The sequence below is a fragment of the Trachurus trachurus genome (assembly GCF_905171665.1).
Source record: "Trachurus trachurus genome assembly, chromosome: 22".
In the NCBI taxonomy this organism is placed as follows: Eukaryota; Metazoa; Chordata; class Actinopteri; order Carangiformes; family Carangidae; genus Trachurus; species Trachurus trachurus.
In genome coordinates this window covers 12,807,849-13,096,206 of record NC_139907.1, presented here as the reverse complement: position 1 = coordinate 13,096,206, position 288,358 = coordinate 12,807,849, and the positions used below count along the sequence as shown (strand labels likewise).

The 288,358-nt window shown below is 43.3% G+C and overlaps 2 protein-coding genes across 5 annotated transcripts; one reads left to right on the top strand and one right to left on the bottom strand.

Annotated features, from left to right (window-relative positions):
* Nucleotides 1-61,630: 61,630 nt before the first annotated feature.
* On the top strand, nt 61,631-140,956 carry meis2a (Meis homeobox 2a). 3 transcript variants are annotated; one of them, XM_083997825.1, is made up of 13 exons: nt 61,631-61,752; nt 61,996-62,222; nt 63,837-63,978; nt 64,280-64,330; nt 64,790-64,840; nt 65,391-65,540; nt 74,054-74,168; nt 94,893-95,035; nt 116,285-116,361; nt 134,288-134,346; nt 136,113-136,202; nt 136,732-136,830; nt 140,140-140,311. In XM_083997825.1, the coding sequence occupies exons 1-12, from the start codon at nt 61,744-61,746 to the stop codon at nt 136,788-136,790; spliced, it is 1,173 nt and encodes a 390-aa protein (XP_083853951.1). In that variant the 5' UTR covers nt 61,631-61,743; the 3' UTR covers nt 136,791-136,830; nt 140,140-140,311. The 3 variants fall into 3 exon arrangements, with proteins under 3 accessions (XP_083853951.1, XP_083853950.1, XP_083853952.1); XM_083997824.1 differs by having other exon boundaries at nt 94,890-95,035; XM_083997826.1 differs by lacking the exon at nt 136,732-136,830 and having other exon boundaries at nt 94,890-95,035; nt 140,140-140,956.
* Nucleotides 140,957-154,464: 13,508 nt separating this feature from the next.
* On the bottom strand, nt 154,465-208,871 carry cdin1 (CDAN1 interacting nuclease 1). 2 transcript variants are annotated; one of them, XM_083997565.1, is made up of 12 exons: nt 208,824-208,865; nt 208,453-208,571; nt 198,820-198,865; nt 197,774-197,838; nt 196,873-196,933; nt 193,681-193,753; nt 186,281-186,360; nt 185,860-185,909; nt 183,999-184,066; nt 182,466-182,531; nt 182,119-182,224; nt 154,465-155,842 (listed from the first exon to the last, which is right to left on the bottom strand). In XM_083997565.1, exons 2-12 carry the CDS (start codon nt 208,551-208,553, stop codon nt 155,674-155,676), a joined length of 885 nt encoding a protein of 294 aa, XP_083853691.1. In that variant the 5' UTR covers nt 208,554-208,571; nt 208,824-208,865; the 3' UTR covers nt 154,465-155,673. The 2 variants fall into 2 exon arrangements, with proteins under 2 accessions (XP_083853691.1, XP_083853692.1); XM_083997566.1 differs by lacking the exon at nt 198,820-198,865 and having other exon boundaries at nt 208,824-208,871.
* Between the last annotated feature and the right edge of the window lie 79,487 nt (nt 208,872-288,358).

Below are 288,358 nucleotides of genomic sequence, written 5' to 3'. Positions count from 1 at the left end.
TGACTGACAAAAACAAAGAACCTATGGGCGGAGCGTCTTAAAACGCATCTGACCTGCATCTGCATAGCAAACCCTGTCATGTCATAATGAAAGTTTTGACAGTATTCAAAGAGGACATGATGGAAAGCAGTAAACCATGAATGCTGTTTGAAGATGTGTAATGCTCTCCTGGGAAAAGGCTGTCTTAGTGGTGGACTATTTCTTTCTCTTTTTTTTTGCTAACATTATTCAGAGGGACTTAAATTGGCCTGAATGTTTTTGGAATCATCAGCTTTTCAAATGTATGCGAACGCGGTGCATAATGAGCTCCAATTAAAGTGTTCTTTCTTCACTTAACATAGGAAGCTGTTTCTCCCTTTTAACATCCAAGAAAAATGAATGACGTCTTCTGGAGGAGGGTTTCTTACTATTTATATCGGCATATTTATAAATGTGTCAATGCTGAAGTATTTAGAAGTGAAATTCCATCAGGGAGATGTACCCGAATTTAAAAGTGAACATTTAGGCGCAAGACAAAGGCATGTTTGATCAAGGCTTTAAACAAAAACAGAAAAGGCTGACAATGAACATTGTGGCTTGTTGACACCATTTGACTGTTGCCACATAAACCGTCCATTGTCAAGGCCAACAGGCGGCCATCGGCTGCACTGATCACCATGTGAAACAAGCTTAGAGCGAAGGTCCAGCCAAGCCATTCTTATGAATGGGACTCCTCCGGTCCTGCTCCGCCGCAGGACTCAGGGGTCTCAGGGGTCACAGCTACGGGCACCGTGGTCCAAAGCTAAGGTCAGCAGGGCTGGCGTAGGTTTATACCCCAACAAAAGGGTGTGAGCGCAGAGAGTGAGTCTTGGGGGTCAGATGGATTACTAAAAAGAGCTCCCTGCGTTTGTTGTTTGCTGTCTAATCCTCTGGGAACAGAAAATAGTCAGCGGTGCCCTCTATACAGAAAAGAAGCAAGTTAAGTATGTCATGCAGCTGAGGTAGAGGTGATTTATATGGGAATCGAACCTGTGAAATCATCTGTAGGAGTCCAGATGCCTGAATGAGTTTTACAATCAGCACGTGGGGTTTAATGGCAGATGGAGCTAAATGTTAGCAACACTAAACCAATGTTGATTAGTCTTTATCATCCTTTAATCAAGTTGCCCGCAGTGACTGTGTTTACATTTGCTCCTTTACGATGTGTCACAGACTGACGATGATTTAGTTCCATCTGGGTCACTTCTATTTGTCCCGTCTCATTACTAAAAAGGAAACTACGACTGAGCCTCTGTTCAGCTTCAGCTTTATAACCCCATCCCCATCAGCAGTCTCTTTTGGCATCAGATATTTGCACCAGAAAACACAACAGTCACAGTTCTTTGCCTGGTGTCTCTGTAGCTGCTGTAGCTTTGACAGTTATCTTTTCGAGGGGCTGCTCATCTGCTAGACCAAGGCCTGTGGTGCAACAATGGTGGAACCAAGTCTACACATTTTGCCATAGAAGTTGGTCATGAGCATGGTAAAGATGAAAACTTGTCTGAAGCTTAATGTAGCTCCAGGGGGAGCTGTGTGCAATCTGATAAATGTCCTCAAGTGATGTCACTTGAGTCGGCATCTGTTGCAGCTGAAGTCTACAAGTTGAAGAAAGAAACAAATTTGGGGCTCCTCATCTCAGTTTGAGATTACGATGATGTGGTTGTTCCTATCGTAGGAGTGAAAAATATAAAGAATTCTCTTATATAGTAACAACACTAAGTGCTAAATGCTTGCCCAAAAGCTTTTGAATGAACAGATTTTCCTGGCTTGTGCATTTTTTTTTTGTAGCTCTAAGGTAAAGATCTCAATCTGCAGCGGATGAGCAAGAACAAGAAGACAATGGATACAGGGCAGGGGACAGGGATCTCATATTTAGCTCGTGATTGCACTCAGGCTAGACAATAAGTAAGATTCATTAGGTCATTTTTTACTTGCGTCTGCCAAGATCTGGAATGAAATGTTAAATGTTTCATGGGCTAAGAAAAGGGCAGAATTTGTCTTTGTGTTTGCCGTCGGAGAGAGGGCGAGTGAAAAGAGGGAAAAGTGAAGAGAGGGAACATGATAGACAGAAAGATATAAAACAATGAAAATAAGAAACGATTGGATGAGACAGAACGTGAGGAGAGTACCACGAGGGCAAGAGGAGAGTAAGGAAAACGGAGGTGGGGGTGCAAAAGAAGAAAAAAAAAAAACAAGGGAAGGAATGAAGAGGGAAAGTAAGTAGGTAAGGGAGTCAGGGGGAGCGAGGAAAGGAGGGAGCATGGCTGGGTGTTTTGTGCTGTCTGATGGATGAGGGTGTAGTGGGGTTGGTGGGGGCGGTGTCTCCTGAATGATGATGGCCTAATATCATCATCCCCCTGTCAGGCCTAATAGGCTTTCCTTGGTAGAAATCACTCACACAGAGCCGCCATAATGCCCAGGCCCCTGACAGCATCATCCATCCACTCAAGCCAAGCGAACGTCTCCAAACTAATAAGGAAATATATGGTTCAAGGAGATCTGAAAAATTAAACAGGTAGCTTATGAACAATTTGTTTCACTGGGATGTTTATTATATTTATCGAATATTGTTGCGGTTGAGGCGTCTCTTCTCGCTGCCGGCTTCGTGTTTGAGACATGGGCTCGTGGCGTGATTTGCTGACGAGGCATTTGCTGTAAAGTACGAAATAAACACCCTCTTCCCCCCCCCCCCAGCTCCTCTTCCTCGGGGCTGGCCTTGTCCTCCGGTGTTGCTTGGCCTTAGTTTTGTCGTTCCAAAGCAAGAAGAACAGCTCCTTTATCTTGGTAACGCTATATTTTCCACTGCTATTGAATAAGCAATATGCACAACCAAGGAGGGTCATTATCAGTTTGAATAAAAATACTTTTGCTTTTTTATTTTTTTATTAAATCCTTAGTCCCCAGATCTAACGGTCCACCGTTCACATCTTCAGAAATATTCTAATTTTAGCGGCAGAGCTTTGGAGGAGTCACCCATTCCTGTTTTCCTCTCAGCACGCCTATCTGCAGTACACCTGTCATTGCTTTCCCTCATGCAATGGCTGATCACAGCACACTTTAAACATGGTTACTCTCCTCTTATCTCTTCCCATACCCTACCGATCCTGCTATCTCCAATCGCCGCTTTAATCATGTGACACCTTCTCAGCCCCCAACCCCCTCCCTTTTTTTTCCGGATTCACAAGAGAAAACTGCCGCCATCAATAAGGACGAGAACTTTTTTAAAGTCTGCTCTTGAAAGCCCCCCGTCCCATCAAAACGGTCAGATTTCATTATCGACGGCACGTTATGAAGCGGTCACCGCTCGCACACGAGGCGATCATTGTTTTGGCTCTGCTTTGAGATGCTATACATACATCCCCATCGTGGCAACAATACATTTACATCACAAGTCCTCCGCTGTCTTTCTTATGCATATAAACTAATTACTTGAATACTCTTCACTCTTTCTGACAGTCAATATTTGAAGTTGAGGGGGGGATGGAGTGGCCGTTATACACATTCACAAACACACCTATTCCTTGTGTAATACTTTGCATATAAGGACAGGTCTTACTTCAAGAGCAGACATTCATAAGATATTTTGTTGGTAGTCTATTGCTCTTGTTACTTGCAGTAAAAGTGGTATCTTTAGAAATATGTTTGTCTTTCTTCTCCCATTTTTGGGAATCTGGTTATTATGTTTTTTGTAATTTTGCTAAGGATGCTACAGAGGCAATTTCTGTGCCACAAGACACAATTATCCCTGGACAAAGTGTTATTATTATTTTTTTATTGGAGTCCAACATGGCAACTGATGCTGCTGCAAAGCTGTATCAGACAAGCTCCTTACTTTTTGATTAACATCTTATTTTAAACAAACCCCCCGTGTATTCAGCTGCATGTCAGTTGTGGTCAGGTTTTTATACTGACATACACCCATCTGCAGTCATGTTATCATTGTGCACTTGGCATACAGTCCACCCTCCATACGCCCCTCTCAGGTTGAACCTGCAGCACGAGGGGTGTGTGTTAGGAGGAGAGGGCTTGGTGAGGTGCGTTGTGAGGCCATTGTGGTCTCCACGCTCGCTGGTTTTCTTTGTGCCATGAAAGCCTGGCGATACAGTAATAGCCAGAGGCAGAAAGGAGCTGTCTGTCGTCGAGGCGGCTGGTAACACTTGTTTCACCCACCCTTCCAGGGGGCCGTGGAGAATAGAGGAGAGGCAGCTGGTAGGCTTAACAGGAAATGCAATGGTAACAGTGTCAACAGCTGCCCCCATGGCCACGCAAGCCAAACGGCCGGCAACAACAGGCTATATGAAAAGCTAGGTGTTTGGATAGCTGGGGGGATTTTTTGGTTCATACTGTATCTCTTGTGTTATGCCGCGATACCAAACGAGCGCCTTTGTGTGTTTTCTCATTAGAGCTTTATACTCCGAGCTGAGTCATTTCACAGGTGATGACAGCGCGGACACCAGTGAATGTTGAGTAAACAAGACAAAAACAACAGCTGAAGGGGAACAGACCCCGGCTGAAGAGAGGAGCGACTGCTGCTTTGTAACCTTTCAAACACAGTATCCAATTTTCATCTTTTCATTCATACAGAGAACCTGACAAAATAAAGAAAGAAAGAAAGTGTAAATTGGCTGAAGTCTGAAGTTCAGGTCATGAGTTGTCCTGATACATATTTGCATAAAGCATGCTGCGCAGTTTGTGTAAAGGGAACATAAGGGCATGGAAATTCCCATTACCCGTGGCTGTTACAGTGACCTCAAACCCAGGTCAAGATAACCCCCTGAGGAGTCAATAAATCACAATGTCACCTCTGCTGCCCAATCCCCTCTTGCTATCACTAACTTTGAGTGTCCTTAGCATTCTTTCACTTCCCCTGCTCCTTGCTTGACCCCCCCATCCAAACAAACCGCCTGTCAGCACCCCAGCGACAGGTACGACAGCTCCAGCTCAACGTGAGGAGTGATCCCCCACCCCCCCGCCCCCCACCCCGAAAAGTAACACTCACTTCTCTGCCCTCGACTCTCTGTCTCCAGCGCTCCCTCTCCCTCTCCCTCTCCCTCCTTTATCTCTGTGGAACAATTCGAGCCTCACTTTTTCATGTCTCCTCCTCTGTCTAAATCGCAGTTGAGCTGTGAAAATATGTAATTACCGCATGTACACTAAGCTATTTGAAGATGAAATTTGTTTTTAGTCTGTGTCCAAATTCCACGTGAGAATTTTCAAACAAGGAGCACGGGGACAGCGGTATAAATTTCAAGTCTACAACATCAGAGTCTTTATTTAAGTCTTAGTTACATCCAATTTGCCAGGAGCTTTAATTCACCCTTACAGGATCATTGTTGGACATACATCTTTGAATCTCTTGGTATTATCTACCATTTGCTAACTTTAATACCTTGCTGGGATTTCTCTGCATTAGAGCTTTATTCTATGTCTGACTTGAAGATTTGGAGCTGCTTTTATGTACAATTCATTACTTTAATATGAACGACTCATTGGGGTCATCTTGGAATGAATGTAGCCATCAGTTTACATTCTTAGTCATCATTAGATGAATAAATATCAGTGGGATTACCTCATAAGCCTTGGGAAGTTCCCCGCGCGACCCCACCGCTACCAAGCCTCCTCAGACATGGAGGAAGTATTAAAGGGCTATTTCAGTTAGCATGTAAAATCCTAGCCGTGAAATAGCCCCCGTTTTTGAGCCTGGGTGAATTATCCAAGATCTTTTTCATGTTGCAAGAGAGACCAAGGCGCTTTCTTGTTGGAAACAGCTCTGATATTAGTAAAGAGGAAGGCCAACAGACAGTGGAAGCTGCTTTCAGTGACCTTAAATACCTTATCTGCACCTTTGAAGCCAGGACGAGGTGATTGGCAGGTCAATTTGTGATAGTATCGGTCGATGTACTTGGCACTCCTAATGCTCTTTGCTGCAGATAAGTCTGCTTAATATGAAAACTGTCATAATTCATCCGCCTTTTCAGCAATATACATTTTCTTGTGGAATCATCAATCCGGTCACCTGTCAGAAAAGACGTGTCAGGATTCCCATTCCCCCATCCGCCCTTCTGTGATTTCACTTTATGGAGATTATCCCACACTATGAAGCAGTTAGGATTATTCCCTTTGCTATGTTGAATCAAAGTTAGTTTTTCCCCTCCCTGAACACTGCGTGTAACGAGAGATAGGGAGTGCGAGCGAGGCGCCGGGTCCTCGCCGCGCGGATGTTTTCACCGTGTCCGCTCTTTGTCCAGTCTGCTGTCAGACCCATCACAGTCCCATCCCCTCTCAGCCGGTAGCGGTCGGTGGTTTCCTGTGTAAATTAACAGACTCAGTGGTGAACTAGATTCCAATTTTGAAGCAAAGTAGAGTGTGCAAATTAGCCATGTTTTTTAATTAAGCCCAGTGCACAGTGCGAAGGCAGAGGGCTATTGTTCCGGATGGGGCAGGTGCAAATTTATTCTCTGGGGAAGCGCCGCGTTGTCCGTCCTCCAGCCGAGTCCCATCCTCGGCCTAATCAGTCCCCAGCTTGATAAATTTCCACTTTTTGGCACCCTCTTGCTGGGAGACACCGCTGAGTGTGGTCAGAAATTATTCATTATTTGAGGGCCTCATTTGTAACATTTCCATTAAAAGTTGCCACCATGCAGGCAAGGCCAGCATTTGATTTTTGATAATTATAGTTGCCGGACAAATGTATTGTCCATTCATTGGCCTTTCTGTGTGCCCCTGTTTCTCTCTTCGAGTGTGGCATCGTTTAAGGTGTTGTCTGTCCTGCTAGCTTCTGTCACTTCTGTCAGGTACGATGTCCTAGGATGCTGTCAAGTGTCTCCAAGTGGAGCACGGCGTGCTGGGAATGTTAAACACCATCACTGTTTTTGTGTTGTGTTTTGAGGGCTTATGAAGACGTCAAGATATTAACAGTTGAGTTGAGATGAAACGGTTTGATTGGCAGTTATTTTGACAACCAACTGGGTTGTTTCAGATGTTTTCTAAGCACAAATAGTGAAATCTTCCAAACATTTGTCAGATCATCTTCTCAAATCTGAGGATTTGTTGCTTTGGGAACTTGGAAATGCTTTTACAAGTTCTGCAGAGATTTCTTTTTCTTTTTTTTTTTTAGCAAAAACTGATGAGTAGGTGAGCAGGACAGTAATTGGCAGGTGTTTTAATCATACTTACCAATACATTCTTTATGGTCTTTTTCAAATGAGAAAATGGTAAATATGTTCTGGCTCCTGTTTATCCAGTGAGACTTTTCTTTTCTGTGTCTTTGTAAACTGACAGTTGCAGACATCGCCTTGGACTTGGGATATTGTGACGATATTATAGCACAATTTAGCTTTTTACTTTTGGAGATTAAACAATCAATTAAAAGAATAGATGAATAAATGAGAATTACACTCTCACAGGGGAGTTCATATCAGGGGATATTTTAGATAAAGATAAGCAGTGAAATCAAACATCCAATTCTGGTGTGGATGGAGCCTGAAATATGGAAAAGGCTGATTCTCTCTTGGGGAACGAGGACAATTGCGTCTTCTCTTTGGGTTGCACATGCTCCTCTGTGGGGGCTTGAATCAGACGGAGACTAGCCGCAGATAATGAGCTGTCTTTAATCATAGACAGTGCTTTGAGATGCTTTGCATCGCATTTGCAAGGCAGAGAAAGAGGGGGATCTAATTACTGTACTACAGAAAAATCACACAGCTTCCTGTCCATCGGAAATGATGCTGAGTCCTAACCAACCTTGACAGGAAGTGACACCAAAGACTGTCTCTGTTCTGAACACAGCAAAACAAAAGAAAAGTAAAAGACAACAAAACTGAGGACGTGCATGATTGGACCATGTGGATTAATGGATTAATGAATCCTCTTCTATTTGCGAGTGTAGGCAGAGTGATTTTTAACTATGTACGCTGATAAGATACAATACACTGCTTACAGTTGACAGCAAATAGCATATACTTTATTGATGTTTTAAAAATGCATTTCTTGACAGCTTTGCATGAACATTTCCAATGCATATCAATGCTACGCCCCTTCTTGCTGACAGAGTAAAGATGAAACAGTGTACATCAAAATAGAAAATGCATCAGAATGTGCAGCTCGAGTCGACTCTGACTCAAAACCAGGTTCTGAATGAAATTGACAGGACGGGAATCTTGTCAAAAACCACTCAAACACAGTAAAGAAGCATAAATACATTTCTGGATTGGTGACAAAACAAAGCGCTCGTCCTGTGCTGCCTCAACTGTCTCAAACACTAATTATAAATGACACCTTGGGATGTTTTAAAAAGTCAGACATGACTCATATCATTCCTGCAGAGGTTTTTAAACTCAGTCAGTTAATTAAATCCAAATGTTCATCAGGACACACTCATATGCACATTTGTGAAATATAATAATCTTGATGTAGATCCCAACCTTTTCTTCTTCCATGTACATTCCATTAAACTAAAATAGCTGCCAGAGATAAGTCCTCCAATCCAATCCCTCCACTATTTCATCCTTGTCCATATCCATAAGCGGCAAAAAAAGATTTGTCCCATAACCCTCTGTGATCATTTGCATCTAAAACGATATTCGACATTTGTTATTCCATCAATCAATACCATCTCTCCTATTCTCTGTGTGCATAATCTCGGAGCCTGCATGCAAAACGCTTAACAATAACATGTATGTTATACAAGAAGCCATATATCATCCCTGGACGCATTTACATCCTGTTAACAATTTCTCAGGGCAGATTAGAGGGCGCTGAGACAGCAGCCCAGATCCCATGAGAGGTGGGCTTTGGGAGCTGATAAGGCCAGCCATAGGAAGGCAGGATTAATACATATGACCAGGACACATGGAGGCCCTCTGATTATTCTGGCAGAAAAACGGCCCTATCCCATCGCCCCCCCGTGTGATTAAATACAGCCAGAGTGCGGACAGGGAGGCAAAGGGATGGGGAGATAACCGATTTTATTTATGCAAGCCGGTTAGCCTGGCAGATCACGTCTGAGGATTGTTCACGCTACAGGGGTGAGGGATGGCACCAGGGGAGCTCACCCCTGATCACACACAGGGCTGCTTTAGCTGTCACTACTCCGCCTTGCCTCTTCCCCCTGTAGAATATAGATCAAGCATTCCCAAAATATTTCATGTCAAGGATTTCCTAATAGAAATGTGTATTTCCACAGATCCCCATTTGATTGAGTTTTCTTTCTCTGCTAAGGAAATAAATTGAAGTTTTTCTGCAAAGAATCACTCAAACGACAAACTTTGTCTATGAGGAGAATTAACAGTGGAGAATTTATCGGCAACCTTGCATATTTCATCTTGATATTAAGTGGGTCAGAATTTGACGGATTAATTAATGAAAAGTTAAATCAGTTATTTTATTAATGAAACAACTTAGCTGATGACAGTCAGTAGCAAGTGCAGTCAACTAATCAAATATTGTTGCAGCTCTATTATTTAGGAAACAAAAACATTATTTTACAGTTTAATCAAACCTACTGAGGGACGCTTGGAGGATGCATCCCACTTTTTGAACTTGTTCCCTTTATCTGTCTCTCTTTAGCACCCACACTTTTTTTTATCACCTTTCCCTACTGTGAACCACTGTACATGTACGTACAATATGCACATTCATTTCCCAGTTTAAGAAGTCCAACTATTCAGGCTTCATCCTTGTCAGGAACTTCAGCAAGTTTAACATTTGTGGTTCACATTAGATTCTGTACACATGGCTTTGTGGGAGCGGGGATTACCTAATTAACTTCCTCAAAAACATGTACTCATTATAGATTGAATTCCTTTTGGTAGTTAGAGGGTGCTTAATTAATTAATTGTCTTAATGACCCATTAATGGTGGTGCGCGAGGAATTCTAATGAGCCACCTTAATTAAATATTATCTCACTGTTTAATCAATGCATTTAATTATTCACATGATATTTTCGGTGGAATCAATTTGGTCCTGGGTCGCAGGAGCAAAATGCTGATTGTGTGCTCCCTCACTGATTCATCACTGAATTGGTCGTTTAGGTCAAAATCCTCTTTTAATCATGAGGAAAATAAGCCATTTGGCTCAGATCCATACATTTTTCTGTGAGAGAGTAATTCTGATCATTTTGATATCAATTTTAATTCACCCCAGGTCACACTTTACATCTGTTTGAAAGACATGTTTTAATTAGAGATATGAGATGTTGCAATTATATTGTATGGTCACAGTGTGTTCCAAGCCATTAGGGAAGATGAATGGTAGAATTCCATATATTTTCATATATTAATGGACAATTTACCTGTAATTTTCTCACTGTACAGCATGCGCTGTTATGTTAGTGACATTTTTTTTCTTCTTTTTTTTACCTCTCTCAGACCTTAACACAGCGTGGCTCCATGTTGTAAAATTCCTCTGCTCCTTCACTGACAAGCAGAGGACAAATTGCACATCTGCATGTATATTCAGAACATTATGTAGCTTTTAGGTGGAGACACATCTGTGAAAGAGAATACATTTTGTCTAAACTGGGATTCGTCGCCATGTCATCACTAAGTTTCTCTCCATCTCGAGTCCGTGAACCTCTGCTCTTCCTCTGCCCCCCCCCCCCCCCCCCCTTCTCCTCCAGAGCAAACTGGAAGACCTCTGTCATCATCCTCGTTTTAGCTCAAATTTGGTGGGATCAAAGGTGGCCAGCTGGGCGGGGGCGGGGAGCAGATGGCGGCATGCTCAGGGGGACCAGGCAAAGGCCCTTCAGGTTTTAACACCTCCTCTCCCCTGGGTGCCCGGGTGGGGGGGATCCGGCTCGGGGAACCTACCTGAGCTCAGTGGCACGACCAGCAGGCTTCCACTGCACCACCCCCTGCTTCGTTCACATATGGCGCCAGCCATGGGGGCCTTGAGCTGGGGTTCTGACCTGAGGAAAACAAACTGTTGAAGGGCAGGGGAAGGTAAGCCTCATTCATTAGGACGAGTGCACACGGAAGGAATCTATTTATTAACAAAACCACAAGTGAACTTTGAGCTCAGGGAGTGGGTCATTGTTGTAGTACATACAGTATAATGTTACGATGGTCACAAAGATGACGATTATGTAGGCTATATTATATATATGTGTATTATAAAAAGAAAGACATTCAGTGAAACGGTTTCAAAGGGATTAAGTGACATTTTCCTAGATTTCAGTAGTTGCACCTCTTTACCTCTGCTAACCTGCTGTTGTTGGATCTCTATGGGCCAGGCAATGGCTGGGTACAGAGACTGCAGGTGCTGGGGCAGATTAATCCCTTGCCAAATCAGCTCCGCCTCAGCAATCTCAAAGTTCCAGGAAAGGAGCCTGCTGGGAACGTGAAGTGGTACTTGTGGTCTGGGATTATGACTTTCAGACTTGTTGGCCTTGAGAACACAAATGTAGCCTCTTGAATTGAATTTGCAGAGGGAATAAGTTCTGTGGAGCAGGGGGGGTGGGGGTTTGGATTCATCCACCGACCAGTGTTTTTTTGGGGATAACTATTTTTCCATAAATCCATCTTAAGTAGTCACATTCTCCCTGTGGCTAATAGGATCATGATGGGAATAATCTTTACAAATCTGACAGAAAAAAAAGAATGTCCTGGCCTTCAACTTCTTCCTCTCGGTAAATGAACAATTTCAAGAGTCTTTCCTGTGGGACAAGGGGGGAAAAGACTTACTTTGGCAACGAGACAAAAAAGTGAGAGAAAAACAACATAATTTTCTCAGGAGAAGGTTTGGCTGCCATTACTGAGGCTATATAGGTTACACATTATGTCCGTATTTTAGCTTCAGATGTGAGCCATTAGTCTGCAAGTGAAGAGCAGTGTAGGGAATTAATTGAAAATGAATTTAGAAATAAAAGGGGGATATATGCTCCAGCAGTAAACCCTCATTTTAAAGTTTTCTGGCTGACTGTAAAAACAATTAATATAGATAAGTTTTAGCGTTTTTATAGATTTACAGCAAATACAAGTGACCTATAGCTGGCCAGTGAAGACTCTGGAAAATAGAAATGGCATCCTGTTCATAGTGGATTGAATATGAAATGGTGCCCGATCAGACATTTGCTCCCTATTCTCACCTTGTCAGTCACACCCACGTCTACATAGCCCCACAAAAGCCTCGAACACACACAATATGACCAAGCAAACCTCTTATTGTCATATCAAACTCTGACAGCACTGCGATCCAGGCCTGCTCTATATTTACCCACCTGCTCCAACATACAAACACTATTATTTTTTAGCCATCACAATTTCAGACAACAAAAATGACATCAGAGAGAAATCTATCATTTATTGCAAAATATATATATATATATATATTGTAGACTACTGGCCACACACAGTCACATTTAATGGTGGTAATCATATTTTTTCTTATTTTTCCATCATGTAACAGTTGCAGATATTAGGTTCACGAACTAAAAGTTTCTTCGAGCTCAAAGAAATAGTTAATTAGTCAATTGATGAGTCAATAAATAGAACATAAAGCTTTTAAACGTGATGATTTACAGCTTCTTCCTGTTATACAGTATATCATCTTAATTAGGGCTCCGGGGCTTCGGTTCTGATGATTACAAATCTGAAGATTATTTTCTTGATGAATAGTTTAATCCATGAAATGCAGAAAATGGTCAACATATAGAATACAGAAAATAAAACATTCACAATATTCTCTTCAAATGTCTTATATGGGCCACCCAAACACAAACAGTCCAGAGGAAAACAGAAAATATTGATGTTTGATTATTTTTTTGTTGGTTGATTAATTATTCATTCTGGCATCCTGGTTGTAAACCGAATATCTTTTGGGCTCGAACTAATTTTCAGACAAAGCAAACATTTTCAAGATGTCACCACGTTATCTAGGAAATTGTAACATTAACATGAGCGTTGTAAACTAACACCAACAGACCCGTTAATGATTAATGATCAATTAAAGACGAGAAAGCGCTCAACGCTCATCTGGCTGGTGTTCACAACATTTAATCACTAGTGTCCGACTCAGGAGACAGTGATGGTATCGGTTGTGTTGTAACCTAGATCCCTAACTTAACAAAGAGTCTCATGCTGCTGGGCCCTATTGCATTCTGGGACAAAGGTGCCACCCTGGACCCATCTATCTCACAGGATCACAATGAAAGCTCGGAGTTGATTTAGCTGGCATGTGTGTTTTCCCTCTGTGCCTTTTGTTTGTGTCTATGTGTGTGTGCGCGCGTGTGCGTGTCTGTGTATATCTGTGAGTGTCCCATTGTGGCCAGACACCTGCCCACAGGCTTCTTGTCTGACTGATGAATCAGTGTCTTCAAGATGTCTTTGAAGAAGTCTATTGTATGCCTTTGTTCTACAGTCTTAAGCATCCTGTCCTGTGTCTCCCAGTGCACACTAAAGAGAAAATAAATCCACTGCTGACACTACCACAATGGATGGCTCCGGCCACCGTCCCATCAACCAACTCTACCTCCTCAGAACAGAAGGAGAAAAAGATAATGGATGTTGGATCAGAGAAAAGAGAAATAAAAAGAGGAGTGTATACAGAGTCTGACACCACTATCTCTTCGATCTCCCCATCATTTCTACGAAATAATAAATTAAACAAAAAACAAAAAAACTCCCCCCAAAAACTTTTCTCATTTTTAGTCTGTTTTCTCTTTCTTCACTTCATTTGATTTCTCTCTTATTTGTGATGTCACACCTGCTATCATTCATATGCTGCATGGTCTGTCAGGGCAGATTAGAAGCAGGGGGCTTGTGCCTCGACAGCCATCGTACAGTATCAATATTGTGACGGCTGAGGAGCCGCCTGTCCTCACATCTCCTCCGAGTGCAAAGACAATTGAAAAGAGGAAGCGTCACAAACCTGACACCCGAGTCACTTCAAGGAATCCCTTTCAAGAAGAAATAAAACCTCACCTGACAAAGCAAAGCTAGCCCAGGACAAGAGTAAATAGCATCAAACACCAAGGGTATTTCCACTTTTAACAAAAGGAAATGCACCCGCTGGAATCAATTAAGATTCGGGAGGAGAAATTGATTATATTCTTATAAAGTTTTATTTAGCGGAAGGAATCTTGATTAAGTTGCATGTTTTTTTGTTTTTGTTTTTTCATAAATTAGAAAAGACAAAAGGAATCGTGGTAGGCTCCAAAGAGATGTAGAAAACAGCTGCTATCGTTGAAAAGTTGAGGTGATTTCAATGGCAAACTGTGTCATTAGTGAAATAAGAAGCAGTTACTAAAGGGGCTAATGCACAGTGGTGCATTTTTCAAATCCAGTAACATTAGGCAGAGTCGGCGTGGATTTTTCTGTATGATGTCTGCCACTAAGATTTTTCATAGTTTGACCAAATGTAATAATTTCCTCCCATACAGTACCACTCATTAACCCCAATTACTCTTCCAGGAGGCTATCAAAATTATTCTTTTTTCCCCCCAGTGTTCTAATAACTCCAGCTGCTCTCCTCATCAACCAGTTTAATCTGGGTGAGTTAGACTGGGATGTAAGCCAAATGAAAAAATGTAACATGAGGTTAATCACCCTGCATACATTCCCCAAGTATTGTAATTTGTCCATTTTCTGTCTTTTCTCTTACTTAGTGCACACTCCCACCCTCTTGAGCGTGTCATTAAAAGTTGGCCATTGCTTTCTTGTAGGAGATTAGTGCGGTTTGTGACCCATTGACTTCTGGGAGTTACAGCATAAAACTAAATAGCTCCTATAGCTTTTTTTCTTCTTCTTTTATCCTCACTCTGTGTAACCAGGCAGATTTTAGCCAAATTCCCTGCTCTTCACCACAAGACATTTAATTGACATTTATTGTAGGTCCAGTGTTTACTGTTTTCCCCTGGTAACTCTGACACAGTCTGCAGAGGCTGGTGAGGAAGACACTGTTTGCACTGACCAGTTAAGATCTCTGTAAGAGCAATAAAGGTCCGAGAGAAAATACAAGATGAAACAAATGAAGACGAGACAGAGAAAAAAGAAAAAATACCAAGCAAAATTCAAAAAAAAAAAAAAAAAAATCCCAGGGTGATTACTAGATCAGCATGCCATGGTACAATTACCATCACTTTGAATTTGAAATGGCCATTTAAAGGGCAGTAGAGCATCCTGAAAAATTAAACTGGAGCCTAATTAGCACACTCCAACCTGACAACGGAGCAGCTTTCAGCCTGGCTGAGCAAAGCAGTCAAGCAAGAGGAAGTGAGTGACTGAAGGACTGAAGGACCAAGGAGGCCCTGCTGCTCCTGCTCTGAACCCATCACACACCCGACTGTGAGACACACTTATTCGCAGACACGCATGTGCAAACACACATGCACACGCTCTGCACCGGCATACGCACAAGTTTTTCTTTCTTCCAGACACACCCATCTTCACGGAAACTCTCCTCGTCTACTGCACAACTTGCATCCTCCTCGCATGTATTATTATCTGCGGGTGAATGCGTCACATGAGCAAATGGGTGCTTTATTTTTCTAACAGAATGGCGGCGCTCGAGCTCGTCTCGGATGCCTCTCAGCCTGCTAGCAGAGCAGTGGTTGGGTCAGGCCCGTGACCCCAGGACCCCTCACCGTTAAATTAACTCTGCCCCCAGTTGGGTGTTGTGCCAAATGTCAGGAGCGGCCTCTAATCCTGTCTCGCTGTCTGGTTGGCCACTCAGCACCAGACTACCTTTCCTGTCCAGACCAATCTACCTACATACCAACCTCAGCTCAAACTCTGCTGCTGGCTCTCTCCACGCCAGGGACCACCACCTACTTTCTCCACCGAAAATACATGGTGGAGCAAGTTTTTTTTCTTTTTTTTTCTTTTCTCATAGCACCAACAAAACGATGCAGCAGCAGAGTTTTAGTTTTGAACTGAAACTTTTGACCGTCCAAGTGGGTGAAAAGTGGAATTGCAAAATCCTGCCGGAGGGTTGGAAAAGTGCTGAGGGGAGGTGAAACTAGACACTGTCAAGACAGCTCTGTCTGTCTATGTGTGTGTGCGCGTACGTGTGTGTGTGTGCGTGTGTTTCACCTCTGTCTTTCCTGAGCCCTGGGGTCTTTGCTGAGGTCTGGTCAAAGAGAAGGAGAGCCCCATGGCTAAATCTGTCAAGTAGCACAACAGGTCGACTTTAACTCCCCCTGAAAACTTTCCAAAGTGCAACTGAGTTTGATAGTTAGTTCTTCAACTTGTAACTTTGGAAACACAGTGTGAACTGTTTTAAAATAAGAAAAGAATATGATTAATGAGAAGAATGCCATTCATAGACAGACCAGCATGTGTTGTTGCTGTTACTGTGGTTTACCTTCAGCTGTAATGATTGTGGCTTGAGGACGTGGAGATGATTATTTCCTCAGGGCAGATCAATCCAAACCTGTTCCAGAGACCTGCACGACCTCTCCATACCACCGTCATGCAGCGCCGGCATTGTCTGAAGGCACAGCTAATTTGATTTGAGACAAATGTGGGGCTCAATCACTGCCTATTAGCTTAGATTTAATTAACCCAAATCATGTTATTGTGTTTGATGACAAAGAGGTTTCTCTGCTGGAACCTCATTGTCAGATCATTGTTCTGCTGTCTCATTCAGCTCAGTCAAAGGTTGACAAAGACCGGCTGCCAATGTGGACTATAGAAGGAAACAAAGGTCCTACATTATTGTTAATGGAGGGCGGGTAGTGTATACCTGGACAGAGAGGCTAGTACAAAACCAAGACCAAAGCTGTTTTGTTTTTTTAAGTTCTTGTTCAATGGGAAATTCATTTACATGCAGAATCCTGAATTTAGAGGAAGTGGAAATCTGTGTCAAAATAATAGAATAACAAAAGAAAAGTACTCTTATTTGAAACTGCCTGTATTTACTTCACTTTTCACATTCAGCTTTTCCAGATCCTCGACTTCACGCTCACTAACGGTGCTAAGGAGTAAGACAACACAGATAACATTCAGCCAGTATAACAGGTCCTGTTGGGTTGTCACAAAAGCATCCGATGATTGAAATCAAGTTTCTGTTGCACGTCAAATTAATAGGACGAAAGCCCAACACGTAAAGAATGAAAAGTGCAAATCAATCACCTTCAAACAAAGTGACATAAATACCATTCAATTCCATAAGATCTTATTTTACCTCACTCCTCTCTTAATGCCTTTCTCTCATCTGGAGTGACATGAGATTTTTTCCCTGTGACACGCGCTATAATTGACAAAGCCTGGTTGCACTTTGCCAAAGTGTATTGAGCTGCTGTCTGGTTGAAGAATACAAATTCATTCTGAATCGGAGGTGCTCAACAAAACTGCTGCCAATTATCTGAAGCCCTGTAAATGATAACTCTGTGGCCACTCAAGCATAAAACAAGGAGATGAAGATGAATCTTACTCTTCCCCATCATTTCATCCCATTTAATTGACAAGCTCGCACTCGCTGTTAAATTTAGAAGATTACAAATATGAGCTGAATCTCGAGCACCCAATCCACCCGCTCTAATCACATGCTGAACCAGTCGCAAATTAATCTACATATTTTAATAAGGTGCCAGTAGCAGGGAAGGTGTGTGCAGACATTTAACGGATTATCATCCACCGTCCCCCGAGTTCAGAAATTGAATAAATATCTTTCACAGAAGTACATGGGAACCTCTGCTGATAGCGAGGAGCTTTTCTCTTTCCAACTTGCTCGTATTCTCGTCTCTTTTTTTTCTCTTTTTTTCCCTCTTCACAGGCGAATGTGTGGATAGGCTTTTGGAGGCTTTTGCTTCACTTGTGGTCCATAGTCTTCTCATAGTTATTCTCAGGCCGATTAACAGTCCAAGCACTTATTGGACAGAGAAATTGTAATTTCCCCAGGCCTGTTAATACCAGCAGCTCCTGGGTTTCTTACTTCCAATGTAATCTTAGAAGCCCAGGAATGAATTATGATGGCTTTATCAAGAATTATACCTGCTTTGGAGATGAGGGAACCTTTGAGTATAAAAATGGCTATGTGCAGAACACTACTTTAACTTGTAGTTTTAAAAGTTAATGGGCAAACTAAAAGCTTAGGTTGACTCATGCTCGTGTCGAGCATTTTACAGAAACTAAGCAGAAGCAACAGTCTGATGAAGCTGAATCCACTGATGTGAATCCCTTTTATTTCTCCAGATTTCATTTTTTGGACAAACCCAGGGAGCGGTTTAGACAAACTTTTATTTTTCACAGATTAGCTGTGAGTATAACTTTCAAGTACAAATATGTTGACAAATGCATATTATTATAAGCCTGGAAATATTCTTGCTATTTGTCAACGGATTCCATAAAAAGACCAACTTTCCCCTTGATGTTTTATTATCCTAATTATCTCAGTCTTTTACTATAATACTTTTTGCTCATTAAAAAGGCAAAATGATTTTCCAAGCAGCTTTAGCGGCATTAGTTTTTAGCAGATGATTCTTGAACAGGACTCATAAGGTGTATTTTTACCTGTGGATTAGAACATACTTTGTACATTTCATATTTATTTATGTAAGATCTACAAAAAAAATGGCCATGTTTCTTTGTAAAGAAGTGTTTTAGGGATGAATGATGTCCTGAAAAATCCTATTATTCATTATGGTTTTCAGTTTGAATGGTTATTTCTTCCACTTAAAGAAATATAAAATTGTGACTGGGACTTGTACCAAACAATCATGTCTCCTTACATAATAGAGAATATGATTTTATTGGCGAGTGGCATCTCTCTGGCACCAGGACCAGGGTTCATTTTATATGTAAAAATGCGTCTCTTGCAATTTGAATATTGCACTTGGCCATTTTGCAATAATATTTCAATTAATGGTTCAGCCCTCAATTTGAATGTGGCTGTGTTATCATTACATGTTTTCACTCTGACACACAAACACACAAACATATACTCAAGAGCCATAAAAACAGCAGCCTTGAACCTACAACTTAACCTGCTATTCCCCTCCTTAAAGATACCTATTTTCCTTGAGAAACACTGAAAATTACAAGCTTCCTCATTCGCTTCAAATAAACTGGTGATGGGAGTCCTTAAGTGGCAGTACAAAGAGTTATAAATTGTTTTTTTTTCACCTTTCCACAATGCCAGGAGGAATATAGGCCCATTACACTCTTGAGGGTCACTTTTAGTGTCGGTAGGTAGTGCTTACACAGACTTTACAACGTGTATCATTATAGCTCGCCATATAAGGAAGCAGCTGGGTTGAGAAAGGGAAAGAAAGGGGAGGTCACCAAAGCTGTCAGTTTTAGATGGAAGGGGAGAAGCAAAGATCAGCGCTCAATTATCACCACTTAACTGAGGTGAATCTTCCTTCTTATTCGTGTCACCTGTTTGTGAAATCAGCTTTTTCAACCTGTTGTACAACATACAATAGCCTAATAGCTTTTCTGTCTTTGCTGTCAGCTGGCACTTCTTTTAAAGTTCTCCTTTTGTGAGGAAAATTTCGAACCCCAACTATCGCACAAATATCACTCCTAATCAAACAACGTCTTTATCCTCATTCCTCAATGCTCAATCAGCGATAGACGTGTCTCAGTACCAAGACAAAACGGTGATAAACCACCACCACGACAGTGATTTGTCATTTAGAAGTGATTCGTCTGGTGCTGTCCCATCTCCTGGCTGAGTAAGACATCACATGTCAGCATTGATTGACAGTCCCCAGTTCTGTCAGTTAGCTGCGGGGGAGCTGCAGGGAAGGATAAGGACATCTATCTGTGTACCCCCCTAATGGCAGACTGGGGTCACGTGAAGGTCCCCTCCAACCATGATGATATCTGTATCTAGTAGGCCTGGATTTACTCCTACTATAACACCTGTCTTCTGCTGACCTTTGAACCCTACCTGACCTCTACCACCAGTTTTGATCAGTCTGCACGATCAGTTATGAAATATTGCATGGGGGAAATGGTAAACACGTCTATGAGTGAAACTTCAGAGCATAGGTGAAGGTGTGTTGAGCAAACTCTTCAGAGTCGTTTATGTGGAAATAACTTTACTCTTGTTCCACATTTTAATCACATGTACATTTTTCTGGCATCATCTAATTCTTGCTTAATATTTCAGAGTTTCTCTTTTCTTCTTTTTTGTTATCTTTACTTTCTGCCTGCTGCTGTCATGACAGTGTGTTCACCTGCATGACACCTTGTCCAGTTCACTGTGTATTTGTTGTCAGGTTATTGTAGGAATAATGCTCCTATCAACATTATGAAGCTGCATTAAGATGGACTTCTGGTCTAATGAGATTTATTTTAATAACTTCACAGTTTAAGAAATTTAATAACACCTAGTTACCATCATGAAGGTTGTAATAGTCGTTTCTTTTTCGTGACAGTTTTAGAGTGGTGTTGATTCAATTGTGTGGTCATCCACAGGAGGCTGCAGTTCGTCCTACTGTTGAATGGTTCTCCAATTGTGTCCACACATTTCTATCAGTGATGGTGAATTAACCAACAACTGAGTGTATATAAATCCTCTCATCCACTTCTTTGACATACTGCACACTCACCACCACACCGGATGAATACATACGGTACATTTATTTCAATGGCAGCTATTTTGTTTTCACTGAGGTCATGAGAATAAAGTAATTAACCCTTGGGTTTCTTGTCATCAGTGGACACATATAGCTCAGGATGTGCTCAGTCAGTGTACCTTTTTTAAAATGTACAATGAGACTCAAAAATAACACGCATTCATTTTTTTTTGGGCCATTTGACAAGGAAACATAGAAATAAAATCTCCTTATTCATCTCTTAAATTAGCTGTATGAGGCTATACGAGATGAAGCCAGGACTCCACCAGACTGCACAATGCCATAAGTGTGTTAGCAGATTTAAGTGCCCTTTACTTTTATCTCCAAATCTCCTTATTAAGGTTTTTTTTTTTTCTTTTAAAAAAGCAATTGGAGAATCAGGCATTGCAGGGGGTAGTCGGGGGAGGGGCAACCCCCAGCAGAACTTAACCTTAAAGTACCTTGTTTTTTTTTAATCCCTCAACATATGTAGTCTGGACCTGAGATCTGTGTCACAGTTTATGTGTTTAACTGAATAGCTCCTTTTGTAATGTTATTAGCTCGGCATTACTGTGTTGACTGTTACAGTAGAGAGAGGTGCCCTGCTGGTGCTTGGGTGGGACACTATATGCTGTGCAGACCTACACAAAGCCTGATCTGAGGTTAAGTGACTTTACTAAAGCATTAGAAGATGGAGGGGCTTAGAGACAAACAGGGCAAATGCTTTAACGGTAACACATTTTAATTACAGTATAGGTTTCACTGCACGTCTGTCCCTACAATGTCAGGAAAACCCTCTCTGATGAACTAATGGAGGCGCTGTGTGCATGTGTGTTTTTTGCGGGCATGTGTTGGCATGTTCGGCTGTTGTTTGTTTCTTAAAGGAAGGCCCTCCAAGGTCAACCGGGTTATTTGCTAAACCGACTTCCTCTGTTTCTGTGCCTAGTATCACCGGTAAACAGTCACTACTGAACAACACAGCCTCGTCATGGGATTGTAGGAAATAGTGCTGTTTTAAAGATTATTGGTTTATGAAATAGAGTTTAGAGATTAAAGCATGGCAAAAAAGTGTAAAAGTGTTATTAAAAAATCCATAAATGACCTTGTCTGTGAAAGAAGAGAGAGAGAAAAAATGCAAATAGCAATGGGAAATGACAGAGTGGAACAACGGGACATTTAAAGGAGAAACGAGACAGAGTCGGGGCAGAGGAGGAGGAGGGGGGGTGTTAAGGGTAAGAGAGGCCTCGCTTATTATCTCAATCATTGAGCGGAATAATAGGACAACAAAAAAAGCCTGAGTGTGCCCAAACCTACCAGTCTGCCAGTCGGGTCTGATGTGGTTAAAAAGAGTTTTGGCTAATCGACTAAGCTCTCGCCGTCCCCACCCCAGTGACCCAGAACAGCCATCTTCCTCTCCCTGCGAGACCCCTACAGAGCAAACACTGCAGGGACATTAAACACTCATACACATTTTTAACCATTATCCTAAATGGCAAGGACTGTTCTTTTCTCCTTCCATAAGGTTTGAGCCATTGAATAAACTCAAATGATAATCCATCAATTTATTTCTACTTAGGTTGGTGAATAATGGCGCAATATCAGTCCTGGAAGGAGCATTGGGGAGTACAGATAAGTTCATGAAAAATTGACATCATTTGTTTCAGTAGGGATCTGGATTTTCCTTTTAGATCCTAAATACTGTACGGTCTGCCAGCTACTTCTGCACCTTGCTTGTCCATTATTTTCCTGCTGCCTCATTTCACCCTCCTACTAAACACTCACACATGGCTATGTGGCAGTAACACGGGCAGCGTGCCAGACCCATTGTTGCTGTAAATACTCAAGGGCTATTGTCTCCCCAGAGGAATATCATTTGAATTGTAGCTTTATCTTAACCACCTGTAACATGTGAACTAAGTTTGATCCCTCGAACATTTCCTGTCCCAGAAGAGAACATAAGCCTCTGTGGTGAAAGGAGGGTAAAATCCCCGTGTGTGGATTTCCTTTAATTACAATAACATTTGCAGTTAATTATGTACAAAGTATTTTAACAGCACAGGTTGCCTGACCCACTACGTCATAAATTATTTAAGGACAAGCAACACGGTAGAATAGTAAAACGGGGACTAACGGAACTGGATAAAGTACAATATCATAAAAACGTATTATTTGAGGGTTACTACGCTGACTTATTCAAGTAAAACAACACTTAATTAATTTTTAATTATATTTTTTTAGTACTTTACTTGAGTGTTTCAGTTTTATGCTACATTATACTTGCAGTCCACAACATTTCATTGAGAAATACAGTACAGTTTTTACTTCAGTACATGTCTTTTTCAGCTAAAGTATCTGATTACTTTAGTTTACATATTCTTAGATGATTAACTTTGTTGTAGGGCTGACGGATTCATCTTAGTTTCATCGTCATCGCAATGTAAATCTGCACGATAAACACATCGCAAAAGGTTGCCTGAAATGCGACGAGTAAGTTTTATTTACAGGCGCCATGCCTTCACACCATAGACTGTAAAAAGAATGGACGTAGCGTCCGTGACGTCACCCATTGGTTTGGGGGAGTCTGTTTTGTGCCGCTACTACGGGGGTTTGAACCGCGCCATGTTGGATTCTACTTGCCATATTTGGCGCGGTGCGGCCGTTGGCCGGCCGAGAGCCCGCCCACTGGCCTCGTAACAGCGGTCGCCGGACCTGTCACTCAACGGTTCTGCTCCCTAATTGGCCAGAACTTTAAACCTAATAATAGTAAAACTGTAGGGTTTAAAAAAAATTCACCCCCCTCAGAGTGTGTGCGGGGGTAGAAACTATCGGTTGAGACCAAAAAAATGAAATGTACCAGGCTGTAAATATGTTTTTTTAAGCTGTAAAATCGGCTATTTTAACATGGGGCTCAATTGGAGTTGCTCCCTTCTGGAGCCAGCCCCCAGCGACAGCCGGGGGGATTGCAGCTTTTTGAATGCGGAAGTGAGCTTCACTTCTCAGACCGACAACTGCCCCCTTGCTTCACACTCATACACCTCATACCTGTAACCTAGCTACACCGCTGGACGTGATGTAACAACAACAACGGCGGGCTTCCATCGGCTCCCTCAGATACCGCGCCTGAAACGTGTCCACGCGGCATAGATCATCACATTTGTACTGGCACGACTACTCATGTTTAGCCGACTTATAATGTTTGGACTTTGTTTACAGCTGATATCGCGGCCTAATTTGTTGTAGTCAGCAGTATCTAAAATGACTTTTGCGATTTTAAACGGGATTTAGCTTGTGGCGCTTCTGCTTTTACTGAACCACTATTTTGAATTCAGGACTTCTATTGATTCCGTCATTGAGTATTTTTTACTTGCACTCCTGTGAACATTTTGGCCACTTGTGTCACTATGTAGCAACGTTTTTATGTTTATATTGTGCACAGAGAATATAAAGTTTCATGCGGTTCCACTCTTTGACAATAGGTGTCATTAACACCTGTCGCAATACGCAAACAAAAGGCGAGCAGAGGAAGAAGACGACTGTGTTAAAGGATAATTTCCGTTTTTTACAACCTGGACCTTATTTCTAGCATAAAATAAGATCATTTTACTCACCCAGAAACTTTGGTGTCATTTGGAGTTGTTTTGACGAAATTAGCCCCAGTGGAGCGGCGCGTATATCCGTATAATGCGAGAACACGGGGCACCCAATGCAGCCTCTAAACACATTATCCGCTGCAAAACTCGTTCATTTCGCCAATATTTTGTTATGATACACTAGTGATATTCCCCTCCGAGCCCGTGGTGGCATGTTATCAACATGCTGCGCCTGTAGGTTGACCTACTAACCTCCGACCTGGATGATGTCATCTCCGACCGCTGCCCGGCGCGGCTAACTTGCTACGGCTAATGCTATGGTTCGTTTCTGCGTGTTTCCGACTTGTCAGAACAAAATGAGCAGCTGGATGAAGTTCAGCTTCCACAGGCTTCCTCTCCTCAACCTGGACTCACTAAAGCTCCGGCTAGTTGAGCTAAAAATGGACCCGAATGCCGAAGCAGAATGATTATTATCAGAATGAGCCGGGCAGCGGTCGGAGATGACATCATCCAGGTCGGAGGTTAGTAGTCAACCTACAGGCGCAGCATGTTGATAACATGCCACCACGGGCTCGGAGGGGAATATCACTAGTGTATCATAACAAAATATTGGCGAAATGAACGATTTTTGCGGCGGATAATGTGATATTTAGAGGCTGCATTGGGTGCCCCGTGTTCTCGCATTATACGGATATACGCGCCGCTCCACTGGGGCTAATTTCGTCAAAACAACTCCAAATGACACCAAAGTTTCTGGGTGAGTAAAATGATTGTATTTTATGCTAGAAATAAGGTCCAGGTTGTAAAAAACGGAAATTATCCTTTAACTTGTCTTCTTGCATGTTGTGGAGAAACACTGTAAACCTAACTTTCTTTATGTACTGTAATGAATGTGATACTCCGCATGGCGCCTATAAGTAAAGGATCTGAATATTTCATCCACCACTGGGCTGGTTAAACTGTTAGCTCTTCTTCAAGTGGCTTTAACTTAAAAGGTCTGCTGGGCAGTTTAGAAAACAATAGCCCACTTTTGTCAGATACTCTTCCAATTCCCCACTGGCTTTCTGGAGGAGGGAGCAAGTTGGCGTGCTGACTTCCTGTGTGTGTGAGAGCATGTGTGTGTCTGTGTGTATACGTACGTGTGTGATAGCTGGCGTGGCGATTGTTAATTTACATCCGTTCATTGCCATCCCCTGGTTTTAATTCCGCCATCAGAGCATTAAAGGCGCTGCTGGCAGAGGCCCCATTACTCTGTTACTGGGGGATGTTGGAATGAAACAGTGTTATTATATAAATACCATTGCACTTTTGACTCCAGGAAGCTACTTCCTGAGGTGTAACCCTTAGTCATTCAGGGACCTGATTTACAGTAACTGGCCAGGGGTGGACGTGCTTCTCTAACACTTTATTTCACCCCTCTGCGCTCCTTCCCTCCTCTCTCTCTCCGTCTCCTTCCCACCCTTCACAGACACCCAGGTTTCTCATCTAATTTTAGGACTGGAAATCTCACTCTTTGACATGTCCTGGGGTTGATTTTCACCTCGACCACCGGCACAGCTGTCCATCCATGTGACGTCCAGAGGCGAGATGTTCTGCTTTATTAAAAAGTGTGAATATATATTAAAAAAAATAGGAAAAAAAGGAAGAGGGGGAAAGAGAGTGAGACACGCACACGCAAGGAAGAGAGGTACAATGCCAGGGACTGTTAACATACATCAGTCCAATTTGTACACGCAGAGATGCAGCCTTGTGCAAGCTGGGGCCGAGGTGTGTTTGTTTGAATTATAACTGGCCAGCATGCATGTTCTGTAGCATACAAACCCATAGAAGAAAGGCTGCTGTTGTGGATCCATTCATCTGACAAACTTCTCAGGCAATTTGAGGTAAAAGACAATAACAATTTACATGACAGAGAGAGAGCGAGAGGGGGAGAGAGAGAGAGCGAGAGAGAGAAGGGAGGGAAGAAAAAGATGCAAACTCCACGCCAATCAAACTTGCTTTTGTGTACACCACAGCAGATAAAAAAGAACCTGACTTTGGAATCAAAAGATTAAAACAAAAGCTCCCTTGTCGAGTGTCTGTAATAGCACCAACTCTCTGGCTACTGATTATATAGAAAACAACTGCAATTACATTTCTGGGGCTCACAAGAGAGAGGCGAAGAGGCAAAAGCAGGCCCAGGAGAGATGATTAATATTCTTCTTTTTATTCAGATGCAGCCAGTGTACTGACAGCCACACCGTCTCATTGGTTCCTCTCATCAGCCAAATGCAAAACACAGCCACAAGGAGAGGATAAAAAGGGGAAAAAGCAGAAGAAATAATAAAGTAGCTTTGTTTTTCTGGCATAGAATCTCAAAAAACACATAGGTGTCCCAACTCCTTTTCACGTTCAACGAGCGCGCAACAGCAGCGTTTTAATTTAAATGTGAAAATCCCAGTTCTCTGAATGAGAATGATGCTATTTCCCCCCTAGTGAGTCTTTGGAGAAATCCTCAGCTCCCCTGCGCCTTCGTAACTCCTAATTTATTTCAAGAGTGCGTGTGATTAGAAAAACCCTCCTAAATTACTGTATCGCACAAAACGGTATAATTAAATTAATATTGGATGTAATAATTACTTTGTGGATTCTCATTTTTCATACACACAGCTGCTTTGTTGCCTGAACCATTAGCATTTGTCTGCTGCAATTAACAAAGACTCTAATGAGATTTCTGCGAATGCATGTGTGTGTACGTGAGCGTGACTTTATGGGGCCTTGTTTGACTGTGTGTGTGTGTGTATGTGTGTGAGTGCTTATGCACGCAGATTTGACTGCATAGTGTGGGTCGGCAGGCACACACCTCACACGCACAAATATATAACAGCTCTGCATTTCCTGACACGTTAAAAGGGTTTTGTCACCGCAGGTTTTTTACGAGTATCTTAGGACAGAGTAATTTAGCTTCAATGAGAACATGAACTTTAAGGAAAAGGTGGAAAAGTTCCCACTTTTTAATGACTAAAGGTTGAAGAATCTCTGTGGTGCCAAGAAAGGTACATTACTCTCAATCTCAACTGTAATGTATTCCCCTACTTGTGAAAAATAGCTACATTTGTCTAATGCATGTCATGGAACTGACTTAATTCTGAATGATGATCCTGTCCGCCGATTTCATTCACATTCTCACGCTTACCAAGGACATGAGTCATTTTCTTTTTCAACTTTAATACAATTTCATATTCATGGTTACTTGTACAACGTGTTTAACACTGATGTTTAGGCTTTAATAGCGAAATCCAACTCGAAAGTTTCACATCCTCAACAAATAAATTCCATTACATTAATACCACGGCTAAATATGTCGGTTAGTCAATAAGTGTCACATGCTGTTTGGCAGGTTTGGGACCTGCTCAGCCTCCTTCAGTGGTCCTTGAGATAACCCTGTCTGTTTGAAATGACTACAGTGTGCTTCAGTTGTCTCTGTGTATTCTGACTGGCAGGTGAACCTCTCTTTTCTTCAAACAGGACAACAGTCTCCTTCTCTCTCCCTCTCTCTGTCAGTCTCCCTCTCTTCTTCTGTCTACAACAGACACACTTCTGTGCCAGTACTGTCACTGCGGATGAAAATGTCCCCTAGTTATCTGCCTGTGTAATTGCTGTCTTGTTTGGTTAGGAGATTAGAGGGCTGAAACTCTTTGTGTGGTCTTGCAGATTGAACAAACAGGCACCAGTAGGAACCCCTGTCCAAAAACCACAAGACAGACTCTCGTCTGTGTGACGATAGCGAGCCAGATGGACTGGCGCAGGTGATAACTGTGGAGGTTGGCGCGTTGATGGGCCATGTTAGGATTTGACGATGTAGCCTCATTTGAAAGCCATTCCGCTGCGTGCTATTACATTTCCAGATATGAGAGCTAAATCTTTCCTGCAGAGCGAGGACGAGTATTTAGATAACTGTGCTCATGAATACATGCCCATTACAACTAATGACTTTGATTTCCTTTTTTCCTTTTTTTCCCCCTCCGGTACCAGAACAAATCGTGGCTATAGTTAAATTTGTCAAAACTCTTTTGAGTTTTCTCCTGGCCACAGTTTCTTTAGTGTACTGTATACAATTGCTGCACCTCTCCCAAGTGGTGAAGTCTGGTTTGGTCTTTTGTGTGCTGTCGCTAGTCAGAAGTGACAGGCTATATTTCAGCAGCCTGCACTTTTCCTCCCTGTCTCTGAGGGTGGTATCCCATCAACAGTGCAGCTTCAGCCTCAGCCCCGTACAATGCTACACTCAGGTCCTCACTATTAAGGCAAATTTCCATCCCCAAGCCCGCCAATCTCCTTTGGCCTCCGTGCTTTTATTTCCCCCTTTCTTGCTCCTTTTCGCTTTTTCTTCTCGCTGTCCTCCCAGTCCCTTTTCGTGAAAAGCGAAGGGAATGCCGGGCTCCTCTTGTCACGGTGGTTCCAATCAGCGGGGCAAAGCTCAGGGATCATGTTTGATACTGTCAGATGGCCTGGAAAATTAAAAACCCAATTAAAGTGGCAGTCCAGAGGTCAGCTCTTCTGCATATCAAAAGCTCTCCTCTGGCTATTCTGCACAAATTATATCCATTAACAGCTCACTTTGCTTAGGCTGCAACAGCACAGCACTTAGGGAGTAATAAGTGCTTTCCCCTCTCTCTGTTCCATTTCAAATGTAAACCTCTCAGCCAGAGGAAATAGAGAGGAACAAATCATGACCAAATAATTTTTTAGTTGTTTCTTTCTTTGAGCAAGACACAAAGGTCTGTCTCGGGTTGGCTGTATTATTAATGTGGCGGTCGAAAGAAAAATACAACCAGGAGTTTATTTTTAGATATGTTGCCACCTAACTCCCTTTCTCCTCGTTCTCCTTTGTCCACACATGACATGCTACATTTCTGCTCGTATTTATCTTTCGCTTTTGAGAAATAGCCACCAAGCGGGCCTCCCATTTCTCTTTCACTTTTCTCTATCTCTAGCTTCTTCTTTTGTGTTCCCTGTTTTACCCACGATTCATTAATTCCTGTACAGTGGTAGGGAAAGGACAGAGAGAAATGGCCAACCAAGCTTAATGGCATGCGTCTCGGGCCAGGCCATTAATATTCAGCTTAATGTTTCTGATAACAGGGCTGGGGGCCATGAGGAGCCGCTGGCCCAGACAGCCTTATTAAGCAGCTGGAGTGGAATGATGCTCGCTCACGTTGGGGATCAAATGCAAGAGTAAACACATATGCACGCGCACACACACAAACACACACACACACACATACACGCACACCCACTCACAGTCAAGACAGTCGTCTTCGGGACTTCAGACAGCATCAGGATCTTCCCACTAAATCGCTCCCTCCATCCGCCCTCTCTTTATCTGTGTGTCAGTGGCAGCCTCAAAGGTTCGCTTAGCTGCTGTAGCCGTATGTAAATGTATCAAACAGTGTGTTGATGCGCTGGTTCATTGTCATAGGTTGGTCATCTTATTAAATGTTTAATGTTCCCACAAATGAACATAGCCTTGACATTTGTCTTTTTTTTTTAATCCCAGGTTTTCTTTCTCCCCTTCCCCTTCCTCTCTCTTCAACGAGCCACAAGTTCTCTGCATTGGGTCTTTTAGCTCCATCTCATTTACATTTAATGACATGATAATACACATTAGTAGACTATTTCAAATAATTACAGCCTTTCAATCGCTTTTTACCCTCACCTCTCTCCCCCAAATGTTCCTCTACATCCTACAAGCTCTGTTCTTTTTTTCCCCCTTCTACTTCTAAACTTTCATATTTCTAATGGCAATAATAGAAAATGCTTTTCCTCAGAAACAATGTATAATAATATGTCACGGGGACGGGAAAAAGAAAAAAAGAGTGAGCAATTTCCGAAGCAGTGCAGGGCGGGGGGTGAATAGGACATTAGGCTCTTTTCTCTGGTAGTGGTGGTGGGTATTATTTCTTTCCTGTCATGCTGACGAGGTGTAACGTTGAAGCTAACAGTAGGTGAGCATGCAGGAAGGTGACAGCTCTGCTGTTAGGCCAGCCACGGCCCAATGCTGAATAAGAAGTGCTGCAATTCTCCCTTAAGCTGAAAGAATCCATTGAGTAAACAGGCCGATAATTGACTTTATTATGTTCTCTCATACTTACCTCACTTCACTACTTCACCGCCGCACTTAATTCTGTTGCAAAGTACGAGGGAAGTCCAACGCACTGGGAACAATTGGGGAGAAAGAGATAAAGGAGCTGACAGATGCATGGGAGCGCATGTTGACTGACAGGTGCAAAATCATCATTATTCAACTGATTTTTATGACCAATCAAAAGAAGAGCACATAGAAGAATGGTGGATGATAAAATCTACTCAAAACCGAGAGAATAACAGTGGTTTATTATAGCTTTGGTTTTATTTTTACAGTTTTGACCATCAATTTCCATCCTATTATAATACCATTAAGTTCTTCACCGTAATTACTGGGGTCTGGTTACATAGCAACTTCACCTAAACAAAGTATGATGGTCCAAGAAGCTAGTGGTCAGATGGTCAGACAAGCTATAAACACACTAACCGTTTAGCCAGATTGTCTAAACCACTTTATTTGGAGGGAAAACTATTTTTTGCTAAAGGATGATGATTGTGTTTTTTTATTTTAGCATAAAGCCAGAAATATCACAGTTCTTCACTCCAGCACTCCAACAGTCCATTTGATGTATTTTTTTCCCCTTCCCGTTTTCCCGGATCCACTTTTGGGCCTTATCCGTTTAAAAAAATATAATTGTGAAACAGTGTTGGCACCCAGGGGACCCTCTTTAGTCCTTTTAAATGGCCTCAACTTCTCTCACAGATGTGGAACCCAGCAGAGTGATCATTGGTCCTAATGTCTGTGAAAAGCTGTTGGACCTTCCTGTTCCAATCCTACACCTTGTTTAACTGCTGACAACAGACATTATGGGCTGAGCCAGAACCCATTTGAATGTAGGCAAAGGTGTGAACAATGACTCATACTGAAGCTGTATTACTTCCTCTACTGCTCCAGAGTTGGTGCTTCGTACCGGTGTCCTCATCATACTTAGTATCTACAGTACAGGTGGTTTCAGGTGACTTTATTTTTGTTTTGCATATTTTGTCCTCATTTCTGAGGCGGCTGCCTGGTTCGCCTGGTAAAGCCTTTGCCACACAAACTTAATCCCCGATGAAGCGGCCATCGGTTTGTGTCCAACTCACGGCCCTTTGCTGCATGTCATCCCCCCTCCAACTTTCCTGTCTCTTTCTCACTGTGTGATGTATTTTGGGACATTTTTGCCTTTATTTAGATAGCACAATGTCACTTCTGTCTGAGCTGAAACAAGTGAATAATTCAACAACGCTATGTGGTAACAATGGCAGAAAGTTCACAACCCAGCTCAGCTGCAGAGTCTGAGCAATTTAAAACACCCTTTTGGAAGCACTTCAGTTTTTTTGTCAGGAGATGGCAACATTAAGGAACCTGGAGATAAAGTTGTGTGTAAGCTCTATAAGCTGGAGCATGCCTAGCCTGCCGTCCTAGCAACCTCAGGGCACATCTGGAAAAAATCTGGCACCTGCACAAATAGTTGTGCCTCTCGCTGTAGTGGTTTGCTCTCTTACCGACTTAACGCTTGAAAATAGATATTCAAATTCTTTGAACCTGTGTGTTCTTGTAGAGGGAATCAAACTATAACAGTGCTATATTCAACAAGTAAAGGACTTTTAAAATATGAAAGCCAAATAAAGGAGAATGAAAGCCTGACATATTCTCTTTTATCTAGCTCAATGTGAACATTGTATTATTAGCATATGACAAACAGACAGCGTTATCTTTCCGTTAGCACATTCTTGTTTATGAATATATCTCCATGTGTGGGTCTCGTTGTGCATATGTGTGTGCGTGCGCATCGTTGTGCTAATGTGTACTTGGGCAGGGATGAAGGGACTTGTAAATGAAATCAAGGTTTCTATAGTCTCTCTATTTTTTCTCCATAATATTGTATGAAAGAATTAGCCATGTGGAAGAGTAAGCAGAGCTCCCTTGTGGTGCCTGTATGAATCTATTCCTCGCAGTTGCACTGTACTGGTCAAACAAATTAAATTACTACACCAGTATGTAAGTAATTTTATGTAAATTATGGTGTTAATGTTCTGCGTCGTGCTGTTGATGATGGGCTGGTGTGTTCCTCCTCTGGTGGCTCTCGTCTGTGGGCCTAGCAATCACCGGCTGGAAATGAACATGTACATTTGCCAAGAACAGTCGACAGTCTGCCCTAATTTTCTTTTTTTTTTTTTCTTTTTTTTTCTCCGTCTCTACTGTCTGTACATTCAAAGGGATTTAACATATCTTAGTGTGCTTCAGGCTAGAACAGTAGTAGGACTTTGTAGGAACAGTGGAGAGGGTGGTTAAGATGCACGGGCCTATTGCTGTCACTGTAGATATATCTACATTTGGGAATTGTTTTGGCCAAGAGGAACATTTGTGTGGACACTCATAGAAATATATCATCCATTTTACTGTGGATTTTAATGGACAATGAATATTATGTATGATGCATTATAATGTAAAGCAATACATCTTAATTTCACATGTTTCTGAGGCGTTGTTTCAAACCAGGAATGTGGCAATTACAAAACACCTTGATGGAGTTAGAGACTCAGGTGTACCTGTGCACACATCAACCTCCATACCCGTTCTCCTTCACCAAAAGTCTCTGCTTGCCTCCCCCCTCCCTCCCTCCCTCCCTCCTTCCTTCACATCGCCTCCTCGGGCTGCTACAATTTATTCAGCGAGGGAGGAGTGCAGGATTTACACTGGATTTTTGTTTCAGCCATCTATGGAATTAAGAAGTGTATCCTTGCATTTCATTAAATCCTGCCTAATGAGATGACTGTCTCTCCCCAAAGAGCAGATGATAAAGTACCCTATGCCATGGTGCATAAATTAGTATGGTGAGGTTAAATGCTGGAACTGACTCATGTTTCACAAGAGGACCCTATCCAGCAGTTAAATCAACTCATGTAACTGCTGCCAACTGCCGACTGGATTCGCCTGCCTTCTTAGAGCTTGCATCCAAACTAATGGATCATTTGTTGGATCCTAATGAAATCAAAATGCAGAAAAAGGATGACGATAGTCAAAAGTTTCGTCTTTGTCTGTGGGCTTATTGCAAATACATGGCTGCAATAGCTCCATTTCATATGTAATAAGTGATAATAAACAAGCATGAATGGCGATCCAAGGAAGAAGTAGCCTATGCGTGAAGTCCATTTACTTGAGTATTGCACTTGTATATTTAAAAAAAAAAACAGGTAAAACAAGTTCCACTTATAGAATAGTAAATGCATCAGTGTTTCAATACAATATATGTATTATTACTACTAATAATCTTCTACACAGGGCTTAAAGTCATGTTTGATATTTATGTTTTACTTGAGTAAAGGATCTCGCCCACCCTCCACTGTAGATTATTACAGTATATATAATGAATTATTGGGTTATTATTTCCCATGCATAAACTGTAAGCAGCATCATGTTGTAGCTGGTGAAGGTGGTGCCACTGTAGTAACAACTTTATATTACGTTGGATAATGATCAGCTTTGGGTTTTGCCTTGCTGTGTTTTTGTGAGTCTGAAAATGGGAAAAAAATCAAAGCTGCGACGCTTCTTGTTATGTTGAACTTTTTTTTTCTCCACCCAAACACCACTTTTGCTTTTCTTCAGCTGCTTTACATTATTTCCAGAATTAGTTGCAGTTCTATTGCTCGCATTTGTCATTGTTGCGTCCCCTCTGCTGTTTCTGTGACTGTGGGTTTGAAGATGCACAATGAGTGGTGTTAATCAGTTTGATACATATTTCAGACAAAATCATATTACTGTAATGAGGCGCCCCACATGGCTCATGCACTTTGAGGGAGGCATTTCCGATGTATTAGTATAATTACCAGGGATGAGAAAACTAACCAAATTTCCTTTCATGAGTTCATCTGAGCTGCCGTTCCACCACACACACACACACATGCACACACAGAGAGAGAAGAGGGAGAAATTGAGTGAGAAAGAGAAACCATCGAGAACTCAAGAGTGGGGTTTCTGTCCGATTTGATCATCACTTCTAATTGGAAGGTAATTTTCATAAAGCCTTTCAAACAGCTGACAGCTTCTGTCCTACATATCTGTCTGTCTCTACGTCTCTCCCACCATATTCTTCCTTGTTTTAAAAGACGCCCTCGGCAGAAGGGGAGCGAGTGGTGGGGATGCTGTGAGTTTGCTTATATTTCAGGTATTTTAAGCTTTTGGGTCCACATGGGTGTAATGGACTTATTCTCAAGCAGTTCTTGTCTCTCTAATTAGTGGTCCCCCCTCGAGCCGTAACAAGGGCACTGACGAGAGAGGCTTTTTCCCAATGATAATGTGAATGGATACCTGCAGGGGGAGATTTCTGCACTGTTCCTCATCCTGTCAGCCACTCTGGGTAACACTGGGGCTTAATGAACCTGAAAACAAGACACTGTGTGTGGTGAGGGGACTGTGTGTGTGTGTATGTGTGTTCACGTTAATCCAGATGGGTACTGTACAGTAGCTCAGAGCTGGCTGTGGTATATTTAAAAAAAGAAAAAAATACAGTGCATCTCTGGTGGAAGAACAGGCAGCATGTGTTATCATGAAGTCAATTATTTGTCTCTGTGTTTTGGATTTCATAGCGTTCGTCACCTGTAAAGGTGAAACAGGCGTCGGCGCCTCGCCACATTCACAGAGACACAGTTTACCTTGTGTGAAAGCACAAGAATCTGAGTGGAACTGCACGTGTGTCCCCCCCCCCCCCCCCCCCCCCCACCCCTCTCGCCCCCCGCCGCTGGAGCACAAGAGCTGCTGAACATGTAATGTGATATGTATGTGCCGCCCGCGAGATGGTTTGACTGATAAGTTGACACCGCGGAGATGCATATCTGGGATGCATGCAATGTCACAAATGTCATGTGTGATCGATCGAACGGCGCGCTGTCTGAGTGAGAGGTCATTGCTCTCCATATACAGCCGGGAGGGGGGAAACGGGACAGAACGCCTGGTCAGCACATGGTCACATTTTGGACGCACCATGCCTCCACTCCCCTCCCCTCCTGAGTGGGTAATGAGCTGTTGTTGGTGGAGCACACGTCACTCCATGTGACATTAGACTCAGTCCGTGCTGCCAGAGCCTCACCCCCCCCTGTGCTTTATCTCGGACACTGGGCCCTTCCAATGAGGAGCTGCAACTACCTTTTCAAGCTTGCTGACATTGAATGATGTGTTTGTTTATTATGGCGGATAGGTGTCATGTCAGACATGCATTAAGTCCTTGCAAAGTGAGCTGTGCAATTTTTTTTTTCTCTCTCTCTCTTGTAATAGTGCTGTGGACCAAAGCAGGAAAGCACTTGCTTGAGGAGAGAGCGATGGGAGGAAAGTCTATGACAGACTAAACAAAGTGAGAAAACGGGATGGAATAAAGGATGAGCAGGAGAGAAACATGGACAGGTTGTGTGTGAGGAAGGGAGAAAGACAAAGAGACAGAGAGAGGGAAAGACTGAGAGACAGAGATGGAGGAAGGGAGCCACAGATGTGGCGGGGCCTCGGGCGATACAAGTCATTATGGTGTAAACTGCTCCAGTGGTGATGTTGTAGGGAGAGCAGAGAGGTCACCGGCTCGTGGTGTGTCAAGCAATACATGCACACATACACATAAGCAGGCGCAACACACACGCACAGAGGAAATTGAGAGAACATCTGGATATGTGCCACCTGCCTGGAGGAAGTCATCTAGTTTACACGCAGTACAGGAGGGGGGTTTGTCCCTTCCTGGATGTGCAACCTTCATGCTAGCCTGCACCACTGGGAGAGGATGGAGGATGAAGTGGAGAGTGAAGAGCGTGCAAACCAAATGACACACTTTACACGGATTAAGTGTTAAAGTAAACACGGATATCGTGAGTTAGGACAGGAAACGGGGAGAAATGCACACCGCCGTCTCCTCTGCGAACCCCTATCATGTCACCACAGTTGCGTACTCCGCTCAGCAGCGAGGCGCTGGTCCAAGGTGAGGCATGGATGCTTACTGACAGGGGCTATAACCATTGCAAACCAATTCAGAGGCATTAAATTGAGGAAATAAAAAAAGATTTTCAAATTTAACAGAAGAGATTTAAGTTGGAATATGAGGGACTTTTGACGTCTCTATATACTTGAGCCTGAAAGAAAGAAAGAAAGTCAGCGAGAAAGAGGGGAAGAAAGACATGAGCCACAAAATTCAGCGCTAAGTATTGACCATCTGGCTCTAGCCCAAGCTAGCGTGCCACAAAACAATTGCATTCATTAGGTTAATTTATCATGGTGGTAAGCTCAATTTACTTTTGCTTGTGCGAGCGTGGCTCATTAAGATTCAGTCTGCCGTTTCCTCAGGCCGTCTTGTGATCATTCACACAGGGTTCACGCGTTTTGGACCAGATAGGAAGCACTCCAGGGTTATCTGCCAGACCTAAACTGTTTAAATAAAGGCAGCAAAAGAAGAGGTGGAGAGAGGGATTACGGTGGCAAATGAGAGAATGAGAAAGGGATGGAGGGGGCGGAGGTGGTGGTGGTGGTGGGGGGTGTCAGCGGAGGAGTGATCTGAAGAAGAATGCCGTTGAAGAGAAGTGGGGGAGAAAGAAAAGGGCTCGGCTCTCTCAGTTGACAGAATGGATGTCGCGGGGCCGCGGTGGAAGAGGAATGGAGAAAGAGCAAGGGAAGGGAGGCACGTGACTAAATGTATTCTGATAACTGAACAGCAGATGTCTCGCATGGAGCTCCTTTGTTGCCTGAACAGCAGGACCCTGCACTTCAGTGGGCTCACTTCACACCGCATTCATTTGCCTGCCAGCTGCCAATTTAGGGTAGAGAGAGTGAAAAAGAAGGAGAAAGAGAGGGAGAGAGAGAGAGCGAGGGAGAGAGAGAGAGAGGCTCACACCAGTCCGTCCCTCCCCTCCCTCCCTCGGCATGTCTTGCAGAGAGGCTGCCATTCCCGTTCCCTCTTCCCCCGGTGGCCTGTACAATTAGTGATCTGCATAACCACCCACACCTCCACGCACGGCTCTCACAGAGCAGAGGGGGAGCTGCTGCCTTTGTCTTTTGGCTGCTGTACAATGAGTCGCTTTGGACTTGGCTGGAAGCCAGGAGCCGTGGCACAAAACCGCATGTTCTTGATGGATGACGAATACTCCCGGAGTCTTGTTTCCTCGCGCAGGCTGATTTTGGCGGGTCAGAGATGAGATGAACTGCCGCAGCGGCCGTCAACAGCCCCCACCACCACACCTCCTCTTTTTTTTTGTTAAAAACACCTCTCAAACTGTGGAAAGGGAGAAGTTTTCTTAATTGTGAACTCTTATTATTCTCCAAGGTACCTTTTGATCAATAGAAGCACGCTCTCATTAAGCCCACAAAGCCCACAGTTCATTAACGCCTGGGTGAAAACAAATTCACACCCCTCTGCTAAGTGATGCGGGCCGAGGAGACGGCAATCGAAGCTGCCTGTGTGAGGCAAGACTCAGGTGACTGGTACCACAGCTTCACAGCTCACCTGATGCTTGTGACCTCGCCGAGAACCAAATCACATCTCACTTTGTGCCGCACTTCCTAGAGAGGGGAAAGAAGAGTGCGAAGTTCACATTAAGTTAATACAATTGGCTTGGATCTTATTTCTTATGTAATATAAGAGGTGAGCTGGAGGGAAAACGGTTTTATTTTCTACAAACTCCCCCCGTCGCCTTCTCCCCCAACACACAGCAGCGACGTCATAAACTTCTGCTCTGTTTGACTTTCACCATGTTATTATCTTAATTGTAAAGTCCATCCAGTGATGTGGGTGCGATGGGAGCTTTGTAGGGATTGCTAACCCCATTATTAAGGCTTGCGTGGTGCGTCGTGTGCCAGATAATACATGTATTGATCGACGACCACCAGCTCATCTAAATTGTGCTCACTTGTTACAGTACAAAAGGCAGCAAGAGCAGATCCCTCTCACCGCCCTCCCCAATGTCAATTCACAGGACGAGCTACGGAGCAAGCATTATCCCCACTTCCTGAGTTGGAGGGGGCGGCGGTGCGGGCGGGTTGGTGGTGGGGTGATAAAAACTTTTTGATTAAGGAGAGGGAATGTTCTATTTCATTCTGATTTGGGAAGCAGGAGAAAGAGCGGAGGATTAATCTTAAGGCCGTCGTTTTACTGCCTATCCCCACTCCTGTCTCAGAGCTGAAGAAGCGCGAGTGAATAATGGGGTGTCCATCAGCCGTGGGCTCAAGCCCAGATTGGGATTTTCTCTGGGGATAATACAAAGCAGGGCGACAATTGATGATTCATAATGTACAGTTTTAGCCCGGCGATAGCGCCAGCTATTGTGCCGGGGTTGGCATTAGTATTACAGTATCTCCCAATGAGGTGTTCCAGCCTGACAGCAATCTTTGGAAATATTCTTCTGCTGAGGATGGGAGAACCAAGAGTTTATAAATATGGATATAGGGAATCATATATTCTGTAATTCAGATATGTGACAAATCGCACTTTTAAGTCGTCTGAAGAAAACCTCCTCATTCAGTCGTACATGCACAGTGTAATATTTAAGAATCCCTTGAAAGGAAGGGAGGATCCAGCTATGGCAGGAACCAGCGAGGAATAATGGCGCCTTGTTATGTTCACTTACTCGACTCCCCCATTTTGTACACAGCAGCTTTACACTGTGAACCGAGAACAATCCTGCTAACAAAGTTGTCTGGCTCTCCAGTCATGTGAGCAGCACCTGTCGTGTCAGGGAGCGGAGGCTGAGACGGCGCTGGGGATCCATGGAGGGGACGCTATCCATCAGTGGTTCAATTTGATATTTAATTTAGACTTTTATGAGCCTTAAAGGATGGGCCATGTCATTTTTCTCTCCCAGGCTCTCTCTATAGGGATGGAGGATAAATTCCTTCCATCCATGCAGCAGCCTAACCAGGGCTGCCTCAGATTTATAACTGTATATGGTATTGGCAACGTTGGTGGCGGACGATCACTGGCCCACATACAAGGCGTAGCACACCGATGTCTGACCGGGGTCATACCTGCTCTAACTTGGACAAAAGTCTGCAAAAGAATGCATTTGGTTCATTGCAGATTTTCGAAGCCGCCATAAAAGTTGACCATGGACATTATTCCTTTGGCATTATATTAGGAAGAGAGATCTGTTAGGATGATGTCATATCTGGCGTCTTTAAAAGAACCGATTTCTCATTTAAAAGCAGCAGAACAAAATCAATTAATTTAGCATTAATCAGCAGAGTTGGTGATATTATGCATACATGTTTTTTATTTCCATGAGTTATGGGTTGGGTAAAATAGGCGATATTCTGAGAGGGTAATTTTAAGGAGCAGCAACGAGTTTTATAAACTAATCCTCTCCTAATGGTCTGTTTTAACGTAATTTATAGCTTCATTCATTACCTCTTTTGTATTGGTAATTATTTCTAAAATACCAAAGAGCCATCTTTTCTTTCCTGGTTCTTCTCAGGCTCTGATTTATCACCCCAGCTCTGGCCTGATGCTGTCTTCCCAAGGTGTGACATTTCAAAATATTTATAGCTCTGGCACATTAAAGGCCTTCCTTTGAAGGTGACCGACCGCTCTTCCACACCAGTGTAATTAATGGAATCTCGGCTTGTTCTCCTTGTGTTATTTATCCACCGCATTCTGTAGAAACACTATGGAAAACAGCAAGGTGTTGGCTCAGCTACCTCAGCTCATAAACAGACATTTTATACCCATGGATCCCACGATGCATTGCAGTGGGCACGACTGGGAGACCATTCCACGTCAAAGACCCAAAAGTTTAATATTTTATTGATTAGATCTAAACCTTCTGTCCAAAGTGGCAATTAAAATTCAATTAAACTGACTGAAAGCATCATATTAAATTTCATCTCTTTATGAGCTCCGAGATAATGCTGGAGGACAAGACTTGACTATAATCACACCCTTTTTAGATTATATTATCCTGTTCATTCACTATAAAAGTGACACTTTTAGGTATACTTTCAATATTTCTTAACTATAACCTTCTAATGAACACATTTTATAGCCATTAAATCAACTATTATTGGGCATTGTAATAAAGAGAGATGGCTGCTTTTTGTTCAGCTACACATTAGAGAAGAATGAGTTGCGCCCAATTTTTTTTTTTACACAGGTAAATGAATGTTAACCAGCCAGTGAAACAAAACAAATGGATTTTAGCACATTTAAAAAAAACTTCCATAATGCTCATTAGCATTACTTACCATAGTGATAAAATATTTTAGTATTTCAATATTGTGCAGCTAGTAAGGTGGGTGCACACAACACACATCATTACTACAAACACTGTGCTTTGTTTTAAGCCTAAGTTTAGTTATGTTTACCATCTTATTGCAGTGTGTTATTATGCTAACATTTGCTAATTTGCACACATAACAAGGGGTAGCTGAGGTTGACGAGAATAACATTGCTGAAGCATGAGCCAGAACATCAGAAAAAATTAAATTCAGACCTCATGGTGATGCTGGACAGGTAGCCAGAGGAACACCGTCCTAATGTCCGTCCATTTGTTGTAAAGAAATCTCACTCTGTAAACTGTGTGCTGTGTCATATCTGTACAAAAATCCCTCTGGGAGTAAGAGCATTGATGTTGGTTACATGTGTGGCTGGGAATTCATAGTAGTTCAAATATTGCTCCGAAAAGAGGTGAACCTGGTTGTGGCGCTAAAGGACACACAGTATGGTTTATCCTTCAGGGAACATTCACGTTCACATCTCTAACCTTAACAACAACATTTTCAGTTAGCTTCCCTTTTTTCTATTTCTTTCCCCTGTGGGCTCATCAAAGGTTAAAGGTCAGGGCTAAGTCACAGCAAGGCCATTGATCCCGCAGCATCCACTGCAGTAAGCTGGCTATTTAGATGTACACACAGAGAGCAGTGTGGGAGACTTGAGAGAGGTAGTTGTTATTACTGAGTGCCTTTTCTGTTTCCCCAAGACTGTTTGCTCTGTGTGATTATTCTCTCCAGCTCCCCGAGCATCCTGGCTCCTGCCTCTGTGATAAAGATATTCATTTACCTGATATGAAAATCTTGTTCATGCCGATCCCAAATGACTCCAGATAGAGGAGGGAAAGAAAAAAGCGGGGAGGTGAAGGGGCATATAGGAGGTGTATGGATGAGAGTACATGAGGGGAAGGGGAGAAAGAGAGAGTGGCTGGAAAGAATGACATGAAATATTAATACGGTCTGAGCCGATGTGACATCCTAAAGTTTGCATGATAACAGAACACGGCTTTGTATCAAATGCGAATCCCGGATTTTTTATTGATTTCTGGAGCAACCAAGGACTTACAAGTCAGTTAAAGTGCAAAGAACACATTTCCCATAGGTTTGAATGTGTTTGTTTGTGATTTTGGTAAATGAATGAATGAATGGAGGCTGTGCATATGGTGCGCACAAGCTCATATTATAGGTGTGAAAGTGTGTTGCTCTTTTTGTTGTTGTTTTTTTTTGTCTACTTGACTCTGGCGAGGAGTATCCCACAGTACACACATCCTCCCTCAACTGCTAATGATGAGATTCATATCATTTTAACTGCTTCTGAATGAGGAGGCTTCGCACACAGCGCTGGCATTCGTCCACTAACTCTTCTACAGGGATGAAGCAGAGAGAGACAGATATTATGGGAGAGAATGAAAAAAAGAAAAAAAAAACTCAATGTGTCCTCTCGAATGCATCCTCGTGGTTAAAAGGGTAAAATGAGATGCAGGGGTACGATAGTCACTCCCCCTCATCATGTAGCCAGCCCATCTTCTCTTCCTTTATTTTGTTTGAGTATATATGGCTCACTCATCTCAGGTTTTATTGTCTCTATCTCGGGAAGCGCTGCCTTCCCTCCTATAACACGGTCACCATGCGCGGCACATCAGGCAAGTTCTTGATTCTGTACTCAGTAATTTAAAGCCTTTATGGAATTGCAATTTCAGGGCTCAGTGCTTGTTTTTCTAAAATGTACTCAAGGAATTAGCTACTCCAGCCACAAATCAGTTGAATTTATGCACAGTTGTAATACACTTTATGGGCTCATGGTACATTGCTTCAAAAACAGCAGATGTGAAATTATGATAAATATAATGAGGGTTTTTTTCTCCTTTCTGCTCCTTCACTCTCTCTCTCTCTCCCGCTCTCGTCTGTGTGAGAGAAGGATGTGAAGCGTGTTTACTTACCCCATACAATACATTTAATGTCTTAGTAAGGGCCGCCAACAAAACCTGATTAATGTCCTCATCTCTTTTATTAAAGATAAGAGTGGCACTGCAGTCAGGAGATAGAGAACGTGCCATAAATCACAGGCAAAATGAGCAGTCAAATAATCACTCATCAGAAATGAAATCTACATACATTAACACTTGCAGACATTCTGCTGTGAATATAAACACAGGGCTACGGGCGATGAAGCCGGCACCATTTATCCACATACGCGTGCTTAGGGGGAGGTAAAGGTGTCTGGAGAGAGGGTGAGCTCTCAGCTGGTGATGATGTTTAAGGGGGTCCTATCCTGCTAAGCTGCAGTCCACCAGACTAACCATGTGTCCAGGGAAGCAGACACACAATCATTAAGGGCAATGGATGAGTTGGATGGCGGAGGCAATTAAGCATCACCCTGAATAGGACATAATGTTGATCCATCCCTGTGATTAATCAAGGCATGCATTAGACAGTGATGGGCGACCCTGCGCCTTTGTGACAAAATGATTCTTCATCCCGTGTTTGGGGATTGGGATCCTGAGGTCCCTAATGCGCCTTAGAGGCGCCCCAATGAAACCCTGTCATTTATTCTGCTTCTGTCCCTGACAGCTATCAACCTGTCTTCTGCCAGCCCAGGAACATTATCTGAACTCCCAAGGCGGTTAGCGACAGGGACTAAGCTTATGAGTGGTGGTAGCAGACAGGCAGATATGTAAAGCAACCATAATGCTACCTTCCTTTTGTACTCTCTGCAGCCCATGCAGGTACGTGTGCACGTGTTCCTGTGCATGTGGCAGATGTAGATGTATACAAGCCTTTATTCACACATACAGTGTACATGTGCAAGCAGTTGTCTAAGCACCCATGCATAAAGCCATACATAAACATAGTGTAATGCATTCACCACAAATAGAGCCACATGTGCTTTTTTTTTTTTTTTTTTACATCCCACACACACATCAGAGGCCCTCCTGTGACAGATGTCATATGTTGTGATTAAAAACTTGTGGAAAATTAAAAACAAACGCACAAAGCACTATGACTGTTCTTTGTTTTGGTGTCAATCATATCGTAATAATCAAAATAAGCTTCTTTTTTTTCTTTTTTTTCCTCTTTCACTCAATCGCCTCCACTGTGGCATCTGGCAGGGACAGGCTGACGAGGTGTCTTTACGGCGGAAATTATAAGAAATGGATTTTTTTCATGCTTGATAACAGTCACACACAATTAGTAGGAGTGTCGAGCCACTCCATATAGACTTGCGCAAAGTACTGCTGCTCCACTCAAAATATTGACAGGGATGTGTAGCAGTGTCAGTGGTCTCACTGTGATAATGACTTGTTTGCAAGCAGATACTGTAAATGTGCCTCATAGACACAATGCTAAAGCACGTTTATGGTTGTTAAGCTTTTTGTGTCTATCACTCATGATCTAAACGTTAGACCTGTCCACTTGTCCACATTTTCAGAATTGACTCGGATTAGGTACCTAAAACCAAAGCATCAAGTACAGTTGCATGTTTGTTTTTATAATCACATCATTATTACTCCGTGATGTCTTTTTTTCATTATAGCTGTCCCACACGGTAATAACTCATCGTTTTTTAGCTCCCGTTTTTGTGTCTTGACTCATTAGACGGTTGTGTCTTGCACACTCAGCTGCTATTTTGTTTCCATCCCTTGTCTTTACTTCCATCACATTTAGTTTTGTGGTTTGGTTGTTTCAAGATGAGACTCAGTTTGTAAAGTTTACAGCCTGTCACACTGTTGCTCTGTGTACTGTGAGACAGCTAAAAGAAATGAGTGCAGCGAGTTGAGATTGTGTTTTTTTTTTATAATTTCATAGTTATTATTTTACTATACATTCACCTTGTGACGCTGTTAAAAAGTTAACACATGTAGCAGATATGATATATTGTATCATTTACTGTGCCTTTGGGTTTCTATTACCTCCATTATTTCTAATAGGAATGTAATTTGACAGATTATCTAAATGGATACGATGCCCAGTTGTTCTGCTTGGTAGTTTTCTTCCCCTCTGCAGTCGCCCTCTGTCCGTGTGGCTCCACATTCACCTGTATTGCTGTATCATGAGGATGTCATTACCTCCACCATTGAGCCCAGGCATCCGAGAGCCTGTTAACCTGGAGCAGACCTGGCTGTGCAGCCCCGAGCCGATGGTACAATATGCTCCTTGTTATTCTAGGATCATTGACGCTAAAGCCTTGGCAATCAAGTCAGTTTTGTTGAAGCTCATTGGCTCAGTGGGGTCTCGTCTCATCTGCGAGCTTGGAATGAGAAAAGGAGTGTTCGGGTTAGTTGGGTCGTTAGGTAGAAATTCTTTGATAATGGTGCATGTTACATTAGAGCCTTACAAACCAAGGATAAGTGTTTCAGAGTCTGTGTAATGTAATTCACAGAATGGTTATGGTAGATAAGAAATTCTCTTGAGGTGTGAAGCATGGAGATGAATAGTTCTTTATGAATCCAGACTCATCACATGCTATACAGCCAAGACACACTAGTTACAATACGAGTTGATTCATATTTCTAAGGCTCTTTTATTGCAAGATGATGCACGGCAAAAGTTTTTTCGCAAACTGTCGACCCGATGCAGTCAGCAGCCAGTTATAGTGTGACTGTTGCTGCTGTCATCTTACTTGTTTAGACATTGTTTGGAGCGTTGTTATAATTTCATGTAGCATTAATAAGAGCTTCGTAAATGTCCATTAGTTGTAAGAAATCTGTCAGCATTAACAGGAGCCCGATGAAATGTAAACCCATGATGAAATGGAAACAGCTGAACAGCTGAGGCATGAGTATGAAACAATGTGTGTACTGGGAGGTGGAGCGGTGGGGGCATTTTGTCTTTGGTCCCACATTGCACGAAACCCTTTCATGCAATGTGTTCCAACTAAAGTTGCTCTCCATGTGTGCAATCCTGCAACATGTGCAATTTGTTTGATCAATAATTATTAATTTTCCAAATGTATTACGGCTCAAATTGAGAAATTGTCAATATAAGTATTAGTCGTTCAGTAAAAAAGCTGGGGCAGGGATATTTGCGCTAATCCAGCAAATAAATACTTCATATTGATGCAAAAAAAACAACAACATTACAAAACGGTTTTGTTCAATGATAAGCTCAGTTTACCAACACTCAGACATGTTACGGTAAAAACCATTGAAATGAAATAGCAAAACTCTACACAGATACATTTGTATCACGTGTCAGTATATTGCTCACCCTCCTTCTTAGATAACCAGAAATGTTGCAGACTTGAATACTCACTTACCATACTCACTAGTACTGTTGTTACTTTGAGCAGAATAAAAGCAATCTATATTTCCCTGAACAGCTTGTTATCAGCATCTGCTAACTTCAGTAAAAGCAACGTGTATAACTTCTGCCCCCAGGGGTCCGTCATTCAGAACAAGGGTTAGGGTTAGTTAAGATAAGATCACACTGTTACGATTCAGTATCAGTCTTTCAGGAAATCTGACTTAGACAATCGTTAAAAATACTGAATAAAGTTTCACATTCAAAGTCAGCGTTTTGCTGTACGCTGTATGGAGGCGATAAGGTGTCATGGAAAATCTGGAGGTGAAATTTCTAATTTTTGTTTTTAATATTTCTCCGATAACTTGAACAGACAACAGACTTTCAGCAGGTTTTTTTTTACCAGCAGTCAAACTGTACTCAGGTGTCCTGCTCTCCAAAACAAACAGACCAGCAGATAAAAAAAAAACAGTCGAAACCATAAAGCAGTTTAATTATCAGTGATTTACTGAAGGTCTTCAGCACAGGACAGGATCTCTTCAGTAGCTGGGAGCTGAGCTGTCGAATATTTGCAGTACAACTGTTAGTATTTGCTTTCACTTGTTAACGAACCACATTTAAATCACACATCACAGCAAAAGTTGCCTAAATAACCTGTTTAAACAATCTCAGTACAATCCTGGAACAAGAGCAACCATATGTCTGAACTCTTCCAGCTCTTCCAGGCTTTTTTTTTTGCTGACGTCATGTGAATTCAGCATCCACAGTACATCAACTTTAATGTGGGACATACTGGCATATCATAACTTTTAAGTAAAGTAAAGCAAGGATGATATTTCATCATTATGATCAGTGTTCAGCGCCGGGCTGTCCCAAACCCTCGAGCCTCCCTCCCTCCCTCCCTCCTCCTCCTCCACGTACTCTGCAGCCGATCCTCAGAAGCATCTCTAGTTTATCCCTCTCCCCCCGTGGGATGTCAGCCTCTCAGAGGAAGAGGGGGCCATCTTTGAGGAGGTGGCGTCACACAGCTGCCATAGCCCGGCAAAGCTCCTCGAGGAAAGACATGTTGTCAGTGCACATTAATCATCGGGCCCACCATCGGAAACAGATTCCCCTCATAAGCAATTTCACTCATTAGAGTTGTGGTGCTGATTTGCTGATTGGAGTTGCGCTGAGGCCACTAAACTGTGAGGGAAGGAGAGAGAAAGAGAGAGAGAGAGATGAGGGGAGGGAGGGAGGGAGGAGAGGGAGACGGAGAGAGAGAGAGAGGGTCTGACACATTTACAGTGATGTGAAAGCTGAGATGTTGATTAATGTGCATTGTTCCTGTCACATAAACTGAATAAATAAATATGAAACAAAAGCAGAGGGAGAGACTCATTTACAAACCAGGAAATGAAAGTTCCATTTAGTTAGAGAGTAAGACAGACCGGGATGACAGTCTGTAGACACGACTGTAAACAAGACATCACCGCAGTGGAAGTCAAGGCCGCGCGCACGCAGCCCACATGCACGCACACACACACGCACACACACACACAAAGCACCTGGCGTGGCTGTTTGGTGCATTCCTCAAAGTGACGCAGTTCAATTCTGGTGGCATAGACAAAACATGGCGTGGAGAGCCCCACTGCCCTGCCAGCTCCTGTGAAGTCCAACCACTGCGATAAGTGGCCTTCCTGGTTCGCACCGACACCGACACGCCGCAATCAGCCCTTGAAAGCCCTCAGGCTGCGACTGGTTTCAAAACAACCTCGCAGCTCAAGCAGGGAATAAAATAAATACTTTTTTTTTATTTTTCTTTCTAATACAGAATTTAAAAACCCATCTTAACACACTCCTGCAAATGATGCATGGTGATCACACAGTTATTTCACTGCGGCACATCCTCGCTTAGGTCATATTTAGGACAGGCTGTTTATATTGATCTTCATATCCCGTTCACAAACACCCTTGTTTACATAAATAAACAATATTCTGTTTGCTGCCATGGAAACAGAGTTTACACGGGCCACGAAATCACCATTTAATGGAGTAAGATGTTTACATGACTGAGGATGCTCGCTAATAATGGCATATCTCAGCTGTCACACTCAGGTTTCTCATAACTGGGGATATGTGTTTATTGGGAGAGGAGGATGCTGTTTACAAGCGGCAACTCTTGAACGCAACACTTGTGTGTAAGCCGAGTCATTTCCGAATATTAATGTGAGCGGTGCTACTGTGATCAACGTCTGGCAGTAACAGATCCAGCACAGGTTTTTTTTAAAAAGTTGTTTATCATTATTTTATAGTAGCGTATATTTCAATTAATTTCTACATTGAAGTGCAGCAGTTTTGTTTCTGCACTTAAGTAGCAGACAGTAATGAATGCAAACCTTGAAAGATTAAACTCTGCACAACACACTGACTCCATTGTTTTAACAGTGCCAACTTTTGCACCATGTTTTGGTTTGAGCCCATCCATTACATCCTCTCATGCAGCCGGGTCCCTGTGTGACCCCCCTCTTACCACTCATTAGATCATTACTCCGTTTTAGGGAGCAGCAAACATCCGAGACAGTCTGAACTTTTCCTGTGGAGTTGAGCCAACAGCCTCATGACTTAATAAATGGTGACAAACATAAGCCACCGCTCGCATTACACGGCAACAGAGAAACAGAGAGCACCCAGTTGAACCACATAAACGGTCACTACAGGTCCCCATGTACGCGTATGTGTGTGTGTGTGTGTGTGTGTGTGTGTGTGTGTGTGTGTGTGTTTATACACAATCCTCATCCATCATCTCTTCTTTGCTTTCATCATTCTTCAAATGATCTTTGCCACGTGATCCGTGTTCTCGCTATGTAGAGATACACGGCGTGCACTAATTAGCCGTTATTTTGTCAGGTGAACGATGGCTGCCGATACACCCCTCTGTCATTTTCTTCAAGAGAAAAAACGCTTGCGTGCAGGAATTCCTCTGCCTGCTTCCCTCAGCTCCTTTTTTTTTTCTCCCTGGTTCCGCAGATTCCTCCGTCCGCCCCGGCAGCCCGGGAGAAGTCGTTTTACAGTTCAATCAGGAATTCTAATAAACTGACCTGTGCTTTAATGACTAATTCATTGTCTCCTTTACTACCTTCATGGGTATAAAGCGGATTAATGACTTGAGCAAGGTTAAAAACAGTACCACTGTGCTTTTCCTTCATCTATTATCAATCATCCTTTAGATTCTTGAGAGAGCAACGGAAATTGAAGGAAAATTAGTAATCCCTTTGATGGATGATAGCATAGGTAGTGGTGTAGGCGTAAGATATAAGTGTGGCTATAGCATTAAACGGAAATGGCGAGATAAGTAGCATCACACGAGGAGCTTGCTTTTTAAGACATGTGCATGGAACAGACCATAATGCCGTGTGACAGCAGAATTATTATTCTGTAAGGAGAAAGAAAGTCAAGTCGAGAAGTACCGTTTCTGATCATCGGCTCAACGGTGGACTCATAAATACCTGTTATCGAAAAGGCCCAGAGACATAATCTCATATATTGTGTGTGAACAGTGCTTTACAGTGTGTTTACAACAGAAAAGCTTTTAAGAAAAACTCCAAGGAAAAAGAGAAAAGCTCCACAGCATTTTAGAGAAAAGAGATTCAGAATTTCACGTGAGTTGTTAAAACTTCTTTGACAGTTTCTTTACTTTTCCTCACACTGTACTACTTTCTTGTTGTTTCGGAAATCCCATGGAAGAGGAGTGAAATAAAATAAATAAATAAAATGAAAAACAAAGGGGAGGCAAAGGGGAATGGCGAGGAAAAGGGAAGAGCAAGGATGAGGCTGCGTCTCTTTGTTTACCATTCCATATTCCCATCACACGTACACACGCCTCGGCTGCATCTCTGGGCTCTTCCCAGTCTTGGCCCAGTCATTTCTGACAATGTTAATGATTTAGTGGAGAGCCCTCCACAACGGATGATTTGTGACATGTAGGAAGGCTGGAAATGGGGGAGGACTAGGCAGGTTTCTGTGGGGAGTGTTTGGGATCCAGGGATGCCTTGAAGATAGTGATTCATTATATTTAAGACAAGTGTGACATCCTACTTCAAGGAGGCAACACACATATGTATGGAGGGGGAGATTTTTCGGGTGGCCAAAGTGGGGAGGGGTGGGTAAGTACAAAGGAATGCCTCAGTGTTTTTGGAGATGACATAGGAATAGGAGGCAGGCATATGGAGACGGCAGACTGGAAAATAATGGGTAATGGAGGAATTTGGCCTCAGGCTATATGCCTGCTTTGCCTACTTCTGTATAACTAGTATATTTATAATTCAAATACATACCTTTAATAATTAACAACCAGTGAATATTAAAGGGGAATGCTGGATATCTTTCCTACAGATGGAGTCAGGTGAAAAATAGTATTAAATTTCAAATTTGACAACAGCACAGAACAAAGGACCGAGGAGCGAAAACAAAAAGTTGGCTGCCATATTGGGCCTTTTTTTTCTCTCTCTCTCTCCCTTCATTTCGGCCTAGCACAGTAAACAAAAAGCAGACATATCCAGTTTTACCTCACCGTAATGTGATTAAAGGGGTTTAAAATGTTGTTTTGTTTCGTTATACCTACATTTAAGTGAAAAGACGTTGGATCGCTGGCCGTGCCTACAGTAGGCTTATTGTTTCGTGGTTTCCGTTAGTGAATCATGCTTTAAGCCGGTGGAGGGCGACTCCCTGGAAACTCAGGTGTTCAGTTACACAAGCAAACGTCTCGCTGATTTTTTTTTCATTTTTTTCCCCTGCAGTGTCACTTTTGAGTATTTGATTGTTGTCTGTGAACTCTTGCTCTCCGTCTGGAGATTACACCCTTTTTTTATTTGGCCAAAATGTTACATCACTTAAAAACACAACTGTGATATTCATGGGATGTGAGTGTGTGAGTGATAATGACCGACTCACATTAGACACACACACCCTACCGTAGATAAAATGATGTCATTTCAGACACATTTGAGCGCCCGGCAATTTGGAAGAACTGTGCTACTAAATTGAAATTGAAATTCGGTGTATTTATGCAGAGCTCCTAGTGTGCCTTTTTAAAATAAAATATCCCAAAGGACAGTGTGTTTTGTAGTCTGTACACAAGTGGCACAGAAAAGCACTCATAGACTGTGTCAACCGATGTTATGCAAACACCAGAGTTCAACAAGAACCGGAGCATTTGCATATTCTGGATCGGAGATGCGTTCCGCTTTTGTGCAGGCCTCATTTCTATCTCTGCTCTTTGATGTAGCTCATACATATTGACGATCCCGCTGAAGAAACCAACCACGTTAACTAAAGCATGAGCTCAATTTGTGCATCCCCTTTAAAAAAAAAAAAAACAGGGAGCATTAGTTTGTCCCATTTATATATTTTTTCCAGGCTTAATTAGCAAGTAAGAGATTGGACAATTAGTTCATCCATGCTAATTGATTATAATATTACAACTTGGTGATGATAGGATGAACATAGACTCCTCGTTCCATATTCCTCTAAGGGATTTGATAATATATACAATGCTTCTGTGTAATGAGGGTTTTAAAAGACCAAATCAGCTAGGGAAATTGTTAATTCAATTCCACTCAGATGATACTGAGTTGTTCTGGGCATAAATGAACAGAGTTGATTTGCAGGGATGAAGGAATCTTCCACAATGTCAGTGTCCTTCTTCTTCTTTTTTTTGATTTGGGCTCATGTCAACACAACTGATGTAGATCACTGGCTCATTTCTGTCAATGGCACAATAGGATGTGAACTCTCAAAGACCTGATCGTATCTAGGTCATTTTTTTCTCTACTTCTTCGTCTTTTTCTGCTTGTCACTGAAAAGCCCTTCTCTGTTTCATATCTGCAGCTTTCAGAAACCCATGCTGCTTCGGAGCGAGAGCCACAGCGACTCTGGAAGAACTCAAATAAAGCTTTATGCATCCAAATATGTTTTTTTTTCTTCCCTCCGCCTTCAGAAGCAAACATAGTGCCTTTAAACATGACACCACTGCAAGCACAAGTCTGTCAGTGTCCATATTAAGTGTAGAATTACGATTTATGTCGTTTCTCCACAGTTCTCCCCCCCCCTCCACCTTATCTAACATTACAGCCTATATAGGACCACCTCTGTCCTCGGTCGTCAAGCGTCTGGCGTGCGAAAGCTCAGGTATGAACCTCTAACCGCCGCTCACCGGTGGCCCCACTCGAGCTTCATAGCGGTGTGACAGTCTGTCATGAGCTGCAGGCCGCAGAGCCGTGCGGAGGGAGCGAGCTGCAGGAATGTGAGTCGACACAGTTCACCTGGAAAGTTACACAGCAAGTGCTCGAGCTCCACAAAGGAAAAGTAACATTTCCTTTTTTTTTTCTTCTTTTTTTTTTTTAATTTAACACCGGTCACGCCTCTGCACGTGATATAAGGAAAAGATTCGTGCCCTCCAAGCCCATCCGTCGTACTTCCTTATTCATGTATGTTCCCCCCACATTGGAGATATATTCCTCTTTATTTCTTGAAAGTCATCATTATTGAGCACATCTCCCAATTTCCAGCCTTTCAACCACTTTTTGAAAAATGCCTTTTCCGACTCTGAATGTTCATCCTCAGGTGAAGCAAATAAAAAAATAAGATTCATGTGTTAAATGCTGAAGTATTACACTTCTTTACTGTGCTTAATAATTAATAGCCCATCCCATCACCCTATGAATATTTACATGCAAAGTGTCCCTGGGAGCCTTCCATATGCCAGAGGGAGGGAAGTCTGTGTGTTTATAGCATTAAACACTCAGACATCGTCACCAACCCTATTTCGCCTCCAACCATGAAAAACACTCACTAAAGCAATGCGAGCATTTTATTTGTTGTTGCACAATGTAACCTATTCAACTTCCATTTAGACGTGGCAAGTCAAATTACAGGTACTCTTTCTGTGCCGAACTGAAATCCCAGGACGCCGCTTGTCTAGTTTGAACGTGAGGGGAGCAGGAATGAGGTTTCTTAGGTGCTGTTACCAGAGCAATGACATTGCTCATTGAGATCACCTTCCACTTATTGTGTCAAAGGTCTTTGTTGTCAGCGCCGCTCCAACCAACAGCGTCATTACACGGCAGAAGAAATTACTCCGCAGACTATATTAGATTATGTCGTAAAAAAGCAGAATAGTGCAGTGCTGTGCTGTGCGGTGGGAGAGAACTGGGTGTGTGTGTGTGTCCGTTTTGAAAAGTTTGTACAACTTTTGAGCAAGAGGGGGGACATAAAACAAACTGCAAATTATAAAAAGATTCTCGCGGTTATCTGAGTTGATTAGGCTGAAGACTTTGGACTTTCGCCGTGCCAGACATTAATGTGCTATTCAGCTTTAATCATGGCGACTGGCTTCTCTTCATCCCCTCCTTCACGCTCATGTTGGGATCCATAAATACAGAATAAATGGCACAGCATAAGAAGAAGAAGAAGAAGAAGAAGAAGAAGAAGGGGGGGAAGATGAACATCGTATGACCACGGCAACTGCAGCGGCTCCGGGGCACATACAGTCGTGATCGTGAATTTCCAACCTTTGACCTTTGAGAGAGACTCAGCAGGACGCACACGAGGGAAGCTCCTGGAATATTGCAAAATCCCCCCCTTGTTAAAGCTGCGCCGCGGATACCACGAGCTAATAACGGACAAGGAGGATATGTAATACAAATAAATACGCTGTTACTAGTGAACCTGGGCATGTTTGGCTCTGTTGCTCCTATTGGTGATATTTATCTAGGAAGGGAAGGCTGAATGTTGTTGTTGCCTCTCCGCAGGTCCCCGGGCTCTCAGATCTCCTCTCTGTCTCCTGTGTGGATAAGTAGTGGCTGCAAAGGCAACGCTGGTCTTTGATACTTCACTCCTCATTTGAATCAGTGGTCGCTTTATTTGACAATGCCAGGTAATTACCTGGGTACCTTGCTTGATCATGTGAACTCCTGCAGAACCAGACTGGAGGGAGGGAGGGAGAAGGAGAGGGAGGAGGAGGGGGTGGGAGACGTGGGTTGGGTGGGGGTGGGGGGTAGGAGAGCCAGGCTGTGGGTATGGGAGAGGAGATGGAAATGGGAACACATAAACAGGAAAAAAAAAAAAGAGCAGGGGGACAAAAACAAAACACCCAAACACAAACAAACCATCTGCATTTGTTTACCTGCATTGTTTTCTGCAAGTATTTCAAACAAGCACAGTCATGAGTGAGACACACACTGTGTTGTTGTGTTTAGCAAGTGGTGTGTGTTCTTCTTAAACGTGTATTTCTTTCTTTTCTTTTTTTTTTGCAGTGGGACCCGTACCATGCTGTGATGGGAGTAAGCACGAGGTCAGACAGTGAAGGTTACTGCAGTAAAAACATCACTAAAAAGTGCAAGATTAGTATAACTCAAATGAATAGTTTTTGTCTCTGGGGTTCAGTCATTCGATTAGAGCCTGTAGTGTGTGTGTGTGTGTGTGTGTGTGTGTGTGTGTGTGTGTGTGTGTGTGTGTGTGTGTGTGTGTGTGTGTGTGTGTGTGTGTGTGTGTGTGTGTGTGTGTGTGTGTGTGTGTGTGTGTGTGTGAGTGTGAGGGAGAAATAACTCAATGAAACCTTTTACTAATGTGCTTGTGTACAAGTGCTGAAGCAGAAACACATTTTAAATAAGACACAAACAAACCAGAGGATAGTTTTAAAAATATTTAATTCCACCATGTTGAAAGTTGAAAAATTACAGTCAATTTATAACATTAAAAAAACAACAAATTTATGACAGTAAACACATTAAGATGTCCACAACTTTATGATTAAATAATAGCACTCAAAAAGAAACCCTCCTATGATTTTCTTTTATTTATGAATTAAAAAAAAAAAAGTGCTGATAGTGTCTGGGGTTAAGCCGAGTGTTTCAAATGGCTGGATATGGAACCTTGTCAATGATGTTTATTGAATAGGAGAGCAGTGTTTACTCTGTTGTGTGACTAGAATATCAAAATCCGTCACTCCATGTGAATGCAGCTGCGTTCAGGCTGACTGACTGAGCTCCCCTTGGAGGAATCAAGCAGACAACTTAGGCATGGCCCCTGAAGTTTCACTGAAAGACTGTGCCAGCATTTCTTTCTATGTGTATATATATACACAAAATACAATCTCACACTGCTGCAGCCAAATATTCAAGATTGTTTAGCTCTTTATTCCTCAGCACACACACACACAAAATGAACTTTTAGGCTGAATTTTCACAGAGTGGAGAGCAGCTGCTTTCATGCTCCCCCTCTAAAGGACATGTAATTCATTAAGGCTATAAATAAAGGAGAGTGACGGAAGTCGCATTATAACAGGCTAAATATACCCTAACTTCTCCCAAGGAAGTTTCCCCCCTTTTTTTCTCACCTTTAATTAATTGTATGAATAAAGCACTCTCCATTTGTGCTGGTAGTTTCGTCTGATATATTCAGTGTAAGTTGGGATACTTTCCTTAAAAAAAAAGGGAAAAAAATCATGTTGAATCTCTGTCTTTTGAATTCGGATCTTCACAAGTTCACCAGCTCACACGCACTCTGGGGCAGCAATGTTAAAAAATAAAAATAAAAATCTTCGCAATTGTATCCACTATTTAATCATATTGGGAGCATGAAAAAAAAACTCCACACTTAACAACCCCCCCCTCCCTCTCCGCTTCCGCACTGGACAAACAACAAGAGTGGAATTTATATTCATTTCAAAGTGGAGAGGGGAATTAAGACAATTTAATAAAGGCTTAAAGCGCTGGGCTTGTCTGTGCAGCGCCTAAAGCCATATTTCCTCTGATCAGCGGAGGAGGGCGACTTTATTGGACATGTTTCTATTTCCAAATCCGCATAACAGGCAACGATGCATGTATTTCCTATAATGTAGATAAGGGAGAGAGGGTTTGATATGTAATAAAAAGGTGGGTCTGTGCTGCCTGTTTAAGCCCCTTAAGCCTGATAAATGATGAGCGACAGAGGCACAGCAAGAGGGTCACCGCTATTAACTCCTCGGTTTCCCGGCCTCCACTTAAACTTCTCTCAATTACATGTGGTAATGTGGCTGGATACGGGGCCTTACAGGCTCCGACCTGTTCAATCTGAGCGGCATAAAAAAGAAGAAGGAGAAGAAGGAGAAATCATACTCAGATCTTGCTCAGCGCCCTTCCTGAACGCAGGTATAGGCTGCTCCTAAAGCCACGTGTTTGAGGGGGGAAACACGGGGATTATAGTCTGCGGCGTTACTAACACATGCACACCAGGTATTCTGGGACAAACACCCAATGCAAGCTCATTAAATCAGCATTTGGTGTATCCGAGCGAGGCGTTAACGACGGGCTCTAATCTCGGCGGTGACCTGTTCAAACTGTGTCACAGCCGAGCAGAGCTGAGGCTCTGCAGAGAGGCTGCAGACAGCAGCAGGAGGAGGGGGCAGCAGCTAATATTACCAGTGCACGAGTCCGGTCAGAAAAACATTTATTTTTATATGACATAAAAACGCACTCAGTGGGCCTGCAGAAATTCGTTTGTTGAAAAACAAACATTTTTTTAAAATCAAGTTTTACCCCTAAAAGAAAGTGTTTTTTCCCCGACCATTTTAAAGGACGTATTTTTTTTACGTAAATACTTTAATTGAAATAACGTCAATTATTTCGATGCGTGGTCGTTCTATGGTCACAGTAAATAAATAAATAAATTTGATATATATTTTGAATGATATTAAAAAAAAACTTTAAACTTTTAATTCTTACATTTTGTCTTTTTCATTTAATTTGACATGCAATAACGTCAAATAAAATCGTATTGATAAAAAAAATTAAAGGAGGAAAACATGGGCTTTTTTCGGTGTTTTTATTTGTTGTTTGTTTGTTTTATTAAATGGATCCCGATTCTTTTTAAAGATTTTTTTTTTTTTAAGAAATACAATAAATTATGAAACTTGTTCGCGTAAATGAAAGACAGGTCTAATAAAGGCCACGTTTTTCTAGTTTGGGTGACAAATTTGTGACAGCACCAACTGTGAAGGGTGTAAACACTCACACCGGATTTATGAGTCAAAGCTTTGCCTTTAGAGGAATATTAAAAAAAAAAACCGTGTAATATGATAATAATTAAAACTCGATTGTGTTATTATTTGTTTATAATTTATAGTGTAAATATGCTTCGGTGTTAGTCTCTGGGCCTTTTCCCATTTTGTCCAACAGCTCGGGCTCAAGCTGCGGCCGCCAGGTGTCGCTAGAGGGCCGCATAATCTCCACTGAGTCTATGAAGGGAGAAAGCCACAGTTACATTTTGTGTTGGCTTCCCCTCCTTCTCTCTCTCTCTCTCTCTGCTTCTCACTGTGTGAGTGTCTCTCTCTCTCTCCCTCCTCCCTTTACTAACCCTCTGACACCAGACTCTGAGAATCGGTGGAGGGGAAAATGAGGCTTTGGAGCTGAAGAATTTACAGTTAGTCGCGAAACTTTTACAAGTATTTGAGTTGCTCACTCCACTTTCTGAAACCCTATAGTCACATTTCACTGCGGGGTCACAAAGAGTTCAGAAGCGGCGGACTTGAGTTAACGCTTTCTGCGAGGAGGGGAGGGGGGGGCACTGAGCATCCAAATGATTAGACTCCAATCATCAATAAAATCATCTGAAGATATGTGGACACATGAGGAGAGCCCAACGCAGCGCATGGAGATGATTAATAGGATTTAATTAGTTGTCTTCTTTTCCACTTGGAAACCAGGGGACAGGGAACAACAGCGTGACTTTTATTAAGCGCAAAAGTTAAAACCCTTATACATTAAAATAAGCACCAGCAGCTGCATTTCTAGTCATTTGAAAGCTGGGGTTTAAAAAAAAAAAGAAAACAGGGGGGGTTTGAACAAGACTGCATTTTTTTTTTTTTTAACTTTCCAAGCCTCACCAGCGGCCAGTCTATGATCCAGTCTTATCTCAGCGCCTCTATACATTAGCTGTGCTCATTTACATAATCTCAAACACTGAAGAGGGCCAAAGAAGAACAAAGTTACAAACAAGATTAGGGCGATTTTATTTGTTCCTGCGGTTGAGCGCCGATTGTTTCTCCAGGAGTGTTTAAGGTCACTAAGAGGATTTGAAGCTCGTTTCATATCAGTGATCTTTTTGAGGGAATTAAATCAACAATGCATTTCTCTCCATATTTAGCAACAGGCTTGTGTGTGTGTGTGTGTGTGTGTGTGTGTGTGTGTGTGTGTGTGTGTGTGTGTGTGTGTGTGTGTGTGTGTGTGTGTGTGTGTGTGTGTGTGTGTGTGTGTGTGTGTGTGTGTGTGTGTGTGTGTGTGTGTGTGTGGGGACAACAGAGAAGGAGGGGAGTGGGGTTGTAAGTCCTGCAAAGAGTAAACAGAGGGGAGTGGGAAGTTCAGTGCCGGTGCTGGGGCGCATGCAGGCGGTCCATGGTGTGCACCTTTAGGATGTGACATGCAGTGGATCTTTGAGTCCTGCTGATTGTCCCAGTAGTGTTTTCCTTGAAATGGATCCTCTACACCCCCCCACCACCACCCCCTCCACCCCACACACACACACACACACACACCACCCCAAAATGAATCCAAACGCAGCTGGCCATGTCCCCACACGGACACCGAGAGCTTTAACCCTAAACTGACCTCAATTTGACACCACCAGATGAAATGTTACCGCCTGTTAATGCCATCCACTGATTTCTTTCATACGCGTAAAGGTTGTGAGTGAGTGTGTGTATGTGTGAGTGTGTGTGCGCACCTGAACGCAACGTGAAAGCCACTTGTAAGACACATAAAAACTAGTTAAAACCGCTCTCTGCTAAGGTGTCCTCCATGGAGTCATCTGGCTTGTAAACGCGCTCAGGTTATGAGGAGGAGGTGGGGGGGAGTTTAAGTTGGCACAGGTCTTGTTTATGGGGAAAAATTAATTTTAATTAACTATTGAGTGAATGGTGATTAAAGTGAAATGAGAAACTTAAACACACCACTTTGTGTGACGCCGCATCAAAAGCTGCTCAGGAGCGGAATTAACCTATTCCAACAACCTAAATATGGCTAATTATGACGTCCTCGTGTTTATGGGTCTCTATTAATTACTCAAATAAATAGTTCGCAAAAGGCAAAGCGTTGGAGATTTCACGTCGTTGCTGGAAGTTTTATAGAGAAGGGATGTGTTTTCTGCGCGGAGCCGTGCATTGGACACGCATAATTAGCCCCTGTTATTTTCACACGCTCTTCGGGTGTTTACATCACTCTCCTCGGGGGCAAATCACATATTTCCACAATAAATGCGCAAAAATGAGGAAGAGGGGGAAAGACTGCAAACTGAAGAATAAAATTCTCTCCGGCGCGTCTGATATTTGTTAAGCTATATATGCTATAACGGCAGATCAAACATGCAGATTATATCTTTTTTTTTTTTTTTTTTACTCCAAAACTTTCCCTTTGCTGCGCCGTGGAAGGACGCGCGTTCCCAACAAAGCGGTAGATACAGTATAAGGTTTATGCTACTTACCACGGCTGTCCAGAGGAGGAGGAGGAGGTGGATAAAAAAAAAAAAAAAAAGTCAAAGCGTTAGTGCACAAATCAATGTGAGCGATAGTATTTAGCTTATAAAAATATGAGTCTTCAGTAGCAGAGTCTGCCGGGCTTGGTTGTGTTTACAGAGTGTAAGTAAGAGAGACTTGGAGACGGTGAATGTCTTGGCTCTCTGCGCACCGCTCTGCAGCTCCTTCCCGGGGTATTGCACGTTGAAATGTCCACACAGCCGTTTGTCAAACCCTGCAGTGCTACACTTCCCACCCCCCCTTTATGCCAACAAACATAACTGTTGTCACGGTTTCATTTATTAACTCTTTTTTTTCCTTTTGTTAAAAAAACACACAAACCCCCCCCACAAAAACCAAAAATTAAAAAAGAAAAAGACCCAGCTATTTCTGTAATCGACCCTGAACAACTCTGCTTGTTTGTTGGGGGAGTTTATTGACCCTCCAACAGTAGCCACAGCCCATCTCCCTGAGCGTGTGTCTGCTTTAATCCTAACCTGTGAATAATTAATTTCCACCATCAAAAATGTCACGGAGCCATAAATGGAGCCTTTATGTGAGAACCTATCAATACAGCCATGATGCCACATTAGCACTGATGGAGCTAAATATTAAAGGGGATAGATGGCCTGCTTCTGTTTTGTGCGTGAAAGTGCTCAGGCTCCAAAAAGAGCTCCACTGCAATCGATGGCCGGAGCGTTGCTCCTCCTCTAAACTTCAATCTCCTCACATGATTGATGATCTAGGGGAGCTTTGATAATTGACTACTCTGAGGTAAGGCACGGATTTCTATCAAGAGAGGGGATTGGACGAAAGAAACATACAAAATTACTTTCTCCACTTTTTTTCCCCCCCTCTCCCCCCTCTTGGAAAAGTTCATTCAGGACTTAGAGGGGTGCTGCGTGTCGTTTAATTTGCTAAAACGACCAGAGCAATAATTAGCTGTAAGATTAGGAGGTATTACTGAGATATTAGCCCACATAGGCACACCGGCTTATAACCACAGAACAGATAACAAGTGAGCGTCATGCGCATATATTAAACTCAGCATTCATAGCCTGTCTGGTAAATGTTAACTGAAGATGCCTTATAATCTTTTGTTTTACTTCTATCACTTACTGTAAGGATGTAAAAGAGCTCAAATAGTCGTTAATGTTTATTTATTTTTTTGTTAATGTTTCCAATTTACCGTGCGTAAAAGTTTGGATGAGCCATGCGTAAATATGCGTTAAAATAACTTTTTCTTATTCTGCAAATTGAAAATCATACTTCATGCAGTTTAGTTCACTCAGTGTTATGTTAATTTCACTCAGAGCAGTCGCAGCCTAAAGTGTCCGCGATGGTGAAAAAAAAAAAATCCTTCCTCACTCAGCCTTCTCTTTGCTTTTCTTTAGGACTCTCCTCGGCGAAAAGGAATTGGGTGGGAGTTGGAGCTGTGTTGGTTTGGCTTTTACCCCCAGTGTGGAGTTGAAGCCGTCCCTGTGCCTCGCATATACTCTGCATATCACAAGATTTGGTCTCTCCTCTCTCTTTTCTGGAGCTGCTGTAGGACTGGCTATGGCCACCACTACTTCCGGGATCCGTCATTTCATTCGCCCACCGCTCGGCGCTGCGAACTGACTCTGTTTCTATAAGCAAGCTAGCAGCCAACCTGCCAACACTCGCTGACACTCACTCATCTCAGTCTCGCCAGATAGACGAAATACCTACGGGGGAAAAGAAAGGAAAGATCCGAGTCGCAATCTCTTAATTTCGCCTGCTTCTTTTTTCCCTTTTTTTCCTCTTTTTCTTTTACAGTGATAATAAAACAAGATAGCGATCTGGAGGCATTAAAGGAGACGCGGACTTGCGGGATGAAAACGGACTAAAAAGATTCGTCCTTCTCTTGAACATCATCACCAACCGTCATTCATTCATTACCTTGACAACCTCTGGCTTTGATTGACAGCTGGAGTGGCAAAAAGCCATGAGACACGACAGTTTAGTTACATGCAGGTTGTTGATGGGCCGATTGTAACCTTCACTTTGGCGCATTTTTTCTTTATTTTCCGAGGAAAGAGGGAAAACAAGAAAAATTGCAAAACTCCCTGATGCTACGATTTCAACTGAACCACACTGGCGAATAGGAGAATTCGCAAAGTTGGTTGAAAAAGGGATCCTGCCACTAAATCACTTTCTAACCGGGACTGGGATATTAAATATACGACAGATTCAGGAGTTTATTGGAGCGCAGCCTGATGGCGCAAAGGGTAGGTTTTAAATCTCCTACACTTACCTGTTCAAATCCACTATAGGGAGGCCCCCTCGTATCGCTATAACCTCTTGTCGGCTGGTGGCAAATTTGCAAAGTATTCATATCAAAGCCGCGATATTTGACATTTTTGCAGCGCCCTTACTCTTCAAGCAAAGTGACAGGCTCTGCCTTCACCGACAGCCTGCCTGCACGACAGTCGTGGAGCAGTTTCACAAGAGACTCCAAACTAATTCGCTCTCTCCACGCACCAAACTCTCTTTCCGCGGAGCATCTAAGTTATAATGTTTTTGGTAATGACAAACCCTTTATCTCAGATAATATGTGACACTTTTCCTCCCTGGCTTGCAACAGCGTTTTCTCAGCAACAGCTTCTTAGTTTCTCATTTGCCTCTGTTTAAAATGAGACGGCATGCTTTTTTCTACTTTTCACGTTTGTTTAAAAAAAAGAGAAAAAGAGCAAAGAGAAAGAAAAGTAAACCGAGCAGCCGGCGCTGACTTTTTTTTTTTTTTTGCTCTGATTTTATCCCCTTTAGTACGATGAGCTGGCCCATTACGGTGGGATGGACGGAGTCCCGGCGTCGATGTACGGGGACCCGCATGCTCCCCGGCCGCTTCCCCAGGTCCACCACCTGAACCACGGACCGCCGCTGCACGCCAGCCAGCACTACGGAGCCCACGCTCCTCATCCAAACGTTATGCCCACCAGCATGGGCTCCGCTGTCAACGACGTTTTAAAGAGGGATAAAGATCAAATTTATGGGTAAGGTTTGCATGATCCAAAAAACACCGTCCTGCATTCTGTAGCCTTTCAATACATTTCCCCCCTCAAGTTTTCAGCTTTTCTGCAACTTTAGTTCTGTTGGACTTTCTCTCCCACCACTAAAAATTTAAACAGTGTTTTTGTGCAAGATTGACCGCAATTTCGGAGCCCTATTGTTGGCCAGGGGAGTTTTGTTGATGTGTAATTTTATACGCATTGTAGAAGGCAGCGTCGAGCCTGCAGTAAGTAAGAGTATAAGCCTCGAGCTTGAAATACAAGCTATAAAATAATGGGGAAGCTCCGTGCACAGTCTGAGCCTGGGAGTCACAGGCTGCAGGGAAGTGTAACAAAAACTATTTACACCAGCTTAACAAATGTTCCACTTTATAAAGTTTGCTTTAATATTCCAGAGCAGGATTATTTGTCTAACCTTAACCAGTCTCAACTCATTTAAACGTTCTCCTTGATACAGAAACTTCATTTTTCCTCCCTCTGCACACACACACTCACACACTCACACACACTCAGAAACATACACACACATTGAACGCGCATCCCAACACACCGAGAGTCTTTCTATTCCTACTGTTATGAGATTATTCCACAATAATGAAGGAATATACGTTAGAAGCGACGACTGTGAACACTTTGGAAATGTTTTCACATATCGCTCACAAACACACCCACACAGAAAGTGCTCTAATCCTCAGTGTATCACTGTAATCTGGGGTGTAGCACAGCAAATCCACTGCAACGCTTTTGCTCACATTGTCATAAGTGGAACAGAGTTTACTTTCATTTTTGAACTGGCACAAATCTAAAGCACTCAGATGAAGAAACTTATGTCAGAGTCAACTTCTCGTAGACATGGGTTTCATTTTTTTTCTTAAAGATTGAAATGATCTTTAGAAAATTATTTACTGGGCTGTTTGTCTCATGTTGATAGAAGAGTGGACGCTAGAGTTTACTATTTTTTTATTCACCTCTGCTCCACTGTTATAGTTACAGGCCTATAGGGAAGAGACATTGGAGTCCTCGGTGGCTCAGTGCGTCTGCAGTGTAACTCTGCAAAATCATTTCTTTTTCTCATTTCAAGTTTTTTTGGCACACCGTATAATTTCTCTAAAATCCCCGTGACCTCTGTTGTGTGTGTCACCCTGTTTTTTGTGGAGTTTTTGTTGACTTCTGTGCCGTTTTTAGTTTTGCACTGCAAGAAATGTCAGTGGCTTCATGTCACACTCAGTCTGAAAATCCTTCATTTTCCTCCCAAACCGAGGACTTGAAATATTCCAGATGCGCATTAAAACTCGTCCTCAGCTCAGACTGGCCTCCAAAACAATTCCTCCCCATTCCACATATATTGCTTTAGCCGTTGTCTGTCTCGTGTTAAGATGCGTTCACTTGCAGTAAGAAAAGTGTGTTAGAAAAACTACACAGCGGGAAAGAAGTCAAACAATCTCACCCAACATGTCTGGTGTTTTTAGATTTGCCGTAATATTTAGTTTAAAGTATCATAAAGGCGACAGATCTGCAGGTTGACATGGACACTTTTTGCAGTGGGCTTTGTGGAGCCGGTGTGCTGCTTGTGCTCAGCCTGTGTTTCCCTTCTTGCAGTCACCCTTTATTCCCACTGCTCGCACTGGTTTTTGAGAAGTGCGAGTTGGCGACGTGTACTCCGAGGGAGCCCGGCGTAGCAGGCGGCGATGTTTGCTCCTCAGACTCCTTCAATGAGGACATTGCTGTCTTTGCCAAACAGGTCAATTTTGCAATATTAAAAAAATATATACCAATAACAATGATATATTTTGTGGCTGCGTCATGGCATATGTAGTTTTCTGCCTGCTTCATGATTTTTTGCAACAACAACTTTTTTTTCCTTATGATATGATAAAATAATTGTAGTGTGTGTTCTCTGCGAAATTAGTGAAAATGTTGAAGTTGCATTACCAGGTTACATTCATGTGTGAAAACACACACACTTACACACACATACACACACATATACATCCTTCACATTTCATGCCAAACTAACTTTGACATTTGGTGTATTATTTTAGGTCCGAGCAGAAAAACCTTTATTTTCATCAAATCCAGAGTTGGACAATTTGGTAAGCGCACACTTTGACCCTCTCTGTCTCCCATGCAGTGTAGTCGCCGCCTCGGTAGCGGCTGTAGGTGTATATGGGGCTGTGTAGCGTTGGCTTCTCTGTGGAGGAGGTGGTGGGGTGGATGGACTGTGGAGTGTCCGCAGCATCAGCACAGCGAAATAAAGTGAACATATGATTTAAACTTCCGCACAGATGTCAGATCAGTTTTGAAGTGAAGCTGTGTGACCACATTTGTCGCTGTCATTGTTCAGTCTTCCTATCTAAACTGGCCCAGCTGTGACCAGTGTGTGTGTGTGTAGTCACTGATTGGGGCTTTTACAGTTTCAAAAATATTCCTGGCTGTGGTGCACTCACTCCATAGGGCCATATGACAGACGGATTATCACATATCTGTTTTAAAAAAAAATTTAATCTAAAAAAAATTCTGATATCAATTTGTTTTATTTTCTTCACTTCCAGATGATACAAGCCATACAAGTATTACGGTTTCACCTCTTGGAATTAGAAAAGGTAAATATTGCACATCTTTATGTTCTTATGGCGAAGCATGACGCCGCCTGCACAAACAGCCTGTATTTTAATGTAACTGATATTATTAGTATCCAGTGCATGGCTGGGTTTAGTAACAGATGGGCTATTATTATTATTATTTTAAATGTGGATAAAGTTTCTTTTTTTTCATTTTCATAAAATATTCTATTTTATTACTCACAACTCTTTGTGCAGCTGCAGTGAATATTGATAAAATATGCTGGAGCTTCCTTTGCTCACGTTGCTCGTTGTTATTGATCCGCAGATTTAGTTTCAGCTGCTCATTATTTCTCCAGCTTACGGCATGCTCTTTATTATTATTATTATTATTCCATATTTTCTCTGTGTGTGTGTGTGTGTCGTTCAACTTGTTGCTCCAGTCTCTTGAGAATAATAAGCACTGCAACAATTTCACTATTGTTTCCTCGCTGCCGATAATGCCCCTTAATTGGAGTTATTCTTGGACATGGCTGAAGCGTTTCCCCATCCTGAAAAAAGGTGTTTTCTTCCTTTTTTTTCCCGCCTCTAGGTGCACGAGCTCTGCGACAATTTTTGCCACCGGTACATCAGTTGTTTGAAAGGAAAAATGCCAATAGATCTAGTAATCGACGAACGGGATGGCAGCTCGAAATCAGATCACGAGGAACTCTCGGGATCATCGACCAACCTTGCAGATCACGTAAGTAACACAGGCTGTGTTATATTCCTCATAAGTGATGTGCTGGGTTTCTTTTTATTTTTATTCTAGTCCGTGAAGTGAATGCATGCGTTTCTGTTGGTGGTAGAGCAAACCTGAGTCGACAGGAATTTAAAAAGACAATGCACGTGAATAATCGAGTGTGGTAAAAAATTATAATCACATTTGTTTTAATGCCAACTTTTGGGCTACTTATCCTCTGCTGAGTGTGTGTGTGTATGTGTGTGTGTATATGTGTGTGTGACCCTGCTGTGCCATCAGTAAATAGAGCATGCTCTGTTCTGCAAGGAAAATCTGTCGATCGATGTTCTGGGGTCAGAAGCTAGATGTGATACAATAGACTGAGTTATTGTTTTAGTCTTTTGATTAGGGGCAGTCATGTGTGCATAATGCGTCCCCTACTTGTGCTTGTGTGCTCGAGGTTGGAGCGAGTGTGTATTGGGGAGGGTGCGCGTGCGCGTGTGCAAATCGCTGTCGTGCATAATGGGGAGAGTTGCACGCTGAAAAGAGGAGGTAAAAAAAAAAAGAAGAACGTGAGGCAATTATCTGTTACGCAGGTTTAACGTTAAAGCAGGGTATCAGCGGTAAGCTGTAGCTTTAGGCCAATATTTAAAAAGAAAGGGGCTTTATTATTTGGGGCTGTGGGAGCTGGATATGGCCTGTGCGTATAAAGCTGTGGATTTTTGCTGCAGAGGTGGAGAAAGTGGTAGCCTATTGAAATAGATCTCAGAGCTAAAGGCTTACCATCAATGTCAAGTTCACAAGGCATATGATGGCTCGTCTGGAGGGCCCTCCATTGCTGTTGATGTTAATGTGTTTAATTGTTTCGTATTGATTTGCCGTGTGGTTTGCTCTGCAGTGGCTTTCTCCTCTGCTCCCCGTTTTATGGCTGGAGGCTCCATAATGCTGAATTCAATTATATGCACCTGAAGTACAGAAGCTTTAAATTTGAGGATCGATGCCTTGGTTTAAATCGTGCATTTTCGGCGTAATAAACACAGACTCTCCTCGCTATATGGATTGAGCTGACAGTGTGTTATTGAGTTGATATCTGTGAATTATTGCGTCTTGCATGCATGTGATAAAGCTAATGTTTGGATGGGTGGAGGAGGAGGAGGAGGAGAAGAGGAAAAAAGAGAAGCGACTAGTGCAACAGAGTGACTAGTTAATATCTGTGCAGCACAAGGGCCAAGCCTATTAGGAATTAAAGCAGATTTAAGTGTTATGCAGAGTCACTGCGCTGCATCTGTTGGGTCTGGCTATAGGCCTAATAGCGGTGGATTCCCTTTGAAAGCCCCGTCCCGTTCACGCCACGCCACGCAGCGCGCTTGCACAAGGTGAATTAAAACCCAATTAGACCTTAGATGCCGACGTTGGTTTGAGAAACGGTCCGAACGGCAATATTGTGGTCCTCCAACACAAGTGTAGAAATGAGGCATGCTGCTGTTTATATTGTAGAGATTAGATAAACTAGCCTGTTTAGTTTCATGGCAGATGGTTGATACTCAAGCCAATTTCCAACGGTGCCTCCGGTGCTCAGACACCAGCGTTGTCATCAGTCCCACTTGTGAGAAATATTTTGATAATTAGAAAATTAGATATGCCAATAAAGCAAATCAGGGGCAGCAATAAACAAAGAAGGCTGCGTGACAAGCCATTTATCTTGGAGTCCTGTGGACTGACCACCTCATTAGGTGTTTAAGTTTTGAGGGATTTATTTCACTTTTGTGGCACCAATGAACTTTTTATTATAGCCGACCTAACTGCTGGCCTGGATTTGACAAAAGCAGGCAAAAGTTTTTTTTTCTTTCTTTCCCTTGTTTACTTATTGAGCTGAGAAATGAGCTTGGTAGTGGAGGGCTACAGCACAATTATGGAAACATACACACTCCAACTTACAGTTATTATTTTTAATAAATAACACAATGTATGATTCTCGTGCTGTGTGTGTGTGTTTGATAGAAATAATATTTGCAGAAGGCAAATCTATGGAGGTTAAAATGTGTACATACAGCACTCATGATGTGAAATCCTTGTAGTAAATAGTTAACTTCTTCAGCTGTAATTCCCTGTCTAATTAAAAAAAGAAGAAAAAAGAAGCCAGCTACATATGCCTACAATGTGTTTTGAATATTGGACACAACGCACAAAAAAAAATGCATTTGGCTGCAAAACTGTACGGCTGCTTGGAAAGCAATTTCTGTCCTACTTGTCTTGATTTATTTATTGTATTTATTCATTTGTATTTGGCTGTGTTTTATTATTCATTTCTGTCCTTGCCTCTCAATGCAGAGAGGAAGGCGGTTTAATAGTTAGATATGCTAATTTATTTAGTTAGAATCTCTCACGTCCATTTTTCTTTGCTTTGATATGCATTTTTAATATATAGCCCTGGGCTACATCTCATTTGGTGAAAGTTGGTTTTTCTGGAGATGATGAGGCTCTTCACTGTGAAGGAGGCGGCCCATTGAGCTTGTTTTTATGTGTGTATGTGTTTGTGTGTGTGTGTCCTCTCTACCTCTCTCTGTCCCCCCTCCTCCCCCCCTCCTCATACCTGACAGTGGAGCATAATAAGCACAGTTTTATTTACACTTGAATGCAGCATTGTTTTAGAGATGATTGGATTATGGTATAGTGAGAGCGAGATGAGGTCTTGCTGACACTGTTGATTTCCCGTCTTCGCTCTCGGTGACTATCTCAAACATGTAGCCCACCCAGGGCTTCCTAACTCATCGCCCCTCCGCAGATCAACCCCATCCCATTTAAAGACAGAAAAAAAGATGTTGTATTACACATGAAGGGTGATGGGGAGAGGAAAGAAAAAAAACCCAGTGCGGTGTAGATTTGTAAATGGTTGGTACAGTGTGTGTGTGCCTGTCAATGGTTTGCTCTCTTGTCTTTTAATTAATGAATAAAATTTCTGTCTTTTCTGTGCTACATCCAATTAGGGAGGCAAATAGAATTAACAGAGTCTGAATATTATCTGTTCTAATGAATTAGCCTTTGTGTCTTCTCGTGCTATTGTGCCGCTTCTTCACTCGAGCTTACATATTAACTGAAGGCTTTTCATTTCCTCTATGCATATGCATTATATGCCTTGGAAACTGTCTTTGAATTTCTTCATAGCTCTGGATTTGTTAAACAGAATTTCTGGAACATTTGCAGGACTAGTTGCTTTGTTTTGGAGAGCTTTCCTCAGGGAGTGATAGTAGTTCCCATAGAGGTTATGGTGTCGCTTATCTTGACTCTGCATGGCTGGAAAGGGGAAAAGAGAGAGAGGGGGGGGGGTGGACCTTTCTGTTTACATTTGATCCTCTGGTACAGGCTCAAGGCGTAGAAGAGCATTGGTCAGATGTGGTGATGTCACAGGTTCAGTCAAGTAATGCAATAGTTCGTCTTGTGCCGCATGCAGTGATTTACTTTGTGTATCGGCGGAGACGGGTTGCTCAGTAATGTCCTGTTCCTGTACGTCGCTGTTTGCATGGTGCAACAACGTGCAGCTCTCTGCCTCCGCTCTCCTGCCTGTGGACAGCGAGCCCTCGGGCCGAGCCGGCCTGCTGAACCGTGGAATTTCTCTGTTCTGGAGGTGTTCTAATTCAACTAGCTTTGTTCTCCTCCTCGGGGACCTATACTCTGTTTGGATCTCTCCCACCCACCCCTCCTCTTCTCTCTCTCTCTCTCTCGTGAAAACAGTGCATCGTTGACTTGGACCGCTCCGTCTGATCCACACAATTGTTTTGTGATGGTGGGATGTCTGGCCTTACATTTCCTATTTGATTAGTGTTCAGAGGCAGGGCCCCGTTGGCAGGCATATCTAATCATCGCTGCCGTGGCTGGAGAGAGGCGAGGCTCACTTGTTGCGTCCCTCACACTCCCCTTCCTTTAACGGCATGCATGCTGTAAATGACTGCAATGAAAAATAGTCTCTCAGCCTTCATTTTAAGACCATGACATACGTGCATGTTGACTTGCATTGAAATACAACATGTACAGTTGATTATAGTACAGACCTAGATTTACATACTAATTTGAAAGCCCATATTTTATCGTTATGTTTTTTTATAGGGAATAAATGAAAGTAGAATTATCTGTAATGACTTGTCTGTTTTATATTTATGCCATTTCATATTTTGGATGTGTCATTTTGACGTGTGCCAAGCCAATGAATCACAATAGTCGTCAGATTTTCTTTCAATATAATCTCTCCTTTCTGGAGACACATTTTCACATGTAATGTGCCATTCACAACTGTAAAAAAAAAAAGGTCGTTTGTTTTTTGCCTCAGAGAAAGTTTTCAAGCATCCACACAATCACTAAATCCCTCACGTCTGTTAAAACACGTTCAAGTGAATTATTAGCTGCTGAATTAAGGACTCTTTATATTCAGGATAATTGAGGGTGTTGTAAATACTCAGCTGCTCAATGGAGGTGCACCTACACTTTTTCAAAGTGGCTGTATATAATTAGACTCTCAACCCAACAAAAACGCGTGAGGAGTTTTTTTCTCTCTCTCTGTTTATGCCATGTGGCAAGATGCGTCTTGAAATGTCAGCTGGCTTTATGATTTACGGCCTTGTGTGTTTTCTGTTGTGTCAGCGGTTCTGTTCATGTTCAGCACAGGATCCCTGTAGCCGCTCTTTTTTTTTTTTTTTTTTGCAGTACAACATACAGTACACGCACACACACACGCACACACACAGACACAAGGCTAGTCACTCCCAGCCTACCTTACACTGCTACTACATCTTCCCTTCCCTCCAGGTTTCAGGGGAATTTGAGGGAAATTCAATGATGCCGCTAAATCAATTTTATTTGAAATTCCTAGGGATGTAGGCAGAGTGCAGGGAGGGAAGTGAGATTGTGCCAGGCAGGTGTTTGTAAATGAGAAACAGGGGACAGGAGCAGAGGAGACAGCAGCATTCTCCTGCTCTCCTGTGGCCTGGCTGCACTACAAGCCTTCCTCCCTATATTGTCTCCTGCTTTTATATTAATTACAACTTGTATTATCAGCCGCCAGTTGCTAACCCCAGCAAACAGAAAAGGCTGCCCCTAGAGACCATGCTTCTTTTGTATCTTATTCTCTATCTAGTCCTATTGTGTTTGTGTGTGTGTTTGTGTGTGTGCGCGCGTTCCCGGCTGCACTTGTGTGTGTGTTTGCTTGCTCGCTAGCGTCCTCCTCCTCCTCCTCCTCCTCCTGGTAACACTGCTCTTTAACACAATTAGTGAAGAGCATGGAGTGAACCATGTTTGACTCCTAATTATGCCCAGCTTTAGGGAATAGTCACATGGGCTAGAGGCTTTTTTTTTTTTTTTTTTTCCTCTTTTGCTTCTTCCTCTGTGTTTTTTTTTTTTTTTTCCGAGGACTTCTTGTGTAGGTTGAAGAAGACTGTTTGGGTGACATGATTTTTTTTTACAACTTGTTTGAACTTTATCAGACCCACGGGGGTTGTGACAAAATGGTTGTGTGTGTTTGTGTTGTGCGAGCGCGGTGTCTGATGATGCACACTCCGTACCTCAGAGAGGCCCACTAAATAATTCATAGGGAGGAAAGGCTGTTGCTTTTGTCGCCTCGTTGCGCGTGGAAAGTTAACGCTGTTGTTTTGATATTTGTTGTCTTGTTTTTGCAGACGGGGTTATGAATGAGAGGTGACTTACAGGTATTACAAGTGAAATGTGCACTTCATTAAAAATACTCACTAGTCCCTGCTATCTACTGCATTATTATTGTTCGGTCATTGAAAGTGCTGCGGTCTGCTTTTTGCCCTACAAGAACCGACCTAACAAAGCTTTATCTATATCCCTGCATACAGGCCCATTAAACCCACAGGGTAGCAAATCACAGCAAAATATCATTCCCTTTAACACCATTAGCTGAGGTGTCTTTGAATTTAATTTAGTGCCAGCGCCATTAAAAATGACACATTACCCTGCAATGATAGCTAAATTAAGTCCTATCGATTCAGCTGTTGCATTAAAACCATGCTGTGGCCATAGCTGGCAAGTGTTGGAGAGAGAGAGAGAGCGAGAGGGAGAACAAGAGAGCGAGAGTGTGTGAGAGCAGCGAGCATAGTTTTTCAGGTCTGTCTCGCGTCTTGCCGGCAGTGGGTGTCTCATTGTGAGGAAGTAGAAGCCAGTCATTTTCTTCTCTTGGAACAACAACAGCCCGTTCAGAGTGCACTGAGCTCAGCGCTGCTTAAATACATTATGCTCTCAGGGAGTTTGGGATTTTTACCTCACTTTCTTCCTTCCCTCCATGTTCCATATGACAAAGACAAAATTAGAGTGTGTGAGAGGTTTGATGGGCTTTTTCCCACATTATTGATTTTGCTCAGACTGGGTTGTGCTGAGAATAACAGAAAACGACTATAACACCAGACCCTGTTCACGTGAAGTATGCCATGTGTTGATCACACACACACACACATCACAATCGCCTATCCCTCTCAGAACAGGGACACTTTTACCTCCGCTCACTCTGGAGGGCTAAAACCCACGCATGGGCTATTGTTCGCCCTGTCTTCTTGCCCCTCTTCTGAGTAATTCTCCAAGCTCTTTATCTGATTGCCATTCGGCGAACAGCTGACGCTGAGAGGACCTTGAGTGGAGCGGAGGGTCTGAAGGGCCTTGTGTGTTTCTGTCTGCTGTTTTCAGCTCCGAGCTGTTTAAGAAAACAGCCCTCCTTCCCCAAAAAACTTAGCAGATAAAAGGGCCTCGCTCACAGGCATAGCAGCAGTCTCGCCTCCACAGCAGAACAAGCAGCAGCACATCAGGACTGTGCACCCAGGGGAGCCTCAGCAGCCGCTTGTCTTATAGCCTCTGTATCCCTGCAAACCTCCACTAGTCTCCAGGCCCTATCCTGTCTGTCCTCCTCCAGTACAACTCACTCTGACTGGAGCAACAAAGCAGGCAAGGCAGGCAGGCTCCTCTCTGGCTGCAGCTGAGGGAAAAGAAGTTCATCAGGAACACTACTGAAGTTAGACAAAATGGTAAAAACGGTCTCTTTCTTGGAATATTCTGTGGCGTGTACATTTTCCCTCTGCTTTCGTATGTATATGTGTGTGTTTGTGTGTGTTTGAGGAAAAGGAAAAAAAAAAACCCTAGCGGGAACTGAGAAGTGGGTTGAGGTTTGTGGGAAGCCTTGGTGCAGGCCTGTGTTTGTTTGGCTTGGGCCCTGCACAAGGGGCTGCCTCTCTCTCGGGCCCCGGACAACGTTGGGCTCACGTTTGCCAACATTTTGTCATCATGCTCAGGTGACATGTTAAATTGGGAAAGACTAGCTGGGGGTTGTGTGCGATATGGAGCCGTATCAACTCTGTGTGAGAGGCTGTTTGGAGTGTTGATTCGACTCAGCCCCCGTGCATTCGCCGGGGCCGCCAGTGTAGTAAATGACGTGATCAGTCTGTCCCTCTATTGCCTGAATGGCAGAGGAAATTCCACCTCCAGCCTGCCTTCATGTGGCACTGATAAAGCCTTTCCTGTACAGTAGAAAATCCTGTTTCCCTGTGTGCACCGACAGGGCAGTGGGAATGACCAGGAAAGAAGGGGAGGATGAGAGAAAATATAATGTTAGAAGGAGGGAAGGAGAAAAGAAGGTTGCCTTAAAAGCTATGAATTTGTTTATGGACATCTCTTTGAAGTTAGCCAACTGAGATTTAACACTCTTTTCAGCATGTGTTTGTATATAGAAAAGTGAGTGTGTGTGCATATGTGTTTATACTTCTTGCTCTATTATGTCATTAGCATGTGTGCGTAAGTGTATGTCTGCAAGGCTCTGTGGGCGTGTGTGTGTGTGTGTGACAGTGTGGGCGTGGACACATTTTTGGCAGATTAGCAGGAGAATCACTGTCATATCTTATTTTCATTTCTGACAGTGGTAATGATTAATGGTGGCTGTGGTGTGTTTGGACTTTTTACCTCTATATTTCTCACTTGACACGGAAGTCTCAATTGGTATCGTATAAACGAACTCCACTGGGCTCTGCCATATGTGTTTAGAAAATCACTCACAAGTGCTCTCCTCGCAACGTTCAAAATCAAACGCCACATTAACAGTGCTGCGTTTTGCTCTCATGCATTAATGAAACACTTTGATTACAGTGTTTTGACTTATTGCCAGCTGCTTTAGTGCATTCGCTCCTTTCTGTTCATCTATTATTATAGTGGCATCACTGATTGTCTGCTAGCTGGGAAAATAGGCAGTGGGGCTCTTTGACTTGCCAGGAGAATGTAAGCAGGCCAAGGACCCTCACAGTGCCTGTAGACTCTTACAGATGTCACTCTCACGTTTCCAGCACACTCATATGTTCTCTCTCTCTTTCTCTCTCTCTCTCTCTGTCTTTCTGCGTCTCTCCCTCGCCGCACACCCCCCCCACTCCTCTCCTCTCCCTCCTTCCTGCTCTCTCTGCTCCTGGTTTGCGGTTTGGACGGGGAATGTGGATGGATGCACGGATGGATGGATGGATCCCACGCTCGCTTTCTCTCTCTTCAAACCTCAGAACCCAGCTTCCTGGAGAGACCACGATGACGCCACCTCCACACACTCGGCCGGCACACCGGGGCCCTCCAGCGGGGGACACGCTTCACAGAGCGGTGACAACAGCAGCGAACAAGGTGAGCCAGCGCAGACATGGACTGCGCAACCAGACACACAAACGTATATACATATATGCACTCAAGCACTAACACATAAACACACGTGGAGACAGGCACAGATCCATGCAGGACATATTAATCTTCATGCATGAGAGGGGTTGCCAACACCTCACTTTAACCCTGTCTAATGTGAGATCTACAGTGAATAGATGGCACATCTCTACACACAAACACACCAGTCCTTCCTCTTCCACATTGGATTATCCCGTTTTTTGACTGGCGTCCATGTAAACACATAGTCACACCTAAAAATGTACACGCTTATCCACTGTTACACTCTCGTGCAAATATAAGCAGCAGCCACTGTAATGCAGCAGCCTAGTATAGGGCTTTCCAAAACATTGCTATTTAGAGAGCTGAACAAAAGCTGGTGATTAATAGTATATTTCTGCCAGTTCTTGCTTGCATTTAGACCATATTAACTTTGCTCTTGCACAACAGCCCCTAATTATGTCTCAGAGAGCCTTGTGTTATCTAGTACGCGACCTGCCAAGCTGCAATAATGCATTTCAAAACAAATGTATTTGAATTTGTTACAGATAGTGTGTGTAAGTCACAGCTATCTGCCTTGTATTTTTGTCATGGTCTGTTTGAATTTTGACATGTAAGTGTTCAAAAAGCAGACGCTTTTAGCGGAATTTAGAGCTGAGGCCAAAACATCAACACGTCGTGAGGTTCAAATTGTTTATTAAATGCAACTGCTGCCTGAACTAAGAGAACAGATGATGAGCTCTTGGCCTTTCCTGTCTTGTTTTGAATGCACCAAGATCTCCTTTCACTGGCGGCAGAGTGTGTGTATGTGTGTGTGGTTGTTTTTTGTGGGTCTTTCTGTATCTGTGCGTGCCCTCTGGCAGTGTCCAGGGTTTTGCATGAAATTTCATCACACCCTCTCCACACACACACACACACACAAACACACACACAAACACACTCAAATACCCTCGTACACGCTTACACCGGCTCTCTCACAGAGTGCAGCCGCTTTGCCGTTGCCCGATCCGAGGCTATCGTTTTGCCAATAAGCGATCAAATGAATCGATGGGATGCGCCGTCTGTGGTGGGGCCGTTTTAAATCATCTTCTCCTCTTTAGACAGAAAGCGGCAGTCGCAGCTTCTGAGGCATTATACTGACCACAGAGCGAGGGCCGCAGCAGACCTCTGCGGTTGGCTGTGTCAGGTTGGATCACAGGCTGATGTCAGGAAGACATTGATAGTTAGGCCTTGGCCGAGCAACAGGATGTGTCTGTTGAAGCAGAATGAAGGAATGCCTCATAAAAAATGGGAAACTTAATTGATCCTGGTAGGAAAACAGAAGTAGAGTGCAGTGACGGACACAGAACAGACTCCTCTGCAAGGCAAGGACACTGGGATTACTCTTACACTCTGTATACAAGACAATATAAACCTTTAAGAAAAAAGAAAAATATGATTGCAGTAAATGAGATGATGGATTTCCTGATATGATATGAAGTAATGACATTAGATAAAAACACTGACACTCTATTTCACTCCTCTTTGCAATTGTAAGCAGCATGGGAGATGAAGACTGCAGGAACAACAGAGAGAAAGAGGGAGGGGAGGCGAGGTGGGGGGAGAGGATGAGAGAAAGAAATGCACTGCCTATTGATTATCTTACACACATAAGTACAAGTGACCTGTAATCCACAGAGCACTTATCGACTCCTCTCCCCACCGTATCCAGTAACAGCCGATCAATATGGGCCAAAGACAGTTACGGTACAGCACCGCGCACCGGGCCAATACGGACTCAGGACTAGATCAGGGCCAGAACCTGACCTAACGCTGAAGAGTGCTAAACGCCAGACCAGCCCCCTCATAGTAACGGCAAAGCAAGCATGCATGGGATGGAATCAGAGATTAAAAAGAAGAGCTACTGAAGTACAGAGGTTCAAGAGTGGAGAAGGTGAAAGAGTAGGCAGAGCGAGAAAAAGGAGAAAGAAAGAGAGAGGGCAGCTGATTTAATGGTCTAATGAGGCCGTCCTCCAGCCAGTTGTTTTGTGTGAGGCATGCTCTGACCTTTCGCTCCGCTCGGGAGCCCTGCCGCCTCATTTTTCACATTCTTGCAATTACGTTAACGCTTGAAGCGCTCGCTGACTCCCCGACTCTGGCCCTTCCATTCTGACAGAGCCTTCCCTCCCCAACCTCTCCACCTTTTCCCTCCTCTCCTCCACTCCGCTCCACTCCACGCATGAACTCGCCTCCTATCTCAATACATTTCCACATAAAATTTGTAGTCCACACTCTCAAGTCCACAGAGAAAATGTGAAATGTGTGCTTCACTTCAGTAATGGGGTCTTTAACAGCTTGGCCCCTGTTAAAAGGGGTGACGATGTGGATCAGTTGAGGACGGCAGAATAGATGGGAGAGATTGAGAGCGAGGAAGAAAAGAGAGAGAAGAGTGCGTGAGACCAACTTCAGACTTCAGCTGCCAAGAAAAACATCAACTTTCTTCCCCCATTTTTCCATCTTGAAAGGTGTGTTGTGTGTGTGCCTGTGGCTTGAAAAACATTTACCTCGAAAATTGATCCAGGAGCATCTATGTGTTGAGTATGTGACTCCAGTCCATTTCTTCCAGAAATGGTGAAGCATTTCTGACAGTGGCCAAGTCAAACTGTCTTGAGGAGTAAAAAGTTTTAACTTGTTTCTTCCTTTCTCTTTGCCTTTGGCTGATGTTAGGGGGTGTACCATAGAATAAAGTTCAATAGCATGCACTTTATTTATATATAAATACTTGTATGTCCAGTGATGCATCACTCTCTGTGGACAGAATACACTTCCACAGTCTTCAGCTTGTATCTCAGCACCGAGCATTGTTCTGAACCGGTGCCAAAAAACAATTTAACAAGTGCGCAAATATGTATTGCCCCTCTTGTGGAATAATTTATTGTCAAGCAGTAAACCAAGGTGAAGCATGCTCATAGCTGTCAGTAAAGATTGCCAGTTAAGGTTCAGACACATATGAAAGAGGTTTCAGTACAATAGTCAGATCTGTAACCTCTCCCCTCCTGCCGTACTTCACAGACATTTTTTTTCTTTCCCTTTTTCTCAGAATTTCCCTAAAATATGAATTATCACCCTTAGGGCAAATTCTGCACTCTCACCTACTGACTCTTAGAGAGTGACTCCCTATGTTCTGGCTAGATAAACAAATATCAGCGGTTAAGGGGAGACAGTTCAGAAGGTAACACACAATAACTTCATTGGCTCTGCATTGCACATCATTTTGATTAACAGTCCTTTGGAGCTCCTCCAAGCTTATCTACAAACATCAAGAAACATCAGTTGCAGGGAGTTAAACTTGATAAATGTGCGTGCCTTCAGATAGCACTCGCTTCCAAGCAGGTGTCCATAATATGTTAAACACCCAAAAGTGCGATGGAGCAGCGCGGAGAAATCCTCCGCACGTTTGCCCACACCAAACACAGTAGAGTCTAATGCATGCAGTCATGAAAGGTAAATCCCCAACACTGATTCAGCATGGTAGGTAATGCTCTACCCCTCCGTACTGTGCATGCATATATGTGCGTGTCTGAGTGAGTGTGTGTGTAGGCTTCAGCTCCAGTCCACACTTGTAATTATTAGCTATGCATGAAGCCCAAATCCACATTGACATCTTGAGTGGGTGAGCAAAGGGGCTTTCTGTACAATTCCCTGATTCTACTGTAGATGGAAAGGGCTCAACAGAAGAGAGGAGAAAGCATTTTGTACATTTTCTCAGCAATTGAACAATCCCCACGCTCTGCGGATAGACGGACTCCCCAGAGAGAGCGAGAGAGGCAGAGATGGAGAGAAAGGGAGGAAGAGAGGGATAGCTTGAGTGTTCGGCTCCAAGGGAGCATGCTGAGCTTGATGGAGTTGTGGTACATTTGTGTGTGTGTTTGTGTGTATGCGTGAGGAGTGTGGGGAGCTCCCCTTGGCCCTGGCTGGGGGCCCCACTCAGCGAGGTCTTTGTGGTTGAGCTCACCAGAGTGGGGTCATTCCTGGTGGGGACACAACACTCTGCCCCCCCCCCCCCCCCCCCCCTCCCTCCCCAGCATGAACTCAGCCTGTTGAATCTGGCAGTTTCCACACCTTTGCTTTTGTTTTTTTAACAGCCACAATTAGGGCTCAGAAAGACCCAAACATAAACAACGAGAGGAAAAAAAAAAACATGAAACCACAACAGAAAACAACTCCACAATTTCTGTTAAACGCAAGATGGAAGTCTTGTTGCATTTTAGTAGCTTATACCCCGGCTCTGGAGTGATCAGCGAGGTGTGTCAGTGTATATAAAATACGGTGTGTTTGTGTGCGTGTGTGTTTGTGTGTTGTGTGTGAGCATGCATGTGCACGTGTTAGCTGGTTCCCTCTAAGTGCCTGTTAGAGTTTAATTTAGTGTAGTAATTAAAGCTGAACACTGGCCTATAAACAACAGATAAACAATAAAGCAGACCCAAGCCCTGCTGTTTCATGGCTCTCACTCCCAGCTGTTGGAGCACTGATAATTTTTACACAGTGCCCCCACCTCGCCGCAACACAATGCTGAAGCAACAAGGGTGTGTATGTGTTGTAAATGTGGGCATGGGGTATATTTTAGTGTGTGATGGCAGAGGGCGAAACAAAAAAGGCCAAAGAAACACATAAACACACAGGATATGTCCACTTCCCCTCTCAAAAGAAAACACTGAGAACCACAGTGAAGCAATCAGAAAGTGCAAAGAGGAGTGTGGTCCGCCTCGGACAAAACCAGCTCGGCAGCAACAGCGCTCGCATAAACATTAAACCAACTGTGGCCGTAGCGCGTAGTCAACCTGTACCTTGTAATATCTCACCATCAGTGACAACAAGTGGAAGCAAGCTGCACTTCCAATGGAAAACAAGCCGCGGATAGAAGTGTTTATTGAGGATAACAATGCCACAGTGTTTCTCAACAGGCTACCGTGTGCAATTTTTTTCGCCTTGTCACTACATGTCAGCTCCATGTTAGTCAGGTAGCCCGTTGTGAAAACAGCACAGTGTGTCTGTCTGATGGTTTGTTGGGAAGGGGTTGGGCTATTGTTGAAAGCTGAGAAGAGTTGCAGTGGAGGAGGAGAAAACACGGTACGGAGGGGATACTTTCATGATCCCATTAGCATAAGAGAGGCTAAATTATTCATGTGGAGTGCTTAATCTATAGGGAAAAGTATAGTTAATGCACATAGTTTTAAAATGGATTTCTCCTTGCCTCTGCTCTAACACCAGATTCTTGCTGGATTCAGCATTCGCAGGCATTTACGGGAATGGCTGTCACTCTACCCCCTGCATACACACACACACACACACACACACACACACACACACACACACACACACACACACACACACACACACACACACACACACATAGACCTGGTATGTGTGGACATATGTGCACCCTTGCTTAAGCGCTGCTGCACTTCAGGCTGTTTCGAGGGGCTCCGCTCTCAGGCTCATCCCCACTCTCCATAAGTCCCTTTCTCATCCTCCCATTCTCTTTCTCTCTCTTTCTTTTTCATTCCATTTATTCCTCCATCTCTCTTTCTCCCAGCACCCCCCCCCCCTCCCCCTTTCCTCTCGCGCTGTCTCCCTCACACTCCTCTCCTCACTCACCCCTCTCTGTCTCGCTCTCAGCACCGCAGACTACCTGGCCCTCATCCAAAATGTGATTAAAGAGAATGATCAGCTCCCTCAGCTCCCTCCTTCCTTCCTCCCTTCCGCTCTTCCGCTCTCTCTCTCTTCCTTTTTTCTGTCTCTGTCTTTCTTCTGACCCTGTGTTACGTTCTTACGAGTCTATAGATCATGAGAGAGAGAGAGAGAGAGAGAGAGAGAGAGAGAGAGAAAACACAAGAAAAAAGCAAAAGAAAAGGAACTGTAAAAGGATGAGGGCTCCCATTAGAGTCAACTCCTATTCCAGTAACAGTCCTATACCCACAACATCACCACCACTCTGCCCCTCCATCCACACTTTCCCGCTCTTCCTCTCATCGTCTCCTCTCCCCCTCCTCTCTTTCTCCCTCTACCCTCTACCCTCTGCCTCGGCTCTGACTGGGGCCCGGTCCCTCTGGTCCATAATCATGAACAGGCCCCTGGCGCGACCTGGCCCAACCCAGCCTGGCCCAGCTTGGCCAGGAACTGGGTCCTACACAGCAGGAAAGGCACATTAACTGGGTCAGCCTAATGTGCAAACTAATGTTTGGAGAACATAGGGAAAAAATTACCCAGATTATTCTGACAGCAGCTGAGGAGAATGTCTGTTTTGCGCCATTAAGGGAAAGCTTGAGGGAAATGTTTTTTCTTTCTTTCTTTCTTTCTTCCCTTTTTTTCCCTCCTTCTGTCTTTCTCTGAGAAGTAGATGAAGACCAGCTTATCTGGATGTGAGCTGAGCATAATTAAAAAGCAGAAAGGAAACTGTTGCAGGGAAGTAATCATGATTGAACTACAGTAAAAGGAGGGGAGTGACTTTCTCTCTCTTCTACCCAAAGGCATGGGCCAAAAACAAAGACAGAGTGCAGTGCTGTTGTATCAGTTCATTATACTGTGGCTTTACACACCCATGTTCTGCTGCTGATTACTCTAGTGTATGTAGTGATGATGAGGAGTGCACAGGGGTCTGATGTAATATGGCTAAAAGGGATTTGAGCATGTGCCCCAAAGGGCATTTCCACGTCCATTAATGCTGCCGCCGCTGTATTTTCACAAGGACGACAGCGGCTCGGTTCTTTAAAGAGAGAGTGTTTTCCCAGGAAATTTTCCGTCTAGTTTCAGCAAACTAGCCTGAAGGGGGTCAGCCTAGAAGTCACCCTTAAGAGGTGATAATCCAATTGCTCTAGTCCTCACCAGATTTGTTTTCCCCTTGTCTGGCGGTGTGTTTGTTCGTGTGTGTGTTTACAGAGAGTGTAAGCATGCGTGTGCGAATGTAATAGACATAGAATGGGGAGGCAGAGGCAGCAAGATGCCACCGGTTTCTTCTGTGCCCAACCCCGGGCCCCACTCCAGATCAGAGAGGGGTTATGGAGGCCAAGTCTGTCAAAGGCACACCTGCAGGGAAACTCCAAAAACCCTGACTGCCAGCTTACACAGCCCCGTTTAAGGTGTGCTTATTTGGAGTTTAACCCCGACTTCAAATGTCCTTTCCCTCTCTGGCCCTTTGTGTTTGACCAATGGGCCTTGTGCTCTTTTACTTTCTTTCCTTTCTTCTGCCTCCCTTGGCTCTTTAATCTCTTCCACCACCCCCACCCTCCCAATTCTCCTCCCCCTAATGTCCGAACCCCACATCACAGCGACGGTCCCTCCCAAAAGACAGCACGCGGTTGGGTAGAGTGGCTTAGCAAGGCCAGCCATGGCGTGTTCACTTGCTGTGTGGTTTTTCATTTGTGTAAACCAGGGCTTACACACTGAAGCATATTTGGAACTGAGCGGAGCAGCTATACCCTACAGGTAGTGCTTTAACCATGCTGCCACCGTCCAAGAGAGTGGGCGGATGATAAAGGAAGTGTGTTACAATCCGAGTTCTTCCTCTCTGCTGCTGATTTTCACGCGCACATCTTTCACGTTTATGCAAAGCTTTTGAGGGCATTATGCAAGATAAGCTCATTTTCTAGTCTGATTCCCACTCTAGTACATGCTTTAATGACTCTTAAAGCTAAGGGCTGCTTTTTTAGGCATAATAGCAGTCCCGCGGTCTCTCAGTTTCCACATAGCCAGAGTGCTTTTTCCACACCTGATCACTTTTGTTCACCCATTTTATGGCTATTGGGGAACAGGCGGGAGGTGAGCGATTTGACAGTGGTTAGTGCCACGAGCCCTAATGTTTATTGGGAAAGAGCATCTAATAATTTTTGATTACCCCAGAGGAGGTATTAGCCATGTTAGTCAGCAAGGATAATTTCTTATTTACATGCCCCAAGCAGTGAACACTCTGAAGGAACACTGGGGCTAAATGCGCAACAAAACGAATCAAACATGCCAAACGAGATGCTCCATCCTGGCTGGCTGCAGGGCTGAAGCTGAGAAAACCTTCATTATGCATTTACCATAATTCATTTAGAGGGTTATCAATTTGCAGAATACAGAGGAGATGTTTGGAGGGGGAAGCGAGAGCACCATATCAAACGAAGGAAGAGAAAAAGGAACAAGGGAAAGCGAGATGAAAAGGGGGTGAGATATTCAAGCATAGCTCAGTGCCTGGATTTTGAAAATGTTGTTCCAATTACACACTTTTCCATGTTCTGAGGCAGAACTTGCATGTTAAATGCTGCAATCTCTTCTCTTTTACCAGTGTTACCCTCCGCCCCCTAAAAAAGCAGAAGCTGATTTCCCTTTAATGAAAGCCGTTTGGCTCAGGAATTCTCCCCTCTACAATTTTTGTTGAGATTGAGGCTACACAGAGATGTTCTAGTTCAAATATTGTCTTTCTGTTCATTTAGGGTTGCTCTTTGTTTGGCTTCTGCCCTGCTTACTCAAGGGCTTCTTGTATCTGTCTCTCAGTGTGTATTTCAGGACAGTTAGCCTACTACATGTTTTCATTTTTCTCTCCTGGCAACACAAACTGAGCGAAGAAAAAGCCCTTTAAAAGCATCTTTCCCTCCGCCATCAGGCAGGGATGACTAAGGCCCCATTAGAACAATTGGAGGAAACTTAGGGAGACGGGGAGTGTTTAAAAGAATGAAAGCAGCCAGCGAGCAGTACTATCTTGTGATAACCAGTGCTTTCTTTCATTATGTAAACACAAAAACCTCCACCTTGGAAAAATTGCACTCACACTATAGCTTCTTTGAAAAACAAAACAATGAAAACAGAGAGGTAGAAAAAAAATGAGACAAAAAAGAAAAAAACATTTAACATTTTCCAAAGTGAGGGGGGAAAAGCTTCATTGTTTAGTACAAATGCTTACTCCCAGGGATGCAGTCCTTAGACAACTGAGTGTCTGCAGGAGACATCTGTGAAGCCTGACCTTGTGACCCCGGAAAGAATGCTCTTAAGGTGGGGGGAAAACTGCCTTTACCACTGCATCATGGCCTACAGGACAGCCCAGCAGCAGCAGCAGCACAACAAACACAACCTCTCACTGAAAAAACAACAACACAACACACAAACAGTCGATGGAAGAAAAAAAAATGAGAATGAGGTGGGAGAAAAAAAAAACATGGAGAGAATTGGAAGGATAGAAAAGAGTGATAAGGAAAAGCAAGAGAGACAGACAGAGAAAAGGAGAGAGAGAGAAGGAAGTAGGAGGCAGATAATAACTACAGAAAACACAGATGGACTTGGTGTGAATCGTGCCTCACAGGCCTGGCTGTCTCTTACTCCTTTGGCCCCCCCATGAGATCATTTTCATCCTTTATGAGTCAAAAGGAAGCCCGGTTGAAAATGAGAGGTTACACAAGCCAGAGCCCAAGCCCTTCGGAGTGAGAGAGGAGAAGATCCCTGCTGCAAGGGCCCTGCTGCTATTCAAAGCACCTGCCATTGTGTGGGCGCCCATCCAGGCCCATTGTTGTGCAGAAATTAGTCGTGCTCCCTTTGGCTCCCTTCGGCTTCCTTCGGCTCCAGAGGCATGCGGCAGACCCCCTTGTTGTTTTGGGTTCAGATACATGGTTGGATAGATGCGTGGCCCCGGCTACCATCACCACTGGCTGTGGCCCTTTGGCCTCTCTCCCACAGCACAGTATCATTTGGTTTTTGTTTCTCATCCACTCTCTGTTGTTCACTTCTCAAGAACACTTTCAGACCAGCATTCCTATAGTTTCCTCTCTTTCTTTTGTACTCCTACTCTCTTCTCTGCTTTGGTGTATATGCTTATTGTTCTTTGGAGCACCCTCATTATACCCATGGTTATATTTTAAGGGCCTTTCTCTTTGATTTTGGTCTCGCAGGGAGAGAGTGGTGGGCTGGTGGGAGCTGTAGGGCTGGCCCAGCTTTCAGGGCTCCCCAGCCAGCGTCTCGGAGAGTGGGCTTGGGGGTATTGTTGGGCTGGGCACTGCCGCAGAAGCACTGGTGCTACTGCTGGTGCAAGGGGGTGGATGTGAGGGGAAAATTGAAAAGTCAATAACGAAGGCCGCACAAAAAAAAAAGAAAAGAAGAAGAGAGGGAGAAACAAAAGGAGATGGAGGGCTTCAAAAAGCTGAGAGCTATAGAGCACTGCTAATTAATAGCATCAGAGGAAGAGCTTTTTTTCTTCCTTCTGGAACTTTAATGCTGCATATTAACTTGCAAGGCGAGGCGATTAAGAGCTCACATTGAGAGTCAGGTCCATCACGCTGCTAGACCAACCAACAGCAACTAACATGATGAGGGACGATTGAAAACATCTTTAGGAAAACAACAAAAAAAACAAAACAGACAACACTTAAAACTGTAATGCAACCACACATTTGTAAAATCATGGAATCGACAATCACCATGTTAGAAAGGTGTCGATTCGAGTCTTTTTTAGGCAGTAATTTGCATTATATTGTATCCATGTGTCATTGACATGGACAAAATATTAGGAACACCCTTGAAATCAATGCAGTTCAATACAACATCAGTATCATTTATACCCTCAATACGCCATGTTTGTAGCTAATCGAACTTTATAATCGTGGTGGTTATTGCAGGGCTGTATTTTTTTTATCACCAAATATAATTGTCAATAGGCATGTTTGTGCATTTGTTCCTCTGTATTTTGTCAAATTGCACCCTCATTCCAAAATAGATTGCTGTGTGCTCTTACTCCCCCTTTCCCATGCAGCTAATCAAAAGGTACGGTCCAGGGTGTGATGAAATACGAGTTTTGGTGGGTCAGGAAGGCAGAGTGGCAGTAATTTGAGCCAAGGCTTTGCAATTTGTATTTTTCACAGCAGTAATAGGCTCCTCTCTCACTGTTCTTGCCATAGCAATTTCCACTGCCAACAGCTGTCAAGCCCCTAAAATCAAAATTAGTGCCATGGAATTGGGCCTTAATGAAATGACCTGCTGGATTTACCTTAAGGAGCAGGGCGGACAGTCAATACTAGCCTCGTCAAAGCCCCCTCCCTGCATGCTGCAGTCCCATTAACGAAAGGAAATAGTCTCGAGTAAATGTATTAAGCACTACTTCCACCTTCTAATTATATTTTTCCCTTCTTCCTTCATAATTCATTCACTCTTTCATTAGTTTTTAATATTGAAAAAGGCTTTTAACTGGCTCTTCTGTCTTCATGGCGTCACCAATTATTTGTCACTATGCATTACAGGGATGTCAGAGGACTTCATGTTGTGTGCTGGGCATAAATGTGGTGATTTAGTGTCCCATCACAGCGAGGAGTGTGGAAACGTATGCCAGGAGTATTTTCATAGTAGAAATGCAACATTATTTCCATGATATCATACAGAATAATGTAGCATTACACCATGGAACCCAGCACTGTGGGCTCTCCCCCGCCTCTCCTTCCTATAGAAAGAGGTGAATGTGTGCCAAGGCCCAGTGGAGGACACTGGGCCCTGGTTATTGACTTGTAAAGGAGCCGGTAGGTGAGGGGTCTTGACAAGACATGAGCGGCTGACTCTCTTGTAAAGCTGTATCTGATTTCTCTGCTAGTTGGCTCCCCGGAGAGACCTGCTCTACCCTCTGTTGATCAGACTTTTCACTCACAGCTGTATGGAAAAAAAAATGCAGCGATAAAAAGAATGAAAGAGTAGTTTTGTGAAAGGAGATGCTCCCGTTCTGTATGCTATGATTCCCTGTTAGGGTGAGAATGAGAGCGGGGGAGGAGGGAGAAGGAAGCGGAGGGATCAGCAGCTAGGTGAAAGAGCCGTATCCATGAGCACATTCATCATCTCAGTATGCCAAATTAATGTTTTGGTAACTTGTGAAACATGGACTCTTCAATAAGGGCATCTGCATTTGTGTAGGTGTGGTGGTATAAAAATAACAGGGACGTGTATCAGCAGGAGGGCAGACAAAGCAAGTATCAACCGAGCAAGATCCACACTCCTCACAGATCTGACTAATTTATGAGGGTAAACTGCGCTGACAGAGGGAGAGAGAGATGCAGGTGGAGGGAGGAAGTTTTCATTGACTCTCCAGAGCAGGCCAAGGCAAAGCCCTGGAGGGATCTCTCTCAGTTTGAACTTTATCAGGGGCTACGCTTAATCAATACACTATCGGAAAAAGAATTAATTACTAAAGCAGAATAAAACAGCTGCATTTTAAACCAAGGATTCATCAATTCTGTAATCTCTTGGTTACAGCTCAGGTGTCAGGAGGCTCATTTCAACTCTATGTAATGAGGAACTGTGGGAGTTTACCCCAGCCCTCTTCTGTCCTCCTCCTCTGCCGTTTCTGATCCCCCCCCCCACCCCCACCCTCCCTCCCAACCAACACCCAGCTCCTATACTACACCTCCTCATCAAGACATTTTCCCTCCCTCCCTTCTCTCCTTTCCATCTCCTACCTTCTCAGGTTGTCATCTACCTACAACATTCTCTCCTTTTTCCTCATGCCCTCTTTCGTTGCCCCTCACTCCGTCTTTAACAGGCCAACTGTACTCCACCCCTCTGACTGCCCCTCTCCTCTGCCCCCCCCCCCCCCCCCCATGCTGCTACATTCCCTTCCCACCAAATTCCTGTCTTTGCGGGGATGGGACGAAGGGGTATTAAACTTGAAATCTCTGGTGCGAAAGCTGACTGGAACGGGACATTCCCGCTGCTGCAGCCATCAGGCCGGACATTCCTCCGCTCAGTCTGGGACACCGCTGGTGTTGCAAAAGAGGGGAGGGGCAAAAGTGAAGGGGGAGGTCGTGTTAGGCGTTAAAAAAACAAAAAACCCAACACAAAAGTAGAAACAAATATTTTTTAGCCTATAAAACCAATGGAGCATTGCAATCAAAGGGGAAGATTGTTTTGAAGGAAATCAATGGCGTATGGTGAACATATTTAGATACTGGGGGACAGTTGAGCCACAAAGGAAGTATCCCTTGTGTCAAAATAACCTTGGCCGCACTGTTGCCTCGGCCCCTGCCATCCACCCTTCGCAGCCCTTGACCCTAGCCCAAAGCCTGTAAACGGACTGTCCTTGACTCCCCATAATGGGGGATTTCAAGGCAGGTTGAGAAGGGGTTATGGGTGATGAATTGGGTTTTTAGTGAGCTCATTAGGAAGCCAAACAGAGTTTAGACTGGCGGAGCGGGGCAACAGTGCAGTAATCAGTTCTGCTCGCTTTGTTCCCTGCCTCCAGGACATTTGTGTGAAAAAAGAGAGCAAGGAGGGAAAAGAAAAAAAAAAAACTTCATGGCATTTGTCTGATGAGAGGGCTGCTGAGCAGAGGCTACAATCTGATGGTTGACTTGTTGATTTATAAACCTTTTAATCCATTTACTCTACCAAACCCCCCCACACCCACCTCCTCCTAAGCTCCATGTAGAAACCACCGTTTCTGTTAAACTCGACTTTGATGCCACTGTCCATCAGGTGCGGCAAAGATGTCTGTAATAAATCCAAGGCTTCCTCCACTGTTAGTATAAAAACAGTGAGTTTGTTTGTTTGGTTTTAAATTGTAATTGAGGGTAGAGAATCACTGCTGATGCTGTTATAATACATCGCCTCAAACAGTGTAAGCTGTTCTGAATCACGAAACCGCACTCTGTTATACCTGGCAACTCGCATGCAGCTGCTCTTTCTGGTGGTTTAGGTAGAAGACTTTGATATACAATAGCTCCTAACAGGGATTATGAAGCTATTTCTTCACTAGCAGATGGATCTATATGATGTGTCTGTGCACTCTCCAACTCTCTGCTTTCTTTCGCTCTGTTTCGTCTCTTTGTTTCTGGTTTTTCGCTACATTATCATTTCATAGAGCAACAAAGAAAAATTTCAGGAAGCAAAATAGTGTGGAAGCAGCTTGTTTTACTAATGATCCTGCTTGTTTTAATTCAGCATAGCCCCACATGCTTTTGGGAACTACCTATTCTTTAATATTTAATGCAGCATCAAACCTTAGGATTTAGGTGTGCTTCTCTGTGGGCACCCAGCCCTGTGCTCTATTGTAACAATGATAAATTATAGAGAGAGTACTATCAGTATCTAGTTTTAACCACCATGAAAAGCTTCATGTTATCTTGTTTTGGTAAGTGAGGAAAGAAGGACAGTGTCTGAGTGGACAGGAGAAAGGTTTGGGCTGTTAACTTTGGCTTGGTTTGTAAATTTGTTTATTAAGAAACAAGAGATGAAGTGAGATTACCTGTGAGACCAATTAGCCCCATTCGATTTGGAGAGGCAAAAGCAGCGGCAGTTTTCCTCGGCAGTGCGGGGCGGAGTTATCAGGGAGGCAGAGAGTGTGAAATGTCTGGTGGAGACCCAAAGCCCTTCATTAGCCACCGATCTCTGTCTGCTGAGTGAGGGGCAGTCATGGGCATCACAACTCCCTTTTTAGTTCCCCCAAAAAAGAGCGGGGTGTGGGGGTGGAGGGTAGCTCCCCCATCCCCTGCAATTTAGCCCTTTGCCATTCATGCAAATTGGGTCCTGACATCTGCAAGAGCCTGCCTCCTTTCTTTTATACATCTTTATTCCATCTCTTTTCTTTGGATCTTTTTACCTCCTCAAATAAAGCCCCCTTTAGACAGCCGAGTCCTGTCTCAGCTGACATACGTCCTTTTATGCATACATCTATGTAAAAGTAACACTTTTCTGTGTCCATGTGCGTGGCAATGTGCAAAACTACAGGAAAGTATTAGAAAAACCAAGATCCCTGGAGGCATAAACAATCACTGCGTTATCATCAAAGTCCCAGTTTATGATACAATAAGATATAATTGCTGTCACAGACTGCAGGTAAATTGCACCAGTAATTAGCTCAGTCCAAAGCCTTTGATAATGTGCATAGTTTGTTCAGCCGGTGCTAAATTTTTAGGTTCTTGGCAGATGATAATCTCGTGAAAAGACCAACAGAGTTCTAGGCAGTGACTCTGGAGAAAAGGCAGTAACCAGGCAGCCTGGCCCCCCTCCCTCCCTCTGCTTTCTGGATGAACTACTCTTCTTTGGCTCCAGGGGAGAGGCTGAAAGGGGAGGGTGGCTTTGCTCCAGCCCATATTTTAGGTTAAAAGGTAAAATAGCCTAACTGGCTGTTAAAAACAAGTTTTACCTCCAACCCCTACACCCTCACCCCTCCCCTCTCTTTGTCTCTGCCCCCCTCCACTTCAACCTCGCCCTCTACGGTAGGGATGTGCACAGTGGGGTCAGCACTGTGCCTGTGAGAGGAGAGAGGCCTTGTATCAGTGGAGAGGCGATAGTTATCTCCAGCATTCCAGGGATGACAGAGAGATATCTGCCTGATGGCAGGGTTAGGGGGCTTAGAGAAGGGGCGGAGAAGGGAGAGAGGAGAAGAGGTATAGGAGTTGTTGAGCAACGACTCCCCCCCTCACCTCCCTCCTTCCTTCCCTCCCTGCCTTTCTTACTGCCTGACTGCCTCGCTTCCCCACACGTAGAAAAAAAACCCATCTAATTAGAAGCTCTTATTCCACTTCATTTAAGGGAACACTTAATGATGTGTTTTTGGGGGGAGACAACTACACATTACTTCTCATGCAAAAGGAACCACTCAGTCGTAGCACCCAGGATGCAGATACAGCTGTGTTTGAGATGGAGGTTTGTCCTTGTTTCTCTGAGGGTGTCATGGCTTTTGGATGCAGAAGGGGGAAAAGTGGTTGTCTTTTCTCCTTCACCTTTAAACGGTGTCCCGGTGGTAAGAGGGGGGCGGTAAAGGGGAAGGCGGGTAGTGACATCTGAGTTTGGCAGGGAGACTTGCTGAAGGAGAGAGTTTGTTGTAATTGCTCTGACAGGTTTTAGGGCTGTTAATGACTCCGGCCTGAGCGCTACCAATTTGTCAGCATGCTTGCTGTTTACTAAGCTGTTGTTTTATGGTCGAGTGCAAGGGGCTGCTGCTTGTTTAAGCACAGATCAGGAAATAATCAGCGTAAAACACTGGCTGCAGTGGTGCACACTAAAACAGTTCCGTTTAGGGCCCTCATCTACTGTATGGATCTGAATGAGCGCAGTAAACCATATGGTGTGCGGCCACACAAAGACACACAAACACACTGATGGCTTACTTACTGTTAGAAACTGGATGCTAGAGTGTGTGTTTTATCATTAAAGGGATTATGTTCTGCTCGTTAACACTCATCTGTGTTGTATGTTATGTGAGTACGAGGCATATTGCTAGCATGTGGTTGTAGCCAGAAGACCTGTAATCCCCAGTCAGCACGGAGCAACAGAGAGGGCCGGCCATTCCACTAGTGTGAATAGAGCCTCGATGGGTTTGTGTATGTGTGTATGTGAGAGAGATTGTGTGTGCGTCAAGAGCATGTGCTCCCAGAGCCAGCAAAGACCCCTTCGTAAATCCAGAGTAAATAAAAGGGGTAACCAGACGGACAAAAGAGGAGCCCCCACTGCTTCTCTCATTCGCTGCCATTTGGGGGACTGAATGTGCTAAACGCCGCTTATGTTGGCTGAAAAGTTGAGGAGAAAAAGAGGGAAAAGGGAGGCTCTAAATCCCCCTCTTCTTTTCTCTTCATTCTCTGCGGCCAAGCCTGCGGGGCTAGAGGTGGTGTAATAGGAGGGTGTTTGGAGGGAGGGTTGGAGGGCCCGGTCACTATGGTGTGCTAAAGGTAAAGGAGGCCAGAGGAGCTCCAGCCGTAGCAAACTTCTTCTCCCCAGCTTCTGTTCTCCGTCGAGTTGTCGCTCATGAGTTTTTCCTCTCTCCTCCTTGTTTAGGGTTAGAGCTTGGGTGAACAATCTGACTAGTTTGGGTTGACAGGGGGGGTGTGGGGGGTCTGTTGTAATTAGTCACTTTAACCACAGCTTCCATAAGCCACTGCCTCTACACTCCTGCTTCATTACCCTGAAACAAACGCCGGGGCCTCCCAGTGCAAAATCACTGCACAGCCTTTAGAATAATACACACACACAACATCTAAGGCCTGGTCTTGAGGCTCTTCAGTAGGTGTATTAATAGTATAGGGACCAATAAGTCTGGAGTGTTATTTGATAACTAACCAAGACTGGGTTTGAATGTGTATTCCAGCTATTGACAAGTCATTATTCATTCATGCATGGGGGTATATCGGAATGATAGAGCAGCGGAGGGAGCGCATTCTTGGTGTACTGATAGAGCTGCAGTGTGTGTTACTCACGGTTATATCCATAATGCTTCCAGGGCTGACTAGACCTTAGTGGCTCCCTCAGGGGCAGGGTGCCTCCTAGACATGAAGCATGATCTCCCGAGTCATTAGGACTCCCCCTGAAGTCCCCCCTCACTCTCAGCAGAGACTGTATAGGACACTTTGTGCTAAACCCATTTTTTTTGTGTGTGGAACAAAACCTGAAGCGACCCTGAATGTGCCAACATTAGATAAGCAGAGTTGCAGTGTGTTTACAGTCTTTTCCCAACCCGTTAATGAGCTCAGCCCTGAGACCAATTTACTCACAGGGAGATATATCTGAATGCATTTTTAATAACCACCCACTGGTGATGAGAGAGGGAGAATGTATGTGAGCGTAATGTGCTCTTGGACTTGTGCTTGTTTGTTTGCAAGCGCGCTCATTCGCTCCCTCACCCTCATTGCGTCCGGTCATTGTCTTCCATCTTGCCTGATTACACCTTCTCATTTTCTGCGCATATGAAAATGTGCACAAACTTTCATTGCGAGCACTTTAAGTCAAGATATTGATGGAGTGAGTAAGGGGGGGAGGAGGAGGAAGAGAGAGGAAGAAAGTGAGGGAAGACAGAAAGAGAGTGGGGAGAGTGGGGAGAGAGGGCGGCTGTCTTTTTTCTGTCTCCAAGGGCGCTGCTTTTCCAAAAGTGCCTGGGGCTACACTCCAGCACCTCGGCTCCCTTAGGCCTTTCGGCTGCCTCCTAATAGCCAACCCCCATCTGTGTCACATGGCCAGATGATGGGACGCTTCCCCCTGCTCTGCCCTGCACTTTTTTTTTTCTTTCCCCATTTTTTTTCAGAGTGCACATCCACACAGGTTAGAATGGCAGAGTTGCCAGGGAACAGTCAGAAGCCATTAGCGTTTGGGACAATTTGCCCTGCAGCGTTCCTTCTCTCGCTCATAAGAAAGGAGTGGGGGTGGATGCAAAGCACCAGCTCTCCTTTAGATGTAATGAGCTTGTGCAAGTTGGGTCTTCTTTATTCTTTTTCTACTCCTTCCTTTCTCCCTCCTTCTTCTTTTTTGTTCCTCTTCTTTCTTCCTTTGTTTCTGCCTTTCTTTTCACCTTCTGTCCACACTTGATTTTCATTCATCGTCTGTTTGGATAACACATAACTGCATGTATATAGTAAAAAAAAAAAAACTATTTATACTGTATACTTGGGTGCTGCATGTCCGATCAGTGCACACATGACAGTATCCATGTATATGTGAGAGAAAGACAGAGGGAGAGAGGAGCTGAAAGCCTTGGAGTCTGGTTTCACCCTCGCGGGCTAGGGCAGGAGGCAGCGAGCATGCTGGGTAATGAAGTGACAGGTCAGTCTGTAAATACGCACGGGTCGCTCTGGCCCTGGCCAGGGGGGAGGCTATCGCATTGCAGTGAAAATGGAAACGTCAATAAAATTAATCTGCCAGCCTTTTGGCCACTGTGTGGTTCCATTGGATGAGCCTGACTGCTCACAGCAGGAGAGGGATTTGGAGAGTAGCTCGAAAATCAACACAAAACCTAGCGGCACACAAACAAACAACCAAACTGTGTATCAACATTATTCAGTCAAGCTCAAAAGCAGCGAAACAAGGGGAGGGTGGTTAAGATTCACAGCTCACTAGTCGTGTTGTTCCTGAAGTTTGGAAGCAAACTGGGGGAGTTCGACTTGACTTCCGTCTGGGTCGCATTTCTCAGGAAGCCCCTCACAGTCAGGGTAGGCCACGGCCAGACCAAAGTTTATTGTTTTAGGCTTTCCTGAACAAGGATTCGTACTTAGCCTGGGATTTACGGCATTTGCCACTAATGAATGCCCATTCTACAATTACAACACCCCTAGTTTGTGTCCCCGTTCCCATATGTCCTTCAGAAGGGCTGTTGCTTCTTTTGCTTCACGCAGGGAGCGCAAAGTCGGCACTTCTCTGTTTTCCTCTTTCGTGTGGCTCCGCACTAATGATGTGGAAGGAAAACACTGTGCACAGACAGAAAAGAAAGACAGAGGGAGAGGAAAAAAGAGAGGGACAAACAAGGGGGAGGAAAAAGAAAAAGAAAGTGGGTAAAGTAGTTGGAAGCGAGGGCCCCTGCTGTCCTTGTATTCTTCATTTATTTTGCATTTGATTACGCCACCAGTCGGATCCTTTTTCTTTCCCCCTTTTTAATGTTATTAGTTCAAATATTTATGCAAGATTAAGGCTTGTATAGGTGGTTGTGATTGATGCCTCCCCAAAAACAGGAGGACATGCGAGTCTGAATTTTGAGAACGTCAGGGTCCTTCTCTGCCTTAGTGGAGGAGTTTTTCAGATACATAATTTAGATGCCCTCAAGGAAGGCTTTCAAGGCATTTGTGCCCGGGGGCAAGAAAAAATAACTATGACTGTTAAAAGTAAATCATTTTTGCTAATGCACAATTAATGCCAGGGAAAAAGAAAAAGGCAAGGGACAAAGATGGAAACTTCAATTTAAAGGAGGAATCGTGCCGGGGTATATGCATGTTTTCCTCTTGAAATCAAACACTGACGGACATTAATGCAGACGAAGCCGCCGCTGGCCTGTCATGCTAATCTTGTGGCGGAATGGGGAGGGGTTGCTGCAAGGGAAGGGAGTCGGCGAGGAGGACTGAGAGAGTCAGGGTTTGGGTTGGGGAGGGAGGGAGGGAGGATGGGGAGGGGGCGGTTGGGGATGAGGGGGGGGGGGGGACGGGGACGCAGACGAGTCCATTATGTGCATTGAAGTGCAACAATGAACCACCCCAAATCACATCCCTACTTTAATACTCATGCGTCTCAACTGTATGCCGTGAATTATCGGCTCCTTTGAGTTTTGTTTGTATGCGAGTGTGCGTCTGTGCACGCAATGTGAATTCATGACTGTGTACTACTGTACATGTCTGCAAGACTCCTTCCTGTCCCCTTCGGCTCTCTTCAAAAGATGAAAAAAAAAAGAGCTCTACATTATGTCAAGCATGCAAATTTAATTGAATTAATGACATGAGTCCAGGCCTCTACTGTACTTGAAGCCTCCTTGTCCTTCTTTTTTTTCTTTTTCCTTTCTCCTCCTCCTACTGTAGAAGTGGAATGAGGAACTTAGTGTTTCAGTGTCCAACCATAACATTAGAGTCATTAACCCCTATTCCCCTCTCCTGTGCTCTGGGGTATAGAACAACTCTACTAGGCCTCTGAGTAAACCCCTCACGCTCTGTACAGGCCTTCGTCTAAGGCCATTTAAATCCCCCTACCTCCATATCTCCACCACATAACACTGGCTTTGCTGCGGCAATTCTCTTGGCCTCAGTGCAGTACTTTTCAATTTCTTCATCGGTATCTGTGGTATTTGTCCATTTATCCATCTTTCATAAGCCCTAAACTCAGCTTTGACTGTCTGTACTTGTGTTTCAGCTTTGAGATTTTTTTAGATCTGGATTTTTTTTCTCCCCTTTTCTTTTGTTTTGTATTCTGAGTCAGTGATGTGGTCTGGGATGTTATTTAACCCTGGGTTTGGTTTCCGTCCAGGAGATGGCTTAGACAACAGCGTTGCATCGCCTGGCACAGGGGATGACGATGATCCAGACAAGGATAAGAAGAGGCAGAAAAAGCGTGGCATATTCCCCAAGGTGGCCACTAACATCATGAGGGCGTGGCTGTTCCAGCATCTCACGGTAAGCACAGCCGTTACTTTAGTCGGAGACACGCGTGTATAGAAATAACCCAGGCAGAAACAAACACAGAGACACAAACAAAACATGCACAGACACACACACACACACAGCTGTCACATAGTCGTTAGTGAGGGAGTGAGTGACGGCAGCGTTGTGATGCTCACCTGTCAGCCACCTGTCAGAGGGACACAGTGACCAGGTCAATCTAATCAGTTTGGACTGTTTACTCTGCTCAGCACAGTAAGAGGGAGCCAGGCCTAACAATCTATGACATTTACTCCAATGTGAGATGTGCTGTTTGCTTGGCACGAAGAGTTTCTGGGGCAGATTAAGACAGATTAAGAGTAGTAGTCACTGGAGAATGACTGTGTGTGTAGAGGTGTGTGAAGGCTTTAGATTGAGCACACTGATTTCTTAAACTTCTATACCTGATCACATGGTTTTAACTCTTAAGTAGGCGGGCCTGTCTTTGTTGAGATGGTGAGTGCTCGTGTATTTCTCCTCCAAGAGGAAAATTGTATTATCAGTCAGACCAGTGATGCTGCATGGCTCTGATCAAATACTCATTCATTCAGTCAAACATACCTGTTAAAATAATGAAATGCTCTGTGCTCAGCTGTTTTCCGTGTCTGTCTGTTTGTGTCAAGTATTAGGGGATGGACTGCATGTCCCTCCACCTTCCCCTAATGTCAGGACATTATCAGAACATCAGGCTGTATTGATTTTGCAATGCAGGTCAGATTTCAGGAGGAGGTGGCCATGCCAGGACACATAAGCTGCTCTCTGAGCACGTGGCTCCCTGTCCCAGAGATGGAGGGACAATGGGGGTGGGGGTGGAGGTGGAGGGGGGGTTGGGTTGGGAGTAAAAGAAGAGAGACAGACAGAGAGAAAGTAGAGGTGACTTAGTTCAGTCTTATGGATCATCCGTGCATTTAAGAGGGTCAGGTGCACCCTGTGGCCCTGCACCCCACACCCAACCGACAGTGCCCACTCCCTGCCCAAAGCCCCCTGTACCCTGATTATCTAACCAAAAGCCCAAGTAATGAGTGGCCAGCAAATACGGCCTAATTGAAAGGGCTGTAAATCCATTACATATTGGTCAGGGATAATCAGGAGTGCTTTAATCACTTTTATCTATTCAGGAGCAGTGAAGCTGCAACAGCAAAGCCCCGAGCCTCGCAGGCCTTAGCGGCTCCACCACGCCAGTCTGCATGCTTATTATTCTCATCATTATCAAAATGACTTCACAGCTGTTCACAGCTCCATCGCTCCCTGACTGGAGACCTCTCACCGAAACATACACACACACCAAGCTTCATTCAGAGGCTGAGGGCGGGAGGCAGGCAAAACTTTTTTTTATTATTATTATTTTAATTATTTGAGAGTTTTTTTTCTGCTTTAGGGGTTTTTTTTCTCCCTGGAGCTTTGAGTAAAATACTTTGTGTATGAAGGGGACAAACAAAAAAGGCAGAATGTTTTATATAAGTGGAATTTACTGTATGTTCATATTCGCACGCACATAAACACACCTTATTTGAGTTTAGACTATAAAATTTCCACATGATTTGGCATCTTTCCTAGCGAAAGCCACACACACACAACTTCAGCCCCCCCCCCCCCCCCCCCCCTCTGCAAAAAGCTGTAGAGAGAAAGGGCAGAATGACGTGTGCAGAGGGTTTGGAAGAGTCGCCAACAATTTTCTTTAGAATTGTTTTAAAATTGAATTGAAAGAGTGGAAGAGAAAGGAGGAGGGGAAGCCCACTGATGGGCACAGGCACATTTTTCAGGGAGCTGGTTAATTCAGAGAGAGGGGAGCTTTCAAGGCCCTCTTTTTTCTTCGACCCGCTCCTTTATCACATCCCCTGCTTGTAGATGTTCTCTCCAATCTTTATTTGTTTCTTTTGTGTATAGCCCAGGCCAGTCTTGTACAAATAATAATCCCTCCCTTTTAACCTGCCTTCATTTCTCTACTGAGGAAGAGGACTAATTGAATTATCCCCCTTCTCTTCTCACCATCCAATTCTCCCACCCATAAACTCTCTCACTCAGTCTCCCTCTCTCTCTCTCTCTCACACACACACACACACACACACACACACACACATACACACACACACACACACGCCCATTAGCCATTCTCCTTTCTTTTAATTTGTTAAGCAAATGTATTTGCCATTGCTGGATGCGTTTGTGCAAGGGTGAATTCTTGGGGACTTTGGCCCCTGAATGGCCTATAGCGGCATTCTGCCATTCACGCATTCATTAACTGAGAGGTGAGGAGTGAAAGGAGCGGCCTTGTATTTTCTCAAACTGCGGGGCCAGCATGGAGCTCCTCTTCCATGAACCGCAGGGGTCTCTCTACATATGTTCTCAACATCCAGCCTTTGTCACATCCTCTGAAAAGCTCAAAAGGATAGGACCCCCCTTCAGACACAGAAAAACAACACAGGCCAATAGTAACAACTGTTGGCTTTTGGATTCAGTATAACAAAATTGCCCTCACCCTCTCCTCTCCCACCCTCCCTCGCCTTACCCTGACCTCACACTCCCTCGAGAGAAATCACAGGATGGTTTTCTTCAGGACAGTCACATATAGAGAGTCATTTCACTTCATGTTTACCGCAAACTCCTCAATGCCAACTTTCCACCTGAGGGCAAGTTATGGTTTTGATGCCGTAAACATCTCACAAAATGTGCAGAGATTCCACAATGACGTTGTGGAGGAGCTGTGATAATTGTGGCCTCGTTTATGTCGTGGCCATATGCACATGCTCTAGAGAGCATGTGATCTGGCAGCTTTAAACGCCCCATATGTAATTGGCAAACGGCGGGGCAGATCAGCTGGTGTTAGCTGGCAGAAGAGGGTCAAACCGTCTCTCCACTCCGTCCTTCCTGTCCTCCCACCCACTCCTTCTCTTTCTCTAATACCCTCCCCTCCCTCTCCACGAGTTTCTGGATGTCTTCCAGCCACATTAGTGGAAGGGAAATCCCAGAGTGTTGGTATAAGCTTTTCAATACTACAGGGAGATTATGTTATCAGAAAGGTAAACTTCACTGTTAGGGGTAAAATGTTCTTCTGCACTTCAAAAGCATGGACTCCAGAATTCAGGAGAGGGAGTGAGAGTTGGAGAGGTAGATAGGGGCGATTAAAGATGGAAAAGAAATGATGAGAGGGAGTGGAGACGGAGCGGGGGTGGTTTGGGAGAAATCGAGAGGCAGCGATTGAGCTTTTTCTTATTGTTGCAAAAGGTGATGCCCTTTTGTTTGGCAAAAGCAAACTCTAAAATCTACAATTAGCCCCTTGGCGCCCCTGGCCTTCCTTCCCTCTCACCCCCTGCTAGCCCCCTGCTAGCCCTTACTCACCCCTGTAAAGACAAGGGTCGGCCTCGCAATGAAAACAGGAAGCACTCAGATACAAAGATACCACTCTGGGCTCTGGCCTTGTCTTTTGACTAGTGTAAACCCTCAAACACCTATGAAAATAAATAGGGGACCTCAGGAGCAAAGCGGGCCAGTTGAGAGTTTGCACACGTGTGTATGTGTGAGCCAAAAGGAGGGAGGGAGGGAGGGAGGGAGAGAGTGGTCAGTCAGATGAGTAAGTAGGTAGCCCTCTCAAGCATCAAGCGTCTCAGGTTTTGTGCTGGGCCACCCCTCGGCTTGGGTGTTTGGGGAAATACTGTTAAGCTGCTAAGCCAGGTGTATTGGTCCCCTGGGCTCCTTGAAAGGGAAGTGATATATCCCTTGGTCATTTGGAAAGTCCTTGGACTGTGAGCAGTTGAACTGTGTGTTCAGATGAGAACTATTTATGTATAATTGATGGTATTCAAATATAGTCACTCTAGTCCAACACATGCTTCTAAGTGTTCCACCAAGGTATAGACTCACAACAACATCAACTGTTGTCTTTTCTGAACTGGGTAAATGAATAGTATTGTAATCTTTTTTTTTTTCTTTTTTCTTTTTTACACTTGTAGCAGATGCCATCATGGCTGCACAAACCCTGTTAATACAGGCGTTAACCAGTGAGGGCACATCACACATTGTGAAGAGATGAGTGCATCATCCACCGCCCCCCCCCCCCCCCCCCCACACACACACCCCATCCCCAATCACCACCTCCACTCCCAATCCAAGCCTAACATAGCATTAGTCTCCATGACAACAGGGTGTCATCGTCAGGTCGAGCCCTCCTATGGGAGCTGCTCTCTCGACCGCCCTTTATAGACGCACATAAAAGAGCCAGCTAGGGTCATTCACAAGACATGGGCGCATGCAAGGCCGAACCCTGACAACGGATGTTTGTCCCGTACGATAAACAAGTGTCCAAGTCCATCCCTCCAAAAGAGAGGGCATGTTGTTTGTGTAGACTAAACAGTCAGCCCTGTAGTATCCCCAGTTTTGTTTAAGCTCCTCTAGTCCTTCTAATCCTTGTGTGTTGTTCCAGTACAAGCAGCATTTAACTGGTGGAGACACACATCTGCAAACAGTTTGAAATACCGAGCCCTTCCTCCTTTTACATTGAACTGCTGAGAGCTGTTTATTCCATATTCCAGTTTATATTGCAGAATAGTTAAAAAAAAAAAAAAAAGTATTCATGCTCAGTTCACTCACTTGTCACTCATTGTAATGACATTGTTGACTCTTTTGGATTGTACATGCATTCGTATGTGTACATAGCGCCGCATTGCATAAAAAAATAAAGTTTTTAAAAGTCAGAAATGTTACAAAGAAGTTACTTTAGTTTATGTTTCAGTCGCGCACATTCAAAATCTGTTTGCTTTTCAGCTCCTTAGGTTGCTGTGTGAGTGTGGATGGAGAGACGGTAGAGACAAAGGAGAAGCTGGGGGGGGGGGTTTAGGGGGCAAGAGCAAGGGTGAGGAGGGGGTAAAGAGGGGGCTCCTAAGGGTCACAGAGGTGGAAGCCTGGAGGAGGCCCACACACTAATCTGTCATGTGCTCGTTTGCCTCGGAGCCCAAAAGTCAGCTCTCCAGTCACCCGTAGCAACCCAGGCGACAGTTTGGTTCACTGCCGCTGCCCAAATGTGTGACGATCAGTGGGAGACGCAGGAAAAAGAGTCATCACATTACTTTTGTGACAATACCCACCGCTTTGTGTGCGCGTGTTTGCAAAACAGACGTTAGGGACAATATGACAGGGTAGTTTGGTGATGTTAAGCACAGGAGTCATTGAAAGTCACTGATAATGACTGTGGAGGAGATCTTTAGTTGGGGGGTGGAGGGTGAAGGAGTCGGGGAGGAGGGGGGGGTGGGGAGGGGGGGTTGAGGTTTGGAGCCTAGCTATTGTCTAGTCACTGTCTTCTTATGCTGGCTGCTCAGCCTCCCTGGTAAACAGACACAAGCCACCTCAGTCTGCCATCTGTTCCTCCACAGAGGGGCAACCGCAGCATGGACAGACCTCACAGGGAAACACCCTCAAAAAGCAAAAACACAGATATTACAGTCATATGATAGTCAAGAAAGTCTTTCTCTTCCTCAAAGTTTGCTCTCTCCTCGATCTGTACTCGTGGACAAATTGCCCCTACATGTCAACAAGATGCTTTTTTGTTTTTTGTTTTTATAGGAGGAGAGTGCAGAAAACAGAGTGAAAGTTTAGAAGGGGGATCCGGTGACTTGCCATTTTCACAGGCCGTATAATTATATGACGGGCTGCATCAACTTTGCCATCTCACTGCAGAGTAGTGTTGCGGTAATTTCCAAGTGTTAGTGTGTCACAGGCAGCTCTGTGACTGACACAAGCCCTTGTTTACATTGTGCTTTGGCATAGTTGGTAGCTGTTGTAGAGCTTTAGTGCAGCATTAGATTGTAATAAGCTCTAATTCGTTTCATGCTCCGACATCAGACCTTTACACTTTGCCCCCTAATCCAGATCTGTCATAGTTCCACTTCAAAGCCAACGTCTAAGCCAGCATATCAATCATGGCACATTAACCTCGCGTACGCTACGCAGTGCGCCTGTGCAAATTCAGGTATACCTGTATCGCCCCCCCACCGCTTCTCCTCCCTCTACCTCACGCTTCTTTTCCTTTTCCCTCCCTCACTGTTAATTTTCCTCCCTGCTGTTTGCATCTTAATGCAGGTTGTTTAATGAAGTAGCAGAAATGAGTGCTTTCAAGGGACTGTTTACGACGTGTTCCCACTGCATGGAGGTGATTAAGCTGTGTGAAACTCCACAGTGTTTGCCAAAGAAAAAGAAAGAGCAGCCCACGACATATCTTCCAGCAAGACAACAACAAAGGCCAAAAAAACAAAACACAAAGGAGGAGAGCATTCCCTGAAACGTGATGCAATGTGCATTTCTTTAAATGAGGTTTTACTACGGGGGTGTCCTCATGGAAGACCTGGAGCGCAGCGTGAGTTTCACTGGCCCCTGCAGAGGTGACTGCACATACCCTGACCGCAGCGGCAGAATACAAACAGTGCTGGGTCTGTTGAAGGCAGTGGGATTTATAAACTCACAGCTCCGAACAGCGAGAGACTCTTCCAAGAACACACATGCACAAAGCTGAGGAGACCTCTCTGCTCCGCTGAGAATAGGCCCCAGCCCGGGAAACGTTTCCCCGCCTTCAGCACGGCAGCGCAATCTGCTGCTGCTGTAGTCATAACAGCGATCTGATGACTAGAACCTGGCTGAGCCGGCTCTATGGGAAATAGGGCTGAATGACGTCATGTGTAATAATAAGGAACCCGGCAAGGTAGTGTGTGATAGCGCACAAGCCCCTGGTGGGAAAACCAGGGTTATTAAGATGGTGGTAGCTGATTCTGCGCCGCTTTCCCTTTTCCTACACTTTTGGGGTTATCTTACTCATAACAAAATGTATAAGAGGATTTTGGTTTCACATCTCAGAGCTAGTTTCCTTAAATTACCCCTTACTCTTCCAGGGGTACCGCCCTGCAGGCTAGCCTCACCCCCACTCCCCCCCCCCCCCCCCAACAGTTGATTGCGGGGTTGTGGCAAGAGCTGCTAGAACGGTGGCTGCTGTATGCTGGGGACCATGGAGGCCAATGAGATTCTGCTGCAGGCCTCCAAGCTGCCCCAACATCGCTTTGATATTCATATCACACCAAGAGAAGAAAATGCAAAAGGGGGGAAAAGGAGCAGCACAGGCGCGGAAACGGCAAAAACCAAGCAAAAGAAGGGGAGGGGAGGCGAGGAAAGAGAGAAAAAGGTTGAGGGATGGAGGCATTGAGTAGAAATCAAAAACAGACCTTGTGTTTCACTGTTTGGTTTGTCATGGGACCCTAGCTGCACCAAATCCCACTCCTGCCATTTTGTGTGATTTTTCTCCCCTCCCTTCCTACTCTTCTCAAATGCATGCTTTTGTTTTGCCCGGCGCTTAGTCCAGGGGCAGGCAGTGGGATTCCTGCACAGTGGGGTCCTTATAACTGGGAGACATGTCTCTTGTTCTCACCTCTTACCCCCCTTCTCCCCCCCACCTTTTCATTTTTTCCCCCCATTGATACCCTCTCTTTCCTTCTCTGAACATATGGACTGGTTTTTAAGAGAGAGCCCAGTCCACATCAAAGACTGAGGCTGAGCGGGTCAATTTGTTACTGCTTTCCCCGACTCCCCCCCACCCCCCTCCACCAGCCTCGGTGGACCCTCCCTGCACCGCAGCCATTTACCCAGAATGCTCCATTGCTCAAGCACTTCTGCCTAGCATATATATTGAGCCATGTGTTGTTGGGGGCTGTTCTCCACATAGAGCAGACCTAGTTCACTTCAGACTTCAGAATTTCTCTTCAGGCACATCCTCCCCAAAGATCAAGGCTATACATATGAGCATGTGTGATAGATAGCAACCAGTGTATCAAAAAAAATAGCTGTACCACACACTGATAAGAAAAATCAGATGGATAGAGGAAGGAGAGAACCAAAGAAAAAAAATTAAATAAAAATAAATATATAAATCCAAATCTAAGCAGAGCAGGTCTTGGCTCCAGATGTGAATCTCTCTGAATATTGATCGTGGGGAAAGCCAGTCCCCCATATCCCCAGGGCTGCAGCGGCTGACACACAAAGCACCTCTCTAAAGCCCATAAACCAGCTTGTACAATTATTGAGATAAAGAGGGCGACAACAGCAGTGTATGCCTCCCAACCCAGAACCTCCTCCTTGGCTCTCGTCCTCCTCCTACTGCTCCTGCTCCTCCTTTTCCTCTTTTTTTCATCCAGCTTGAAGCTGAAGAAATGAAAAAGGGGGGCAAATGTGTAATTAGCCACACGTTTCTGAATACTCCTTAATGTTCATTACTGAAACCAGGGGCAATTACTAGTTCAAAGGGGTTTAGGGCACCCGCAGCCCGCATAATCAGTCGCAAATTAAGCACCGCTCATTTGTCACAGCACAGCACGCATACTTGTATGCGCACACAGAAACACACATGCATGCATGCTGTCAGAGTTGAGTCATAGACGGGCTGACAGGCATCAATTTCCATACAGGCACAAATCTCAGCAACCCTAAGGCACCGGGTTAGGTCGTCCAATCCTCTTATGCTCTGATGCTTTGTTTTCACTAAACAGCAAACACCTTCACCTTGCTTGCTCGACATTATACTGTATCCTACTTGCAGTCATCCTCTTATAGGTGTCCTGTTTGCACTTACAATCCCCACCACCACCTGTCTCATCCTGTCTCCATTTTACAGCTTTTTGTTTTTCTGTCTGTCTGTTTTTTTTTTTTTTCCTTTTTAACCCCCGTTTCCTCTGTGCTTGTCTCTCCCCACCTGGCTGTGTCTCTGCAACATGTGACAGTGTGTGTTTCATGTCTGCCCCCGGAGGTGTATCTCGGTTACCTCTGGGGCCAGGTCACAATGGCTAATCCTGTCTTCAGGTGGCTGTTTAGCACACTGAGAGGAGAGCTCGCAGAACCGGAGGTGAGCTCCTGTTACAGGACTCCCTGACCAGGGGTCACCTCCGACACTGTCAGAATACACACACACACACGCACAAACACACGCACGTGCGTTAAGCATGCGCACATGCACTAGCAGTTAGACAGGACTGCCTGTACATGTATGCACACACACTTACAATCTGGTGGTATACACACATTTTCACACACAAACACTGTCACTCAGACACATTGAGCCTGCTTATCTACCCCAGGTGGCTCAGCCTCCATCTCTCTCCTCCCTTGTTCTTCTTTATCTGTCTACTGTACTACTCGTCTTCTAGTCTTTCTCCGCCTTCTCTCATTCCCGGATCACTCAGACTCTTGTTCACATTAGGATTCCCTGATATGATCTCCATGAAGACTTGCTCTAGTGGCCATGCGTTGCCTGTCCTGCTCGGCACCCTCATTGTTTAAGTTGCTCTCACACAGGTCCCCAGTGAATTAAGTGGAGCCCTATCATGTGTGGCTCTGCCTCAGCGTAGTGGGAGAGAGGACTCATTTTTCACCGGGGGAACGACATCCATCTCAGCAGCCAAATGCTGGCTGTTTCATTAAGTAGCCCATCCAGGCAGACAGATGTGTTCACCACACAGCCATGTTTGCCTATGCAAGAGCGTGTATTAACCCACAATCCTTTGGGGGAGATTAATAGGCTACCAGCCCCTTTCCATTGATTATCTCCATGCCATTTTCTCCTCCTTTCCTTGGCTAGATATTAAAAACTAATGAAGCCTATTGAAAACGGGAACCGCGAGGCTCTTCACGGATCATTTTAGGTTATTTGGACTCAAACAGAGAGGGATCTCTTTAAGGCACAGTTTGAGTCGAATTAAGAAAATAAATGTTGAGAGCAGTGTTAAAGAAACAGGAGGGGGGAAAAAAGGAGGAGAGAGTGTGACTGTAAAAAAGATGTGTGTTTAAGAAAAGACAACTCTACTCTGACACATGGAGCGGAGACGCGGCAGATGTTAGCAATTCCGCAGCATAGCAAAGCATTCCTAGTGTTGGAACCACGTCCTAATTGCCATAATGGAGGTGGTAAGCGCTGACAGTAATGGAGTCGTGGGGATCCATCCCCAGCAACCTGAATTAGGGGCCACTTGGCAGATCCACTTCAAGATGGCCTGTGCTTTTTTCTCCCTTTTTTTGGTGAAGATACCGTTCTGCAAACTTTTTAATTTTCGCTTTTTTTCTGACAGAATTGCTTTGTTTTGTCATCAACTTTCTGTTGAAGTAGGGTGCTCTGCAACATGGAATGAGAGGGTGGTGCGCGGGGGACGAGGGTGTGTGAAGTAGATGGGCCGGAGAGACCTGGGCAGTGGGTGAGCAAAGAGTTAAAAGCGTCCGTGTGATGGGCTCACCTCTGCACCAGGCTTGGTGAAAGGCGGCGGGGTGCTGTCAGGGAAAATGACTTCCTGAGACATTACCATCAATCACCAGACAGGTCAGGCCCCCCAATCCCGCCATCAGGATGGAGGAGAGGAGAGGGGGATGGGGATGGAGGATTAGACTTGAGGGGACGAAAACACAGGGAGAGACTGGGTTAAGGCTTGTTGGAGAAGAGACGCTTAACAATCTCTTTCTCTCGCTGTGACTGTTTTATTTCTTTCTCTTCCCCTGCCTATCTGTCTCCCAGTGTCTTTCTCTCTTTCTATTTCCTGTCCACAATAAAACGGCTACCCAGGCATTCAGGAACGGCCCCTGCTGGTCAGAGTCCTCTCCTTGGCTCAATTGCATCATTAATTATTCCGAAGGCAGTGGGCTAGGAGCAAATATAAAAAAAAAAAAAGAGAGAGAGGAAGAGAAATGGAGAGGGAGCAAGAGTTAGACGGGGGAGATGGGGGGGGGACAGCTGCCGAACACCCCCAGTTGGTCTTGCTTCTCGCTCTCTTTCTCTTTCTGTCTCTTTCTCTTTCTGTAAATGAAGGATGGGAGAGGGGAGGGGCTTGGGTTACCTCAGTGAGCGGTTGTGTTACATTCCTGAGAAGGGAAGGGGTAGGGGGGGTGGTTCAACGAGTTGTTGAAAAGAACACAGATGCTTGTCAACAGCCTCCGAGCCGGGGAGCCATCATGCCTCGCTTTAGGCCCGAAGGTCAGTGACCTTGCGTTGCACCCAGATAGAGAGAGGTAGAGGGAAACGGCGAAAAACAGACAGAAGAAGGGAGAGTAAGAGAGATAGATGGAGAGAGAGAGAGAGAGAACCACCAAAAGCTACAACAAATCCACCATACGGTACGTGTCACTGCATGTCGGTGGCAGAGGTCACTCAAAAGCCTCAAAAATCTCCAAATCCTTCTTTTTATCTCCTCACCCATAAAACCGTTGTACGTGAGCGGTGGCTGGCTGAGTGTGTATTAGCTTTTTCTCCAAAGCGCTGGTGGAAGAGTGGAAGGAAGAGGAGAGGCTGACGGAGAGACACAGAGAAAACGGCAAGAGCTGGCAGTCACGGCAAAATGGCCCATTAGATTTAAGGAGTAAAAGTTCATCAGCTTTATTAATGGGAAGGTATATAAATGAAGTATGAATTACCTGACTTTTATGGAGTGGCGAGAGTGAAACTGGAGTGTCTTATGATATAATGTTTTAGTGAGCTGTTCTGAGCGCTCTGATGAGCAGGCTGCAGAGAGGAGGAGGAGGAGGAGAAAAAGTGGAGAGAGAGAGAGAGAAAGAGAGAGAGAGAGAGTGAAGTGTGCTGGGGTCCCCTGAGTCCAGCGGCTGGAAGGTTGCCTGATTGTTGCTAACATGCGTAGCTGATCGGGTTAGCTTGGAGACAGGGACGTTCGTAGCTTCCAGGCTTATTCTTTTGCGTGTCATTAACTAGCATAGTAAAAAATTGTCGGCATAAAAAAAAAAAAGGAAAAAAAAAAAAAAAAAGTCAGCCACATTTCTGATTTTGTCGTTCTTCCACACACAGCCAAACACGCCCGCAGTTGCACATGCACGAGTGTGTGCGCAAACACATGCAGACATACAGTATATGCAAGCACAAGGACACAAACACACGCCAGCGCACAGACAGACACACTCACACACTCACTCACACACACACACACACACAAACACACATGCTCTCCACCATCCTGTAATAAGCGGTAAGCTGAGCTAGCTGATGGTCATCCTCCCATGGGGCTGCTGGGTGGCTGCCAACTTCCTGCCTGCTTTGTCAGTGGATAAAGCCCCTAACAAACGAGAGGGCTGTAGCTAGGCAGGCCAGCCAGGTCAAAGGTCACCTCGGCCCCCGGGCAGGATTGAGCCTAAGAGCACTACAAGGAGAGAGAGGGAGAGGATGGAAGAATGCACTTAAAGATTGGCTGCTATTAACCAGGTTTGAAAGCTATATACCTTCTCTTCTCTTCTCTTCTCTTCTCTTCTCTTCTCTTCTCTTCTCTTCTCTTCTCTTCTCTTCTCTTCTCTTCTCTTCTCTTCTCTTCTCTTCTCTTCTCTTCTCTTCTCTTCTCTTCTCTTCTCTTCTCTTCTCTCCTCTTCTGTTTTTGGCGGCACCTCCTAAAGGCATTTTAACTCCCATCACATGTCGTCTCTCCTTTGAGGAACATTAAGAAAGTGAAAGATCCTGAGGGCATTTGTCAGTCCACACAGTCGCATGCAGCCAGCCGCCCCTGGGTGTTGAGCAATGACAGGAGACATCTCCTTGACTCATACACCCCTAGATGAAAGGAGAGCTCAGAAGATGTGCATATCTGAGAGGCAAAAACGGTATTTCGCTAAGAGAGAACAGACACAACAGGTAGGGACGGGGTGGTGACTGATCAGGGCTTGGTTGGCTTTGTTCCATGGAAGTGCTTGTGATCTCAGATGAATGCACCTATGGTAACCATCAGCTATGCTACTCTGTCTCACTGACAGGGACATGATCTGAAGTGTCTGTCTGTCATGGGCCTAAGAGCGTCTCTGGCTGGCAGAGGGGAGAGAAAAGGGGAGACGGTGCAGGAGAGGAGAGAAAATCTTTCCTTCCACCCCAGCTGTCCATTCAGAGGGAGAGAAAATTTGACATGGTTGACTTAAACACATTTAGCATCATTAGCAAACAGGAAGTGTCCCCTGCAGCTGTTTTTTGCTGGAGGAGGAGGGGAGGGGGGTCTTCCTGCCTGCACTGTAATGGACAAATGTTACCAACCATGTTTGCCTTTGATTTTTGACCTGAAAACAAAAATTGACATTACAAATGTCCTATGATATCTTCCAAATTGCCTTGACATTCCATCGCTGGCCCCAGGGGTTTCTTGTTTGTCCTCTGTAAGTGGTTGTGCTCTTGTTGTTGTGTCCTCAGGCTCGCTATTACAACGCACTGGCCTTTCTCTGGAGAATGTGGAGTCTTAAAGAGACAGAGGGAGAGACTAAAGAGAGAGAGAGAGAGAGGGAGAGTGTTAAAAGAGGTCTTGGTTGTGTATTTGAATACTTATGCTCATTAAGTTAATGCACAATGAAAGGGAGAACCGTCAAGTGGAGACTCTCAGAAGCTTCTATTTGAAGAGGGAACAAACCCCCTTTTTCTCTCGCTCAGTCTGTCCATCTCTCCACAAATTAATCTGTTACTATTTCAATTGAAGATCAGCCCCACTTTACTTTGACTTAGGAAGTTAAACAAAGTCTAAAGAACACAATGGAGAAGGAGGATAAACTTAAAGAGACCCTGTATGTTAATATTAAGTCCTTTTCCCAACAGACTTTATCAACAGGCTCTAGGCTGTGTGTGAGTGCTTTGCTTTACTGTCCTCTCATTGGTCCCTTGTGCTTTCCCAGCATTTCTTCACAGTGGCTTGTAAGCTTCACTATACCTCAGTGTGACTAATAACTGAAACCTATTTGATGCAGATATAATTATTTCAGCATTTATGAGGCCACACTGAATTCCCCAATTTATTTTGGCCAAAAAATGTTGGAATCACAGAGAAAGAAATTATATATTTTTTCTCCTATTGGAAATAATAGGAACTGAAAAATCCATTAAAAATGTATGTGTGTATCTGTGTAAAATGTTTTGGTGGAAATCTGTTTACCGCTCTTGTTAGAGGCCAGGTGTCTCAGTTCGTCGGTTGAAAAAACCATTGCTTTTTTACAGTGTGTACAAAAGTCATTAAACCAGCGCTGCTGTTTATTCAGAGGCTTAGTCTATTCACTACACTTTACCTGTGGCTCGTGCTTTCAGTGACATTATGACTGGCAGCAGTGATAACTGGTGTTGATATGAGGTTGTTCCGTGCAGGCAAAGTGGGTGGGTCTTGTGCGTTGACAAGCCCACCAGGCCTCTAATGATCTGCTTAGAAGCCCTAAAAGTCCCTCGCAAAGGCAAGACACCAATTACCTGACACTGCCAGCTAGCAACATCATAGAGGATAAAAGAGCAGGAGATTCATTTTTAGAGAATTATAAAAAAAAAAATCTACCAAAGACTTGAAAGTTCAAGCTTATTGAAATTTAATAGGAACAAAAGCCTTTGTAGGAGGATGGTCCTTTGGCTCAGCTGTAGTCATTGCTACAAGATGTTTTAAAGATTTCTTGAGAGCAAGTAGCGAGCGTGGCTGTGTGTTGACATCAGGCGAGCTGGAGAGCAGAGCAGAACAGAGCTGGGTGCCCCTGAGCAGGCAGTTACCACAACAAAGCCAAAAGACTGGTCTGAAAAACCAGGCCAAATTCCTGCCCTCCAGGACCTGGCTTAAAGCTTGAGCGGAAACTTTGAAAGAGGGGGACGCGACGAGATGAGAGGAGAGGAGACGAGAAGAGGTGGAGTGGAGAGGATATGAGACGAGGCCAGACGGGTTAGCGTGTAGCAAGGAAAGGGATAGCTGCTGGGGCCCGTGGTGTATGGCGGGAGAAGGAGAGATCGACAAACGTGAGAGAGAGAGAGAGAGAGAGAGAGAGAGAGAGAGAGAGAGAGAGGAGACCAGGCCCCCGCTGTAAGGATGGAGGGATCGTATTCCTCCTCCTGAAAGTGGAAGGGTTGCCGTGTGGTGGAATAAGAAGCCATGAACTTGATCTGACGATTAAATAGACACATCTCTATGGCTGCAGGCCACAAATGAGACCAGGTTCACAACACAACACACAACACACAACACACCACAACACAACACAACACACGGACACACACAACTGTTAACAAACATGAATAGATCTACAGTATGCGGGTTGAGCTCAGTCGATCGTTGTTTGGGAGTCTTGAGCCGATTGGATGAAAGTTATATCGTTTCATCGCCATTTCATTATGCATGATATCATTTGGAAAATGTTCCCCTCAAACATCTCGCTCCATCCGTTGGTCGATCTTCTGAGTCTGGAGGTGCATTGGGATTGTGTGGGAGTGATTGCTATTTAGCCTCATGGAGCTTGGTACAATCAGATGCCTATATCTCGCACATCCTCCAGGGCTCCTTCCTCACCCTCACCTTCCGTTCATTCCTCCCTCCATCCCTCCCTCCGACTCACCCGCTTTACTGTTACTGTAGCTTGGCAGGCGAGCGGGGCAGTTATGCCGTAGAGCTTCTCTACAACCTTGCACCATCTCCAATGAACATAAATTAATGGTGTAGAGCAAACAGGCTGCTGGCTGGGGTCCAAGGAGCTGGCTTCAGGAGCCCAGCCAACGATTGTTGTGGGGGGGCCGTGGCAGCAACAGCAGTAGTAGTACTGATGCACTGCCAACCAGCCAGCCAGCCAGCCAGCCAGCCAGCCAGTCAGAGAGGCAGACAGACAGACTGGGGGCCCTTTTTGCTCTATAATAGATGCCGTGGGCCTAGCCAGTCCGCCTTGTATTTGCAATCATCACTGTTTTACTGTCAGAGGGCAGTCCGCTGAGAGCCCTTATTGAAGCTCTAGAGTCTGGAGTGAGAGAGTAGTGGTATGTTCTGAATGCAGATCGTGTGAGGTGTAGATATGGATGTACTTTCATTTGCTGTTATCAGAGGTTGGCATGCAGTGCGTGCGGTTTGTAGGTTGGCATCATGTGAGTTCTGTTTATAAGTTGGCTACATGTGTGTGCGTGTGCGCTTTTGAGAGAGAGAGAGAGAGAGAGAGAGAGAGAAAGGCAGAGCAGCAGGGTTGAGTCATTGAGTCATGTGGCATTCTTGCCTGTTTCCAGCCTGTTCTCAGGAAGCAGTGTAGTTCCCAGTAAAATAAAACAAACACCCAAAAAACTCTCTGCGTTGCGTCCCACCTCCACACGCCCAAAAACACACAAAGAGAGGGAGGAGAGAGAGAGAAAGAGAGAGAGTGGGGCAGGGACAGAAAGAAAGAGAAAGCACTGAAGATAGAGATAAAGTTCAGCATAGAAATTGAGATTGATATGACGAGAGTAATGGAAACAGAACAGCATTTATACACACTGTTCAAAGTCTTCATCATAATTTGATACAAGTAATTATTTGCCATTTGGAGTGATGAATATGATCATTTGATTATGTCATTCTCATAGAAATATGAAGCTCTTATTTTTATGTCAATTGTCAATACATTTGATGTTTGCAGAGACAAGTAATTAACTGTTTCCATTTAAATCACAAAATCTGTCAGAAAACTGCAGCCAAAAAGCCCAATATTGCTCTGTGCATAGTAAACACTCATGATGGATTAAAAAAAAAACCTCCATCTGGATTTATTTGTCATATCCGTTTGATCTCCCAGTAATGCCGATATGCATTCAATCTCATTGTCATTTGTCAAAGAAGCCAATTGCAACGTTAATAACGACGGCAACTTGATATTTAAAATGTGCCAATCTTACCCCCAGCTCAACGCAGTATCCATATTAAAATGTCATTCCTATATTTGATTGCGTTTATTTCTGACAGTGAATATTATCATCACCCTCCAGTCACTTTGATTAAAAACAAATAAGATTCCAATCAATGTGAGGAAGGCATATATGAAAGGAAACACTGGGATACAATATTGCTGTAAAACTAGACACAAAGTCACAATAAAGCCCGTCAAACGCTGTCAACACATGAAAGCCTTACCATGAAAAAATAATTGTATAGAATTACTTCTGTGTTTAGCCATTGACACTTTCATTAAGTGCAGTGCTTAAAAATGAATAAACACTTTTTTTTACCGTTTCAGGAGTATAGCTAAAAAAATCTTAGCCAAGTCAAGACATAAAATAGCTGGAGCTGCATCACACCAATCATCATCAGAAAGTCCTTTGTGTCGCCATGGCACCGGGGGTAAACAGCCAATGGCCTGTGATTTCCTGGGAGTCATTAGCATGGAATGGGTTTGCAAGCCACTGCAACCTTGTGACCTGACTCCATAACTCATGTCACACACTGATGATGTCATTCATCAATGGGGTCCACCAGTGGTTCAGGCAAGGGGGCTGCAGGTTCATTGGTGGGTGGGTGGGTGGAGGGGGCAAGGGGAAGGGGCAGAGTGTGTGGTGGTGGGGAGGGTGGGGGTTGAATGGAACAGCCGGGATAATGATCAGGCTCTGGGATTTGACGACGGCAGCAAATAGGTGTCAGGAGAGTAGGAAACTGATATATAGTGAGCTGGATGTTGAAGGAGTAGACACGGGAGTCGATGTGGGCGAAAGGTGTGGTGGTGTGAACTGTGAAGTAAGAGCGGCCCGGCCGGCAGTGGAGTAGATGGTGGTGGTGGTTATTGTGTATATGGTGAAACGCCAAGCTGGGCTCAGGGGGGGTTTAAGGACCGTACGCAGCAGATGATGAAGCTACCTCAGCTTGTAATGTTCAGCAACCACAGGGGCCATTACATCCAGCACTATCAGAGAGCACAGAGCACATCACACCCTGTAATTTAGCCAGCAGTGGGTTACACACACACACAAGCTCAATTCTCAATGACTGGCAGAATGCGATCCACCTGCATATGCGCCTGTGTTTGTGTTTATGTGTCTGTGTTGATGTTTGGCTGCGGCTTTTTCAGTTTTTGAGTTGGGCAACATGTGTGCATCAGGAGAGCACACGCGCTCGTGCCATTAACAGGCTTTAGCGTAATTAACAGAGCTGTTTCGATTGGTGACCGGCGCGGCTCACACAACAACCTGAAGCTGCTCATTTCTGGCTCTAATTATTTATAGACTGGCTGTTTTACGTTTTGCGGTCAATCCTCTTTTAATGATATTGGCCTTGGTGTTTGTAACTGAACATATTGAGCGGATCCAAAGCCAGTGGAGAAGATTATCAATACCATCTTTGATCTGGCTCTGTGTTTGTGTTTCATCAATTAAATAACCATGTCGTGCTGTCTCCTGAGGGCACAGAAGGACATCTTTAGGAAGAAACACATTAGAGCAGATTTAGATCTCTGTGTTTCATATTTTCTACACCAGCTCATCTCACGTTAACTCTTTTTATATCAGATTTATTTCTTTTCATTGAGTGATTTACTAACATATTTTTTTTTATTGAGGCAATTAACATTAAGAGGTTACTCAAAGGTCTAAAGAGCTGTTCTCCAATTTCACGGCTGCTGCAGCCTTGTAACCACTAGGCCCACCTACTTCTCATGCCCATGTGTGATTGTGTGTGTGTGTGTGTGTGTTGCCATTGCCACCACACACCATTTTCTGTAGCTGAGATTTTAGAGCGCCATGCTTTAAGGAAAGCTGCCACAACGTAAAGTGTGGGTGGCCTGCAGTTGCAGCCATAAAGGGTACATGTGTGCCTGTGTGTGTGTTTGGGAGGGGGATCAGCGAGAAAGGCAAGAGAAGGAGCTGAGGACAGATGAACAGAGGATGAGGAAAGGTTATATCCTAGCATAGTCGATGTGTTTATTTCTAACTTTGCTCCTCTGTGTGCGTGCTTGGTTGAGCTGATGTGCAAATGCATGCAAGTGGAGGGTTGCAAGGGGTGATCTAGTCTGACACAATGAGGCAAGGAGCGGGGGAATGAGTGAGGGCTGAGAGGGGTATGAGCAGAACTAAATAGGTTTTTTTTTTTTTTTTTTTTTTCCTAGTGTCGTGTCTATGTGGTCGGACTAAATCTCCTTACTCAGGGGTTTTGTGTGCGAGAGGGGCTTTAACGTCCCCACTCTCCTTGATGAGACATCTTTCTTGTTTGTTCAAACCATTCATTACGTGGTGGCTGCTGGACGAGCTACGCCGCTGGCCGGTGTATTTATCACCGGGCTAGAGCTCGCGCGCTCTGGCTGACAGCAGGCGATTGATGACCGGGTCTGGGCCTGAGACGCTGAGGAAGCCTTAATACAATGTAAATGACCCACTCCCATTTCCAATCTAGACTGCTCCTCTCCCCACACCTCCATACCACATTATCTTTAGCTACTTCTCTATTTGTGCATGCGCGTGCGAATGTGTGTATATGTTTCGGTTGTGTGTGTGTGTGTGTGTGTGTGTGCCCATTGGAAAAAAGAAAGAGTGGGAGGGAGTTTGTGTATATTGGCGAGCATGTTTTGATCATGACCGAGGTCATAGCTGATGTGAAAACCCCAAGGAAGCCCAGGAGTGTAAGGGGGAGGGTGAAAAGAGGTTGAACTCCGATTACATGTTGTGGTCCAGAGACGACATACACAGGCACACATGTACGCGGGCATGTACATATACTGCATACATGTCTCTCCTTTGCACTATTTGTTGTGCAACACACACACACACACATTCATACGTGCACGCATGCAGACACATACACAGTAACTCACAGAAATTGCTCTGTCTCCGCGAGCCAAGGAAATGTCAGCACCTGGCAATCAAAAAATGTATTTCTATACAAGCATTATCATCTTTCCTTTGTTAATGATTTTAGCATATTAAAAGGGACTGCGTACACAAGTACAAATCAGATTAATCCCTCTCTGCAGCCGGGGCTCATTATTTGTCCAATCTCAACCTTGTTTGTTATTAATTGAGCACATTCCTCAAACCATTTTTTTTTTCATCTCTCTTTTAATTAAAATAGACTACATTTAGACAGCAGTACTACCTGAAAGGAGGAATCCTCCTCTCTGCTGATATGAGACCTCACTTACATCAATTATTTCAGCAGTAAATGAGAAAATAGTTCTTGAGCAACTGTTATCATTTCAAGTTAAAATTGAATTCAATTAACACAAGCCAGGCGCACATTACCAGCTCTATGAAATTTGCTTTCTCAATTAGTACGGAGGAGGAAAGGAGGCGGGAAAAAAAGGGAATACGTCTTGAGGCCAAGGGTATTTTCCTTAAAGGGGAAGAATGTGCGTTAATGGAGCTTGAAAGCACCTGAAAATAGGAGGATTCAAGTGTCACCTTTTAGAAAGGAATGTTTGTGTGATGATTTGCAGGTGTCAGATTTGTGAGCATTTGTATGGGTCCGCGTGCATCTCTTTTGGCACATGCTTGTGTGCATGTTGTAACTCTGCGTGCATGCGTGTGCTCTCTGTCTACAGCGGCTGAATGAAACACATAGTGTCTCATTTGTTTTGTTTGCGTGCGCCCCGACTCCTAATCTGGCCCTTAAAGACATCTGTCACCAGCGATCACTGTTGTTTTGTCATGCTTCATAGCAGGCCCAGGGGGAGCAAGGCAGCCCAAGGTCTGCCATTTATATCAGCTCGTGTTGTCTAGATTGGACCTGACACAAATAGTATCATTGCAGCCCTGGTCGCAGAATTACATTTTCAGGTAAAAATCCTGGCGAGGCTGTGGAGGAGATTTCACAGCATTCTGTTCTTGTAGCATTAGTCTGTATTCAGCTGCTCTCTATGAAAGAGCCACCACCAGGATACATGCCAGACATTCAAGGAAAGATAAATGTATTCACTGCAAATCTGCACCCACTCATTCTGTTGCCTGGTATTATAAAAGGATTCTCAGACACCACAGTATCTGTTAGGCCTGCTGAAAAGTCTTGTGTGTGTCAGCGTGTGTGTGTGTTCTCGTAAGTGTTTTTTTTTTTCTTTTTTTTTGTAACGTGCAAGGTGTTCAATGTGCTCACTTACCATACGTTATTTGTGTGTAGGCGCGGTGGGGATCGAGAAGGGGGTTATCACAGTTGACAGTTTGACAAACTTGTTTGGCCAGCTCTGACAGGTTTCGCACTGAATCGTGTGTACATGTGTTCTTGTGCATGCTTGTGTGTGTGTGTGTGGGTGTACACATGTATGTTCTGTATGCCTATACTGTGCAGAGAGGAGGGGCAGGGTTGGGTGGAGGTCACAAGAAGGTGCAGTCTTGGGTTACACAATACAACAATCACAAGTACTGAATGCATACATTAATAGGACAACAGTTAGGAACTTGACTCATGTGTCACCTCTGCAGTATTTCTCTTAACGAGTGCTTACATGCGTGAATATTCACAGTTATGTGTATGTGTCAGAGGCTCATGTGTGTGTGTTTCTCTCTGTTTGCTCCTGCAGCACCCATACCCCTCTGAAGAGCAGAAGAAGCAGCTAGCCCAAGACACAGGCCTCACCATCTTACAAGTAAACAACTGGTGAGTCAAGATTTCCGCTCGTCCTATCTCCACCACCAGCATCGCTCTGCCTTTTATTTTCAAAAGCCTTCGCCTCCCTCTCCCCACCAGCCAAGGCGGCTAATACTACTAAAGTGTGAAAACCGTTTATGTACAGCCCGCCCCGTTGCATATAGACACACACGGAGGTGCGCACGTTGACGTACACACAGACAACCACCTTTGTGACATTATTATGTTTAAGCTACCAGGATGTTCCAGTGTTATCGGCAAAGTGTTCCGCGGCTAAGTCAGTGGTCTTTGTGGTTTGATACACACGTATTCAGTGGGATATATTTAAGGGAGAAAGGCAGAGATCATAAGCTACCCCTACAGCCCCCACACCAACCCCACCCCTTCATCCAAAAAACCATACCTAGCTCCACCACTGGTGCCCCCACAAAAGGCAAAAACTGCCTTCCACCCCCTCCCCGTTTTTTTACACCAGCTATATGGTGGATTAAGGTTTTGGTGGCCTGGCCAGCAGGGCCTTTGTAGATGGCTTAGCACATAACTGGGGGTGGTGGATTAAATAAAATGATCACAGAAGCAAAGAAATGATACAGGAATTACTTATCAAAATACTAGCCCAGGTTTTATCTGCAGCTTAATTTTGTTCTGTACATTCTCAGGGTGATGTTCAGATTAATTGAACTGACAGCTTCCTTTCAAAATTCCGGGAAGGTATTTGCACGGATTTCAGGTCTTACACAAACTTAATTATATGGAACCCCATTTTATCATTCTAATTCCATGTAGCGGGGGTTCTATTTACAAATGACAAGTCTGTGCCTTTTATTCACAGCTTTCCTTAATATATTTATCAAAGCGGGTTCATTTACAAAGTGCTCTATCTGTTGGGTACAGGCAGGCCGACATTAACGAAGCTTTTAGGTTTATCAGACTCACAGCCTGACAAGCCACCCGAGGGTCAATTGATTTTTTGGTTCCGTGATTCATTTTTTTCTCATTTTTCCTGGATCACAATGAGAAACATGCCTGGAGAATTAGCCTGGTTTGTCGGCCTTATCTATCAGCCCCCCTCCCTTCCCCACCCTTCGTCTCCCTCCCCTCCATCCTGACATACTCGCTCTCTCTCTTTCTCTCTCTCTCTCTCTCTCTCACCCTTTGCTTTCTTCCCTTCTAGCCAAGGGAAGTCAAGCTACTTAAATTGGCCACAGGAACCGCTGTTATCAGACTTTAATGCACCCTACAGTGTGGATAGCATTTCAATTACACCAGTAACCAAAGATTAGCCCCCGCTTGCCTGTTTCATGCCTCGTGCCACCGTTTCGGGACGCCACGCACCTTACCTACAGGAGCAGAAAATTGAGTTGCCTTGCCTGTGTCATGGTGATTAATGCAGAAATAGTCCGCTAACCTGGGAGGAGAGAGAGAGGGGAGAGGGAGAGGAAGAGAGAGGGAGAATGAGAGAAATAGACAGAGACATAGACGTAGACAGAGATAGATATAGGAAGAGTCCCTGCCTTCCTAAATGCTGTGAAATCCAAGCCCGGCTGTGAAATGCCCGCAGATCCATTTATAAAGAGGTCTCGCACTGGGTAACATCATCACGAACCACGTTTCCACACACGCATGCACATACACATAGGTGGACACGGAGCTGCGTATTAATGTTACACCAGCTGTGTTAACAAAAACACACCGGGAATCAATTTTCACAAATAAAGTCATTAGAGAGGCTTAGGCTGTGCCGGCCTATCTCTGGTACATTCTGGGTGTTGTCACCACCCCTGACGGATGCTGCCACGTTCTTGGCTATTTTACAGCGAGGGCGCAGGCAGAGGAGAAATAGAGAAGATGCTGAAGTTTTCTTTCCCCTCCCCTGTTTATTCTTACCCAGGCAGGACAGTGAGTTACAACTAAAATATCTCTTTGTTCCACTCTTTGGTTTCTTGTTCCTCTGACCGCTCAGATGGTCCACCCAGGATATGACAGAACTCTGCCATATGAAATTCCTGTTTAAGGGGGAAAAAAAGCACTTCAAATTCCTGGCTGGCCCCTTGCATTGTTCTGTAGTTCTCTTTGATGCATGGCTGCTGCCACGTTACTGGCCAGAGAGAAAGCGAGGGAGAGAGGGAGAGATAGAGACAGAGGGAGGGAGAGACAGAAGCAGAGGATGAGTGGGGGGAAAGGGAGGGGATGGCCGCCGTCTTCGGTTTCCAGAGCTCTCCCTCGGGGAAAGGATGTGCTGAATCAGGGCTTTGTCCGCCGGCACAATCGCAGCCCAGCGAGGGCACAAGGGTGCTCTGTGTGATAGTCAATAGACAGTGCATCTCGCTCTCTCTCCCCTCTTGCCCCATCACAACTCCACAAACTATACCCTCCAACTGACACCTCCCTTTACGTTTACCTGCAGCTCAGCTGTACACACAGAAAAACAAAACCTATAGCAGACCACTTCCAGCTGCTGCGAAAACCTTTTCGCCTCTTTGTAATAGAGAAGCACTCCCTCTGGTTCTAGTCTGTAGCATTAGCTTGCAGCCTCACCTGTTTGTAGCCCACACCCCATTAACTGCTGATGTTAATAAGGAACAAAGGAAAAGGTCAAAGTCCACAATCTGACTTTGCTGGTGTTGAGCAGATGAGAAGAAGGACTCGATTATCCTGTTAACAGTATGCTCTGGGGGCACAGGTGTGTGTATGTGCACGCTATGCACATTAATACTAATGGCAGACAGAGTACGCTCTCTCTGTATGTACAGAGATGTCATGTGTGTACAGTGTGTCCGGACGCCATTAGTTGACCATTAGGTAGCATGTTTGCTCTGCTTACATTTGAGACAACTGGCGTCATGTTAACAGAATCGGGGAGTGGTCTGACATGTAATTGCATTTGTTTAAGATTGCGAGAAAAGGTGAGGGCCGTGTCACACAAGGCATTCTGGGATAGCGAAGTAGGTGAAACGGCAGACTCAGGTGTCTATCCGCTGGAAAAAAGCGTTTACAGTTTACAGTATCTAGCGGTTGTATTTGCCTGCCTCAGCAGCTCCTGGTGTCCCGCTATCAGTCTGGGCTAAATGAGGCCTGACCGAATCATTTCATGTCTCAGCGTCAGACCCAGCACGATGTGCCCTCACTCACTGCCATAAACACACACGCCGACTATCCTGCCGTTATTTACCACCGCAGCAAAGCGCTCACGTATACGCGCATATAGCCGTGCGCACGCGAGGCTGTTACATGGGCCTGAGAGATGACGCCGATGACAGATGACGGAGAGAGGCAGCATCTAAAAAAAGGAAGGAAATCGTCCCCTCATTATTCCCTCATCTCACAGGCAGCCGGTTGGTCATTTCCATGGCAGACAGAGAGAGAGCAGAGAGGCAGAGCAAGTCACAGAGCGAATATGTCAGTTGTTGGCATCTCTGATGACTGACTGCTGTGCCACTGGAGCACTAATAACAATAAAGAGGGCACTAAGCCACACTCTATTTTTACTTCTCTGCCTCCTCTCTACAGCCCAGGGGGGAATACATGCATAGACACATACACACACAGGCACACACAGGCACACACACAGGAGAGAAGCTCTAATTAGCGGCAGAAAGGAATACAATGAGTGAGTTATTAAGACACAGGGGCGGATCGCAGCCAACCTTTGCCCCCTGTCGGATCACAGGTCACATGATAAGGGAAGGATATCCGCCAGACGACGGCGCCAAGCGGCCTGTGCCCACAGAGGAGATGAAATAGGCTCAATCTCTCCAGCCATGCGGGGCAGGGCATGGTGCACTGATTGTGTTTGTTTTATCTCCCTTTTTGAGAATCCCTCTCAACATGAGGACAAACTCCACTAACAATAGACAGTCGTCATATCGCACCATATATATTACTATTTACATTTAGATTTTAGATACTTAATCGTGTTATCTAGAGACTTAGCAAGTCATAAGTCTGAGACCAGCAAAATAAAAGGATATGCAAACAGTGTAATAGTGCCAAGGTGTCCCAAAATGATAACTTGTGAAAGATATGTAAAGAAGATGTAAAGAATTATGTAAAGAAGATTACAAAGACTGGATGAATAGATGCTACAGTTAAAATGAGGCATACTCTTCATCAGTCATTACACTCACAGGCCTTTACAACCTCCGCCCATCTATTTAAGATCTTCATCCAGCTGTAGCTCAGCATACAGATAAACTTACTTTAGCTAGCATACTCTGAGCTGACTGCTCTGTGGCTCTCTTCACAGCATGTTCCCCATTTCCATTCATATCCTCTTTTTTTCCCTCTCTCACTCCCTCCACGGTTCCCTTCAGACTTCTCAGAGTTTAAACCATCCAGCAGAGGTACAGAGAGGCAGTACAGCAGGTTCACATGCACAATGTTATTAACAGTAAAGCACATTTGTTTGTAGTGTCTGAGAACAAAAAAAAAGAGAAAAGCCAAAGCCAAATTTGTTCCTCCACTTAGCAAAGCGTTTTCCACCCCTCTCTCTCAGTCCAATGAGACACTTAGAAATACTGGCTTTTATGATTTTTTATGATTTTTTATGATCCTCTGGTTTGGCGGGCGAGCCCATTATGAAATGCAAAATAATAACTAATATTTTCCAAATGTAACATAAAGCTATGAAGCTGGCCCAGCTGCCTCTGTTTTTTCCACACTCTTTATAAGTATTTAAGTCTTATGAATCTCACACAGAGGTTTTTGAGGTCCTTTTCTCCCCCTCTGCTCGCTCTCTCTCCATATCACTGCCTACTGCTAATTCCTTGTCTGTGTCTTGCTCTCTGCCACATTGGTGGGCTAGTTGACTGAAGTTGCTGGTTATCTGTCTAACTTTGACCCAGATGGAAATGTCAGGCCTTTTTTTGGCTGCAACCAGGGACTCCCGGCAGTGGCCATCTCATGCCCCTGGCTTTCTAAATATACAGCTGGAGTGTGGAGAGGTTGCGGCTGTGTGTGTGTGTGTGTGTTTGTGTACGTGTATGTGTGTGTGTCTCTCGCTCTCTGGTGTGTGTGTGTGTGTGTGTGTGCACGAGCATGAGTGCATATGTGCATCTGAATGAGAGAGCGAGACTATCCGGGCGCTGCCAACACAGGCATCATGATCCCTCTCATTTAGGGACCGCTAATTGGCAGTTAATTAGCAGAATTGACTCTGTTGTCAGATCCCAAGTGCCAGCCCCCCTACCAACACCCCCTGCCCGCTAAGTTCATTTGATCTGGCTGCTTTCTTGATGCCGTAATAATAATCCCATTTTATCAGTTTTGGAGGGAGAAACACATTTGGAAAAAAAAACATATTTTCATTATTGGCAGAGTGAAAGACTCCCTGTTGTAGCAGGTTTCATTTTGTTTTTCATTTTGTTCAGCAGTTGTTACAGATCCAGATCTCTGTTCGCAGCGCACACATGCCGTACTCACAGGCGAAGCCATGGGAGTCTTAAACAGCTGATGCTAATGTGCGCTACTGTGTTTATGTGTGCACTCGCCGCATATGCGCAGTTGTGCGATTACATGAGCCCTGTGGAAACGATCCCAGTGATTAACAGGGCCCACTCCCACTTTACCAGGCACTGGGGGCACATTGGGTCATAGCATGGCATGGACACCCACCGTGGCCATTGAGCAGCCCAGTGCCCACCTCTGTGCGAGTGTGGAGTTATGAAAAACAGGTGGTGCTTTAATAAAACTGGCACTGCCGGCCGATCATGCACCAAAATGAATGCTTTTTTACTTGTTTTCCTATTACAAGCTCAAGACTCTCCAAGGCTGTGGAATTCTCCCAGCAAAGACGGCATGCGAGGAGAACGAAGCCAGACGAGGCAAGATAGAGAGGCAAAGAGCTGAAAGAGGCATTACAGAGAAAGCATTAGAGAGAGATGGGAGGAGGGGGGTCTTTGTACTTCTCTGCTCCTTTTGGCTCTTTTATTCCTCAACGGCTTGGTTTTATTGGTGGGTCGTTTAATAACAAGGGCTCTGCGTTTGAAATGAAGTCGAGCTGCTTTTGCGTGGGCGAGCCTCCTTTTTTTATTTTAAGATGGTAATTTCTGTACTCAGGGTGAGAACTGGAGACAGACAGAGCGAGGGAGAGGGAGAGAGAGAGCGAGAAAGAGAATACACTAGAGAGGGAGGAGAGAGAGAGAGGGAGACTCGGAGGGAGAGCAAGAGGGTGAGAATGTGCGAGAGGGAGAATTCAAGGAGAATAGAAAGGAGGAAAGTAGGTTAATTTTTTTCATTTGCACGAAGAGAAAGAAGTTAAAAAGAAAAAAAAAGGTTGGTGATAGTGAGAGAGAGATAGTAGTAAGGATGCTGTTTTCATGAACAAGCAGCTTAATGCATACGGGCAGCCACAGTAAGTCTGCCAGAATCTCCCTGTGCCTGAGGCCATCTGTGAGCAGAATAGCAATTTTATTACTTTGTCATTAAACCAATTTCACAGCAGTATTGTTTGTTAATGAGCAGCCGCAAACGAGCGAAGATGTCACGTTCTAGAATAGCAGCAAGATTTGTGACCCCAGTTCTCCTCCGTCTCATTCTCCCAACCTGTACCTCATTCTTATTCTTCCGCTCTTTTCTGCCATCGCCCTCTTTCTTCACATCCTTACTGTCATCCTTGCTCTCTCCCTGCCATCCTCCCATCTTGCTCATCCCTCCCTTCCTCCCCCCCCTGTTATAGGGGTCCCTGGCTCATAAAAGGGGAAACTGCTGAAAGATAAAATGCAAAGTCTATACAGTCAAGTCTCTGTTTATGAGCTTCCATTTGCCTTTAGAGCTCATTGGGACGAATGGTTTCTCCATGGGCTTTCAGGGCGTGCAGCTGGAAAGCCTGGGATATTGGCCTGCTATTTAGCTCTAAAGCCTAACATGGGTGCCAACGGCAAGTGCCAACAGTGGGACTAGGCGTCTGAATAGGTGCATAAGTCCTTTGGATTGTATGCTAGATGATGTAATGCATTTTTTGTGATTTTTCAAAGTTGTTTAGAGCACCAGGTTTGATCGCTGCCCCCTTTTTTTTTTTAGTGTATTTGATTAGTGTTGAAGTCATGCATTTTAAGAGAAATCTGACTTCAGGTCTGGTAGTTGTTTGGAATGGTGTGTTTTTCGCAAAGAAAGCCATGTGCTTCAGCTGCTATGGTGCTATATGTGTTTTTATGGCAAGGCGCTCTGTTTATGTTTTCACTCTCGAGGTCAGTTGGCACAGATTCTTTTTGTGGCTTATGACTGAGAGAGAGAGAACGAGGGGGAGACGCAGTGATACAGAGAGAGAGATTTTAACTGAGGCCCCAGAGGATCAGACAACCTGACAGAGTAGATTTGGAATAATTACTTTTATCTGCTGAGGGAGATAGCCAAAGGAGCTGTGTGTTAGCCACAGGCTGCTGCTGCTGCTATGTGTGTCTTGGTGCTGATGTGTTTTGGACGACTGAATGTTGTGTATGTGTTTGTGTGCATGGTGTATGTTTTTGGAGGGAGGGGTGAGAGGTTGGTGGGGGGGACTAAAAGGGATAAAGGTGACCAGGTGTAACAAAATGGCCTGGAGGGTGTGTACGTGTGTTTGTGTGTGTCTATGTGTATGTGTGTGTGTGTGTGTTCGAACAAGAGAGGACAGGAGCTCCTTCTCTGGCTGAGCTCTTTAAACTCTGTGAACCTCTACAAGGTATTTTCTCTCTGTCCAGGCATGCTCATTCTCTCACTCTTTCTCTTGCTCTGTTTTTCTTTACCTCCCCCCTTTTTTCACACTTTGCACTCCCTCTATCCCTGTCTGTGAATATACAGTAACAGCATGTAAATAAACATCCTCCTCGTCTCCCCCTGGCTTTGTCTGTTGCGGTGTCACGTTTTAAAATAACCCCCGCTGACCCCGTTCCTTTAAGACACAATGAACGCGAGTGTTTCTGGATATGAATGGGTGAAAAGAGTTGTAATCACATCCTTAACAATGCTTGATGATTCTTACCTGTTGTGTGTGTGTTTGCTGAGGCTGTGATTCATGGCCTGGTGCCCTCTGTGGCTTTGAGGTGCAGGCCAATAAGCCCATCATGGAAGACCCTATAAATCAATATAGCCCTTTGTTTGTTTAAGCCATGCTCTGCCCCAGTTCAGGCCTGTTATGGATGAGATATCAGTAGAGTCGTTGCCAAGCAGAAAAGGGGAGGGAGTGAGAGGGAGTCACAGGACCTCTCCACAAAAACAATCCAATCTTAACTGGAACGTTGCCCAAAATCTCGCAGATATCAAACCCGGTAATTTGCAATTTGGGAGAGGTGAGAAATAAACGGTGCGGCTTGCCGACACGTTCTCAACCGTGCACACATATGCATGCACTTTGATGAAGTTATCAGAGGAATTAGCCACTATTAGCCAATGCTATTACATGCATAACAAGCTGCAGAGATACAGGAGGGGGAAAAGCTGGAGAAAGGGAAGGGGGAGAACAATGAGGAGTATATTACCCTAATCTAGGGTTTCTCTCTTCCCAGCCTTATGAATATTTATTCCCCCCATTACTGATGATGATGTTTCAATTGGGAGTCTGTGTGAGCATGTACGGTAGTGAGGGAGGCTGGTGGATAGGCCTTTCCCTGGTGGGGGGTAGAGGGTGTCTGCCTGTAGCCCCCTGAAGACATAACTGCTTCATCATCTGCTTGTTACACTGTATTACACTTGAGATGAGGAAGCAAGTTTCCACATACACACACACACACAGCGTGTATCTTCTCTGATTAGGTTCATTTTTTATATATTAACCTATAAAAATAAAATATTTAAGAATGGGGTCATCTGTGTTTTGGAGTAATCGCTAAAGCCCTCGCGGGGAGAATCGCTCATGACGGTTCACAGACTCAATTTCAAGGAGCATGTCGAGCAGCGTCGGCTGAATTGAATTTGGCTTTTGTGAGACAGAGATTGTTTTACTTGTTTAAAGCTGTGACATATGAAGGAGGCCAGTCAAAGCTGTAGACATTCAGTGGTGGAGCTGATCTGAGAGGCTGAGGGCTCGCTTCAGGCCACCAGGCACATCAGAGTCCCTGTGGTCTGCTCCACAGTGTCACTGCTGCTTCTGCCAGCAGTGCCCTCCACAAACAACAGCTATTTATATCACCAGCCTGCTGCTGGGCTTTTTTAGCCCCAAACTCTGCTTTTGACCGTGCCTGCACATGGTTGTTTGTTAGCCATGTGTGCATTCCCGCTTATGTATGTCAAAGCAATTATGTGCAATTGAAACTCCGATTAATTATTCAATAGGGGGGGGGAAGTCAGCGGCCGAAGCTCCCATCATTTGACTGATGGCTCTCGTGGTCAGTAATATGTAGATAAATGTGAGCACATTCACTCCGACACATCATGGAAATGTGTTTGGTGGAAACACTCACTCGTGAGCCAGAGACACAATGATGAGAAGATGATGACATCCCAGTGGGAGGGAGAATCCCTTTCCAAAAACACACACACACACACACACACACACACACACACACACACACACACACACACACACACACACACACACACAGTGGCACACATACAGGGAGTACTGTACTCCACACTAGTCTGGCTCCAAGAGCAGGGGCTCCTCGGCTCAGGCATTAGAGGATCTCGACAGTCTACCCACCAGGTTTAGGTGTCACTTTTTAATTGCACCGACTGCTGTGCAATCCACTGCCCTAAATTCATGGGTGATACTACAGCAGCATGAGAGGGGCGGGGTGGGGGGGAGGGGGATAAAAAGTGAGCAACAAGAGCAGAGAGAGCATATGTATATGTACAGTATATATGTTAGGGGGCGGGGTGGTGAAATGGGGGCACACTCCCTCTACAAGCTCCATTGGCTCTGCTTTCTGACTCCTGCTGAAGCATTTGAGATTCAGGAGCATAAGTTCATGTCTGCAAGAGTGTGTGTGTGTGTGTGTGTGTGTGTGTGTGTGTGTGTGTGTGTGTGTGTGTATGCATGTACTGCACCTGCATGCTCATAGGGTAGCATGTATGTGTGTTGCGTAAGGATGTAACTGTTGAAGCCCCTCTTGACAGGCCCCCTCTTCTTCTCTTTGAGCTGAACCCATTATAGTCTTATAAAGGAGGGAGAAGAGAGACGTTTGATACGAAGCAAAAGGAAATAGATTGGCCTTATTTCCTGCCTGGCTGCTGCAACGCAGACACTTGTGTTGCCTAGACGATGCAGGCAATTGACACTCAATTTTGTTTGAAATATCACGCCTCTATCATGTCATTATCAGCTTCCCCTGGTAATCCACAAAGCCGCCCTGTTTGATATCTGACAATAAGGGGGAGTCACAGAGTCGCGGAATCTCTCACTCGATTACCAGGCAGAGAGGGAAAAAAGGGTCGAGAATGAAAGGGAGAAGAAGACGATAGAGCGAGAGAGAGAATCGGGAAAAAAAAGAGAGGGTGAAAGAAATAGAAATGGAAAGATGGTGCGGGAGAGAGACAGAGAGGCTAAAAAAGTCACACATTTGTATGATTGGAGTGAGACGTGGATGGTAACGGAGATTATACCTGCCCTCCCCGCAGAGACACAGAAAGGAGCCCAACAGGCCAGGCATTGTGGGAAAAAGGGGGGAAATCTGGGCAACAGGGGTGGCGCTCATCAGCGGTTAAATTGGGTGATTTTGTGAGCACAGCCACTCCTCTCAGGAGGGCGGAGGGGTAGGCTGTCGTAATGATAGTGCTGGATTCATTCTTGTTTTTATTCTATTCTCCCTCTGTCTCCTCTGTGTTGTTTGAGTATTTGAGCGTGTGTGTGTGTGTGTGTGAGCGCGCAGCAGCCTGCCAGTATGTCTATGTTCTATTTCTTGCTGGCCCTGCATGAAAGCAGGAAGCCCTCACCCACCCAAAAGGTGAGACGCTGGCTTATGAGGAATGAGCGTTACCTTCCAGCGCTGACGACCTCTGTCACGCGCTATGTACTGGAACCTTTGACGGCGGCTAATATTGACATGTGCTGGATGTTTTCAGACGCTCCCGGAACAGCAGAGAGCACAGCTGTTGGTCCCTCAGCTCCTGGGCAAGCAGAGAATACCTTTTGTGCACCTATGCACATTAATAAGGTGTTATCTTAAGGGAGGGGAGGGTGCTGGAGTAAGAGAAGAGGGGGCCTCACTAACAAGGGAGATGTGGATCAACTCTTTCCTTAATCCCCGTGTCTAGTGGTGATATTCAAAAAATAACAGTGTTAGTAAAAAACTTTCCAGGGGCAGAGGTGCCAGTCTCCGAGGGAAGGAAGGTTAATGAAGGGAAATATTAGGGGACTGTCTGGGAGAAAGAGACAGAGGAGATGATTCCACCCTCCCTCCGAACATCAGAAAACTGGTAGAGCTAGGGCAGGTTAGCCATGCTGGGTTGCTACAATAAGGTCTCTTTCATACAGGTGTGTTGACGCCTGGGGCAGGCTTGGCCTCGGTCCATTCCATTCACCCTGGCTGATTTGAACAATAACTATCATATCTCTTAAAAGAGAAGGGAGGGTGAAGCGTTAAGGAGGAGATGCCTGAAAGCTGTGTCGGGGCCAAGAAAAACCCCCACTGCCGTTGTCAGAGCTTGTTGATGTTGTAGGGAGGAGAAAACGGGTGAGTTTTTTTTTTTTCTCTTAATACCCCCCCACCACACCCTACCCCCTCCTCCCTGCCCACCTCCCTCTACATTTTTTCCTATACTCCTTTTTCTCTCCCTCCACTTTCTGCACTGGAGTCAGTGTTTTTGTGCCGTAGGACAGAGTGTGGTGAGGAGACAGAGGAACAAAGTGCTGCTGTGTGGAGCAGCAGCTGCTGCTTGCCGGATCAAAGGGGCAACAAGCGTGGTCTTCCTGGCCCAACGCTGCTCTGGAGGTGTTTGACGGACAGTCAGCAGCTGGGGCCGCACAGCCCGCCATGTAGGGGTCAGGCTGCTGGACTGCAAGGCCCAGGGGTGACATGCCCTGACTGGACAGGGGGAAGAGGGGAGAAGGTGTTAGATGGGAGGGTAAATAGAGGGAGAGATGTCTATGTTTGTTTCTTTTGTTGTTTGTCTTGCTGTTGCAGTTCAGAGAGTTATTGAAGAGATTATTGCTTCATTTTTTTATCCTTCAAACTGTACTGTAATTGCCATTGAGTTCTCACTTATTCATGATAATGCATGGCCAGTAGTGGAAGCCTGATTTTTTAAGGGGTAAAAACATCACTAGAATAGCATTGCGCTCTACACTGCAGTATTCCACCTCTGTGGTGCTGACAGAAAATCAGATGGAGGGAAGAGAGACAGACAGCGAGCGAGCATGCCGCAGTGCTATTGATTTATTTTAATTAGCTGCTCGTTAAATCGTGTCAGTTTGCAACACAAATATATAATTCTTTGTCTGATTTTCCACTCGAGTCTTAATGACTCGTACTCCCCGGGTTTTCAGAGAGGAATGACTTCTGCAGCTAGACTGACAGAGCAATGCAAATGTTACTCATATAGGGCTGAGGAGGGGGTCGGGGGGGCGATGCCACAAAAGGGCAATGAGTGGAGTAATAAAAAGGGAAAGAAAAACAGGTCAGTGAAAGTCCATGGAGGAGAGGTGAAACAGTCCCCCTTTGAGAGGGAGACAAAAGCGTGTGGAGGGGGGTATGGAGGCACGGTGGATGAGAGAAAGAGGGAACGAGGGAGAGAGAGAGAAAGAGAGAGAGAGAGACAGAGGTAAAACTATGTAAACACAGTGGCTGCCCTAAACGTGGGCCCTCTCTGACGTTCCTAAAAAACGATCCTGCCTCGCTCCGCTTCACATCTGCACTAAATCAAACACAGGAGTGAGGTAATGTTCGCCCGGCTTATGTCTCTTGACTCCTGTTTTAACTTAAAGGAGGGAAGGAGGGATAGAAAAAGGGAAACTCTGCCTCTGATAGGATGAGCTTGAGGAAGTTTCCTTGTTCCTGCCCTATCTCTTTGTCCTTTATCGTCATCCTGGAAGAGTGGAGCCCGTGAAAAGCTCCTTTGTGATAGTTTATGATAAATCCACAGATACTGTAGGTTCAGTCTGGTGGCAAGCTATGTATAAACTGTTACAGGGGGCCTGTTAGGACCATGTGAGCTGATTCAATCAGTGTTGTTGACACTACAGTAGATCAGTGTTGGAGGTTCAGTAGTCCCAGACTGACCCACTGTCTGACCGGACTATAATTAGTGTTTGCTTATACTAAACACACCCTCTTCATGGGGTTAATTTGCATGCACTTCCTGGTCAAAGTACATTGAGTGTTTTTACTCCCCTCTGCCCGTCTTTCCTTTTTGGTGGTGGTGGGGAGGGGGGGGATCAAACTAAAGCCTTCCTCCTTTGATACCAGTGAGTTGTGACTCAATCGCTGGGGGTTTGGAATCTTTATTTCTGTCTGAAGCGGAAGTATGGAAGCAATGAGCTTTAATAGGAACCAGAGGACAGTCATTTTTGCAAGCAGCGATTGGGGATTGAGTTCAGCACGTTCTTGTTCAGATTGTGTTGCATCTAATCTTCCTGTAAAGACAGACAGGGGCCCAGGAATTTGACTGACAAACGGAAACTTACCTCCCTCGTCCCTGGCATATGAGCTATTGAAATGGGCAAGTGCAGGTCAGCCATGAAGGCAATAAACTGCCAACGATTTTCTGTGTCACGATATCAAAGCCCCGCGCGCCTCTCTAGAGGGCTACATTTGGAGCGGTCCAGCGTTCGCTTCACGGAGAAGACGTGTTTAATATTTCTCTGTTTCTCTCTGTTGTCTGGCTCCGGCTCAGTTTCTTTCTTTCATCACAAACTCGTCAAACGAGTGACCCCACTCCTGATTGGCTGCGTTCCCTCCGATCTCCACGGCAATTGGCTAGCCAAGCAGCGAGCTCTGTCTGCCTCTCTCTCTCTGTCTCTCTCTCCTCTCTCTCTCTCTCGCTCGCTCGCTCTCTTGGCTGTGCTCCAGGGTAGGGTGGTTTGGCATGACAATTTCTCAGGGAAGGAATGCTGACAACAGGAGCGAGTTACCAGGTGTGGCTGCAAGTCAGTTAACCAGAAACAAGTCCTTTATGACAGATCGAGATGAGGAAGCAAGAAAAAAAAAACAGAATAAATAGAAGCAGTGAGTCAGAGCAGTGGCTTGCTGTGATTTTATCTTCAAACTTTCACTTCATACTGATTGTCAAGAATCTAAGGGGATTTCTGTAATCTGTAATCATTATGAGGATGTAGTTAGTTTGTTGCATTAAAGGGAGGTTTCAAAAAAGTCAAAAAGTTGAAGCACTCTGCTTCATAAAACAGAGGCACATGTTATGTTTTAGGATTATGTAAGTTTCTCTTCTGTCTCAAACATCTCTTTAGCCCCAGTCCCCCCACACTCACACAGGGTATAGCATAACATTGTATGCTAGCCAGGGTATTTAACACCTAAGCAGGAACTCTCTGAAGCCCCCCCATGTGTGAGCAGATATTAGTAACCAGGGATGCCGTGTTGATCCAGCCTAGTGGAGACCCTGTGTCAAGTGGACTCCTGCTGCTCTGGCTCCATCATTCATATCTGCCTGTTATTTTGCTCTGTGACACGCACGGCCTCAACACTCGCGCACCCAGCAAACGCACCGCTCCGTATAATCATGGAACCGGATTCTTCTCAGTCCTTGAGCGGAGATCCATATTGTGTCTGTCCGCGCGTGACACGTGTTTGTACGCACGTGTCGCTCACGCCAGTTCAGCAGACATGTCAGCGGCGAGGGGCTACTGTAGGCCAATTGGCAGTAGCGTGTGAAGAATGCGCTGACATGTACATACACACATATTGACTGACACGTGCATAAATGTTCACATGCACACTCCAAAGCATGCTTAGCTCCGCAAGTGCAGTTTTTTTTTATGCAGACTTATTGGCTGGAAGAAACAGTCGCCCACATTAAATAGCAGTGGATCACTGCCCCCACCAGACCCCGTTCTGCCAGGGTAATACACATATTCTGAGCCGTATCCCAAGGAATGACCTCTACACGACCCCCTAACCTTGCCTTTAATTATTTGTTTGAAGACAGCATGGAGTTCCCATGCTGAGAGGCACTCTGTGTGCTGCGTGTGCATGTGTGCGAGTTGTTTCTGTGCTCTAACATTCAGCAGAGGCAGGCCATAATAAGCAAGACCACCAGATGTAGATAATAAAACACGGGCTTCGGGTTGGAGGTTTTTTAGCTAGTGTCCCCTGTGAGCCTCCTGTGTTCTGGTTAGCCTACGGACACACTGTCTGCGGTTGTGGTCATGTCCACGGTGTCGATGTGTAGATTTACAGCGGCGCATGTATGTTTTAGCGAGTGCTTGGGAATTCTGAGTCCCTGTGGTCAACCTCTGTGTCTCTCTCAGGGCCTCGGGTCCTCAGATCCATCCATCCAGCTGTCCATCCACGTTGACTGGGCTTCATCTCCAGAGGATTCCTGGTTGTGTTGTTCTAAGCACACACCATTAGCAGCTCACGGGTCGAGGGAAAACAGTGTTATCAGGCCCGGCTCTGATAATCTCAATTGGCTTTACTCAGACTGATAAAAGGTGCTCTAAGGCCACCACAAGAGGGGCCCTTGGTCACCCCCCCACACACACACACAAACACACACACACACACACACACACACACACTCTCTCTCTCTCCAGTGCACTGCATCGCCTCCTGGTTACTGTGGCAACTTGTTTAGTGTACAAAAACAGAGCCTTTGTGTGAGTGCATGTGTATAATAAGGTGTTTTTTAGCCAACAGGGAATGTTGACAAGAAGCATGTCCATCTCAGAAGCAGCTTGTAGGGAAAATATTTAAATATCCAAATGTTTGTCTACACTGCTTTCATACTAAAGTAAAATTAGCATTTCAATGAGAGTATACACTCCAGTAGCTAAATATTTATCTATATACTTTATGTTACATGTTTCCTGTAAGAAGCAAGAAAAACACAGGAGGAAGAACAGCTTCTTCTTTTTTTCAACAGCACATTTAGAAAAAGAAAAAGAAAATCTGAAAACGGCACTTTGATTCACTATACTCCCCAGTACATTGAGTATTTCCTTTGCAGTCACTGGAAACCATAAGGGCAAATTTGGCACCTGGGAAGAACATTCCTAACATTATGTGTTTATGGTTATGTCCTAGAATAGGTAAGAATGCACATGGTTGTGATTTTGAACCCCTCTGTGTGTCTAGAAAGGGAGAAAGCAGGACATATATTTTGGCAGGCCTTGCACTCTGAACATAAAGAGGGAGTGTGATACCTGGAATCTCTTACTGTTTACTTGCTCAGCTGGTTTTGATGCTGGAAGCGTCTTTCACTCTTAAAGTACCGCAGGCATTTCTGACAGCACAGGTATCTAAGAATACTCTGTCCCTTTTGTTCTATTAAAATACTTTTAGTCTTCATCCTCATTCCTCCCCTAAATCACAAATCACGCTTTGCAGTCATATAATTTCCCATCCAACTCCCCTATTCGCACACCTTCCCTCCCCTTCCTCCGTTTTTTTTTCGTTCTCCCTTATTCTCATATGGATGTGTTTCATCTTTTTCTCTCAGGGGCCCGCGGCACCCCTGCGTAGCTGCACTCTGGATGCCCCCTGGCAAATGAGCACCACGTCTCTCTTTTCCCAACCGTGCATTTTGTACGTTTAACCATGTCACTTTGAGCCGGGCAGATTACAGGCGTTTAAGTTCATTGGAGAAAGTAAGGGCAGGTATCAGGGCTTCATGGGGGATTAGGAGTCCAAATTGGTTCCAGCTCTCCCTTCCTTCTAATGACCAGTTCTTTAGCCGTACTGATGGTGCCGTGGCTCGTACGTCAGAGAGGGCAGTGGGGCGTTTTTTTTTTTCTCTCTCTCTCTCTCTCTTCTTCTTTTTTGAAACAAGTATAGTACTCCATCCTGGACAGCTCCAACGTGATTTGAAACCCCTCTTTAATATCAACCACATGGTTGTACCTGTAGCGCTAAGTCCACGCAACGTTTTTAGTACGTGAACGTGAATGAGAGAAGGGAGAGAAAGGTGGAGAGCTCGCTTGACCTGAGTGGCCAGCTTGTGTTTGACACAGCCCATGGCAAACCCCATTCCAAGTTAAAAAGGTTGCCCCTGGCTGGCAGTCACCTCCAAATGACCTCTGGCTCTACACTGGAAAAGCCACAGGAGCAAGGCCGGCTGGGGAGGCTTTGTGGAGCTGCACTTATTCGCTGCTGTGGTGGTGATAAAACTTCAGACAGCCTAATTGATGGGCTCGCTGACATAACAATACCTTGTGAAAGCACGGAGTGGCCCATGCCTGGTCCTCATTTCTAGACAGCTGGAAGGGGAGCAGAACCCCCTACAATGCAGCCAGAGTGGGGGTCCCACAGAGGGGAATGGTGGAGGTGGGGGTGGAGTGATGGGGAGTAATGAAAGGAACCATTTGTATCCTGCACTTTGCTAACTCGGAGCTTACTTTGAAATTCCAGTGGGCGATGATGATAACCCTGCAGAGAAATAACATTGTTCAGAGGGAGGAACCATTGATGAGACACTGTGCACGACGTAGAGTAGAGGTGGTGCTGTGTGAGGCAGGAGTGACTGAACAAGACGGAGGAAGAGAGGGATGTGCCACAGTGACGGTTCTTCTGTGCCCAAGCTACACTTAATACTTGAGGAATGTCTCCCTGGTGCCCATAGCAACCGAACGTAATCAAAAGCTTTATTAAAAGAGGGGGGAATAGATCATAAGGAACATTAAAAGTATCCCTCTCTGGGTTCCCAAGTCCGCGCACAATTGCCCTTTTGTTTGTTGCTGTTTTTGTTGTGAGCTCCTCTCTCAAGGACTCGGTGGCTAATGTTGCCATTAAGTCATGCAAAACTATTTTGTCTTTGTGGTGGCTTGTGATGAATCTTCCTCAGTGTGAATGCAGGGTGATTTAACGTTTGTTTTTCTCTCCTCTCTCTTTTTTTTCTCTCTCCTCTCTCCCAGGTTCATTAACGCCAGGAGAAGAATAGTACAGCCTATGATTGACCAGTCAAATCGAGCAGGTAAAAAAAGAAAAGAAAGAGCACCCCAGCCAACGTACAGTAGAGCACTGCTTCTCTCCTCCGCATGAAGACACCCTTTCCAAATCTGTTACTGGCATGCACATCATGCCTCAAGCCCAGTTTTTTTTCTTCTTTTTTTTTAAGGGGTACCCTACATCTTGCCCACCCTCCCTCCTTACCGCTCTCCCTCCCTGCATCCCGCTTTTTCCATTTTCTCAATGAGATGTGTTCAGCAGTGGTGCGGGCCTTTTACTGATTGACTCTAATTGGAGATTTCCCAGTCTAAGTGGAGAGAGAGGTGTATTAGCACTCTCTCTGTGAATTGCTAATTGGACACAAGAGGAGTGCCAGAAACGCTAGCAGCAATTTATGAGTTATCTCCTTTTTTTTAAGCTGTTTTGTTTTTAATTTTTTTTCCAATCCAGGGTTAAGAGAGGGAGGAGTGGGGGATTGTGGGTCTTGAAATTTCAAATTTCATGACCACTACATAGCCACTCAAATTCTCAGTTTGCAGTATCAATTAGAGTATTTTCAGTCTTGGAAATTGGAAATTGGCCTAAGGAGGGAGAATGAGTTTTACATAACCCCTTGATGAAATCAGATGAGATGTTTTGATCTAATGCCCCCATACAGGGAACGATTTCCATTTCTTTAAAGAAGATTATGGAAAGCTACATTTTGTTAATTTATAACACATTTATTTCACATGCATATTGTGATCAGATTACAAAAAGCACAGAGTGAGTAGTAAACAGCCCACTCCGTGATCCCGTGGAATGATTCAGTCACCCCTAAGCTTCATTGACTGTGGCATTACCAAAAAGAAGCCAAGTAATTTGTCTCAGGGAGGGAAAAGCTGTTTTTGTTGATTAGCGAGCTCCCCGTCTTAAAAAGGTCCCTACACACCAGGGTGGAGATTGTTCAAACGAACATGAGCCATGATTTCAAAAAAATGAGACGCTCTCACAAATGTGGGCGACTCTTTCTGCTGTCGCTGCGCTTTTGTGTAGAATATTTGACAGGATGCAACCAATATGTGCCAATCAACAATCTCTACAAAAAAACATAGCATGACTAATGGCTCCCCCCTAATCTTTTCGAATTACAGATTATCCAAGATAATACTGTTATAGCCCTGGAATATACACTGTCGTCTACAGTCACCAAAGAGCATTAGTTCATTAGGGCTGATAATAAACAAAACAAGGTACAAATGAGCAAATTGGTAGCTAATTTATATTCTAAATGACAGATAATCAGGTGAATCATAATATTGAATGATTTAGCCGCTGAATGATTATCTAGGTCTTTAGATTATTATGTAGATTTGCATTGTAGCTTATGTTCAAGACCAGACGTGTTGATGTTGTGTTCTACTGACTTGAGAAGTGACTGGGTGAATTGCCTGCTGTGGCAGACATTCTTCTCATCCTGTCAAACTGCATGCTTTCTTCTATCGTTCAGAGAACAATGTATCTCCTATGAGTGTGGTTTTGAATGACACTGGATGTGTGTGCGCGAGTGTGTGTGTGTGTGTTGAGCTTGCATATATGCATGCCTGCATGAGGACCTACTGTATGCGTGTTTGCATGCCACACGTCAGTCATTGCGGTCCACAAACATGAGCACAATGTCTTACAGTATGTTTGGGCTGGAGCTGGGACAATTGCTGATTGTCTGGTGTGTTTTCTCTTCTTCTCCCCCCCCCCCTCCCTTTTTCATGTCCACGTTTTGACTACAATCAGGTTTTCTTCTTGATCCTTCAGTGAGCCAAGGAGCAGCATACAGTCCAGAGGGCCAGCCAATGGGCAGCTTCGTGCTGGACGGTCAGCAACACATGGGGATCCGACCAGCTGGTAAGTCCGTCCACGACGTCCCTGCGCCTCGCCCACTTCCCTTGGTCATGCCTGCTCTACAGGACACCAGACTCACCTTCCATTATCGTAGATCTTATCAACACTGATCCTCTTGTCTGACGCATGAGATTTAGTGACCTCGGCCTTGAGCAGGTCCTAGGTCAGCCACAAAAACCTACTGCTAACAATACACAACCCACAATGACACTCCTTTTTCAAGGCACCTCCAACTTACCTCTCCCCAGACTGTACTGCCTGTCTTGCTTGTGTTTTGTGTTTATTTTCTCTAATCTAACACATCTGGGAATATCTCTCACAGGTGATCTTTTTTTTTAAAAAAGGGGGGGGATTTGTGGTATGCAATGCAGAAATAAAAACAGGAATGCCACTTCTTCACATCTTCCTCTTCCCCCACCCTCGTCATTTCTCATCTAACGCTAACCAACCTCTCTATAAGTGGTTCTCCTCTGACCTCTCTGTGATTCAAACTCCTGCTGACCTTTCTCTGGCGTTTATCTCCTCTTTCCAGGGCCTATGAGTGGAATGGGGATGAATATGGGCATGGATGGGCAATGGCACTACATGTAACCTCCATCTTGTAAAGCAAAACGCAAAGAAAAAGGGGGAAGTAAGTACTGGGCTCTTTTCCTTGTATTTTACACTTTGGGGGCTGTGGGTTTTATTTTCTTTTTCCACCCACAATTCCCTTTCACTTCACCACTACCTCTTCTTACCCTGGCCATAATTTTGCAGCAAGCCCCCACAGCAGCAGCAACAACAACTATGAGCTATGATCATGCAGGGCTGTTTTAGCGAGGTGCTGTAAGAAGTCCGGGTGGGGGCCGGTAGCCATGCAGGGATGAATTGAAGACTTGGGGAAAAAAATAAGGGGGAACCGTCCTGGGACAGAGAGAGGACCGGACTTGTGGCGCCAGACAACAGGAACAACAACAGAAGAAGGAGGGGAAGAAACAACCTGGCATGGCATGCACAAATTTATTTATCACAACAGCGCCATCGCTCTCCCCGTCCTGGACAGCCAATGCAAATGTTGGACATTTAGGGAAAAAATAACATCTCCTGGGGAAGGGGCTGACGGGGAGAAATTAAGCAGGCTCCAGTGAAGCGATAAAGAAGGAGAAGTGAAACTGTCCTCCGAGTGACATAAATCTGTCTGGGGAAGGATTGATGCCCAAATTATCTTATATGCAAAGACGGGAACACCGCAGTACATTACGGTCCTGAGCGAGATATACGGGCCATGGGTGACATGGCCGATCCTTCACTGGGGGTTTGGTTTGAGCCGCGTAAAGGGAGGAATGAGTTTGTGTGTGCGTGTTTGTGGAAGAGGGGTCTGTGTGTGTGTGTTGGGAGAGGGGGGGGGTCTTTTGATTATTTTTTACTGGAGGGAGATGATTTAAGGGGGGGGCGGGGGCCGGTGACTAGCCTGACCTGAGCCTTACAGACAAGAGCAGGGAGACACCGAGATAAATTTATAAGGTTGTAGACACAAGCATGGCTGCATCTAAAAGGAGGGGAAACTGTTTCACACATACAGATACAGTCTCTCTGTGTCACTGTCTCTCATTCTCTCTCATTCTCTCCCTCTCTCTCTCTCTCACACACACACATGCACACACACATACACACACAATCCAGATACAGTTAATGGCGGCAGTCTGATTAAGCTGGCCATTCCGCCTCCCGCTAGTGCCACAGTGCTGACATTTGAAAAATCAAGACATATCACATCCCAAAGGCGGCAGGGCAGAAGAGATTTTATTTAACACCTAAACTCCCTTGCCCAATGAGGCACAATATAATAACACTTACCTTGATTAAAAGAACCCTTTATATGTAAATGGAGACTGGATTTTCCAAAGGGTCACAGCGGCAATTCTGCCGACAGAGATCATTTCACCCCTCCAGTCCTTGCTACCGCTCTCTCTCTCTCTCCTCCTGTGTTTCTCTCTGTCTCTCTCTCGTTTTCTCTCATCCCCTCCTGTCTTTGCTAATGGCAGCAGGAGGAGAAAAAAAAAGGAGAATCAGGAAGCAATGTTCCCTAAAACAGCCACACAGAGACAACATTTGCTCAGGTTGGCTAATTCTTAATATAGAGCTATATAATTTTGAGACTATTTAATTACGTAACATACTTTATGCTTCATGACCAATTACATTAATAGCTTAATACAGAGGAATATTATCCTCTCTTGATTTGATTACACAGCCACACAATATGGTATATTTGGTACTTAATTATGGCCAGCCATTGAGCAGGACTGCTGTGCCATAACAGAAGTGCACAGCCAGCCAGAGAGGCAGGCATGCAGAGATGGAGAGAGAAAGAGAGAGAGAGAGAGGGGCCCAGCCTGTCCTCACTTATTGTCTTCAGATGGTTTTACCACTCTTGTTAATAAAGGAGGGGAGGGGGGGTCTCAGATCTACTTAACGGAATGACTGCAGCTTACAAGACTGGAGATTAGCAGCTTACAGTGTCAAAAACATCTGCTGGGCCTTTTAACAGGAGCTGCTCCAGGTTATATGGAGGTGAGGGCACCCATCATACCCTGGCACCCCCAATGATTTATTTATTTTATGACCCCAGTAGTGAGGTTTTAAGAGACCTGCTCTGACAAACATGTGCATTTCAAATGAACTGACATGGAAAGGGAGTATTAGAAAATGGCACAGCTTTCAACCAATGAGACTGGTCATTAATCTTGGCCTCTGCTGTCTCTCTTTCCCTCTCCTTTCTGCCCTCCTCCTCTTCCTTTTCCCCTCACCGGGGCCCTCCAGTGTAATTTCTTAATTGCAGTGTACTAAGGTGGAGGAATGCAGAGAGTGAGCATGCCTAGTGACCTTGCAGCGACCTCTCCCCTCCTATTACAGCTTCTAATCCCCCAGGGGTTCACATTACAAAGCAGGCCGGCCCAGACCCAATCCCAGAACCCAGGCCCCCTGGCTCCAGCGGGACCCCCTGCTCTCACTAGTTTCTCCCCAAGGTCCAGGCCTCTAGACAAGCCGTGTTCCCATACTCCAGTCCCAGGCTCCAGCAACAACCCCCCACATCTTACTTTTTTCTTTTTGATTACAACAAACAGCCATGTGAAAAGTCAAACAGTGGCACTGCTGAGCCAGCCCTGTGTCCTGGGTCCTGTCACAGTGTGAGATGCCAGCATGCTGAGGCCTCTGCACATATGAAGTGGAATCCATCTTAAGGCACATCAACATATACCCCACCTCCCTTTCCTTTCCCTTTCTCTTTCTACTTCTTTGTATCTGTGTTACTCTGTCTTGCTGCTGTTTCCTACTCCTTACTCTCCTTTAGCTCCAAAAACCCACACTTGCGTGCATCAAGAGCAGCACTTCAATTTGCTTAAAATGCTCTCAATGAAGGGTGGAACCGAGTTGTTAATGCTCGCCGTCTTGGTGTTGCAGCCCTAAATTATTTAGTAACTTCTGTAAGGAATTTCCAAATCAAATATGTTCACAGAGGCACGTCCCCAGGAGAGAGCGCCTGCTCAGTTTGTCACTAAAGTCCGCTGGGGAATTAACTGTTCCACTTGTAAAAGTATTAGCACTTCTCCACATCAATACGGCTGCTTGGTTTTCCTCACATCCTCCAGGACTACAGTGTCTGTGGATGACTGAGGATCATTTTCCAACCTGAGACCTGACCACAACGCTATTGGGCATTGTAAACCACTCACCAAAGCCTAAAATAGCCCCGGCGCAATAATGTCTCTCTTAAGTTGTAGAAGCTAAAAGCGCTGTAGTCACAGACGCAGTGTCATAAAAAGCTGCTCGGCTCTTTGTTGTTGAAGTTAAATTGAATTAAGGGCTGCTAATGGAGAAGGAGGATGTCGAAGCCACGCGGAGGAAATAAATGTATTGAGTGCGTAAACACATTCCTCTCCCTCTGTCTTCCTCCCAGGTCTGCCAGGCATGCCAGGGGAGTACGTACCTCAGAGCGGTCCTATGGGCATGAGCATGGCCCCACCCACCTTCACCAACCCTCGTCAGATGACCTCCCACCCCTCCCAGCTCCGACACGGACCCCATCTCCACGCATACCTGCCCGACCGCCCCCACCACGCCCACCACCCTCATCACCAGCCTCACCACGCCATGCTGATGCACGGAGGACCCTTGTCGCACCCAGGAATGGCCATGTCTGCACAGAGACCCCCTTTGCTCACTCCCATTGACCCCAGTACTGGAGGACAAGGCCTGGACATCCATGCCCAATAGTATAAGGGAACTTTGCTACCACGACAACAGCAGCTACTACAAGAAAACAGTAAAAAAAAAAAAAAAGAAAGCAGCAGCTCACAATAAATCCTATTTTGAGACTATTTTTAAGAATAAAAATCGAACCCTTTTGACCAGAATTTGACACTAAAGAAACAGAATTCCAGATGAGCTGTGATAATTCTTTTTTTTTTTTTTTTTTTTTTTAACTTGTCAATTTTGTTACTTTCATCCAAACGGAGGACCAAGCTGACAAGAACACTTTGTAAAGTCTTGGGCTTTTGGTTAAGATCAACAGAGGATGTTCTGACGTACACGCGTGCAACAAACGGACAGATGCACGCATTCGAAAAAAAACAAAAACACACACACACACTTTTCGCACACTCACTCACACACCATCATAAACATGTTCAGTACACTTTCATGTGACATGCTCAAACGCTTCGAAAATAAAATCACTCTGGAAGATTTAAAAAAAGAAACAACAGAAAGACTCCAAGAGTTATAACTACTGTAGTATAAAAAGTATAGATAAATAAGTTAAAACTTGTGCATTTTTTGTTGATCACATGGTTTATGTTTCCTGAACTAGTTTTAGAATTAAAGGTTAACCTTTTCTCTCTCACACTGTGTGTGCTCCTTCCTGGAGGAGAAACTGTCTTGCAGCACAGCACTATAAAAGAAAAAAAAAAAACAATAAGAAGATGGAACATCTCAAAAAGGCTCCAAACCACAGAGGGCAATCAGGTCCTGTCCCCCTTAAGAACAGGGCATGATGGGAAAAGGCTGCTAAATGACACCGGATCGCTCCAGAAGATTCAGTTTGAACATTTGTCATGCCCCTCTCTCTCTCTTTTTTTTTTTTTTTTGGTTCATGAATGAATGTTGCCCTGTAGGTTTTAAAGGAAAAAAAAGTTCTTTGTTTGAATTGCCCAAGCACTGGATTGTGTTGGTTTTATACATTTTTATTTTAATATTATTTTATTTTTTGTACCCTGGACTCTCGTTGGTAAGAGCCTATTGAAGGAAGCTTAATAGTGGAAAAGCAACATCCTACGGCGCTTCTTTATCTGCGGATCAACATTCTTGCCATAAGGACAATACTGACACAAACGTTGATTCTGTGGCACTGGAGAAGCATTTGATGGTTGATGCACCAAAAAACCTAAAACTAAAAAAAAAAAAAAAAAAAAAAAAACCAACAAAAAAAAAAAACTTAAATTATGAACTCAATGCTTTTGGGGGGAAAAAAAGCTGAGAGAATATTGTAACAAACTTCGTACAGAGTTCAGTCTATTAATTGTTTCATGTTAGATATTCTATGTGTTTACCTCAATTGAAAAAGAATGTTTTTGCTAGTTTCAGATCTGCTGTGGCATTGATATTGTATGTCCATGAATTCCTTCCTTTTTCAGCACGTGTTCCTCACTAGATGATAAGATGCCGTCTCCCTTAAGCTTTGTCAAAAATACATTAAATACTTGTATGAGGACTGTGACGTAATGTTTAAAAGGTGTTCAGTCACAAATGCTGTAATAAATATTTCATTTTTGATTTTTGTTAGATTTTTGTGTGATTAACTGTGTTACAAACAGTCTTATCCATGTTCCCATTTTAATACTAATACAAGTAATTGCTTCATCATCATTATTATTATTACTGTTATTATTATAAAATGTGAATTTGGCATGGTTTTGCCTGTCAACAGCATAATTTTTTTTATTTTATTTTTGCTAATAGTCTTCAAAATATACCAATTAATTTCCCCTTTTTTCCCAGCCCTCTATTAGCAGTGGCTTATTTTAACCAGGCTGCCCATTTGGTTATTGAATAACCTCTTAAAATGACGATGACAAATTATGGTTGAAATATATCTTGTCATGGCAATTTATTTAGACACACAAACACGTCCTCCAAATGATAAACAACTGTCAAATGCAAATGAAGGGAGCAAATTACACAGCAGATTTACCACCAACCAAGTTTTAGAGCAAAAGATAAACTATCAGCACTGAGGTGGAGGTAAATAAAAGGAGGTCAACTGTGGCCTTCAGCTCTTCAACACCAAAACAGCAGAATAGAAATGAAAACATTTTTTCCGGGACAACATGTATTTTATTGTCATTTTACTTTCTTTAAAAAAAAAAATAATACCCCAGTTTTCTATTCAATAAAAGAATAAATAAAAGTAATGATATTTTAGATTTCTGCCTGATAATAAAGTAGGATAGCTTTAATTAGTAGATAAAGTTAGTTAACTCAGTTGAGATGAATCCAGCCTTTACTCTATCACGGTCGTTCAAACAATAGAGCAAAGACTTGTCCCCAGTGGAGCTGCTCCTGCACTGAGAACCATAGCTGGCCTTCTCTCTCTCCGACTGCTCTGCTCCGTTCCGCCGTTTTGCAGCGCCGCCTGTCGGCCGCAGCAGGTACTGCCGTGCAGCAGCAGCAGCAGCACACAGATGGGCTTTGATGGGCTATCTCCTTCCTCTCTGTTCTCTCCTTCTCCCTGCCTGTGTTTGCCCGCGGCCATCCCAGCTCGTGGCCTTAAAGCACAAACGACAACATCACTTTCTGCTGAAATATGTTCTGTCCTTCTCAAACTACTTTAAACTTCTGATCGCTTGGTCTTATTACTTCTTTTTAATTTTTATTCACTTTTTTTGCTTCTCATTTTATCAGGAACACACTGCTGGAACACTGCTCACCACCGACTTGGTCCTCATTTTTAATTAAACAGCAGACATTACAAATAATAATAATAATAATGATAATAATACAATTTTATTTTTATTATTTTTAATCAGTGCACTTACAAATGGCCTGCCTCGTTTTTTCGGCTGTAATTCAAGATTGTGGAGACGTGATATTCTCGTGGCCTCTTTTTCTTTTTCCAGGATTTTTGTTGTTGTCGTTTTACTCTACTGTTGGCCTAAATATGACGTAAGACTTTATTTTTTCATTTATTCATTTTCCATTTGATATCACCGTAAAATATTAATTATTAGAATTATTCTCAGAATTGTCAGCAAACATGGATTTGTTTGTGTGGTAGCTTCATGGCCTGTTGATTGATTCTGATTTTTTTTTTTTTTTTTTTTTTTTTTTAAGGTTTCTGGAATAGAAAAAAATAGAAACGGGAAATAATGGAGATCACAGTGATTTAGATTTACACACCAGATATTTCCGGTACAGCTGAGAAGCTCTTTTCCAAATGCAAAACTAATACAAACTGTTTGTTTATTCAAATCAGGTCCTTTTATCCTCCTGATGGCCAAAGCTTCAGCTTTATTTCCTCTTCGCTTATTTGCTTTAAATGCAACGCGGGTTGTTTTATTGAAATTCCGGACATAATACCTGCACAGATCATCTCTGTGTAACATTTTATTGCTTATTCACAGGGGGGTGGTATGGACTTCTAACAGGTCGAGGGAAAAAAAATGTATATTTTTTATTAGTTTTTCACCGGAGTCTAGTTAATGAAGCTTCTTTTTCTGTCAACTATTTAAACCCCAAAAGTCCATTTTGTGTTGTTTTCCTGTCGCTCCATTATTCCGCGGATGAAACGGAAGGAAGAAGCCCTCCGTTTTGTGCGGAGATTATCAGATGAAAAAGAGAGAAAACGTGAGGATTACTGTGGATGGAGAGGATTTTAATATTAATAGTTTTTTTTCTTCCTTTTTCTCCCCCCTCCCCCTCCCCCTCTCCTCCTCCTCTTCCTCCTCCTCCTCCCCCCTCTCTCTCCCTCTCTCTCTTCCCCCCGATGAGACAGAAGGTAGATTGCCTCTGCTGCTTTCCTTTTGCCGATTTGGTGTGACAGGGATGATGGATGATCCAGCCGAGCTAAACAACTCCTCCCCTTCATCTCCTCCCTGTCAAAGCCAGTCCGGGCTGCTGCTGCACGAATAAAATAAGGAATATATTCCCTCTGCACTGCTGCACAATGCAGCCCGCTCCTCTGCAAGAGACACTCCACTTCGCCCGTGCAACAATATTAAAAGTCCACACACACAGACACACATACACATACACACATCCTAACTTGTGTGCACGCGCCACAGAGGCAACATGTTAATAACGCTTATGTTATTGGCTTAGAGAAAGAAAGAGAGAGGGGACTGTCTGCAAATATGTATTTTTAGATTCACGAGTGCATCTGCAGGCGACCAGGGAGGAAGACATTATGAAAGAGGAGAAGAAAAAAAAAGTTTAGTTTGCTCTTTGTTTTTGCTTCACGTCGCTGATTTGGATAGTGGTCGTAAAAATGCACGCGCGCATGCAGTGGGCTGAGTGTCCTTCGCTTTGCAGCTGGCTCTCCCCAAAATGGCCTGCTCTGGGGGACAGTTTTTAGGTTTTGTGTATTTAGGCCTGTGTGTGTGCGTGCTGCCCTCCTTTTTAAAAAAAAAACATTTCAGCACTTTTTCTCTCCTCTTGCCATAAGGTGTTTCTATGACTACGTTATGTAGGCCTGTGTGAGCGGGTCAGAGGCGGGGGTCCCTGGGAGAAAAGGGCCGCATTTGGCTGATCATTTATCAATGTCAACCGCATAATGATTCTCCCTGCAGTCCCCCTATTGATGAGGATAATTACATTAGCTCAGAGTGACTGATCAATAAAGCCCAGGGAAAATGGTTTATTATAGCACCACCGAAAAGGCTTTCTCCTCTCCCTTCTTTTTTTTTTCTCTTTTTCTTAAATAAAAGCCAGAGCTGATCTGCGCAAACCAAACTCCGCAAAGATAATCGAGTCAGAGACGAAACTTCATCATGGTCCCAGATTTCATGTTGTTATTCTCCAGGATTGTGGTGTATTTTTTTGTCTTCACCCTCTACTTCTACTCTTTCTTTTTTGTTGTTTGTTGCTTGAACTGAAGCATTTCTCCATCTACAAATACACTTTTCTTTTATCGCATGAGGAAATAGTTCATCATCCTCTTGGCTTAGGAGCTCAGCTACAGGCGTGTAAAATGCTGTTTTTTTCTTAATAATGAGAGGTTAAATGGGAAGTAAAGGTTGCTGCTGCATGGCTAAGGTGTGATTTCAGATTTTTCTTGTGATTTGTTTTTGTCCATCTTCAGGTTGTGATTGGCAGCAACACCTTATGCAGAGTCCTCACACCAGGCCTGCTGAGAGGGGGAAGCTTGAAAATCAACAATAAATACAAATACTCGTGTTTTGTTGGTCAAGTAGCATAACAACGTCAGCGAAATAAACAAAATAGTCCAAAAAAGACGCCAGCAAATGGATTTCTGACCTCCCTCTCTCTCTCTCTCTCTCTCTTTCTCTGTCTCTCTCCCACACACTCCCTCTCTCCGTCTGTGTGTGTGTGTGTTCTTTAATTGTCAACAACTTATCCCCTGCAGGAATGTTGCAAACTCTTTCGCCTTAATTCTCCGTGGTGCTCCGCGCCAGCTCCCATTTACCGCTGATGAACGTGTCTGCAGGAGACAGCTCCATTATCTATTTATCATTTCTGATAGGATTTCCTCAGACAATGGAGCAAGGCGCGCGCCCAAAGACGCTCCCACCGATGGCTCTTCACTGCCCTTTTAGCACGCGCACACTTGCCTGCTTTAATATTCGATGGCATTTTGATAACTGGAAAATTATGGATTTATATCTCAAACGTGTCGGAATATTATCTAAATATGCGTAATTAGCCTTTAATTTGAACGAAAATTATTTTTTATCGTTTATATTTTTTATTGGTAAAAAAAATACATTGGAAATAAGAGTCGTGGGAAAATATGCATTGTTTGTGTGGAGGAGATGAAAATACTTAAAATAAATCTGATGATATTCACGACTTTCAGCGATTCTGCTTGAATTAGAGGCGATTTTTTTCACACTTCAGCGCTGCTTGTCTTCTTAAAAATGAGTGACAGTCACCTCCTCCCCCTCCTCCTCCCTCCTCTACACACACACACTCTCTCTTTCTCACACACACACCACACCACACACACACACTCACCCCACCAAAATAAATCTTAATGATGTAAAAATTATAATTAGTGAAATAACATAGCTACAGGGGTTTGGGAGAATTAGCAGAAAGTGAAAATTGCAGTGTCCAGTCGTGAAGCTGCTGGGGAGGCAGAAAACGGGGGCAGGCGAGTGCAGAATAAATAAAGCGCAATAAAATGGGAAATAGCCGGAGCTGAGTCGAGCCTTGAGGTACTGAAACCTTTATTTCAATCAGTTAAGATTTAATTAGGGAAGCCCGGGGCCTCCGCAGCGCTGTGTTACACTGGCCCCGAGCTTCTCAACATTTGACCGTTTTTTTTCCCACTGAAATAATCCGAGTTTATGGCCTGAGAAGACATAAGATTCACAAATAAATAAATCTGGCATTATTCCATTAGGAGACGGAAGTCCTCACGGTGAGTGGACAAAAACATCGATTGTCTTAATTTATGAGCTGCTGCCCTCATTTGATTTTTCTTCTCTTTCTTTTTAATTCTTAATTTCCTTCGGTTATTTTGGAGAGCTTTAAAAAAAAAAAAAAAAAAAAAGGTTAGAAATATCTTGCGGGTAGCCGAGGGCAGCAAAGTGAGACATTTCACAAGAACTGTAAATAACAGAGGAGGACTGAGAGAGAGAGAGAGAGAGAGAGAGAGAGAGAGAGAGAGAGAGAGACAGAGAGAGAGAGGAGGGGGGGTGGTTTAAAATATAAAATGTCTCCAGTTCATTGATTAATGTTCGCTTTTCTATAGGCACGTTTTGACTTCATTAATTAATAACTCCAATACTATAGCTACATGTGCGATGGCTCTGGGGGAGATACACACACACACTCACACTCACACACACACACACACACACTCACACACAGAGAGAGAGAGAGAACTGAAGCCCCCTCCCCACCACACCCTTGGGCGCCCTGTTATTACAGGAGGGCGACCCCTTCTGGAGGCCAAAGTAAATGTGTTTAAAGAAAGAGGAGAAGAAGATGAGGGGGAAGAAGAAGCGTCCTAGTGTGTGTGTGTGTGTGTGTGTGTGAGAGTGTGAGTGACATCAGCTTTCGTTCACACTCCTGTCTTAAATATAAAGACACGTGACACACCCTCCACTCTCTGTTGTTCTAACCCAAAAACTCTCGCTCGAAGCCCCCTCCTCCTCCTCCTCATCCTCTCACATGATAAGAGCCTGACCTGCTGCAGTAAACGTGACCTCCAAAGACTCTCATCTCATATTTACTCACAGGTAGAAAGCTCCTTATGCATGTATTAGGCGGCCACGTTGATGTTAAAATCAATAAAGATGGATTGTAGGGTCAATATTATGCTTTGCACCTGGGGACTTGTTGCCCGGCTCCCTTTCGTGAATGTGTGTGTGTGTGTGTGTGTGTGTGTGTGTGTGTGTGTGTGTGTGTGTGTGTGTGTGTGTGTGTGTGTGTGTGTGTGTGTGTGACAGGGAGAGAGAAATGAGCAATTCATAATATGCGACCACAACATCTCTGCAAGAACTGTGCACGACCGAGTGTGTGTTTAAAGGAGAGAGAGAGAGAGAGAGAGAGCGATAGAGAGAGAGAGTTTGAGCAGCAGGGCAGCAGGGCTGAAGTCATCCAGCCAGAGGCCTGAAGGACCCGGACGGCTAACATCATTAATCACGGCCCACTTGAAGATTATGACTGAAAGTACAGAATCGGTAACCATTATCGTCTCGGATGGCAGTTAAAACCTCTACTTATTTTTCAAAACACTGTAATGGCATAGAGGTCTATACAGAAAAAAAAACGTGGGAGGGAGGACGAGGAGAGGGAGAGACTGGTGTCACCAGGATGGAGTTACAGACTAACGTTTCCTCTGGAGGAAATAACAAGGAGACACAGAGGTGGTCCACGTCATTATGTAGCCAGGACTGTTTTAATATCCATTAGAAGAAAATATCGACAATAATTCATCAAAACTACATTTTATTATTATTATTATTATTATTATTATTAACATTATTATTGTTAGTGTTGTTGTTATTATTATTAATAACGGCCAAATAATGGGTAATAAATTGTGGGTCAGCCATATTTATTATAATATCAGTTATTAGCTTCTATAGAATTTAACATCCATATTTCTATTATTTTTACTCAAATTCCACGATAAAAAACGAACAATATAATTTTTTTTTGCAAAAAGTAATAAATAAACAAGAATAATGCAGCGCGTTTCGTTACCATTCATCTTCAAACAAACCGACTTTTTTATCGATTAATAATGAAACAGACAGCAGTAACTGACTGTCCTCTATTTGTCTGAAAAAAATGGAAACGGTCAATATTTTCGACACATTTAACTCCGGTTGACAAGTTGTGATCATCTCCATTACACAAAACAACTTCGAGAAATGATCAGTTTAAATCGTTTTGACCCGACAGCAGAAAGAAGCCGCTGATTTTTAATTTTAATTTAATTTAATTAATTAATTTTAAAACATTAATTATCGATAATTCTTTTTCTTTTTTAAAAAAATCCGTTTTATTCTGACAGAAAACGATGTGGTGACCTCCCGTAGACACAACCTGATGACGTCAAATACGTGTCGACGGGACGTGCAGGATGAGTAACGAGTGAAAACTGGAGGAGACTAAACAAACAGTGGATGAGTCACAGGCTGTGGACACAGACTCTCTGTCCACATTATACATTTGCATTGTTTTTTGCGTTTTATGTCCAATAACTGAATAACTCCACCGGCTGATGATGTTGTAACACATAAACCTCTTGTTAAAATATCTGTGAAATCTTTGCTGCTGTTGTTTCCACCAGGCAGCAGAGAGAGAGAGAGAGGGGGACTCAAGGGGAGCTGTAGCTTGGTCCCTGTTAGCAGTCGGAAGCTGCAGCGATGAAAAGCAATAGCTGGTGTCAAGAACTTTTTTAGCCCATCACTACAGCTGGTGGGAATAAATAGTAGCCAACTGAAGAGGAGGAGGAGGAGGAGGAGGGGGTGCGAGCTGTGACATAAGGCTATTTGGGTGTGTGACCACAGGGAACCTGGCTTTTCATATCTCCCCCTAGACAATAAAAGCCCTGTGTGCGACTGCCTCACAAGTCCAACTTTGTTTCTCAACAAGGAGTGTAAACTGTTGTCAATATTCAGATAGCCTTCATCTGCCAATAATGACAGGCAGCTGGCTCCCTATCTTATCTGCGGGCCAGGTAGCGCCGTACCTGGGGGGAATAACTGCTGCGATAAAGAGCGTCTGGGCCAACAGAAAGGCTCTTGTCTGTCTGTGAAGAGTTAATGGAGAACGCCACTGGAGACAGGAAGTCCTCAAAAAGTGAAAAGCATTTTATTGCACACCTGAATGGCCTGGCATAGGGTTTCTCTCAAACCCAATGGGAAAACCACATTACAGGTCCTTACACAGGGTCATTACAACAGGGCAATGGAGTTCAAGTGATCCATTGCATTTGAATGACAACATCACATCGCTCCATTCATTCTTCCTTCTTGTGTGACCTGATGATGATCCCTGCGGGACTGGGATGTTGTCAGTGGAGCGACGTGCTGGAGTTACAGTAGCACAAGATTCGGCTCATTCAAGTTTTTTTCCCTCAAAGTGAGCGCCTGCCTCGTCCACTCATCCCCTCCTCACCCAGACAGCTGCAGTGACTGTTGCTTTCTTGTAGCAACAGGTCCCATAACCCACAGTACACTGCGACATGACATCATCAGGCCTCTAAAAATGAACTGCAACATCGATCCCTCGCAGACTGACCTCCCATAAGTCAAATATAGACGATGTGGGACATGTGTTTGGATGGAGGTGTATATTTACCTGTCACCAGGAACTCAAGGACATGGCAGCAGCGAGGTTGCATCCAGCCCCCAGAGTGGAGTGTTTTGGGGGTGAAAATGAGTTGTAAAAGTGATAAACGGCCAACATTGCTCTAGCTGAGGAGCAGTGGAGCTGGCACTGTGCTTTCAGCCAAACAGTTAATTGCTCAGATCAGGGAAGGCCCAACAAAATACTCGTAAAGCACCACAAAAAGAAAAAAAAAAAAAAAAAGTTAAGTAGTTAATTCCAGTCAACATCTTCCTCCCTTCTCCTTCTTCGCCTCTTCCTTTTCTTGACGTCTTCGCCTAAACGGCTGCCTCCATCCCTGCCCTTCACAATTTCCCAGCACAAAAATATTATGTTGCCCGTGGCAACAATTCAATAAAATAAGTAATCACATCTGCTCCTTCAAAGATTCCCAAAATTAAGCTGAGTCTGTACATAATGGAGGAGCCATCGCAACTGCGCTTTAGGATTTCGAGCCAGGATTTATTGTGATGTGATAAATGATCGTAAGGCTTGTTTTGACAAATGCGAGGGTACTTCTGAAAGAGAGTGGGGGCCGGCGCTGTGTGCAGGGCCAGACGCACTGTTATCAACTGGATTAGTGGCTCTGATTATGTCCTGGATTCAAGCTTGGCTCTCAGCACCAATCAAAGCCTGTGGTCCATGCATCCCATAATAGCTACGCTCATCTCCATGGCCACCACCACCCATGTACAGTAGCCCCACCCCCCTCCTAAGTGCACTTATTTCATAATAACAAGCTTGCGACAGCCCTCATCAGGCCATCATGCTCACAAACAGAGGCTGAGCCGGGGTTTGTTTTGACTCAATCAGATTTTGTCTCCAGCCTCTCGCAGCTAACCTTTCTCCCCCTCCACTGCATCTACTGCTGTATTTCTCCAATCTTTTAGAATGTCAGTGGTGCTTCTGCATCTCTGCTGTATCTTCCTCTGCTACCTCTCCTCCACCCTGCAGCTCCCAGCACCCCCGCCCCTCTCCCCGCTGGCCTGTACCTGTACCCCTGGATGTTGCCGGGCCTTGCTCTGGACCCCTCGCTGTGAACAGGAGATGACACAGTTTCTGGGTCACTTCTGTCACAGTCCAAATGCCACTCAGGGGGGCTGACCTTTCCGGTGGCCGATGCTAGAGCAGGCGGCCTCCGTGCAGGCTGTCACCCCTGTGGTTCGAACCACAAACGCACGCTCCCTCCATTTCACAGACAGACCTTTTTTCCCCTCTCTACCAAACTCCCCATGCTCCTCTGTGGTATTCGCCACCTCCTTTGTATCCGTGACAATACATGTTAAAAGAATAATGGACAAATGGAATCTGACAAGCAAAGTAGCCGCTGTAAAATATGGCTGATGTATGTTATCTTGGCTAAACTCAGGAGCGTCACCGGCCCCGAAGATGGCCACAGACACATGGTGTATCGGGTCTCCCTGGAAGGAACTCCAAATATGCCTCCTGGATTTATTTGAAGGTGTGAGTTACACAGCGAGCACCACTGTTTTTACAAATGAGAGCTTGGCTCTAAATGGAATACCTCAATTAGCAAGAACCCCAGTCAACACCTTTCCATCCTCCTTTCCATTTAGCAGTATACCGTCATCATCATCAGCTAAACCAGCCGCCCACCCCCTCCTCCCACCCATCTGAGTAGATTCTTGTCATAGTTTCCCTCAAACAAACCATCTGCCCTCTATCCTGTCAATCAAACATCCACTGCTTTGCCATTTTAAAATCCCCCCAGACGATTTTTCTCATGATCCATTGTTGTTTTTAAATAACAGCCTCTGATTAGCAGGCACAGCCTCCTAAAAATAAAAATGAAATCTCTTCATAGCTGCTGCAGCTCAGTGCAGAGAGGCCGCCTTTTTCCAGTTCTGTTATTCAAGCCCACTAAAAAAAAAAAAAAAAAATCTGTTTTAATTTCAAAACTGGCTGCTCTGACTCTTCCAGGAGAACTTTTATTTATTTCCACCCTGTGATATCTTGCTGGCTGACGGAGGCTGAGAGGATCCCTACTAAAAGCACTGAGCTGCCTGGGGCAGAAACAGGCCAGAGCTCTCTCCACATAAATAACACAGGAGCGTGGAGGAAGTCCGTTTGGTGGTCTGCTGGAGGGATAGAACCTACCCTTCAGTCTCACTCTGGTTCTGTCCTTCATTCTCATTCTTCGGGTCTCAGTGGTCTATCTAGCAGCTTGGCTGAAGAGACATAAAACAGCAGGATCTGGAAGAGATTGGGCCAAGATGTACATCTGAGTGGATAGTGGACTTCCAATAGCCTGCGGGCCCAGGCCAGACAGAGTGGATGCTGTGAACTGCATCAAACAAATCTGACACATGGGAGTCACAGATTGAAGAATTGTTACCAATATTACAATAAGGAATAAAACGTGGAACTAAATTGTTTTGCATGTTGCTTCTCTGCAGTGTTGTCACATGAAAAATGTGAATAGTGTGCTATCAATTTTTCCTCATTCACATTGACTTGATTATCAGAAATTCTAATGTGTTATTACAAGTCATAAAACTTCTTCAATGAAAAACTACTGTATGTTGAGTCATGTTTGTCCGGGATGCCTCTCGAGGATCACATTTTTCTAGAACCTCGTTGTTCCCGGCCCCAGGAAGCAGCCTCTCCGAACCGACCTTATTTGGAGCGCACTTGAGTGCCCCATTGTTGTGACAAGAACAATGAATCTAAAAAGAGGTGGGAGACAAGGGCAGGGAAAACACAAAATAAAGACATCTGGCTCTTAAAAATCATCAGATGGAAGCTTTTTTTTTTTTTTTTTTCTAAATTTGCACTTGCATCATGGAAATCTTGTCAGCTGACGGTGATGTCGGCCCACACCTTTGAAGTAGGTTTAAAAAAAGCTGTATTTAGTTTGCATTGTGTGCAGAACCTAATTTATAGGAGTTGACCCTGGCTCCTCTTTTGTGCGACAGCCATCTTAGAAAACAATGGCAGGAAGGCTTGAAACTTGAGAGGAACTGAATCTGCTGTTTTCCATTTTTTCTGTTCTTATTCAACAGAGAATTTTCCCTCCCTGAGTAAAATAGCTCTGTTTTTGTGTCCAACAGGAGCCATAAACTGATGTCTAAGCATTCCATGGCCAGGCAATAGGGCCGAGTTTAACTGGACACATGGGGACAGTTGTTTTGTACCACATGGAGCAAGGGGGGCCTGACAGAGGAAGCCACGGCCGCCTGGCGACCCTGCCGTGACCCACTGGCCTCCTCATGGAGGGATCAAGGCCTAGATGGGAGCCGGCTGAGGGTTAGGGTTTTAAGGGTAACAAATCAAGCAACACTTTAGAGGTATTTAACCCCCACATACCATATCTCTCTAACTGAGCGGCGCATGACTGTGCAGAACAAACATAGAAAAGCTTATTTTTATACCGTACGGGGGAGTTTCTCTTTCTCTTCAGCGACAGAAGAGGAGAGGGTCTGGTTTGGGAACGATCACGCTGCAGCGAAGATGAGGAGAGATCGTCACTTCATTCATATCTTTCTGTGTTTTTCAGCTGAGGCCTGCTGTGATTCATCTCTCTGCAGAACGGTAGGTGAGGGCTAATGGTCAGCTGTGAAGCCTGTGTCATTATTAGAAAACAAAAACAAAATATCTGCTTCACCAAATTGCAGTTGGAAGGCACAATAAGCATCAGATTATTATTATAAAACGCATTATCAGAGGCGGTGGCAGGTTCCTCACCCTTTCACTTTCTTTCCTCTTATCGGTTTGTGTGCAATAAAGAAGAGGACAGGACAGGGACCCCCTATAGGCAGTGCATATCTGCCTCTAAAAGCATCACTCAACTTTATGTTCACTTCTGGTTCCCCTAGCCCGGCTGTGTTTCTTCCATTAGTATCTGCTCATAAAAGGTACCGGGGCTGTAAAGATGTGCAACAGACAACTGCTGGACGGTCACTCACCTTAACATGGAAATCAGGTGTTTCTATGTACCTGCAGGCACTCGCATAGTTTACGCTGTAATTAAAGGCATTCATGTAGGTTAAGTTACAGAATCATATAATGAGTATTTAAAGTTTGTGCACTTAAAATTCATAACAAGAATTAATTTAAATTGTTTTATCAAAAGTTTTTATTCATAATAAACATATTTACAAAACTGCACTGTACAACAGAAACTCTCTATGAAATTATCACAATGTAAAACGTGGGACTGAACACAACCTGTGACCCCACAGTGAACTGGTGAAGGCGATACAGGGATAATTCATGTTGTTTGTAACATTAACTCTGTGGCTCAACAGAAGACTGTAACTTAAGGCTACTTGACTTTGTTGGCTGAAGTTCCTCAATGTTAGCTAACACAGCTATTCTGTACAGATTAGGCATAATGAATCCGTTGATGGGCACAAAATTAATTGCAGTCAAATACATACAAACATTAATCATTTTGATTTGTGAAGCTTTTCATATGTGATGATTCACTGCTTCTCTTTAGACATTTAAATAAAAAAAATGTTTTCTTGTCTTACAATTAAGAAAATCTTTTAATTTGCTTAATTGTAACCTTTCAATTAAGCAACACAGACTGTAAGTCTAATTCAAAATATGTCAAATGTTTCCCAAACATGCAGAAGAGGAGAACTGCTTGAATCCGGGGAGGGTTTTGGTCGCTGTGTTACAAATCTGAAGATTTATAGCTAATTAATTTATAGTTGCTTAGTCAAAATGCATAAATCAAATCTGTTAATGATAATTATGTGATGAAATTGAGTTGTGGTGTGAACTCTTATTCAAACCTCAACAGATTTTCTAATGTGAAGTGAAAAGGGTCAGAGCGAGGGCAGCTTTAATCAGAAATGATCCTGTTTACCCCACTAGAGCGGGAGTGAGAGGGCACTGAGTGACGCAGGTGAGAGACAGGCGTCTACCCCGACCGCACCTCGCTTATCTGCCTGTGTAACGGAGGAGGAAAGAGTGACAAAGGCCAGGGCTTTGGGTGTGATAAGGAAGGGCCTAATGTCCTGCTTTTGGTCCCTGGCTCTCACCCTGGCTGTCCACTGCAAGAGGCCATCCAGGGGCCACGAGCTGACCACAACCAGGAAGGCCTCCAAGACTGTGTTTTCACACACAGGTATGAATCTGACCCAGTGCTGTCAGATATACAGAGTGCTGCAGTGTATTTACATGTGGTGGCTTTGGGGCAATGAAAGAGAGGAAGAAAGGCAGAGACAGACAGAGTGGGAGGGTCAGGTGGAGTTCAGAGCAGATACTTCGCCAGTCGTCTCACACTGCAGGAAAACTAAATTGCTTCCGGATCTCAGTATCCACCCCTGTGCAGTTCAGTGTTCCTACCCTTCCCGCCTCCTTGCCTTCCTCTTTCTTTCCTTCCATTCATCCTCCCATCGCTACTCATTTGATTTCTTGCGCTACGTCTCATCTTTTCTCAGTCTCTGTGTGATTGTGGCTCTTGTGGCGGTTGGTCCTGTTGGGTGGCGTGACACAGAGTGACGATGTCTGTAGGGAAGCAGTCCTTGAGCAGGATGCCTCTGTCTCTCTGGCAGTCCAGCTCTCCGATGAAACCGTACCAGTAGATCACAAGGCCTGGACCGAACCTGCGGCGCACAACAAAAGAGTATAGTTAGTACATCACCGGCGTCATATCAGAGACCTCTGAGGTAGCTACCAATGAGTTATGCAGGTGCTTTTAAATTCAGATCTGCAAAATGCTTACGGCTATTGACTTTGGATTTGGAAGGTATACCAAAAAAAGAAAAAAACAGGAACTGGTTAGTGAGGAGATAGAAAGATGGGACACCAGTGAGATTGATCTAAGAGAGGCAGGGTTGCTTAGGTATTTTCCTTTGATCACCATCCAGGAAACTTGTGCTGAATCAAACAAAAAAAAAGCCGCCTGGGAGATTAAGATCTTTCTGACAGGGTGATACACACTCGATCACATTACAATGGCAGTGAAATAACAATAATCTGTGAAATAACAAAGCTCTGCACCAAGGCCTCCGGATCCTGTCATCGGAAGCCCTTGGCAGAGAGCAGAGCACACAGAGTTCAACACGAAGTCTGAGACTTAAACACACCGCATCTGGTGGTTAATGTTAGCCAGTCCTACGGTGTCCAGCTGTTTCATTCACATTCACTTTGGAAGCCAAAGCAACTTTGCCTTAGTTGGCAAACAGTTCGGTTCTTAAGAGCTATAAATAAAGACTTGCCAAGCAACCGAGGAATCAAGTTCAAGCCATTCAAATGAGAGATGTTTTTATTTTTTTGCTGTCTCCTATCTTTTGGTTTCTCTCTCTCTCTTCATTTTGCTTCTATCGTGTCTTATAAACACAGTAGCTACTGTACACCTGAGGGTCTGCTGAAAGGTGCAGAAACAATTAAAATGGGGGAGATCTTTACTGGGAATGTGCAACGTTACTTCACTACTCCTCCTCTCAAAGGCAATGAATCATCTTTCAAGCTATTTATTATGCCCCAAAGAGCCACCGGTGGCCCCTCTCTGCCTCATATAGATCATACCTATTCTTTGAACATTAGCTGCCATGCATAAAGACATGTCACAGTTGAACTCTGAATGGAGAGAACCTCAGTTACCACATGCAAGACCAGATTCAGGGGGCTGACAGTCCCAGACACTCTATCCTCAGACAGTTAACAATGTTGCCGGGCCCCTGGAGACGCAGACAGGAAGCTGGCCAAAGGGCCACAGAGAGCAGCAGAAGTTCAGCTCCAAGGTAAAGTGCATAAAACCTTAAACCTGTGATCAATCATTTCATATTAAAATAGTGACTCAAACACCCTATGGTGTTGTTTTAATAATAATTATGGGGCTCTTTGGTCTTTTGTGTGGGTTTAATTTATGAGATTATTATAAATACCTAGATGGTTGACCTTACATCTTGGACAAGGTATTTTAACCACATAAATTATAAATGCAAGTGCAAGAATCAGCTGTCATGACATTGCCAGCCATATGTATGTAGAGTATGAATGTATGTACTGTGTGTTGAGCGGGCCTTGAGGCAGTGCATGTTCTACATACAGCACTTGTATGGAGACAGACACATACATGCACGAAAAAAAAATATGTGACTGTACACGCACACACCCCTCCCTTGAAGAGGCCCTTACAGCGGTACAAGCTTCTGCACCCCATCCCCGCATTCTGCGTTTTACAGTGTGTGATTTACGGTGCTGTATCTATGAGCAAACAGGCCAAAGCTAACAGCCCTGGAGAAAGCCCACAGATGCACACAGCAAGTTCACCACAATGTCACACTCATAGCTCATAGACTCAGCCTCTCAGCACAGCACAAAGCTCAAGCTCCCCCAAACTCCCATCGTTTCCACGGTCTACTGCTGCACATGGCCGCCAACTCTTAATATGGAAATGTTATGGAAACAAAACCTAAACATTTACATTAGATGACTTTAGAAAAAGGGGTTATGCTCTTCTTTCTCATTCAGCTGCCGGTGCTGGATGTGTTTCCTGTGCTGCGGATTTGGGGAGGTGAGGCAGAAAATGGGAGAAAAGAGAAGAGGGACTGGTTCGCTCAGAGTGAAGAGAGGCAACCTTCTGAAAAGGTTAAAACTGTACATCAATAGATAAGGCGGTGGTGTGCGATACATCATGTTCCGGGTCTGTCAGGGGAGGCCGAGCACAAATTGAAACAAGCAAAATTATAAACACAGGGGAGCCATGTCACCAAGGCCTTTCCATATCCTAAAGAAAACAAATGGACTTTGAAAACTACTCAGAATTAATACAAGTCAATACTACGGGGACCTTGAGGTAAAAATCTGAGACTGGGAATAGAAACAATAACACAGAGGGGGGGAGGGAGCGGTCAGGGGCCAAGACTGAGCCTGGTGGCTATGGGATGAGATTCTACAGAAAAAGTTCCAAGCAGCATCCAGACACCGTAAAAAAAACACGTAGAAATAGACAGGACACAGTATGAGGCCTTATATATTACTATACATTCTCCCTGAAGTGCATGTCTGTGTAAGGCCTGAGGAAGTGAATGGAAGTTTTGGTTTGAATTTGTAGGCAAATTGGTGGTTTATTATGTGGGCTGGCTCATCTTAACCTGAAGTGTGCTTATTACACACACCACCTCTGAGTCAGAGTCAGCCATCTTCCAATAAACACCTAACTATGTAACGAGTTGGTGAAATTGTTTGTGAAATGCAGCTAATTTTAGCGAAGGGGCTACTTGACGAGCCTGGGCGTGGATGCGGCTGCCAGCCGTGCTTTCCTTAGTGTTAATGAGCGGGTGGTGGTCGCATTTAAAGCAGGTGCCAAGCAGCTTACCACCGCAGCTTAATGAGAGCAAGGCACTCAGGAACAAAAACCCTTGAATGGAGAAGAGGGAGTGTTATTAGTGTCTGCCTGCACACACACACACAGACACACAGCGAGGCGAGCCTCACACACACCTAAGAGCAGAATGAAATCTCTGCGATCTTAAATGAGAGCGGTAGTAAAAAATATGAACTGCTAAAGCTGAGGCGCACACAGCAACCTGAAGAGAATGTGGACATTTGCTTTTTCTTGGTTTCATCTCTCCCTTTTGCATTTTCTAGAAAGTCTAAGGTGGCTGGAGGTCACAGCCCAACCTTCCCCCCAAAAAAAAGAAAAAGACATTTCTACCGAACACACAGATCAAGGTTAATTTGATCTGCCACGTTTGGTGAGAAAAAGCTTTACTAAGACTGGGGCCCAGCACTTCTGCCAAAACACATTACACGACATGATGAATTATCAATAAAATCAAGATGAATTTATGCTCGACTTTAAAACACCTTCACTTCATTTTACATACGGCACAGGCCCATTTTAAACAAACGCCCCGGCAATGATTTAGACAGCGTAAGCCTCTACCTGAGGGTGAACTCTGTGTCTCTGAGGTCCCCCCACAAAGACCTCTTTGTTTTCAGCATCCATACATCAGGTCACAAGGTAGGGCCACTAAAGCACTGCCAAACATCAGCTTTAGTCAGTCGTTTCTCTGCTCCCTGACATGGAGGTATGGAACCTGCTCAACTTCTTTTGAGACAAAAAAGCGGGGTGAGACGTATAGAGGAATAAAAGTCCCTGTGTTTGAGTCAGAGGGGCTGTGTACATAGCAGATGAAAGACAATGTGTGTATTAGTGACAAATGGCTTGTTCTTTCGAGGTCAGTCTCCGCTACAGGCAGCTGCCTATAGGTGTTTATTTACGGGGTCAGATAATGGTTGTGTGATGTGTTTGTATATGTGGAGTTTTAGAGAGGGGGAAGTGACCCAGGGCCTGCATGCCAGGTGATATGGCCCTGCAGCTGATCACTGTACAACCAGCCTGTGTATTTTAATGGTCACACGGTAGCTGTTTGTCCAAAGTCTGATGATGAAGACGATCCTGATAACACAAGCTCCCGTGCACACAAATAGGATATTTAAGGGGCCGACTCCGCCTGAAGGGGTGTCCTCGAACAGGGAGGTAAATAATCCCCTGCTACTAGCTATACATCCTACTGTCCATAAATAACAGGAGAAGAATGGAAGAGTTAACCTCCCATAGACGAGTTATTAACATGAGCAGAGCTAAGAATAGAACACCTTTGTTTTGTTTTTTTTCCCCCTCCACCTCTCCGTTTGTCTTTACGGCCAAAGAAAAGTTCAACTCTGCTCTGGTATGTAAAACACAAATACAAGGCAGCCACAGCACACAGCTGTACGTCACCCGAACCTTCGCAGGCATCATAATTAAGGTGGAATAGAGGGCAATAAAAAATAAAACATCTTCCGCCAGGTGTAATTCTTACTGACGTTTTTATGTTTTTTACGGATGGGGTATGGAAATGGGACATGACGCGGACGTGGTACGTCTTTGTCACCGGTGGAGGCAGAGGGTGTGTTTTATGTGTATGTATTGTATGTTAGGTATTGTGTAGTGTTAGGTTTAACATGAAGGTGTGGAGGTGTGATGTGTGAGTTTGAAGGCTGTGTGTAGTGGGAGGTCAGGTCCAGTCAGAGTGTTGTGAGTTGTACGTTAGCGAGGGCTAATTTACGCTCGCGGATGCAGGATGCCAACAGCACAACAGAGACCAGAGGATTCCGGCGCTTTATTCATAGCAGCTGTCACCTCTGTGGACATGCCCTCAGCTCCCTGACCCACCACTAAATAAGTCAAGTTGAGCCACCTTTAGGAATACTCAGACACACTGTATTCTGAGATATTCCACCGTCGCTATTTACATGAGCAGCCAGAAGCTTGTGAGATCAAAGACTTAAAGAAAAAAAAAAAAAAAGGTTTCCTGAGCAAAATTCTATCTGGCAAAACTAGGATTGTGCCACATTGACAATTATTATTATTATTTTTTTTTAACATATTGAATCTTTAATGTTTGGGAGGAGATTATTGCTGCTTTCAGAAAAATAAAAACATTAAGTTTTAGAAATAAAAATATGGATCTGGTGGAAAAAATCTGTATTTGATGTCAATTTCTCTTAACCTAGAATAGTCATATACTGGTAAATTCCCATTTACTATAATACAGCATTGAGAAAAAATGTAACCTTTAGTAAGTTACATTTGATACTGCTGTCTAGCCTCCAATCATCATCAATTACAGTGCAGTGATATAGCAATATGTGCCCAAAGACATAATTTTCACAAGTGCATTTAAGATATGTCGACTTATTGCATTAAAACAACTGTAGCATGCCATGTGTACACACTGGAGGGATACATGATGAATGTATGAATGTTAATTTCAAGGTAGGCCTACTCAAAATCCATAACAATGAAAGATTTGAAAATACCAGTAACACCAAGTTTTGCACTTGACTTTTTCTTTTATAACAAACGGTCCAACTTCTTTATTTTGATTATTGTGCTGTTATCCTCACCCCCCCCCACCACTACTGTATTCACTTCTTTATCTCCCACTGACGAATTATCACTTTCTGACCTTTCACCTTAACCACCCTCTCACATTAACCTAAATCTTATCACCTCACTCACACACACTCACAATCTGCCAGACCCTACAGTATATCAATCAGCTGATGGATAGGTTGGCTAATGCATGAGTATGTCAATAAGAAAACCAGCTCCAACTTTACTTTTTATTTTGATGGAACAATATTGAGACAGCCGTACGTCACAGTTTGGTCCAGCTTAGGATCTACTTGTACAACATCATTCCTTCCAAATGTCCACATGCCAAAGGGAGGAGCCTCAATCAGTGTTTGGGACTCATTAAGGCCCTTAACTGAGCATGTCGCCTACCACATTAGCAACAGATATCTGAGGGACAAGTGTGTGCTGTGTGTGTGTAATGTGTGCTGGTCCCCTCTCAGATCTGCAGCGTCACGGTCCAACGCACTTTGACACGCTCTGGTCTGCGTTGGATGTGGAGCGAAAACAAACAAAGCGTGCTCTGGCTTCAGCTTTGTCTGTTTAGTGTTCAGAAGTCGGTCCAAACAGCCAAGGAGACGCTGCAGAAGACACAACAACTTTCCAACAACAAGCTCTGAGATGACATCAGAACGATCCATATTAAAGTCAGGCTGGAATTTCAGACCAAAACTCTGTGTTTATCCGCCCTTGCTTACAAAAAGCTTGAAATTCGTACTTGATAATATCAGTGTAAAAACAGAAAAGCTCTGTCTCTGTGCTTTTCTCTGGATGTGTAAGGGTTAACATTTAAATGGTCAGAGCTCACCTGATCTTTTCTCAGATATCGACTCCCCGTCCTCTATAATGACCCTCTATATCATGGAAATGGCTTGATCTCTTCAGTTATGACACACTGAGTGGGTATTCATTAACACTTGATGCTGATATTATTAAATTCTATTATGGCAATGGCTTCAAATGGTGTCTCCTCTGCCAGCACAGTACTGAAATCATGAGCGGGCAATCATGTCTTTGAGACAGGATGACTGTAAATACATTTTAAATGCACATGCTGCTCAGAATTACGATGACCTTCATTACATCTGATATGGGAAATAAAAATAACAGAAGAGAAATGTCTCTGAGGCTTTCTCTATTTTGAGATGAGGCTTATTAGTCTCCAAAGCCAAACACTGGCCACAGTGCTAATTTGCAGATATGTCCACAGAGTCCCTCTGGCCTTTGATGAGTCTCCATGTCTGTAAGTTTTGCTTGGAGACAGGAAGCTCCCCGCAGTGGCAGGCGAGCGGGCTGGGGGCTGGGAGGCTGTGCAGACAAGAGAGGACCACAGCGTCAGGGGGATACATGCTCCTTTAACCTGTTATTGTGAACTCCCAGCAGCCCGGGCCGATAATTGCCACCTGTCTCTGGGGGAAACACAGTCAAAAGCAGGCGTAGGGACGGCCATTTTGTGTCTGCCGCTGCTCTTCGCCCCACGTAGCTCTGGTCCTAATCCTGCCCTTAACCCGGATGGCTAATGTGTTTTCAATTTAGGATGATCCCCCACTACAGCCACGGCCCTAATCAACAACAGTTTGTACTGTAACCCTATCTGCCCTCACTAGGGCAGCGTCAGCCTGACTGGGCGCCTGCAGACCTGATGTGTCCAACAGAGCAACGGTCTTATGTGTACTGTGTATACGTATGGATGATATCATGTTTGTAAGTGAGGTCACAGGATGTGTACCTGATTCATGGTCGTTTGTCTTCCACATATGCAAAAAAACAAACACACCAAACACAAAACTCACGCAAACAAGTTGCACACGATGCTGCATTGACTCACATCTTCAACAGACATCATCAATGACAAGATTTTATCATTGGAATTAAAGGAACGGCACTAATCTGGTTTAAGTCATATTTATCAGACAGATTCCAGTTTGTTTGTCCAACAGTGACCCCTCCGTGCAAGTTTCTGTTTGAGTACAGGAACTAGAAAAAAAGCTCATATTTCTCTTGTGCTGGCTCCTCTGCATTGGTTCCCTGTAAAATCCAGAAGTCAAAATCCTTCTCCTTATGTATAAAGCCCTTAATGACCAAGCTCTATCCCATCTTAAAGACCCTGTAGTACCCCTTATTATCCCAACAGAACACTTTGTTGTCAAAATGCAGGCTTACTTGTGGTTCCTAGACTTTCCAAGAGTAGAGTGGGAGGCAGAGCTCTCAGCCATCGTCTCCTGTGGGACCAGTTCACAGTTTGGGTTGAAGTTTATGTTTGGGAAGGTGACATCTTCTCTAATGTTCTTTTTTTAATAAACCTGTATAGCTGATGGGGCTCGATCGGGTGAAGGTCTGTAGTTTGTGTTTCTCCTTTCTGTTCTCATTCTACAGATATCTTCGAATCCACTTCACTAGGACACCTGTGAGTCTGACTATTATTATCATTGTTATAAGAAGCAGTCTGATAGTGCTTGAGTACAACAGGATACAGTATACAGCTGTTCCTGGTCTCTCTTTCTCCCTCTCTAACCCATTTCTCTCCTCTCAATCCAAACAATCCACCCTGAGTCTGGTTCTGTTGGAGGTTTTCTTCCTGTTAAAAGGGAGTTTTCCCTCCCCGCTGTTGCCATGTGCTTGCTGTAAACCGTTGGCTTCGACTCATTCAAGGCCGTGTCCTTAGTCTGTACAGTGCCTTGAGATTATTTGTGTTTAAAGTAACTTTACCACCTAAACACAATTCATGTAAATAAAAACAACAAAGGTTTTCGATTTTAAAAGTACCTAACAGGAAAAGTAAGAAAATGTGCCTGTTCCCTGCTTTCAACAAATACCTGATGAAGTTCCTTTAGTTAATCTTAAGTGACATTTTTACAAAGTGATGAATGCACTTATTTTTTATGTCACACCTAATTATTCTTTATTTTGCAAAGGAACTTGCTTTGCCAAACAGCTCAATCTCAGAAATCAGTCTGATATCTTTGTAAATCCTGCCGCCACTTCAGCGAGTGCTGAATCAAAAGTTAGGCATGGAAAGGCAGGTGTGAATGTTTGTTGTGTAGGGCCTCCTTGCCTCTCCATCCGTGAGCAGAACCCTGCCCCAAAATTAGAGTGCGGCCTCTAATGTCTCCCTGGGAGAAAAAGAGGCCTGGCTTTCGTCCAAGTCAGCACCTTTGGAAGTGCAGTCGTGTTACCACCACTAAATCAACATGTCAGCACCCGGCCCAGTGAACTTCTTCACCCAGACTCCACAGCTTACAGCTACCTCACACACCTAATGAATTGGTGTGAATGCCCATCTGTCTGCTAAAATGAAAAGGGGAAATGAGATATGAAGAGAAAAAGGAAAAAGAAGATATTTCTTTTTCAGCTGTTGCATGGAACATTTGCAGTCCACCAATATGATTATCATCGCACAGACACAGACACACTGTATAAGTGCTGTAACTTGAACAAAGAACTGCTGTGACACACCGGCCTAATGCCAGGCGAACGTATCCTCGCCATCAACCTTGGCCTCTGACTCCAAAAGGGAACTGTCCCAGTTTGGGGGGTGAATTTGGAGACGGACGCGGGCGAAGGGCCACAGAAAGCCGTGTGCTTACTCGGCAGTCTGTTTACATTCCTGAGGGTAATTTTAGCCCCTAGGGGGGAGCAGAGCAGGGGGGCCGACATGTCGTTGGGGCTTGTCAGTGGTCGACGGGCCAGCCGGCGCAGTGGCGGCACCTGGACATGTGGGTGGTACATAAAAACACACACACATACACACGCACACACAGACCTCCAGCTAAAAAACCACTGGAACTTTTCTCTGTGTTTGTGCCACTCAATTATTCATCAAGGTTTTAGCGTGAGGAAATTTTTAAAGAAGCAGCTTGCATCTCCTACATGAGATCAATGGTTACTTTGTGACTGGACTGAACAACTAAACAGAGACAGCATCTGGCCAACAGGGTGTAGTGCTGCTAACAGGCCCACCGCTGAGCACCATTAGCTTTGGACAACACAGGATACAGCCAGTGTTTTCACTGATGATCTGTGGTGCAAATCTAATTTCATTGTAGTTTTAAAAAATTTACTAAGCAAACAAAACAATAATCCCAGCTCAAGAACCGCTGAGGGCTTCTGTGTGCGTGTTGGGATTTGCCTTTTTTATTACTCCCAGCCCAGAGTGTCCCCTCAAAGGGCAAGAAAGCAAGATGTCCATGTGTATTTGCGGTGTGAGTGCACGTGTAAGAGAGAAGGAGAGAGAGAGAGGGAGGGAGAGAGAGACTCGGAGCTTATCGAAACTAATTAGGCGAGGGATCAGGATGGAAGTTAAATACTGGGCTACATGTAATGAAAGAAGCAGAGTGGGGGACATCTAGGGGTCAGGCCCACACCAAACAGTGGTCCTCAGGCAATCTGGTATTGATTTTCACTCGTTTGGGGATGAAGGTGGACGGGGGGAGGGAGCCATGGAGAGAGAGAGAGAGAGAGAGAGAGAGAGAGAGAGAGAGAGAGAGAGAGAGAGATAGAGATAGAGAGAGAGAGAGAGAGAGAGAGAGAGAGAGAGAGAGAGAGAGAGAGAGAGAGAGAGAGAGATGGGGAAAGGCAGTAGGGCAGAGTCTAAGGGTCTCGCGAGTTGTCAACTTGACAGTTTAACCCCTTTTGGAGGAGAACAAACAAACAGAGGGATCTCCTGGGCTGACAGCGTTGATCTGTCATAGCGATGACACTGCAAAGCCCCCACACAATGCCCACACAGGAGAGGAGAGTGGGGAGGGAAGGGAGGGTGGGTTGATACAGATATGCAGAGGCACATTCCCTAATGCCGAGAAAATAAGACCGTGATCTGCTGAAGATCTGGCAACCCTCCTCTAGGAATATCTGCACTTTCAAAATAAAAGAAGGGAAAATTAAACAACTAGTCTATAAAAAATGCCATTAAAAAATTAAAAATGAACACAGACTAAATGTTTCTACTTTTGTGCATGATATTGTGATTACTGGTGTCCTGTAACTGAACGCGCACATGCAAAAGAGGGTCGGTTACACTCTGGTCTGTCCCCAAATCAAAAACTTTGTGTGTCTGTACTGTGATAAAGGAGTATGGATCACTGCCCACAACCACACAGACACAGACACAGACACACAGATGTCAGCGCTCCTCTCTTGTCACTCAAACTTTGAGGGCCGTCACCCCGAGCAACTTCCTTCTCATGTCCTTAAACACTTGAAGACCCCTTTCACTTTTCCCCTCAGACTGCCTCATCGCTTTGTCACATTGCCAAAGGGGACTCCATTAGCTTGGCCATGCACAGAGCCCCCAACTCTCACTTACACCTAACACACACACAGACACACAAAAAAAACCCCGAACACACACACACACACACACACACTCAGAGGGAGGCTGATCCGCGCAGCCAAGGCTGTCCACATCAAATTAGAGTGGCCCCTATTGTCCCTATTACGGCCTGGGAATGCTCCATCATGACGGATGCTACGGGGTCCCTCACTTGTCAGGAGTTGTCAGACAGATAGGGAGTCTGGATACACACAGCTGACAGGTAATCTTAATGTCTTCAATTAGCCCAATTAGGCCTGTCATAAACAATTCGAAAAGTGCTCGACCAACACAAACAGATAAACGCACGCACAAGCGCACACGGGCACACACACTCACACAACGAGGTCTGCGGGGTATTAATGAGAAGGGTAATGGGTATATCAGTGGACGGTTGACTTGTCTTTTGTTTCAAGGAGGGGTGTGTCCCCATCCCTTGCTCTCAGCTGTGCACTGCTGGCTGCTACCTGGTCAGTTCAAATTGTACCATCTCCTTTCATTAGTGCATCGCTGCCTGAGAATCTGAAAGGCCGTGACAAAATTCATTTGAGACGAGTGGGAGCAGATTGCCTGAAGCAGGTGCTATAAGGGAGATAAAACAAAAGCAGCACCTTTGTGAAGCTCTGTGTGTGTGTGTGGATGTGTGTGTTATCTATCTGTGTGTGTGTGTGAAGGGTTTTTCCTGGTCTTCACATTCTGTTCTTTTCCTTGCTATGGTAAATGGGTAATGACATAAAAGTGCTTCTGAAAAAAAAAAAAGAAAGAAAGAAAGAACAGGGACCAGAGGAGTCGGCCCAGCGCACACTTGCAGCGTTTACAAAGCTGTGGTGAAATCTAAATATTGTTTCTAGCGTGACTAAATAGGCCAACACCTTTCTGTGCTGAGGATGTGTGATAGCTAACATTGTTTCATTTGGTCTCTCCTTTATAATATCTTATCGCAGAGCGATGGTGACACCCACACTACATCACCAGCTTTTGTCCTCTAACCGTTTCTTTAAATTCATCTATTTGCATTCGCTATCAATTTCTTTTGCTCTGGGGACACAGGACACGTTTCAGGAACTCTGAAGCACAAGCTAATGTTTAAAACAGAGATTCCACAGTTTGCAAACACAAGAGCCGAGCAAAGTTAGCATCAATATTTGAACAAGAACTTCACATCAACACTGCCTTGATCTTATGTGCAGAGTCCCTGAAATGCCCCACATCAAGCAACAATGCTGACACTTTCAATGCAGTGCTTATACCAAGTCTCTGGGCATTCTGGGCAATGTTGTACAAAGGCAAAAAAAAAAAAGAACAAAAATACATCAACACAGAGGATTTCGGTTAAAGCCAAGGCCGATATGCTGAATGGTGAAATCCCAAGGCACTTTCTCATTCAAGGAGTCAAACTGGGACGAGAAGACAAACCAACTGCTATCAGCAAGATCTGTGATGGACCTCTAACTCTACTTCTGATCTTTACCTCAAGTGACGGCTGGAATGCCATCTAAGGAGAAAAAAAAAAAAGAAGGAATGAAAGAAAGAGAAAAGCCGTCACTGGGAAGTTGTAATAGGAAATTGCTCTTGGCAACTATTTGTTCAAGCACCAGATTTTTTTCGCCTTTATGCCAACCCAGTGAGCCCCCATTGGAAAACAGGGCAGGTCCCCCTAATGAGTAATCTATTTCAAAGCAGTCGTGTCTGGGCATGACAGTTTACTGAGAGGCTTGAAGAACTGGTAATTACCAGTGTTACGGGGCAATTAATGCATATTACACTGCGGCACTCATGGCGGTGACTGTCAGCTCCCCAATAAAAATGAGCACTCTTCAGCTAAAGGGTGACATTAATTGGGCCCTTAATGACTATGCAGAGGAACCAAGCCAAATAGGAACAAAACAGGGGACTCGCTCTGACTCCAGCAGAGGGATGGAAATTGGACTAAAAATGAGATTAATTGCTGTTTAGAAAAAAAAAAAGGGAAAAAATGTGGCGAGGGGAAGGGGTAGAAAGAGGTTGGAATTATAGGGTGCAGAGAGCAAGGGCTGCTCATACAGATGACAATTCAATTAATTATTTCATACTGTATTTTCTATACCTTAAGGAGTGCAGACAGGCCTCAGGCCCATTTCGAGGGCTTTGTCTTGATATCTTGCTCACTGCATAAACAGCTACATGTACATTTCCCAAAGCACCCACACACAGTGTCATGGTTCATATGCTAAATATAATGAATACATCTAAAATCTTCATTTACGTGAAAAGGAGCTTTCCCCCCTTACTGCTAAGAGGGATAGAAGAATATATATATAGCTGTAATGAATGTAAAGGAGATCAAGCAGTTAGGTCTTCTATAATGTGCAATCAAGAAAAATCATCTTCAGAGGCGAGTATTGAGAGTTTCTGGGGGACACACTTTCTTATGAAGCCCAAGGCCTCAAGTATGTTTTTCCCACTTAAAACAGTCAATAAAACATTAACCAAAGCTCTAATTAAAAGTAAATTTGCCAAATTGCAGGCCATCCACCCCCAGAAATGTTTGTTTAGAGGGAGATCAAGGATGTGGTGAAGCCAAGAGGTAATTCTGATTAATGTTGCTAAAGCTAGGCACGTACTGAACACCACCTGAATATGCAAGCCCCGAATCATAAAAATATCAGCATGCAAAACATGCGTCATTTGCATATATTTTTGATTTTGGATTTCCTTGCTATTTAAATATGCAGTTAGAAATAGTCCAGCACTGCCTCTTGCGCTGTCACGCTGCACACTCACACTGTCATTGGTCCTGATAGAACTCTTCCGCTTCAAAGGGAGCTTTGCAATGGAGAAGAGAATGAGCAAATATTTGAATTGCAAAAACACATCATCTTCCGAGGGGAGGAAATTCAAGACAACTTTTTAGAGTTAAAGACACCCCCAACCCCCAGCAAGCTAACCCTCTGCACACAGCACAAAAAAAGTCAACATATTCATAGCGTGAGCACTCTTCCTGCTAATTTACCATATCCAAATTTGTGTAATGGGATATGACACGTTTTAGAGGGGATTGCGGGAAAAAACTTTAATTTGAGGAGAGAACCATAAAATGTTTAAGCTGCCCCTGTATTTAACTGAAATCCACCACACAAATCCAGGTTCTCAGACAACCTGACATGGGTTTGATTACAGACTGAAGTGTAATTAGCTACTTAAGTTATCCTCTGGAAGGTTTTAGTGAGCAGCACCACAAACCTTGCTACCTATCTCAGCATTACTAAAGAGAGCCTTAGATTCTGCAGGAGCACCACATCCCTCTGGATTCGGCACAGCCAGTTTACATGCATCCACTCCAGGAGAATCTCTGACAGCTCCCAACTTTTGCAGAAGTTGCTGGAAAAAAAGGTGCAATAAATAATCTTCATGACAAATCAATGATATGACTCATAGCGTATTTGAAAGTATGAGCTCCCCAATTTGATGCCAGGATAAATAGAGCATTTAAGCCAAAACTTACAAGTCTGGCCACGAAGGCCATGAACAACATTAACAGCAATAAATACCCATCTTCAGACATCTGAAAAAACACCCCTGCAAAGAGGGAAAACACTCATCTCCTGTGTTTATGATTGTAAATTTATTTACCACAGGCTCAGCACTACCTTGAATTTTAAATCGGGGAAAGCGTCTCAAACATATACTCAGAGACTGTCTAGGACACATGGAGAATTAAGTAAGTGGCAAAATAAACTGTGGAAAAAGAGAGCAATCTGCAACTGTTGGAAAAAAAATCAAGGCTACTCAAGGCTACATCAAATAGTTTGTTGATTCCTTACAATAAATAAAGAACCAATTGAAGTTTACTGCATGTCCTTAATTTGAAATGACATCTAAACTATTCTTAAATACAAGTCAACCTGTAATCACATTCTTGTCATCTCTCAACACACGGTTAGCATTATCCTCAATACGCCGTCCACATCACACCTCCCACCAGTCCAACCCTCCGGTGGCCTCTACTCCTTATGAGCCGCCTACCTATGTGTAGACAACTTGGAGACAGGTCTGAGCAGAAATCAAACCTGAATGATGGATAGCTTTACTTAACAATGACCTCTGTCACTGGGTTCTTGCCCTAAATCAATGTTGGCGATAAGGGCCCTGCGCCAGCGCTCACCTTGGTATGTTCACCAGCAGACCTTATCTATGGCAGGAGGAAGCATGAGTAATAACCAAAGACAAGCCACGACAAAACCACTAACCCCACCTTGTCAAACATAATTTACAATGTATATCCCACTGCCCCCCCCCCTCCTCACACTGCTGTTAAAATAGTAATTATGAGAACCAGAAAGATTGAGATTGTGTGTTTGTAAGATTAGCCTGTTTATAGATTGGTGGGAATACCTTGCACATATCTTCAGTCCAAGTGAGGTTCATATTTAACGAGGAGACTGAAAGACCGAGGACTGACATACCCCACTCCTGATAGACTGTAGAGCACACAAACGCAGTCATTCAAAAAAAAATTATGAATAAGATCCTTAAATTTCAGCGCTGTCAGGCCTGTGTGGAGCAGCCAAACCTTCAGTGATGCATACAGAGAGAGGTTAAAGGTCAAAGTTGAGAGTGGGGCTGACAGGAAGTAGAAGCACAGACTTTATGAACATTACAGCATTGAGAACTCTGGGACCTCGCAGTAGTTTTTCATTCCACTGTGCACGTGATAAAGTGTGTGTGTGACATAGGGAGAGACACAGAGAGCACGGCGAGAAAGCGAGCATGCTTCCAGGCAGTCGCATCAAAATGAAGAGGGAGACCAAACATGACATCAAACGTTGCAATTAGCTGACCCCTTTCTCCAAGAGTCACAGTTTGAAAAGCCCTGCCTTTAAAACCCTGATTAAAATATGTTTGCTTTCTCATTCAAAATGACATTTGACAAGGTTAGTAATATTTCAACTAACTGCAAAAACATTCTTGTGGCCGTAATCCTTTTTTTCCCCCCATTACTTTGCAGGGGCGCAGGTAACCTCGGAGCGAGTTTCCCATGAACTCAGCGCTACAATTTGAAAACAAAACGGCCAGGGGAGAGAGAAAAAAGGAGGAGCAGTTCAAAGTTTCACTCGCGAGTGTTTTGTTTCACCCGGGCAGTTGAAGCTAAATGTTTTGCGATCATTATTCAAAGAATTTATCCCCTTTCTAATTCAAACCACAATGAATACTTAAAACAGAGCCAGTAGTCTTTTCTCTAACCGCGAGCTCCGTCCTTAGTGGGGACTCAAGGGGGCTGAGGACTGTCAGCAGCTCTGGGGATAGAGTTCCTCAAACTGTTAAACCCCCTCATCACCAAATTAGGCAAGGTGTGGTCTAGTCAAAAGGAAAAGTAATCTAAAAAGTAAAATAATACGCAATTTAATGGTGCGTGACAGTGTACATGTAACAGTGTATTTTTCAAAAGGGGGATTTGCAGTCACAACATTGTTTTGCAACCAATGTCAAGCCCAAGTTTTACAGAACTGGCTACAAAGAATCAGCAAACTCAAATAAACAACATGTAAATTGTGTCCGAGACTGTCTTTGTCAGCGTGCAGTCCTGACAAAACAAGCTGAAGATAAGCAATGAATAAGGGGAGAGGGATCAGAAATGGTCAGGCCAAAACTCTGCGCAAAGTTAATAGTTTTCACATCCATTCCAGTCGTAGGAGAAGAGAATGTGAAGTGTCGGGCTGGACAGTGAGCCAGCCCAGGCTTAGCTGCAGCTGTGCTCAAATTGAAGTGGCACTTTCTATCAGAGGCCTTTCGCCAGACAGCTCTATTCTGCCCTTTCACTCGTAACCCCCTTGACACACAGACACCCATCGCAAAAAATAAGAGTGGTCATTTAAAACACACAGCCGTCATTGAAGAGACAGATTCCGGGTTTAACACGGGGGAAGATTCATGGTGCGAACGTGCCAGCTGATGGAGATATCACTCAAAATGAGGAATACATTTCTGCGACATCTCCGTGGCGGCCGTTCAAAGAGGGGCGGCTCAAAGCCCAAAAACTCTGTGCAGAGTTTATATTTCACTTGTTCAGAAATGTATGCCTCTGTTATCTTGCATCGGTCCAAAAGAAAAGGATTGGGTATCGTCCGTTTCAACTTCCCGCCCATGATGAAACGTTACATCGACAGCGGACAGAGTTGGAATTTGGATCGTATCATTACCCCGTTAACTCCTTGAGCCCTTGTCACAAAGGTTTGGTTTATGGAGCTCATTTAAAACACATAACGGAGAAAAAAAAAACATATTAGCATTATTAACACAAGAGAGTGGGAAGAATATATTAGCAGTCATATTGGGTGCACATTTATTCTAAGAAGTTTTAATAGGGTTCAGTGACCAAAAGCATTCTTTCTGAACATTTATAGACCTGACAGAGCTTGTGCAGACAAATCTGTTGACCTGATAGATCTTGTACATTAACTCCCAGAATTGATGAGCAAAATCAGAAGGTCAGCACTTGGACACAGGCTCCTCATGTGTCTTTGATTACACACTCCCACTAAGGGATAGGCAGGCAGAGATGTTTAAGCTATCAGGCAATCAGACCGCCGAGAGACGTGAAACTCAAACCAGAGACGGGAGAGGGAGAGGGCTGCCTGGGAACAAAGATGGGGGAAGAGGGTCCTGATGAAGCTCTTTAACAAATGCCAGGCCGGTGAGGAAAGACTCAGATGTGCTTGTATCTCTTTCAGTGTTTCTGGCTACAAAGCACTGAAGTGAATTAATACTGAAATATAAAGCAAAGTTCAGAAAAACAAATACCTTTTCATCTGGTGTTTGAATTCAGTAACTTATGGGACATCAATCAAAATGACTGCCATGAAAGGTCTTACATACCGAAACAAACACTTCAAACCATATATCAACATTATTTTGGGAGATGGATGAGGTCATATGGTAAATGAAAAATGTAAAAATAATGTCGTAACTAAAATTGATAGGTACAAATTCAAAACAGTGTGGCTGCTTCTGACGTCATTATTGTGGAACACACGCAGAAACTGATCAGTGTTTTGGTGATGCATGTTTTTACATGTTTCATTACAATAATTTTGTCATCCTGTAAAATCACATCTTTCATTTCTGTGTTGTTGGGATAAATCTGAGGAAGTAGACAAAGCAGAAACTATTTCCCGCTTTGTTGTAGGTATAAATCACCCAAAGCTTTTTTATCAGGATCTTTCTGCAGAGGTCAAACTGAGCAAGGAAAAACTACATGGACCACAAACTCAAGTTTATGCATACTGTATGTGCGTGTCTGTCTTTGGTTTGAGATTACATTTCTGCTTGTTTTGTTTTTTTTCCAGATTACTTGACTGAGGAGACTGAAACAAGATGTAAATGTGCAGAAAACTAAAAGAAGAATCTGAAATGGAGGAAAATAAGCATGGGTGGTATAAAAAAAACAAGGTTATGTGAGGGACAGTGGGCCTATAAAAAGAAGCCTACTGTCTAGGTTATCTATAAGGAACCACTTATCACAAGCGACCAGCTCCACACAGTGACTGATGGGCCTCCACAGACCATGAGTACTAGCACATTATCTGGTGCACACAGAGCTGCTCTTTAAACACAAAGGCAGAAATATGAAGCATTGTTTTCTTGGCTGTCATTCTGTAAAAATATTCTATTTATTTTTGGTCTGAGGAAAAAAAAGTGTGTTTACCGTTCTTGTGCCTAAAAATACAAAACACAATGCAGACCAACATATAAATTAAAGCCAAGATAAATCGGCTTTTGTTAACCATTAATTTGTAGCGTGTAAAAGACCACTGACTTAAACCAAAGTAGCTCTTAAAAGGTTCAATTAAATCTTGTAGTATACAATTAAAAATGAGCACCAGTAGCATATGCTATACAAGGAGCAATGTCTGCACTGAAACAGGTCATCCTGACAAAATCAATAAAAAAAGAGAAGAAAAAAATTCCAAGGAAATCTTAATCCTCCATAAAAAGCTGTTAAACACTTGCCATGTCATGAAGTTGCACATCCAGAACTAAAATATGCATACCTCTCCTATCCATGTGGCACATGGAGAAATAAAAGCCCTCTTTCTCTAAATCCAGTGTCCTTCCTTACAACACAATGTCAGACCATACTGAATGATAGAAAAACAAAAGACCAAATTGTTCCCATTCTTTTCTCTTTTTTTTCCCACAACTAAAGAATGTGTTATTTTTCAGAGCTGTTCTTGTTCTCTCATTTATTTCCTGTGACAGGTCACTGGACTCATGGTCCAGTGCTCTCCTTAGGCCTTGGGAGGACACTGGAGGATGCGTCTGATGGCTCTTGGCCTCCTTCATCCCTTTCTACAGAGAGGTTAAGACGCAATTAAGCCCTTGGGTTGGGCAGCATTAAGGTGGTTTGGAAGCAGCTGTGGAGGTGCATGAAATCAAATACTTAAAGGCTTCATGAACCACAGGCCCTAGAAAGCAATAAATATTTGTGGTGTAGCTTTATGTTTGCCGATCCTAAGTGTGTGTGTGTGTGTGTGTGTGTGTGTATGTGGGGGGAATATGTTTATGAAGAATCCTCTTAAATTACTTTTTAGTCTTTATGATAGATTAACCAAAATATTCAGAGAAATACTAGAGCACAAACTCTGTATGACAACAGACGTCCCTAAAATCCTCCCAGTTATTGATCTGCAACTTTCTGTGGGTTGTCCAGCGATTCAGGCACACACAGGACTTTGAGACATAGCAAGCATCATGTATTGTGAAGACAATCTATTTGTCTGGGCTATCTCTCAGTGTCTGTGTGAAGAAAATATTGCTCCGAGTTTACACACTGAGTGTAATGTAGACCTGAACGTCCTTTGGGGGTCAGGCAGCTATCGGAATTCTTCTGTTAGATTGAGTTTTACAAAAAGCCTTTCTAATCCTTGCCCACTACTTTCTGTGTGTTTGACAAATGCTCTTGACTTTCTGCTGGAATGAAACCCACAAGGTCACCGTGGAGGGAAAAAAGGAGGAGAAGGGGGGAAAGGCAGCTAGACTGAGAAAATGAGGGAGGGAAAAAAAAGTGTGTCTCAGAGTCTGATGACATACATCGTGAAAGCTGACAAAAAAATGTACGTTCGTCTTGAAAAAAGTTCCATAGCAAAAGAGGAATTCATAGAGTAGACATGCTTGGAGCCCATTTTACTTGAGGCTTTCTTCTCCATCTCACAGTGTCACAGGCAAGCAGAAAGACAGGAGGAGGGATATATATCGCTGGGGTGCCGCTTTCTGTCCCGCTCCTCGTTTATACACACAGCGGCCGTGTCAAAGCTGCTCTCACACTCAATGGTAAATGACAAATTTGGATAATGCACACATACAACCCGACTAAAATAAATAGGAGACATGGAGGCTTAACCAGAGCTAAATCCTGAGGCTGCTGGAGACCTGAGAGTGCGGATTACTCCCCAGACGCCTTAAACAATGCACCCAAATGTGCATCCTTAAAAGCATGAAATCCTTGAAGCATCAGAGCCGGCTTGTCATTTGCCATTAATATTCCAAGTTGCCTGTGCTTTGGGGGCCAGCATTGCACTTGTGTGTGCTGATGTGCCCTAAAACAAACACTTCCAAAGCCCTAAAGGAACCACCATTGTGGATAGCTATTTTTCTAGCTGTGGAATATTCTAAGAGAGGATGTCATAACAAAGGAAACAATAAAAGAGGCCACGTTCCTGCACTGCATGGGGTAACCATAACTATAAATAGGAGGAAAGCAATGTCAGAGGTGCTTAGGCTTTACCCGGAAAACTGATATTTGTGCATTCAAAAAAAGAGGAAATTAAGCTCTAACTAGAGTTTTCCATTAAGTCCATAAAAACTCCACAACCTTAAAACCTTATAACCCTGAAAAACCACCTCATTAACACCACAATAGAAAAGCCTATATGCAGTAAGAAACTGGAACCACTATGTGCACACAAGCAGCTGTTCACATATTTGTCACATCATACATTGCATCATTATGACTAGAGTACATAAAGTTGTTTTTCTTAAAGGCCACTAAAGCGATGGAATTCTCTTTGTTGTGCACATCTCTGACAGGGAGGTGAGGTAAAGTATGGCAGGGCACAGGTCTCGGAGGTGGCACATCGTCACCCCAGAAGCGCCAGTACCTGTCCTCGGGGACGGCCATGTAATGTCCAGCCTCATTGGATCAGCAGCAGCCACAGCCTCTGGGTGCCCTCTCTCAGGTGACATCCCATATCTGCTCTGGCTCTATGATGGCCCTGCTGCTGAGGCTTACTGTATATTGCTCTAATGCTACAACTGCAACTACAAAGCAAACACATAGGTGCACTCTTCATATACATTTCTACACACGAGCAAATGCCTATCTTTATTTAAACTACATTTACAAACTACCGGTACCTAGATATGTAAGGATGTACCTGGAAAACCCTTTTTCATATGAATTCAATAAGGAATGTCTCCAACACATTGTGTTGTTACACTCTACTAATTAAGCATTCCCGTTGTCACTTCTTTGGAAAGTTCAACAAAAATGATGGACATGTCCATTAAAAAAGGATGACCACGTACAATATCTTGAATCAAAAAAATTAATTTGATGTCGCAGACGGATTGACGGTTGTGAGGCTATGACAGAATTACTATGCAATTTCAGCAGTAAATTCAACAGCATCCGGTCCCACACGTAATTGGAAAAAGTTCACAAAGAACTTGAGATGTCTAATTGCAGCTGTGTCAACAAACATAAAACATCACATAAATCAGATTTCTGTCTATTCATTAGCCAATGTGTCAGCGAGCAGATTAGTGATGTTGTAGGAAGAGTCTGGAGAGTCTTGAGAATTACGACTTCCTCATTAATTGTAGTTTTGCTTCCAATATGTGCGTAAAAAAAGTGTTTCAAGACAGGACAAGCACTAATCTCATTTGCGCAACACAGAGCTGAATGGAGATCAATATGTGCTTTTGGAGCCTGAGAATCTTCTGCTGGTAATTATGGGAGGACATAAATTAACCACATTTTACAAACTCACTAAAACAAAGGAGCCAAATGAAACACAATGGCTCTGCGTGCATTCAAGTCACAACAAATTTCCAAGTGGTCAAGCCAGATGATGTATAATGGCAAACACAAAAGTCTTAACCCCCATTTCAAATGAGGGAGAAATGAGCCATACTGTCCCATTATATTGCTATAAATCATTTTTTGTGGACGGCTGACAGCTTTTTATCAGATCTAACCTTTTCAAGCCTCCATTAAGAGTGCTAACATTTCCAACTCTGACACATGTACAGTTTACAAATCTCACAGCTGATTTACTTTGGGTGGGGGCATGCTGGCATTAATGCTCATTTCCATAGAGGCTGTCCATTGTGCTGGGTTGGGGTGGAATGGGGGAGGGAAAATGGGGAATGGACTCTAAATCTGCTCTATGTTTTCCCTTTTAATTTGCAATACTACACTGCTAAGTAGCTGCTGAAAAGCTCTGTTGTGGTGAACTGTATTTTCTGATTTACTCTATTGATCCCTTCATGATACAGAACTGCAGCATGGAGGGCCATTACAGGCCAGGCAGATCCTTCATAATCTGGCAAATTAATAATGAGTGGACTCTCTCAGAGAAGAGGTGCTGTCTGACTTTGAAACCAGCAAATATAGAACAAACCGTATGCAGAAAAGAAAAACACTGTACCAGTTAAAGAGGAATGCATTCAGGCAGTTTGGTCTGAGTTTTGCTTTGTGGCTATGCTTTGCTGTGAAAATCTGCAGTGTTAATGTTGTGACTGATTTTCACCGGATTTTTTTCTGCAAGCTGTGATACACAGTGTCAGCAAGGACCAATCATTGATCGGTAGGTGCATCTATTGATCAATCTGTGAAGCATTAAAACTTGACTAGTGTATTTTATCCCTTATTCCAAACACATAGTGCCTTTGCAAGGGACTCCACAACAACAACAACAACAACACATTCCCTAACCGAACTTGACAGGGACCACTACAGTATCACGGTCCAATTGTGCAATAAACAATGACAAAAACCTCTATCTCTATTTCTACAGGTTATTTGCAAATTAATCACAATAACTCTCTGGGGTACAATTATCAAGGGAGTTAATACATAATTGTAATTATCTGGATATATTCTTGTAAGTGTGTAATAAGCTCAGCTAATAAGACAAATAAAAGGTAGAACTTTAGCTGCTGCTATGAGAGTTATGGGGGGAACTTTGCCAACCATAATTGATTTAAGTACACCATAATCAAGAAGGGGCAGTTAAGGTTGTACCACACAAAGGTCCATATTTCATTACATGCTGTGTTTAACCTTACCCACTTCTCCTAAAACACACAAGAGGCTCATTATGTGTTTAATATTCACCAGCAGGTGAATAATTTTTATGCAACTCTGATAGTTGGACGAGATGGATAACTCAATTATCTGAACATCCGTCAGAGCAGAGGGCTCGCTGGCTCTGGAACGCCACCAGCTAAGATTGATGGCTAGAAGACACCAATAGCTGCTGCTTCGCCATCTCATCCAGGCACTGGGCCTGAACACGGCGTTTGATTCTGCAGAGGACCGTTTTTCTCTCTTTTTTTCTGGTCCCTTTTCTCTTTTTTCTTGGGAGCATTGTAGGTGAAGCGTCATTACCCCTCACTCCACTGAAGAGGGGTTCATTATGGGGTTAGTGTGTTGGCAAGACTATTGTTTGGATGATGAATGCTGTTGGTGAGAGCTTTGGAGAGAAAATTAGTTATGTTTTTTTCTCCCTTCTACAAAAACATGTCCCCATAGCTCACTCTGAAATGCTTGAGGGCAGAGCAAGAACAATTAACACAAGCAATGGGTGAAGCAGTTCAGTTAAAGCAAAGAGGGAATTCATGAAAAATAAGCAAATCACTGGAAATGTCAATCAGGGGCAATGAAGTAATTACAAACACCGCCATGCAATTTCAAGGGCAGTCAAAAAGAAAACTGAAAGGTTTGGAGTGAAGCACTGTAATCTGAGTTTGAGGAATGGACAAACACCCTAAACATCAGCCCTTCAGGGCCTGTCTCATAAACTGAAACCCTCTAATGAGAAGTGAAAGTAGGATGATGTCACCCCATCACTCTTCTGTCCCCCGTTTCTCTATGAGTTTATGTTTTTGTGACCACAAAGTGCTGACCCCGAATTCACCGCCTTCACTTTGCAAACACACACAAATATGCACATGTGCACACACCCTTTTGTACATCAGACGATAGCGTATTAAGTCTAACAATAAGAGAAAGATGAAGCACGTTTGGAAATGTCAGCAGTAAATGTCAATTAAAAATTACAAGGGTGCTGGAAAAGGTAGGGTTTGAAGGGACTGACATTTTTTCTTTTTTGACATGACAATGTTTATCTGACCGGTCTGCTGGCTGACATGATGGGATCTACTTTGTCAGTTCCTTAATACACTTGGACAAGGCCGCCCCAGCGAATATCAATGAGAGACACCCGTGAGCAGATATGTAAGGCTCAGAGTAACCCTAACCGTACGATCAAGCTGTTAGTATTCTGATATTTTGACCGACAGTAAACTCATGCCAGGAGTAGCAAAAAGAAGACCACAGACAGATTAATGCCATTTTCATCAGCCTAAACCGAAAAAGCACAATGACTTATACAGTGACATATTTAAGGAGACATTTGATCTTTAAATACTATTTCATTAGCCATGGTCTAGAACAGAGCTAAAACACAGGTTTTTTTTTTTCATTCATCAACTTCCTTAGAGGTATTTAATGATGCCGGAAAGACGGTAACCATCTGACTGGCCCATTTTTAAATTTACACCTCAGCGACTTTTAGTTCCTGACGTCAATAATGAATAATAATAATAAAAAAAGACAGAGATTTTCCTTCTGGGAGCAGACCATTTCCAAATATGTTACTCTGAGAAAATAAAACACACCATTGATTATGACCTTGACCTCATCGCCTGCATTGTAACTACTCATTGATATTGAATGAGTCATTTTTGCTAAAAAATCAAACAATTATTCCGCTCACAGCTTCTGGGTGAAATCGGTGCGTCAGTTCTCCACAGGCGAGGATAACGTCTTCCAACATGGAACCATTGTTTCCCTTTGTTTACCGTTTTCTAAATACTCTAAATACTAATATCTCTGCCATGCCAGAGATATTGCTGCCTTATATTTTACATTATTTGTGTAGGCAAGACTCTCCTCAGACCTCCTGGTTATGTTTCTAACCTCTCTCCTCTCTTTCTTCCAGGCCTGCAGGTTCAGTGGTTTTTTTTTCTCTTTGTTTTTATACATAACACTACACCTATCCACACCTGACTTTTATTTTATTCTTGTAAGCTCCTTTATTTATGTGCCTCCGTTTTTGTTCCCTACTCTCAGCTCCTTTGCGACGACTGTAGTCTAAATTTACAAGAGAACAAATACAACAGCCTATTTTAAATAAAAACTGGAAGCAGGTGATCTATACTTGGAAAAATCTGGCGTAGATAAATCCTGTGCTATCTTATCAGTGATAGGCAAACAATAGAGAGATTATTTTAAGTTGGGGAAGTACGCATGCAAAACCACACATGAAAATTTATTCATAGTAAACAGCCTCTCAGTCTGTGTTGTGGTCTTGATAGATCCATGTGGTCCTGGTCTGGTGCTGTAACTAGCAAAACAAAAAGGGACAGAGAAAGAGAGTCTGGCTGTGCCTGAGATCTGAAATCTCCAGCCGTGTAACAACATGTCAGCCGGCCATAGTGGGGAGAATGGAGGCAGGGGGGTTGCCTTTTGGACTTGGTGACTGGAACCTCACACCCTGGGAGGCAGTGAGTGTGAAGACCACATGTGATCGACCACTAGTGCCCCAGCACTAAAGTCACTCTGGTGACTGAGTACTGATCTAAGTTAATTGGATAATAGCTGATGACATGGCAGTTTTCAGTGACATTAAATAGTGAAAGTCTGACCTATCCAATTTATTCATTGGCTGGGACACTATATGACATGTGTAGCCTTTAAACTACACTAGCACATGAATTACATCATCACCTTTAACCCAATGTAAGCCTTGTGTTTTCACAGAGGTATGAGAAGAAAAAAAAAGTTGGTTCTCTATGTTTCCTCAAGAGATCATGAAATAGGCATGTATGTTGTTCATCTTATTCATTTTTAGCATCCAGACACACACATCATATGTAAGCCTGTACACACACTTTTGCTCCCCCAGGGTCAGACCACGAGGGCCTGTTCCTGTCTGAAGGTTCTCATGACAACAGATGCAATGGATTAATCACCCGTTTCCCAGCTTTCCTTCGAAAACAATATGTGTACTCTGGAAAACAATCAAGCTCACAGGCAGGCCATTCAGGCTCTAAAGGGCTCCAGTGACAGGGGTGGATGTGGAAGTAGTCTGATGTGCACATGTAACATATGGAAGTCTGGGGTTAGTGTGGCTTATGCCAGGGAGGAAGTGGTTAGCTCTGTAAGACAGATATGGGTTGCATTCATAATACTGAGAAAAGCTGATTGTGGTTTGTGGTCAAAAAGGAGAAGTTAGAAACAATACGCATGCAGGCTGGGAAAATAGTGGTTGCAACATTAGATGGTCGATTTAGATAACGCAAATGAAAGAGAGTGCAAACAAACGACTCACCTGTTCCAGTAGCTCCAGAACTGCTCATTAAGATAGGTGCGATGACTGTGGTCATCTCCGAATGAGGCTTTGCTCTCAATCCAGTGTACAATGTGCCCCTCTACAGCTTTACATAAACAAAAACACACAGCATTACCTGAGCAGAAATTGGTCACAGGGAAGCTAAACAAGCAAGATCCAGAAGAGACAATGATATTTTTATTCTAATTCCTCTCAATTGCCAAAAATGAAAGATCTAATATGAACATATTTTGACAATTGCAAAATGTTTTATGAGAAAAGGGCACCTAGGTTTAAGAAGCAGTTATTTCATATGAGAAAATGACATTTATAATACAAATACTAACCAATTGGAACCTCCAGGATGATATCAGGTGTTTTGTCATAGCCCATAGCTCTCAGTTGGTTTTCATCTAAAGGAGATAAAGGGCAGAATTTTAACATTTCACTGTTTGAAATGAGTATTACTCTCCACTGAACAAGTTCTATTCAGTAATCAGCCACGTGTATGATCATCAATCACAGGCTTCTGACCTACCCACATTCACTAAGGTGCTGGTAACAATGGTAGCAAAGGAGACGAAATAGCAGTAGAGGACAGCAAGCACAGTAAAACCATTAACTACATCTGCCACATATTCGCTTTCGTTGCACAAAAAACCGTAAAGCCCAGTTACAGAGCTGCTCTCCAGTTTGTAGTCTGGCAGCGCTTTATAAAATATACAGCGAGAGGACAAGGTTGGCATTATAGCCTCTGTAAGCCTGACCCCTCCCTGCAAACGCTGCAGCCATTGTCCTTGACTCCTGGCGTGCTTCGGCCATTATCCCTACAACACCTGATTTCTCCATTAAATCTCGGGCTGACCAGGTCATTCAGTTCCAAAGGCCTGCCTCTTTGTCTCCAGCCAAGCTCAACTAATGGGGCATGGAAGGGAATTGAGGAGAGATGGAGGGTGGCGGTGTCAGTGATGGTGAGGAGGTAGTATCAGCCAAGGATGGAGAAAGAGAGCCGAGTGAGGTCAGTGAGGCTGCGGGGGCCTGCGGAGGGGCATCCTGGGTGGGGTAATATGGGTGCGAGGTACTCCTACTGCGCTGTTGACATTGTCATGTGGCTCTGATCGCCTTTTTACATCACCTTTGATTAAACTTAATGGGCCATCCCTGCTGTTGGGTAGCTTATTTCCAATCCATTTATCAGATGGGGGGAGGTTGCCTCAGTGGCCCTTGTGCCCCCCGAACTCTGACAGTTTTAGAACAGTCCTCTGTGCAGCCCCTGAAGAAAGGTCAGCTCTCAGGGTCCAAATAAATGATATGGTCTTAATGACAGGGGGAATGACTTTTATCCTTCATCAGTCATCTGACCTAGGGGATGGTGATGGGATGGTGATGATGGGATAAATGAGGTCTTGTTGGAACAAGACAATGTTGTCTGGAAAATATACTAAAAAGGCTTACAAAAATTAAATTGCTTAACAAATTGGAAATCACAACCTTGTTATGAGTTTCATTACATTTCTACACATAATACTGGGTAATATTACAGGAATCCTCTTATTGACATCATGTAATGTAATGTAAATACAAACAAGCCTATTTGACCAATTTTCTAAAATAAATAAATTACCCACAAGAACAAGCCGACTAACTAATGATTAAGGGCTACCTTTGAAATTTGTATTCTTTATTTATTTGTACTAGTTTAGTGCATATACATCCATCCATGTATATTTGATAAAAGATCCTGGGTTCAAATCAATAAGAGATAAGATCCACTGCATCAGTCATGTCCAGGTCCTCCTTCACTAAGCTCACACAAAGGCAACATTGCCACGGCAAAAGTGACTTGAAAAATGTGATTAGAAAGTCAAGACTTGGCTTACCCAGGAAGGAAAGGTTCTTCTCCTTCAGTTTGTCACAGAGTAGCACCTCATGCTCCTGGCCAATAGCACTGAGAATAGAGTCAAGGTTTCCAACGTACAGCACAGAAATTGTCTAGCAGTGAAACAAGTATTCAGATTTTTAACCTTAGTAAATGTAGTTAGACAGGAATACAAAATCACAAGTTAATTGCCAGAATTCTGAATCTTCAGAGAAAGTTCGGAAGATAAAAAATGCTCATTATGGAGAATAGTACCTTTCACAGAGTTATATACATATGTTTTAAATTTAAAACAACTGGCAAGTAAAAGTGAAAAGTCTGTCTGTATCTGAAATGTATAAATATAGGATTATACATGCACACAAACTATGAAAAAGGTGATTAAAAGTTCTTCAAACTTTGATTAGCAATTACAAAAGGTTAAAAAAACTCTCACTGCACTGACAGATGTTTTTAATATTTAAAAAAACGAAGGATTTTTGTATTCTTTGAACGAATGACCACGTCTCAGAAGCAGTTATGACCTGCGTGGATCACAATCTGCAAACTAGTAACTATAGCTTTCAGGTAAGTGTATGAGGTGACAACATAAATTCACCAATATGAGGTGATGCAAGCTTGACTGTGCTTGTGTATGCGGATATCAGATCAAGTTAAGAATCTGCCTTTCTCCTCTATTGGCTTACTATGCAAAGTAAAAGCCACTTCTCTTCATGTCGATGTATAGCGAGAGCACAGTCAGACTTCTGAGGTCGACCTTAATCCGCTTTCACAAGAAATCTCCAAAGTGCATTACGTAAATGAGGAAGACAAAACAAATGCCAATTTGGCAAAATGCATAGAGCGCTTGGACCGGCTGCCCCGCTCATTCCTCAAAGATCTTTGAAGAAAAATGCTTTTAGAATAGATGCCATTTTACATCAGGATGCATGATGCTTGATGCCACAGAAAGGGCGGGTATCATATACAGTACATAATTTCCCGAGCCAAAGAGTTCCATAGAAAAATTCTTGGGGTATTATACTACCCTCAAAAAACACTGATCACTCAAAATGGCCTGTAATTAATACACACATCTTCTGACTCATGCACATAAGCTTCCCTTCTTATGTGTGGATGGAGCTCTTTGAAATTAAATATTAGTGGGGCAGTTCCCATGAACCCAGTGCCACCACACACCAAATTTTGGACACAGTACCATAGACATACACGTGTATGCTCATTTAAATAAGTCTCCTCCCCCAGGAAATAGTTGGTCTGCTACCCAGCTGCTTGCCCCTAAATAGCAGGGACTCCAAATTTGCCCCAATAGTAAAGGCTATAGGGGGGTATTTGTAGCTGGGCAAAGGAAGGGAGGAGGAAACACCGAGAACACAAGGAGTACAATTGCATTATGAATAAATAAAATTAAACCAATGTGCAATCAAAATTAATAATTCAAGTCGGAGTGATGAACTCTCCATGGTGCTGAACAGCAGGGCAATGATCAGCCAAACACAGACAAATACAGTAATGAACATAAAATATCAAATTATCTGGGTTAAATAAAATACCAAACAAAAGGAGAACACATCAACCACCATGAGGCTTATGAATGCTAATTTTTTTTTAGAAGATTGGGTCTGATCCACTGCATGCACATGGAGATGCATTTAGATCAGTCTATTCTCTCCTCCTCCTCCTCCTCCTCCTCTTTCCTCCATCACCTTCCAGCCCCTGTATCGGTGATAGTGGGATGGCAGGCAGAATGAAACACTTCCTCTGTGAAGCAGAACTTTTATGTCAGGTGAAGCCAGACACATCTCATCCCCTTCAATAGCTCCTCGTCAATTTCAGGCTTAAAATTTTATGGGATAGGATACTGTTTGATGCAGTCTACCAGCGGTCCATAACAGCAGTCATTTATTGTGCACTGAAAAAGAGGGGGAAGAAATATTATGGTGTGCGAAAAGGGTGGGTGGGTTGTAGGGTGGGGGGGGTGAGGTGAGGGAAGGGAAGGAAGCCCATGCGGTGCTGGGAAAGGAGAAAACACAGGAGATGCTGGCAGATTGGCAGGCATGACCGCCGGCTCTCACGTGACCTCATCAGCAAACATGAGCGGCTGACGCTGTCTGTCAGCCAGGTGCTACATTTAAGAACTCACTGTACATAAGCAGCAGATTTGTTACATTGAAAAGGGTAGGGCTAGATTACATACATTTTAACCACAATAATTAACATAAAATATTTTCAATTACTTCCTATACTACAGTATTTAAGACGTAAAAAACAACAACAACTTACTTGGTAGATGTTATTGGCCAGAATTTGGTCTGGAATCAGCGATGGCTCCTTAAGCATGCTGTTGACAACTGTTTTAGAGGCTATAGGAACAGAAAAGAAAGGCAAGAAAGAGACAGAAACAAATACAAAAAAAAAACATTAGATAAACACCAAAATATGAGAGTTTGTCTAATGTCATATAAATGTAAAAGAAAAAATTCTAATTGCTGCAAAAGCAAACAATTAAAATATAGATGCAAGAGACACAAGACAGGTTTGACAGGCTGTAATTCAGCACGCCACTGTTAGTGCAGTATTTTCACACTAGTCCATTAGATGGCTGCTTGGTGTCTACACAGATTTTCTATAGATAAATGTTTCAGTCCAGAGCACAGGAGCCCCATGTAGTTTATCTATGTTATGAACGCTGACTATTCTGCATCTCTCATCCCCATTCTTGCTCTACTAACATTATAAATCAGAAAAGGAAAGCCTGCTGGATTGATTCGCTGCTACTGCAACAGCAAAAAAATTCCTTAAATCATTTCTTAAAAAGATCTGGATTAAATGGATTGTATCATTGTGTGACGAAATGGTTGAGGCACGCCATTTTGGTGATATATATACACATGGTCCTGACAGACTTGCAGGCAATACAGACAATACAAGGAATGTGTCTATTCACATCTCAGGCATGGACGGTCCCTGAACCAACACTGCATGGAGATTCCCAAACTCATCTGGAAAACTGTGCACAATATATAGCTGTTAAATGCAAGATGGTTTAATTTGAGGATTGATAAAAATGTGAGTTTAACGCCGCAAATGAACAGGGTCTATTTAAAAAGATCTGGGTGTGCACTTACAAATGCTAACTGGATCATTAGACGTCTATTAAATTAATTTCATTAAGAGAGTGGCATTCAGGAGAACATTTAAAGACTCTTAAGACCGCTTTGTTCTGTTTCCGTCTTCCTCTTTGCATTTCATTCATAGGCGTTTCATTAAGAGGAAACTATCACAGAGAGGACAAACAGTGCTGTGATCCCTCATCTACCTTATGATGAGGAGGGTGGAAGGAGAACAAAGCACATTCAGCGCTCCCTCCTCTCTTTCTGTTTCTTCTTCTTCATCTCGATCTTTCTCTGCCACCTCTTTTTTTTTTTTTTTTTTTTGTTGCTACCTCCTTTCTGTTTCGGCATCACCCAGCTACGGTACTCCCCCAGCCCACCCCATAACCCCACACTCCCTCTTAGAGCTGCAAGGCACAGGGCTGTGCTTTATTTCTTTGCTCATTTTTCTCAGAGATTGGTACCTTCACACGCAGATCCATACCATGCTCCTGTGCGGTGCAGGCGGCGGTGAAGAAAGAGGGTTATATTTTCCCCTTGAGTTAGGACACCTCATGACAAATGATAATGGATAATCAATAAAGCGGGAAATATGAGGCAGCAAACTTTATGAAGCCAGGAGACATATTACTCCCCAACAACACTGGTTTCCCTTAACAAAGTCACTACTCGAGTGTGCCTAATAATCTGAAGGAAAATCAAAGGACCCGCAACCACATCAGCAATATTGGCAACTTATTCCACTTTAATGGCATTTTGATTGATTTTTTCCCTCTTCCTAATGGTCGTTTTATAGATTTGACGCTGCTTCTGCAAAACAGTGGTGTGTAATAAACCTCCCCGAAGGCAAACGGCAGCCATTAAAGCTCTTGTCTTACTAGTGCTCATAATTGGAGGTTGACCACCAACACATTTTGGTCTCTCACATAACACACACAAACACACACTTTCAGAACTAGACTTCTCTCTCTCTCGCTCTCGCCCTCCTCGTCTCTCCAACCCTTTGATATTTTTGGTAGATGGCCATAATAAGTGACAGGATCCCTTTCTCCTGCTCTTTTCTGAGCAATGGGGTTAAAAATAGCTATAAAAAGGTGACCTTGGCGCTGACATTGTGGAATTTCAGCCAAGCATTGACCTGATGAAAATGGAAGGCCAGGCCGCTAATAAATCAGGATGCTTTTAAAATGAGTTTACCCTAATGCTCATTCATCACTGGCTGTAATGCCATTTGCAGGCCCAGGATTCGCTGCTGTGCACAAACACAGCAGTAAATAACAACAGGGCCCTAGCATCCCTCGCATCGTTGCAGCCTCCAACATCAGCATACATTTATTAAAGACGCCCCCGCCTTGCACGGCAAGACTCCTCTATGACACCCTGAGCTCACTCTGCCACACACACACACACACACACACACACTCTGTGCTCTTTAAGTACACACTCCAAAGGCACACACAGACGCACACATAAAACACGTGCAGGAAAATAAAAAGCATAATCTGAAGAACACCAGACACAGAGAACAAAGCCCTGCAGCACGACTTTGCACTTGTAAACATTCGCCAAATTTACTGTAATTGTCCCATGTTGGTATAAATTCTGACTAAGGTAGCGTATCACGTCGTCAACATCTAAAAAGAAAGAACAGAGAAGAGGAGAATAATAGATGTGAAATGCTACGCCTCCATCGGGATTTGCTAAAGAAAACAACCAGTGTAAACAAATCACAAGCCTGTTTTCAAATGCAATTCTAAAACAAGATAAACTATATGAAGCAAGGTAACAGCAACCTAACCTTGGCTTGATTTTTCATTGCTTACTTGTGTCATTTGTAAGCACTCTTCCTCTCTCCACTAGGGTGAAAAAGTCATTATCTCAAACACAAAAAAATGTCGAGAAACCTCATTAGATAGCAACATTTGTTGAGGGAGGACCGTAATAAACAGTAACGGATGACGATTGTTATTGCCCCTGACACTGATGAGCTCCTCTGCAAGTTTGTTTATTAATTAAAAAACCCACTTTTGTCCACGGGTGGGGGGTGGGGGGTGCTACCCATTTCCTCTATACGTCCCCCTTCCACCCACACTCCCCATGCACAAGCCATTGAGCTGTGGAGGGGCACTCGTTCATCAAACTTCATGGAGCAAGGGAGAGACAGGTCCTGATAATGTGCGCCGCTAAAGCTGATTTTCCATGATGAATCTCGGAGCATATAAATTGGCTAATATCTGAAAACATTTACAGATACTAGAGGAATTGACTACTTGTGGGACATGATGGATGAGGCTCTCCGACGCTGGCCGACAGCTCTGCAAATCTCTGCGGCTGCCTAAAGCCCTCATTTGATTTTCCAATTTACTCCTTTTAAATTTATCCTCCCGTATTGAAAAAAACAGAAGATGGGAAACAGAGAGAGAGAGAGAGAGAGAGAGAGAGAGAGAGAGAGGGAGACAAGAGGAAGGGGGAGGGATGTGTGTGTGTGTGTGTTTTTCTTTTTCTTTTTTTAAAGATATCTGTGGTTGTGTGTACGTGCTAGTTGATGATATGAGGTGGTATCTCCTGTGCAGGAGGAGCCCAGTCCCTGAAGAGGTTACTGGGGCAGAACTGATCTGCTTCCACCTGATTCTCCCTGATAGCGGTGAGATGAGACTCTACATTTCTGTGTGTGTGTGTGCGTGCGTGTGCGCGCGCATGTGTGTATGTGTGTAGCAGTAGTAATAGTAGATCTGGGGAGGCACTGCTATGAAGAGAGGCTTCCTAGGTCAGGCCATTAGACTGTGGCAGAGGCTGACTGGAGCTTCTCTGCTGAAAAGGAGTAATTAGTATACTTGTCAAGTGAAGTGCCACGCTGCTGCTTACCTCCCCTTGCACCCACCCACTGCATGCATACAGAACCGCACAGAAACACTCACGCTGCCTTTGCCTCCTTACTCCCTCCCTTCTTGCTAATGAAGTGCCCTTGCTCTCATTATTTGAGAAAAAAGGCTGCATATAGCCTACACACCAGCTCTACCACGGTGGAGAGGTGAGGGAGAGAGGAGAGGAGCACTTGAAGACAAGAGAGGAGGAACCATAACAATCACAGTGGATACTAAGCTGAGATTTTACTGGATAGAACATAATACAATATCAGTTATCAACACGTCTGATCTGCAAAACACTGAAGCCATTATGAATTCTGTCAAGGAACCACAGGATCATAGGAGACGCTAACATTCTCACAGTGTTAACATCAAACACAGGACATTTATAACCTTGCGTACAAGGCTTCTGTAAAGGAATGTGACAATAAATCTTAAAGGCGGTCGAATCACATAGTTACAAAACATGGAGCAGCAATCTAATCTGGAGCTGGGCCTTGGGAAAATGGAAAAGGTCAAATAGCTAGCAAAATTGCCTCCTCAAAAAAGTATGTCTAAATCTAGAGGCACATCAACTCCTGTCAAAGGAGGAATAGAGAGAAAGATGAAGAGATAGCAGGAAGGGGAAAAGAAAGAGCAGGAGCTCCCCCAATGTGCCTGTTGGTGACTTCAGAGAGGTAGAGTTGGAAAGACAGTACCGCTATTTACAATGCAATTTTACAATTTACAGAACAGATCAGGGGGCTGAGACATGTAGCGTGTGAACATGATGTATGTTTCATCCACTCAATGATGTTTGTCCATATCAAACATCACTGGCGTCAACATGACATTTTATAACCATTTCGAAATGTACTTTTTTCAGTAGTTCGTAATATATTGCAACTCAATTTGATTACCACTTCATTGCATTTCAGTGATATTAGTGAAATTTTCAACTATCACTTTTAAGTATTTGTTGCTTTGATTATCAGTAAAGCAACATTTCTTCGCTCCAGTTTTAAACATGAAGCTTTTTCCTATTTTTTTGTATAATTTTAGATCAAACCACTTATTTAGAAAAAAAAAACACATAAGAGTTTGTTTTAATTTGATTCAACACAACTTTATTAAAATTATATTCATTTTATATATAAAATTAATTAATTAATTCAAATAATTTATAGATTTATAATGTGCAGGGAATTTTAAAAGTAATTTTAAAAGTAAAAGATAAAAGTAATGAGATAGTATGAAGAACAGATACACAGAACAGAAATCTGTAATGAAAACTTGCCTTACATGTGCTTGTAAATTAAACTGTCACATTCACAACCATTATCTTTATGGACATCACTCCATAAAAACAAACAACCCTGGTAGGAATTCTAAAATACTCCGTATGAAGCGGTGCAAACTGCCGTATATTTCACAAAATCATCCGTAGCACAGCCAATAGTGGATATAAACGGTGAAAAGTTCACATGTGACCTTTCCTCCCAACTGCCCAGTCCGTTTTCACGAGACAAGGAGCATTATGGATGTTGATATCATATTCAATACGTGATAAAACTGCTTTGAATGTATTGATTTATTTACAAGCGCCACCAGATAGTCTTTCATTCTGCTTGACTGATGCTCTCGCCAATACTTTTGCTGCAAGGACAGAGGGAGGCAGCTCGTTGGTGGTGTCGTCATGTTGAGGTGCGGTGGTGGTGGTGGTGGTGGTGTGTGTGTGTCTAGTGGGAAGGAGGGGTGGGAATGGAGGGAAGGGGGGGCACAACAACAAGCGAGCAAAACAAAACAAGGAAGGGACAGAAAACAATTTAAAACTCTGTATTGATCCAGCACTAGTGATTGTACATATATTCCACAGTCCCAAAGGCCCCATTCCTGTGTCTCTTAAATGCAAAGGGAGAGAGAAGGAGAATAAAAAAACGATGGTGCTAGGCAAAGGCAAGCCACTCACCCAGTTGGGGGTAATGTCCCTTATATAGAAGTCTATTGATCTTTGTAGTGCGCCTGCCTGCCCTCCCTCTGGAGTCTGACAAAAAAAACACACAAATACTCACACATGCACACTGGAGCGCACTCTGGGGCTGGTAGCAGGGGGGGGCATGACAGATACGCCTGCCAATAGCACTGAACCAACCTGTTAGCTAATTGCCAGCAAAGACAATTATCCTTGCATTGTTTCATAATGGAAACACATTAATGAAGTCTAATATACACACAGGGAGATTGGACGATCTGACCGTGCAGCCCATGTGCGCAGCAATTCATTTGTAAAGGCCGAGCAGGTCATGAGGAGATCGCAGAGAGAAGCTCTTTCAAAACAGAAGTCACCCTCACAGTCGCTGACTTTACAGCTGGCAACAGTGCAAAGGTGCAGCTTAATGAGGTCTTCATTTGAAAGTATTTCATACTCATTAAAAGTCAAGCAATTTTACCAGATAAAAAATGTAAGTGACTTTTAATCTGATCTAAATCAAAGGGTTTTTGAAACACAACACGTGGCCTTAGTTAGGCTGATATGAATCTCTGATTATCCTGTAAAAGCCATCTACACTCTGTGAAATCACTCTCTACAACGAGAACCGCGACCATGACATTACTCACTCGCCTGCAAACACTGGGATGCTGCATGGTTACAACACTGTTTTGAAATTAAACAACGATCATCCAGGAAGTTTCATCTGCTACAAATCTATTCGGAGTAATAATAAAGCATGTTTTCACTGTATGGAGATGGGTGGGGGGGGCACAGTGTGTGGTATTATCTGAGACGGAGTGCTTCTCCTGGATGGATGCCCTGTTCTACAAGCTGCTCAGACTAGTATTTTGACAGGCAGTGGATAACGGTGGGTCCAAAGCAATCACATCTTTGACTTTGACAAATGGCTGTGCTGTGGCGAAGTTGAAAATAACACACATCCACTTTAATCTCTTTCTTGATTAAATTGGAAGCACGTCTTTTTGACATCATGCGATTCACTCTCAAAGCACTGACTACTGCACAGACACGCACGCACATACTCACGATATGCCCATTGAAATGACAGTGAACCATGTGTGCATGTAATGGTGGGAATCCCAGAGTGGAAGAAAAAAAAAAGAAAGAGAATGTGTGTATCTGCAGATTATGGCAGTATCTGTGTCAAAAAAGATGCAGAAATGGTTCATTTCTATACATGCTACACAAGCTGCTAATCAGAATGGACAACACTTTATGGACAGTATCTTTGGCATGTTTAATGAAAATATTTTGCGTCTGAAGCTTGGTTCTCCCACAACGTGTCCATCAGCACTACCAAAGCGTGGTTTGCTTCCCAAGCCAATTTCCCAGGTAGGGACAGAGAAAGAGAGGGGGATGAGGGAAGAGAGGGTAGGAGGTAGATGGATGCATTGGGGGATGAAGGAGGGTGAGGGGAGAAATCAGGGGCGTTATAAATAACACTGATGAGGTGAGCTAGCATTGATCCACACTGCTGTTGAGAGGTGGGTGGTCCTCCCAGTGCTTAATTGCCAGTCATGTGCCCTGGGATGCAGCTACCACTAAATGTGGTCTGTCTCTCATTAGGCTCGGACAGGTTGGAAATACAGCAGCTAGAGCTGGAATTGGGGCTCAAACAGAAAGAGATTCAAAAGACAAAGTGCTACAATTAAGACTGATGGGGGGGATGATAGAAAGCACAGAGTGGGGAAATGGGAAAGTGTTACTCACGCATTCCACCATCCACGTCCTGAAGGAACCTGTCCAGGATGATACGAGCCATCAGTGCAGGAGACAGATCCACCTTTACATAGATTGAAAACCAAAAAGAAAGAGAATTAGCCTTAATAAAAAACAGGGTATGGCGTCAATGGGGACTTAATGCAGCTTCAAAAACATAGGCATAGTAGAATTGTTATTCCTCTCTGGAGAACTGCTCCATTTACAAACCATTAGACTAAATCTCACATATCCAGCAGGAAGTACGGTCATATTTCTAAGGGTCTAAGAATATGGCAGTAAAATTACTCAGCCAGTCTAACTTCGGCTGATGTCACACAGATAATAATGATTGTAATGATATTATTACGTTTTCAAACCTTGACCCAACTTTCGACAATCCCTGTGCAAATTGTTCTTTGAAAGCCTTGCTGTGCAATAACCTTTCCCACAGGAACTAGATATCACCTATTACGCAGCCAAGTTGAATTGCCTTTGCCTCTGTCAAACGGACAACTGTACTCTCTCATCTTGTATGAAAAAGCAGCACACGCCATGCCCAGGCTAGAGACAATGCAGAGCTTTAATCATAGGATGATCACCAAGGCAAACCTGCAGGAACCAACAGGACATACCGGAGGGGACTGTGGGAATGCAGTCCTTAATAGGAAGGAGAGAACCTATGGCTGCAGCACTCTTTGAACACGAAGACACCTTGAGAGGTGTGCAGTGTTTTTGGTCTGAGAGCAGAGAGAAGCCCTGACAGGTAAAGGAGCACTAATGACTGAAGTTTTCTACCTGACCACAATACTATTACAAAGCCTTCTCGCTCAGTATCAACAGTATTGTCGTTGAAGTGGTAATATCAGCATGGTGTGCACTGAAAGACCAAAACTATTGTCAGGGCCTGCATATTATGAGGGTTATTATTTATTTAGATTAAGCAGACTCATAAAATGTATGTATTGTTGTATTGGCTTTAAAATTAAATCAGGCTTATTGAGCAAAAAGATCTTTTTCAAGCACCGCATTTGACCTTTGTTTAAACAATATATATGTTGCAAATAAGAAGACACATTAAGTCATTCACTATTACATTTCACAGCCTCTTCGGCAAGGAGGGAATTAAAACATTGCTTTAAGACTTTGCCATTCCTAGCCGGCTTGTTATGAAACACAACGCACTTACAGCCAAAGATCATTTTTTTTCTCTTGTTAGCATAATTGGGGACCAAAAGTGAATTTGCCCTCAGCCTGTAGTGAGAATGGTGCGTTTCATCTTTTCTGTGATGCTTCCTGGTAACGCTGGGAGCAGAGAAGCTTCTGTCTAAACAATGTCTTCTTCCCCCGCAGTAGTATTTGTTAACATCTCCATAATATTGCACTAAGAAGGCAGCTTGTAAAAAAAGGCCAAACATGTCTATAATAATTAAGGGGTGAGCACAGAGTTTATGTCTTCATTAAGGCCTCTGATAGCATTTCAGACTTAGCATTTGTAGCCTGCAGCTAGTTTCTCTGCTCTCTCTAACCCTCCTCATTTTCTCTTCCTGTCTTCTCTCCTCTCTCTCCACTCTTTGTGCATATTGGCCTGTTCTCCACTCACACCTTTGGAAAACGAGAGAGCATCAGATTCGTGGTAACCTGCATCAGGGCTGACAAATGAAAAATGGCAACATTACCAACGGTGGCCCAGGCTGAATAAGGACCACCTGATTAGTTCAGGTACTTGCCTCTCCCTAATTTTCATATTAATCATGAGTCTATCTCCATTCTCAAATCAGACTGCAGCACTTTATGAGTTTAACATGTGACTAAGATTCACAAAGCCTTGAATTCAAGCTGAAAATAATTATTGTTCAAAATAACTGTGCTTTTATTAGCCCACAGCGATAAGGTGTGTCACATCCAACACAGCATAAATGCCCCTGCTCCAAAACCTTTATGTTTAAGTAACCTTCAGATAAAAACCAATATGAACAACAAAAATAACAGCATGAGTTTTGGACCCTCTTTCGTGAATTTTTCTGCGGGCAAAAAATAAATCCATGAACAGTTTTCATCATTGTTAATCATTTCCCTCTGTTGGAGATATATTGTCTCATAAAGGGATGAAACTACATCAATTAGCGATCTGGGAGATCATGAGTGCTTGGTTTAAATGTTAAGTAGCATATTAAAATGACAGTTAAATGGTTCATAGACAGTTATCTCTGAGCTGAATTTAATCCTTTGGAGAAAAAAAATCATGTGTCAATTAAATGGAGAATGAATAATGGCAGTGAGCTTTGAGGTGCCACTGATGCATGTGAACTACTCTTATTTTAGAAGAAGAAGCCCTCAAATCTGACTGCCTGGTGTGAGCACCAATAAAAATTTAAATGTGCATTTAAATGTTTTAAAAAGGTTACACAGCCCATTTTAACAGTCAAAATAAGAGGGAACTGCAAGAGTAACAATGTATTCAAATGACACATAAATTAAAAATGCAAGAATTGCAGTATCATGAATAATCCTGTGATAATCTGAAATGTACTGCATCAATTCTGTAGTAATTCAGCTAATTCAGCTTCACTGAGTAGGCGCTGGATTGATTCTTTGCTACTATCCTAATGGAAATGATAATTTACGGACTACACAATGTAAGAAACACTAGTGGCCTCTAAGTAGATTACTTTTCACTAATGTGAAATGCAGAAACTTGGTCAAGTGAATAATTTAAGTGCTTAAAGCGCAATGCTATTTTATAGCAATCACACAAACACCCATATATACCCTATAATTATTTTTATTTACAATTGCTCCTACATTAACCGCAGTACAAATCCTGCACTGACCTCCGAAGGTAAACAACTGATGAAGTGATGAAGAGAGGAATTAACCAATGACCCTGTCCTCACCTGTCCGCAGTTTGCAGCAACCCTGCCTCAACTGCAATTTGGAAAATTACATAATAAAACAGAAAAAGTATTTTCACATCTGCTTAATGGGGGTGAGAGCTAATTGCATCAAATAATTGATAATGAAGCAGACTATTTTACCAATTTTGATAATAACTAACAGACGAGGGGAGTTGAAAAAAAAAACTTCAGCCAACTTCTATCAATCCATTATATAGAAAAAAGTCAGCATCAGTTGAGAAGGCTTTTTTCAATGGTTAAAAAAGAAAAAAAAAGAAGAAAAAAAAACTAAAGGTTATGCCATTACCTCATTGGCCAACTCCAGCAGGACAGGAGCAGTGGGATGTGCCTTGACTTCACTGAGATACCTTCATTATAACAAAGAACAACAACATCAGTGAAAAAAAGGAAAACATAACCCACAAAGGCAGACAGAAGGGTATGGGGACTAGACCAGGCTAGCCAAGACATGCTAATGTCCCTGATGACTTTGCCCTAGGTGGCATATGGCAGGCTCAGTGCGGTTAAAACAGCACTGCTTGAAGGGCTTCAAATTTCCTTGAAGCCAGACAAGCATATGATAGTTAGTTAACCCCTGCCGCCCAAAAACCCTTTTTTCCCTCGCCAGCTAAAACTGCAGCTCCCCTCAGATCTTACCCAGATCATCTCTGAGGTTTGTTGTTGTAAGTGGATTAGAAGTGCATTATCCAGCCTTGTTTCCCCCTGAACAATGGCCTAATAAGCTAGATAAAGGCTAATTGCAATATGCAAAGAGGCTTTCCCCCCTACAGTCTGTTTTTCTTTTTTTCCTCTTTTTTTAATTTATCCATATTCATTGAATTACAGATAATCATCCCATCATAAGCCTGTGTAAGGCAAATGCCCAATGGCTGGTTATTTATTTATTTTTCTTTCAATTTGACATGGGGAACAGAGCTTTAGTTTAGCAGGTGCAAGTGGAGGTCTGGAATGAATCCTGAGGGTGGTGATTTGTTTGGAGGAGATTATATCTGTCATGGTGGCCCACCTACTCTCATGTGACTTTGGCAAGTCCCTTCCTCAGACAGTCAGACAAAGAGAGCACACAAGAATGGGAGACAAATAATAATAAAAAAAAACAGTGATAGAGATGAGAGGGAGATAAACACAGCATACTAGACAGAACAGAGAAGAGCAATAAAGCAACACAACACAAAGTAATTTAGTACCTTTGGTAGTGGCTTTCAATAACATCTGGTGCATGGTGTCTTGAGATTGTTCTTTTGGTTCGTTTCTGTTGCAAAGAGATCAAAGGTGTAATAAAAATAATGAAACTAATATTAATGTTAATAACAAACAGATGAATTTCATGCAATACTATTAGGAGGTAAGTTCTTAACATTTTCCTGTGCGGGTTTGTTCAGCCTCGGCTTCTCTTTCATGCTCTATTGTATTTGAACAAGTGCAAGAGATCTTGGGTCATAGTAATTTTATTTCAATAAGTTTGCTGGAGGTCAAAGTGTGTCAAGGCAACCATGTTCAGACCTCCCACCCCCATCCTCCTTATATTCATTTCCCCCCTTTTCCATCAAACAATGACCCTATTCCACATTCCACACTCTGACATTTCCATGCAATTCAATTGAAGGAGGAGGACAGGGGATAGAAGAGGAAGAGCATTGGTTAAAAAACAACTTATTTAAAAACTACTACACAAGAAAAAAAAAAATGTAATTCCGCAGAGACAGGCAGTGTGACTGACACCTGTCAGGGGGATGATAAATGACTCCATTTTCTGCCTGTGCTGCCTTCTGCCACTGGCGGCAGTGGCCATTTATCATCATCCGCTGTCAGCCGTGGAAAGCAGCAGTGACAGTGCGAGTCAGCAAACATTTAGCACACGCAGCCGCACTACACAGGGAAATTATTATTGTCAGAATAATAATGGTTTAGCATAATTTATTACAGGTCCACCAAATAAGCAGGGGCTAGATGTTATTAGACAGATGGATGGGAAGGCTTGGCAGACATCCACTGAGGCTCAGGCAGGCAAGGGCTCTCAACATGAACGTGGGGAGGAGGAGGGGGATGAAGGTGGAGGGGGGGAGAGGGATGGGTGGGTGTGGAGGGGGGGTTGAAATAAACGTGGATATGGTAGGGGGGGGCATCCTCCAAACCAATCAGAGAGCTGGCAGTTCAATTACAAAGAAATAAAGGGACATTCATCATTCAATTAGGCACCTGTCAGGGCTCACAAAGGAAGAAAACTTCTAACCTGGTACTCCAGGGAGAAGATGCTCAGAAGAGTGGACTGCGAGTGACTGGAACAAATAAAAGAAGGACAAAGTTAATTACCAGAGTGCATTGCACAGAGACAAAGGGAGAGGGGGAGCTTCAAAGCTGGGGCCAGCTGCCCTGTAATCTAAAAGAACATGAAAACAAGTGTGGCAAAGTTGTTCCAGATGAACACCTCTGACAAAGGATTCCTGCCACGATGGCGTAGGGGGTGTGAGAAAGGGGGAGGTTGTGTGTGGTATGAGAGATGAGAAAAATATAGCCTGTTTTTTTTTTCTTTCACTCATTTCATTCATACACGCTATCTTCCTATCTACCCTTTCTTGCCTGGAAGAGTGCTGAAAGCTAAATTGTTCTTAATTGAAGTGCAGTTTCTGCTGTTGAGAAACCGTACAAAGGAAAGAACTCGTGGCCAAACTAAACATGGAAAAATTGGTCAGAAGTGAATGACATTCACAAAAACAACTGATAGGGTTCAAGTTCATTTGCTGCATTCACCGGCAAAATTGCACCCCCCCGGATCAACAGGGGGATGACCACTGTGAGTGTCTATTTGTTTTTGTGAGTGCTATAGCAATACACAGACAGAGGAGAAGTTTTCCCAGCTTCACTTCCAGCGCTGGGGCTGGCATATGGGTCGTCCAGGAGCCCTCCCACTGCAACTGATGGGCTTTGAAAATGGAAACTTTCACTGCAGGAAGCTGGGACTCCCAGGAGTCGGTCAATTCCATGGGTTGCCATAAGCTACATTCATCTCCAGCTCCAGTCAATGTCAAACACCTGGCAGAGAAGCAAACCTGGAAAACAGGCAGCTCCGACAGGGACTCACAGCCCCCTTGATATCCCTCCCCAACCCCCCACAGCATCCTTTGAGTTGAAGGTATTTAAAGTGGTGACAGATATTACTCTAATTGGATGGTACACACCTCCACCCTGGATATCAAAAAACCATATGAATGCAGCTGAAGCATGCACACAAACACATAAACTGCTCTGTGATGGTCTCCAGTGGTGCTGTGTCTCCATGTACTGCTCTCAGTACACTTGATTGTTAAATTTAATGGACTTTTCGTTACAAGTCACCTGAGAATGGTATGTAAATACTGACAAGAAGCCGATGCCTCCAATCTGCATTGAAATATTGAGTCCACGTAGGCCCTCAACATCAATCACTATAAACCATGAAATAACCATGTGACATGTAAACAAAGCCAAAGGAATCTCAAACACTGATTTGTGTCTGGAGTCTCAGCCTGTGACCATATCTTAATAAAAGCATTTCAACCACTGGAATAGTTCAGCACTTTATAATGACTTGCCCCGCCAAAGACGTCATCTTGGGTTATCCAGACGCCAGATTTAAAACTGTTTTACTACTCTGGCTGGAGAACAGCTAATTCTCAAATATTCAAACTCTCCGGGGCTCTCAACCCATCACACAGATGAGTCTCGTCAACTACAAAGTTACAGTCACAAAGGAGGAGGACTAAATGTTTGAAGTAAATGGGAAAGGGGGGAGCGGGGGGAGGAGGGGGGATTCCAGAAAAAAACATTGCCACCTCAGCATTAATTTACAATGATGCTTGGGGACGAAGGGGCCACTGCAATTAAGTGGGCCATTAAATGGTCAACTGTCAACATGTGGACACTTAAGAGAGGAAAAAAATTTCTTCCACACTTCAACCTTGCACCTGAGCATTTCAACAACATTACAGCCTTATTGTTGGCATGGGACCATCGCGATCCCCCCGTCGGAACAGACATCTGTTAGGCTTTAAATGGATTACTCTCTATAATGAGCATGATTACTGCCTAATTGCTAAATCTATACCCTGTTAACTTTAAAGGGACATAAACTGCTCTTAATATCTGAGAAAACATATCTGTTTCAAAAACACTAAAGTCTTTGGGGACTTTTGTTTTTCCTTTCTTTTTTTTTCTTTTTTTACCTCAATCAGTTTTTGCCGACATGATAATGCACCATGAAAACATGCTGGAATTAAGAGACAAACCGAAACAAGACCAAACATTGAGAATTTTAAGAAAATAAAAAAAATGAGGGCAATGTAAAGAGATAAGTGCAGATACCTGGATCCAAACCAAGAGTTGTCTGCATTTTATAGAGTCTGTCAAGTTTTACACTGGGCTCATATTGTATAATGCTCCTTTTTCCATTTGACAGACATTAATAGTAAGTTATTGCTGACTTTACATTAATGTATATCCAACCTGTGCTCTCCTGGGCACAGTATGCTCACTTCATGCTAAAATATGGAGCCAAGTGCAGTGTTACAATGGGGATCTGATCTGCCTGCTGAACAGTAGCATTACATTTTCACTGTAATATATCCACCTCCTTAACTCATAACACCAGCATTTGAGGAATTCAACCCTAGCTCGATGGTTATAAAAAATAAAGTGATACAAAAACACCATCCTAAAACTAGCCTCCTTCTGTCTTTGAGCCTTTAACAAAGCTGATGATTTGTATTTTATTCGGATATGTGCTAAAGGCAGCAGGTTTACTTTCAGTGTAAAATAGTTTATAATGTTAGGTGATACAACAAAAAGTTGAAAGTATAAAAAAGACAATAAGATCAGATTTTCAACAATTTTTATCACATTACTAAATCTGTCCTTACAATTGGAAAATGAACCAAAAGACCAAGAAAGGTCTAAAAAGAGAAAGTTATTATTGATGTAATTTATTTTAAATAACTGTGGGATAAGACACTAAACTCTAAGACAGTTCTGTAGCCGAACTACATATCTGTACAAAAAACAATTAAATTATTTTATTGCATTGGTAAGACGTCAAGGTAAACCACTGAGTTCATCAATCTCTGTCCTACTTGGTTGTATTTTATGAATCAATGATGCATAGTTGTTTGGTTTCAGTCCACTGTTCAGTCACTGAAATTTATCACAACAAACAAACAACGCCTTTGAAAATTCAGTTCAAAAAGAGTGTGTGACACTGCAGCTCATCCTTACATTGACCTTTATGTGTGAAAAAAAATCCCTCCCTCTTGGATATAATTTAGAACATGGGGAAACAGAAGGCTGGGAGACAGAAGAGTGGTTAGGGAATCATTCACTCTCAACCTAATTACCCTCCCTTACAACATAAGACAGAGCATTAATATGCACTGGCACCCAAAATAGTAAAGCAGCAGATTAAATTAAAAACAATTAGGGACTTTCACTTTGTCACTGAGCTGGTATGCCTGTCTGGTCAGTGCTTTAGGCTCTATTAAGTTAGGCTATCCACTGGTTATGAATCTGACAAATTCAAGTTTGAGTGTTGAATTGCCTTATCTCCTTATACATTCAAAGTGTATCAGTGTCTTAACAGAAAAAAGAAAAAAAAAACACAGCAAAAAGCCTAGAAATTCCCATCAACCTAATTAATAGGAGCTGGGAGAAATTCCAGCTATCAATTATATTCTGAATCTTCCTATTTACAAATAATTTATTATAAACAATAGCTGTAATTTAGGTAATGAAAGCCACCTGGCTAATGGCATTGGTATCATATGCTGCGACAGTGCTTAGCATTTGGTGGATCTGCATGCAGAGAGTGTTGCATGGTGCGACTCTTCAGGGCATGGAGCTGGCTAATTGAGGCATAGCACATATTTTTACTAATGGCAATGGAGCTATTTAGAAAGGGGAATGACATGGATGAAATGATTCACTCTTAAAAACCATATAGAAATATTGCTTGGTTTTAAAACCACGTTCTTATCTTTATTCATATTTCCTCTACCATAATAATTAGCTATTGCCCTCCTTGCACAGTTAGTATTTATATCATATCTTGCTCTATTCAAGTAAGACTGCTGACAATTATGTATTGAGCATTTACTTTCCTACAGATCAATATTTTATAAAGTGAAAAACAGCTGAATATGGGTTAAACACTCTGGATATGCAAATGCTGCTAATTACACATGCTGATAGGCAAAATGCTAACATCTGTTTCTCAGCTATGCCTACCATCATCAGCGGCAAAACAAATGCGTGGAAAAAATATCTTTATGCGTTAATGTATAAATGTGATGTATTTTGACAAGAGATAGAAACAAACACAAATCTCAGTGTGTCACGCAGCTTCAAACAAATACTTGCACAATGAGCACACGTGTTTACAGTTCAAATTAGTTTTAGTTTTGTTCCTGCAAAACAACAGTAAAAACTGCCTACTATTATCATCAGTGCAGCAGCGATCATTCATGGTATTTCATGTGGTTGTAGAAATGTTTTGTTATTTTCATTTTTATGATGATTTTTACTTTGTGCATATAAAGTGTGACAAATGAGCGGTTTTTGTTACATTTGTTTTTACATAACTAAAAAAAAGATTCACCAAAAGCCCAACTCGGAGTGTATTCCACTACATTTACTGATAGTGGCCCCCTCCCCACTGTCTCTCTGTGGAAGGCCACAGAAAACCTAAAACGCCTGCGGGAGACTGTGCACAGAAATGGCTTTAGCAGAAGCACAACAGGGCATCTGACTGCCTACTATTGTCCTAATAGATGAAAAATATCACCCCTACGCTTCCCCCTTTACTTTATTACAATCTTTAAAATTTCTGTCTGCTGAGGTGCCCTGAGATGTCAGAACTATTATATAAGAGTGGCAAAAAGAGCAGGGAAGATCCCACAATCACCACCCTAATTGTGATTCTTCCTGAAGGCTTGGGATCTTCAAGACCCTGTCTGTGACGAAACTTGGTATAACTATTATGGTGTGTTTCCATTGTTATGGTGTAATTATTGTCATTCCTGTTTCTGCAGACTCTCATGGAAAATTGAAAATGAGGTCCATGTTATCCGTCAAGTGGTGAGCGTCCACTGGTCTGGCAAAGAAACACATTACGCTGACCAATTGCCTACTCCCCCAAGCGTAGCTGGGGAACTTGTACCATTCTGGACAATTTGTTTCATTCTTCTTTTGCAATTGATCCCAGTATGCAAAGAGAACCTGGGGCAAAAGACGCTGCCCAGCTACACTGTGCAACTCTACGTATGTTGTAGCTTTCCCTTTGTGTTTATGTATGGCTCTGGGGGTTGAGGGACGACACTGATGCTACACCAAGTAAAGCAAACAATACGTTGGTTTTACGCACAACAGTTAATATTCCTGTGTCAATAATTTCCATCTGCTAATCCAAACATCTTTTCCTGTCTAGCGATTCAATAACCACAGTTTTTAACCTTCAAGATAATGGGCCTTAGAGTCACTATAAGCCACACCTTACTTGAGCAACGGGCTGCTTACCTCAGTGTTTTTAGCCCAATGAGGCGAGAAGGCTTTACAATCTATAGAGTGTGCTTGGACAACGTCCCTACGATATGAGGAGGAAGTAGTCATTCCTGTGCTTCCTAATCAAGTAATTGATTGCATCTATTATTCATGAACTCCTTAGCCTGACATGAAGTTGTAAACTCAGCACAGCTTCTCCTCTTTCTACATCTCTCCTCTCTGCTTACACTTCATTCATTCCTTCACCCTTCCAATGCTCATCTAACCACATAAAGCTGTGGAATTAGTTTCCCTGTCTTTCAGCCTTCAAGGGTTGCACCCCTAAGCCCCCAACTGCCAGTTTGTGTTTTGTTCAATATGGGCAGCCAGAAGTGTGAGGCCGTGCACTGGAGGCCGTCAGGGCTGCCCCCACAGGCTCTGCACTAGATCAGTCTGGGTAATGTCATTGCCACTTCCAGGCTATAAAATAGCTGTGGAATTCTACCTGCACGAGATCTACAACAGTGCAACTCAGTTTATTACACAGAGACAACAGTGGAAATCAGAGTTAAATCTAGAGTTAATCCAACTGGCATCTTATGAAAAGGCATGTGTTTACCCCTTTCTTTTTTTACCTCTTCATCAAGGCAAGGTTTTTGAACTGAGTGTGAAGAAAACTTAATTTGATCTCTAATTAAGCTATAACAAGATTCCTAATCTTAATACTGACAACTGATTAGGACATCTATGTCATAAGCAAAGTCCTAAAAATGTTTATGCATCAACAAATAATAACTGTGAAATGATATCCATATTTCTAAACTATGCTTTACACTGTAAAAGATAAGCTGACATCAATGAATAATAAGAGGTAAAAAACAAACAAACAAGAAAAACAATCACTTCTAAAGAGTTCATGAGATATTAAGTTAAATTAAATCTATGAGCCTCCTAGTTTAACACATCGCGCCTGTTTCCAAATCCTTGGGTTTAACTAGCGTGTTAAAAAAGAGAGATAAACACTACAGCCACAATAAATAATCAATGAGCAACTCCCCAAGCTTCGTCCTGAGCCGAGACATTACCATCAAAAACAAAGTGTCTGTAGCCAAGAAATCACCATATCAATGGCACATGCCACAACAACCCTGCCCCATGCTTTCCTTCCAAAGATCATGCTAGATAAACCCCAAATAACAGAGAAATTAACAAATGCTTGACATTTGCTCAACATCCATTATTCTGACACTTCTTCAGAATTTCAAAAGGCTGAACGCATGCTTAATCAACATTCATATTCCCAGAGCGAGCCCCAGCACCATATTGCAGCCCGCCTCAGTGCTGATGAAAACGGCACATTAGGGCCCGATTCGAAAAACGTTCAGGGACTCCTCACCAGGGAGCTGTACATGTGTGTGTGTGTGTGTGTCTGTGTGTGTGTGTGTGTGTGTGAAAGTAAAGAGAGAGAGAGAGAGGGAGAGAAAGGCAGCGGTTTTGTTTAGAGGGGAGGGATGCTTCACACTTTATATTTTAAAGCATTTCCCAAAACAGAGGCATCTGCCCCTCCGCCGCACACCCTCCAACTTTCATGAGCGCCATATGAGGTGTGAGCAGAATGGCGCTTTAAAGAGGGGGGTAATCATTACATCCAAATTCATTCATAATATGGCACAGAAGGACACAGAGGACTCGCACATTCCCTCCCTCTTTTTCTCGCCCTCCTTACACAGGCTCTCTCTGGGGACAAAGGGTGGAAGGACTGGGGTCCCCTCTGGACCCGGGGGAAGCTCGGCAAGGCCTCAGAGAGCAGCCCATCATTTCCAATTCTAATATGTGGCAAGAGAAGGACCTGATGGGACTGATGTCACATTTTTACCCACACCGGCCTGCGACGAGCCCTCCCACACCCCTTCCATGCGTAGCCACGGTCCAGATACTAGACAGGACACCACGGCTGGCTAAGAGGAGGGCAAGGAAGAAAGGGCAAGAATGGGGGTTGATATTTGCATGTCCCTCCATTGTGAGTGGGGGTAAAAAGTGACAGCACCGTGTCCAATTCTTTTCCCCCCAGAGCAGCTCGGGCCCGGCAAGAGAGGCCAGGCTGACAGATGACTCCCAACATCTGTGTTATGCAGCCGTTACAGATGAGGGACTTCGCATCACAATCTCTCTCTTTCTATCTGTCTATTGGACACTCCCTCTCTCCTCCCACCGTCCAAACTCATAGGACAACAGAAAGACTGACAGACGTTCCGTGGAAATTACCTTGAAATGGCCTATAACAATCATTTTGTAGAAAGTTTAAAATTTCCTCCCTTTGAGTGCCCAATCAAAAGCAATGATTATAAAGTGGGTTCATACTCAATACAACATTCAGAGCCTCGAGATTAAAGGCTATTCTTACTTATCTACATAATTGTAACTCAGATAGTCTTGATTCCAAATAAATAAATAAATAAATAAATAAAGTTTTGCAAATACAGTTAAAATGTATGTCTGGTTATTATATAAAATATTTCCTAGCATCACTATATATCACAATATCTCATCTGATGTTATTGCTATTCAATTATAATTTGCTCATTTATTTGCAGAATTATGTAAAATGATCACATGATACCATACAGTCAATAATAGATGAGAATTAATTTTAGTACAGCCCTAACTGCAGCTATAATACTATCAGCATGCAATTTCATGTAATACCTGGGAAACATTTCCATATTTTCATATGAAAAAAAAATAAAAACTGTATATGTCATAAAATGATCACTTCGGACACTAATAGCTGCCCTCTGCCACAAAATTATGGAAAATGCCCCTGGAAAAAAAATCATCTCCTCTACCATGACATTGAAGAATCTACAGTTCACTTTAAATTGATGCATCATTTGGAAATCACCCAGTGCGATGCAAATGATACCTGTCTTTTCTGTATCAGTATAACCTAACCAATCTTTTGCCCATCCCTCCAGTGAAGGGCTGTCCACAACAAACCCCTTGCCCCTCTCCAGCCCCCCCCCCCCTCCCCCTGCCAGCCCCAGCCTGGCCAATATTTACGCAGTGGCAGGGCTCCCACACAGTCCGAGGGGACAGGAGGGGTGTGGGGCGGGGGTGGCTGACTGCCGTGCCTGAGCGCATGCTAAGAGATGATGGATGGCCTAGTCGATATGTTATGTCTTAAGAGCCTGATTTCCTGCCAGTCCAATCACTAACCCTCCAGAGCCCAGCTCAGCTGATTGGACAACCAGAATAATTTCGCAGGCTGTGAAAACACTGCTGCCATGCCTGTCTGTCAGGCCCAGTGACGAGACTCAGGGTTTTAAAGAGCAAGGGCCTCCCCAAGATTGGTTATGGTGAACGAAATAATAACAATAACCAGCAAGACTAAACAAAAGAGCGAGCACCTCCTGGAGAGAGATCGTGCAGAATTATTGGAATGAAAACGGTCCGGTGTTTTCCTTTAATTATTACACCCACCAGTACCACTTTTCCAAAAATTGGCATTTGGACTGTTTACCAAAGACAGTTTGGATTAGGAAACCAAAAGGAGAAAGAAAACTGAAAATAAACATGAGAAGGGCCTCCTAGTGTTGGTGCCTAAACATACAGGATATTGGATGCAGTTACACGCATGGCATATTCTGTAAAATGCTGACAGTGAGAACAAAGGTTAGCTGAAGCTCCGCTGAGTCCCCTATGGGGACCTTATACCTTCTTCTAGATTGGTGATTAGGGCACAATGGAAGTAGGAAGCTCCAAATACATGCGACTTTGTAAGTGACCTCTACGGGATCAGCCATGGTGTCCTGGTGGCCTTGGGGGATTACACATGTTACGTTCAATAAAGTGAGGGCCCTCAGTGTCAAGGAGAAAGGCAAACACAACCATTAACCTCTCTCTTCGATTTCTGGGTGTGCAGGCGCTGCATGGCAAAACACTGGCTAATGCTGTGGTGAAAGTCTTTGCAGAAACCTTAATGGAATTAATTAGTGCTCATAACAATTGAATTAAACGGGACTATAAATATTTAATATCAGAAGATAAAAAGAGACACCGGAATAAATGATGTTGCTATGGGGAGTTGATGGATAGACAGATAGAAAGTTAAAATTGAATTTACCCAAACGTGTTCTCATGTGTAGGTATATATTATTTTCCTAAACTCCAAACACATCATGTTTTGATTGATAATGTACAAAGAATGGTTTAAAGATTATCATGCAGATCTGTTCTGTTTTTTCACTCTGTCACACATAAACAGACAACCACAGAGGCTACACACAATGAATTCTCACATGTAAAAAAAAAAAAAAAAAAAATAGGCTAACTCACAAAATAAATGCAGTGTGTAACCACTTACTTTGGAAATCTTTCTTTGAGCATCTTCATACATTGTCGTGTGGGTCTCAGTTGTTCAGTCCACCTCACTATCTCTTTATATTCAGCTCGGGACAGCCTCATCTTCCTTTTATTATCTACCTGTGAGAACAGGGAGAGAGAGTCTGAGAGGTAAACAACATGTCAGGTGGCTGACAGCTGTCAAAAACAGCTGTACCTGCATTGCTAAGCAAACTTAGCTTTATGTTGTGGCTAACGCGAGAGACTAAGAGCATATCACGACATAAAACAAGATGTCTGGTCTTCGAGGGATTGCTGTGTGACTATTTAATGCAACACAACGTCCAAATATGACTACAGAGCGATAAAACATGAAGTAAAAGGCTTGTTTACCCGTGATTCCTTCTGCCTGTGGACAGTTCCCGGCTGCTGCTTCCCGCTAGGAAGTTGAAGAGGTGACTTTAGTGTGAGGAGCGCGTTGATTGGTCGATTAGTCTACGGAATTGAGTATACAGGCCGGTGATTGGTTGCCTCGTTTCCCGGGGGCGGTGCCCAGCGATGACATGCTGCTGACTGCAATCTCCGACACAGCTCTGCGTTCTCATCAGCTGCAAGAGATATGCAAAGAAGCAGGTACTAGAAATGAATAGATACACGCTCTCCTGTCAGACAAACGTCGTTTTTCAATTCCACCGTCCGTAAAGGAATATGTCTAAAACACATGAACTGTGCGGTCGGGGGGAATTTTTTGGCGGAAAGAGGAACGACGGAGAAACAGAGGCACAGAGAGAGGGTAGCTACCTCCCTGTGTGTGTAGCAGCCCGGTGTAGTAGTGCTGTGCAAAGAGTACAGCCAATCACCGGATAGCTGTTATCACTTGTTTTAATAGTGTTCCTAAATGCAGTCATTGAGGAAAACAGCAGAGACGATGCAGGGCAAATGCTGTAAGCACATAACCTTTCTGGTGCCTCAGATGTTTGTATTTCACACGACTGCTCACTTGACCTATGTGTTTGTGTCTGGATGTGGTAATCTACGGTATCCAAAACTCGTCTGATGTCACAAAAAACATAGGATTTAGACGTATTTTTTTTTTAAATTAGGTGAATATTTAACGATAAAAAAATTGATAGGCTACCGTATGTTCCCCAGGCAGTGCTGCAGGTTGTGACTCAACTTTGTTGGCCTAGCTTGTCTGATTATACTGCTGCTTTTTCACTTTAAATTAACAACAAATGGGAAAATCTTAACAGAGAGTTCCAGCTAAAACACAGTGTCTTTACAATCCACATCTAAATAACAGCATAACTTTTGTGCAGTGAATTTAAATTCAAACTTAGAAGTTTATCAAGGTGCACAGCACCAAGTAGCCTATCACTATCTGTATTTTTGCTCCCTTGCATGGGCTGAGTCAGGGGTGTATTTAGGACCTCTGACCCCCGTCTGAGAGAATATTGGTCTGGGCTTTCCTTAATTATTTCTTATAACCTGCTGGAAATTTTGTGGGCCATCCTTGGCTATGGACCCTTAAATGATCAACACCTTTCACCTCACCAAGGAAGATAAAGCTTTAAATGCCCCCAGCAGAAATATGTAGGCTAAATGAGACCTACAGTGATGATATTCTGTTGAGTGCTGTAGTAGAAAAGACTCAGAAGCTTTGTGAAACATACAAGACCAATTTTGAATTCAAATGATAAATGTTTGCTCTGTCCGTCATATTCGTAACTCCAAAGCTTTCAAATCAATTGAAATATCACTTTAATAGTTACAAGTGCAAACTGCTATTTCAAATGGTCAATAGCTGATTAATGATTAATTTTGTTTCTTTTTTTCAACCTCTGAACCACATGATTGCCTCCACAGTGTTGATTTTAGATAATCCAGAGACAAGGCTAATTTGTCAAATATATCCCTTGAGTTAAATATAATTTAACAATCCTATTGTTTTGTAATTAGTCTCTGAACAGTGCTAAACGTCATTCTAATAGATTTTATCTTGAACTTTCTCTCTTTACAGATGCAGTGAAGTCCCAGAGTTATTTCATGGTGAGTTTCAGAATATTTTTTGTTTGTTTTGACGTTTTGCTGCTCATGAACAGTGTGGCAAAACAATTTCCATAATTTTGCAAAAGCAGAAAAATTATTCCTAAAATGTGCAAACATCTCAGATGAGTTTGGCATTGTTGTAAGTGAGCCCGTATGATGATATCAAGTAATTCCATGGTAGAGTCTAACATTCTTTTGACAACAGACTTGCTGGTTTCCTCCATTGTGAGTGAACAATGCATCGGTGAACAGAAAGACTCTATCTGACCTGTGGTGCATCAGAAAATAGAGCTCATTGTTGTTGGGCAGTGTAGTATGATGTCTGAGATGAGCTGAGGTCTCGGACTATGTGTTCACCGGCACAGTCCCTGGGTCTGAAAGGGCTCAGCACTCTGTGGTGGCTACAAAAGGGAGCTGTGTAGGTGGATTGGTATGGCCAGATAACATCTTGGCCTCTGAGGAAGTCTGGTCTGATTGCTACAAAGGGCTGAGGTCAGGGGCAGGAGGAGCAGTTTACTCATCTAGGTATCAGAGGATCAGGGGTTTTTGGTGGGGAGCCGCGTGTGTAATAGGTATAAAAGGATCAGTGTAATGTGATGGTATAAAAAGATAAAAATCAGAGAAGGGGTTGGAAGGCAGTGTACTGTAATGGCTCCAAAAGCTGGGGGATCAGAGATTTTCTTGTGTATATGTCTCCTCATATGTGTGTGTATGTATTCTGTGTGTGCACACTCCCTTGCATTGAATGGGTTTGTGTCTGTGTGCATCTTTGATGGCCAGGCGAGCCACAGTGGGCTGTGATGAGAGCTGAAGGAGAGAGCGCGGCGATAGAGGGGATACAGGGAAAGGAGGCAGGGGGAAAAATACGAGTGCTTTGGAGGCTGCGTGTAAACAGGGCAGTGGTACACACCGTGCTGTTAACCAGCTGTGAAGACTGCTCACAGTGGGAGATGAATTTACAAAGGATGTCTCCCTCTGATATCCAGGAGACGCTGTACTGATCTCTGCTCCACTGCTCTCGGCACACCATTGTAGTGCTAAGCACCGTGCCACTAATGGCACTTATATACCTTAATGCCTGGAAAACATTTACATTTTGCTTGCAGCAGAGGGGAGGTGCGGGGCTGTGGAGGGGAGAAAATCTTTGCATGCGTGAGAAATAGTTTTTTACCGACAGTATCTTGAGTCGATGAATCTAAGATTTGAGAGGTTGTGTAATTTCCTTTAGTCATCACGCAGTTTAAGGAAATTGCAAGCCCTCCCATGTCTTGCACATTAGTCCCTCCTTACCATGTCCAGCGATATTACTCACAATACAAAGAGAGCATTTTGTTACACCGGATCGTCAGCATTACTGTCATAATGTTTCTTTTTTTTCCACTTGTGAAGTCAGTGACTTCACTCCTCTCTGCCACAGAATTGCTCTCCAATCTTTAGGGAGTCTGGGATCTCAGCTCTAAAAATCACAGTTTAAACATGAGGGAAGCCATAACCAGGAAATGCCTGTAGTATTAGCAAGGTATCGGATTCATGCATTCCCCTCTGAACAGCATGACTGCCCCTGAAAATCCCACATCCATATTTTACATCACGGGAGACAAGACACATGTGTTTCACCCTAGCTTTCAAAGCTGTTTCTTCCATTTATTTTATTATCCTTTAATGAATTTAATTAGACGACATGTAATTAAATGCAACTGTGCTCACCCCCATAACATACACACACATGGACATGCAAACACACAGGCTCACATTTGGCTGTAAATTGCTCAAAACAACATGTGCAATGTGAACAAATTTACTGGATTAATAGGGGATTGATAATATTTTGGGATTGTATTTCACTCTAAACGGCTGCACGCGGAAACAAAGGCTGCAGCCCAGGCTCATTAATCATAGTCAACGGGTTGCCCGGGTGCAATTTGCATGACCGAGGTGGCTGCACATGCTGCCGTTCGGCCTAGGTTGCTGGATCTGCCTCGATTTGGCCAGACCGTTAACGCCGCGTCAATCAAGGATAACCCAATAACAGTATGACAGAGGAAGAGGGAAAAAAAACATTTTCTCCTCATTACCCAACACCCCTTCCCCTCCTTCCCTTCCCCTGTCTGCCCAACTTCTTATTTTAGTTAGCACTAATTACACTGGCCTGATGAAAAATGAAACCAGTCTGTTACATTATAACAGAATTTATCAGAGAAGTATGAATGAAAAATTGAAGAATTGTGTTTTTCCAATATGTGAAAACTGAAAATATTCAAGTTCCAGTTTATAAATACACTTTAAGCTATTTCAGCATTGTTCAAATGTTATAGTATTTAGTTTGAATGATATATCAATTTGAAAATTTGAAGAAAATAATCGCTTTTATCTATAAAGCAAACTTTTTTGGTTCATCTGTATTTTTTGTCAGTCACAGTTTGGAGCCTCACTAAGCCATTTTAACTACAGATAATTGGGTTGAGGCGTGATGCAGTGAAGTTCAAAATGAAGCACAATTTCACAAAGCTGTAATCTCACCACTGGCTCCATACACTGAATTCTAATTATCTCGTCATGAACTTTAAAAAAGAGGCAATGTTTTAATAGCTTTTTAACTCCATAAGAGGTGTCTGTGTGTCTGGGTGTGTACATACAGTACAAGCATGTGTGTATGTGCATGAGATTGGAGTGTGCGCTTGTGGATGCGTGTGTGTTTTATGTGTGTCAGACACACACACACACACTATCACCACACACAGACATGTGAATGCGGCTTGTGTCTGGTCTGGCCTCTCTACCTAGCTCTGCTGCCGAGCCTCACGCTGTGCTCTCCCCCCATCCCCTAATATCCTGGAGGCATTTTTCTCATTATCAAATATTGTTTGATGTCTTTGTTTCTTGATGATTAACCATGGTCACCAAACACTGGTCTGGATTGTTTAAAATTTAATTTTGGGGCTCTGAAGTACCTGCAGAGGGGCTGACTGGTGGGGACACCCGTATTTTATGTATGCTATTTTTCACGCTGAAATGCAAGAGGACACACATTGAAAAACACAATAAATCCTGGAGGAGAATCATTAGTGGAATACTAGTGGTTTTTATGACCATTGTTATTCAATGCTGTATTGAGATGCAGTAAATTATTCTGTTTATTATGGGTTTATGGATTCAGTCCCATTTTTAGAATAATTATGTTGTTCCTCGTTCTGCGTAAATAAAACTACTCTCTTTTTACTTTTCTATAATTTTTGGCATAAATGTAAATTATACCTATATGAACCATAGATAATTATTTATCAACGGTTGTAATTGTTAGTGTTCCTAAATAATTTAAATTTGTACGTCTTATGCATATTATTTTGTGTTTTTGACTGTACCGACCATGTTTATATTTCTTTGGTAATTTGAACATCATAAAGACAAACATCTTGCCGTAGGAATTCAAGATTTATGACGGAATCGACATTGTAAGCAAACAAATAGGGAAACAACACTCTCCCCTAATGTCAGCATGTCAAAACTATATTGAATACTTGAAATATCTGTGTATCTAAGGCTGAATAGCAGCCATTGTATCGGTCTAATGATATTATCCTCTGAAATTTGGAGTGAAAGAAAAATGGCAGAAATGAGCAGAACCATTGTCTGCCCCATTTTATTTAAACAAATTGCAAGAGCAGGGAGACACACAGACTGAGGGAGAGAACGAGCAAGGGGAGAGGGAGAGAGACAAAAAGAGAGAGAGAGTGCTCTGTAAATGAAAGGTTATGCGTCGTCCCATGTGTTTGTATTGTCAATAACTGGAGAAGGCTGTCAAGAAAGTGGGGAGATAAAGGTCAATAACTCAGGCAAATGTGTTTGTATTTGTACACTCCTGCTGATAGCATAGCAAACGTCAGGGCCTGTGTCTGACACCGCACAACAATAACACAAATAGTGGGGCTAGCACTAGAATAGTCATTATTATTGTTGGTGCTGGAAATGAGAGGGAACCTCAGCACATGGCTGTGACAGCCGGCGCAGTGTCACTCAAACGTCACTCCATAATGAAACACGCTGGAGATCAGAAAAGGCGATGATAAAGTGTAAACACAAAGAGATAAAGCTGCCGGATGATTTTGATATTTGCCTTATTTTCTTGTCTCTGAATAAATATGATCGTCACCGTGTTGTTTTGGTAGACAAATGTAAATATTGGACTAATTAGGGCTGTTGAACCTGTTTTTTTTTTTTCGACTTCTTTTTTTTCCCTTGAAAATAAAGTGTCTGAAATCTAATTTTATTATTTTTTAAATTACAATTTTCACTGTATTCTGCTCACCTATACTCTCATAATAGACTAAACTAAAATGTTGTAATATTTTATTTATCCTTTTTCCTCTCAACAAAATAATTTGTTTAACTTCCCCCAGACTAAATGGGATGTAAATAAAATTTATAGGACTTATTTTTGCCACACAAGGTTAAACTGTGATCTAAAAGCTTAATTTATTTTTCATGATTCCTATACGTGCTCAATTGTGCAGCCATTTAGTGTATCTCTCTGTGGCCTTGAGTGTAATAAATGTGCAATTAACAGACTTAACTAATTCATGAGGAACATTGTGAAACTAACGAAGGGCATAACTACTGTACAGACGCCGCTGTCATTGGTGAATATTGTTATTGTTCTGCTTTTAATTGCTGGAGGAGGAGGTAGATGAGGAGGAGGAGGAGAAGGAGGAGGAGGAGGAGGCAGCATGTTTTGAATATACGTCCTCGGTTACCATAGCAAAAAAGAAACACTGTGGCTGCCACTTGACAGTTATATCTAACATCAGAGGTCTGTGGAGGTGTTAACTTCTCTGGTTTAACCAGTTACCAAACAAATGACCCTTTTTAACATAGAACACAAAGAGAACACATATACAGTAAATAGTAAACCCTCAAATAACAGTGTGAAATCGCCTGGCCATTCATCTTGGTCTGTGGTCAGAGAAAAGGACACTGTATTTTTGTGTCTCATTAACACACAAGCTTCCTTTTCTTTACACCAGGAATAATTTCTGCCGTTTTATCTGCTGTCAGTGTGGAATCAGCATGAAATTGTGTGTTTTTTTTTCCTGAGGAGAGTCCAATAATTAAGGCTATGAATCATCTTAAGTAAATAAAGAGATACTGTTTATGCCTCATATTGGTGCATCTCATCTTGTGTATATTTAGGTGTTCACCTGAGAAAGTTATTTTCTGTGGAATCATCAAACCCGCAAAATTTGCAAACGTTGTCCCATTGTTGTGAGCAGATGAGGCGAGATGTACTTTTAGTGAGTGTATAAAGTCCATAGGGGAAAGCGGATCTCTCTCCCTCTGTCACCCTCTCCCCAGTCAGTTTGTTTGTTGGCTGTGGAGCCTCGTAGTGGTTTACATTACATATGATTATGTAAATCTGGAGCTGTTCCTGTGCATTATGGGCCAACGCATTGTCAAGATCTTTTCTAAAGCAGTCAAGTAGCTATTTCTGAATTCTTTTATTATCTGAGAGCGCAACAAAGAAAGTCTTTTGTTCACTGTTTGCCGCACACACACTCTCATGCATACACACACATACACGTGCACTGCTGCCGTCCGTGACTTACTACTGTCCCCTAGTGGTGCTCCACTCCACAGTCTCTCTTAACTCTCCATTTCCATCAACTTTCCACACTTCCATTCACCTGACTTCCCCCTGTCTTTGTCCCGCTCCCCCTCTGTGTGCCTTCTCTCTGCCTTATCATGCTCAAACATTTAAAGGGCTGATTTGTTGTATAGCATGACAGAGAGCTCCAATTATGCATTGCTGTGTCCACAGTGGCTTGGCCTTCAATGGAGGGCTCAAACAGTGTCAACAAAAACAGGAACCCTGATGTTTTGTGGCTATTGTGAGGCCAGAGCTCATGTCAATAAGGAATTGTTTAGTCAGAGTGCCACACCGAAACTGCAGTGAGAATGTTATCGGACCTGTGGAAATAGGGTGTGTGCATAATAGTGCTAAAATGTAAGTATGATTGTTTGGACAAGCCCAACGCGAATGCACACAGGGAACAGCCTTGGAGCTTTGTCACCTCTCTACACTGCTTTTTTTAGCTACAGACACACAGCATGCACTTTTAAAAAACAAAACCCTTTTATGCATCTGTCACTCCATTCTATAATTACATCTCCAGTATTTATTCTTTCTTGAATATATTTAGTCAGGGGCAAAAGAGCACTCTCTTATCCCTCCGTCACTGAGCTGATCCTCCTTTGCCTCAGCTAATAGTATGCATTTTTATACTTTTTGTTTTCCTTTCCTGATCACTGTTATCCCAGCCCTAATTGATGTGATAACCTGGAACAGTGCTTATAAACAGTAGGGTAAGAAGGTCACTCTCCAGTGGCAGATGCACGGACACACACAGTCAAGTCACTCATGTCAAATGACCAATTATACAGGTTATAGAGGATGGCACCTCCGTCTCCAGTGCCCCGTCCCTCCTGGGATAGCTCTCCAACGAGAGGGCTATCACTCAAACCCAAACCACATTCATTCATTAGCCTGTTAAGATGGGCATCAATTATTCATTAAGAAGGTGGCCAGTGGATTATTTCTGTCAGCACTAGGCTTATTGTATCAAAGGCTGATTATGGCTTGCTTGATTTAGTATGCACTATTGTCTGCGTGATCAATCACTGAAAATATGATGAAATTTTCAACAACAAAAATGTGACTTTAAAATCTTACATAACTGAAAATGACTTTTCTTGCTCGGAAGAATGTTAAACACTTATTTTAATAATGTTTGTTAATACAGAAGTGCACAGCAGCACTGACTCAGTGAGGCGGGTCTGATCTAATGTTGGACATCATTTTTCCATTGCTCAGCATAATTCAGCCAAGTTAAACTTAACTTACTGTGTGATGTGACGTGGTGTCTTCTTGATTTATGGGTAAAATATGCTCACCACCTTTGCTTTATTCTTCCTGTCCCTCGCTAACAATCTTGTGCTCACCTCTTTTTCTTTTTTCCATGGCATCATCCCCAAAAATTCACACTCACACTACTCTGTAAAATCTTTTTTATTAGAATGTTAAAAAGTCCTGTGGGGATTTTTTTTTCAGAGAAACTCTGTGAGAGCTCTGTGAGAGGGGAACTAGTAAAATAGTTGTGTTAAACTGGGGGCTGACAAAGCCTCAGACTTCTTCAATGGCATGATCTATATACAGTTCATTGTTCAAATTCTTATTATCTAAAAATACTTATAAAAATTATTGGAAATAACCTTTTCTTAAATCCCTCTATGTACTTTTTATATTGATATCAAAGAGTCAGTTTCAAGTTTGACAGTATGAGAGGCTTAAAGGGTATTCCCCTTATTGCATTGCAAATGATTAATACATGAAGGTGACTTTTTCCATAAATGACATCACTTTAAAATAAAGACAATTATTATTTTATTATTACCTATCACAGAAATGCCTACACATTAACCTACTTTTCACTGCCTTTGACCCACACAGGATCCTTTTAGACCGAGAAAAGTGCCATTGAAGCAAAGAGGCTGAGGTGAGGCAATGTTTTAGCAAATACAGATGAAGTGTTGGGGGAGATTAGCATCCTGTTACAACACATCGTAGCGCACTTGAGTTTTGTGTTTGCAGGGCTTTTTTGATGAAAAATGTGACCTCCGACTCAGAGAAGTTGTTCAAAGCAGCAGATAGCTTTCAGCAGAACAGATATGGCATGTAAATACACTCCATGTAAACAGTTCTGTCCCCTTTAGATAACATTTTGATACACTTTTTGATTGGTTGACTTGGCATTTTTGTTATGTTCCATTTTGTGTTAAAGTGTGTCTGCGTGTGTATGTGTCACAGATAGTGTTTTATAATATATAAATCAATTTATTCACACTGCCTTTTATTATATTCACAATTCTAGTGGAAATCCACATATTTTCCTGCTATTTTTAGAGTGTAATGTTCTTCACAGACCGGAGTCGGGCAATGTGTGCACGTGGTTACACACACACGCACACAGCAGTAAAAACTTAATGTGATCAGAGCACTAGATCACTCCCTTTTGGTGTATTTTTGCACCAGCCTTTCCTCCCTATCACCAGCCCCTGCAAGTGTTAAAACAACATCTAAGTGTCATGTTGTCGCACAATGTCACCACTTCATAGGTTCGCAGGTAAGAAAAATTCATTTCTAAAGAAAAAAAAAGAACAACACAAAGAATCATGGGTGTGTCACTGTTTTCAGAGTCGTAACGCAGGATAAACATTGTGACGAGGTGACAGAGCGCAGACCTTGGACCTGGCCCTCGGCTTTGAGCCACAGCAGGCACTTGCACATGATGCAATGACAGCCCTTTGAGATGGTGGGGGAAATTAATTCTTGCTCAGTGTAAAGAAACTATTCATAACAGCTTTGCTTGAGAAAACATTAACAATTTTTCATATGGATCAAAGTGGCCATCTGGTTAAATTCACACAGGCTATACCTTATTCATGCACCTCCTTTAGTAGTCTCAGCGGATTAGCTTAATTTTCTGTCTTCCTTTTTCCCTCAGGTTTGTGCAGTACTTGCCGAGTGAGACTCTCTCAAGAATGTGTCTAATTTAGTGGCTAAGAGGCAGATTTATACCTGTGCTAGTTATGGAGAAGGTTGCTCCCTCGAGAAGCCCAATGACTGTTTACGGGCGGCCCGACAATGCCTTAGCAGATGATGAAGCACCTGCCAGAGTTCCCCCACGTCTGTTCCATCCCTTTCTGTCTGTCTGCTCGCCTCCCTTCCCCACTCTTTCTTTCTTCTCACTCTCTCTTCCTTCCTCCACTCTTTCACAGCCCTTCTTTCCTTCCTGCCTCCTGCCTATTCTCCTTCGCTTTGTTTCTTTTCTCAGCAGAGCCACATCTCCTTCAGTTACCATGGAGTTGTGCATTTTTACAACCATTTCCACAACTCTCCCCAGAGTGAACCCATCCACTTACTCTGTCTACCTCAGAGAATGAGAGAGTTTTTGTCTCCATGTCCCTCTACAGTACCATACCTTCCCCTTCACACACATACTGGATAGACAAATCGACAACACACACACACACACACACACCGGCGAACAGAACTGTGGTCAGGTTTTGTTTATGACAGGGAAAGGCAATATCGAGATTGTTTCAGAGTAGTGTCATCACGTGAAATGTATCGCTGTCAGGAGTGTGTTTTATACGTCTGGGCTCTTGGCTGAAGCCATTTTGGGAAACAGAAAATATCATATCATATGACCTCCTCTGGTATAAAAGTAAACTATCAGCTGTAAATCCGATACACAACTACAGCAGTGTGTGTGAAAAGCAAGAGAAGTGAGTTCTCTATATGGCACAAGGCTCTACAGTGCTCTGGTGAAATCAGCTGTCTCTTGCTCTCAATTCTAATGAAGCTGTTGCTGTTTTCAAATATTCTTGTTGATACGTTCATGTATATGAGAGTCAAAGTGTTGCACGTTTCTCAGAGTGACAGATTTTTTTATAAGCAGTCTGTTTCTGATATCCCTGCATTGATGTAGTTCTCTCTTTCAACACATCACTTGTGCTTGCATATGGACTCAAGCTGAAGAGAAAAAAAGTGACTAAGCATTTTATTCTCGTAATATAGTGAAGTGTAATTTTAGCTCTTCAGACAAAAAAGAAAAGTTCTTCTCTTCTCACTGAACGACACAAGAGAAATATCTTGATTTCCCAAAAAACACAAATACCTTGCCAGTTTCTGTATTTCACATTTCAAAGGGTTTCATTTCATGTTTTCCCAAAAGAAATACTAATTTTGGTTGCCTTTAAATTTATATTTCCCGCAGTAAAACACTATTAAAGGATTAATAAATCTCCAAACACATTATTTATGTCTCTCTTTATGTCACTGGAGTATTAAATCATCAAGCGTTGACCAGTTCTTGGTCACAGTGCGATAATTCCACTTCTTCTTTCTCTTAAATATCCAGGCAGCTTTACACTCAATGGGCCGTAACTCGTTAATGTATGTGGCATAATTTTGCACCTGTAATTAAGTGTCAGTTTATAAACACACAAACACTAATAATACCCAGAGCTTTTCTGGGCGAGCCCAGTGGTTGCAAAAGCCCATCCATCAATGTCCCTAATGAGGCTCCATATAGACAAGTCAGTGGAGGCTTCCTGTGCCGTTCAGTCTTATTTTTCATGCTCACTATGATAACCACCCAAATCCCCAGTAAGATGATATCAGCCACGATAGGGAGGTTGTTGAGTGTGGGTTTGTGTGTAAGTCTGCATACTTATAATATGTGCATGTAAGTGTGGGTATTAAAGGTACCGTTCAAAGTTCCCATTAACCTCACTGTCATTTTGGTGTTGGTGACGTTAATCAAAACCAACATCATTAAGTGTGAGGTTGTTAATATGGCCACTGTTTTCAATGTCACCATTAATAATATAATGCAGAGGGGCCAAGTTGAGGAGCTAATGAGGTGTCACAGGTCATTTAGACCAATCAGAAGCCACCACAGGACATTAGCCAAACAAAGGACCTCGGCTCTGCAACAGTGTGCTACTGGGACAACTCAGCGTGTAAGAGAGAACATAGTTAAAGCAACAATAACAGACTTATTAAGCTAGGACAAGCTGAGACCAGAACAAGGAGATCCTTCTCTCCTTTTTATGGATATGTTGTTTATTTTTGGTCCCAGCAAACCAACATTCTTCAGTGAAGTTCTTATGCAGCTTATGAGTGATAATCCCCTTCCTGTTTATTTGAATTATAGATCTCTCTTTTCTCTCTCTCTCTCTCTCTCTCTCTCTCTCTCTCTCTCTCTCTCTCTAGGGCCACAGAAGCAAACAGCTCAGAATGTGGTCGACATGTTTGGCTGACAGATAGATCTACAGTTTCAGAAGCTGAGGCCCTCGCGCCGTGGGATAGATTTCATGAGACAAAGTTTGAACTGCCCCGTGGATCCTGCAGGGATGGGAGGGGATTCCTCAACACAACGGTTACGCTATCATTAGGAGTGCTGATGACACATTTGAGGTCAGTGTTCCTCATGGTTGTACACATATATCTCTGCTCGGGCCTAAACTCAGTCTGGTACTTGGAAGCAATGCACAAGTGAAATGAAGTCTGTAATTTTCTAATCTGCTTGAAACTAAAGTCATCAATTACGTCCATGAACATCTAGTGTTTAACATTTCTGCAAATAAGTAGGAGAATGTATTTAGCTAATGTATCTAGCTATTATTTTATTTAGTATCCCAAACAATAAGAAAATGGTGTAAGAAAATACCTACGATATCCCCAAAAGGCATTCAGTTTGAAAGACGAATAACAGCATTTTATACGCTTGAACCAGCAAACGTTTGCCATTTTGGTTTGATGCACAGTTAAATCAAAGCTGTTGTCCATTCAGTGAAATGATCAAACGTGATCCAGTGCTAAACCTCTTACTCTAGACTTAGAAGTAAATGGCTGGAAAGGGTCATAAGAAGGTAATAAGAAAACAGCAAAGTGTTTGAGATGTGATGTCAACGGATCTTTGTGACAGTCGAGCCCTCTCCCAAGACAATAAATGTTTGCTATATGTTTGGAGACTTTTCAGAGGTTCACATCCAGCTAGTGATTAGTGTGCATTAATGTAATTATAAGGAGCGACCACTCAAGAAATACTTTTAGACACCTTGATAATTTTTCAGTATTTCTGTGCTTGTCAGTGTGAAAGCAGCAGCAGTCAGTGTGTGAGCGGGTAATGACAGAGGAAGTGACGTCTGACAACTATGGCCTGCCACTGCTGTTGGTTCTCTAAGAGCAAAAGGAGGTGGCCACTTCTCAACGCTAATGGAGGAGGAGAAAATGGCCGTGTCACTCCTGTCAACGTATTATGTTTTAAACCTAGACAGTTGTTGTCGCTCTTTCAGGCCCATAATTTTATGCCATTAAAAGTGCCAAGGGGGAAAGAGTGAGGGAAGAAGGAAGGGAGGGAAGTGGGCTCTGAAGTGAAGCAGTTATAGGGTTTTTCTACCTCTTGTTCTCTTCATGCCTGATTCCCTGCCACTTTTGTGCTGGAAACTTTTGGCATTTTCTTGAAAGCATAAAGACTAGTTGGAGCTTAAAAGTGATCATAAAGTCAATCATGTTGGCTTGAATTACCCGGCAATCTCTGTCAGTGCGTCCCTTCTCAGCTGCTACTCCATGAGACGTGTATAGGCTACGTGGGAGTGGGGGGCGTAGATGTGTGTGAAAGTGTGTGTGCATGCATGTGTGATCCACTGTGTACATTAATGTGCATACTGTAAGTGTGTGGGAGGCAGGAGAAGTACAAGTCAGAAACTTAAATGAGAAGTGATGGCAGAAGAGGAATCATTTTCATGCCTTAGTGCCTGAAGTCCAGTAAAATTGCTGGCATGTTAGCCACTTAAAAAGAAATAAAACAAAGAGACAGCATGTAAGAGATTTTTTTTTTTTACTTTTACAGGGGACAGTCTGTTTAGAATACCTACAAAAGCAGACATGTGAAATAAATCCTGAGGCCAAATTATAATGCCCTGCAGGTCAGAGAAACTCTGACACTTCTTTATGAATTGCCCCTTATCGAAAAATGTTGGCAGGAATTACTGTCACTTGTTCTGATTTGTATGCATGACAACCTTTTCATCTCAAAGAATACTAGACCCCACAAGGTCTTTACATTATGGGCAAACATTTGCAATTATGATGAACTCCACCAGCTTATCTCAAAAGGAACAGGTTCTTACTGATGGACAAGTAGACGTTTTAATGAAATAAACTGCTTTGAGCTGATGAAATGAAGATTGCCTCACCTCGGGGCACACTCAAATTAAATTATCAAGATGACTGCATGCATGCCACTCCCATTAGCACAGGTATAGTAACAGCCTAATCACACTGCACTTGTTCTATATAGTATTTATGATGCAAACTACTGTGTACCGTCAGTGGTGCTGTCTGTTTTTCACCCCCTGTCCTACATCTCAGCTCTGTCCTGTGATGACTGAAGGCCTCACAGATTGTCTTTTACTCCATTCAGAGGGATGAAGTAATGTTCAAACCATGTGTTGTCCCTTGAGGCTGAGAGAGTAGACACTGCGATGCATGCAGTTTTATGTGTGCCGATAAACATAGCCCCGATGGCTTGTCAGTAGCCTGTGGACGGAGCCCAGAGTCCTCTGCCTTAAAACAATGTTGGTGTTAGGGAGAGAGGGACTGTGACTGGCAATGGGAAACACCTGTGCCGGGGTGAGCAGCCGGGCAGTATGCTGAAGGGGGGAGGCAGAGGTGTGGGTGTGGGACGGGTTACCAATGTAAGAAGAGGAAGGCACGCGGGGGGCGGAGGGGGGCACTACATCCTCGCCATTTACTGCCGAGAAGTAGAGGTCTGAGGAAATTAGTTACAGTAATGTCGTGGTTGTTGCCCCTTAAATTTTAACACACTGCTGGCACTGTAGGACCCAAGCCTGAGGCTCAACCTGAAAGACTGCAAGGTGTACAGTTATATACAGATACATTAGTGGAGACCATCAGAATTATAGCTGTGTGGATATGGCAGAGAAAACACAGTGCGGAAAACTGAATTCAGATATATGAGTTCAATATTCAGCTGCGTCTCCCAATGGTATTTTTGTACTATCTGTCCCCCCCAAATTTTGACATTCTTTTCCCACATTGTATTATATGTGTCTACTTTGTCAGTTCTAGGATTTATTTTTGGATTCAGTGTCTTTCAGTTCATGTACTATAGGAAGCATATAGGATAGGTTGTGGCATAACCCTGTGGCAGTATTTCACACAATCTCTATTCTGAGGAAATGAATGACTGACTTGATTTTTTGTCTTAAATTGGTATCGATATTCTGACATTGGTTGGTTTGCATTGCTTTATGATGTTTTCATTAGTAACATTTTTTCTCTGTAGAAATCCCAGTATCTTATAAATCTTGCTTGTTACTGTATATGATTTATTTAATGTCAGTAATGTCAAAATGGATTGAAAAGTCTGCGGCTTTTCAGTAAAAAGAATCAAGATATATGCATTTGTATATTAATACAAATCAATCATCAATTCACTTCTGTATAAGTAATACGGTGTAAAGCAGTGATCATCAACTGGCGGCCCGCGGGCCGAATCCGGCCCGCCGAACCTTCCAATCCGGCCCGCGACTGAGTTCTGATAGTTAAAAAGTAGCTATTATATTTCTCCGTCTCTGTTGGTGTGCGCCTGTAAGTCAATGCGCTGGGACACGCAGACACGCTCAAAGAAAGTGTTAGTGTGTGCCTGTAAGTCAATGTGCTGGGATTAGAGACGCCGCGGTACTCAAAGCCCCGTGCATGAAAGTTTAGGGAGCTGGACTGCAGGGTTTTCCCCGCCTGTCTGCAGAGGTGAGCTGCCTGGGTGATTTTGGCCGCCGCCTTGGTTAAACTGGGTGTGCACGGGCCGTTCAGATGTAGCGTCTTTTGCGCACTCAAACCCATTCAGTGTAGATGCGCGTCATGCGCGCTCACAACCCAAAAACGATGCGGTAGCGGCGCGTGTTTGATGCCACGCGGTTGTTTTTTTTGTGCACGTCCTGCGGCGCACGGACCTGCTTCTCCCTCCGGTGTTGTGTCCCGGTTCCCCCTCGGCCTGTGTCTCTCCTACTGTTTCCCACTGAGCTCTGTGTGTGGAAAAACGTCGCCTCCGAGATGTAGAATGTGTAGAGAAACACTACTGACTACTCAGGGCTACTGACTTGTATCATCAGAACCGATTGTCAGCCTCCTTTCATATTTAGGCTGAAAATCACAGGGCAAGTCAGCAGTGTAAAGCTCCAGCATGTCGGAGTATCTGAAAGTCCAGCTGTCAAGATTTTTCATTTTATATCATACCAAACACCAAAGATATGTATAAATGAAAATTATGAGTTTACAGGTAAAATAGAATATAAACAAATAAATTAGGCCTATTAGGCAAAAAGGTGAATTTAATTTCAATCTCTGCCTATTTGAATGTCCGGCCCCCAAGGTGTCTGTTGAGAAAAATTCTGGCCCTTCAACAAATATAGTTGATGACCCCTGGTGTAAAGCCTTTATAGGGCAATTCAAGCAACCCCCTCAGTTTTTATTGGTTTTTAAATTTGACCAAGCTCCGAAAAAGTGTACTTACTGTATAAACATGCAAATCCCAAATGCAACAAAGAACACACAACACAGCAACATTTTCTCTGCCAAACATCTTACCCTGCTGTATATCCATCAACCTCTCCTCAGTGGCCCAGCGCTCCACCCTTCAAGTCAGGTTGATCATTCCATCTCCTGCTCCTCTATCCTGAGGTGCCTACTGTCAATTTATCAGACTCTTCCTTTTAATTTCATACTTTCCACAGTGTAAGCATCCATCTCCGCTGTCTGCAGCAGCGTTAGAGGGTTCAGAGCACAGCAGTGTGAAACAGGCTGATGTGAAGCCCACAACTGACAAGCAGAAGCGGGTTGCAATGGAGTAATGATCTCTTTTAAAAAGACAGCATACTGTACACACAGTTTGCATTCCTCACTGTACATTTTCAGTACCCATGTGTGTATCTTGTGGTTTCTAGTGTTTGCAGTTATTAAATGTTGATGCTATTTTCCCATGCACTTTTGAACAAGCATAAAGTATGCACTTTTAATTTTCATAGGGAATAATACCATGCAGCAGTAAATTTCTTAAGGTGTGTTGACGATAATACACTTCAGTTTTAATATAAACCTTCTGCTTACAAGCTGGTTGTATGAAAGAAGATAACATACAGTATCTATGTTCTGAACTGACAGTTATCAGTGACAGAATCTGACAGTTATACAGTTGTATAATCATTAGCATTCATATTGATTAATGAGAAATCAGATGTATTTTAGGAATGATGCATGCAATCAGTGGATTAGATCCATGTTAAACTCCATTGGCTTCATTGCTCTAACACTCCTGAAATTTGACAATAAAAAAATGTATTACTATATTTGACACATAAGTATCGTTAAATTTAATCTTAATTTAGGACTCCCAAACCTTCCTTTCATTGTCCTCTTCTCTTCTCTTCTCTCTCTCTCTCTCTCTCTCTCTCTCTCTCTCTCTCTCTCTCTCTCTCTCTCTCTCTCTCTCTCTCTCTCTCTCTCTCTCTCCCTCTCTCTCCCTCTCTCTACGTCTACAAAAATTAATTACGGTACGTTTTATTTTATGAAGGTGTCAGGATGAAATGATGAATGGCTTGTAATATCAAAAGATTAAAGACACAATGCAATGAAGAACGAGTGTGCTTACACTGTGGTAATGCTTACATGCAGACACATGTGTACACACACACACACACACACACACACTCACACACAGAGTATGTGCACATAGTCTCTGGGGCCATTGATATCTGGTTTCATATTTGATATTAACTTACTGGGGGAGCGATTATGGCCACAATGTCATTACCAGTGGTAGGGGGGGGCATAATAGAAGTGAACTTTTCAAAAAGGTCCTTATAATTGCAGCCCAGGCCGTTCTTGATAAAATTCCATATTGATATGTACACTGGTCCCCTCATTATGGCCGCAGATGAAAAAGAGCATTTCAGTGTTCTTTAATGAGTGCTGTACCAGTGAAGGTCATCTTAATGGGGTTCAACTTGCTGTTGGAAGCCAGAGGTAATATTCTAATGAGAGCCACTACACCACTCTTGTAATTCTGTAATTGCATCCATGGATGCCATTTTATTGTTGCCTATGCAATAGTATTGAAGTCCTTTGTTGTCATTTGCAACATTGCTTGTCCTCTCTGGTCTGGTTTGGTGGTCCAGCTGAAGCTCAATATGTGCATACCCACATGCAGGCACACACGACCTCATTACCATATTTCAAATCCACTTCAAACGCTATCCACTGTTTATTGGAAGCTACAGTTTATTCATTGCTTACTTATGGGTGGAGGGACATCAGAACCACCTAGCAAAAAGAATGAGTATTAACCCCAGCACACAGCAGTGTGGCAGTGCAAGGACAGTGGGAATGTTTGTGTGCATTTGTGCATGTGTTGGCTGTGTTCGTCTGTGCGTGTGTTGAATTTTAGTTTGCCTGAGTGCATGTGTGTGTTTAAAAAAAAGCCTTTATGCCCGAGGCTGTTTTGCCTCTGAATCTTGTATTCCTTATTCCTGAAAATAACAGAAAAAACGTTTGCATATTGCATTTATAACATGTATAACATGTATTTCTACTGTATACATTTCTCCTTGGCAACACTTGTTGCCAAGCAAGACCTGTAGCAAGGTCTGTAAATTGAGATACACATTCATTCATACTACTGACAGAATACTCCACCAAGTTAGGATTGCACTCTTCCAACTCTGTAAGACTCACAATAAAATTTTAATAAATCAAAATTGATGCAGCAGAGCCAGATACTCTTTTTTTACTCGGTGCATTTGTCTTTCTTGCCAAAACGGTGCAGTTACATTACTGACAATGTAACTTAACTACAGTCAGTCAGAAATGTGGGTGTGTTATAGTAGTTAATATAGCCAGATCAAACTTGCCTCATCACTTGAGGCAATTTGTCAATTTGGCCGGTCCCCCATTAAAGGAGCTATTGCTACGTAGCCAGTGTTGGCATTAACAGCTTGTTAAAGCACCTTGCCACCTTTGCTTCCATTTGTATTACTCTTCTCTGAAAGTTAGCTCTGGCCTGGTCAGCATGTCTTGTCACAGACTGAGCCGTGAAGAAGTAGTGCTACTCAAAGGGCACATTATAATGTCTTGTTTTGTAAAGGCAACAATAGCTGTGTTGTAATGTTTTGACAGGATTTCAAGTAAACAGCTGATGCTAAAATTCGCTATATGGCAATAGGAAATCTTCCAACTACTGTAGCCCCTCACAGCAAATAGTTAAAATATGAAATCAGTATGGACTATAGAGTGAAGTCAAAGATTCAGTATGACCCTGGACGTCATTTCCTCTGCTCAACTGTTTTTCCTTGAGTCCAGTCCCTGAAAAACTGTCCCACTGAAGCATGCTGACAAGATGAATGGACATGCAGACGGCACGTGGCGACCATCTGCAGTTGCAAGGTGGCCTTTCCACCATAACAACTCTCACATTTGCTCTAAATTCGGATGAGAAACAGAGCACTGTGAAAACTGCGCCTCCACCACCTCCTGTATGTTTAGATGTACGGTAGCTTTTGGTGCAATAGTCAGGTTTCAGCATTGCAACTAGTTAATTGCTGGCGACTTTCTGAGTTAGCAGGTTGAATTTATCTCAGCTGCACAACAAAGTATAGGTTTATTTGGGTCATTTTAAATGTCTTTGATAGATTGAATATAGTCATTTCTTTGTTTTAAAAAGTGGGTCCCTGGGGAAAAAAGGAGTGAATATAGCTAAACATGAACTAAAAACAGACTTCCAGATTTCTTCCTTTCTCTTCCTCTCTGCACTATTATTCCCTCCAGCCTACAAGGTCATGTCAGCTTAAACAGGATCCTCAAATATTTTCACCATGACTTGTATGCACATGGGAGATGCACAACAGATCTAGAGGTTGAAAGTCATGCAGCTTTTTCCCCTTTTGGACACAAAAATAATTTTCAAAGTCACGAATCATCAACATTCAGCTTCCCATCCAAAACTGTTTAAATTTAAGACAATGATGAACAAGATGTAACCTAAACTTATAGCGTGAAAGCTTAGGGGCATGTGCTCTTTGGGGAATTAAAATGAGCAATTTGTCAAATTTCATTCAAAGCACTAAAGTGTGTAAAAGCCTAGATGAATTTCAATCTGTCTCAACTGTCTTTGACTGAGTGAAGTAGGCGTGTGTAGCAGAGTCAACCAGCTCCATACGATTCAGGCGACGGCTGTGTAAAAGTATGAGGGAGTTTTAAAGGTGATAAAAAAAGAAAAAAAAATGGCACAGCAGTGAATATCATCCTGTAGATAAGACAGCCACCCTGCTTTCCACAGGCTACATCCGTTTTATTGCATCTGGCAGCGAATTAAGGCACGTGTGGAAAAAAAAAAAGGGGGACGATTGAAAATGAAACCTGGGGCTAAGACCGCATTCAGCCTGACTGCTTTCTTCCCTCAACACCGACATTAGACTTTGATTCTCACATGAGATCCTCTGATGATGATGATGAACCATAAAAAATGATATAGCTCAATAAAAGTACAAAAAGGCGCGAGTTCATAAAGAGGACCTGAGGGCCATGTTAGGTTTGGTCCGTGCTAGTGCATTTCTTCTCCCTCTGCTGGCTTTTAGAGATGATTACCTAGGATATTTATGGAGGAAACATTTTTTGATTTGAGGGAGTCCGTGTGGCTGGATGTTTGTGTCTGATACAGCGAGTCTGCTTTTGCCATTATCAAAGATCTACGCCCTCTTGGTTAAAAACTGGAATAATTTAGTAGAGTTGTCATCACTGTCACCATCAATACCAGTGGGAGGGGAAAAAACTTACTGCAATGTATTACTGCTGACAGTATTGGAAAATTGACTGATATTGACACACTGATTGAAAGGACAAATTAGACAATTTGTTGGAGTTTTCCTGGTCACCTTGAAAGACTACATTGAATTCAGTTAAAGTCCAAAACATACAAAAGGGTCACATACTTCTATATATCATAAACCATGCCAATACATTGACCAGTATGTCAATACATTGTGGGAAATCTCCTCTCCTCTCCTCTCCTCTCCTCTCCTCTCCTCTCCTCTCCTCTCCTCTCCTCTCCTCTCCTCTCCTCTCCTCTCCTCATTGATTCTTTTATCCGCTCCTCTCTATTCAAAGCGTGCAGGCTGGAGAAGGTAGGCTCTAGTGAGCACCGGCTCCCTCCTCTTCAGGCAGCGTGTGATGTGACTTGAGCCGTGTGATCTCCATGAGAGAAAACCCTGATGCATACAGGAAATAATCAGGGCAACACAGGCAGGGTTCAGAGGAATGCAAATATTTTCAGAGTGCTTAAAAAACAATACCACACACACGCACACTACCAAATACAGACCCCCCCCGACCCCCCCACCCTCACTCTCACTCGCATTCACACACTCACACACACACACACACACACACACACACACACACACACACACACACACACAATATCATACACACATTTAACCACAATACATACCCACACATCACACACAGAGGAACAAAAAAAAAAAAAACAACAACCAGCCCCCTGACAAAACTCTCCCCAAGTGCATTTGCATAAAACATTAAGCTTAACAAAATGATTACACCTGACAAGTTGAGTTGGAGGAAGAACATCGCCGGTGGCAGCCGGTTACTTGCAGATCCTGCAATCATTCTCTCGTCAAGCAACTGTTTCATGGCCGCCTTTGTAGGCACTGTCATGCCGCTGCATCGTGATTAATCCTTCCCTTTTGTTTTTCTTTTCTCCCTTCCACCCCTCTCAGTCCCTCCCACAAATCCAATAAGTTGCCCTTAAATCAGGTTACCCTGCACCTTGCAGATAGGAGCATTGTGATGGATATGCCAAAATGCATGCCAGGCAGCATGTTTTTGTGTGGAAGTACTGTGAAATTGTACTGCTGTGATTCTGCATTATGGTGCTAAGTGTTTGTCTTGTAATGCAATTAAATGTGCATGTAAGCCGCCCCCACACTCCCCAAACTATTGTGTGCTGTATTTAATAATTTTATATATGCTCTTTTGTGACATTGCCATTTAACCTGAGGTAAAATAGAATAATTTAGAGGAGTATTAAAAGAATAACTTTAGAGTGTTTGCCATTGAGAACACAAGCAGGATCATTTTAGAAAAAAAGATGACAATCAAAACATTAATATCCTTCTCACTCATATAAGCCTGCTGAAAATTCCTAGCTCTGAATACTTTGCTGAAGGATAGCTCGCAGATAAAGAAAGAGAGAGATTATTGCCTCCTTTCATTTCTGCCCCCCTGGCAGCGGTAGGTATGGTAATATGGTTTTTGAATATTTGCAAGCATAAACTTAAGAAATGAGTGCTGATAAGGAGTGACAGCAACAGAGGCAGCAGAGATCTTCAGCATGACAGGCGATGTCAAAAACCCCGGTGACGCTGTCACTGTGACAAACTTTTCAAAAGAACAATGCACACACACACCGTTATTGAAGTGAGCTGCTGCAAGCCTCTCTGACAGTGTTGTCCCAGCAGTTAAAAAATGGAAACATCACCTAATTATGCACGCCGTATTTTTTTTTCTCCTCTGAATACTTAAGCCTACAAACTTTCAACGTATGTCAATATACTTTGCTCTGGGTGCTTTGCTTTGCGCCTGGGTGCACGGGCACATCAGTAGAATAAAACTTTTATGGGCAAGATTCATGCTGCTTAATAAAATATTTAATTTAGGAAACTAATTTGATTAAATATTGAAAACGTTAATTCAAAAATTATTTTTTAATGCATAGAAAAATATACTATTTCAACCTCTAGGTGCACTGTCTTTGCCCTGAACCTGACGTTAACCTCCACAAGAGCAGGTGTCCGTCTGACATGCAGGGTCTATTATTGAGTTTCACTTGTCTTTTAATCTTCGCTGTACTTTTATTAGTAACTCGGCAGACCCTGTCACGTCTGCAAGAAGCCAAAGAGGATCATTACTTTCAAAAAGAACCAGCTGGCCCATTGTTTAGGCTCTGCCAGCTGTGTCTATTTTCATAACCCGTTTTCCTTTTGTTCTGCTACACCTCCCTATAAAACTACAGAGACAGGAAGACAGAGTTGTATTTCACCATTTTCATGAACCCTTACCCTCATGATAGCCTAACGTACAACTCTTCACCACTGGTGTGTGTGCATGGGTGCCTGTACGTATGAGTCCGTATGTGTGTCAATGTGCATGTGTGAGTGACTGCGAGGAGGAAGGCAAGGTCTGTAATCACCTAATCCAAACATACACTCGGGGAATCTCATTACTGGACCTAACAGTTCCATTTGAACCTTATCTGGTTTCAATCAGCCGCCTCTCGTTTGGAGCAAGGCGCAGAAACTTGATTCCTTTTGTCTAGAAGTCTCTGCTATCAGGGCTCTCTTGTTTGTCTTGTCTATCACCATCTTTTGCAGCTAACGGTATTTTAAATTCTCCATCAGCGGTGAGGAGAGCGGCTTCAGTGGCAGTAAAAAAAAAAAAAAAAGCTGCTTCTCGTCATCCAGCTCGCAAGTAGCGGTAATGTGACATCAGTGGGTTTGTATGTGCAGAATGGACGGCTGCCATGGGGAACTCCTGCTAACCCCACACCCTTCCTCACTAACCCCAGTTCTTCCCCAGTCACCCTCTCCCACAGCCCCACATCCACATGCAAACGGACATTAAAACGAAACCTGACCCTGGCCCTGGAATCTGTAAGGTACTGTTTTTTTTCCTCCTCCTTTTTTCCCCCTAAACAGGGAATCCTGGAGCCTACTTGTGTGTGTGTGTGTGTGTGTGTGCAGTGTTAGGGTATAGTCAAGAGGAGGGTCAGAGAAAGGTGAGCTAGAAGCGACGTCAGCGGCTGCGAGTGAACTGTCTCAGGAATCCCCAGATTAAAAACTCCAGAAGGTTGAGAGTCGCAGATAATCACAGGATCTGGAATTCACAATAACAAACTGGCCATATATCTACCTGTCTCCGGCCTTCCTCCCTTAGACGGCCACAGGGTCAACCAAATGGCTGCATTCCATCAACAGCTCTTTTTTTCCTCCTGCTGAGCTCCCAATGAAGTGTCTGGAAGGATCAAATATGGCCTCTGGAGCTAAACCTTCAACTCTTCTCTCTTTCTCCACTTACCTACCTACCTTTTTTTTTTTCTTTTTTTTTTTTTACCTGACATGTGTATTTATTCTTGTCCTTTTGAGAGTTGAAGTTAACATGACTGTGCCACTTTATCATACAGTGCTTTTAGTATTGAAAAGACACAGAAACTGAGACTAACGGGCTGGACCTGAGACTCAAGATTAATGTGGGATATTGGTGTAGATGCTACTAAGACCAGGCCACTACAGCATCACATGTGTGACTCAAGCTAAGGGCTTGAGGCTGCAGTGTAGAAGCTCAGGTTAGAGGTCTGGAGCTTTGTGGCTGGGGTTAGAGCGCTTCCTCTGAGACTTATGTTGGAGCCATGGGCTCTGTGGCTGCAACATTTTCTGGGTTGAATTAACAGTTGAGCTGTGACTAGTGTCTGGAGGGGGCTGTTGGGGTCTGGTGGAGGGTCTAGTAGGGCAGGTATGATTTACATAGTTGTGAGAGAGTCCAGGATCTAAGTCTGCCCAGACCCCTCCCTAGGGATCCATGTTGAAGGAGGTGCTGCATTGTGATACTTGTGTGATTTATGTTCCCCACGTACTCTTCCTTCCATTGCCTGACAACTTCATTATTTATTTATGTTTGTTGTGATTATTTGCTTTAGCACAGTTACAGATACTGTATATTGCGTAGACTTTGTGTAAACCTTGGGTTGCAGCCTTGAGATTTGACTGTGCCTTTCTTTTCTTCAGATCTGTTCTCTGTAGAGGTTAGTCTTTGTTGTTGCCCGTGTACCCGTCTAGACACTGAGGATAATTTGTCCCTTTGCTTCCTCCTCTGGTTGCTCCGTTCTCAGCAAGGGAAATTACCTTACAAAGAGGGCAAGGGTTGCCGATTGAAAGTACGTTATTTCGTCAGTGTAAAGAGTAGTAAATAGCCTGAGGTTAGGAGAAAAATAATGATATACAGTCCTGGCCGGAGGGAGAGTACAGCATGAGACACAATCAGACCCTTGCAGAAAACTTTCTGAAATGCTTTCAGAGGATGTATTTCATCATGTTAGATTACTACTGTGGATAGCACCACTACTGGACGGTTATATCATATTCATATGCTGGTGCAGAGTCTCGGGCATTGCGCACCAGCATTCCTCGAGCATAGAGCATGGGGTTTAGGACTGCAGGGTATATCTAAATTCAGCTATTGATTAACGTTGCAGCAGAAAAAGCAAAAACGAAAGCCCCTGTAAAGACATCACCGTCTGCAGTTACACAGCGGACTGTTTAATTCCCCCCTCGCTGCTGCATTCAAATTATTTGCTTTCACAGTCGAAAATCGAAGGGTTGTAAAAATTGACTTCCTGTACAGCCCCAGTGAAATAAATTTCAGCAGTATTGACAGCAGCCAAACAGAAAAGCTATTGCCCAGCATTTAATTATTGAAGACATTGATCAACAAAGTGATTTATTTGCTGTGGTGCGGTTAAAAGGCCTAATTGAGTCGTGGGCTTCTGTAAAAGGCTTTTATTTGTTCATTTAGTCTGGATCAGATTGCATGAGAACCTAACAGTCAGAAAGTATGAACACTGTTCAGTTTGAATGAATGCATTTAATTAAGTCTTTTGAAAGCAGGATTTAATTTACGTGTGTTAACAAAAGAAGTAAAAATGACAGGCTGCTTATTGATTATAAAGGCAGAAATGGAAAAGAGAGACAAAGTGAAAGCAAGGTTCAGAAGTATAATAGAAACAAATGTGCAGATGACATTTACGATCTCAAAGCGAGCATATCTCTGTGCCCAAGATGAGCATAAAGTTTAGGTATATCTTCCTCTTCAACAGTTCAACCCAGATATAGAAATCCATCCACATCCACTTCCAGCCATCCCCAGAAAATCACTCTCACCTGTCCCCCAAAATCTTGGAGTCCATTTGTACATTAGAGGGGGACCTCCAGGTCTCCTGCTATTGAGCTGCAGTTCTCCACCTCCAACTTTGATCATCCCCTCTTCCCATGCTCTCATCAATAGGCAGGGAGGCTCATCTAACAGGCACTTGGGCTATACTGTATTGCCCTTAGTCTCCCAGTGGGAGCTGAAGTAATCTGACTGTTTGAGGCTCTTGCCTCACTCACTCATGCTCACTGTTTCCAACTATTGCATTCTATCTTTATAGAAGATGAAAGAAAAGCAATGTTTGACTCTGGGAGACCATGCAAATTTTGTTGATGTGCATCCCCTAGCAGTATCAATCACATTTGATGCACCAAACACTGCAATTAATACACCCAAAGGGATTCTAAAGAATCCATATTTTTACTATCAGCGTTCTAAGTATCTTTTTTTTTTTTTTTAAATATATCAGACATATGCCAACTTGTTATCGAGTTTCACATTATGCAGAGAAAAATCATTAGAAATGTGCGTGGTGCCAAAAGATGAAGTTGTGTCCCTTTGAAGTTTAGAGTAAAGAGAAGCATTTTCTGGAGATGTTTGGGAATATAAACGGAGGTGTTGGGCACCTTCCTCCTCTTCGTCCGTCCCCAAACCTCAGCCTCACAGCAGCAGCATATAGAGGGAGGAGAGAGGAGAAGCAGGCAGCAGGATGTTTTCATCAGAATATGTCTCTTTACTCCACAGCCAGTGAGCGGTCTAATGATCTCACTTTAGACGGAGATGGGAATGTCGGGATTAATGGCATTCCAGGAGAAAGGCTGGAGCTCCAGGTTGTGTCCCCGGCACAGTTTGAGACTGGAGGGAAGAGTCAGACAGCAGGACTGGAAGAAATTATGAGATAAAGGGCGAGGGGAGTAAAAGAAAAAAGGGAGAGAGGGAGAATTGAAAGAGAGAGAGAGAGGTGAAGGCGGGGTGGTGTCAGAGAAAGACACAACGGGGGGAAAAAAAAAACGAAAAGTGGGTTGTTCATTTTCTGGATAGATAGATCAGATGGAATGGAACCATGCGTCAGACTGAAGGCAGCTGTGCTTTTGGCAAGGACTGTCTTGGCACACACAGGCACATGAGCGCACACATGCTCCTCATCCCCTCGTACACAATATAAATGTGCACACACACACAGTGCACACATGGAGGTAGGGATCTTCATGGACAGGTGAGGGTTAGCTTTAGTATTAGCTCTGCGCTGCAGGCCTGGATGAGCTCAGCCACTGATTTCTCCTTCATTTTTCCTCTCCGGGGCTTTAGCCAAGGGAGCGGTGTTTAGCAGGCCCTAAAGGCATGGAGCCATCTAGGCAGCACTAAGTCCTGGAACTGCTTCAGATTACCTGCTGTGTTCTTTGCCAGATAGTGCTGTGCCTCTGTGCTTGTGTGTGTGCACTTGCGTGTCAGCGTGCACGTTTTTATGTTTACTGCAGGTTTGCTACAATTGATGTTATTATCAGATTACTTAAAACTGCACATGGATGCTCCACATCATGCACTTTATGGGTTTCCATTACTTTTAGTAGATCTATATTTTAGTTTAGGTGTGCAGCTTATACATTAGCATTAAGTACTGTTTAAATCAAATATGTGCATATTTAAGGGACAGTTCAGTCAAATTTCAATAAAACTAATTTTCTTACTGAAAAACCAAGGGGATCAATCCATGCAGATGTCTCTGAAATGAGGTTTTGCTGCTGAGTGGAATAAATAGGAACTTTTTTTTTTTGCTGTAATTTTGGGAACCTTACCTTTAAACATACACCACATAATGACATATGGAATGAAAAATGATGCACAGGAATTGACTTAGTCTTACATTTTACAAAAGGTGAACTTTTTGCACTGCACTGGAGCAAAAATAAACTGTTATCCTTGGAAGTGTCTTTATTGTACTTAGTCACACACACATTTATCATGAGGTTATAAATCTCTGTGAGTGAAGGTTGTTAATGACTCTGAGAGACAGTGGTGGAAGTGCTCTGTCTCCTCCGTTAGACTGGTTGTGATTCTAGTTGCAGAAGACAGACCAGTGGCTGGGATAGTACTTTACCTGGCCCAGGACTCCCCTGGGCTCACTATAGTGGAACACTCAGCAGACTGGGGGCCCTGGCCTCATGCTGGGTCCGTCTGCATCCAGCAGTTTATGGAGACGCCGCATATAGACTGACACTGACAGTTTGATGTCTGCTCGCGGGCTCTTGTACCTTCCTGTTAGAGAGTGTTTTAATTTGTTTGTTTAACTTCTTCTCTTTGACTCGTTCTCACTTTCTATTTCTGTGTTCTATATTTGTTTAAAGAAAGATGGCTGGAGCCACATCTGCATCATCAGGCTGCACGGTGCGTTCCTGGGTCTGCAGGAAACACTCTAAATTGTGGTGTGCAGAAATATCAATGTATGGCAGAGTTGTTTAATATTTCCTTTCCTCTGTAGATATTGACACAAGGGAAATATCCGCCTCCTGGGATCGTGACCCCATAGGAACTATCTATATTCCAGGCGGAACTCACTGACAATGACGCTCGGACAGGGACGGAGTTGCTATTTGTAGTGCCGGGTCACTTCCAAGGCATCGGCTCAAACCTTTCAGGGCCTCAGACTTCAGTCCATTTTTAGCGGCGAGTGCAGTGAAAATAAGCATCACCAGCAGTTTGTCTTTTTACAGCCTTGCATCATTTCCTGCCTCCCCCTTGCTTTTGATCATACTCTCTCTCTCATTCTTCCCCCACGAACACACACACACATATATACGCAAACAAACTCGCACCGTCCTCCGGCTCCTCCGTCTGTCCTCTGTCCTTCTGACCCTAATGAGTCTTTCAGCCCAGCGATGATAGACCTGTATTTATTCTTCAGGCTGATAATTCTAGGGAGTGTATCTCCACTCTCTGTGCCTGGGGCCCATGCCAGGGACAGATCAGCCCCAGCTCCAACCTCAGCCCCAGGCAGTGAGAGGAATGGGGAAAATTGTTTTTCAGCACCCAACCTCCTCCCTGCCCAATTTTTCTATACAGTTTATATACACACTATAGGTAAGTAGTCCTGTTGGTATTGTCACTGCTTGAATTTTTGCCAAAGCAATTTAACCTCAGCATGCACACACAAACATACATAGCTAATCCTGTAAGCCCATAATATACTGACAATGGACAAACTCCAAGCAAATGCCTAGGGCTGTTGCTTCCTACATCCTATATCTGTAAACAAAGGAAAAAAACTGACACAAAAAAAAGACAACTTCATATAAATGTTTCCGTTTGACATGGAGTCAGGTTCAAGTGCCCCAGCAGTTGTTTGCTTTTGCATATAAACTTCAAAGTTATCAGTGAGTGGCTGTATGCTGTGGTGAGGAACCCACGGCATGATGGAGAGCAGCGGGCCGGGGAGACTGAGCCGCACTGTGAGATAAATCTAACATGCCGCTCGTGAGCTCATTAATTTAACATTTCGGCCCATATGGATGAGACAGGGAGGGCCTATCCAAACACTGTCCCTCTGCAGCAGGCCTCTGAGCACTCTGAAGCACCCTCTATTTACTGTAGGCCTGTGTTTGGGCTTGTGCCATGTAACACTTTGACCCAGTGAGAGGAGACTGTTGAGACTTGTATCCAAGAAGGGAAACAGTGAGCTATTGTGAGTCTCAGCACAGCAGGGTTTGGTTGTGGTAGGCTTTATCATTTTCTCAGCTTACTGACACATGTGATTGGTGGTCTCCCTGAAACTTTATGCTGTCTCCCTGTATGACTTCTCTCCATTATTTGACATGAGACATCTTAACAGTCAGTTTTTCACCATTAAAGAAATGAAGGAATGAAATAAAAATTTTAAGAACAATGCATCAGTCTTTGGAGAGGAATTTAGGCAGAGAACACTTTGTGAAACTATCAGTAACCCATACATGTTTATTTTTCATCTGTAGCATTTGGCTTTTTCTACTGAATAGAAAATAAGGGTGAGATACCTTTTCAGTGATTGCAAGGAAAACCTTCTCCAGCCCAGTTCACCCGACTCTGGTGTTTTCAACACACACGCCCATTCCTCTGACTCAATACTTTAGATTCTACCATTGCTCCCAAACATCCCCTCAGTGTTGACATTGGATCCACAGGATCAGTTTCTCCCCGGGGCAGATGGTCTTTGGGGAGTGTTAGCACAGCTCCCTGGATGCCTGGATTTGCGCTGGGACACGCAGGACGAATCAGAGCACCTGTGTTCGTTTGGACATAGCTCTGCACATCACATGATCCGTCTGAGGCGGGACAAAGAGTAGAGCGGGAGTGGGGGGGTGCTTGGGTTCTCCAGAGATCATCCTCTGCCTGACCCTATGTCCACCCAGGAAGAGCCTCATCCATCTCTGCCCGAACTTACATCTGAAATGATGTCACTGACTGTTTGATGTTTTCTCTTCAACTTCTACTGAAATCCTTTTACACTGTCTTCATGTCCAAATTCTTTGTACAATTCATTAGCATTATCCTGGGGTAATCATTTCAATATATTCTCTTCTGCAGCAATTAAAACTCTATTGTGCTTGATATTTGCTGCAGGCTTCAGTTCATAGAAGGTGAACAGACCCAACGTCACAACACAGACATCTTCAGAACGGCCTCATAAGACAAGCTTCAGGTCACAAGGCTTGATGATATCAGCCTCGCTACTCTTCCATCAGAGTGATCCCATATGCTCTGGCCTTTGTTTGGGTCTGGGAAATATTATGTTTTGGGGTGAGGTCTCATGTATGCTCCAAAGTAACACCATACAGTCCCAAAAAAAGGAGCATAATGTGGAACAGAAGTGCAGCGGTGCGCTATTGTCCAATGCATTAACCCCAATCAGCTTATGGACCGTATCCTGGAGATAGAGAAAGATGGATGGAAAAAGGGAAAAAAAGACAAATTTTTGTCTTTTTTGCCCTGTGATTTTTACATCCACTTTACTATGATAAATAATTGATGAAATCTAACTTTTTCTCTTTGCTTCCCTACTTTTAGATTCATTTTTAAATTATTATGTCATGTTTCTGATAAATTAACTTTTTTTTGTCTGACTCATCTAAATCTGAGGCATCAGTTTTATTCTAGGACAGCTCACAGCAGTGTTTAAAGAGTGATATTAGTCTTGCATTTATGTATACATACACAACTGCTGATATAATTGTGAAATCTTCAACTTTTCATTGCATATTAGGAATTGTTACCACTATCATAACAATGCAAACCCTCCAGTACCAATGAATTTGAAATTGATTCCCCCTACATTACTTTCAAAAATAGCTTCATGTGTTTTAATTTTATAGATACCATCAGCCACTCAGAGCCTTTAAAATCATCCTGTCCAGTAGATATGATGTGTAGTTGTCCTCTGCTTTGTTCCCTACTGTCACAGTGGATGACAGGTAAATGACCTCTGAAAGTGCAAATACTGTCACTCCACTGTCATAAATGCCCCTGTATAGCAAGAAGCACCATGCATATTTATGATGTCGCATAAACACTGCCCTTACGTCACACCAGCAGGCAAATGCGCACCTCACCATGCCACTCATCTCCCACCCTCCAGAGCCCTGATGGCACAGAGCCCCGAATGAGGAGACGTCAAAGAGAATGCCAGCCTTTGTCAAACTGTACATGGTGATTTCCATCAAGGCACAAACCAGAAAAAATACTCTTTAATCTGCCTATGGGGGTGGTTATTCCCAAACACTCAGCGATAGGAGTGTGGCCATTTCATCCTGTTTTGATTTGGAGGCTGCTGATGGGATCTAAAGTGCATGTTGAGGCAGTGGGGCCTGCTGCTGTGAGGTATCAGTCATCCTAACCTGTCAGAGTGAGGGACTTTTATAAACTCTGCTGATTAGTGGATGATGAGTCCAGACATGTTGCTGAATGACAGCTTCACCTCCCTGCCAAAGCCTCATAATCCAGGAGGAATGGCGGGAGGTGAGGCTGAGGTATTAATCCTATAAATATTAGTCTCATCACAAAACAAGTTCTTTTCAGTGTTTTCACAAAAGCATTCTGGGCAATTATATTATTATTTGAATATAAGCTACAATACTATGTATGCTGTTTTTGGGACTGTTGCTCCTACTTTCATAGTCCTGCCAGCGAGGTGGAGTTAAAAACCTGGGATAAAGTCTGGGATATGCCTAAACAATTGCCCACAACTGGTGTGAAATCCTTTTTGGTCCCCTGTGAGGTGCTCTGACCACTCCACCACACCTCGGCCCATCTTTCCTCTCAGTGGGGGTGCCCTTACGACATCTCTGGCTTCCCCTGGCAAGGCAGCCAGACTTCCTGTATATCCCAGCCATGAGATATTGCATACAATATAGTTGTTGGAAGGGAAAAGGTCCTGTTCAAAAAAAAAAAAAAAAAAACTGCTATAAATTTAAACAGACGTCTAACTGTGAATTGGTTTATGTCCTTTTCCTTTTGGCTACTGTACTAAGTCTGACTTTACATCCTATCTCCAGTATCTGTTGGAAATACTGAAGAAGAGCAAATTTCTGTAAAGTAAGCAGAATTTTCTATGTGCAGGATACAATGTCTTTCTACTGGTTAAAAGAACTCTCTGTCACACACACACATGCACGCACACACAGTCTCTGCAGTTTAACCAAAGCATTAGTGGCACAGGAGTGATTAAAACTAGCTTTATAAAAGCGACTGCTCTCTGACCTATGCCCTTCCTAAATGCTGCTCTCCTACCTTGAACGTTGGCTGAAACTCATTCAACCCCTTCCGCAGGTCAGCTAATAACGGAGACATTTGTGAAAGATGCTTCCCGAAAATTAATGTATTGAAAAATGTGTTTCCTCTCTCCCTCACATTTCACATAACCTCTAACTTTTAATGCCGCTCTCATAGCGGACAAAGCCGGATCAACAGAACACACTCGAGCGGGGATCCACCTGTGCTGGTGGTGATGAAAAGACAGTCTAGTCAGAAAGTCTTGTGACGAGGAGACGGCCTCAGCCAACATCCGATGCAGCTGGCTGTAGTAGCTTCTCAAGGTCCACACTGAGAAAGTGAAACCCTGAGGGTAGACAGTATTAGATATTTAATACTTTATTCCATCTCGATATCTGTTAAAGTCTACAATAATCCCCGAGCCTAATCCCTGCAGACAAATGTGTAGGTCAATTTGTCAGTAATGTTGACTTTTTGCACGCCACAGTGTCAGTCATGATGCAAGGACCAAAGAAAAACACAGCTGATAATATATATCAAAAAAAATATTTCTGATGTAACTAAAACAGGCACACAGAGCTCATTGTACCACTTCTCTCAAAAGCGCCGCCTTAGCAGATGGGTATTTATCCTTGTAGGTGTGAGTTGATTGACAGGTGCTTTGGAATGTTGCGTGAAGCTGTTTCACAGTTCAGTGTCAAGGTTATGGTGCATCACACAAATCCGCGCTAATCGTAGCCCCTAGTAAGCTCCACCTGACAGTGAGAAACTCCGCTGACGATGAATTGTTGACATGTTTTCTGAAACCAGCATGCCCAGCACATTATTTTCCCTTAAGCCTATTCACAGTAATGGGTAGTGCTGAAAGGATTTTGATTGTCTGCTAAAGTATTTAATGCACAGCAAATATTTTAGACACTGCTCATGGTGCGGAAACAATACATACAGTTTCCAGCATTCTTGGTTAATCAAGCAGAACAAAACAAACCGAGCCAGTGGGAAGAGAGGTGAAAAAAAGAAAGAAAATCGGCCTTCTGCTGCGTGCGGATGACCTGATCGTGAAGGAATTACTGCCTTCATTTTGACTTTCTCTGAATACTTTTTCTCTATAAAAGCAAACAGTGACTTTTAAGTATGTGAATATTCACGTCATCCCGTCAGGCTTGTAAGACATGACTGATAAGATCACAATAGGAGGCTTTCTTCAGTGAAATTTAATAGCATTGTTCTGAAATGAACTGTATGCCTCTGCCCTGCAGTGTTTAAAAGGATTGCTGGAAAAATACAATATCTTCTTTGTCAGCACTTAAGGTCTATATAGCCATGCCTCAGGATATCCCTTTCCCGAAAGGAAGGATTGCCCCATTTCATTTTTTTTCGACTCTCACGCTGCTCATCACATTAACACCTCAGCTACACTCCAAAGCAAAGACTCCCTCTCATAATGGGATTAGTCAGAGCAAAGTTGCTTCTTTTTTCTCTCTTTTTTATGTACTGCTACGGCATTTGCTTCCTGTTTTCCCATAAGACAAGATAAAAATGGATAATCAGATTTTTTCCTTTTGTCAAATTCTTCCTCTAATTTTTGGTCCACAGATTTCACCTATTTACTGTTTACTTCTTCCACATCTTTTCTGACACAGTTGTACAGTAGATTTCATCAGGATTGTGTGAGTTCTTTTGCACTGTCCTCCCCGTATCGTCTAACGCCCGAGGCCCTTTGCACACTCTTCCTCCTGGTCCCCTTCCAGATGTTCCCTTTTGACTTCCTCTCCATCTGCCATTCTCTCTCTCTCTCCCTAACAAAATCAATAGCAAGTCCATTTGCCGTATCATACTGTAGCGTCTCCCCAAACTCCGGATGGTAATGATGCGATGATAACCCAGGGGTGAGGCGCATAGGGGAGAATTTTAGACTGATCAATACAGCCCGTGTACAGTATGACAAGGTTTTATACTGTAAAGATGTACCATTATTTTCCTATTTGCTGCCAAGATGATCATAACTCCTGATATTTCTAAATATAAATAACTATAAGCTTAAGGATCATTTTCTGCAATTGGCAGTGGCACTTTTATGCATAAAATGTTTGATTATTCTTACGGTGATGTCTTTCCATCATCATTAGGTGGTTTAGGGTCAGTTTATAGGTCACAGTCTTGAATTTTCTTTCTGTCCCTGGACAGTAGCAGTGATATGAGCCACCATGACATCACTCCATTAATGTGCTCCTCAGCCAAAGTGTGGCCCTTCCTTGGGGGAGATTTCAGTGAGGGTCTTTGGCGTTATGAGCTGCCCCAGCAAACCTCACTTAAAGCCAGCCTTCTGCTTCCTAAACATGGATTTAATACCCTCATTAATGATATATGACAGGGGGAGATCAATGCAGGCTGCGAGTTAGAGCCCTGGATCTGTGTGTGTGTGTGTGTGTGTGTGCGTGTGCAAACATTTGTATGCATCCATGTGTGACTATACATGTGTGTTTGTGCGTGTGCACCACTCCATATACTGCCTTTAATGGATACATGCTGTTGAACATCATAGAGACTGGACTGCCTCTGGATACATTACACCTCACGGAATAGACCCTGGGAATAGCAGGGCAGGATGCCTGTGGAGGTCATAGCAACTGATTCCACTAGTAAGACAGAGAGTAAAGATTAGTTTATCATAATTGTTAAAGCACCTCAGCCCTCAGTATCTGCTGTCTGAATTGTTTTTCACCAGGACTTGTTAAATTCAGAGGATATGAGTCATTTGTCATATTATTATGAGAGAATAAGGAACAGGTAAAATAAAATATGCTTGGTGATATTCTAAAATAACTAATGCTGGAATATGGCAAATTATTATTATCAATAATGTTTTTATTTTGTGTTAAAATAATGTGATGAATGCATTTGGCCATATTACAACTGCAGCTCTTTTTAGAGCAATGTCACAGTCCTATGAAAAGTACGAATCTCCAAGCCAGAACAACACCCCTGTTCCATCTTTTAGACAATGCATTTTTTACATATTCCCATGCGTTTTATTTAAATGGTTAATTTGTTTTGAGAAGCATAACAAATGTTCTCAGGCCTTAAAGGAAAACTAATCCTTCAGTTTGTCTAAAAAGCTCAAAATCACCAATTCTGGAGAGACTGTGAGCAACGTTAAAATGCTAATGTGGTCTCCGCGATGCATTGAACATTCAGTAATAGTACCGTGTACTATATTTACACTGGGATATGCAGTTTGGAAATATTGTTGGCATAGCTCCATACCCGTGTGATATTGTATCTCAGCTCTTTATACAATGCACAGATCACTATAGAGGCACAGTGCCAGAGACATCAAAATAATCTTCAACGCTGGAATTGAATTCCTGTTTACAGAGCATCAAGGTTAACACAAGTTTTAAAAGGTAGAACTGAAGTACCGTCTACTTGACCCCGTGACACTCTATTTGAAGGAATCCATAGCTGAGGTGATAGCATGTAATAAAGCCCCAAGTTCAAAGTTTGGATTTGATTTCCAGCCAGCATGGCCCACTGAACAGGGCCCAACAAGCCCATCCAACAGCCATGGCAACCATTCAGCGCTTTATTTTCTTATTAGATTGCTCTCCCAGAATTCCATTTTTATCCACATAGATCTGGCCAGTGAATCACCATTAAAGGGCCCATCAACCTGTCAGGCCATCCGGAGTGCAGGTGCTGCGGGCCCGCTGCACTGTAAACAAGCAGCACAGGCCCCTGAATAATGGAAGCTCAGACTGTTTTATGTTGTTCAAGGGGACTTAAAGAGATTCATCTCCTGCTGCTTTTCACCAAGTTTGCTTCACAACTCCAGGCTCAACCGCTGAACGCCACAGCCTTGTATAAGGAGAGAGAGAAAGGTTGGATGTGTAAGGGGAAAGGAGGGGGCTTGGAAGAAATGGAAATCTTTCCCCACATTCTCAGACATCACTACCTGAGAGGCTGAGCCAGAGAGCTTTGTTTCTGGAAAGCAGTCTAAATGGAGCATTTTATGCCTGGCTGAGCACTGACACTAAAAAGCTGAGACTTCTTCATATCTGACAGATTTTCTTTCATTATCTTCTCTCCATAATTTCTTCAGTAGTTAAAGGGGCTGCAGTTCTTTGTAGAGCAGCGAAATGTCTGACTTAACTATTTGAGACACCAGACAATTGCCCGCTGGTCCTTGCTTCCCCAAGGTCAGAGCGAGAGAATGGAAGTGCCCAAGAAAAACAAATGCAGACCATAGTGTAGTTGTCACACGCTCCACTAACACATGTGAAGGCTAGCTCCTCTTTTATTCTCAAATAAATTGCCCTGAAGAAGTGCTCACACATAAATGTGTCCCGCATAAACTGAAGAAAGAGGGCTGTTTTTCATGATTTGCGAAATCGGTCCTCAGAGTTTATCATATGTCGTTGAGTTTGAGTGACATCACCTCTCCATTAGATTATTAGACACCCAAGATGTTCCCGAGAAATGGTCTGAAAGATTTTTTTTTTTCAAAGACCAACATATAAAGTGGCAAGTGTTTACTTGTAGAGGAAAAGAGAATCCAAAGTGTTACACTTATCTTAAAGTGGAGGATTTTTTTTCCCCAAAGCAAAATCATATAGTGTAAGTTTCAGCTGCCTAAAATGGTCTGAGAAAATCTGCCCATTATGCTCCAATTGGAAAATGTGAGCAAGCAAATGTGTGCTAGATATAACTCTGTGGGGTAGTTAGCACCTTAGTGCCCTGTCTTTGAGGGTGTCTGGTTGTCATTAGGGGTGATGGGCAACAGCTCAGGCAGGTGGGGCTCAGCGCTTTAGGTTCGCTGACAGTTTTGCGAAACTGTAAAAGATATTATCCAAGGGGAATGAAAACAGCACTCAGCGGGTCTGTCAGGGAAGACAGACAAGTTAAAACAGATGATGCACGTCCCGGTGACTGCCCCATCATTTTAGCTCCCCGCTACACATGCAGCTGCAGAGAACCCCAGGTCGCCACATCTGGCCGGGCTTACCTCGAGGCTGAAGGCTTGGGGCCTGGGGGGACAGAGAGCGGAGACTAAAGGAGACCTGTCAGAGCAGACCAAACAAAGCCTTGCTGGCTACCGACAGGCTAAACGCCGAAAGGACCCGAGACATGGTTTCTGCTTCTGTTTTGTCCCTATCAGCCCTTCAAAATGACACCTCAGAGGGAAGTGCATGGCTTTTATTTCAGTGTTTACAATATGTGGCTAGCTTCTGTTTACGGTAGCTGAGGGTACTGATGTGACGAAGCTTCTATGATATCCAGAGGCGAGCGCGCAGCTTTCCCAGTTAAAGATGATGTAATTATTTGAAATCTGTAACAGTAATTTTGCTTCACTGAGATAAGATTCATTTAAATACATGTCAAAGTAAACATTGTCTGACATATTGTCTTGAAATGGAACTGAGACAAACAGCTTACAACAGCATAATAATATATAAAAAACATCTTTAGAATCCCCTTTCGCTCTAATTGCCTGAAAAAACACATAACTGTGATACTGCGGAGCGTTACACATCATTGAGATTACATAAACAGTAAATTTAGTACAGGGTGATGTTTCTACCCCATCAAACTGCTGGATTTTCCTTTTCACTCTATAGAGGTAGGGGCCTGTGGCCTCTGGCACTGGGGGCTTTAGAGGAGAAGAGGCCCAGGCCAGAGAGGGCGTAGGGCAACATGGGGTGACTGAAGGACACAGTGTGGGGTCACACTGGGGCTCTTCCTGTTCTGCATGTTCCATGCCCCAGCGCTCTGGAGGCCAGAGTCTGATTACTGCGCTGGGATCCAGCCGCAGAGCGTTTTCATTAGGGAGAGGGCCAAGATCATCCAGGAAGGTTCCGGCCCATTAATACATTTGAAACGGCGAATGAAGGGGGGGCTGTCGGGGGATTTGAAAGGGGGGTTGTGGGTTATTTTGAAAGGGGAGAGCCCTGTGGAACGACCATGAGAGCCTTAGTGAATAAATACCCTGTGGATCATCTTAACCTCATTCTACTTTTTTTCTGTCCTCTCCCTAAGATCTGCAGCCAATTTTCCTGCAATTTAGGATAAATTGTTTGTGAAATCCATGTCGATCCTTCCACTGGGAATCCACTCACAAAAGATAGAGAAAGGAGCACCCGGCTGGACGGATAACTGCAGTGAGAATGGGAACAACATAGGGAGAGTAGGGAGAATCTGGTTAATCATCTGCTTCCTGTTTCAGACCCATGCTTTTCATACAGACAATCATAACATGCCGCAGAAACAGATTTTGCATTCACACTTGAAGTAGTTTGGAGTGATCAAAGTAACTTCATTCATGTGATACCTTACAATATGACAGTGACAGATGTTTGCACAAAGCAGTGATACTTTTGATATGTGTTTTGAGGTCTGAGGACTGGGGTCAATACAAGCTTACAAAATGCAGGAGCTAAATTTCCCAGGGTTTGTGTTACCTTTGTCTTAGGTTCCCTGCTCAGACACCTTGGCCTGCCTGTACAAGAAAATACAAAAAAAAAAGAAAGAAGAAGAAGCAGATTGGTCTAATTATAATAAAGGTTTATGTCTCATCTTCCCTCTCTTTGGTAAAAATGATATTTCCCCAGCCAGTAGTTGCATCACTGTAGGTGTTTATTACCAATATCAAGCCTTCACTGCTGGAGGAAAAGAAATCTCCTCAGGTCACTTTCCAAACTAGTCCATATTTTGTCCTGCACTGTGGTGTAATGACTACTATTGATTTTTCATCAGCTCTTATTAATGCAGTCTGGTGCCCCAGCCAAATTCTAATCATATATTGCACCACTCTACAATTTTCATGTTAACTTCTTCAATTACTAACTAACAGTATGTCTCAATTCAAGGTCCTCCACACCTAATGGCTGTATTTCAGCCGTCCGCTGTGATGCCTCTCCCAGCTGCGTGTTTAATGCGAGTTGTTTTAGAGTTTAAATAAAATTATAAGAGCTCTCACCAGCCAGTCAGTGGGGCTTTCTGATTAATTTAACGTGTTAATACGAACACTAGAGACTAAATATGACCTTGTATGCTCCACTGGCCCATCACAGACCTCAAACAGTGACCCTGCCAATAACACAAAAGCCAGACTGGGCTGGCCAACCCAGTGCAAAGTGAGCTGTTAAAGCCTGACGTGTGTTTTGTCATTGAAGCACGACAGGGAAGAGGCTGACGGTAAGCACTGAGCAGTGCTCAGGGAGCAGCGGGGGTAAAAAGGCTCTGTGACTTGGCAGCAAGGATCACAGTCTGTGCCAGCACAGCTGTCCGGCAGGCGTCCCATTCAGCGCTGCTCCCAACAAGTAAGCGACGACCAATCTATCACTACAGCTGCCGGGCACACAAGGACACAAAGGTGTAAACCCGGCCTGCAGAGAAGGGCCCAGCCGCGCACTGACAATAGTGCAAGAGCTCTACACATCATAGTCTGTCCTCACACATTTGCATGTGTTGACGTGATTTAATTGGCTTGTCCATCTAGACAGGAAACCGAGAGAAAATGTTGGCATCCTTATGATATTCATGGGTCAGTTTTGCAATTACAGTGTGATCTTTGGAAGTATTCCCAACAGTACATTCATTGTATCCCCTCTATACAAAGAGCACCTTGTTTACTCAGCCCTTGTTAGGACATTTACACATGCAATCTAACAATGGGAAAGCTAGGGCAAAACTCAAATCACTTAAAGTTTTGAAGTATGTAATTCAGTCAACTGTTAATAACTTGCAGGGCGCCAGGTCTGTGGAATCTCTTTTGTGAGGAAGACAATGGTGAGTGAGGAGATTTTATGAGCAGGCGTTTCTCTCTTGTGCCAGGTTTTTGTTTACACTTTCATTATATCTCTACTATATTATCTGATGCCTACATCCTGAGTCCAATCTCGCGGTTAGGTTTTAATCTCCTGACGCACTCAGCTCACTCGCCTCACTGTCCTGTGCCACACAGGGAATCGGAGAGGGGTTATATTACAGCACATGAATCAAGGCAAAATGAAATGCACTCCAGACGCTTTCAGATGGTTTTAATTTATGGCAGAGGCCTGCGGATACAAAAAAATGCATTAAATGTAATCTGATCACTTTATTCGATGCTGAATTTATGAGCAGTCGGACTCTGTCTGGCTGAGTGACTGATTTTAAAAATAGACACTGTGATAGATTACAGATCTTTAACCCTAAAATATGTTGATAATAGTATTAGCAATGATAAGAATGATCATTTTTATTTTTACAGAGTCTCCCAAGTAAGAGGGAAAGTATTCCAGTAACAGCAGCCTAAGTAAAAGTAAGAACTTTACGTACTTTTTATTGTATTAGCTCCAGTTAAATGCATTGGGCTTTAGGATTTATTCAATTTACAAAGTGAATCTGTGACCTCGCAAAAAATAAAGATAAAGCAGTTCAGGAATCCTAATAATAAGTCACTTGAGAAACATGTTTGATTTTTCCTGTGCCAGTTGAGCAGGGATTAACTTTCCCCATCTCCTCTGTTGTGGTCTATGTTCCATTGATGTCTCAATTGTAAAAATCATCTCTCATTCTGTGTCCTCGGAGATCAAATCAATTTATGAGAGTTGGATATCTGTCGTTGGACCAAATCCATTACGGTCAATCCAACCCGGCAGGGCATTTGGCTTGCACATTAAGAGGTCCACAGGCATTTACAGTGAAGTGAGGAGACGCATCAAGTTTTAATGCTCAAAGCCACAGAAACCAATGAAGGATTAGTCTGACTCATTACTTGACATTAATGCCTTGTGGCATTAAAAGAGAAGTGCAAAATGCTGTCGAACAAATATTTTTTTTCTGGGAAACACAAGTGATCTGAGGTTGTTTTTAATCTTTTGCTCTGTGGAGCAGATAATGCATGGCCACAAGCAAGAACATTAGCATACAATCACACCATTTGTTCCAGCTTGTGTGTGTGTGTGTGTGTGTGTGTGGATGCAACGTCTTAGGAAGTGCATCCATCAGCAATTTCGGGCCCTGTGCTGAAATACAAAATTGCCTCTTCCTTCCTTCAACTTTGACCCCTATGCAACCAGTGACACCTGGTATGGCAAGGATGTTGTACTGTATAGAGAAGGATGTGTCTTCTTCAAATGTATTGTGTGTTTGGAAAACCACAAGATGGGAGCTATCACGGTGTTCTCAGGCTTGGATAGAGTGTCAAGTTCGTGTGGAGAGATGTTGATGTTCTTCTGACAGCAGCTTGTGAACATCTGTGTGAGGAGGCTTTTCTCACTTTCCCCCCTCCACCGTAAAATCCAGAGCAACTTGGTTTGGTGCTTTTGCATCTCTCATTCTGCTGCACAAATACATTCCTCACTCCTCTTATTACCAGTACTTCCCTTAAGTAAAATGCCTGCATCACCAACTTTTAGTCATGATAACAGCATGATCCATGGATAGCAATGTCAGATCATCCACTTTTTTGGTCCAGACCAAAGTATCTCAAACAAATTTTAGATAATTTTTTTAAAGATCACTTTTGGGTATTGTTATTGGATATTGATAATCGAGAGAACAGGAAACATGCAGAAAGAGAGAAGGGCATGACAATGAATGGGACTAAAACTGGGCACGGGTATGCAGCCCCACCACCTCCATCACAGGGTCATCCTATCTCAACACATGCACAGGTGTAGCCTTAGCCTCTTAGCCAAGGGGGCTGCTGAAAGTGATTTCTTGTCAAGAGCAGGTGGTGGTGTGAAGAGCATCGACCATTGTTGCGGTCACAAGAGGTTACAATACGTCCTCTGAGCAGTGTTACTTCTTCACAGCAGATCGGGGGCCACAGTGAGTCACTATTGGCAACGAAAATGACAAGACGAGCCAGGGCCATGTTAATGCTAACCCTGGCTATGTAGCAAGAGCAAAACTTGCAAATAGTTCCCTTAAGTGCTCTGTCTTTCTTCCAAGGCTCAAAGTAACATTACTTTCATCTTCTGGTAAGATCCAGTTTGTGTGAAACTCTATTTAATCCACTGTTCTCAAGAGAAATTGCTTCATTTTTCTAATCAGGCCTATAATTTATTTGCAATCCACTCAGTATATTGTAGTGCAGTCTGTCAACACTAGTGCGTTGTGGTTTGTGTTTATGATTGCATCACAAATGAGGGACCGTTATTTTGATAGTCAACAAAAAAGAGAGTGAAGTGAAATGAAAAACATTTTTGTCCCCCACATTGGTTGAATGGCACTTGTTACGACCTCATTCATCCTCGCTGTAGATGTCAAACCAACAGATACAACAAAACAAACAAATGAACAACTGTTCACCTCTTACAGTTTATATTTGAAACCACAGAGGGGAAAAAGTGCATATCTGCAAATCTTTGTCCAGAGATGATGCACAAAGACTGAAAATAAAGCCCAAGAATGAGGCAATGATTGTAAGGGATGCTTGTGATAAATCTTTTCATTCTGTTGTTTCTCCAGCTGTGCAGCACCTATCCTGGGGTAATTGCTACAATTGTACGTTCAAACTGGAATTATAAAAGGCCAGTCTGAATGTAAATCTTTAGCAAACAGCAGAACCACAGCGGAGTGAAATCAGAGGCAGCCATGTTTTGACAAGTGTGTGATGAGTGTCCACACACTTGTGCGCTCGTTTACAATTAGATAAGCCAGCTCCTACCCAGAATCCTTTTCAGAGCCTGCCACCCTTACTTTCTTTCTGCCTGACTGCTCACATAAGCTCTTCTTTTAATGTCAAGTTCTGAGCCCAGTTTTGCAAACTTTCTTCAGTTAAACAAAGAGAGACTACTACTGTATTCCATCTCTTTGCTTTCTCCACTGCAAGTGTTGAAATAGTTACAAGGACTTGGTGGTTGGTTCTGTAAAGATAGTGTTAAAAAAAGAAAGAGAGAAAGAAAGACTTTTGGATCTTGAAGAAATTATTCACGGCTGTAGTTCAGAGGAGCGCTCATATGATGGGCTGTGACAAGTGTACCGCTCTAAGCACGTCCCTGCCAGCCTGGAACTCGGTGCTGCATGCTTTCCACAGACACCATTAGTGCTCTGAACTGGGAGAACGGCTCGTCATCACGCTCTCACAGAGGAACAGAGGAACCGTGGTAACATTTCTGAGATTTGGCGGCAGTGAAGTTTGTTTTGAAGGCTCGCCAAAGTGAAACATATGATCTGAAATTTGAGTTTTGCTTTTAGTCTAGAGTATCATGTCAAGAACTTCTCAATATTATCCTCCCATTTGTAGCTAAGGGAGCAGATAAACACTTTTCATGTCTGATGGTTGTTTTGCACCACGATTACATCAATAGTCACATTAAAATCTTAGATTTCATTTTAATTGCAACAGATCTGTGATAAATGTTATTTAGATGATAATACATATACAAAAAAAAAATCTTTTTTTTTTTTCAAATTAATTTTGAGAGACATAGCCTACTTAAAAATGAACTTAGGAACAGAAAATAGGAACAGAAAGTGCTTTCAAAAAGGCGTGTATGTAATTGCCCTGCCCTCTGTTTTGAGGTCCAGACAAGAAGGGTTTATGCATTCAGAGACGATAACAAAGGAGCTTTGCTTTAGGCCGAGCATGAGGACAATGACATGTCACCCTTGTACACACACATCAGATAAAGTGAAGGGACTTGGGCCATCCCAGACTACCATAACGACCCCACACTTTCCTCTCATGCATGTATTGAGATATGTGTGCCTTTGTACCTTTGGTCTATTATCTGTCTCCGACTAGGCCTCCAGCTATCCAGATGAGCCGGGGAGTTGAAGTTGTTCTCGGTCGCAGACCTAGTGCTGTCTGATGGGGAGAAAGAGGGTTCAAACAAACCAAGCCTGTGAATTATGGAGTAAAGCTTGCTCAGAGCGTTGTGTAAATTAGCCTGGTTACATATGCACAGGCCTCCTCGTGCCCAGAGGTCATACACCAACCTAAAGACAATGGTGACATCACGTAGTAGTTGTGCGCTTTTGAGCGGACAACAGAATTATCACAGAAACATAACCATAGAGGATGTGTTTTGATTTATTCATGTGTTAGTTATTTATTTATTTATTTTCAACCATAGTGTGGAAATTCCCCAGCAACATCTCCGTCCAAGTTTTTGTTCTTCCCCTTTCCCATCTATCTCCTCGCAACTCGTCAGACAAGAACTCACCTTTATCACTAAATGAGAGGGAATGGCTGCCTTCTCTTGACAGGTTATTATTGATCCTTTTCGATGTGCTGTCAAACTTAGATCTGCCAAATTGTGGGGTTGGTTTTAGCATGTTGTCCATCCATCCAGGAGCTGTGAGCTGCGAGGCAGGTCACCAGCTGACCAGTCAAACATCTGTCTTAAAGGGCATTTCAATTCTGACAGTGACAGCATTGGAGGGGAGCAGCCAGGGTCAGAAACAAACAAGTCTGTCTGTCAGGACTGGTACAGGAGTGTGGGATCTTGTCTGCCCCTGATTGCTCCCTCAGCAACACAGAGTTTTTAGCTCTGAAAAGAAAAGAAAAAATCACTGAACTAGTTTGTAATAGGTGTCAATCTTTAAATGTCAACAGTGAGTGCTGAAAATCAGAACAAAAGCATGAGAGCAGTAGTATTGTAATCTACCAGAGGCCTATTAGACAAAATATATGATAATTTTAAAGGAATAAACTTTCTACACATCCTTGTGGAGAGTTGGAATACCTTTCTTGTGTTTGCACGCTTAATAGAAGCTCTGGTTTAAAAGCATTTTAGCAAAGGACCGGAGATGAAATATTAACCAGCTAGCTTTCACTACAACATTCATTATTTACAGAAATAAAATGAAGTAACGGAGCCTGGAGAAAGCTAGTTTAGCTTAGCAGGAAGACTTAAGGCAAGACCGTGTTGTTGTTATCCTCAGGGTGCCAGGCAACCAGCAGAGATGGCAGGAAGTCATTGTTCCCATTGTGCCTTTGAGATATGATATAGGCAACATGTCTTTTAGTAAACATAACATCTGTGCATTCCAATTTATTGTGTTAATACTTTGTCTCACAGTATTTTAACACTTGTGAGTAAATGGTGTATTTTACAGATATGAAAGGAACCATCAGTGTGACAAGAACTTTATGTAGGCTACTGTAGCATCACTACAACAGCTTTACCTTAATGTTCATAGAAAATATTGTACCAGTAGGAAGCGTTTGTAAATAAAACACACCAGGCACGTCTCAGCACAAATAAGGTGACGCTGATGTTCCTGAAGTGTTCAGGAGTATTCTGGCTGTTGCTGTGTGTCTGACTTATTGTTTATGAGAGAGGCTCATCAGAGGAGGAGTTTCAAATGAGCTGCGTGTGTTGTCTGCCCAAGCAGAACCTGGTGAACCGGTGAACCTGCAAACCTTGAAATGCAGATCTGAGGCCTGCTGAGGAGTGATGACAGCTGTCGTAGTTCTGTGATAAAGTCAAACAAAAGAGAGAGAGAGGGAGAGAGAGAGAGAGAGAAGAAGCAGCAACTTCAACACTTTTGTGCTGAAGACACAAGAGGATCTTTTTTTTGGGTGTGGGGGTGTGGGGGTAGCGCGCTGAAATTTGCTACTCAGCATAAAATGTGTCGGATTGAGAAATAAATAAAGGCTGTGAGTGACCACTTGAAACGCTGCTGCGCTGCAGGGGATTCTGCTTCCTTTGTTTAGATGCTAATATGCTGCTGTGATAGCAATATAGAATGAAGGGGTCCTCCTCTGCCTTTGATACACATTATCCCTCTGCATCTTTTTTTACTAGCCTGGCACAACAAGAAATAGTATCCCTCAGAGAGTAAATGAGGGCCTTTTGTTGCAGGCTGACCTGCAGGCACTGAGCAGCCATTAACATAAGCATATGTGTAATATCTAACATTGCTGCCTTCTGCTTTTGTGTATGAAATAATGATGCCTCAATAATATGGCTTTGTTGTACGTATGTACAGTACTGTGCACTTCTCTGGGGGAGGTGGGGCAGGATGGCCTTGGATGGTCAAAGAATTTTCCCTGTTCAGGTTGCAATCTCTTTATATATTCATATTTAATCTTATGCTAAGATTATTTTTGGAACTTTATCTGCTCTACAGGCTCGGTATAGTGCACAAGTGTCCTGTTTGTGTCCTGAGTTTTCTGTGTAAAATGAGCCGGCCAGCAGCCACACACAGGGTCACTGCGCCGGATCACTTTGTGAGCTGCTATGTTGAGGGTGTGTGGGCAAATCTTAAGTGAGACCCCGAGCAGGAAATGGACAGGAGGGGATCAAAATGAGTGATGGAGCGACAGAGTTCGACTGGGAAAAAAGGAAAACACCAAACTAAGAGCAAGGACCTTCTCAAGTTTCATTTTAATAGCACAGGGCCATTTTTCTCCCTTTACGCTACAGGCCTGGCCATTAGGGCCTCTCTGTAGAATGTGTAAACCTCCTGCTATTAAAACCACAATTTGCACTGTCAGCTCCTATGAGCCAAATCTATGACCGCACTACAACCCCTCCCCCCCTGCACGACTCAGACCCCTTTTTCCCCCTTTTGTAACAACTTTCAGGCCACAATAACCATCATCAGTTAAAGGCGGCGGGTCCATTACACTTCCCCTGTTCACACAGCCCTGCATTAAGCTAATATTATCTATTCCCAGAGTGGCCCACCCCTTCACACACCCCATCAATTATTAATCTCCCTGCTCACAGCTAATGTTTGGTCTGAATAATTTAAACCTATCTTCATTTATCAATAAACATAAATGTTAAACAAAGAATGCTGATGAGCATGAATTACACTGTAAAAAAGTTTATGAGATTATTTGGATGGCAGGTGATTTATATGATGCGATATTCAACGGTAATGTTTCAAAGGAAGGACGGAGAATTGTAAAGGGAGGGGAAGAAAGAGGTGGGGGTGGGGTGGGGGTGCAGTCTCACACCAGGGTTGGTCATTTTGTTTATGGTCAATACTGTCAGCACTTTAGCAGTCAAAGAGAAAACACCATTTTCAAGCCACATTTCAAACTGCAACTTGGTTTTCATCTCATCCCTCTTTCTTTTTTAATGAATGGATTCTTTCACACATAAGTGAATCCAAATCTGTGCCCCAGATACAGAATTTTCTGCTGTTGAAAGCTCTTACATATTAGTCCAGTCCTCCCTGGGGTGCCATTACTGGTCAATACCCCTGCAGTGAGAACAAAATGAACCAGTGCCTCTGAGATGTCCAACCTGTTAAAAGGAGAAATGAGCAGACGTGAACACAACTTCTCTGTTGGGTCTTGCTCTGAAAGAGAGGCCCATCCTGCTGCAGCCTTTTGACTAATGAGCAAAAACAGGCAAACGTCACAGTTCTCCCTAAGAAAACATATTTGGATATTATGGATGACCTATGGAGGCAGAAATAATACACGTTGTGAAAGGTGTGAAGGAGTTCCGCTCAGGGCTGGCTGCTTGGCAGACAGATGTCACCGAAGAAGTCCATGCCACCTTCACTGTGTGGAATGCTGGGAATTCCTCGCCATCGTGCCCTGCAGCAGAGAGGATGGCTTGGAAGATACGAAGGAATAAATATCCCCGTTACATATAGCTCAGTATAGAATTTACATTAAACAAAGAAAGAGTGGTCCGGGTGTACGTGTGCTTGGGGAGGTTGTCGGTGGAGTGGGTGGGATTGGTTCACCTCCAAAATACCCAAGACTCTCATATGCAATCCACCTGTTATTATTCAAACAGTCTGAATGAACAGATTACGTTTCACAGAGCACAAAGAGTGGCAGTCTGCAATCACAGAGATATGAGAAAGAGCAGCCACACATTTATAGTGACACCCAGGGGTATATCTCTTCATGTGATTTTAGATCATTCCACTGACATTTTTTTTTACTATCGTCCAAATGTGATGCCCCCCCCCCCCCTCTTCCTCCCGCATGGTACCTCACCACACCACCTAAATCCCCACCCTCCCTACCTCCTCGCCGCTGTCTCCTGTGTTGGGTAAACAAGGCGGAACCCTCGTCAGCGTGGTTAAGCTGGCGGCTCGTGACAGAACGCTGAATGAGTGATTTAAGGTTTCAAGTGAGCAGCTTTCACAGTTAATTAACCTGCTGATGGCTGTGCATGTGTGGAGAGGAGCGGAGGGATTCAGGGGAGGAAACCGTCTTCAGTTGCTTTGCCATTTCAAGTTAAGACAGCCACGAGCGTTACTGTGACACGGGGGCTAAAGCCTTCCAGCGGTGCGCTCACTCATTTGTTCCTGTGGAAGCTGCTGGTTCTGCAGGTTTAGCCTCGTCTTCTCTCCTCACCTCCAAACATAAGAAAGGTGTTGGAGCCAGAATGTGGCTCTCAACTCTGAGCCTTTAGGGTATGGATGGGAAAAGGAAAAATCAATCAAAAGTATATGTGTACATGAAGCTCAAACCACTAAACACCTGGCCTGCTGGAATGGTAAACAGCCTGCTAGAGTTTGTACATTTCATGTTAAATCTCATGCTTCATTATTATGCAGTTTTTTTTTTTACATTTGGATATGATTTCACACAAGCCAGGGAAAAGTTCCAAGTCCTAAATCTGTAATTACGGAAGCCCTTAGCTACCACTGGGATGGCTAAATACCAGTGAATACTTCACCCCTGTGAAATTTTCAGGAAGTTGGCTGTTAAGCTGCATTTAAATATGAGCTAATCACTCCCGCTGTAAATTTCCTAAACACTTGCCATTCACACTGGGAGGTCAGGGACTTTGGGGTATAGATGTGTGCCTAAATTGCTCTTGGCCGATTGGAGAAAAAAAAAACACACACGCACTCTTTGAACGTGGAACATTAACAGTCATCAATGCTCTCGCGCTCTCACCAGGTTTCTTCAGAAATGTGATATCCGACAACGCTGAAAAGCTGCGTCTTCACCTGTTAGAAGAACACCCACCAGTCTCTGGGGTCAACTGTGTGTTTTTCCTCTGGTTTGCCACCCAGGCAGGAGTGCATGGCAATGGGAGGATAGTGTCTATGTGTGTGTGTGTGTGTGTGTGTGTGTGTGTGTGTGTGTGTGTGTGTGTGTGTGTGTGTGTGTGTGTGTGTGTGTGTGTGTGTGTGTGTGTGTGTGTGTGTGTGTGTGTGTGTGTGTGTGTGTGTGTGATTCATGCCCTGATAATTACAGTGTGTCCTCTCATGTTTAGCAGCTGACTATTCAAACAGATGCTGTGGAGATGTGCCCTGACAGAAACTTGTGTGTTTCTTCAGATGTGCTATGCAATTTAACAGCAGCATACATTTTCTAAAAAAAAAAAACGAGTGTAATATTTTAATTGCATTATAATGAAACAGTGCATGTAAAGATAACCTTCACTTTTATCAACTATTTATTTTACATTTTGCTACAACCAATTAATCTGAATGTAAATGGGCACTGCACTGAGAATCTACATAAATGGAGTAATTGTCCTCAAAGATGGAGCTCTCGCATATTCATCTGCAGGGCAATAATGTAAAATCTTGGCTAATTTACATCATCCTTGAGGCAGTGCAGCAAAACAATTTCCCAGTGAGGACAAACGCATTGACAAAACCAAATAAGAACATGTAAGTCATTATTGACTCTTAGCCTTTTTTAACTACTCTCCTAAGAACACCATAATTGTCTATCCATGTATATGAGTCGCTCCAGGATGTTTCAGATTGCTCTTTGATGAGTTCATGTATGCAGCCTCTGTAAATTGTACAACTGTAGTTTGTACTGATATGGATTATATTATAGGGTAATCAGGAGAACATTTACTTACTGATTTCTCTTTTTATTCCCTTGTTTAATTTTTTTCAAATCAGTTAAGCCTTTTAAGTGATTCAGCAAAGTAAAAATCAGATATTTTACACCTAAGTGTACAATAATATCAACTTTAAACATATAAAACTGTACATTTATGGCTATAAAAGTGCATAGACTTAACCGAGTCATTTTACTGTCATTGTTAAAATAGTATAAAACAAAACGTATCTTTGAATATAATACTATTACTATTCTTAATCTCTGCATGAAAGTCATGACATTTATGAATTCAACATACGCTTGTAATATTCATCTCTAAACTCAGAATAACACACTTTTTAATGTGCTGAAATGCTGAGTGAATAATATGTGTATGCATTCATGGATGTATTTTTTCTAAAGGGAAATGGGAATGTAGAATAGAATGCTGCGCCACTGATCTATGGGACTCAATGATGCAGCCCTCTCCCAAGGCACTCTGGGATGCATTTAGGACATGCATGGAGAAAACAATGGCGGGTGTATTACCAGAAAAGATAAATCTATCTCATTAATCCCTTATTCTCCCAGGCTGGGAGGCACATCTAAGGGAACATGCAGAAGCAGTATTGTACGCTAGGATCTTTCACACAGATGGGCAGAGAGCAGGAAAGGAAGGGAGGAGGGGCCACAGTGTCAATCTGTGCATCATTAGACAGTGCAGTGATGGCGAGAGGAAGAGCGGGATTACCAAGATGTGGCTTTCACAACAAAATGATCAATGATGTCTTTGTCTTGTCATATAAAACAGGCTGTATCCCCTTTTCTTTGAAGCCAGGCATTCAAATGAATTCACTTTTTAAGAACACATGAAACTCATGTATGCATGGGCTGTTGAATTCAATAATTTGCAATGAATTTGGGTATTTCAGCGACCTTGCCAATATATATTCAGTCAAAAGTTCAGATAGAATATTTATTGACAAGGTGGTAAATCTTTGCTTTTTCTCTGTGGTTTTCCCTGCTCACAATTCCCTTGCACCCTTTATTCCGCCAATAGTTCAAATTACCACCAGTAAATCCGATTGATTTCAGTCAAAAATGACATTGATTTTTGCCCATCTGAAATGGCCAGGGAGTCCATAAAACAGATAAAGAGGTCATAACCATTTTACCAGCCTGTAGAATCCCGCAGAAAGATTTAAGGGGTCATGAAGGTCTGATGGTTAAAAATGAGGCTTGTACTGTAGAGCATCCTACAAAAGGACAGTGAAATGTACAAAGAAAAAAAAAATCTCTTTCTATAAATTACTGAGCGTCGATCGCTGATGTCTTTGAAACCAGATGTGGAGAGAAAATATTTGTCCATTGTGTAGAAAGGTCTTGAGTTCATACCAAGATCATATAGTATTATTTGCTGATTTACATGGACACGTTTATTTCTTTTAATAGTGCTACAAAGAACACAAATGGAAGTGGACTTGCCGGGCTGAAACCTAAGTTGATTGCAAATTCAATTAGGCAAATTCCTTTCCTAATTTCAGAGGTTGGTTGATATCTGATACACCTGAAGCTGGGAGATGTTTTGTTGGATAAGCGCTCTAAATGAAAAGCCTTTGGTTTAAATGGCAGTGTGTCACTTGAATAGCCCCACTGTGCCCTGTGCTATAGTTAGCAGGACCACGCTATATTACAAAAAAAAAAAAACTGGACTGTTTGCTTGTAAATATCATACAATATATTTTGCAGGTGTCTCATATACAGTAATATGCAATTTAAAGGTGGGGTAGTTATATGTTTAATATGTATTTTCAGACAGTGTTTCCATTCACGAATGAATGAAAACCAGCCCCAGACTTAAAGGTTTTGAGGAGGATTATTTTAAAATAGTTTTATACTCCTCAAAGTGACAGTATCATTGAGCAGTAATTTAGTTAAAAGTGTGTGGACATTTGAAGTTGATCACTGACCTTGTGCTTGCTCCAGGGCACTTTAGTGGTGGCTAATGAGGGAGCAGCAAATGTTATTGATTCACTTCCCATCCAACTTTATTCTGCACATATGTGAATCACACTTTTATGTTTTTCAATTATTTTTCTGGGGTGTGTTGTTAACTTTTTGGCTGTATGTGTTTGAGTTGTGTGCACACACCAGTGGCTTGAGACTGAGCCAGCGCCTGTATTGTATTGTTGACAGGTAAACCAGTATTACTAATTTATTTCTCACCTTTCCCTGGTCTGGACTAAAGCCGAGGAGGCCATGTCTGGGGGGCCAAGCTAGCTTTCAGTCCTGTCAAACTTTTTATTTCACCTGTCAGAACGGTGACGGACGTACAAGTGCATGTTTGCCCTTCCTGACGTCTTCAGCCGCATAGGCCATGACAGGCTGCATGGAGGAAATGGACGTGGTGCACCTTTCAAGGACCCCCCATGTCTTCGTGGTATAACTGCACTTCATGTGAGATTGTGGGATTTGAGGAAGCAAGCACCTCTTCCATGTATTTTTCCTCCTGAGACGCAATTTACTCCTATAAAGAAGAAGGCGAGAGAAAGCATAGGGGGTGGTGGTGGATTTCAGAGCCTAGGGTCAAATAACGAAAACAGCTGTCCATCTAAAGAACGAAGGATAGTCAGGCAAACAGAAAACCAAACTCAAGGATTGTATTCCACACCACTCTCATACAACCCAGATCCAAATCAGTAAATGATAGTTGGTGTTCTGGTGAGATCGCCAAGATCCTGCAGGAAGTAGCACATGGTTTCCTGAAATGTGCAAAATCGAACCCTGCGGTGAATTAATTCAAAGCTAAATAAAATCTGAAATATACGATTATCGCTTGCACATCACTCATGCTCACAGATACGTAGGCCTTTGAAAAAAAAAAGTTATGTATGTCTTCTTCGGTGCTGATTTCAAAACTATAACCATTCCACTCAGATGTAGACATTCAGCTCAGCCAAATCCACATAATGACATCAGATTATACCTCTCAAAACCATGAAAATAAATATGTCTTTCTGCAAGCTCGGCTTTGAGCTTTGCGAGGCTGGAGGGCCGCTGGTTTTTGGACATGCATGAAAGGTTTTGCCTTTATTTCACTGATCTATCTGGAAGTAGTGAAACTTCCTCTCTGTAAACCACTAAAGTTTTAATGATAGATTTGTAGAACACGGGGAAGACAGCTCAGCTGGACTCGTGGCAACACTGTTACGGTCCCATGTGGTGAGGGCTAATTTTAAGTTAAGTGGACATCAGCATCATCGGATCAGCTTCAATTAAAGAGGCTCTGAATGTATTTGATTCATGCGCTCAGGGTTTTACTGCAGTAAAGAGTAACTAAATCCTTCAAGTAACCAAGTACATTTTGAGGTAGTACAGAACAAAAAACGAAAGATATCTTTGCGATCTATTATAATTCTATATATAATATAGAATAAATTCACTTTTATTTAGAAATATGCAGATAATGGAAGTGAACCAAAAATGTTTTTCATATCGGATATCAGTGATTTAGTTATTTCATTAGCGTTGACATTGTCTTCACATTCCAATATAACAATTGACAGGGTGTTATTGGATTCCCAACCCACAATCCCCATGTACCCTTATTCCACTGCATGTTCCACGTAACTTTGATTGATTTCAGCCGAAAGTGTCATTGACTTTTGACCCTCTGGTGGAAAGTAACTAAGCACATTTACTCATATCAGGTTCTTTTTGCTTTTGGGTATTTCTTTGTTATTTTTTCTTCTTTTATAGCATTTCAGAGGTCATTATTGCACTTTTGATTCTATTACATGTATCTGGCAGCTTTGTTGAAGATTCACAAAATCTGACCAACAAGTATTTTTTCAAATGTATGATATTTTTTTTATATTTCTGCTTACACTAAAGGATTTAAGTATGTCTTCCACCATAGTGTCTTCTAAATTGCTAATGCAGAGCGTGCACCGAACATGATGAAATTAACCCAAATCAATTATTGCTGATGTAATAGAGCAATTAATCATGCAGCTGCCATATGCATGCATACGTTGGACCTGATCTTGAATATTCTTTGTATGTAGAATATAGAGATGAATCAAATGACAGGGGCTGGTGTGTTCCCTGTGATGTGTCCACTGGTAGAAATGAGCGCTGGCTGATGGGTGGAGTCCACGTCTCTCCCTCTCTGTCAGCCGGTGAGGAACCCTGCACAAGCCAACTTTAGAATGAGCCTTTGTTTTGGTTGACTCTCCTCCTCTAGCTCTCCTGTCATCCTTTGATCATGTCAGGCTTCTTGCTCTCTTCCACACTCTCTGTCTACCCTCATGGGTCTGATGGGAGTGAAGACGCGTTCAGGGCTGCACCAGGAGAGAGACAAAAGGATCCCATTCACCTCGTCCGTTTTTACCCCCGCAGGGCCATTCCTATACCCTCACCTCCCAGCCCCCCGCCCCTCAAGATCATGTGACAGAAAAACTCTGCAGGTTTTTCCAAGATACAAGGAGATTAGCCCTCCTTCCTCATCCTTGCACTGTCAGAACTCCTCTAACCAAGACTAGGGTCAGCACCTGTGGATATCACGCCATGCAGCTGTAGTGGGATGTCAAAATATGCCAATCTGCTCTCTAGATTTAGCCATTTCAGGAATGAAGAAAATTTCTAGTGTGTTATTGTTACATTTATAGGTCCCATGATCACTGACAGATAAAGCTCCCAGGTGCTTGTCTTGTCTTTTTTTATTCACTCAAACAGTGGCTAAAATGTTACATCACAGGTGAATTTTAACCCAGCGTTTTTTTTTCACATCAACCTAAACTCAACACTCCTCTTCCATCTCTTCCTTTTATTTGTCTTTTTTATTTTAGGCGATGTATTGATTTTTGCATTTGCCCCAGCCGTACCAATACATCTTCTCCTCTCCTTCCTTCTCCCAGGCGCGGTGTAATACCTCAGTCCAAACACAGGAAGTGTCAGTCCTCAGCTATGCATCTGGTGCCGCTGCCCAGCTTTTAAATGCCCCCAAACTCTGTCAATAATATTGATGTAATCCACAGGCATTTTTGAGTGATCCTGCTGTCACGGGGACATAATGACAGGCAGTGGAGGCCTGATTGGATCTGCACTACAGCGAGGTCGGCCGGCACGCAGCCAACACAGTCAGGCATTGATAAAGTGTCACAGACTTCAGTGCTTTGATTAGCCCTTCGACTAATGCCATGCTAAGCAGAAACATTACTCTGCCCCCGCTAGCTATACAGCTAGAGGAGGGGAGGGCAGGCTGAGGGAAAGGGAGAAAATATACTCTACAGGGAAATTAACCAATGCGGATGAAATGGTGTACCAAGGAAATTCTTGGATAAATTAACAACGCAATTACATTACATGACACACTGCAAGATGGATGAGGAAAACTTGGCTGGTATTATGTTCTGTTTTCCAAATTGCAATTTATTTGAGGGCTCTAATGGATGCCGTATTAAAACATCTTGGGCTGCGGTCAGATTTCATTGTGTGTCACCCAGACGTGATTGATGACCCTCTCTTCCACGCCCCTCGACCCCCCCTCCTCCTCCCACCCACCCATGTCCTCTCCTGCAACCCTTTACTTCACCCTCCTACGTTTCCCTTCTCCGCTGCATTCTCTGCACATTTACTTGGAATTTTTAAACATGAGCAACATTTATATGGATCCAGGAGTATGCAATTGATTTTCTTATCACTTAATTTCCTTGCCTGCTCCTGGAGCGAGACGATAAATTCTTTGCTACTTGCATAGTGAGAGCTGTAGTCCATCTCTCCTCTCCATCTTTCCCTTTCTCTCACCCCATTGTAAAGTATTATCAATAATGCCATTTCCCTGGAATCCCACCCTCTCATCATTTCCCTCTGATCTTCCTTTGCCTTTTCATGTGCTTTTGTTCCAGTTGCAATGATAGCTCCAGCTACTCTTGAAATGAAAATATAATCGAAAGTATTTTTATTGCTGTAGCAAATGCATTAGTGTGTAAGGGACATCTGGAAATGATCCACAGCGAGCTTGCTCAGTTATGGCAATATCATAGTGACTTTATTTTACCATTCATAATTACTCACAGGACAGTGAAAGACCACATGCTATCTGCTTTGAACTTGGGGAGAACAGGGGTTGCCCAGATTGACCCGAACAAACGTGAAGCAACCCAATCCTTGATACCCCCCCCCCCCCCCCCCCCCCGCCTCCAACCACCCCCCACCTCCACCTCTCTACCTTTCTCTCTCTCACTCTGAGGTGAGTGGAGCCTTCCGGGAAGGGAAAGGTTAATAACATTCAGAATAAATCAGCGTGCAGCACATCCCCTGGATGACATCAGCGAGTGCTCCTCCAACCCGTAGGGCCATAAACAGCTTTGTTTTTTTTTTCCAGGTTTGTTTCAGATGTGAGCAAACGGATAAATAATGAATGAGCCGCACTGACAGGACACATATTTCACTTAGCGGAAATGGCTTTAATGCAGTCGGCCTGTATTACACTCCCAATCACTGAGAAGCTGAGAAGCTGGATGGGGGAAAGGATGTTCAAACAAAATTCAAAGAGCGTTGAAGTCAGGTGTATCTCCAATGTAAATGACCTAGTTTTCAACAAAACTCCTGAACCAGCTCCTCACCTGCTGCAGAACATGCCACATAGGGAGATCTGGAGTTTAAATTAAAGTTGTAAATTTGTAAACATTAATCAGGACTGATTTGTTGTATCAGTGCAACATAATCTCAGAAAACAAGGGTATGCAAATAAAAGACTGATTTAAGGAAACCATCTGGTAAATGACATAATATTAACTGCTTTTTTTCAGTGTTTAATTTCTTCAGACATTACACATTCCTGTCAAATCATTTCCCACACCACACATACATTCCCAGCATATAAATTAAATGATTATTTTTACTTCTCAGGAAGGGACATGATATCATATGCAACCCCATGAATTTCCACTTTATGGACTTTGATTTCTGGTATGCAAAACGTCTGAGACGTAACTGCACAATCTTATTCTAATTCACTATTTATTTACATATTCCCAACAGAAGTACTCGCTCTGTGGTTTTGGGGAAATTCAGCGTGACTTTCTCTTTTCCCAGGTCTCGATGGTTAAAAACAAAAGTGAGCCTGACATTTTTTTTTTTTTTTTTAGTTTTTTTTTCTTGGCCATCACATGGCTTTCAGAGGGTTTGTCTAAACAAAGTTTGGGGTTTGTAAATAGCGAAGGTTATCTGGCCATCGAGGCCTCCAGATGGCGGCTGAGCCAGACCACCTGCTATGGAAATGCCTTTGCTGTGAGGACTGGGTGGAAATATTCAGGCCTTGCTTCTCTTTCTCCCTCTCAGTGTCTCTCTCTCTCTCTCTCTCCCATACGTACACACACATCTCTATGTTTAACATGGTTGGAGCGGCGATGAGAAGAAACCCTCTGCTCATTCTCCACTTTGAGCACTCTATACACCCCCCCCTCCACACATTGACCCCCCATCACTCTCCCCTGACTGTGCCCTCAGAACAAAACAGCTGGACAGGGAGGGCTTTCCTGCAGGTCCAGACCTATCATGTAAAAAGATGACACATCTTTTGAAGAAACTAGGCAAGAGGGAGAGGAGGCGCTTTCTGGAGAGAAAACATAAACAAAGGTGTTTTAATATGATGGTCGCCAGTGGCACACAAAGACGAGTGGAGGAGGGCAAAAGAAAAATTGCTTACAATACAAACCATTTGAATGACAGTCTGGAGACCTAAAGCATGAAAGATAGGGCTCGTTTTTAGAGTGTGAACACGTTCATCTCATATGTTCTCTCTTACAGTCAAGATCCTAGCAAATCCTTCGTTTTTTATTGGTATTTTTAATACGATTTAAAATTTGGTTAAAGTCTCCCTGTTTCACAGCTGAGCATCCTCAGTAAATACACAGAAAATATTAGTGCAGAACATTCTCCCACAAGATACACAGCCCCCTCTCCTTTGTTTTAAAGAGAAAACTCCTCTGATACCATATCACCACCAACTGTCTGTTTTGACACTTGACTTTGATCGATAAAGGTTCAGCATTGTGGTTGAACACACGCCCCCTTCCCCACAGCCCGTTAAGAGGTCATGAAAAGCACCACTGTACATCAAAACAACCAACACACTCCCCGCCACATCATCCAACATGACACATGTGAGACAACACTGACCACAACAATGGCTCAATCCCTTTGATGGTAAAATGCCTGAGTGTTTATTTACATCAGGCAGCCTCCTTTGCCTGTCCGTCAGTTGTGTGCAGTTTGTGAGTCGGGGGGCCTTTTGAAGTCATCGGGGGCGCAGCGGTGATGCAGCATCTTGTGTGCGTGAAAAGAGGCAGCTATATTGGCAGCACTTGTTGTTGCAGACACATGGGCAGAATCAGACACAGTGTTTGATCGAGGGTGGGGGGTGGAGGGGTGGGGATCCCGGGCCTTAATGGCAGCGGCGGACGAGCATGCAGCTGCACTGTGGTTTTTATTTGATTGGTCCGATTCAAAAGTGCGGTGTGGAGATATTTGAATCAAAGTGTTATGTATCAGAACCATCCTTTGCCTGTCATGAAGATGCTAATCCACAATCTTGTCGTCTTCATAAGTGATAATAGCCAGTGACTGGAAAAAAGCAGGAAACATGGAGGAAAGATGTGTGCATGATGACTGACAGACATATTACCATGAGCAAAAGAGCACAGATACACAGCTGCATCTCGTGCATGCTCACACACACACACACTTTTTTTTTTTTTTTTTACATCATTATCCCTTCCCACAGATATGCATACAGACACCAACCTGCGCTCCTCAACCCCAGCTCCCCCCTTTATCCCATAGTGTTAATTAAAGCTGAAAGGTTACAAAAGGTGGGAGCCAATAACAAGGCTACATATTACATTTAAGTTGCTTCTTTTCCTTACACCCTCTCAATAATTCATGCTATCAGAGTGTCTACAAGGAAGTGAGGCTTCTTTTCCTCCCAGGAAGCCTCAGACAAGGATCATCTGTCCGCTGGTCTCATTGTAAGTAAGGAAGTGTGGGCAACAATACATACCAAGCCAGCCCCAGCCTCATAAATAAATATGGTGATTGTTAATGGGGTTTAAAATTACTCTTGCTCTGCTCCCCAGTCGACTACTAGTGTGACCACTGTGGCATACAAGCGCATGGAGGCTACATGTCCCTCCAGATAGAATGTCTGGCACCATTGATACCACAAAATGGCCTCAATGCCTCCACTTCCACTTCGTCCTTGTCGTCTTTCTTATCTCCAGAGGCATCATCTTCCTCACCTTTTCCCTTGTTTCAAGGTGGACGTTTTTTTCCCCCACACACATTTCTCCAGTTTCAAGGTGGCTGTTTTACACCGATAGGTAACAAAGTGGAGTTTTTTCTTTTCTTTTCCACTTCCAGTGTTTGCCTGGATTCAGAGCTGCTTTTCATTTTTATGCTCCTGAGTGTTTACTGATTTCTATCAGTGTTTGAATGTCATTACACCTGCGGCCACCGAGGCTATCGTTCTTGAGGTGTATTTTGTTTATCTTCTAACTGAATTGATTTCACTCCGTTCAAGCATATGCATTCAGCAGACTGATAGCCCTACTTGACTTGTGTAAGAGAATACTGCTCAGGCATGTAAGGATATGGAATTGTGCTGTGCGTTGACTCCTTGCTTCTTAAAAATATCCCACTCCTTGTAGATGCTGTTATGACTTACAAAAAGAAATGTTTTTATAATTGAAATTTAATACAAGCGTGGTCTTCCATTTCCACCCACTTGTACTTGAAAATATATTTTTCTTCTAATACTGAGAGAGCGCAGAACATGCTCTCTAATAGAAATGTAAACTGTCTCTGGTCCATGTTTATACTAGCATTGATAAACATCATGAATTCAGGCAGCATCTGGTTTTAAGGACAGTGTTTATTTTTCTACTGTATAAGAGAGATGATATATTTTCTCCAGATTCCTTTGGTTCTGTTGCAATATTTCTGTTCATGTTCATTTCCCTATCGAATAATTCATCTGGAAAATGCACTGTAAACTTACTGAACAGGTTTTGTGAATTTTTCCATTAGCCCTGCATTTTTTAAATGATTATTATTATTGTTGTCGTTGTTATTATTGTTATTATTAATATTCTTCAATAATTCTATGTATGGTTTCATTTTTACTGAGGTGTAGATCTTGTCTCTCTCCAGCATAGCATGGTGTAGTGTTTCTTGGTGCTCTCCAGCTCGATTGCATGCCTGTATCTCCCCCTCCAGGACAACTTGCATTATGGTCCCATTCTCCCTCAGCATTAAAGCTGTAGAAGGCAGCAGTTGGAGAGCCACATCTTCAACTCCATCCTCAGACTCTGAAATCTGTCATTCAAATCACCGGAGGAAAAAAGAAAAGAAAAAAATCTACAAATAAATATCCAGCAGCCAAATGATCCTCCGTTCTGTGGCAAAACAGTTTCGAGGAGGGACTCGGGTAATTTGCCTGAATTCTGTTATTCCCAGACCCATTCTCGTCTGTGTTCCCTACTCCCCAGCGCCAGCCTGAGCTGATAACAAGTGAGTGCACTCCCTAGAATGATGGATGGGCCTTAGCCATGGGCTTGTCAGGAGAGGGTGCAGGGCCATATGGAAGTGGCATATGGAAGCTCATAGTAGAAGATGGGGCAAAAGGAGGGGAGTGACAGAGATATACATTAAAGACACTGCTTTGCTCTTAAAAATGCAAGGTTCATCAGTTTAGTGGGGAATATCAGTCAGTAGCGCTTCCTTCCGTAGGAGTGGAGGCAGACAAACACAGGCAGATGCAGGAAGTTGTTCTTTTGTGGTTGCAGCAAAAAAAAAAAAAAAATCTTTTTAAGTTTTATTTGCCGATTGTTAGCAGTTAAGACCAGAAAGCTATGGGAAAACTCCCAATGGGCCTCAGTAGAAAATAACAAATATAAGATTTCTGTTTTATATTCTGAGCATTTTTGTATTGATTCTGTGTTGTGTTGTTGTCACTCACATTTAATTTCCACTTTAATTCAGAGAAATGCCTGCGCACAAGCTCACCCATGCAGTCCTGTGAAGAAGCATTAATTATGTCTTCAGATCAAGCCATGATCAGTCTATTTTTACCTTTGTCTCTGTGTGTGTGCGTATACGTGCGTGCTCGTGTACAATCAGGCAAGGGTGTGTGTGTGTGTGTGCGTATGTGCGTGTGTGTCTCTGTCTGTCTGTCTTTCTTAGTGCCCTGTGGAGTGTCTGTGGGCCCTGAGGAACTCTGTTTGATTGTTTAAAGCCCTTCTTAATTGGCGCTTTGTCTGTGCGCTCCTAAATGAGGCGGGACACCCACGGTGGGGGTTCCCGTAGAGACCGTGGGCCGTTTGACAGCCCCCACGGTGGGGCCTGTCCCACAACCCCTCAAACTGCCAGCCACATGACAGCGGCCCATGCTGCACCACCCTGGCCAATTAAAACTCAGCTGTCAGGACCAGACACTATACCAACACTGGGTGACTGAGTGTGACTGTGAGATAGCAGAGAGAGAGAGAGAGCAAGGGAGTGAGTGTGTGTGCATGTGTACGTGAATGTTAGTTGGGGGTGTTCATGTGCTCATGCAATCATTAGCTGATGAATAGACCCCACTTCTCTCCTCTGCCTCCTGTGCATTTGTTTGTGTACTCTAAGTGCTCATTCCAGTGTCATAAGGGGCACATACTGTAAGACACTCATGCCCATGCACGTTTTAAAATATCCACCCCCGACTAGGAGTGTGAGTGTTTATGTATATGTGTGTGCGTGTGTGTGTGAAAGGTGTGTAGAAGTGTTGTTTGTGAATTGAAGTGCTCAGCAGAAAGGCTGTATTGGGTTACATGCAGACAGATTTGTAATTCGGGAGTAATCACTTAGGACAAGCCCTTACACCATTTTATCTGGTCATGACTCTAGGCCAAAGTCAATACTCATAGTATAGTAATGAGTAGGGGCTAACTGAGCACGTTTTATTAAAGCTCCGAGGAGTGAATCTGATGCCAGCCTGCTTCCCCTCGAAAATATCTCATTCTCTTTCTTTCACACGTTTCCTTCTCTTTCTCTTCTTCCGTCTCTCTCACTCTCTCTCTCGTTCTCCGTCCACCTGCAGCAGCTACAGTATCAGACCTCTGTTCATAGGTGGTAACAGCACCTCATCCCTTGCTTTTGTTGTCTAACAAATATAAACAAATCCCTTCCAAACAGGATAAGGGGAATTATCGGCACTTGGTAGGATCCTGCAAAATCCGAGCAGTTCCTCCACAAATCCCAAAACAGCATATGGGGCTCTGCAACGTGTTTGGTAGGGGGAGAAAAAAAAATCATATTTATGTTTAAGACATAAGCATCACTTCAAAACAAGCATTATGTGAGGAGATTATTCTGGAATGACAAAGGTGAGTTTAACCCCCCCTTTGGCAGGATCCAGATTTGTAATCCGAGATTCCAGCATCGGGCATAGATTCAGTTTAATCCCTGCTGAAGGCAAGATACAGTTATTGGAAACTTCTCACCTCGTCATAACCATGTTCGAGCATCACATAAAAGCTCACCTCAGCAATATAAAATCCTCAGCATTCTTTTCAACAAAGAGGATCATCTTACCTTATGGTCTCCTTATTGAATCCTCTGCCTCTCTGTGGTAGATATGCTATATGTAGTGAACAATGTAACATTGTTGAGAAGGTGCACTAGCACTCTACCCTTGGGCTAGTCTGTGAAGCAGCATGATTTGATTGACAGACAGTTTCTATGGGGCTAAGTAATAAAGTCAGAGTCGGAAACAGTGCAGCTGCATATCCACCTTTCACCTGCTGTGTGGCTGAATAAAAATACATGATATTCTTTTTCAGTTTTGCTTGTAAGGTGAAAATGCTTCTGCTTGATAAAGAGTAAAAAAGTTCAGGGTTGATAAATAAACTGAGGCGAAGTAGAGCAGCATCAAAGTAGACATGACTCTTTTGTATGACTCTTTTACTTTTGCAGCCAAAAGAAATTACATCTCTGGAGTGGTCAAGGTGGAAGTAAAAGCAGACCAATCATGATGTCCACCCGTAGAAAACCTAACCTTTTTACTTCTTACATTAGAGATATCGACATAGATTGTGCTTGACTACAAACGTGGTAAAGTAATGGCATACACATGGAAAAATACACACACGCTCAAACACCCAGATGCATTCATCTCATCCTCTGTGTCCTGCATCTGGAAGTTGCTCCATGAAAAGTGGCTTCTTCCTGCTCTCACTGGAAACATTTTCCAACCAGTAAAAGGCTTCTTCTGGGAGCTGGCCCACATCCAGGAACACTCAGGCTTCACAGCTGTCTTACAGCGTTTAAATGCAGCATATGGTACACAAGTACCATTGTTTCACCACTAAACACCCTGTTTTTTTCATCAAGCAAGAAAGGCCATTTAATGTCAGTTTCACTTGGAGAGAAGAAAGAAGTTTCGAAAATGAAAACTAGGCTGTGAGAAAGAGTGGAGCAGTTGTTTTTTTTTCTAAGTTTTTCATTTATTTATTTATTTTAAGGATATTTTCTCAGACCATCACTAATTTTGGCAGTGATGACATTTTGATTCTCAGCCTGTGAGTTTGTGAATCAACACCATCTGTGTGCTTTCCTCTAATTAAGGTAATAGCCACAAATATTACTGCAACAGTTCCTCATGACAAGCTGTTACATGCCAATGTGTGAAGGCTTTTCTGGGTTTGATGGGCACAAGTTAGCAATTGCACTGATGTAACTGAGCAGCGCTGCTGCATTTTAATAACAATCAGGAGACCTTGTATTTATCTCATTTGGCACAGATCCCATGTAATAAATCATGTCGGCAATATTGCACTCTTATTTTACGTGGATTTTAAACATTATCAGTCTATTTTTAATTCTGTTTTCAGCATGCAGTGTTATAGGGTCACATCTTATGAAATGGAAAAAGACAGTGCATATTATCATGTTTTCTCAAAACAATGAGACCTTTGTGCTGCATGTGATGAGTGCACGACTGCAATTACCGAGCTTCACCTGCTGTGCAACACGCTTCACATTACCTCAAAAACAATATCATATTCATCATCTAAAGCTGACAAAACATTTCATTTCAGGACACATGATACATCACATTATCTTCTCAATCTCCTTACTTCATTTTCTTTGGTACCATTTGAACCCAAAATCTGACATTAACAAATGGAAGTTAATTTGCCTCCCTCAGAACACGTTATAATCAGTCTAAAGGTTAATGTTTCTGCTAATTTATAAATGCAGGATTGCTGTCAGCATGAGGGGGAAATGGTTTTGAAAGGCCTGACATTGTAAATTAAGCCTGTCAGATCGTCTCTCTGTGCCGGCGGATCAGAAGATGCCGCAGTCTATGATGTCAGACAGGCAGGCAAACAGCCCTGGGGGACAGACCTTGCTCCCTCACTTCCAAACACCGGAACGCTGGGAATTATGTGGTTTTGGAAAGGTAGCTCGGTGAACCGGCAAGAAGGCGGGGGGTCTCACCTTTAGGGCCGACACTCAGTGGTCAAAACTGTGTGCCATGTTGATGGTTGATGAGATTTTAGCTAATGTAGGGAGACTCCGAGGGGAGGATCATTGGAATCAAGATGTCATGCTTTGCCAATGCAGTGCATTGTGGGAGTATGGCAGCCAGACTCACAGACATGTGTCTGTGATTAAATTTGCACTGTATAGCTATTTTCCCCTTGTCTTTTTTTTTTTTACCAGTCCAAGAGAAAAAGGAAAATAAGCTCCATCTATTGGCATCCTTGCTGCACAGATTAACTGGATAGTTAAAGTTAGTAATGAATGGCATGTGTGGAGCAGACGTCGCTTTGTGTCTTATTCAGACATGGTCAGTAATACACGAGTGGGTCACAGCAGTGATAAATACATTAGTAGACTTTTAACTACTAGCTAGTTCCCACTGTGTTATATCAGATCCTTGGCAAGTACAGATTTCACTAATGTAAAAATCAGTTGTTGAGAAAATTGTGGCACAAACAATAGATATAAACCTGGTGGTTACGGGCGGAATTTTTGAGGAACAACTAATCACTATAAGAACTTGTGCATGTGGTTAACTGCGTTTAACTGAAGAGATGTGAAAATATCCGCTTAGCAAACACATGTCCAACAAGACTAAATTTAGACTTCCAAAGAACTGGTTCAAGTGGAACTGCTCAAAGTGCAGTTTATGCTAAATGAGCCTCTCTTCTACTTTCTCCCAGTTTGCCCTTGCTCCCTTTCATATTCACCAAAATGTTGGATTGCTAAATTTGCCTGAGAGGAACAAAACTCAGCCATGCCAAGTTCACATCAACTATCTTCCCGCTGGAATTGGTCCATTCATGCTAACTGTTACAGCCCCTTGTGGGATGGAAAGAATTACCGCTCTATAGCAGAGCCTATAAGCCAATCAGGCATTGGGGGGTTGTTACAGGGGTACGGGGGAACAGCCAAGCTCTGACAAGCACCAATCTAGTCCTGCTGGTGAGATGATGAGGCCAAGAAGTAAGATAAAGATTATGTCAAACCTGTGGTAGAATCTCCCTCCTTGAAAAAAAAAATTTGATCCAGGCAAATTTCTTCCTCAGTGGGAGGAAATGGCAACCGACAGATTAGACATCTTCTACTGTAATCTGTGTAAAGCTTTGAAATATATGTTGGCTGCAGGCCAAATTTTTTCTGTCTGTCTCTGTCTCTCTCTCTCTGTCATCCCACAACCACAACCGCACACACACACACACACACACACAGCAAAATGACCAGAGGACTTACTATACAGCTGCAGATAGAGAGAGCTCTGGACTTACTGGACTCTTGTCCATCAAGCATCTATAGTGGTTGTGTGTATGCATGTGTGTGTGTGTGTGTGTGCGTGTGTGTGTGTGTGTGTGTACGTGCATGTGCGTGTGTCTCCTGTGCAAAAATGTTCTCCCTCTCCTCTACATCGGCCATCATTACTGCAGCCTGTCAGGACCCAGTCTAATGGTGTCTCACCTGACAGCTTCAGAGCCGTACACCCAACAAGCAGCATAAAAGCAGGAGGTGGTGGGGGCGACGGGGGTGTGGGGCGATGGGGGGGGTGGGGGTGGTACTTGGGAAGATGGAAAATACAGCTCTAGAAGAAAATACAGTCAATAGAGAACCCATATTGTTTGTCCAACGAGAGAAAGTATCAAATTCATTGTGGAGATGCTATTTAAAGAGAAAGATGTCTAGGCCAGAGCATGTTATACTTACTGTATAGATATATATGGAGAAGGTTTGATGACAGACAAATTCTGTGTGATGTGTGAATATGGTGCAAGTCACTAGGTTTTACATTGTCCGTACCGTGTGTATTGTATCTGTCCACTCATCCCCACTCTGCTGTTTTTCATAGACAGAGGAGTGGAAGAATGTGCAGGTGTGTCTGATTTATTGTTGGCAGAAACATCCATAATGTTAATCAATGCAGTCATATTCTCTATATCATGACTTTTTAGTTCAGCAAGGTGTGCTGTGTATGTTAGAAACAGAAGTAGGTGTCATTTACACTTCCTTCTCTGGCATCATTAGTGGAGGACAGAGTTTTTTTTTTCATGTCTTTCAGTTGACATTCCACGCTGTCTGTTTGTCCCTGGGCTGTGATGACCCCATGCTGGGGCTCCAGGGCTCTGCCAGAAGGGCCTGAGGTATTTCACCAGGGTGACTTATAGTTGCGCTGATGAGAGACACTTTCATACACACACACACACACACACACACACACACACACACTCACATTCACGCTCATGCAAACATAACCCACAGAAACACCTCACACCTGTGCTTGGGCCTCATACTGTATATGCATCTGTTTTGCACTCAGTCAAGTGTTGATGCATTTTTGTCATGCATTGACGTGTTCTTTAAAAATCTTGAAAAAAATATGTTTATTTTCTGTTCTATTATATATGTTATTTTCTGTGAACTATTTTGTTACAGTAAGTGCACCTTTTTCTTTTTTTTAAATTGAAAAAGACTTCGATTTCAAAATGTACTCAGTGCAACCTGAAACAACAGGAGGCGCATTAAGTGGCAGGCTCCAGTACTAATGGCATACTCCCTTAATAAATCACTCTCCACACAATAGCAGCCACACACACACACACGTGCGTACACACACCTGGCCACCTCTTTACTCATATATTCTTGCTGCTCCATAGCCCCACCCAGTGTAGAACAAGAAGTGCATGACAGTGCTCTCTTGGACATGAGGATTTAATAGGTGACCCTGGGCTGCATGCTGGGTCCCCCGCTGCCTGGGCTCATCCAGCCGTAAAATGAGGCTCAGGCAGGACCCGGCTGGTAATGAGAACTGGCATTTTGCTCAGGATAACCTCGGGAAAATCGCTTCTATAAATACCTTCTATAAATAAAAGTGTACCTTGGCCCAAGACTGTGTAAGGGGCTTTCTCTGAAAAGGTCATCTATTGCCCCGACTCCGGCACGACTCACCGTGTTCTTGCTTCCTGTTCTCCCATACCTCTCTCTCTCCCTGTGCCCTGTACCTCTGCCTCTTTCTTCCTCTTATTTTATAAGGTCTTTGAGTCTTAACTGCAGAGAATATGGTGCGTTATCATTCATGTCATGTGACCCTTGTAGGGCTCCTTCATCCTCCTCATGTGTATCCTCTCCTCTAATGACTCTGTGTATCCTTGACCTTGGTTGGGCCAGAACATACATCCTGGAGTGAGAGAAAAAAGAGGAGGAGGGAAGGAAGGGGAGAAAGACACAAATTCAGCATTAAAATGAAAAAGTTAGATGGAAAAGTAATGAATTAACAAAGCAAAGAATTAGCAAAGTTGCCAAAATGAAGGAGGAACTGGTTTTGGGGTTTGACACACAACCTTGTGTAAATAACCTCTCAAAGGCCTCTATGTGTGTGTGTGTTAGAGAGAGAGAGAGAGAGAGAGAGAGAGAGAGAGAGAGAGAGAGAGAGAGAGAGAGAGAGAGAGAGAGAGAGAGAGAGAGAGAGAGAGAGAGAGAGAGAGAACGAGGGTCAAGCATAGCCAGTGTACCCACTGTGTTCTCTGTTACCCAAATAAGAATTTGTATCAGAGGAACGAGTCCTAAAATCCAGAAATCATTCAGCATTTTAGCAGACCGGTTGTCCCAATGTCTATGGGTTTTGTGAATAGTTTTTTAGTTGGATGACTGAAATGTCTGTAGTGAACACAAGATAAAGATATTTTCAAGTTTGATTCTACAACATAAAATGTGCCCATAAAGTGAGTTTGAGTCATGTGCTTTCATGTCCCCTGAAAAGACAGTTTCTAACAAGTGGCTAAATGAGACTATAGTTGCTTCTGACAATTGTATTTTGGCTTAAAAGATCTGTGGTTCGCTGAGCAAAATAAGTAAATATCCTAAATGTTTGGTTGTTGCAGAGATTATTTTCCACAGTAATCCAAAAGTCCAGTATAAAAATCCCATTGTCTCTTAGTCAAGAGAACTTGGGTGGTGCTGTCTTCTGAGCTGGCCCACAAAAGTATGTCATTCCTGCAGCACTCTATGAAAAAGCACACCATATGATCAGCTAAATGGAGACAGAACAGTCAGTATTTTCACCATTGTTATTTTCAGTGTTGTTCATTATGTTCAAGTGACAAAGTATAGAGTGGCCTGTGTAATTATGGCGGGGGTTAAGGAAAAAGACAGTCTACTTTATTATAGAGCAAAAAAAAAAAAAAATCAAAACAGGCAGAAGGTCAGGATGGACCAACAAAGTGTTTGAGTTGACAACAAAATAACTGACAGGGATTTAACCATCTATCACGATTATCATTCCTATACCTTTGATCACATGTCAATATGTTGAAGCCTAGCCGTTACAGAGTTTTGTTTTAACTCATGATGTTTTCCTAAAACTAACAAAGGTGTGTGTAACCTAACCAAAATATACCTAACCATACCATTGTCAAATGATAAATCAAACACTTATTTTTCAATACTGTAACACATTGCAAAGCACAGACAAATGATGATGCTGACAGAACCATCAGAAACAGAAAATGCTTCTGTATGTTTCAGTCTTCTACAGGGTAAGAAATAAATTGTATAAGAGCCTATTGAAGTACCTGAAATATGTACTGTATTGTCAGAAAGCTCAAAAACAGCTTTTCTTAGATCAGTGATATTTTTTAAAGAAACTGTACATGGTTTTTACAAGACAGAGGCAGTACACAAAAAATCTATTTTGGTACAGATGAGGCTGAAAATGAAACAGCGTGACAGTTTTAGCGACTGTTGCATGACTCCATTAAATGATCTGACAGTGTAAATAAAAGTGGCTTTATTCATTCCTCGTCTCCTCCCTCTTTCTCTGCGGGAGCTTTCATGACACAGAAGGAGCCAAGGACTCTCTCTGCAGGCCAGGTCACTACTTAAACTTCACTTAGCCCCTATTTTACTGCCTGTGGGCAACTTAAACTGATTAGCCTCGACCCTACTAGGACTGTCTGACCTCCCAACGCATCCAATACCACTTATTGATCAATATTCATATTGATCCAGGCCTCCCATTGCTGGATCAAGGGCGAATGTTTCTATTGATTTGACCAGATTAGAGAAGACAAAAGGTTTCCAAATCAGTTAGATGCAACCTGCCAACGGGATATGACAGTGAGCTGCGTGGGGATTTCCAGCCAGGATTAGATTTGATGAGTGTTAACTGTGGAATTGATATAGCTGCAGGACTGTGCCGATCAGTAGCTAATCAAGTAACACACTATGTTAATGCAGTCAGTGCTTGCCCTTTAAATGCATGGCTATACCAGTCGATATATCTGGCTAACCCCAGCTTTAGATCAAATGCAGATACGTAGATCAGATACATTCATTGAAGTTATAGCTTGTTTTGATGATGTGAAAGAGGAGGTAACGAATGCAGTGAAATATTTATTTTAACCTGTTCCAGAAATGTGTCCCTTGATACAGATCTTGAGCAGTTGGCAGCTCTGTCCCCTGTCCAACCTGTCCATGTCAAAGTGTCCTTGAGCAAGAGACTGACCCCCAACTGAACTACTCCCAGTGGTTAGGGTTAGCTGCCAGCACTGTATGTGTGTGTGTGTGTGTGTGTGTGTGTGTGTGTGTGTGTGTGTGTGTGTGCGTGCGTGCGTGCGTGCGTGCGTGCGTGCATGCATGCGTGCGTGCGTGTGTGTCTAAATGTGCTAAATAAATGCTGTTAGTTCTCCTCCTATATGGTGCATGGGTTCCTACAACTCATCTTTCAGAAAATCCCATTCAAAATCACTTAACTTTAGTATAAATAAAATTAAAATAGACTTTGCAGTAGTCAGTGTTGTGCTGTATGATGCTAACAGTTATATTCATTTTTCATTCATTCATTCATTCATTCTCAGAAGAAAACTCTAAATTCTATTTAGTAAAATAAATAAACTGGCTCAATTGAAATGTGGCATCGGCAGTCAAAAATAATTAGTTTGATATGTATTTACGCTAATTACACAAAGGCATCACAATTTACTTGATAATGTGTAAAAAGCTACATGTAAAAGCAATTAAAATGACTAATTCAATGAAATTTGTGTTAGTTAAGGAGACGTCGCCTGTGTCGTCCTGTCGACTGGCTGCAGGTCTGCCTCCGAAGACTACACCGACATTGTTTGTTCTTCACCACAGGAAAAGACAGTAGAGAGTACAAGCTGTTACACGGCCACAGACAACACACTCACATATGCATTCACGTACCGTGCATGTGTGTGTGTGTGTGTGTGCTGCGCATGCACATTGTATCATTTATTAAGCTCTGGGAAAACATGTTTCCATCCCTATGAAATATTGATGCCCTGAGTGGGATAAAATGAGTGAATAAGTCATGGAACACTGACAACACAACACTCAAAGAAACAGAGAGCATGTGGACATTTGCAGCGTGTGATGTGTGAATGTTACCGCAGAGAGTGAGCGAGAGAGATACAAGGAAAAAGAGGAAGGGATCGTGTAGTGATACAGCGGTGGTCTTTCCAAATGAAAAACGTATTTAGGAAGTGGGAAACCAGGAGTGGATGTGGGCGTCCCATTTAGGGCTGTGAGAGTCACTGACGATGAATAGACCCCACTTTGTTCCCTTAAAGTGGTTCACGAGCACTACATGCTAATGGAAAAGCTAGTTTTACTCCAATAGAAATCGCCTTAGCTAACCATATGTATAATTTGGCAGCTCCACGTTGGACAAATGATCCTTCGTGGACCTTTTCTCTTTGAGAGCTAAACAACAGTAATTGAAAGATCGAGGTTCATTGGCTGACATTGGCTCTAACAGCTGAAGAAATGGCTACTTCCCTTCCTCTGTCCCCGGTGGTCTCATTTTCCGAACATCACTTTTTTGGGTCACCGAGTTAATCCCAAAAATATGTCCTGCCAGAACCTTGCCATTTATCTATGTGGGTATTCTGTGTCAAGCTCAGCATGGCTAATTCTCTCTGGGACTCCCCTCTGCTATGGAAGACAGACCTGACTGGCAAACTCACACATTATCGCCACAGTCATCTGATCCGCCTCTCCTCTTCTACTCCCCTCATTCTTCTACTGGAGTGAGATCTCTGCATGTGAAGTGCCAGAAAACAGCGGGTTAGGCATAAATGACAATGAAGACTTCCTGTGTTGCAGGACTACAAATAGAACTTTACAAATATAGCCTTAATGTTATTAGGAAAACCATTATACCAATCTTATCGTTGCCTAGGGACGGACATCTGATATTCAAAGACCCTCACATGGTATCAGCACTGAGACCACTCCGGTCTTCATGAGCTGGATTAATCATACAGTATGCCATAATGTTTTGGCAACTTCTTGCTTGCTCACCACCGTTTCCAAATTGAACCTTTTTTCAACTCTCTTTGGCATGCGAAGGAGAACTTACCACCAACCTGAAATCCATTTAAGTTGTTCATACAAAAGTCTAAACGCAGTTACAGAATGTCCTCCCGCAACCCTCCTCCCCCCACCCAAATGCAGTGTGTATTTTTTCGCATCGGGCCTTTCATGAAGACAGAATTCATAGGCCTGTCAAGTGCCATACAGGGCTTGAATGTGGTCATTTACAAGAAGCCGACTGGAGCACAAAAAAAGCAAGAGAAGCCATTTTGGTGCTGTCAGAGGGTTTTGTGGCTTTAAAAGGCTGCGGTGATGTGCTCTGACACTTGGGGTCTTGTATGGTGCTTTTAAGAGCTCTGCGTGGGCACTCTCTGCATCACACACTGCCGAGCAAGACAAAAACATACCTGTCACTAGCAAACACTACTGCTGCACTTAGAGAGATTCCTGGCTGATTTCATGCCAGCAGAGGTCTTGAGGTGACTTTGTGACACTTTTGTTGTACAGTAAAGGTTTTGTTTTGTTTTTTCCCCCCTCCGACTGCTGGACATGGAAGCTAGTTCTTCCTGGGTGGAGAAGTTTGTTTTTATAGTTGTTCTGTGAGTGAATTTACTGTGACAAAAAATGGAATTTGCTGAGTTGGACTTGTCACTTTACATAATTGCTTTTGCAAGTGTGAATGCTGATTGGTTAGAAAATACTAACCTTTTCATACCTGAAAAAATAAGCACTACACTTTTTTTTTTATTTGGCACATTAACACATTTTTAGTGAAGTTCACTTAAGTGAACTGTCCTTCGTTTAAATCCACTGCCTTACAGGAAGGTCACATCATGCAAAACAAACAAGAGAAAGGACAAAGGAGAGACAGTCCTCCATTATGCCCCCCTTACTTCCTTGCCTCCCTTGCTTTCTCTTTCCCTTCATCCCCTGCTACCTTTATTTGCTGCCCTATTAACAACTGTTACTGCAGCTTTAATTACGCCCCTGTGATCTCCAAGAGTGGCGGGCACGTGTCATCTCCCTCCCAGGGGAGCCTGGGTAATTACTAGCATCCATCCAAGGGCCATTGCTCCTGGTCCACGGTCGCCGTGGCGATAATCACACTGCCGCCGCTAACATCTGTCCCTTGGGCGAGAAGTCCAAGTGGCCTAAGCCTGTCACGCCATGCCTTCCTGTGTCAGGCTTGACCTCTGACCCCACCCATGGCGCCACAGGGCTAATTTGTTTACTCAGAGAGACAAGAAGGGACAGACCAAGATCCCACCAGAAAGCAAAAGCATCAAGGTTTGGAGATCTTTATTCTGTACGTGTTGATATATACTCGTCTGTATTTGCTGTCAACTGACCACTGCTACAGTATTATTTCTCGCCTGTCATACTCACATACAGAACGTCGGCTTTTTCCTTGGAGTTCACTGTTGTAATAATGCAGTTTACATCACTGGAAGATATCTGAGTGAACAGCTCGTAAAACCACGTGCATTTCAACCTGGGGAGCCTGCACATTACATATTTTTCATTTTGGGGGCCAGAAGACAAGACAAACACGCAAATATATATTAAAGAGTCTTAAAAAAGTGATATTTCCATAATATTGGTCTTTAATTCTGACCCATAGTCCTATGTAATTAGCTACAACTACTAATAGAAATGTATTATTTTATTTATTTATTATTTAATTTATTTAATTTTTGCCGACAAAGTGTATGAAGATAGACCTTTTAGTGCAGGGAATGATGTTCAGACTCCAAAATGATCAGCAGTAAGCAGTCAGAGATATCATTCTTTAGGTGAGATGTTCACTTTCCATCTTGAGCTCTTATGACCTTTTCTCCTGTTTGCAGCAAGCTGCAGTCATTCAACAGTCAAGAAGAAAAATTCACCCCATCCGGTAAGCAGTATTCTCAGTCAAAACACAGTTTGAACTACATAATGTCCAATGCAAGCTACTAAAATCAACCTGAAATTGTACTTGTACTCAATTGATTGTCTCATGTAGGCTCCTGTCTGATCCCATATACAGTGGATAGAGGCTGGATTTATACCATATCCGTCTGATGGGAATATTTGCCGAAACAGGACTGAGATTTTGCAGCCGAGCAGGAACTTGTCCAGTTCTGTATTTCTCTTATGAGCAGCACTCTGCATTTCTTGGCCAAGTTTTCATGGGAATAGAAAGGCACAGTTATAGAGCGGGAGTCCGAATTAGGGAGCAATCAGCATACAAATCCTCAGAGACTATAAAGCCATTTCCCTCTCTCTCACTGATGAGACCCAGCAGCAAGTTTTGCCCCACTCGCAAACTTTTCCCATAATGAGAGCACTTAGACGTCTCTGACCACACTTACACACACACACACACACACACACACACATATTCTCTCTCTCTCTCTCAAAAAATAGAAGGATTAAGTGTGGGCACAGTAGATGAAGGGATAGGTACAGTAGCTATTCTAAATAAAGATATATTGCATATTTGCAGCGGATGAGGTGGCAGAATATAAAGAAGCATGGAGGCTTAAATAATGAAAAGCTTTCTGATCAAAGGGACAGGAAAAGAGATGTATTTAAGCAGGTCAGAATCTTTAAAAGCTGTTTTATTTATGCATTTTTTAAAAGAAAGTCATAGTCAATATTTGGCAGCTGTGACATTAACGAGCAACGTATTATAAGGGAGGGGGACTCATAAATATGCATAAAGATATTAGTGGGGTGTTAACAGTAAGCACCTGTCTACTTAACCGTGACAGGAACTCTCTGAGTGACTTTACAGAGACCCCCCCCACACACACACTAACCCCCTCTTCTCACAGAGCCACATGTGTCCTTCTTTACTTAACGTCGCCTCTCCTGCCTGTGACAGTGCAGCTGACAAGCCACACTCGGAAAAAAAGAACATGTTTTCAGAGATGTCAACCAGCGATGGTGAAAGCTCAAGGTTAGAGTTGCTCGTTCACTCGTTTGGCTGGCACATCCGCCAGCCAGCCAGCCTGCCTGCCTGCCTGCCTGTTCTTCCTTTGCACTCTATGAATATTGGCTATCCACATTGTGAAATTAATAATGCATTTTCATATTTCACCCCATCCCAAGATGTGGAGAATAGCATAGCATCTGTCAAGGCGGCTTCCAAATCCAAACTGCCAAAAGTCAAAGGGTTATGCATCTTTTTTTTTTCTGTTTTGTCAACGAGAAGTGAGAAGCTGTCAGGGGTATTAACTTTGACAGCGAATGCTTCTTCACAGTTAGCATGTGCATAATTATGTTGGAAGTTTTATTAGAGCAGGTTAATCATCATCCTTTGTCCCTCCTAAAATGAAATGTGCAGGTTGTTCAATCGTATTACTCAATTTGCAGTATGTTATGTTTATGCAAAAAAATATGAATACATGCTACAGCATTAATTACTATACCAGTTACAAAAAGACAAAGAAACAAAATTCTTTTTTTTTTAAGAATAGAAAAATCAAATTTTTTTCAGAAGATATACTGAATTCCTCATTAGGTAATTTGTAATGCTGTTTTTATTCATGCTCTCCATCTATTGCAATCAGTGTATCTAAATGGATTAAATTGAACTTTCATTCACATGTGTTAGACTGTGCTTATCATTGTCTCTACAACGACTCAATTCGTATTAGCAGGCAAAGTATCAGCTGACTGTCAGTCACTGTTGTCAATACAACTGTTTATCCATGCCTCAAAGTCGCACAAGATTGGCTGTGTCCTTTGTGGACAGAGGAGGAGGAAAAGCAACGGAATGGTGAGAGAATGAGAGAAGGGGAGTGAAGGAGACACGGAGGAAAAAAGTGAAGGCCATGTGGGATGACTCGACATCTTTGTGCAGGATTTGCTGAATGTACCACATGCATCTCTAACTGTCACACGCTGTAGGATGCCAGGCTCAGACAGATGCAAGACAAAAGGTGCCGTTGTTTACTGCTATGTTCCCTCTCTCCTGCCCTCCCTTCATCCTCCCATCCTCTGTTTGCCTCTACGGGAGACAGGCCCCCCTCCTGCTTCACCTGGGCAGGCGTAGATGTGGCTGATCTGAATGTGATGGCAGAGGAAAAAAGAGGGCGGGTGGATTTGTAGAGATTGAGGGCTGTGGCGGGTCAGAACCCAACAAGCTGTGCGGGGAGGCTGCACTCCCTCTCTCTCCTCTCTCTCTAAAACTCTCTCTCTCGCTCTGCTCTCCCAGCACCAGGTGGTGTGTTTTGCTTGTTTCCACCTGCTCACCTGAAATGCCACTCTGCCTGTCTTGTTCTGTACTGTATAACAGAAGTTGAGCCAACACACGACGTGCTGCTAACTGTACTTTTTATTCACCACTTCGGGAACACACAGCAGTCTGCATCACTGTCTGCAGTAGAACTAGGAAGTAAACACACACACGCCACCTGTGCCAATCGCATTCATGTATACTTCAGGGACCGGTCGGAAATCATATTCTCTGAGAATATTACATCCCCCTTCTTTTAAGAAAATATGAAACACAACATTCAAGAATAACTTTTCTGTGCAATAAACCCTTGCTGAAACATGCTGAAATCAAGTTAGCACATTTATGACTTTCATAACATAAGGATTCAATAACAGATCTCAATTATCACTTAGCTTGCTCAAATGTCATACTGGATAACATATCTTAAGTAGAACACAATAACACTGTCATTGACTTATATGTATCTGAACATCATTGAGCATATTTCTATAAGTCCATAACAACTCTGGGTTTAACCTCGCGTCCAGACCTTGTCTGATACCGCACAGCATGTGGGGCTTCCTCTGCTGTCATCTTTGAGGTATGTGTGTCAGTGTGCAGTGTATGTTGTGTGTCATGTTTTGTGTTTTCTTCAGTCTGAGTGTTCAGTGTCTCTGTTGTGTCCAGGAGGTGTCGTCTGTTTCGCCTGTATTTTTGTCCTCCTTCTGATGCGCGTATGTGGTATGATCTTTCAGTATCAGCTGAGCGAATGACAACTGCTGGTTTCCAGTAGCCTTTCTCCTGAAAGCGGATGTATTGTCCTTCATGCAGAGGTGACATCTGCTTAGCTGATCTGTCGTAGTATTTTTTCTGCTGTTGTTGTCTGTGGGTTCTCCTGATGTGAACATCTTTGTGTCTGATGATCTTGGGCTGCAGCTGCTGATGGGTGTTAGGCAGGATTGATCGTGTGCGACGACTCATGAGCAGCTGAACTGGTGATTTGAAGTTGTCCACTGGGGTATTGCGATACTCAAGCAGACTCAGGTAGGGGTCTTTCTGATCAGCTTTGGCCTTTTTCATAAGGGACTTTGCAATGTGAACAGACTTCTCGGCTAAGCCGTTGCTTTGAGGATAGTGCGGGCTGGAGGTAATGTGTGTGAACCCCCATGTGTTTGCAAAACCCTCAAACTCTCTACATCTGTACTGTGGACCATTGTCTGATATAACAGTCTCTGGTATCCCGTGTCTTGCAAAAGAAGCTTTCAGTTTATGTATCACAGCAGCGGCTGTGGTGCTGTGTAATCTGTCAAGCTCGAAGTATCTGCTGTAATAGTCTACTGTGACTAAATAATCCTCATTGTTCCAGGTGAACAGGTCAGTAGCAACTGTTTGCCATGGCCTGTCTGGGATCTTGTGACTTATCATTGGCTCTTTAGTGTTTGATGGTTTATGTTCATTACAGATGTGGCATTTCCCAACTAACTCCTCAATCTGCTTGTTCATCCCAGGCCAGAAGATGATGTCACGCGCACGCTGTTTGCACTTCTCCATACCCATGTGACCTGCATGGATACGGGATAACATCTCTGTGCGCAGTGAGGTGGGTATGATGATCTTTTCCCCCTTGAACAGGATGTTGTTCATTTGCGAGAGCTCGTCCCGGTGATTCCAATATTCTGCTATGCTCTGAGGGCATAGTTTCCTCTCCTCAGGCCATCCTGACTTAATTGTCTTTCTCAGCACGATGAGTTGAGCATCTTTTCCAGTCTCTGTCTTGATGTCTTCAAGTCTAGTGTCACTGACAGGTAGGTTGCTGTAAACAGTGTGCACCTGCATGTCCATACCTTCACTGAGGCTGGTGTCCTGGTCAGGCAGTGACTTTCTGGAGAGAGTGTCTGCGACAGGAATGTCCTTGCCTGGTCTGTGAGTGATGGTAAAGTTATACCTCTGTAGCTGAAGCATCATTCTTTGTAACCTTGGAGGCGCTGCTGCAAGTGGTTTTCTCAAGATGGATTCAAGTGGCTTATGGTCACTTTCCACGGTGATGTGGCGACCATAGATGTACTGGTGGAAGCGCTTGCATCCAAACAAAATAGCATATAGCTCCTTCTCAATTTGTGCATAATTGACTTCACAATCAGTCAGTGATTTAGATGCATAGCCTATGGGCTTTCCTTCTTGTAACAGTACTGCACCTAATCCATATTTTGATGCGTCAACTTGGAGTCTGAGTTCTTTGCTCGGGTCAAAGTATCTTAATACTGGACCTGGTTCCTGAGTGAGCAGCTCTTTAATTTTCTTGAATGCTTCCTCCTGTTGTGCATCCCATCTGAATTCACTCGAATCTTTTAACAGGTGACGCATGGGTGCATTGACATCAGACAGTCCAGGGGCAAATTTGGACAAATAATTAATCATGCCAAGGATTGTTTCCAGCTCACCTTTGTCTTTTGGTGGCTCCATGTCCTTTACAGCTGCAATCTTAGCTGGATCGGGCTTGATTCCATCCTTGGTGATTCTGTGTCCAAAGTAGCTGACCTCAGTGGCACAGATTGTACTCTTATCTGGGTTGAGCTTGACTCCTCGCTCCCTGGAGCGCTGCAACATGGCACGGAGGTTGGTATCATGTTCTTCTTTAGTCTTGCCATAGATGAGGATATCGTCAACTATTGCTGTGACAC

Excerpts from the sequence above, each read along its gene's own strand:
- cdin1 (XM_083997565.1), bottom strand. The coding sequence starts at position 208,553 with ATGAGGCTGTCCCGAGCTGAATATAAAGAGATAGTGAGGTGGACTGAA. Across the intron at positions 196,934-197,773 it reads ATTGAAAGCCACTACCAAAG|GTATCTCAGTGAAGTCAAGG; the intron begins GTACTAAATTAC and ends GTTATAATGAAG. Across the intron at positions 185,910-186,280 it reads TGGCCAATAACATCTACCAA|TGCACAATAAATGACTGCTG; the intron begins GTAAGTTGTTGT and ends CCTCTTTTTCAG.
- meis2a (XM_083997826.1), top strand. Across the intron at positions 74,169-94,889 it reads TGACAACAGCAGCGAACAAG|GAGATGGCTTAGACAACAGC; the intron begins GTGAGCCAGCGC and ends GTTTCCGTCCAG. Across the intron at positions 136,203-140,139 it reads CATGGGGATCCGACCAGCTG|GTCTGCCAGGCATGCCAGGG; the intron begins GTAAGTCCGTCC and ends TCTTCCTCCCAG.